Source organism: Leiobunum rupestre, chromosome 3, assembly GCF_980474605.1.
Source record: "Leiobunum rupestre chromosome 3, qqLeiRupe1.1.hap1, whole genome shotgun sequence".
Lineage (NCBI taxonomy): Eukaryota > Metazoa > Arthropoda > Arachnida > Opiliones > Sclerosomatidae > Leiobunum > Leiobunum rupestre.
This window is the reverse complement of record NC_143386.1, coordinates 43131211-43419568: the sequence shown is the minus strand read 5'-3', so window position 1 is coordinate 43419568 and position 288358 is coordinate 43131211. Positions and strand designations below refer to the sequence as shown.

The following is a 288358-nucleotide window of genomic DNA, read 5'->3' as shown; positions in this document are numbered from 1 at the left end:
TTGCGATAGTTTTCAGTCGTGAATATCCACAAAGTCAGATCAACACAACAAACCACAAAAGGAGAACGCAACCCATCAAAAGTCTTGGATTTTCTTGCGTACAGTTTTCATTGGTGAGACGCTTTAGCGCCTGCTGCCTTCGGAAGGGGAAAATTCGGAAATTGTCTTCCCCCTTTCCGTAAATCGTTCAGCGTAAAGGCTCGTCCAATGAAATTTGTACACAACACTGCGTTAGCGTGTTTAAAGGCTAGCTGCGTTCTCCTTGTGTTTGTTGCTCCTAGGTTTAATAGTTTCCAAAAATGGAAAAATTCTTATAATCCTTGCGCTATTGAAAAGGTTACTATGAAAACGAAATCATGTGGTCGGGTCGCACGAGTTAAACTACAGATTAGGAATAGGCGCTTCAATAAAACATCTTCAAGGAAATCGCCAACAAGTAATATATCAGAGAGCCAGGACCTGTAAGTTACTGTTTATTTGGTGCTTGTTGAAATAAGGGTAACTTTTCACCTGTAAATAGAACGTCGAATTTTTGCTAAGCCTTAATATATAAAAAAAGCTACCTGGTTAAAAGGAAACACTTGTTGCATACAGGTGAAAAGTTTCCATTATTTCAACAAGCACTATATAAACAGTTAGAAGAAACCACCTATGGACTGTGAGAAGGATGATAAAATAAGCATAAAAGTAGATTAGTCCATAATTAAAAGAGATAATATAGCTAAATCCTAAACAAATTTTAATTTCTTCAAATTTGTTTAGGATTTAGCTATATTATCCCTTTTAATTATGGACTAATCTACTTTTTCGCGTATTTTATCATCCTATATAAACAGTAACATGCAGGTCCTGGCTCTCGGAAATATTACTTCTTGGCGATTTCCTTGAAGATGTTTTATTGAAGGGCCTATTCTGAGCGCTTTCAAACTCCGATTCCATAACTCCCGTTTCCAATCAGTAAAGTTGATGACGCGTTTTTCGTCACGGAGTTGTAAGTGATGTAATTTACGTCACATCCCGTAAACAAGGTTTTGTTTTTATGCTATACTTATGATTAATTATGTTACATTTTTGATCAGTTATCGTAATAATTACAAAGCCTAGCGCAGCGAACAAAAGTAATGTCATTGGTTTCTTAGCGCATGTAGGAACTGGTGATTTTCGAGGGTAATGGTTGTTGGAAATCTTTTATGATGCAAAATAGCGGAAGCCATTGCATGAGAGAGTGTTTTTTGAGAATGCCTTGGGATAGAGCGAGAGAGTCAGTCGGGTAAGGGTGGATGGCGCGTTAAAGCTAGGGGAGGGGGTTCCCCAGGGAGCCGAGGCTCCAAGCTGGAAAGGGATCCATCATATTGCTCGCGTGATGCTCCGGAAAAGCCAAGCGGGCCAACCATCCTTCCAGGAGAGAGTAAAAAACGATGCAATGGCAGGGATCACTAGTTTCGCGAGAGAGAGAGAGAGAGAGAGAGAGACTTCTTGCGTAGAAAGAAAATGGTTAAGTGGGAAGAGAGGAAGTGGGGTGTACTGAAGAACCTACTTAACTTGTAGCCCAAATATAAGCAAAAAACGCCTCTTGAGGTGTATCCGAACTCCAAAATCAGAGATCCGTTCACATCTACGTTTTGACTCAATTAATTTAATAAGCTAGTTTCAATAAGCGTACCGCCACCTATTGGCTTTAAAAATAACTGTTAGGGCTAGTTTTCACTAGTCCAAAAACGCCACGACGGTTAGCTTCGACGCCAAAAATTCCCGTTAGGCCTAATAAAATATTTTTGCGTCCGCCGCCGCCGTCGTCCTGTTTCTGTCCTAGTGAAAACCAGCCTTCAGGGTGTTCCTTTTTCATAACAAAAGCCACGGTCACACTAGCCAGTTTAGGTCGGCAGTGGTGTAGCCAGAAATTCGTCAAGGGGGTGCAAATTTAGTACAGTTAAAGGTAGGCCTAAGGGGGGTCTGGACCCGGAACCCCCCGTGTCTACGCCACTGTAGGTCGGTTTGAATGCCAGTTTTGACCGCCGACGATAATTTTTGGTTCACAAGCGCGAAATCGCTTCAACCAGGATCGCTTATAGCCAAGGCTTAACGTCGTTTCAAATTATGACCAGAATTTTGAAAATACTAAATGTATCCCAAAACAATTATTTAATCATGTTTACTATACCGTAGCCTCCGTTATAATAACGGAGGCTACGACTATACATATAGTAATAATATTTGACATTATTTAGAATTTTATTCCCATTATTTTGGAAAATATGTGCAATTTCACTTCCCCGCCTTGTCGTTTTGAAAACGATTCTAAGCGAACCGACTTGGACGAGGTGCTTCCCGAACCAACACGAAGCGATTTCTCACGCTAGTTTTGAAAACTAGTTATCTTAAACGAAGCGATTTTAGGGGCAAGTGTGAACCTGGCTAAAGAAAAGCCTGAGAGGACTAGGTTTGCTTCTGCCTGTTCCCCTTTAAAATAACTTGCCTGAAAAGCAAATACTCTGGTGGTGGGCCAACATGTTCAGTGGTTGGCCTACCACCAGGGTATTTGCTTTTCAGACAAGTTAATTTAAGCATTTAGTTTATGGTTTGACTCAAATACCAGATATATGCGCCGAGTACAAATCAATACTTTTATGGTTGTTTAATGTTTATAGATGTGCAGTATCATTTCTTCGCGCCTGGTTGCAGTAAGAAAAGGAAATTTGGAATTTTCTAAATAGCCAACCGGAAAGCGGATTTTTTTTTGTACGTAGCTAAGGTGACCCACGTGATTATTTTCTCAAAATATAGAAATATTGTAAATGGAACATTTAGATATCGGTATTTCATTGTATACAAAAGTGTGCTTTAAAACTTTCGCCGATATAATTGCAATCATATTTAAAATCTGACAAAATCAAAAATAAACAAGATAGGAATATTCCAAAATCACCAGAGTACATTTATTGATATTTGGGTATTTTATCTCGGATTTACACAGTGGCAACAAAAGGATTTTAAGAGGTCTAGCCGAATATTTTTCTTAACAGTAAGCCGCATTTTAACTTTTACAAATATTACAGGAGGTAATATGGCTTCGTTTATGGCCCCACAAATGAACTCGATGAGGCTTATCCGGGGTTCCTAAAGATTTGATTTGTGGGCCCCCACGTCAAATGAAAAGGTGTGTTCTACCCCAGGGCTTAGACGCTCAGGCCAATGGCTTTATAGAGACCACCAAGAAGTAATTAAGAACTATGAAATTATTAAATGTTAGCGCCCTGAAGTTGTTTAAAATGGTATCTTTCATTATAATTTATTATTACTTATTGTTATTATTATGGTTTTTATAATTTCTTAATTCAAATCCAAATTTAAAATATATCTTCCCATTTTTGAACATTCTAGATTCTACAGACAGATTTTGAAGCTTTTCTATTCTGAGAATTATAAGATCATGGAAGCAGGGGACATAGTTTTAAGCCACTTAGTATGAGTTCATGAGTCGTTTGCATGTGACTATAATCCCAAAAGGGCGAAACCGATCTATTGTTATGGAACCCTTTATTGACTTTTACTGAAGCTACTGCCCCCTTAAGCTAAATTATCTTATTTCAGAAGATGTTTCTGGCAAATTTAATGGCTGAAGCTACTGCATCCTTTGGTTCCCGAGTTATTTCTGTTGACTCACAATTGTCCGATTACGGATCTTATTTCAGATGTTTCTGACAAATTTAATCGCTGAAGTTACTGCCTCCTACGGTTCCTGAGTTATTTCTGTTGACTCACAATTGTCCGATTACGGATCTTATTTCAGAAGATGTTTCTGGCAAATTTCATCGGTATGATCAGCAGTACTATATTAACCCATGGCAGGGTCCCTAGGCTCTTAGCTTCTTTGGGCTCATCAACATCTACTGGCCCCTAGTGGTACATAAATAAAAATAATAATCAGTTAGGCTAATACCCAATACACCACCCTAAGCCCAAGTCATCTAGCAACTTTTATTGCCTTTAATCCAGGTAGCCTGTTTGAATTGCCCCTTGAAATCCACCTAACCGCTGTGGCCGGTACATGGGCCCCTACTCTTGGTGGGCACTTAGGAACTAACTTAGTCAGATTTATGGATAATGCGGCACTAGTAATATCGACCCGGTATATAATTAGTTACCGATTAAAGCTAACGCCTGTGAAGTTTTACTTTACCCCTCACGTGAGGAAAGGGGAGGAATTTCAAATCTAATATGTAGGCCTTTAATAGCGAAAATCTCGGTTTTAAACCACGCCCATTATTTTGGAAACCCTACTCTTCCTTAAAAGTGTGTACATATATATCTATCCACTTCTACGTGATGCAAATTATCTTCTGACCACGGTTATAAGTTATAAGTTAATAATTAAAAACATAATTATATCTTGTAAATGGGACGCTATAGTGTTAAGTTAAGCAGTAGGTGAAATCCTTTTTTGGACATTTTCAATCTCATGGAATGCGAACAGAACAACTTTTCCATACGAACAAGCATACATAAAATATCGTTGCTAAAAATAAGTAGTTTTATATATATATATATATATATATATATATATTTCCACGCGCGGGGGTGGGGGGGGGCAGGAGGCAGAAAAAGGGGGTGTCAAGGGGGGGGATCTATAAGCGGGACTTTCGCTGATGTAGCCTATAAGAAATGCATGTGTGCATAAGTAAAATCCGGGGTGCTGTCAGGTATGGGAGAAAACAGGGAAGACGGACTAGCGCGCCCTCCTGCGGGAGATTGGAGAAATAGTGGGTGATACGGGTTTCCCCTCCGCTTTGGACCTCAGGGGTGGTCAAGCAAAGAGAGTGCTGCCGGCCGCCTGATAGGAGTGACCCATCACTCAAAACTCGGCCATGCATGCGAGAACAAACTGACTCTAGTCCATCTTTTTTTTTATTCATGGGGGAAATTCGCGCTCAGACGAGGTTAAAATTGGGGTCCCCCGCTCCCCCCTCTCCCCTCGATAAAAAGAAAAAAATGCGGCGATTGAGGGATGGTCAGTTTGAGCCAGAAACGGACCGTCCGATAATATATTTTCCTAGCCCCTTCTTCGACTCCCCTTTTTTTCATGGCGTGTTTACGAGAAGGACGATCCAATTCCCAACGGATTACCGAATGTTTTTAATGCATGATCCTAGAATTTTTACCTATCCTGGAAACGCATCGATTGAGCGGATATATGTATAAGTCCCTAAGGTAGGGTTTTTATTTCTCGTAGGTCAGTTTCTTGTTTTTGACCTATATGCCTGTCGTTTATCGCTATTGCCTAACACGCACCCAAGTCCATTTTAGCTTCTTACGGGTGGAATGCCTTAAAGGAATACCGAAATGTCGAAACAACTTAGGTTACATCAGACGTTTATAAGAGTATCTTAAAGATAAGTAAATATCGCTACTTACAAGGGTTGTGTAATTTTTATAGTTTACATCGTTAGGGCAGGTGGAGTAATACGAGAGGTAAATTCTCAGTCGAGTGCGAAGGAATTCCATTCTGTTCCATTTTATCCAGATTATATTGGAAAACTTGTAAATGGTAGGTTTCTGATTGTATCGATTTCTATATACAAATAATTACCAAAATTATTAAATTAGATTTTAACTTGTAAATGGTAGGTTTCTGATTGTATCGATTTCTATATGGAAATAATTTCCAACATTATTAAATTAGATTTTAATTAATTTAAAATGGAATTTTAGCTTTAGGAATATAGACGAATCACTTTGATCTCATAAATATATCGAAACGATTACCATTTCATATCGATTTGGATCTGAAACAATTGTCATTTTTGTAACGATTTGTATCTGAAACATTTGTCAATTTTGTAACGATTTGTATCTGAAACAATTGTCAATTTTATAACGATTTGGATCTGAAACAATTGTCAAATTTATAAAGATTTAGATTGAAACGATTTCTAATTTTATATCGTTTTGGATCAGAAACAATTTTACATCGATTTGTATCTAAAGGATTGTCCATTTTATATCAATTTGGATCGAAACGATTGTCCATTTTATATCGATTTGGATTGAAATGTTGGCTAATTTTACATCGATTTGGATCGAAATGATTGCTAATCTTATATCGATTTTTATCGAAACGAATGACAATTTCATAACGATTTGGATCTGAAACAATTGTCAATTTTATAAAGATTTAGATTGAAACGATTTCTAATTTTATATCGTTTTGGATCAGAAACAATTGTAAATTTTATATCGATTTGTATCTAAAGGATTGTCCATTTTATATCAATTTGGATCGAAACGTTGGCTAATTTTACATCGATTTGGATCGAAATGATTGCTCATCTTATATCGATTTGGATCGAAACTTTAGCTAATTTTACATCGATTTGGATCGAAACTTTCGCTAATTTTACATCCATTTGGATCGAAACTTTCGCTAATTTTACATCGATTTGGATCGAAACTTTAGCTAATTTTACATCGATTTAGATCGAAACTTTCGCTAATTTTACATCGATTTGGATCGAAACTTTTGCTAATTTTACATCGATTTGGATCGAAACTTTCGCTAATTTTACATCGATTTTGATCGAAACTTTCGCTAATTTTACATCGATTTTGATCGAAACCACAGAATCCACGAGAAACAGGAACCGGTCAAAAGCGTTAGATTTATGAATACGTTAAGATTTTCAATTAGTCAGGGGTCAGTGGCGTAGACACACGTTACAAATAGCCCTCCTTGTAAATTAACCCTTAAAAAACGAGCAGCCGAAATGGCACGTTATTAATTAAAATTTATTTTAATTTTAATCCTGGTAATTCGGTCTCGGGGAGCAACCATAATCGGGCCACACCAAGAGAGCCGGAAAATCTTACTTCTGACATTGGCTGGTTTTTTTTCGGGTAAATATAAATTTGGGGACCGTTCACAAATTATTACCTTTTATTATCACCTTTTTTTGACACTTCCTAGTTAGATCTGACATATTTTGGGTTACTGTGGCCCAATATAACATTTAACAACACTTAATAGTCAGAGGTGAAATTTTAAGGGGAGTTGTTCCAAAGTTGGAACATTTTGCACGAGTTGGTGAAATAGAAATTTCAACGACCTTTTTGTAGTTTGCAAACATTCCACCAACACCTGCCCTGAATCGAGTTGGTGAAATGTATGTCTAACCTAGGAGTAACACACAAGGAGAACGCAACCTGTCGAAAGTCGTGGATTTTCTTGCGTACATTTTCCATTGGTTAGACGCTTAAGAGCCGCTGCCATCGGAAGTGGAAAATTCGGAAATTGTTTCCCCCTCCCCCGTAAATCGTTCAGCTTAAAGGTTCGTCCAATGAAATTTGTACACAGCACTGCCTTAGCGTGTTTAAAGACTAGTTGCGTTCCCCTTGCGTTTGTTGCTCCTAGGTTTAAGCTGGTTTCACACTCGACGGAAAATTAGCAGCGTAAAGTTGAACGTTAGTGGTATATCGAATGGGAATCAATTTTCAGCTCGGCGTTTATTATCGTATTTCCGGCATATCTTCCGTCGAGTGTGAAACCAGCTTCAAGCACCAATCAAAATTTCCACGACTTCTTTACCAACAACCCCCTTGAATCATGTTGGCTAACTGTAAATTTCAACGACCTCTTTGTAGTTTGAGTTGGCAAAAAGCCAATTTCAGTAATTTATCCCCCCCCCCCATTAATAGCCAAATAACTACGCCCCTGTTAAAAAGGCTCACAGGGCATGAAGGGTTCGCCACCACCCTCCTACGCATTGTAATCCGGCCACCTGAATTGATGGCTTTAAAAGTCGCTTGATGACTTGGGCCTAAGGTGGTGCCTTGGGTATTAGCCTAGCTAATTATTATTATTATTATTATTATTATTATTATTATTATTATTATTATTATTATTATTATTATTATTATTATTATTAAGCCAGTGGTTTCTAAAAGGTGTTCTGGTTCCGTGGAAGAGCCATCTTTGTTTGTGTCAAGAATCTTTAAAAATCCTACAGCAATACTGGTCTCCGTCTTGGCGTGAGGTCATTAGCGAACGGCCCCTGTTAGCTTCACTGAAATAATAAGCTAATCAATTTTGCCACGGTGTCATACAATCACAACCTCACGCGATTCTCTCATTTTGAACCCTTTCCTCGACGGAGGGCCGTTCAAATACGTTACAAATAAAATGTTGAAAAAATAAACTCCACGCTATCGACCCATTTTTAACAGGCAGAGATGTCATATCTGTTTGGATTCTGCGCCTAGAAATTCCCACCGATAACGCGCCTTGTAAAACTCCAATTTTTAAGCCAAATTAGACGGCTACAAAATTGGGGGGATTTAAAAATAAAAAAAATAATAATAATAATAAAAAAAAACAACGATTGTAAAAATTACGCTGATTGGAATAGGTTGACTTGTGAATTATTTTAAATTATTTTAAATCATTTGTAAACTGTACGCCTGAAGAGGGGTTCCAACCCGAAAGCTAGCGTGTTAAAGTGTATTTTTAACCATACAATAAAAATTGTAAAACCATGAAGTATCCGTTGCGTAATATTTAAATGTTATTCTAGAATTCAAACCATGGTCACGAAAATAAATATTTACGATTATATTTATTATTATTTATTAATTAATTTATTAATTATTTAAATTTAAATAATTAGACCTGTTATTTAAATTGCTAAGTTTTTTTAGCAGATATTTCTACTAAATTGGTAAATTACTTCTCGTATAGACACATTTGACACGCGGTAGAAGGTTATTTCGCGTAGGTAATACCATTAGAGGTACATTTTAAATACCCGAATTGGTACCAGATGGCACCAGCAGTAGAAATTTTAATTATGGCGACTTTTTCTGAAGTAAAAGTTTTGTTTATAGTTTATAGAAATAAATATTGTTAGAAGTTTTTTTTAATAAATTAGTAAAAATGTTTTAGCTTAACGCTTAAACGTTTAATTAGGCGCCATCTAGTATCAATGAAGGCGTTAAAATCGAACCTCTAAGGGCTTTTTTTAAGTTGGTTTCCCTTTACAAAATTAATGCGTTAGTTTATAGTGAAAATAATTATTAGCGTCAAGTGTATAATATTGTTACATAAGTGTGACACTTCCTATTCTTCACATAATTTTTATTGCCGGTTTATGCCTTACCCTCTGCTATTTATAGTTTATATTATTGCCTTAAAGGCCTAGGTTTTCTTCTGCCTGTCACCCTTTAAGTTTACTTCCCGCCGAACAAATACCCTGGTGGTAGGCCAACAGAAGAACACGTTGGCCCACCACCAAGGTATTTGTTTTTAAGGAAAGTAAATTTAAAGGGTGACCGACAGAAGAAAACCTAGGCCTTTAAATAGTTATTGTGTTATATTATAAGTGTATAATATCTTTACATAAGTTTGGCGCTTCCTATTCTTCAAATGCAAAAGTTTTACTGAGAGCTATTCACAAGACAGACTGCATTACGGGCTTCGTCGCCGTTTTGCGTCCGCTTGCTAACGCGTCACTTGTAGCCTTTGACAGAGCCTCGCTAGGGGGAGATTTTCTTCTTGTGATGACGTCACTTCGTTACTAGCTCTCAGTCAAAAATTCCCCAAAGTGACCAACTTATGGAACAATATTATAAACTTATGGTAAGGCTAATTAAAAATTTGCAAGGCGGACTATCGATTTAAAATTTCATTTTGCAATTAATTATGAATAAATTATCTTATTTTGGCTGATAAATAAAATAGGGTAACTCCCCAATTAATTTTATTACCGAAACTATTATTTTATTATTATTAGTTCTGTAAAAACAATTCATATTTTTAATATCATTTTACGTATCCTGAAAATTATCAATCGAATTATTTCCATATCTTCAGTATAGATGTCGCCACTGAGGCTTCTTTCGTTCGGGGCGGGATTGTCTTCCCATTCGATCAAAGAGCGATGATGAACGTTTAATCGCAGTCATCTATACCCTTTTTGAACGCTCGTTCGCTTTTGGGGCAGATGTCGTGGGAAAACTGCGTTCTTTGGCTGCTTTTGGCCATCCGGCAGTATCGCCTTCTCAATCGGCGCTGCGAGAGAGGAGAGTAGGCGAGCTAAACTGTTTTATATTTAGGCTTTCTTCCGGAACGATAACATTAGAAATACCGAGAGCCGGGCCTCTCTATTTCGAAGGGGGGTATCTCTTTCAAAAAAGTCATTTTCGTCTTGATACCCGAGGTATCATTAGCTGGGGGCATTTTTCTCACCCTAAATTCACGGCATTCTCGATTCACTTCTAAGACTTTAATGATAAGAATAAATTAAAAAAATTATACCATTTCAATATTTTTAAAAATGTATCGTAAGTAACGTAATACACGTAAGTATGACAGTTAACGAGTTCGGTCAATGGTACTATAGTTTGCCGCTGAGTGACGAAGTCAGTGTGATGTCGATAAATAACAATCATAGTTTATCACGGAGTGTTCCGCAATAGGCGAAACTATAAAGTCCAGGGGGAGCTGAAAAAATGGTAGTCACGTGACTTTGTGGAGATCTGCAGCGCCATCTATCCTAAGAAATACGAACTATTATTCATTTTATTTTGCTAATGGTAGTTTAAATTTTGCACGATTGTCTATTTATTATTAAACACTTTGTAAAACAAAAGTGGGAGTTAATTAGCTGTCTGCAGTATTTGGAAGGAGTAATTTTTTTATTTAATGTCGCACGGCCAACTATATAAACACGAGTTACCGAATCGAAGTTGGCTGTGAAAAGGTAGTCACGTGATTTTTGTTTTCCCATCTTAAAAAGTTGGTTAAGACCAAATTTACTTTATAGTTTCGCCTATAGGCCGATAAAAATATTTCGCCTAAGTTGTTCTCTTCGGAAAGGGGGTAGGAAGGGGAAGTAAGTCGGTGACGTATGTTCAACAGCATATCTATGTACAGATATCAAAACTATAAAAAACGTTAAAAACAAATTTTTCATCTGCTACAGTATTTTTGTGGGAAACATAAGCCTTAGCAAGAATCGTGGCCTTACGCGAACGTTTCTTATGATTAACACGTCAATTATAGGTTAAAAATATAAAAAGAATCGTCTAATTGGAATTGGAGGATCTGTTTGCTGTTTTATTTAAATGTTATTTAATTTACATTTATCAAAAACATTAACAAACCTTTTCTTTGGAGAATCCATCGCTTCAAACTTGCCGATTCGTTAGACTGCAAAAAAATCGTCGAAGTTGGCCGTAAATTCCGACCAATCAGAGAAATCCTGTTTTTCGCGGGTTTAAGCGGGGGAAGTACTGATGGGAAGTCTCCTCCTAGGATAATATTTTTTTCGGCCTATTGCCTAGGAAAGCTATTCTGTAAAAATTAAAAATGACAAAAAATCTCGATCCGTCCAAAATAGCCATGCGCATGTGGAGAAGGGGTGGATATCGAAATATCAGTGTGATGCCGGTAAATACGAGCGTAGTGGTTAGCACTTGCGCCTCGCAGAAATGGTAGCCGGGTTCAATCCCAGCTTGTGGCGCTGCGTGAAAAATCGGAACTACTCCTTTTTTGCATGGTCTCTACCCACTGTTTAGAGGGGTATTCCCAGGAGCTTGCCACCACCCTCCTTCGCGATCGATTTAACCCGGCCACCTGTATTAAAAGGCAATAAAAGTCACTAAGGATAACTTGGGTGGTGCCTTGGTATTAGCTTAGCTGATTATTAGAAAATAACTACCTTCGAAAAGGAAAGGCAGAGTTACGCTAGTCAATTTTATGTCCCGATTCAATAATTTATCACAATGGACGCTTCAATAAAAGATACTCGGTTTTTACTCCCCTCTCCCAATTCATCTGGGAAGGAACTATTTCCGGTCGGTCGGTTAAACGGTTAGAATGGCTAGCCAAAAAGTCATATTTAAGCCAATTGGAGACGCGTTTTTGCCCTCATGAGAATTTTGCGTCAGATAAGAAACGCGTCGGCTCACGTGTATAAGGAACATACTAATGTTGATTTTCGATAATATATTTTAAGGTAAAATATATAATGTTACTAAAACTAAGTATAAGATAATATTATTATTATTATCATCCTCTTATAGTATAAATAATTAAAATTTTACGGAATATTTTTATATTAGCGGGCAATTTTAAGGCTTCTCATGGAGGCAGAGTTAATTCATTTCGTATAAAATTATCTTTCGGAAAAAGAAGAAAACTAATTCCTTTAGAACTAAACGTATTACTTTTGCAGTACGGTATGCAACAAATGTTTCCTTTTAGCCAGGTAACTTTTTTGGCATGTTAAGGCTTAGCAAAAAATCGATGTTATGTTCGAGAAAAGTTTCCAGCTTTCTAATATTTCAACAAGCACTATATAAATAGTAACTTATGAGTCCTGGCTGTCGGAAAAATTACTTCTTGGCAATTTCTGGGAAGCGCCTATTGTGCCAAAGTAAACGTAACTTTTACTGTTGAAAGCGTTCAAATTTTCAATAAGCCTTGGTTGATACTTTAAATAGGCGGTCAGTGGCGATTTCTCGGGCAGCATTACCTGACACTTCTAAAGATTAGAAACAGCTCGAGGATAGTTCTCAGTCCTTAAACACGTTGCGGTTTATAAGGTCATTGGGAAAAAACACTATCATAAAAAAATATCGTCGGGGGAAATATCACCCTTATTTTTATTATGTTACTTATGATTATAGTGAAAGGTATCCAATTTCTCATATACATCAGAGATAACATGATAATTTAACATTTTTATCACCCTAAATTAACTGCATTATCGTTTAACTACAATTTAATGATAAGAATAAATTAATAAATTTTCCGGAAAATGACCGAGGCCTTTTTTCTGGAAATTTCCGTATGTTTCCGAACAAAATAAAAAAAGTTTTCATTCCATGATTATTCTAATACATTGTTTGCAAATTTAAATAAAGCGGCATTTTAACCTAATTGTTTCGAATCTGAAAGTAAAACTAAACCTCTAGACTAGTTTAAACTGATTAACAATGTAACACTATTATTGTTTTGTAGTATGTTTACTGATATTAGACATTTTATATCGATAAAAAGATAAAAACATTAAAAACCCTTAAAAAGTAATTTATGTTTCAATTTTTTATTTTTCCGATTTGCGGATAATTTTCTGGAAATTTTTCCGCATTTTATTTTTCCGGAAAATTAACAACAATAAATCCAATACATCAGATATAAAAGTTTATGAATAGCAAGTAAATATCGCATTGTATTTTATCCAATTTTCTCACATTAAATGAACTGCATTATCATTTCACTCTGAAAAATTTAATAATATGAATAAATGAAGAATTGGTATAATTTCAATAGTATTAGAAGTGCGCATTGAAGTATCTAATGACTTTCTGTAGCTAATACATCGGCATTAAATAAATATATGAATAAAAAGTAAATAATACCCAAGTAGTAAATTTGGAATGGTTTTTATGTTTTAAATTATAACGTGGTACATTTTCTACCGTGAAATCGACGGTCCTTATAGGTCAATTTCATTTAAAGTGTGCTTAAAAAACATGACATATCAACTAACCATTCCCCCTTATTTTGTAAATATTTTGCCCACATTTTCGCCTTGGGCCTCGTTCAGAACGCAAATATTTGAGCGGCGGAATGTACAAAGCCATTGTCTCCGAATAGTTTGTATCCTACGGCGTTCCGCGAATGAAGTCGGCTCTCGGTTGCAGGTTTTTGATGTTGTCTTTAAATTCAATGTTGCCGCGGGTGAAAAATATATAATTCCTAATTCACCCATGCGTTGGCAATTAAAAACATTTATTTCCTAATTGAGCTTAAGCTTCAGAAATTACGAGTCGAATGAAATATCATTGTTCGATGCCAAAAACCGCACGGACAACATTACCAGTTATTAGATAAGGTTTTATTAGTGTACAATTAATTGGTATTAATTTTATTGTAAGAGATGATTTGAATTAAAAAGATTAAAATTCATTTAGTTTATATTAATCCATTTTTTAAACTGTTTCGCGCAACTTGGAAATAAAATAATTGAAGATCATTGTACAATTAAAATTTCATAATATATATAGTTTATTTCATATGATAATCCATTTGATCTGATAACTGATTTGATCTAATATTCTGTTGTAATTTATTTAAGCTGATAATTTATTTGTCGTTATGGTTTATTTCATCTGATAATTTATTTGGCGCTATAGTTTATTTGATCTGACAATGTATTTGATCTGATAACTGATTTGATCTAATAATCTGTCATAATTTATTTGATCTGATAATGTTTTCGGTGCTATAGTTTATTTGATCTGATAGTTTATTGGGTACTATAATTTATTTGATCTGATAATGTTTTCGGTGCTATAATTTATTTTTCTGATTATTTGTTTGATGTGATAATTCAAATTATTATATTTAAGGAATTTAAAGGAACGTATTGTAAAACGCATAGTCTAAAATACCAAATGAAAAAGAAATTAAATGTAACTATATCAAAATTATACAAATACCATTTGTCCTGTGACAACTGAATCGCGTCATCAAACTTACCAAAATGAAATACTTTAAATCGGCTTTAAGCGGTGCTGCAAAAAATCAGACAAGACGATAGAACTGAACAATTAGTTGCGGAGGTCGAAAGATGGGTTAATAATAGTCCAGCGAAGGATGGTGGGAAAAATCCCTTCCAAATAACGCGTAATCCATCATACCTTATTGACTTAAGGACTTCCAATAAAAAATTACAATTAATTATTCGATAATAATTGATTACAATTAATAATCGATAACTTTTTTAGTTTCGTAATCGTGATTGTTAAATCTTTGACCGCCTCCACCCCCCCGGGATCACCTTGGTTTAGTAATAAATCTATGGGTCAATTATATTTGCTCAGCCCGTTCGTTTATCCCAGCAACTGGTTTAACCCTTTTAGCTTTCGGTATAATTTTCTAGATAAAATTAGACTGATAAACAGGGATTTATTTGCAATTTGTATCTCTCCAGTTTCCCACGAAAGCACCTCCCAATGATTATTAAGTGCTGAAATACGTGGTTTTCTACCCTAAGATTAGTTCACACGGCCACTATTCTATTTAACTGCGCTATTTATTTTGCTAACTGCCTCGTTGAAGATGGGGAATAACGCTAAAATAAGGGAAATTACGGTATGTGTGAACTGGGCTTATGAAGCAACGATATTTATGGTTTTGGCCATGTCAGAAAATCCACCTGTACTTACGAAATTGTACACTATTTTGACGGGAGATTAGATTTTTAATGAGTCAGTATATACTATCGTACTATAGTACATTATTCTTTTATATTAAACGCTTTAATTCCAGAAATGTAACATTTTAATTCCAAATATTTTACACTTTAATTCCAAAAATTGAACGCTTTAATTCCAGAAATGTAATATTTTAATTCCAAATATTTTACACTTTAATTCCAAAAATTGAACGCTTTAATTCCAGAAATGTAACATTTTAATTCCAAATATTTTACACTTTAATTCCAAAAATTTAACGCTTTAATTCCAGAAATGTAACATTTTAATTACAAATATTTTAGACTTTAATTCCAAAAATTGAACGCTTTAATTCCAGAAATGTAACATTTTATTTACAAATATTTTACAATTTAATTCCCAAAATTGAACGCTTTAATTCCAGAAATGTAACATTTTAATTCCAAATATTTTACACTTTAATTCCAAAAATTGAACGCTTTAATTCCAGAAATGTAACATTTTAATTCCAAATATTTTACACTTTAATTCCAAAAATTTAACGCTTTAATTCCAGAAATGTAACATTTTAATTACAAATATTTTACACTTTAATTCCAAAAATTGAACGCTTTAATTTCAAAAATTGAGCGCTTTAATTTCAAAAATTAAACGCTTTAATTTCAAAAATTGTACACTTTAATTTCAAAAATTTAACGCTTTAATTCCAAAAATTTAACACTTTAATTTCAAAAATTAAATGCTATAATTTCAAAAAATGAACGCTTTAATTTCAAAAATTAAACGCTTTAATTCCAAAAATTGAACGCTTTAATTTCAAATATTGAACGCTTTAATTTCAAATATTGAGCACTTTAATTTCCAAAATTGAATGCTTTAATTCCAAAAATTAACACGTTAATTCCCAAAATCGAACACTTTCAATACAAAAAATTAGGGTTTCAATTCCCAAAAAAATTACATTTTAATTCCAAAACTTTAAATTTTAATTGTACAAATTAACAATTAATATTTTAATTACAAAATTTTACATTTTAATTACGAACATTTTAATTGCACAATTTGTCCTTTTTTGTAATATTTACCATTTTTATATATATAAAATACTTTAAATCCTGTGACGTCATCGCTATAGTGTTATCCGTGTTTCCCACAATGTCAACATGGCCGCCATCTTCAATTGCTCGTAAATACCGCCTATAAACCAAAAATTTTCAAAATTTAAATGTTAACGTAGAAAACAAAATTATAAAAATATATAAAATTGTTCTAATTATTTATATTAGGTTAGTCAAGAAAAACAACGAAGATTTAAAAGTGCACCTAAATAATTACTTATAAATTATTTAAAAATATATATATTTATTTATTACAATTTTATTAAGAAAGTATTTTATTAAAACCACTTAAATCTAAGCATATTTTTAATTTTGCATATATAATATGATTTTTTCCCACATGTTCAATTTCAAAATATTTATCACTGTAAAATTGGAATTTTAAATTCTAATAACTCTATCCTTACCACCTTAGGGTAGTAATTAAGAACCGACACATTTATTTATATTTAAAATCGTTGCTCACGCCGTAAATGTCAATTATATAATCATATAATCTAATCGTTGGTATCGTATGACAAAAATGAATTGCATCGTAAAAATTATAGCTTTACGTTTAATTGAAGTGACCTTTAATCCCTGCAGTTTTTGCTTCCCAAATCGTCCTGGAATCCAAATTTAAAAAAATAAAAACGAAACGTGACAAATAAACGCAATCAAATATTAGGACTAATCTTAATTAAAAATCTTCGCTTTTAAGAGAGTCAAGTTCTGTGGAAGTGCAGACATCGCTACCGGAAACCTTTACTTCTTCACTATCACTAAATAACCTAAAAAAATCCCGATTTTTCTCCCGGCGAAGAATACGACTTTTCAAAGAAAACTAAGTGGTCCTAATTTTAACAGGGGTTACAAAAGCCTAATTGCTCACTGGTGATAAAAATGAAAACATGACTACGGACTCTCACGTAGTTTTCAAAAGAAAAAAAAATTAGTACCGCCCCTTTATATTTTTTTTTAAAGGTACCATTTTTTTTGGTTGTAACTTTAATAATATTCTCGCGGTACTTAAAGAGTTAGGTTTAGAAGGTCTGCCAGAAACTGGTAGTTTCTTGGGTCTCTCTCTGCTCGAGTAATTCGTTCACCCGGAGGCCAAATTGTGACGACGGTATTAAAAATATAATTTTTTTTATAACTAAAATTTTTTACAGGTTGGAATTTTTGGGGGCTATATGCACGGTTTGCAACGTTGCTTTTTCTTTGAAATAAAATGATATACGATATATTCCAATTTTTCGTCACTAGGGAATTTTATTTAATTTTTCTTATTATTATACGAAGCTCACATGGGAACGTGATGAACTTTTTATGAGCTATTGTAGAGTTATGGGTTGTTGAGGTGTTATAGGTTATGTCCGCGTAGGTATGGGCTGTTGCGGTATTCTGGGTTGTGAAGGTGCTATTGATTAGTGCGATGATAAGAGTTATTGTGGTGTTATAAGTAGTTGCGGTCTTATGGGCTATCTCCGCGAAGGTATGAGCTGTTGCGGTATTATGTGTTGTTAAGGTGTTATGTGTTATGTCCGCGTAAGTATGAGCTGTTGCGGTATTATGGGTTGTTGAGGTGGTATGTGTTATATCCGCGTAGGTATTGTCTGTTGCGGTATTATGGGTTGTTAAGGTGTTATGGGCTATGTCCGCGTAGGTATGAGCTGTTGGGGTATTATGGGTTGTTGAGGTGTTATGTGTTTTATCCGCGTAGGTATGGGCTGTTGCGGTATTCTGGGTTGTGAAGGTGTTATTGATTAGTGCGATGATATGAGTTATTGCGGTGTTATGAGTAGTTGCGGTCTAATGGGCTATCTCCGCGAAGGTATGAGCTGTTGCGGTATTATGGGTTGTTGAGGTGTTATGGTTTATGTCTGCGTAGGTATTGGCTGTTGCGGTATTATGTGTTGTTAAGGTGTTACGGGCTATGTCCGCGTAGGTATGAGCTGTTGGGGTATTATGGGTTGTTGAAGTGTTATGGGTTATATCCGCGTAGGTATGGGCTGTTGCAGTATTATGGGTGGTTGAGGTGTTATGGGTTATGTCCGCGTAGGTATTATGGGTTGATAGGTGTTATTGATTAGTACGATGATAGGAATTATTGCGGTATTATGAGTAGCTGCTGTGCTATGGGTTATCTCCGCTTAGGTATCGGCTGTTGAGGTATTATGGTTTGTTGTGTGTTTAGCTCTGTTATTCGTAGCTCTGTTATTCGTAGCGTTGTTATGGGCTGGGGCACTACTATGAAATGTTGCAGTGGTATGGTTGTTGAGGTGTTGTTGGTAGCGTTGTTATGGGTTATGTTGTAGTTATGGGCTGGTGCACGGCTATGAAGTGTTGCAGTGGTATGGGTTGTTTTAGTGTTATGGGCTGATAGCGGTGACATGGGCTATAAAAGTGTCGTGGTTATGAACTGGTTCACTGTTAATATAAGGGATGTTACGATGTTATTGGTTCTTGCTTGGTTATAGGTTATGTCGCAGATGAAATCGAAATATAATAATCCATAATTCTAAGCAATTAATATAAACAAATTTTTTAGCTTGCTGATCTTGTTAGCGGTTCATAATTTTTTGGACGCAACCCTCTTAAAATTAAGCTCAAAGAAAGGCCCCCAATATGTCACTTTTGAAGAAAGGGGGGTTTCTATAAAAAAAATATTTTATACAAAAAAACGCGTTGGCTCAATCCCTATACAAAACGGTCTTCCAGTTGAGAAAACCGACGTGCCCCTTGGCGGCGAAAAAAATATATTTTTTGATGTTCCGCCTTGTATAAAGTATGATAAGATGAGTCGAAAATTAGCTATATATAATTTTAGTCTTGTTAACGTGTCTTGGCGTAAATGCGTGTGACGCTGCCATTATTATATAGTTCCAAAGGACACCGCTAGGAGGCCTGATTGCGCGTGGGAAACCACCGGAAATCGCTCTATAATTTTTAAATCGAGTCGAAAGGGAGGCGGAAACTTTAGTGCTGAATTTTTTAAAACAATAACTTTTTGATTGTTTTATTTCGTATAGTTTTATTTCCTCTTAACAATTACGCACGTTTTCGGGATGGTTCAAGTTGGCATTATAATTAAAAAAATTATTTATATGATTCATATACAGAGTTTAAATTTTGAATGTTATTATTTAGTCAAAAGTATGACCATAAGTTTATGGTATAGGTAGTGGGAACTATTGACTTTCGGAATTGAAGTGTCATATAAAAGTTGTGATATCAGAATGGAGTTAACAATTACGATAGATCAGATATCAGATCATAATAATAATAATAATAATCCGCTAGGCTAATACCCAAGGCACTACCTCAGGCCTAAGTCATCCAGCGACTTTTAAAGCCATTAATTCAGGTGGCCGGGTTACAATGCGTAGGAGGGTGGTGGCAAGCCCTTCATGCCACGCGATCGAGCCAACAGCTCCCTACAAGTTTTTATGGAAGGGGAAACCGAAGAACCTGGGTGAAAAACACCTTAAACCAGTGGGGAGAGAACTTGCAAACTCAACGCGGAAGGAGTTGTTCCGAGTTTTCACCCAGTGCCACAATCTGGGATTGAACCCGGCTCCTCTTGATGCGAGGCGAAAGTGCTCACCACTCCACATTTACGCTCAGATTTCAACTGATCAGTTGATATGAGTCTATGCAAATTAGAAACGTTTTGAGCCCGAAACTAAGCTGAATTTATCGTATACAGATTTTAGATGCCTAACAGTAATCCATTTCGAAATTAAAATTTCATATAACTGTTCAGCTAACTGAATCTGATGAGATTAAGTAGAGCAAATCAGTTACGATCGATAACTTGATATATTATTATCAAATACCATTTGAAATTAGATTTCCGGGACAGTGGAATGTAAAAGATTAACTAAGTGGCCTATTTTCTCGATAATTATGTTCATAAATTTGAAATAAATTTAGACCTGTAACATGTAATGATGTATTCTTATATAGCTAATTTTTAATGATGGTTTATTTCGCTAATGACAATATTAAATTATGAACCTTTACGACTTGTCTTTGGAATTGCCAGGTAACTTACTATTTCCGACTATCCACCGGCAGCCTCTTTATAAAGAACAATCAATAACTACCAAAAATTAAATCTGTTACTTTGGAAAAATAATGATTAATTATTGAATGGGTACGTATAATTTACTATTATTAAAACTAGCTTCTGAAAAGTGAAATTAGTTGATCGTTCCAAAAATATGGATTTTTATAATCCCTTTAAATTATATAGATTGGTTTTTAAAAAAGAATAATAACGCGCTATTATTTTATTAAATTATTTTAAAAGCTAGCGACTTATAATGCCTTTAATTCCGGTAGCTAAGCTTCGTAGGATGATAATAATAATAACAATAGGAAGTTATTGTGCAGGAAATACACTTACTGGAACCTGTGTCTTGTGCAATAATTAAATTAAATTGAAAAGAGTAAAGTTAAGAATTGCATTTAAATTATTAAGAGAACTCCACTTAACAATTAAGAGAGACAATCAAATTTTCAAAGAACTATATTTAAATTTTAGATAATCAATAAAATTTTAAAGAACTACATTTTAATATTTAGATAATCAATAAAATTTTAAAGAACTACATTTTAATATTTAGATAATCAATAAAATTTTAAAGAACTACATTTTAATATTTAGATAATCAATGAAATTTTAAAGAACTACATTTTAATATTTAGATAATCAATAAAATTTTAAAGAACTACATTTTAATATTTAGATAATCAATAAAATTTTAAAGAACTACATTTTAATATTTAGATAATCAATAAAATTTTAAAGAACTACATTTTAATATTTAGATAATCAATAAAATTTTAAAGAACTACATTTTAATATTTAGATAATCAATAAAATTTTAAAGAACTACATTTTAATATTTAGATAATCAATAAAATTTTAAAGAACTACATTTTAATATTTAGATAATCAATAAAATTTTAAAGAACTACATTTTAATATTTAGATAATCAATAAAATTTTAAAGAACTACATTTTAATATTTAGATAATCAATAAATTTTAAAGAACTACATTTTAATATTTAGATAATCAATAAAATTTTAAAGAACTACATTTTAATATTTAGATAATCAATAAAATTTTAAAGAACTACATTTTAATATTTAGATAATCAATAAAATTTTAAAGAACTACATTTTAATATTTAGATAATCAATAAAATTTTAAAGAACTACATTTTAATATTTAGATAATCAATAAAATTTTAAAGAACTACATTTTAATATTTAGATAATCAATAAAATTTTAAAGAACTACATTTTAATATTTAGATAATCAATAAAATTTTAAAGAACTACATTTTAATATTTTGATAATCAATAAAATTTTAAAGAACTACATTTTAATATTTAGATAATCAATAAAATTTTAAAGAACTACGTTTTAATATTTAGATAATCAATAAAATTTTAAAGAACTACATTTTAATATTTTACATTTAAATTTAAATGTGAGAAACCTAAAGCAAATTAATTTAACTAGAAAGCTCGTGGTGAGCCCTTCATGCCACGCGAACCAACAGTTCCCTCACTCACTGTTACCGTTAACCTCAACAAGTGGAGAGGAGAGGAAAAACCGAAGAACTCAGGAGAAACCCCTTTAACCAGTGACGAGAGAACTTGCAAACTTAACGTGGATGGAAAAGTTTATCTGAAAATATTTTGGCCATGGGCGCCTACAGGGTAAAAACCTCAAACCTTAACTAGTACATTCATAGCTCGAAAAAGAGGGCATTTTCCCTGTTTCCAGCCCCCCTGTGGGCACCCGTGATTATGGCCCTCTCCAGCAAGCGTTTCCAAAAGTCAGTGGTTCCTAAAAGGTGTTCCGCGGAAGGGTCAAAGGCCATCTTTGTTTGTGTCTAGAGTTTTTAAAAATAAGTAAAAAAATGAGTTGGGGTTCCGTCAGAATTAGGTGGATAATTTAGGGTTCCATAGCAAAAACTATTGGGAGCCTCTGTCCTAAGCAACGATTAAAATTTGGGAAAACGCCTAGAATTGATTGTAACCAGAAGTAAATGAACCGTAGTTATCGAAATAGCGATCAGAATCGGAGGGCGTTTTCCTTATGAAAATGATGATAAAATCGAGTCAAATAAAAGGTTATTTCCATCCCCGTCGTTTGACACGATAAATTGCACTTGAGAATTGCGAATATAGCTATTTCTATGTATAAAATTTGTTGTCATAAAAACAAAAAGGTTTTTTTTTCGGCCTAGAAGCGCGCAAAATTTCAAATTCGAGGTCAATATGTAACTTTATAAGGAAAACGCCTCCAACATGGGTAGAGATCGGCGGAACAAATAAATTAACCAACAAAATTTCGATTAATCATAAAATTTTGATTAACTGTTTATTTATGAACATTTTATACGACTAAACAGCGATTTAACATGCAAAAACAATGGGTTTTTTCTGATATTTTTTGGATAATTGTCGGTTATGAATATAAATAAATAATTGGATAATTTCTTATTCAAACGTCGATCTCTAAACATGGGGAGTATAGCAGTCTGATAACTTCGGTTCATTTACTTTTGTCGTAACGCCACGTAACAAGTGAAGAAAATACAAAACACGTGGCCAACAAGTAGTAATAGGTGGGGAGCTAAAGTCGCTATGTAATTTCGTAATATATTACCTTCGAAAACATAACGATTTGGCGAGAGAGGAGGTCGCCCACCTTCCGTTGTCGGGCACCCTATCTTTTCTCCGTCTCAATCCGGATCATCTACCGGTATTTTTCCTCCTACGATACGAAGAGCAGGCGCAGGAGCCGCTAGATCCTCAAGAATTCGTCGGGAGTGCGCGCGGCACACGCTGCTCTCCCAAAAACCCTGACGATTCTACTCAGTCTCACCCAGAGCGCCGGACGAGAGATCCGACAACGATTCAGACAGCGAACGCGCTCGTGGAACGTTGACCGCGCTAATCGGACGACCCGGAAACCTTTTACAAAATCACCGTTAATTCCGGTTAAATCTTAATCCGAATGGGATAATATACCGGATTGAACAAGAACCGTAAAAATATTAACAGGGAAAAAAACGTCAAATAACCAAGTTGAAATGTTCCGAAAAAAGAAACGATCCAGCGCCTACGATTTCGCTTGTTCGGCTTCTCTGCGGCGCTCGACGGTAACGCCGTGAAGAGAGACTCGACGGGGCCGGCTACTCTCATTTTCTTATGGTCGGTTCAATGTTTTTTGATCGGCGTGTTGTTATCGAAAAAAAACACAAAATATAACGTTCGCGAAGACCTTGAAAATTCTGTTTTTGCGCGTGCCTACGATTTTGTGCAAAAGGGTTTTTAAAACCTTGACATTTTATTCTTTTTTTATTTAATTCCGCGAAAAACTGACTGTTTAAGAGTTTTGCGGTTTTTTACAAATTTTTTCGACCATGTCCCGCAGGAAACAGGCCAAACCTAGAGCCGTTAAACGTGAGTTGTTTTACAATTTGTATTTTGTATTTGTTTATCGAATGAAGGTTAAATTATGAAATATTTGTATCGACAACATTTAATATATTTAGATATCAGATTTAACAAGACGTCATATTTTCAATGGCATTTGTATGAACCATGTTATACCATAATTAAGAAATTGAATCTGATTAGTATCGTTTCTGCAGGTTAAATTTAAATTAGGATCGATGTACTAAAATAGGCTAATCGCTATTGTTGCTTTAATTAACTTTTTCAGTTATAACACGGGCTTAGTTACTATAATAATATTTGACAAATTTAGAATAAAATAATTCTTAAATAAATTAAATTTAATTTAATTAAAAGACAGTATAAATATTTTCTTTTTACCATGATTAACTACAATATAAATTATAATAGTTCTAAAAGCACCGGTACTTCGTGGTAGTAGCGGCTATTTTAGAATTAATTAAATTTAAATTAAACGACATTATCGATTTTCATTATATTTTGACAACGCAATACGGTGAGCCTATTATAAATTAAACCCAAAATGTTTTCCTTATCAAATCGAAACTGGTATAAATATTGGCCGTGCACGTGTACGGGTTCGCAGTCGGGTGATTGACAGCGTCCTTCGACTAGTTTGTCCGCGATCGTCCTGCCACCACATGTCCGTCGTGTCGAAAGTAGCGCGCGTTTTGTGGTCGATCACGTGGCTTGTCACCCCCGCTGTTTCGCCCCTCCTGCCGGAATCCGATCCTTTGGATGCGGCGAGAGCAGATCCCTTGTCTGCCTCTCCTCTTCCGCATCCTCATCCCGATCTATTGATTCCTTCCCCATCCCCTCTCTGGAAAGTCAACGGACAAGATTGATGATACAGTCTCTTCATGCCCCCCTCTCCCTTTTAACCGGCGTGACACGAGAGGATAATTTTTATTGCCGGTTTATGCCTTACCCTCTGCTATTTATAGTTTATATTATTGCCTTAAAGGCCTATGTTTTCTACTGCCTGGCACCCTTTAAGTTTACTTCCCGCCGAACGAATACCCTGGTGGTAGACCAACAGCAGAACACGTTGGCCTACCACCAAGGTATTTGTTTTGGAAGGAAAGTTAATTTAAAGGGTGACCGGCAGAAGAAAACCTAGGCCTTTAAATAGTTATTGTCTTAATTTTTTTTTGGTTTATTGGGTTATATCATAAGCGTATAATATCTTTACATAAGTGTGGCGCTTCCTATTCTTTACGTGCAAACGTTTTACTGAGAGCTTTTCACAAGATCGACTGCATTACGGGCTTCGTCGGTATTTTGCGTCCGCTTGCTAACGCGTCACACGTAGCCATGGCCAACGCCTCGCTAGGGGGAGATTTTCTTCTGGTGATGACGTCACTTAATAATAATAATCAGCTAGGCTAATACCAACTTGGACCCAAGTCATCTAGCGACTTATAATGTTTTAAACAGGTGACCGGGTTACAATGCGTAGGAGGGTGGTGGCAGCCCTTCATGCCACGTGAGCCAACAGCTCCCTACACTAACTATTACTAGCTCTCAGTAAAATATTCCCCAAAGTGACAAACTTATGGAACAATATTATAAAATTGGCGGTGGGAACAAAACAGTACTTATACTATTAAACGGTGTAAATTCTATATCACTAACTCGCGATCCGACTTGTTTTAAACCTAACTACTACCAGCTACTATTGGCTGGTTACTGAATTTGCCCTTTCAATTTGCATACTGCCACTTAGAGGCCAACGCTAGAAACCCACAAATCGCTGTATTTTCGTCAGCTAAACCACAGACCATCTACCCCAAGAGGGACATGTATCGAATGTGTGATTTTTTTAAGAGTGCGCCATCTCACGGCACGTAGAGCCAGCAAAGACGAGCACGCGCGAAAATAAAAAAGTATTGTAAAAGCTGACTCACACTCTACTTTTTTATTTTAATTTGGTAAAATAAAGAATTTTCACGCGCTATAGACTTCGTGCGTAGTTAAAAAAAATTGTCTGCTCGTTCAAAATTGTCTCTGCACAACAGCTGAAAGTCTCAACCGAAAATCATTGAAATTCAAAAGTCGTCTGCTATTTCTTCACATATTTAGTTGACTGATATTAAGGCAGATGGCGTTATATTTCCTAAGCTCGAAGCCTAATTTCTGTTTGCTGTAAACAAAGTCTCATAACTTTCGAGACACCTTTTTTTATGTTGGTGCCAGTCCTTCTTGGGGTAGGTGGTCTGTGGCTAAACAGACAATTTGTGTTTTATGAATAACAAAATTAACAAAATAACTTTCGCAGTTTCTGAACTTCTCGGGTTGGCCACTACGGGGCTCTATGTAAACTGAAAAGGATAATAGGCGCTCGCCCAGGGCCTTATCATCTCGATGGGCCTCAAAAACTATGTAGCAAAAATAATTAATTACACGTATTTACCAGTTACTCCCAAGCTTCTCTTAAACCTGATGGCAGAAATTTTAAATTAGGATTTCATTTTCGGATTTTCAGTTATATGATTTGCAATTTCTTTGTTTGAATTTTTAGAGTTATAATAATATTTCGATGTCTATGGCTAGTATTTCCTGGATAAAGATACGCTTTAGTAATTCTGTTAATTCTGCAAAATTCATCTAGAGAAATCGCCTTTAAATAATACGCATTTTAATTTATTTACCCAAATTGAAATCATACGCCCAGAAAAGCTAATAAATAAACTTCAACCAGTCAAATTCAAAATAACGCAAATAATAATATATTTGTACAATAATGTTTCCCTTTCTAAAGTTGCAACTGAGTAAAATAACATTATTTGCAATTCCAAGAATGTATTTACGTTAGTGAGAACGTACGAGTCGACCCGTTTACAGAATCAAGAAGTACTAACTAAGACTAACTGGAATTCCCTAATTTAAATTGAACGGTAACGCCATCTGTCGGGGACTAGTTTTAAAATATTCTTGACACTATAACTATTTCGCTATTGATGATCACTTAAAAAGAATAAATACTTACATTCAGCAATTTCAGCTATAATTAAAGTTGCATGAAGTAAATTAATAGTTTAATTTCTTTTTTCCGTAACTAAACTATTGACGATTTGTTAAAATAGTCTTCTGACAATACAGGGAGGGCGCTATGATCGTAGAAGATCATGCTAGAGGGTTTGGAAGGTAGACTCTTACGTTCTCAGAAACACAAAGAAGATCTTCTGTTTTTTCTCTTGTTGGTAAGTTATTTGTTGCAAATATTATAGTTTATAAAGGTTGTTTATATGACACCTAATATTTTAATAAATCTATCTTAACAATACGTCAATTTGGATTACTGCTAGGTATTCCCAGCATAAATAGTATAATTGAATTGAATAAAAATTTATGATTAAATTATTATTTTAACTATTATTTTAACTGTTATTTTAACTATTACTTTAACTATTATTTTAACTGTTATTTTAACTATTACTTTAACTATTATTTTAACTGTTATTTTAACTGTTACTTCAACTATTATTTTAACTTTTATTTTAAGTATTATTTATTATTGTTATTATTAATTATTATTATTAATTATTATTATTAAATATTAATTATTAATTATTAATTATTATTATTAATTATTATTATTAAATATTAATTATTAATTATTAATTATTATTATTAAATATTAATTATTAATTATTAATTATTATTATTAATTATTATTATTAATTACTATTATTATTATTATTATTATTATGGTTATTATTATCATTATTTTGGTTATTATTATCATTATTATGGTTATTATTATCATTATTATTAAACTATTATTTTAATTATTATTTATTATTAAACTATTATTTTAAATATCATTTAATTTTTATTAATTATTATAGTTTTAACTATTATTAAACTGGTTTCTTTAGCCATATAGAGTTTATGTCTGAAGACAAAAATTTAAATAAAAACTAATATAAATTTAAATTTTTTTACCACAAAATTCCTCCACTTTACCATTTAGGTGTGGTTCTCTATATTTTAATCTATACAAAAATGTGAAAAATGTAATTTCTTGGTTCACAGATGTCGAGTTATCGGAAGAACTGTATGACGAGGACATCTCGAATCAGGCCGACAATCAGGCAAAGTCAAATACTTTGGAAATCAACAACATCTACTTTCGAACGGAGGACGAAACGCCGGGCATTTTGGAGCGTTCGGAAGTTGCAGGGTCCTCGGGAGACATTTTCCGGAACATTTTGGACACTGGCGGCGTCTCTCGCCCAGATGGCGCCAGCGGCGACGAAGGCGGAGTCTTCCAAAACATCCGCCGGTCATCGCGTCTTCTGCAAGAGTCCAACCCGTCTTCGGCTTCTTTATCCCGCCGAAGGAAAAGACGCAGACGAATCAGAACGCCACCTGGCTGTGAGTACCCGAACTTTTAACTCCCCATATTTCATATTAGTTCGATCTTATTGGTTTTTCCACCATCGCGATTTTAACCCCCCCCCCGCCTCCGTTTCTTCCCCAAAATTAATATCGTTATCTTATAACAACATCGGTATAATTGATTTCCTCGAGCCTGAAGGGTATTCACTACAATGTTTTGCGGTCTCATTAAGAACATGAGGCCAGGTCTCCGAGGAATTTTGTAATAAGAGCCAAAAACCGCAAAATATATAATTGAGTTTCAGGTAGAACTATATTATTCAGGACCAGAATCGGAAATTTTCGTTAATATCTTAGATAAATGCGAGGATAAATGTTTAAATTTTTTGTTATATCATGAACAGTTCTTGCTGAATTGGACTGAGTTTTAAAAGTGTGTAACTCAGAAAAAAGATTACTTAAAAATAATTTCTTTAAAATTCAACATAAGCATAATTATTCCTAAAAATTGGCAACTTGGTTCCTATTATTGGCTACCTTAATTAATTCTTGGTAGATTACTTTTTACAAAATTGAAAAATTCGAATAGAACTGAGTTTTAAAAGTGCCTAACTCAGAAAAAAAGATTACTTAATATTTTTTTTATAAATGCCAACATAAGCATTATTATTAATACACACTGGCAATTTGCTTCCAAATATTTGATAAGTGCTTAATAGGACTGAATTTTAAAATTACGCTACTCAGAAACAATTTATTTATAAATGCAAACATAAGAGTTATTATTAACAAACATTGGCAATACATTTACATTATATAGGAAATTATCTTTCAATATATTTCATCGTTTAATTCTATAATTTATTACGGCTTATGACTTTCGTATTTAAGCCAAATATCCCATTATCTATTTAATTGTTGACGTACGACTTTAGCAACTTTGGTATAAATGCAAATTAGATCTTCAAAGTCAATTACGCAGATAGATCTAAATTAACGATAATTTTAATTTACGCCATAAACAAAAAGCCGCGACTAAATACGGATTAAATTTCGGGCGATCTTCAATTACAAAATTTTCCGTCCGAAAATAGCGTTCGTAGTTTATCTGACAATCGAATCTCTCATTGTATGACAATGTAAAGTGGTCCCCCAGGGGGTAAACTGGCGCTGTATATAATTTCTTCAATGTTTTGAAGAAAAATGATCGAAGAACCTTCCCTTTCTTATATTAATGGACTCATCGGATGTCGTTGCCGAGTTGATAAATGCGATGGCCGTTCACCATCCTTTGGAGATTCCGACTGCGCTCTCATACCCTCGAGCTAAGCGGCAAAAACTGCGCTTCCCACAGTACTGGCCTACCGTACCAGTTGCCGTTTCGTAATTGCGAGGAACGTCTAGGAGTAACGCTTCCGATATTCTCTATAGGATCAGATCCGCGTTACATTTCTCACCTGCTCGCCTCAGGATCGGAGGGTTCCTTTCCAAAAAAAGAATGCTCGTGTTCTCGCGACAGAATCGCCCTCTCTTTCAAACCTTGGAATTAAATTTGGAGGCTGCCCGTTTAACGTGGCTCCGGGCTAACTTATCGAATTTTAAAAGTCTAACAAATTAATCGACACTTTTTTCGTTAGGAAAATTTATCCACGATGTTTTGCCAGTTTTCTCGTGTTTTTTTAGTGATTTTCCTACGAGATGTTTTGGCTCCGGGCTGTGATCCGGTTTCGCGGCCAGTTTAAATTTATAGACCGCCGAATTAACGCGATTAATCGGTACGTAGTGCTTTTGACTTAATTAATTAGGATTATAATTGGAATTTTTTCGGAATGGATAATTCAGTAAACTAGCTTAGGTGAAAACTCGGAACAACTCCTTCCGCATTGAGGTATCTCCTTACTGTTTAAGGAATTCTTCGGTTTACTTTCCATAGAAACTTGTTGAGTTTAAGGGTAATATTTAGTGTAGGGAGCTGTTGGCTCGCGTGGCATGAAGGGCTTGCCACCACCCTCCTACGCGTTGTAACCCGGCCACCTGAATTAATGGCTTCAAAAGTCGCTAGTTGACTTCGGCTTAAGGTGGTGCCTTGGGAATTAGCTTAGCTGATTATTATGATTATTATTATTGAAAACTTAGATTTTCTATTTAAATTAACATGGTGAATGAATGAATGAATATTTTAATTACCTTCCAAATAAAAATACAATGGTACCTTTTAAAACAGGGAGGAGTTCATATGACTCGCAGGTACAAAGTATATTAAATTTAAAATGGTGACTTTCGGGTACGAGCTTGATTAACGACGCACCCCTCAAAAGAATAAATCCGATTTAATCGTGATTATTTTGATTAAATTCTATTTAATCACGATTAAGTTGATTAAATCACGTTTAATCATGATTATAATGTTTAAATCTGATTTAATCATTATTAAATGATATCGTGATTAGTATGATTAAATCGTACTTTAGTTTTGATTTTAATGATAAATTCTCTTTTCGACCAATTATATTGTTTAAATCGTGATTAAAATGATTAAATCTAATTAAAAAGATTAAATTTAATTAAAATGATTAAATCTAATTAAACAGATTAGATCATGATTATAATGATTAAATCTCGTTTAAATGATTAAATGCTGATTAAAAAGATTAGATCATGATTAGAATGATTAAATCCTGATTAAAAAGATTAGATCATGATTAAAATGATTAAATCCTGATTAAAAAGATTAGATCATGATTAGAATGATTAAATCCTGATTAAAAAGATTAGATCATGATTACAACGATTAAATCCTGATTAAAAAGATTAGATCATGATTAGAACGATTAAATCCTGATTAAAAAGATTAGATCATGATTATAATGATTAAATCCTGATTAAAAAGATTAGATCATGATTAGAATGATTAAATCTCGTTTAAATCGTGATTAGATTTTTTAATCTTGATTACCCTGATTTAATCACGATTACCCTGATTTAATCACTATTACCCTGATTTAATCACGATTACCCTGATTTAATCACGATTACCCTGATTTAATCATTTTACTATGATTAAGACGCACCCAAAATGGAAGTGACCTGCCCCTCGGTGGACAGTACGTAAATTCTAAGGTCGTTGTTAAACAATGTAAGAAAATAGCCACGAAACTTATACAGAATTTATCAATAGCGCCACCAATAAAAAATTTTAGCCCGACAGGGTAAATGCAAAAATTGAAAGTCGTGGTTTAATTTACTCGTAGATTTATTAATGTATATTCATCTTTATAAAAAGTCAACTACTTAATCAAACTGATTACTATATAGTTAATTCCAGTTTTGTCTTATTACTCTCCAAACTTCGTAACTAACACCATGAGTAACAATAAGTATGTATGTCAGTTTGTTTTAATGCTAATTTTCCCGGCTCCGACTTAGTCACGCATCCGAACTGAGTAGCGTGTTACCGTCCTTGGTATAGTAATATTTTTTGCTTTGGTCATAAGTGACACCAGGAGGCTCTGTGCTGAGAACTAAATCTTGATTGCGCAATAACTATGCAAATAAATTCAGTGATAATTATGGCTAATTGTCATTCTTATTGGTTATTATGCTAAAACCAAAAAGGATTGTGAAAGTCCTTCGAATAGCCACTTGAATCGAGAGTATTTTGAGGAACAGTAGCTTTCCCCACCGGCTAACAAACAAAATAACTCTTGGGTCTGTAATGGGTGGGGGGCTTTGGAAAAGAGGGGAGGTAAATCTGGCCGGGAGCCACAAATTAGCCGGGGAGAGAGCCCCTTTCGCTTGAAAATCTCAGTCAAATAAAGCGAAGCTGCGATTGGCTGGCGGCTCGTTAATTATTAGGCGACATCTTTATCCTAAATTGGTAACTCTCTCACTGGCTTCTTTAATTTTTTTCCATTGGTCCTCCAACGAACTCGTTTCCTTCGTTAGCGCGGGATTTCACGCGCAAAAAAGCTCCCCCGAAATTCCGTCTCCCGTGTAAGAAATTTCCGGAGATTCCGCCGTAGGGGTCGCTGACGTCGCCTGAAAAACTCAGGACCGAGTTTCTAATTGCATTTTGCTGATTAGCCGCGACCGGAGGAGGAGACCCTTCTGCCCACTAAAATGGAAGTTGATAAAAAATCCCGAAGAGGCTGGCCTACACACACAGACAGAGCGAGAGAACATTATAATGAAGCAGAAGGTTTTTTTCGCGTCGTTTTAAGCCATCGACGAAAGTTGGGGGCTCAGCGCGTGCAAATTGGCTTAGCGTTGAAATTAAGACTACGTTTCATCCCTGATTGAGATAGAACCCATTAGACTTTTAGCTAGCTATCTATGTGTTAACCACCGTATTTTTTTCTATCCATTGGTGAAATGTAGAGATTCGCAGGGTGGAAAACCTTGAGGGGTAGTGGACGAAGAAAACTTGATTTTGCCAACTTTGTGCCAAAATATGTGCGGGCCACTTGGCGCGGTGATATGGGTGTTTCAAAAAACATCAATATGTTCATTTTTGATAAGCTTTTTCCGAATAATCTGAACAGCGATTACAGTCTTTGGTAATCGGGGACGGAATCACTGATTAAAGCTTTTGGTGACTAAATCACTTATTACATGTTTTTGTTATGCTAAATCTGTAGTCGGTGACGGAATCACTAATTCCAGCCTCTGGTTATGCTAAATCTGTAACCAGTGACGGAATAACTGATTACAGCCTTTGGCAATGCTAAATCTGTAATAGGTGACGTAATCACTGATTATACAGCCTTTGGCCATGCTAAATCTGTAATAGGTGACGTAATCACTTTAGTACAGTGAAAGCTATAGGTTTGTACTGCGATTAGGGAGACTGATTAGAACCTTGGTCCAAAATATTATGAATGCTAGGGTGAATAAAAATATTTTTCCAATATTAATAATAATTTTTTTTTTATTGTGATGGTACAATATTAATTTTTTTAAAGGGTCACACCGGCGTTTGAATTTGACCGGTTTCACGCGCTAGTTTTCAGAATAGGATTGGTCCAAAGAATATAAAGCCCCAGGAATGGAAGGATTGATATTATTGGCCGCGTGTTTTGGCTGCGTTAGAAACTTCCGGCAAAGCAAATCAGCGTAACCGGAAACGGTTAACGCAACCCGGTCTCTCTTTAAAAACGAGAGGCGCAAAAGTTCCACTAGATGGAGCTACACCTTCCATTCCTGGGGCTTTATATTCTTTGATTGGTCGTATCTGCTACCATGTGCTATATTCGGACCGACTTTTTCAAACGCTGGTGTGGCCTTTTAATCATGGAAATATTTTTTGTTAAATTTATGGAAATTTAGGGTTCACATTTGATATTTTACAGATGATTGGATAGGCATTATGATTCGAGATAGTACAACTATCATATGGTTCGCATAGAAAGATAATAAAAAAAAATCGTCGGGTTAGTTAAAAGTCTGTCCTCTGTGGGTGCAATCAGGATCTCGCGTATATTTGCATTCTCAATTAATCATTTTTTTGTTGCCAGTACGAATTTGCCAAAATAGTTTTTTTCACTGCCTTGTGTTACATCGGATGGCAGTCTTCTTATGTACTTAAGAAATACGGCTGTTTTTTCTAAAGATTTATTTCTTTAAATGAAACCTATATGTGTTTCTATAGAGGCTACATTAAAGTGTGCCACCATGATGTTTTGAGCCTTGCCAATTCTCGGGGATTTTTGATTTTTAAATCTTTCCAATGGGTTTAAAAAATATTCGTCATGGTCTTCAAAAAGTAAAAATATTAGTTTATTTTAAGTTGACATTTTTTATATTTAATTATGATCAATTAATTTTAAAAATTACTAAATTTGAGCAACAAACGTTTCTCGATCATTTAAACTATGAATCAGTGTCCTTAACTTTTGGCGCTCACCTCTTTTCATAATCATTTGAGCATTGAATTGGCGCTCATCTCATTTCACAATCGTTTGAGCATTGAATTGGAGCTCATCTCATTACACAATCATTTGAGTATTAAAATCGGCGCTCATCTAATTTCGCAATTATTTAAGCATCGAAATCGGCTCTCATCTCATTTCACAACCATTTGAGCATTGAAATTGGCGCTCATCTCTTATCGCAATGATTTGAGCATCGAAATCGGCGCTCATTTCTTTTCGCAATCATTTGAGCATCGAAATCGGTGCTCATTTCTTTTCGCAATCATTTGAGCATCGAAATCGGTGCTCATTTCTTTTCGCAATCATTTGAGCATTGGAATCGGCGCTCATCTCTTTTCGCAATCATTTGAGCATCGAAATCGGTGCTCATTTCTTTTCGCAATCATTTGAGCATCGAAATCGGTGCTCATTTCTTTTCGCAATCATTTGAGCATCGAAATCGGTGCTCATTTCTTTTCGCAATCATTTGAGCATCGAAATCGGTGCTCATTTCTTTTCGCAATGATTTGAGCATCGAAATCGGTGCTCATTTCTTTTCGCAATCATTTGAGCATTGGAATCGGCGCTCATCTCTTTTCGCAATCATTTGAGCATCGAAATCGGTGCTCATTTCTTTTCGCAATCATTTGAGCATCGAAATCGGTGCTCATTTCTTTTCGCAATGATTTGAGCATCGAAATCGGTGCTCATTTCTTTTCGCAATCATTTGAGCATTGGAATCGGCGCTCATCTCTTTTCGCAATCATTTGAGCATCGAAATCGGTGCTCATTTCTTTTCGCAATCATTTGAGCATCGAAATCGGTGCTCATTTCTTTTCGCAATCATTTGAGCATTGGAATCGGCGCTCATCTCTTTTCGCAATCATTTGAGCATCGAAATCGGTGCTCATTTCTTTTCGCAATCATTTGAGCATCGAAATCGGTGCTCATTTCTTTTCGCAATCATTTGAGCATTGGAATCGGCGCTCATCTCTTTTCGCAATCATTTGAGCATCGAAATCGGTGCTCATTTCTTTTCGCAATCATTTGAGCATCGAAATCGGTGCTCATTTCTTTTCGCAATCATTTGAGCATCGAAATCGGTGCTCATTTCTTTTCGCAATGATTTGAGCATCGAAATCGGTGCTCATTTCTTTTCGCAATCATTTGAGCATTGGAATCGGCGCTCATCTCTTTTCGCAATCATTTGAGCATCGAAATCGGTGCTCATTTCTTTTCGCAATCATTTGAGCATCGAAATCGGTGCTCATTTCTTTTCGCAATCATTTGAGCATCGAAATCGGTGCTCATTTCTTTTCGCAATGATTTGAGCATCGAAATCGGTGCTCATTTCTTTTCGCAATCATTTGAGCATTGGAATCGGCGCTCATCTCTTTTCGCAATCATTTGAGCATCGAAATCGGTGCTCATTTCTTTTCGCAATCATTTGAGCATCGAAATCGGTGCTCATTTCTTTTCGCAATCATTTGAGCATTGGAATCGGCGCTCATCTCTTTTCGCAATCATTTGAGCATCGAAATCGGTGCTCATTTCTTTTCGCAATCATTTGAGCATCGAAATCGGTGCTCATTTCTTTTCGCAATCATTTGAGCATCGAAATCGGTGCTCATTTCTTTTCGCAATCATTTGAGCATTGGAATCGGCGCTCATCTCTTTTCGCAATCATTTGAGCATCGAAATCGGTGCTCATTTCTTTTCGCAATCATTTGAGCATCGAAATCGGTGCTCATTTCTTTTCGCAATCATTTGAGCATCGAAATCGGTGCTCATTTCTTTTCGCAATGATTTGAGCATCGAAATCGGTGCTCATTTCTTTTCGCAATCATTTGAGCATTGGAATCGGCGCTCATCTCTTTTCGCAATGATTTGAGCATCGAAATCGGCGCTCATTTCTTTTCGCAATCATTTGAGCATTGGAATCGGCGCTCATCTCTTTTCGCAATGATTTGAGCATCGAAATCGGCGCTCATTTCTTTTCGCAATCATTTGAGCATCGAAATCGGTGCTCATTTCTTTTCGCAATCATTTGAGCATTGGAATCGGCGCTCATCTCTTTTCGCAATGATTTGAGCATCGAAATCGGCGCTCATTTCTTTTCGCAATCATTTGAGCATCGAAATCGGCGCTCATTTCTTTTCGCAATCATTTGAGCATTGGAATCGGCGCTCATCTCTTTTCGCAATCATTTGAGCATCGAAATCGGTGCTCATTTCTTTTCGCAATCATTTGAGCATCGAAATCGGTGCTCATTTCTTTTCGCAATCATTTGAGCATCGAAATCGGTGCTCATTTCTTTTCGCAATGATTTGAGCATCGAAATCGGTGCTCATTTCTTTTCGCAATCATTTGAGCATCGAAATCGGTGCTCATTTCTTTTCGCAATCATTTGAGCATTGGAATCGGCGCTCATCTCTTTTCGCAATCATTTGAGCATCGAAATCGGTGCTCATTTCTTTTCGCAATCATTTGAGCATCGAAATCGGTGCTCATTTCTTTTCGCAATCATTTGAGCATTGGAATCGGCGCTCATCTCTTTTCGCAATCATTTGAGCATCGAAATCGGTGCTCATTTCTTTTCGCAATCATTTGAGCATCGAAATTGGCGCTCATCTCTTTTCGCAATCATTTAAGCATCAAAATCGGTGCTCATCTAATTTCGCAATCATTTGAGCATATAAATCGGCGCTCATTTCTTTTCGCAATCATTTGAGCATCTAAATCGGCGCTCATTTCTTTTCGCAATCATTTGAGCATTGAATTGGAGCTCATCTCATTTCGCAATCATTTGAGTATTAAAATCGGCGCTCATCTAATTTCGCAATCATTTGAGCATCGAAATCGGTGCTCATCTAATTTCACAATCATTTGAGCATCTAAATCGGCGCTCATTTCTTTTCGCAATCATTTGAGCATCTAAATCGGCGCTCATTTCTTTTCGCAATCATTTGAGCATCGAAATTGGGGCTCATTTCTTTTCGCAATCATTTGAGCATTGGAATCGGCGCTCATCTCTTTTCGCAATCATTTAAGCATCGAAATCGGCTCTCATCTCATTTCACAACCATTTGAGCATTGGAATTGGCGCTCATCTCTTTACGCAATCATTTGAGCATCTAAATCGGCGCTCATCTCTTTTCGCAATCATTTGAGCATCTAAATCGGCGCTCATCTCTTTTCGCAATCATTTGAGCATCTAAATCGGCGCTCATCTCTTTTCGCAATCATTTGAGCATCTAAATCGGCGCTCATCTCTTTTCGCAATCATTTGAGCATCTAAATCGGCGCTCATCTCTTTTCGCAATCATTTGAGCATCTAAATCGGCGCTCATCTCTTTTCGCAATCATTTGAGCATCTAAATCGGCGCTCATCTCTTTTCGCAATCATTTGAGCATCTAAATCGGCGCTCATCTCTTTTCGCAATCATTTGAGCATCTAAATCGGCGCTCATCTCTTTTCGCAATCATTTGAGCATCTAAATCGGCGCTCATCTCTTTTCGCAATCATTTGAGCATCTAAATCGGCGCTCATCTCTTTTCGCAATCATTTGAGCATCTAAATCGGCGCTCATCTCTTTTCGCAATCATTTGAGCATCTAAATCGGCGCTCATCTCTTTTCGCAATCATTTGAGCATCTAAATCGGCGCTCATCTCTTTTCGCAATCATTTGAGCATCTAAATCGGCGCTCATCTCTTTTCGCAATCATTTGAGCATCTAAATCGGCGCTCATCTCTTTTCGCAATCATTTGAGCATCTAAATCGGCGCTCATCTCTTTTCGCAATCATTTGAGCATCTAAATCGGCGCTCATCTCTTTTCGCAATCATTTGAGCATCTAAATCGGTGCTCATCTAATTTCACAATCATTTGAGCATCTAAATCGGCGCTCATTTCTTTTCGCAATCATTTGAGCATCTAAATCGGCGCTCATTTCTTTTCGCAATCATTTGAGCATCGAAATTGGGGCTCATTTCTTTTCGCAATCATTTGAGCATTGGAATCGGCGCTCATCTCTTTTCGCAATCATTTAAGCATCGAAATCGGCTCTCATCTCATTTCACAACCATTTGAGCATTGGAATTGGCGCTCATCTCTTTACGCAATCATTTGAGCATCTAAATCGGCGCTCATCTCTTTTCGCAATCATTTGAGCATCTAAATCGGCGCTCATCTCTTTTCGCAATCATTTGAGCATCTAAATCGGCGCTCATCTCTTTTCGCAATCATTTGAGCATCTAAATCGGCGCTCATCTCTTTTCGCAATCATTTGAGCATCTAAATCGGCGCTCATCTCTTTTCGCAATCATTTGAGCATCTAAATCGGCGCTCATCTCTTTTCGCAATCATTTGAGCATCTAAATCGGCGCTCATCTCTTTTCGCAATCATTTGAGCATCTAAATCGGCGCTCATCTCTTTTCGCAATCATTTGAGCATCTAAATCGGCGCTCATCTCTTTTCGCAATCATTTGAGCATCTAAATCGGCGCTCATCTCTTTTCGCAATCATTTGAGCATCTAAATCGGCGCTCATCTCTTTTCGCAATCATTTGAGCATCTAAATCGGCGCTCATCTCTTTTCGCAATCATTTGAGCATCTAAATCGGCGCTCATCTCTTTTCGCAATCATTTGAGCATCTAAATCGGCGCTCATCTCTTTTCGCAATCATTTGAGCATCTAAATCGGCGCTCATCTCTTTTCGCAATCATTTGAGCATCTAAATCGGCGCTCATCTCTTTTCGCAATCATTTGAGCATCTAAATCGGCGCTCATCTCTTTTCGCAATCATTTGAGCATCTAAATCGGCGCTCATCTCTTTTCGCAATCATTTGAGCATCTAAATCGGCGCTCATCTCTTTTCGCAATCATTTGAGCATCTAAATCGGCGCTCATCTCTTTTCGCAATCATTTGAGCATCTAAATCGGTGCTCATCTAATTTCACAATCATTTGAGCATCTAAATCGGCGCTCATTTCTTTTCGCAATCATTTGAGCATCTAAATCGGCGCTCATTTCTTTTCGCAATCATTTGAGCATCGAAATTGGGGCTCATTTCTTTTCGCAATCATTTGAGCATTGGAATCGGCGCTCATCTCTTTTCGCAATCATTTAAGCATCGAAATCGGCTCTCATCTCATTTCACAACCATTTGAGCATTGGAATTGGCGCTCATCTCTTTACGCAATCATTTGAGCATCTAAATCGGCGCTCATCTCTTTTCGCAATCATTTGAGCATCTAAATCGGCGCTCATCTCTTTTCGCAATCATTTGAGCATCTAAATCGGCGCTCATCTCTTTTCGCAATCATTTGAGCATCTAAATCGGCGCTCATCTCTTTTCGCAATCATTTGAGCATCTAAATCGGCGCTCATCTCTTTTCGCAATCATTTGAGCATCTAAATCGGCGCTCATCTCTTTTCGCAATCATTTGAGCATCTAAATCGGCGCTCATCTCTTTTCGCAATCATTTGAGCATCTAAATCGGCGCTCATCTCTTTTCGCAATCATTTGAGCATCTAAATCGGCGCTCATCTCTTTTCGCAATCATTTGAGCATCTAAATCGGCGCTCATCTCTTTTCGCAATCATTTGAGCATCTAAATCGGCGCTCATCTCTTTTCGCAATCATTTGAGCATCTAAATCGGCGCTCATCTCTTTTCGCAATCATTTGAGCATCTAAATCGGCGCTCATCTCTTTTCGCAATCATTTGAGCATCTAAATCGGCGCTCATCTCTTTTCGCAATCATTTGAGCATCTAAATCGGCGCTCATCTCTTTTCGCAATCATTTGAGCATCTAAATCGGCGCTCATCTCTTTTCGCAATCATTTGAGCATCTAAATCGGCGCTCATCTCTTTTCGCAATCATTTGAGCATCTAAATCGGCGCTCATCTCTTTTCGCAATCATTTGAGCATCTAAATCGGCGCTCATCTCTTTTCGCAATCATTTGAGCATCTAAATCGGCGCTCATCTCTTTTCGCAATCATTTGAGCATCTAAATCGGCGCTCATCTCTTTTCGCAATCATTTGAGCATCTAAATCGGCGCTCATCTCTTTTCGCAATCATTTGAGCATCTAAATCGGCGCTCATCTCTTTTCGCAATCATTTGAGCATCTAAATCGGCGCTCATCTCTTTTCGCAATCATTTGAGCATCTAAATCGGCGCTCATCTCTTTTCGCAATCATTTGAGCATCTAAATCGGCGCTCATCTCTTTTCGCAATCATTTGAGCATCTAAATCGGCGCTCATCTCTTTTCGCAATCATTTGAGCATCTAAATCGGCGCTCATCTCTTTTCGCAATCATTTGAGCATCTAAATCGGCGCTCATCTCTTTTCGCAATCATTTGAGCATCTAAATCGGCGCTCATCTCTTTTCGCAATCATTTGAGCATCTAAATCGGCGCTCATCTCTTTTCGCAATCATTTGAGCATCTAAATCGGCGCTCATCTCTTTTCGCAATCATTTGAGCATCTAAATCGGCGCTCATCTCTTTTCGCAATCATTTGAGCATCTAAATCGGCACTCATCTCATTTGAGCAACTACCGACGTTCATCTCTTTTCACGTTCATTTGAGCATCGAAATTTTGTGGACCTCACCGATTCTCATGATCCAGGCACAGGAAGACCGATGCCTACAGATCCAAAATCTTTTTATCCTCCACCCTAGTCAATCACAAAGTCGTCAGACTGACTCGGCCGAATTAGCAACAAGGGGCTGACCTTCGTTCTGCCCAATTGGTGACGAGAAGGGCAGAATCACACCCTTCACCCTGAGTACCAAGGTCCTTTGAATAGTTTTCTTGGAACACAGAATTATGGCTCTAAGAAATCAATGAACGACTGAGAGTGGTACCAGGAGCGGAGTTCTGGGAAAACCGAAGCTTAAAAATTTAAGTGACAATGAACATTTCGGCAGTCGGAAAACATCATTAAGAAATTTAAGTGACAATGAACATTTCGGCAGTCGGAAAACATCTTTAAAAAATTTAAGTGACAATGAACATTTCGGCAGTCGGAAAACATCTTTAAGAAATTTAAGTGACAATGAACATTTCGGCAGTCGGAAAACATCTTTAAGAAATTTAAGTGACAATGAACATTTCGGCAGTCGGAAAACATCTTTAAGAAATTTAAGTGACAATGAACATTTCGGCAGTCGGAAAACATCTTTAAGAAATTTAAGTGACAATGAACATTTCGGCAGTCGGAAAACATCTTTAAAATATCGTGGCAATCCTTATTTTCTTTCTGGCAATGGAAAAGATAGCACATTATAATGAACGGGGGCTAAAACTAGGGAGATCACTTTTACGAAGAGCTAGACTTTTTACCAATGGAGACGGACAATGAAAACGGCTTTCCGCCAATACAAAAGTGAAAGGTAAAATAATACACAATAGGGAGAACAACCCTAGGCCTACGGAGTCTTAGAAAAGTTCCTTTTACAACGTCTTGGGGGGGGGGGGAGGTGACAATACATATGGACCCAATTACCAGCGCTAACTTTAAATATGGGCCACATATAGAATCACTTTCCAAACTAAAAGTTAAATTTAAATAGGGCATCAAGAGTGACTTAATCGTCGGAAACTAAGGTGTTGGTCCATTTGATCGAAAAATATGTGTTCGACAGTCGATCATTATACGTTGCAATTGATCGAAATTCCATTTGATCGAATCCCATTTGTCATTTGTTTCATAAGATCGAACCTTCAAATGATCGAATACTATTTGATCGAATTCAAAAGTATTTATAGTACCAGTTGGTATGTTTTTATTTTACCGAATGTCAATATGAAGTGCAGAAGGAATAATGATGGAATAATTCATTGCTTTAACTGTATTAAGCCACAAAGATGAAGAGATTTTTACTTGATACACTATATGATGGAATTTTTTATGACACCGACGATAACGGCCCGTTGTTTTTGATATATATAAATAGGGTCAGGTTAGGTTAGGTTGATGTACGCGCGCCGTAGGCGCGTATGCACCGTTGCCTTTTCGATTTACTCCCAAAAACTAGTAGTTTTACCCTACAGTAGATTTCGATCAAATTTCGTTCGATCAAATGCCATTCGATCAAATGCCATTCGATCAAATGCAATTCGATCAAATGGAAATTCGATCAAATGGGACCCGTTCGATCATTTGGGAATCGATTAAATAGACTCAAACCGAAACTAAGCCAGTAACGATTTAAAATGAAATAGCCAGAAATTAATTAATGCCTAAAAACTGGCGTTACAAATCCTCGGCGGCGTTAATTTTTTTCGGTGGCGGCGCGAAGGGGCAAAATTTTATCGCCCCCTTTTGATAATAGGGGTGGGGGGGGGGGGGGAATTGCAAAATGTTTTTGAAGGACAAAAATAAAATTTCGGCGTCGAGATCTAAATTTATCGGCGGCGCGCCGAAAAGTAAATGACTAGGCGGTGGTGGTTCGGCGTCAGAGAAAATATTGGCGACGGCGGCGTTGGATCGGCGGCGCTGGGCTCTAATGGTCCCCCACCAATTATATCTTTTTATCAACCACAAAATGAAGCTAATCACTGACTCCCACTGGCAAGTGGTCAGTAAATTTATTTGGCCAGCTTTTTTTGATGAACGCGCCGTTTCCGCGTAATGCCCATTTAAGAAGGTTCAGTCGAAAATGAAGGTGATTTCGTAAAAGGCAAACGACCATTAGATCGTGGTTCTTATACGGCGTATAAAGCGTGATTCATATACCGTTTTTATCTATTCCCAGCCACTGTTATAAGGGCGCATACCCATGACCAAAGTACTTTCTTAGGGCGCGTAGACCTTCACCCAATATGGCGTTTCTTATACGTATCCAGGAATACATTGAAAGCCAACTTTCTAAATTTCAATTCTCAGGGCGAAATTTGGCCCGAATGGTACATCGAAGGGTCTCCCCGCGAGAGGCATCTTTTAAAAATGGGCCCAGGGTTACCGGATATTGTCGGGAATGGTTAAGAGAAGGGTACGGTTTACGTTACCTCTCTTTTAAGGACGATTTAGCGGGCAGGGGTGAAGTGGTCGGTAGACCCCAGAGCAAAAATGCCCGCTTTCGGCTGGAGCCCCATCAACATTTTCCGATCCCAGAGGGAGAGTTGGCTTATCTACACGCGCCAGGAACTGATTTGCGCCGAAAGAAAAATATTTATTCCCATTTTACAATCGTTTTGTGGAACACCCTTTTGCAGTTTCAACGATGGCCCTGGCCACCCATCATTTAGTTTTATTCTCAAATAACTTATACGCGGAAGTATCGTGCTTTTTCCCGCGGACATCTAAAATATTTGGGACTTTTGATTGCTTCTGAATTGATTTGCTGTTACGGACTGTGATGGGATTACCCCCTAGATGGCGCTTTAGGTTCCGGTATCCCTGGTAGCAGTGTTCCTAAAAAGTCAACTTTTGGGAGAAAAGTCCAGGCTAGAGGCAAATAGTGACAAATAGTGGAAAATTGGCAAAAAGTAACAAATAGTGGAAAATTGGAAAATAGTGACAGATAGTGGAAAATTGGCAAAAAGTAACAAATAGTGGAAAATTGGCAAATAGTGACTAATAGTGGAAAATTGGCAAAGAGTAACAAATAGTGGAAAATTGGCAAAGAGTAACAAATAGTGGAAAATTGGCAAATAGTGACTAATAGTGGAAAATTGGCAAAGAGTAACAAATAGTGGAAAATTGGCAAATAGTGACTAATAGTGGAAAATTGGCAAAGAGTAACAAATAGTGGAAAATTGGCAAATAGTGACAAATAGTGGCTAATAAAGAAAAATTGCATTTCAAAGATTATATATTATATATTATATATTTTAAAGAAGTTTATTGGACAAATGTCTTAGTTTACACTGAACTTACAATGTTAGAATTAATTATTCCAAAAACATTAACAGACTATTCTAATGTTGATCAGAATTTGATCATTCAGAAGCGTAAAATCTGAAATTTCTGTGTTCAAATATGTTTTTATTATTATTTTATAATTTTCTGTGGTAAAAATATTTACTGGCCACTTTTGGCCAGATTGTCTAGTAAATTAACTTTTGTCCAGGCCTTGCATTTTTTTCTTCCTGACCACAGATGTGAAGCGTGTGGAGCCCTTTATCAGTGATAACAAACCAACTTTGGTCTACAGAACATTTGTTTTTTCAATATTTGGGATGCAGCTCCTCGAAACTTGATATTTGGTTTTATAAAATGAAACTGAAATAATATAGTAAAGTAATATCATAAGCCTATAATTTTAAAATAGGCGTGTCTGGCAGTTAGTGCTAATAATTTATGATTGGTATGTGTGAATTAAACACAGATTTATAGCTAGAGTTTACAACAGTCGACCGGTTTCACAATTTTGGAGCTCATCAGAACTTTGCACGTCGAGTGACGTATAATTAGCTTCATACCAAAATGATGAGAGCCTCTATCGATGTAATTACGCGACGTAAAACAAATTATAACGCACCAGTCCAGCACTTTAGCAGGCTCCATGTACGCTCCCACTAGTTAGTTAGTCCATGTTTGACCTAATGACATAAGTATAAAGTTCACCAAAAATTTGTGGGTCCTTCTAAAAATGCGACCGTAAAAATGTCTCTCAGTAAAAATTTAATGAAAAGACACAATAAACAATATTCAGGTTTTGTTGTTTTATGTATATTTACGACTTTATCTTGTATCATAATTTTTTTCTATCTGTATAAAATTCATTGGTTTAATACCCTGAAGAAATATTATAAACACGGAAATATAAAATCTAATAAAGACACTGCTGGCGATGTCGTGGCATATTATCACAATCATCGTGTTACCATCTGGATCCACTTTTTTCCACCCACAAGATATTTTTCTACGGATAGATTAAATGATCTTCGATTTATTAAAACAATTTTGATGATTATACATTTAATAGAACGCGATTACTTAAGGCAATTTTCCACGATTCCCACCTAGAGAACTTTCGGTTCATTACGCTGTAGCCAACTAACGTTGATTTAAAAATTACCGATACCGTTCTAAGAAGAATGTAATATTTATCAATTTCGTTTCCCATTTCAAAAGGATAAAACTGGCACTAGAATTAGAACACGAGATATTCGATTACTGACCAAAATTTTAGTTATAAGGATTATATCGATTGCATTATTAAGTAAACATCCATGACACATGAAACATAAACTATTCTACACTCTAGATAAAAAGAGTAATCTCCGTGTGAAAACTATTTTCAACAGTACATTGATAAAATTGGCACTAGAATTAGAACACGAGATGCTCGATTAATGAGAAACATTTTTTTATATCAGGATAATATCGATTATATAATCCAGTAACCATTCGAAACACACCGAACCCGGCCACCTGAATTGATGGCTTTAAAAGTCGCTTGATGACTTAGGCCTAAGGTGGTGCCTTGGGTATTAGTCTAGCTGATTATTAACATTATTATTATTATTACATTCAATACCAACTATTCTGTACTATTCTAAACACTTATAAGCCATGTAACCTTTATGTGAAATTTTTTATGTTCAGTTAGAATTCGAAGTAGAATTAGAACAGCGGAAATATGATTGATGACCAGTATTCTAGTTACTACAATTTTTAAGATTGATTGCGTTTTCAAGTAGCATCGCAGACATATGAAATGTAGACTGTTCTATACTATTCTAAGCACTAGAAATAAGTTTATTCTATATGTGAAAATTATTTTGTTCAGTTATAATTAGAACACAAGAAATATGATTGATGACAAGTATTCCAGTTATTACAATTATATAGATTGTAATGTAATCTGTATGATAATTTTTTACCCAGTTCAAAAAGATAAAACAGGCACTAGAATTAGAACACGAGGTATTCGATTAATGACCAAAATTTTAGTTATAAGGATTATATCGATTGCATTATTAAGTAACCATCCATAACACATGAAAGATAAACTATTCGAAGCACTAGATAACAAGTTGGCAAGCTTGCCAAAATATACCTCTCCTCGGAAGAATTGTCCCTAGTGGTATTAATTTTTCGACACGACCCCCAAAGATATCTCCGCAATTCAGAGTTATTTACTAAAACCGTAATCCCGGTTCTATCCCGCCCGGTATAAAATTGTAATTATAATTAAAATAAATGAGACGAAACGACCGATTTTAATTTATTCAAAATATTATAAATTAAGTAGTTACAACAGTGAGTTAGACGTACTAAAACAGTGCACAATTGAATATAATACGAAGCAAATTTTAATGAAAGAAATATCTACAGAGGGTATTTGTATTTTTCTCGCGTACGAAATACTATAGCCACACCTTTAACGCTCATTTTATTTCAACACTTGCCCTTGATGAAGATACCGTAGAATAGCCATTTTCGACATCTGGTAGTGGACGACTCGTAGACTTACAGTTGACGTTGTGACACATACCGCATGAAAAAGACCAATGCCGTCCAATTTCCAATATCATATAATGACTCGCACACCCAGGAAATCAATGACTGCGTTAGGAATCGTAGATATCCAAATATCCACACCAAATGTATTAACAAGAACCAAAAACCTTACCATCAACAAAGCACTGAGAGCCACTTGACTAAACGACAGCTCGATAATCAATAAACGTTAAATAAACGCATTTGCGTTATTACAACTATATTTAAGACAATAATAAAACCCGTAAATAAATAACAAAAAACTAAAAAAGTGGACCACCCACAGGCTCTACCTTTTAACCCTCTTATCTCTGCTGACTGCGCTAAAACAAGATTTGACCTTTAAAATTTCATACGTAAAAAATATAGACTTTAAAAACCATTAATATATTCTTCCGCTAAGCTGAGTTTATAATTTTATAAAAATATGTATTGGTGGTTCTGTGGTAGAACATTCACCTGTCATATAGAAAGGCTCGGGTTCGAAACCTGAGCGGCGCATTTTTTTTAATCAACAGAGAAGACGTTACATTAGAATATCTTCGATGCAATAATTTAAATGAAACACGAAATTTCGTTCTATTTTAATAACAAGCATCGGTGGCTCTTTGGTAGAGCACTCACCTGCCATGCAGGAGGGTCCGAGTTCAAAACCCGTCCGATGCAATCGCAATTTGATAATAGGACGTATACCGTGAACATTTGGTGGACACCCTCAGCAATCGGTCCGTTCGTAAAGTCAATACATAGACGTTGGAGAGTAGAACACAAACGAAACACTAACATCACAAATGCACAATATACATCTACATTACAATCGCAACATCTCGAAAACGACTACTAAGGCACAACCGTCGCGGCAGTGAGCGTTGACGAACAAAAAACCACAAACGCAAATATTATCCGTTAACGCTCACCGTCATGGCGGTTTTGCCACAATTTAAATTCAACAACAAATTCAAAGAAACTGCGTACGCAGTGATTACGCTTTGCACCAAAATTGCGAACGCATTCGCAGGACAGACACACAGACACGGTGATTGTATAACCCCTCCTTGGTTACATAGTACCCTCGGAGAGGTAAAAAGCTAAATCTCAATGTGAAAACTATTATCAACAGTTCAAAACTGGCACTAGAATTAGAACACAAGAAATGCCACTACGATTATTGATAACGATTGTATTATCAAATAACATCGGAGGCCCATTAAATATAGATTTAATTACAGAGATATTTTATTAATACAATGTACAAGGACGTCACGTGCTTCAGACGCAACAAAAAATAACATCGAGAAGGTTCGTACCAATTGGGAATGAGCCCCAGCGACACGCCAAACATTCAACCGAAAGCGGGACATGATTTCCCTCATGAACCTCCGGAAAAATAAACTCACATCGAGCATTATTTGTGAAGAAAACGCGCTCATAAACTTGAAGATCCTGCAGGGGTGTAATAAGCCAACAAAAGTTTATTTTTTTTCGGTAGAAGATGGGAAAAAAGTAACCTAACGGCGGACCATCGGGGGACCATGTCCCTGGTGGCCGAGACTGGAACTAACTTATTAGCTTTTGACTACTATCGGGAGTTTTATTTTTCTTGTGTTGGTCTGCTCCGTGGACGAAGGTAGATTAAAAAAGGAACCAAGGGGAAAGAGGGCGAAACCCAAATCAAACAATTGTTTGGGTTTATCTTTGGCGGCTTCGAATTATAAGAGGTACTCTCAGGGTCCGAGTCTACTCCCACCACCACCACCATCACCGAAACGTCAGGGGATATCCCAACTGCAAAAGCAATTTAACAATTGATGGCTGATGTTGTTATCAAAAACTCAATTTTATTGGATCTCCCTCCATTGTATTATTTTTCTAATCCTGCCATTTGGCTTATTGGGGATTTTTAAACGGGGTTCATAGATGGATGGAATTCTTAGTTTATTCAAATGAAATGATCTGGATTAAATGTGACCTTTATAATATGAATTTGTTTTGAAATATTCGTTAATCTCAGTACCATTTGGTCAGCGCAATTTTAAAATGAACCACCCTAAAATGATAGAGAATTCATTATCCACTTTATACTTGGCCAAAATTACGACATGACAAATTAGACTGGACTACTAATTCCAAGCTGACTCCCAATCTTAGCTACCATCCAAAACCCTTAGATACGTCCAACAACGACACAAATCTTTTAATCAATTAATCCGTATTCAGTTCTAACTAATTCCTTACACGGCCAAATCATAGTAAGCTTAAAACTAAAGCCGGCAATTATCATAAATAATATTTCTCCCAATCCCATTTGCCACGGAAATACATCTATCCAAAAACAGCTAATACCTGTACGGACAATGGAATCTATTGGCACTCAAATGTCTTTTATCTGTTTTAAATTTCCACTCGATCATACCTAACAGACTTAAAAAAATATAGAATTTATCTTCAAAAATATGACCTCGAGGTAAATGGTACTCCAAAATGTCTTTCGGAACTTCGGTAGTCAAGGAATTTTGCCAAATGGGATTAAAGCTATCACGGTATCAGATAACTAACTCGGAACCTTAACAATGAATTAATCCCAGTGTGTGAGTACAATAACTATTATCAAGATAATACGACGGATAAGATACCGTTGGTACGAATTAAGATAACATTCGTACGGAACCAGATAACAGAAGATATCGATATATCATAAGAACAATCGTAATTCAGAGATACTGTAATCAATCGATAGTGTCCACGTACCATTCTCAAATAAATCAAATCAGGGTAGATAGCGCGTGCAATGATCAAACTATACCTTCGAACTCGAATCAAATATGAATTCCTCCGAAACCTTAAATCTTAAATTGGACCAAAACAGAATTGATGGACAAGAACTTTCCGAAATTGTCTTAACAAAGTTTATCCGCTTTAGAAATTTCGGTACTCTGGATTCGAAAGAGTGATTCGTAACATCGCGAACATGCGCCAGCGAACTTTGGCAAAATCCGGGAAAGTCGCGCGAAAATTTCGTAATATCCTAATGCGCGTCCGAAATTAATTATAAGGGCTTGCTGGATTTTGGCCTACGGACCGACTTAGCCTTAAACCGTATACACAGAGAATAGGAAAGCGCGCGCGCGGGAGAGAGATTGGAATGTATTATTTAGTTAGTACGGCGTAGCACCGAGAATTTGGCCAGTTCAAAATCTCTAATCTTAGATGCGTCCAAATTTTATGATAATTATTTACTCCTGTCACGCTGGCTGCCCCTTCTGGCATCCCCTTCCTTCTAATAGGAGTTCGCTTCACGTCGAATTAAGCTAGGCGTTCCTCGCGGCTACCGGACGTTTCGACCACGCTTTCACTTTATACGTACGAACACCAACTCAACTAGAGTCGTGGATGGTGGAAAGGTTACGCGGTTTGGAGTTGCTAGGATCGAGCTGTTTGGGTTCACGGTGAGAAAGGATTCGCGTCGCTAACGCGATTTCGTAGATTTAAGATTAGCGGAATTACGAATTAAGATTTGTTCTCTCTCACTCTACTTGGGCCAAGTTATCAATTCAACTATTCGAAAGCGGAAGTTACGTCCAAGCGGCTATAATTTGATAATGGGTGGATGGACATTTTTCGTTGACGTTGCACGTGGGCTTCGGGATTTACTGTTGACCCTGCAGTGGCGTGGGATTCGTCAATTACCTAACATTAGCCACGCCTTCGTTTTAGAGATATTGGAGGTTTAAATGAGTACGTTATTCCATTGGTAGAGCATTAAATTTTGCCTATCACGGTGCTACCCGTGTTTTTGAAACCATGGTTACGTGACCCCAAGTGCGTAAAGTTCAACTCGCAAGGTTTATCATTTTAAGGGTACGGTGTTGTTATAAGATGAAATTTTACAGAAAATGAGATTGATCAGTTGACCGTGAAAACTGTGTAAATGTCAGACACTAGTGGCGTAACAAATATTTATTCCATTGTAGTCTTGACAACAAGTAATTATCCTATTGGTGGAATTGACCACAAGTATTAATAAATTGGTAGTCTTAAAAACAAGTTTTTATTCCGTTGGTAGTCTTGACAACAAGTATTTATTGAATTGGTAGTGTTTACAACAGGTATTTATTGCATTGGTAGTCTCGATAGACAAGTATTTATTGCATTGTTAGTCTTGACAACAAGTATTCAACTGCTATTCTTGACAACAAGTATTCCACTGCCATTCTTGACAAAAAGTATTCAACTGCTATTCTTGACAACAAGTATTCCAATGCCATTCTTGACAAAAAGTATTTATTGCATTTTTAGTCTTGACAACAAGTATTTATTGCATTTTTAGTCTTGACAACAAGTATTTATTGCATTTTTAGTCTTGACAACAAGTATTTATTGCATTTTTAGTCTTGACAACAAGTATTTATTGCATTTTTAGTCTTGACAACAAGTATTTATTGCATTTTTAGTCTTGACAACAAGTATTTATTGCATTTTTAGTCTTGACAACAAGTATTTATTGCATTTTTAGTCTTGACAACAAGTATTTATTGCATTTTTAGTCTTGACAACAAGTATTCAACTGCTATTCTTGACAACAAATATTTATTGCATTTTTAGTCTTGACAACAAGTATTTATTGCATTTTTAGTCTTGACAACAAGTATTTATTGCATTTTTAGTCTTGACAACAAGTATTTATTGCATTTTTAGTCTTGACAACAAGTATTTATTGCATTTTTAGTCTTGACAACAAGTATTTATTGCATTTTTAGTCTTGACAACAAGTATTTATTGCATTTTTAGTCTTGACCACAATTATTCAACTGCTATTCTTGACAACAAGTATTCAACTGCTATTCTGGACAACAAGTATTCCACTTATATTCTTGACAACTAGCATTTATTCCATTGTAGTCTTGACAACTAGTATTTATTCCATTGGTAGTCTTGACAACAAGTATTCCATTGTTAGTCTTGTCAACAAGTATTACACTGCTATTCTTGACAACTAGCATTTCATACAGTGGTAGTCTTAAAGAGAAGTGTTTTTAAAACACGCCACTACAGTCACGAAACTTTCTTCTTAGATCCCCTTTGATAACTCAAGCACTTGGGTATTAGCCTAGTTGATTATTATTATTATTATTATTATTATTACAAAATTACCATTTAACCAGTTTAAAATCGAGTGTTCGATGCTTCATTTTATCATATTCTGTTTTGTTTGTTTACGATTTAAATGATAATTAAACATATATATTTACAAAAATGATGGAACCTTGTCAAATTTCCGGTACCCACGGATCTTCAAAAAATGAACGTCTTTCTATTAAAATTTCCCGACACTTCGCGTGAGCACTGAATAACATTCGCCCTGTGATCGAACACCAAATCCAAACACGAACGGCGCAAACTGTACCAATTCCCCTTATTAATTCCAAAGTACTCGGTCATTCGCCAAAAGTGAGTGCCTATAGGTGTGAAAATCAACAAGAGTAAAAAACAGTAATTAATTTGGTTATTACAATCTTGGAGGGCTTGAAATGAACGGCATTTGAAAGCTAATATATTAAATAAACAAATCACGTTTATCTCGATTATCTGATCGTGACAGGAAACGACGGCGATATATTTTAATTTGCAGGGCTTGATATATATATCCCGATAATTATCGTCCGAGCGCCGATGGTCTAATTTTGCACCCCCGAGCTTTTTCTCATGATTGAAATCCCCCGCGGTCATTCAATCGGCTTCTGTAAAACTCATCCTTTCCGATTTGACGTCCCATATTATTAATTTGAGCCGAATGAATTATGAATTACAAATTAAATTAATTTGCAATTCTTATCTGAGTGTTTCAATCAAAAGTAAAATTATCTTACAGTGAAAACCCTGACAAGAAATATCTTTTTAAGGTGAGGTGGTATTCGATAAAATAAAAATTAAACTTACTTTTAAAATTAACTCTTTTAAAATAATTAAATTCACAACTAAATTATTTTAATTTCAAATATCCAATTATTGGCCATGATAAAAAAATATTTATATTTATATTCGTCGGACAAAATACGGGGTTATCTTCAATAAAATAATAAATAAAATAAACGATTTTATTAACTTCCATATGATGAGATTATAATGACGATAATATATTTAAAAAAAAATATATTAACAACTAAATTATTTTAATTTCAATTATTCAATTTTTGGCCCCCATAAGAATAATTATATTTATGTGATTTATATCAGTAATCTATACCTCTACTTGGAATGCTTATCGCGGCAGATTTTCGTCTCGATGTGGCTGACGGTTTTTTTGACGTCACTATGTTAGCTTAACAAACAACAACGTGAGAGCCTAGAGGGGATCACGCGCAAATGGGATTTTTCCTCTCGTAGACGGTGATCTTACCCTACGCGATAAGGCAAGATAAGCATTCCAAGTAGAAGTATGGATTCCTGTTTATATTTATTCAATAAAATCGCTCGAATAAAATAATAAAGATTTTATTAACTTTAATACGGTTATATTATAATGACAATAGTATCATTAAAATAATTACATTTACGACTAAATTATATTTTTTTTACCCTGATGAGAAGAGTTAGTGTTGTAAGTCGGAAAATGTCCGAGGCCTTTATTCCGGGAAATTTTCCGTATTTTTCCGAAAAAAATAAAAAAGGTTTTCATTCCATGATTAGTCTAATATATTGTTTGCAAATTTTTTCGAGTCTAAATGTAAAACTAAACCTCTAGACTAGTTTAAACTGATTAAGAATGTTACACTATAATGTTTTGTAGTACGTTTTCTGAAATTAGACATTTTATATCGATAAAAAGTTAAAAATATTAAAAACCCCTAAAAAGAAATGTAGGGTCAATGGAGGTAAGTGTGATCAGGGGGTAAGTGTGATCACCCCTTATTATTTCCCCAAATAATATTATAACATAATATTTGATGAATGGATATTGAAATATACTTCATTGTACACATTTTGTATATTTTCAATATTAATTTGAATTAAATTTAGTTTATAAAAGTTTTAGTTGAAAAAATGTTATACTCGTCTACTCGTGTTTAGAGATTTTATGCCCAAAAGAAAAGTTCTGTATTTTTTTTTCTAACTGACAAATCGATTTTACATTTTGGTATTTTGTAGTCTGCTTAACCTTTTACCTGCTTGGAAAATTTGGTGTTTTTGCTAACATTTTGAGGTTTTCAAAATTTAATCTGAAAAAGGTCTTTCAAAATTTGCGGGGTAAGTGTGACCACACGAAGATATTATTTTACAGCTATGAAAAAAATTGAGCTTTATTGGGACACCATATTTATCCACTGTATGCTATTTCATTGCGATTGATCAAGGATTTCACAAGATCCCAATTAACCAACCTTCCTATCACACTTGCCCCGCATTTTGGGGTAAGTGTGACCACACGAAGATATTATTTTAGATCTACGAAAAAAATATAGCTTTATTGGGACAACATTTTGAACCTATGTATGCAAATTTATTTCGATTGGTCAAGGATTTCAAGTGATCACAATTACCCCACCCCCTATCACACTTGCCCCGCATTTTGGGGGTAAGTGTGATCAGTAACGGAGTTAAATTAAATAATAAATATTTATATCTCTATTTAATTGATATAATTTTTGATTGCGTGGTTGTGTAGGATAAAGTGGCCGTATTAATTGTACCAATTCTTAAGAGGGTGCTATTTTTAGTTTAAGTGTAATTTCAGGTAAACGTCAAAAAAAATATTTTGATCACACTTACCTCCATTGACCCTATGTTTCAATTTTTTATTTTTCCGATTTGTGGAAAATTTTCCATAATTCGGAAATTTTTCCGCATTTTATTTTTCCGGAAAATTAACAACACTAAGAAGAGTTATCTTTTTAATTCAATAAATTAATAAATTCTTTTATTAACTTTCTAAAATTTAAATTTCTCCTAACGTCACACCCTGTACATATTCAATCTGGTATTGCGGTATACTTCTACGCTTACTTCAACACCTATCTCACCCGCTACCACTACGAAAAGCTAAAGAACCCTTTCGTATCATCTCCGTTTTAGTTTCAAGTAACGTTTATTGATAGTAGAAAATAAATGCGCCATTCGCGTGAGAAAATATTTCCAATATTTAATTTACAACCAGTTCCTTTTTTTCACGTCGAGGGCGATTTTCAACGACGCAGCACACTCTGCCGGGGAAATGATTAATTAATATTTCGATGGTAGATATTTTAGCCCCCTCTTTTCTTTAAATTGACGCGGTGTTAGAATCTGCCGAATCACTTTTAAGTTGTCAAAACGGGCCCTTAAATTCGCGGTGGCTCAGCGTGGTGGCGCATCTCACGAGCGACCCACCAGCGCTTGTTATTAATGATAGGCAGAGGTTAGCTTAAATCGTAACATACTCTACAGAAGATATATAACTCTCTATTTAAATACGGGACATTTATTTGTACAACCAAAAGAATATAATCTATCTCTTTCCAGAGAAGTATCCACTTAATAGTCCAAGAATACGCTTAGTAGGCCAAGAATACGCTTAGTACGAAAATAATACGCTGAGTGCCACAGGAATACGCTTAGTACACCAAAAATACATGAAGTGCGCAGATTGCGCATAGCACACTGAGATTACCCGAAGAATACGCCCACATTACGTGAAGCACGGAGATTACGCTCAGATTACCGGAGTACGTTCAGATTACGCGGTGTATGCTCAGATTACGCGGATTACACTCAGATTACGCGGATTACGCTCAGATAACGCGGTGTACGCTCAGATTACCGGAGTACGCTCAGATTACCGGAGTACGCTCAGATTACGCGGATTACACTCAGATTACGCGGATTACGCTCAGATAACGCGGTGTACGCTCAGATTACGCGGTGTACGCTCATATTACGCGGTGTACGCTCAGATTACGCGGAGTACGCTCACATTACGCAGAGTACGCTCACATTACGCAGAGTACTCTCAGATTACACGGAGTACGGAGATTACGCAGATAATATCGAGATTACGCAAAGTACACCTAGATTACGTGGAGTACGGAGACTACGTACGTCGAGCACACCCAGATTACATACGGAGAGTACGGGGACTGCGCAGATTACGCGAAAACTAAAGCAAAATTACAAGTAGAGTAGACGGAGTACGTAGAGATAACGGGAGAGCGTTAGATTAGGTAGAGATTACGTGGATTACGCCGAGGTTAGCTAGGCATTGTGGTAAGCGTATACACCGATTACGCGGTGTGATCAGCCCCTCTGTATAAAGCAGATTCTAAGTGGCTCGACTCTCAAGCCAAATCACAGAAGCATACAGTATAACCGATAACTCCTAGACGTACGTCTATGGGTTCTTGATATAAAAACTTGTTGAGGTTAACGGTAATAGTTAGTGTAGGGAGCTGTGGAATGAAGGGCTTGTCACCACCCTCCTACGCGTTGTAACCCGGCCACCTGAATTAATGGCTTTAAAAGTCGCTTGATGACTTTAGCCTAAGGTGGCAGTGGCGTAGACAGAAATTCCTCAAGGGGGAGGTCGAAGTATGTGAATGTTAAGAGGGGGGTCGAGAAGGGGGTGGAAATTTAGTACAGTCAAAGGCAGACCCAAGGGGGGGGGGTTGGACACGAACCCCCCCCCTTGTCTACGCCACTGTAAGGTGGTGCCTTGGGTATTAGCCTAGCTGATTATCTATGTAAAATGCGTAGATTATTATTAACTTATTTATGAACCTAATTTTCTCTGAAGGTTTATATTTGAAACGAATACCATTAGCAGTATAGAGAGACTGTTACTTTCTCTCATAACACATATATACTTCTGGTACAGCGAATTTGGAAGGGATATGAGCCCCCACACACACACTTATTTATTCGCAAGGCAAATATTAGTAGTGTATGGTTTGAATGGTTATTATAGGAGTATAGTTTGACAAGGCTAATAATGCTGGGGGGGTTACGTATATAATTTAGACCGTCGCTATCCCCCCGAGATGGGCGATAAATGTACGTCACATTTGAAAGCATTTAATGAGTTATTGTAGGTCTCTAATTTAGCGGACGTCCTATCAGGCTTTGATTGATTCGAAGCTCGCTTTATCGAACTCCACCATTCAATGCTGCCCCAATATTTATGGCACATTGCTACACGAATAATACAACTTACGGTCGTCCTTTGTGATGCTCGTATCTACCACGTACTATTCATATATATATTATTTCCCATTTTGATAAGGCGCAGTTACGTGGTTGGTCAAGCAATACGGACCCGTTCACATTACCGACTTTCGGTTGGGTACGCGTCTGATCGGTTTGACATTGATTGCTTTTAAGGGTTTTTGAATATTCGCTTGAAACAAGTACCTGCTGTGTACTCTACGCCCAATCTTGGTGTACTCTTCACGTAATTTTTGCGTAATCTTGGTGTACTCTTTTCGTATTCTTGGTGTACTCTTTTCGTAATCTTGGTGTACTCTTTTCGTAATCTTGGTGTACTCTTTTCGTAATCTTGGTGTACTCTTTTCGTATTCTTGGTGTACTCTTTTTGTAATCTTGGTGTACTCTTTTCGTAATCTTGGTGTACTCTTTTCCTAATATTGGTGTACTCTTTTCGTAATCTTGGTGTACTCTTTTCGTAATCAGGGTCTACTCTTTTCGTAATCTTGGTGTACCCTTTGCGTAATCTTGATGCACACTTCGCGTAATCTTGATGCACACTTCGCGTAATCTTGATGTACCCTTCGCGTAATCTTGGTGTATCCTTTGCGTAATCTTGGTATACCCTTCGCGTAATCTTGGTGTACCCTTCGCGTAATCTTGGTGTACCCGTCACGTAATCTTGGTGTACCCTTCACGTAATCTGGATGTACTCTTTGCATAATCTTTATGAACACTTCGAGCATTCTTGGTTTACTCTTCGCGAAATTTTGGTTGTATCCTTTCCTTCAAGTGAAATAAGATTTATAAATAAATACATATTCTTAAACAGGCAGGTAAATATTTATATTTCACATCGTTAGGTGGTATATTGTAAGTCGTTATTCAGGTAAATGCATCCGCGGCAAATTCCCGCCATTTTTAGTCCACATCGTGCCTGCGAAGAGACACGTTTCATTTTTATGGCTTTTCTCGTAAGAGATAAATCATTTACTTCTGATATAGCGCTGTTTGACTCGTATCAGATAAAGTTGATGGGTATTGTTAGAGTTTGAAATTCTAAAGTGCGAACGGAGGTTGAACCGTATTCTTCGGGTTTCGATTGAATATTACTCGTAATACAACGGTTTATTAGCATGATTTGTTGAAGTGTCTGGATTGCTTTGAAGATCACCTAATCCCTCTAGAGATATACGCTGGTACACAGGGTGTTTCGTGTAAGATACTACTTGTTTTATTAAAACAAAAATTGTAACAGCAAACTCATCCCAAAGAATATAAAGCCCCAGGAATGGAAGGATTGATATTATTGGCCGCGTGTTTTGGTTGCGATAGAAACTTCCGGCAAAGCAAATCAGAGTAACCGGAAACGGTTAAAGCAACCCAGTCTCTCTTTAAAAACGAGAGGCGCAAAAGTTCCACTAGACGGAGCTACACCTTCCATTCCTGGGGCTTTATATTCTTTGCTCATCCCCCCTAAAAGATTACGTTGAACAACGACTTCCAGCTTCACCAAACAAATCTTTAAAAGTTTTACTTTTAAACAAACTCTACTTAAGATTTTGTAGTAAGTTATATTATTAAATATTTATACTTTTTAATAGAAAAAAGTTTAATTTACTAAACTTACTTTAAACGCCTCGGATATTAATTTTATTATTGTGATAGTAATGTTAAGTTTCTGACTAGAAAATTGTAAAAACATTAAAGACTAGAGTCTAGAACACGTTTTTAACCTAGGCTTAATGAAGCAGCCCCTATATTTTAACGTGGTTATAAAATTTACTTAAAGTTTCTCGTTGAACAACGACTTCCAGCTTCATTAAACAAATCTTTAAAAGTTTTACTTTTAAACAAACTCTACTTAAAATTTTGTAGTAAGTTATATTATTAAATATTTATACTTTTTAATAGAAAAAAGTTTAATTTACTAAACTTACTTTAAACGCCTCGGATATTAATTTTATTATTGTGATAGTGATGTTATGTCTCTGTCTAGAAAATTGTAAAATAATTAAAGACTTAGACTAGAACACGTTTTTCACCTAGGCTTAGTGAAGCAGCCCTATGCTTTGACCACGGCCAACCCCGATCGCGGAAGCGTCACTGTGAAGGATGTAGTAAAAAAAATTACGAATGTCATACTTAGATGTAGTATGTTACTTATGCTTGTATTAGTCAAAATAGCACTGATTTTGTATATTTACTTATGCTTGTATTAGTCAAAATAGCACTGATTTTGTATATTTACTTATTTAAAACTCATAATTATATTTTATTATATTTTATTTTATGTATTATATTATATTTTATTACATTTTAAATGTATTATATTTTATTTTATGTATTATATTATATTATATTTTATTTTATTTTATTTTATGTATTATATTTTATTTTAATTTATGTATTTTATTTTATTTTATTATATTATATTATATTATATTATATGTATTTTATTTATGTATTATATTTATTTTATTTTATGTATTTTATTATATTATATTATATTTCATGTATTATAATATATTATATTTTATTTTATGTATTATATTATATTGTATTTTATTTTATGTATTGTATTATATTATAATATATTATATTTTATGTATTGTATTACATTATATTATATTATATATATTATTCTTAATATTCGTTGATTTCTCAATTTAGTTTTCTTGAAATGGGAAAATCCTTTATAGCGCATTCGTGTATAGGCGGTCGGTTTTATCCGGTGTAGTGTGCCTCCGTTAGCGTGTCACCCCCAGCTGCGCACCTTCACTGCTGGGTGGCTTCTTTTGAGATGGAATAACCGCGGCGAAGAGGGGGGAGGCGCACGACTCGAGAGTCACCCCGTCTTCCACCCTTAAGAAAACGAATAAAGCAAAATGCTGGGAAAACGAATTTTTTCTGTGTATACATTTTTTTGGTTGGGAAATCAGCTTGGCCTGGGTGCACTCCGGGGTCCCCTCAGATCCGGAATTGAGGCGGACCGCCCGCCGACACCGAGGTAACCCCGCTTGATATTAAGGTCGTGGATTGAGTTTCCACTCTCCCAAAAACGTTTGACGTACGAACTATTTTAGTCCAAGTCTATTTAGAATGCCAGTCATGGCCAAATAGCGCGAACAATATAGCTTCATTTTCGATATGTCGCGAGGGTGGACTTTACCACCAGCGATGCATTTGGGTGGACGGAGAATATGTTGCTGACGGAAATCATGGGGTCAACAGAATGCCGCTTACGTATTCTATGTTAATCCCTATACATTCTTGACGTTATAGACGTTCTTCGCTACTTCTTAACTAAACACGCGTGCTTCACGCGTTATTAAGTTGCGGTGATTGAATAATTCGATTCTTTAGGCAGATCGGTATATTCATATTTTTTCGTAATATTTTATTTTGAAGACTGCGTGGAATATGATTTCACGCACCGTCAAGTTTTCAATATTGGGCTGCCTTCTATAAAAATTGATGTTTTGTTATAGCTTTGAATCGCAAATTTTTCCCGCATATTGACGATAGGCGATTGAGATGTTATGATTTTTTATTTATTGAGATACGCTTGTAGTGGGATAATATTCAATACCTTTTTTTTTTCAATTTGTTTTTTTTCAAGTCATAACTTAACGAAATAGTAATATGTCGGCTGATGATACACTGCGTTTTGTCAGAAGTATATAAAATATTTCATAGAGAGAAGTATCTAGCTCCATACTTATCATAATTATAACTACTTCATAAAATAATTTTATATTATTGTTATTAAAATTATTATATCAAGAAAAGTACATATTATAAATAAGTAAATGATCTTTCATAGTGTAAGTTTCACATTTTTATTATGCCTTTTAATGCCTTTTAATCAGGTGACCGGGTTACAGTGCATATATAGGAGGGTGGTGGCAAGCCCTTCATGGCGCGTGAGCCAACAGCTCCCTACACCTAGGAGCAACAAACACGAGGAGAACGCATTTAGCCTTTAAACACGCTAACGCAGTGTTGTGTACAAATTTCATTGGATGAGCCTTTACGCTGCACGTTTTAGGGAAAGGGGGAAGATAATTTCCGAATATTCCCCTTCCGACGGCAACAGGCGGTAAAGCGTCTAACCAATGAAAATTGTACGCAAGATAATTCACGACTTTTGACGAGTTGCGTTCTCCTTGTGTGGGGTGTTGTGTTTGTTGCACCTAGCCTACACTCACTATTTAACGTTAGCCTCAACACGTTTTTATGGAAAGGGGCAGCCGAAGAACTCGGGGGAAAACTCATTTAACCAGTGAAGTTAGAGATGTACGTTTTAGTGGTTTAGCGGGAAATTAGGTCTCATTGAAATTCGCATAGAACCATGCATTAGCGAATTAATTATGGCCTAAGTTTTTTTCTGCCTGTCACCCTTTAAATTTACTTTCGTTCCAAACAAATACCCTGTTGGTAGGTCAACAGCGGAACACGTTGGCCTACCAACGAGAGTTATTGAGGTAAGGTTCAATTAAAATCAAGCCTAGAAGGTACATGTTTCATTTTTAAGGTCTAGGCGGGTACTTCTATCGCGAGGAATATATTATGTACTTGCGACGTCACCGAATCTAAATCTTCCCACGACAAATCCTTCCGAGCATCAACCGATATTCTCGATAGAAATGAAAGCCTACACTAATCAAATCCCGGATGCGAAGCGAATACCAAACCTCCTACGTAAACGAAAAATCAACAGTCTAGGATATAATATAATACGCTCGCTTTTAAAAAAATATACTTTTTAATTCAAAATAGATTAGGGGTCCCATTCACGGCCTTCGAGTGATTGCGACTTGATTTGGCATTGAATAATGAGCCTCAGTAGTCAAAGTGGGAATGATACGTAATTGGCACTATCGCGTTATGGGAAGGGATAATTTATTCAAGTTTCGGAATAATATACGTAGGAAAGTAGTCAGGTGTCAAGGGTAGTTGACGAAAGCCGTATATTCGGGGTCCTATTTCGGGCAGTCGAGTTTCCAGGAACCGTGTCGTTTTGGAGAGACTGCACGTCCCGATTTTGACAAGGCAATTTGTCTATCGCGCCATTTCCGCGACGGGCGACAGGTATGCGGGGCTACCTGGTGATTTAAACGAAGCTAACTTTGACGGTAAAGTGTGTATCGTAATCGTCTTAACGTCATTTATATCGACGAATCCGCTTCAAAGTCAAAGGGTTTAAATTGTAAAAGCGTACATTAAAACCGACTTTGTATATATTTCTATATGTTGCGATTAATTTGATTTTTGGTTCGATATTACTCTTAAGTGGACCTAGTTTTGATGGCGCGTTATGTGAGTTCTGGTGAGATATTAAATGTTGAAAAATATTACTATTTTCAAGTGTTTTTAAGATGTTTTAAAAAGATGACGGAAAGTTTGGAAGTTAACTTAATTAAGTACTCAAATATCAACCACCATTACAGAAATTCAAAAGAACCAAATTAAATTTAAACAGCTAGGCACCACCTTAGAACCAATTTAATCTAGTGACTTTTAATGCCTTGTAATAACGTAGCAATTTTATCCTTCAAAATTAAATAATATACTTAATCAAGATTGTAAATATTCTATCAGCGTTGAATCATAAGTACGCCCCCTTGGGGGTTAAGTTTCATATTTTCTTCGAGTGACGACGAAATATTTAACACAATAGCGATAAAAGGAGATAAATATGATTATTTTTTCGTGATTTTAAGATGTTTTAAAAGGTATTCAAATACCAAACACCATTACAAAAACGCAAAAGAACCAAATTAAATTTAATCTTGTAATAACGTAGCAATCTGAGCCTTCAAAATTAAATAATATACATTAATAATATACATTATCAAAATTTAAAAACAAATCTATTAGCGTTATACCGTAAATAAGATACTTGCAGGGGCTGGGGTAGAGATCGGCGTTTGAATAAGAAATTATCCAATTATTTATTTTTATTCATAACCGCAAATTATCCAAAAAATATACGAAAAAACCGATTATTTTTGCATGTTAAATCGTTGTTTATTAGTATAAAATGTTCATAAAAGACAAATAACCCAACTTTTTATGGTTAATCGAAATTTTTACGGTTAATTTATTCGTTCCGCCCGACCTCTAGGCTGGGGTTAAGTTTCTCTTCATGGTGATCACAAAATATTTCACACATAAGCGACCCTATAAGGTATATTTCTGAGAATATAATTGACTCACTTATACCATTTAAGGACAAACTTAGAGATATTTAAAACTTTTATTGTGGAAAAATAATGATAAAATTATTGAATCGGAACACATAATCGATGGTAACGCACTTCGTCTTTAGAATTTGATATCTAAAACTAGCTATTAATTTAACGCTACTTTCTATGCCGTTGTGGGGAACGTATACGGTAGAGAGTACGACTTCACACGAAACCCACTTGCTCGTTTTCGCTTCCGATATGTAATTGTTATAGAAATTTTTAAGCCTTGAATTAAAATAAGTAGCTTACGTACATCATTTGATCTTTATCTTAACCAAGTAAATTCGTTAATTAATGATCAACTAAGTAAATGTTGCTTAAAATACTGTAAATTAATGATCAACTAAGTAAATGTTGCTTAAAACACTGTAAATTAATGATCAACTAAGTAAATGTTGCTTAAAACACTGTAAATTAACGATCAAGCAGGTTATTTTTGCTTAAAACACTGTAAATTAATTATCAAGCAGATAATTGTTGCTTAAACACTGTAAATTAATGATCAAGCAGGTAATTGTTGCTTGAAACATTGTAAATTAATGATTAAGCAGGTAATTGTTGCTTAAAACACTGAAATTTTTGATCAAGCAGGTAATTTTTGCTTATAACACAGTAAATTAACGATGAAACAGGTAATTGTTGCTTAAAACATGGTAAATTAATGATCAAGGAGGTTATTGTTGCTTAAATACTGTAAATTAATGATCAAGCAGGTAAATATGGCTTAAAACACTGTAAATTAATGATCAAGCAGATAATTGTTGCTTAAACACTGTAAATTAATGATCAAGGAGGTAATTGTTGCTTAAATACTGTAAATTAATGATCAAGCAGGTAAATATTGCTTAAAACACTGTAATTTAATGATCAAGCATGTAATTGTTGCTTGAAACATTGTTAGTTAATGATCAAGGAGGTAATTGTTGCTTAAATACTGTAAATTAATGATCAAGTAGGTAAATATTGCTTAAAACACTGTAAATTAATGATCAAGCAGGTAATTGTTGCTTGAAACATTGTAAATTAATGATCAAGCAGATAATTGTTGCTTAAACACTGTAAATTAATGATCAAGCAGGTAAATATTGCTTGAAACAGTGTAAATTAATGATCAAGCAGGTAATTGTTACTTGAAACACTGTAAATTAATGATCAATCCGTTAAATGTTGCTTAAAACATTGTAAATTAATGATCAACTAGGTAAATGTTGTCACAGTGTCTTACGATTGTTAGCCACAACCCACTACGTTCCGCGAGAAATGGTTGAAATAGGGAGTGGTCACTATGACGTCATAGAACGTCATTCGTTATTTTTCCTCTAGATAGAGAAATTGAGTACCATAATAGCTAAAGCTACCTTGTAGGTTGTATTAAAAAATAACGAGCGTATTCCTTTTTTACTAATGTTACTTACGATTACAGTATATAATTGTACTTATCGCTATTTCTAAATAAAGGCCAATAATTTATTGTCACTCATTTAAGGGGGAAGAATACAGTAAAAGCCTCTTTTTCGTTCAAGCTGAACGTTTCTGTTTTAACAAATACATAATTGAATTATATTTTTCTTATTAGACTGAACCTTCCTCTAGTGCTTAAAATAATTTTGATAACTATAATCTTAATAGTTAACGAGATATAAGGTCTTAACTAAATTGTAGTTTGGGCGCTTGCCCAACTTGTTTAGCTCCGGGGGTCCGAATTAAAACGTAATAACTTAATTACTTTTAAATTTAAAATTGTCAAAATTATTTTAAGCACTAAACAAGAGGTTGTTCTACACTTCAATATTAATTTTATAAGTTAAAATACAAAATTAAAAGAGTTCAGCTTAAAATAGCGCGAAAGTATAGACAATGGCCACTGTAGTCTTCCCCCTTAAGGCGTAATTGATAACGAAGACTCAAGATCAAAGAAAAATTCCGTCTAGCCAAACAGTTTTATTCGCACTCTCCACTTTTTCAAGATCTCATTCTTTAAATTATTTAAATCGTTTCAATTTCAACTTGGCATTCTTCCTTCTTAAATAATTGAAGAGAGCTTCTCATTCCGGCGTACGGGCAGACCCGCTAATGCTCTGATATATAGAGTGAATTCTTTATAGCGACTCTCCCTCGACGATACCTATACGTATATAGCTCGAACCTTTTCTTAGAGACAGTACGTATACGTGAAAAGTCCCTTACCCCTTTAATTTAGGCTCCGCATTCGATATAACCCCGGTAAAGTCGCCTTCGCCGCGTCATTCCTTGCCGGGTATTTTTGCCCTGTTAGGTCATTTGCATGTCCCCGGAGACGAACAGCACCAGCGACGCGTTTAGTTGGAAGAGTCCTTTAATTTGGGAGCGCTTCGACTGTACCCCCGGCGTCGTCCCGGGATCGTAGTGTCGGGTGACGCTCCCTGGGCGAATAATCCGACCCTACCTTAGTAGGGAAAATTTTCATTTTTGTTTGGAGTTTCGCGCGCTGTTTCTTTGGCGTAGCTGGCGCGGTCGGCATGACAACGGCTTCCTCCCTGGACGCGTCTCTTCGTTTATTTCCTACAGATATGTTTAATAAATAAATTCCCATCGGACGAAGCTGCGCCGCGTTCCTCGCGATCCCAAGACGACTTCCCTCCCCCCTTTTCAGCCCCCCCGGCCCAGTTCGGGTTTTAGCCGTTTTCTTTGCCCCGACGAGGGCTCTGTTCCTGGAAAGTTTTCTTTCCAGCGCCGCATTCAGCTCCCTCTGGCGTTCAACCAACCAACCTCCGCCCCCCCCCCGTCTCTTTTCCTTTGCCCTTTTCCTTCAAGAATTTAGTTTCAGGACTGACTGTATCATCAGCGCGTCTTCCATCTTGTATTTCTTCTGGCTTTTTCTCAATGGATTTACGCCCATCCCCCTCCCCCTACACGAAAGCATCATTTTTCCACATTCAACTTATTAATTCAGTTTTGGCTATTTTATTTAAAAGGCGCTACTACTAGTGAAGGGAAATGAAACACAATTTTAATTATTATAGGTTTTAAAAATTACTGGTTCGGTATAGACTCTTTTTTTTTGGAATTTTGCTGGGCGCGTTCATCTTGAGTTTACCCCCCTTAACCCCCATTCTCCATATCCTGGGTCCAAAGACCCGAGCCTAGACCCCCCACCGGGGCTTCCAGGTAATGGCCGACTAGCGGGCGGCCAAAAAGAGGGGTCGAAAAGACCGCGAAAAAGAGTGTATAGATGTTTCCAAATTACAGTTTTCAAATTAGTTCTCAAAAACATTACAGTTTTCATATTATTTCTCAAAAGGTATAGTTTCAATATCAGCACTTGGAAAACTACAATTTCCATATTAGTTTTTAAAAAGGACAGTTTCCATATTGGTTCTCAAAATGTACAGTTTTCATATTGTTTTTTTTTAAAAGTAAAGTTTCCATATTAATTCTTCAAAATTAGTTTTCATATGAGTTCTCAAAAAGTACAGTTTTGATATTAGTTCTTCGAAATTAGTTTTCATGTTATTTCTCAAAAACATTACAGATTTCATATTATTTCTCAAAACGTATAGTTTCAATATCAGCACTTGGAAAACTACAATTTCCATATTAGTTTTTAAAAAGTACAGTTTCCATATTGGTTCTCAAAATGTACAGTTTTCATATTGTTTTTTTTTAAAGTAAAGTTTCCATATTAATTCTTCAAAATTAGTTTTCATATGAGTTCTCAAAAATTACAGTTTCCATATTAGTTCTCAAAAAGTTCAGTTTCCATATTAGTTCTCAAAAAGTCCAGTTTTCATTTTAGTTCTCAAAAAGTACAGTTTCAATATTAGTTCTCAAAAATTACAGTTTCCATATTAGCTCTCAAAAAGCTCAGTTTTCATTTTAGTTCTCAAAAAGCTCAGTTTTCATTTTAGTTCTCAAAAAGTACAGTTTTCATTTTAGTTCTCAAAAAGTACAGTTTTCATTTTAGTTCTCAAAAAGTACAGTTTCAATATTAGTTATTCAATTATATTCTAATAATTTAAAGAATCGTAGCTATTTTTAGCAAAGAATACGAAATTAAAGAATTAAATAAAATATTAAAAGGAGCCGGTAACTCGACAGAATTTAAACAAATATTACGATTTATCTTTGTCTATTTAAATTATATATTTAAATAACATTTAAATCCTAGTAAGATATATGAATATTTAATATAAAAAATGTTTAATTTACAAACTACATTTGGACCAGAAAAAAGGCGCAATACCGTGCAAGGCTGCTTATGCAATTTTAAGGAATTTAGCTCGAGCCGTTTCGCGCGGGTGGAGGAAACTGGCCGGCAGAGGGAGCGCCGGCCGAAGTGCAAAGTTAGTTCCACGGATAAAAGCATTAATGTATTTCCCCGCGGCTATTACGCGGGGACTGCGAAAACTCAGGTAAAAGTCACAATTGGGAGAATATTTTTCAGTAAAGGCGTTTTGCTACTCTTTTCGGATGCGCCGTCACCCGACACTAGAGCGGAAAGCGAGGGGGAAGGTGAAGCCTATATTTGCGGGGCTCCGCGGGGGCTCTTCCGTCCACGGCGACCCGGGACCGGAGCCTCTTCAAGGTGGGCTTCCTCGCAGTGGCTTCTTGTAAGGAACGGAGCAGCCGACAAGGGGGATGGGTTAGCTACCCCCGCTCTAAGCTACATTACCCGAAATCCTCAGTGTTGGCGTCTTGGGACCACCTCGAAAGGGGGGTTGGAAAGGGGGCGTCAGCTCGCTACTGTCCTCGGCGCTGGCGTGGCCGGGACCCCTGGGACCGGCAGACGCGGGGACATGAATATTTGACGGGTTCTTAATCCGGATCCCAGTCGCTAGGCGGAGTCACATCCAACCGGAGCCGACGGTACAGGGCGATCCGCGCGACACGGGACCATAGCAGGACCCCTTAGCTTTCCACCGCTACTCTCGCGTTATAAGGAAAAAACATCATTATTCTTTTCATTTTTAATAGTGACGGATCAATTTGTTTCCGATTTATTTTGGCTGGTTTTCGTGTTGAGAAGATTTGTTCTAATTTGACATACAATCTTCATTATTATGTAATTAATATTTTGTTAATTTTATTTAATATATATTTTATTTTAGGTTAAATTACACCAGAGCTGTTTAAGTATAGTTATTAGTTAAAGTAGTGAGTTTTAGCTACCCCTTATAGGTTAACCTACCTAGTTCTGGAAAACGTTAAATGGACATAAAATCGTTTGAAACATAAGGTCCCATTTTGAGGTAGCTAATCCCCTTCTGTCACGTGACTCTGGCATACCTTCCCGCGTCACAAAACGCGTGACTCTGAAGCACTAACCTCAAAATTGGGAATATTTTTGAATTTCCGTTCCGTTATTTTGGAATCATACTGTACAATGTTATCCTAGCTAATTCCTCGACTTCGCCTAGAGCGTCGACAAATCACCCGAGACTCTTCCCATATAAGTATTCGACTGCCTGTTACCTTGAGCCGCGCTTTCAAATGACACCTAGTCGAGCCGAGTGCCTCCACCGTAGGGTGAGCCCGCGTAACCAAATATAAACAAACCTTCAACATCCGTTCGCCTTCAGCCGTAGCATCGGGTCGTTCTCTAATCGACTATAGCTACAAGGATACTCGGATATGAAGCACGATTCTGCGGGAACCTCTGGGGAGCGACTGGGAACTCGCGTTCGACGTGGTACAGTCGCTGCAAAAAGGGTTTGCCTAGTTTATACCTGCCCGTTTTCGAACGACTGCCTCAGAGGACTGGGTGGCCGCGTGGTAATGTTCGCGCGCAAGTACGTACGACGAGGAGCGCTGCTCTATAGTTCCTTTCTTTTTGGAAAGGCGTATTCAGAGGGGAATTAAATTTTGGCATGGAAAATCGAATCAAAGATGAAAGATATACGCGAGCGAACCCCAAAATTCCCAGATGATAGCAACGAAAAATTCAAAATGAGTTTTTATATGTTTTTACGCGTCTCCTAAAAATTTCCTTTACCCAAATTAAGAACCGGCGCTATTTCTCTGGGGTTTTTGAGAAGGAACTATTGTTTATTTTCGTTGATCATCGTCTGCGTGTTCTTTTCGGATAGTCATCAGGTTTTTGTTTGTTAGTAATTGTTAGTGTTAAGCCCAGTTCACACTATACAATTAATTAGGCCATTTAATTGAAACCAACTAATTGTAAGCAAGAAAATTGAATAATGTGAACAGAAAAATTGTAACCATTGTTCCAAATTTTTCTGTTCACACTGTACAGTTTTCTGGCTTACAATTAGTTGGTTTCAATTAAGTGGTCCAATTAATTGTATAGTGTGAACTGGGCTTTATACGGTTAGTTGTTGGAAAGTGACGGATTCTTGGGTACGATGATATTAAGTCAATTCCGAGTGGTAAGTCACTCGTAAAATCTTTGTACACCTGATTACTGATTTTAGAAAATCTTTCGTTGATTTCCACTGATTTCTCGGTAATTTCCAGTGATTTATCACAATTTAATCGATTTCTCATGATTACCTACGATTTGTACACCTGATTACTTAAGTGACTACCCCCTCGGTAAATTCACACGAGCTAAGATTTTGGCAAAAATATTGTTGGCAAACACGTGTCGCAAGCCGAATTGCTTTGTGTAAATGGAAAATGCATTACCACAACGTAATTATTGATCAGGTTCTTCAAGCCGAAGCTAAGCTTCAAATGTTGAAATCTAATAATTTCAGCCACATTAACATAAAATACCTTTGTTAATATAAATTAACGGTAATAGTTAGTGTAGGGAGCTGTTGGCTTGCGTGGCATGCAGGGCTTGCCACCACCCTGCTACGCATTAACCCGGCCACCTGTTTAAGGCATTAAAAGTCGCTAGATGACTTGCGCCTTAGGTGGTGCCTTGAGTATTAGCCTAGCTGATTATTATTTTTTATTAATTAACATATTTTGTAGTTGGTAAGATGTTTATGTAAGAATTACTTGTAATATCATTAGCCTTTTAATCTCCACAACTTCTTTTCGAAATTCGACTCTAAGAAAGTGTTCACAAAGTTGAGCCAAAATGTTGGCGAGCTAGTTACACGAGCTAACATTTGGTCTGACTTTCTCCGTAAAGAAATCTCAAACTTCCTGTTTCTAAAATGTTCGCCAGTGTGTATAAACCCGTTTTTTGTTCTGGTTGTCCAGAATTTGAAGGTCAACGGAAAACGCAATTAGATCTAAAAAAAAAATTATCATTTTTGTCCAACTCTGAAAAATCATTCCCCCGAGATTTACAAGTTATTTACAATAATCTTCTAGTCGCTTTAAATTCTAGGAGTTGGCGTGTAAGCTCTTCTGTTGGCGCAGTATTTATTCCCGATGGTATTTCGAATTCCGTCGCTAATGGTTTTCGGAGGACGCCTTCAGCAGAGAGATAGTTTACGCGCGTAGAATCTTGTTTAATAATTTCCATTAACAATCTTTAAACAAGCGCATTAGCCAGATCTCGGTGCAAATCGATAAAACATGCTGCGGAATTCCACGACGACACGGATACTGCCGCTTCCGCTCCATCTCTCAATCCGTATACTTGTAAGTACAGGAGGGATGGTGTCCTTTGTCCCGTTCCGCCCTATTGACTCCCTAATTGGGGTCGCAGACTCGCCCTCCGATGTTGAGCCGTTACGTTACTCCCTGTACCTTAACGAGGTTTAGTATCCACGTACGAACGTCTACGCGTGTGGGTCGGATTTTTAAATTATTCTTGGTTATAGGACGATAAAAATTACCATAAAGCGTTACCAAACGTTAGATGTATAGGGGAATCAAGAGATATGTTATGTACTTCTGGTTCTACGCTTTTAACGCATTTTTCCTCCATCCAAAGACAGGTACAAGCAGTGTTATCAGAACCATTGCAGCCTAAATAGAACGACGGTTACTTAAAACATTAGATGAATTTACAAGCACTCACAAGGAGAGTACCCGAGGTGTTTATTGCCGATTTTGTTCAAAGTCGGGCGTAATGTAGACCTATATGAGGTATGAAATTTCCAAGGGGTAAGACACTCTGCGAACTCGGTGTACACTGCCGTACCTTTGACAGTGCTAAATGGAACTCGCGAACTCTTGAAAATATGTACCTTTAACAGTGCTAAATGCACGAACTCGGTGTACAGATTATCTGAGACTGTCTCACCCCTCGGAAATTTCCCCATTCGATTTGCCATGACAACCGAAAATGTTTTTGACCACTTAAAACAAAAAAATCTCCATTTAGATAAATTTAGATAAATTTCATCAAGTTTGGGTAAATTGAAACATTTTTGGGTTAAAATTGTAGGAATGTTTGGGAAAAATAATGAAAAAATCTTATTTTTGTTTTAAGTGGTCAAAAACATTTTCGGGTGCCATGGCAAATCGAATGAGTAGTGCAACGTCTTCTTTTGGGAAATTTAATATCTCACGTAGGTCTACATTACGCCCGACTTTGAACAAAATCGGAAATAAACACTTCGGGTACTCTCCTTGTGAGTGCTTGTAAATTCATCTAATGTTTTAAGTAACCGTCGTGCTATTTAGGCTACAATGGTTCTGATAACACTGCTTGTACCTGTCTTTGGATGGAGGAAAAATGCGTTAAAAGCGTACAACAAGAAGTACATTACATATCTCTTGATTCCCCTATACATCTAACGTTTGAAACTCTGGCTTGCCAAGCTTTAATTTTTGTAGCCTGGTTTGGTACTTCTATCCCAAGATATATTTTATATTGCTCTCTATACAGTCCTAGACGTAACAAGTAGACGTTAATCAGCTAGGCTAATACTCAAGGCACCACCTTAGGCCTAAGTCATCGAGCAACTTTTAAAGCCTTTAATTCAGGTGGCCGGGTTACATTGCGTAGGAGGGTGGTGGCTCCCTACACTAACCAGTGACCTTCTCGTGAATTAGTAGAATTCGTAGCGGTCCATTTTTCTGTGGGTGCTATTTTATATTAAAGTCCTAGACGTAACACGTAGACGTTAATGAGGGACCTTCTGAAGCTCTCTATTATGGATGATGTTGTCCATTCTCGTCCCGCGAATTAGTAGGATTCGTAGCGGTCCCTTTTTCAGTGGGCGCGCCATAGGGAGAGCACGGAGGAAGGTCTCCCGGGAGCCCCCGTGAAAAAGGAGAGCCCAGCAAAAGGGGTGAGGCCCTCTCCCCTCTATAGCTTTAGCCTTCTCCACTTTTTGACGTAAATTCCGACTCTTCCGTAGATGTAACTTCGAAGAAATTCCTTCGAGAGATTCCTATCATTCAACCCTACTCAACCGACACCACCCACGAACCCGCGGAAAGGGGGTAAAGTCTATTTCCACCCGTATCGGGGTGGCGTGGGTAGGTGATACCCTCGTGGCTCTAGCTCTCTCTCAGGCAATCCTTTTGAGGGAACCCTTCGAGTTCTGTTTCCCCGCACAGCCTCGTCGACCAAATTTTGACTGGCCCATTGCTTTACTCTAGCCTTCTGCCGTACAAAAAAGTTAGTCGAGTAACGGGAGGGGGAGGCTGATAGGGGGGATAAAGCGAGGTCTTCCGCGCAGGCGCCCAACAGCTGGTCATTATCATGGCTCGGTTCCGGCGCCGAGTTCCCGCCGGGATACGGGACGCCGCCGTGCACGAAATTCCCCGGGGAAACCGAGAAGCATTCATTAAATGGAAGCCCATGGGTGCCAAGGCCTAGGAAACGGGCCTCGGTCGCTCGCTCTCTCTCGCCCGCTCTTATATACTTTGCGTGCGAGGCGTGCGCATCTAGGATGGGTGTCCCGGTGGGACTCCGACTACAGTATTCCGATGAAGGTGGGGCTTCTCTGCAAAGTTTCATTTCATTGAACCCCCCCACCCCACCACCCCTTTCTTATCCTCTTCCCGGCAAGGTTTAAAATCAACCCCCCATCCCCATTGCCGTATTTAGGGCGCATATAACCCCTTTAAAAGAGAGGGGAGTTCTTGGGGGGTGAAACCTAAATTGTCATTGTGGTGTTTTGATGTCTCTGAACACTCTTGGATTTTTCAATTAGGTTCTGTTCTTTCGACAAATCTCTGGTAATGATGCTTTTCTGAATACAATACTATGGTATTGTTAACCTATTAAATAATTGAAAATGTACTTCGTATCTTTTACCTACGATTATCTTGAAATAGTTTACGTAGCTTCATAACAAAAAACTCTTTTAATATTTTCGTTCTTAGGAGTTTTTTATAAAGAAAATCAAACCATATTTTATTTTTATTTGAATCGTATTTTTCATAATTTTTCTAAATTATTTCCGTCGAATTGGCAAAATTAAATTTCATAGAATGTTAATGAAATTTAGTTGCTATTTAGCAATTGGAATTGTTCAGGTTTTCTTTGATAAATAATCTGTTTAATTTTAATTTATCCATTGAAATGTATTACATGATTGAAATCAATTATCTTTTTTAAAAAATATACTTGAAATCAAGTTTGAAATCATGATTTGTATAAAACAATCCCTACTTAAATCTTAATTAAAATCATGATTGGTTTTCAGAAAATTATTTGATTTAAATCTTAATTAAAATCATGATTGGTTTTCAGAAAATTATTTGATTTAAATCTTAATTAAAATCATGATTGGTTTTCAGAAAATTATTTGATTTAAATCTTAATTAAAATCATGATTGGTTTTCAGAAAATTATTTGATTTAAATCTTAATTAAAATCATGATTGGTTTTCAGAAAATTATTTGATTTAAATCATAATTACAAATCGGAAAAATAAAACATTTAAACATTTACTACTTTTTAAGGGTTTTAATTCTAGACTAGTCGAGAGGTTTAGTTTCAATTTTGAATTCGACCAAATGAGGCGAAAATGCCGCGAAATTTAAATTTCCTAACAATATTAGGCTAATCATGGAATTAAAACCTTTTTTTTTTCCTTTTTTTCGGAAAAATACGGTAATTTTCCAGAACATTTCACTCTCGGAAAATTTTCCTCGGAAGATATCCTGACTTAAAACTCTAATTCAAATAATCAAGATTGTAATCATGATTTTTTAATGAAAATTATTTGATTTAAATGAAGATTGAGATCACGATTTGCTTCAATAAAGTCATTAGATTTAAATCAAGTTTTAAATCGCGTAATTTAAATAAAATTGATTTAAATAATCCCTTTTTCTGAATACGCTTATGCTAATAAGCGACTTAATTAAACATTCGATAATTTTATACAGTGTACATAGTGCGCGATATAACGGTTTTGTAAAAGAATCGTTTTTCTCGTTTACATTATTTTCGTGACGCAAATCCCTAACCGCGTTTTCAAACAGAGCGAAAACTGGTCAGTCCCTGAGGACGCAATGTCGCGTGTTTGGTGACACCACCCAACTGTGCAAAACGTACGTTGTAGTGAAGAAGCTACCGATACGGAGCGGAACCCAATTTAACTGCAAAGCACGCTTCAGGCCGGTCCACTTTCAAATTTCTATTCGCATCTTCCTATTTTCAAATGCCAGGTTAACTTGAACTTAACGTTGAATCGAATGGCAACCCAACAATCTTGATTGCCACGAAGCACGCGTACTGTTATGGTCAGTATTACAATAGCGTGTCACTTACAAGTTGCGAGTTTATGGAAACGTTCAAAATTAGTACGGCTTCTCAAATATATTACGTTCTGAGTCAGTCCAGTTTAAGTACCTCAAAATGATAAATTTGTTAAAAAATAATTTAAATCTTAATTAATATAATTAGTTGCCTTAATTAGAAAACTGGGTATCTCAAAATATTATATTCTGTAAATAAATTATTTAATTATTAAAAAAGACTTCATTTACTTAATTATAAAATCAGGTATCTCAAAATATTTACTTTGTTAAAAATAATTTAAATGTGAATTAATAGAACTAGTTGCCTTAATTTAAAAACCAGGTATCTCAAAATATTAACTTGGTTAAAAAATAGCTTAAATTGGAATTAATAGAATTAGTGGCCTTAATTAAAAAACCAGGTATCTCAAAATATTATATTTTGTTAAAAAATAATTTAATTATTAAAAAATAGCGTTCATCACCTAAATTATAAAATCAAGTATCTCAAAATAATTGAATTCTTTCAAGATGATTTGATTGTTTTTTAAGTTATTGCCACTAAATAAATCATTCAGGTAGCCATTTTTGTTGAAATTGTCCATTAATCTATTGATAGTACGATTGTTAATATCTCTTAAATAAAATAATTTTCTCTGTCTCGAGCACAGACATCCATAATTAAAAGTAATACATTTTAAAATATCGTTACATTCAATTTTGTGATTTATAATTCTATACAAAAATTTTATGTCCACTTTAATTAATGTGGATTTAAAAGAGTCCATCCGTAAAATTAAAAGATTGTTTCTATAGTCGTCTAAAAGTTTATGATTGTTAAAAGTTTTGTATAAATGTATAGATTTTTTAAAAACATTTTCGATTTAGTCAATATTTGAATGGCAAGTGTCGGAATACATAGTTTGCACCGAAGGGAGGGGCCTATGGTCTCCAAGGAAACTGGGAGGGCGATCAAAAATTCAAACCATTTCGCGCGTAGCTCCTACATAGGTAGCCATTTTGTTGGTAATCTCGTCAAAGCTACAAAACGTATTAGATTTATGCTTTACAATTTTAAATGGGCCCTAAACAAAGCCAGATAAGATTCTAAGGCCGGGTTATTTTAATAAAATATCAAATTACGACAGAAATATCTACGAAAAGAAGTTAACAAAGCTTATCAAAGTTAGGCCTTTGCGGTCATCCTTTTTACAATTACCTTCGCTATCGAATAAAATAAACAATTTTCGCTCTCCCTTGGTAATTGAACTACTCGAACAATTTTTAACCAGGCAGATAACCATTTTTAACGTGAAAATAATTTCTTAATCATGTGAAAATAATTAAAATCCGCAAACAGACGATTGAAACTGTTAACCCTCCCGTTTTACTAAGAAATCTACACCAGAAAAATGGCGGCAAAGAACCGTTCATTCTTGCTCAAATTAAATATTTATTCTTGGTTCTTATATCTATACTTGGAACTGCGTCATTGATGACGTAGGGATGCAAACTATGTATAGACGATGGAACCGTATATGACAATTGATTTTACAAGGGAATTAAACAAATTTTTAAAACATAATTTAGAAATTAACTGACGAGATATTCGGTATGATGCGCCTATCATTGTTTTTAGCTTTCGCGACTGTTTGACTTTCGTGTTGATCAAAATGTAACTTTTTGTCAAAGTGTACTCCAAGGTCTTTGACGATGTTGGATCTTTGGAGAACTACGCCATCTATTTCATAATTGAAGTAGACAGGCATGGTTTTTCACGAATACGTTACTACGACAGTCTTTGTAGCATTAATAGGAATATTATTGTAGGAACACCACATTTGTAGTTGATCCAGATCTTTTTGCAATAAGTCACAATCGGTCATACTACATATTTCTTTAGAGAGTTTATGGTCGTCAGCTAGTTGATAGACCATAGAGTTCTTTATACTGAACGTTATATCATAGATATAGATAAATCCCAACGAGGACCCTTGGGGTACACCGCACATGACTTCATAACATACCTTCGTTATTTCACCGTTACATTTAATATAATTCGTACGATTGACTAAATAATCTTGACACCATTTTAAAATTGAACCGGACAACCCATGCTGTTTTAACTTGTGTATAAGTCGAGGGTGCGATACTCTATCAAAGGCTTTTGACAGGTCTACATAGACAGTGTCGACTTGACCGCGAGCAGTAACTATTGGATCGATAAAATTTGCGAAAGATAACAAATTTGTCTCTACAGAGCGCCCCTTGACAAAGCCATGTTGACTATTGGGCTAATATAGTTTATACCAATTATACAGATGGCGTTCAACCGAAAAATCAAAGGTCATAGCAAGTGAATCCAGGACGGAAATTGGTCTGAAATTCGAGGGATCGCCTTTAAACCCTTTTTTATGTACGGGTGATATAATTGCAGTCTTCCAAGCAGTTGGGTAGACACCAGTAGATAAGGAGAGATTAAAAATAAACAAAAGTGGTTTAATCAGAAGGTCACTACACCCCTTTAATAAGAAGTTTGGTACGCCATCAAAACCTGAACAGGTATTGGTTTTTAATTTCTTAATGGATTGCATAACGTCATCTTCTGTGAGACAAAGTAAAAAAAAATATTCGGTGATTGACTGTCGCTCGGGTAATAGTTATCTGGACTACTGGAATCACTTGCTGCATTGGAAAAAAAAGGTTGAAAATTCTTTGGCTATAGAAATATTATTGGTAATTGTTTTGTCAATCTTCACAAGAGAGATAGTTTGACGCTGTTCTTTCCTCTTCCTGTTTACATAGTCCCAGAACACTTTTGGATTTTTACCGACAGAGTGAGATATTTTGGAGATATAATTGGAATTATCGTGGGCTATTAACTTCTTCGATAAAGTGCGTTGCGTTTTATAGTTTATCATATTGCTCTCAGTTGGAATACGCTTCAATTTCTTGTGAAGGTATTTCTTTTTTTTAGAGATTTTATCGTTTCAGATGAACCAATTAGGGTAGATGTTGGGTTTATTTTTAAATTTTCCGTTTGGCTTTTTAACTTGCCGTTTAGGCACAGCGCGGTCAAGGGCTAATCTGAGAGCCAGATTAAGGATATTAACTGCGCTATTTGCGTCAGTGCTAGAGTATAAGTCAGACCAATCGATGGAGGCAACATACCTATACAGACTTAGGTAGTCGCCATCTTTAAATTGACGGAGAGTCCCAGTGTGCATGGAGATATGCTCTAAGTTACCATAAAAGGCTACCGAGAAGGCAGGATGGTATAGTACTTCCTCGACTACCGGAAGATGAGTTTCATGTTATTGTTGACTAAACACAAGTCTGAGCAGATATCTTGATGATTTTTAATATTATTAATTTGGGACAAATTACAATGGTTAGATAAATCAAAGATATTTTCTGCTTTTTTCACAACATAGAAAGGACATCTCTCAGTGACAGTAAAGTGCGACCAATCAATACCCCTCAGATTGAAGTCGCCCAAAAATATTATATCGCCATAATACGAAAAGATTTTGGGTTTAAGTAAAGTGGCCAGTTCCTCATATCGTTGAACCGGTGTGGTAGGACATAAATATATATTACCCAACAACAGCTTGCGACCGTCGGATAAAAATAGTTCCAGCCAAACGACCTCAAAGTCGCCTTCTAAATCTGTACTCCGTAGACATTTTATTGAATATGAAATGGCAATAAGAGCCCCACCACCATGAGTAATGTGATCCGATCTATGGACGAAATAAGCTTCTGGAAAAAAGTCCGCGTTGAAGTCACCGGGATTTAAAAAAAGACTCAGTTAAACAATAAATTGGAATATCAAAAGATACGATATTTTCAAAAATTTCGTCGGCTTTTTTCTTTAAGCCTTGAACATTTTGGTAGATGATGTTTAACTTTTCATTCATCATATATATATATATATATATATATATATATTAGGGTGTTTAAAAAAAAATGCAAATATCGAAATGTTTTGGTGCACATTGATTTTCTTGTTCATTTTGGTCGGAAAATGACTCAGGAAAAATTTTACGTAAATTCATTAATATTTAGGACTGCCTCAACGAGCTAAAGTTTTACCATTATAAACAAACCCATTTATAAGCAAAAATAATTATGTCACTCAAATACTTTAACTGAACGAAATATTTACTATTTATTACTTACTTAAGTTTACACAGGGTTTATTATAGTAATAAGTACCGGTACACAATAAAATAATTGGCAGAAATCCCCACAAAACCAGGTCCTAACTTGTGATTTTCAGCAGTTATGACCTGGTTTAGTGGGGCTTTCTGCCAAATATTTTATGGTGTACCGGTACTTATTTCTATAATAAACCTTGTAAAAACTTAAATAAGTAATAAATATTAAATATTTCGTTCAAGTAAAGTAAATGAGTGACAAAACTGATTTTTGCTTATAAATGGGTTAGTTCATAGTGGTAAAACTTTACCTCGTTGAGGCAGTCCTAAATATTAATGAATTTACTTAAAATTTTTCGTGGGTCATGTTCTCATCAAAATGAACAAGAAAATCCATGTGCACCAAAACATTTCGATATTTGCATTTTTTTGAACCACCCTAATATATATATATATATATATATATATATATATATATATATATATATATATATATAATTTTTAAATTATGTGGCCAGTATTTCAAATATCTCTGTTATAAAGGAAGTTTGAATTCCCGTTTTGTAAAACAGGCGGAAAAGCATGAAAAATACCTAAAAACGCCAGTGTTCGATATGCCGGAATGAATGAATGAATATTTTTTTTAACATATCCGTGTTCAGGGAGAAGTTAATATACAGGGTTTAACCTACAAACGCGATTGTCTGTAGTCAATTCCTTTCGCGAATCGAAACAACGCCTCGTGAGATTTAAATTTTTATTAAATAACAAACGTTATGACGTTCAATATATTATTTAAATTTTTTGAGTTTATTAAAGGATTCCATTTGTTTAAGTGCTGCAACAAGATAATTTAAAAGATAGAATTATCGCTGGGAATTTAAATGCCCATTTACGGAAATATGATTGAAAGGATAAAAGGGACGTACAATTGACCTTTAAAAGGGGCAAACTTTACTCATTCGGAAGCGGCCGGTAAGAGTGTCAGGAGCGGTCATTGAAAATACACCCACCTACGAAGGCACACGAATACTGCATTATGTAGAATTACAATTGTAAAATTTAAATGAAAACACAGCTGCGTATCTGGGGGGTTTCAACCTCAGCGTGTAGTCAAAGAGCGCTCTTGGCCGCGGTCCTTGTTGCGTCCTCTCCCACGTATGAAAAGACGGAGAGGCTGGGGTGCCCGCGATGCCATAATAGTTTACTTCCACGACCCCTGCCGGCGAACCATTGCGAAACTCGGGTCACTGGAGAGTGGCAACACCCCCCGTTGCTTCTCCCCGTGAATGAATTCGCTCAGTTTACAAATCCTGTACAGGGTTACGCTACTTCCACTGACAGTTTCAACGCACTTCAAAATTGAATTACGAAAATTTATGATTTGATGTAAATTGTAGTTTCTTGTAAATAATTTTATTTATGTCTCCTGTTCCCAAAAATTCCAAATTAGTTTTGTAAATAATGAACCTAAATTGGTAAGAACATATCGAATTAGAGATGTACTTCTCAAAGTACTGGTGAATGTGACCAAAAGGTCATACATCCAATTTTGTTGCCTACTTTCCAATTGAAGCTAATTCTCACAAGAACTAAACTAACTTTAATTTGGCACAATTTTGCCATTACAAATTTGCCCACTGGGTTCTTTTAGTTATTGAGCTATATTGAACTTGGAACTATTTTCATTTGAAAAAAACAAACTTGTAATCAATCAACGAACCTACGTTTTTTAACGCACAATCTCTGCTGTCTAGCCTGTTTGTAAACTTAAACTACTACACTAGCTAGACAACCTTTTAAAGATTAAACTTGCAGGCATATTTATGGTGGATCAACGAAATTTGCCTTTCTATCGGCAGGTTACACGGAACCTAGAGGTGATTTGGCTGTACCTGACTTAACAGCAAGTCGTTCTATTAATTTGCAACTCCCTTTAATTTCGAATAAATTTGATTTTTATATAAGCATTAACACAAGCTGGTAACACTTATTTGAAATATTTTTCAAAATTTATTCTTAATGATTTACACTCGAAGGTGTCCTAAATCAATGATAATGGATGACCTGGAAGGTATCCACAAATAGTTCCTTATTATTTAAGGTAGTGTTGTAAGTCGGAAAATTTTCCTGAAAATGACCGAGGCCTTTTTCCCGCAAAATTTCCGTATTTTTCCAAAAAATATAAAAAAAAATCATTCCATGATTGGTCTGATATATTGTTTGCAAATTGAAATAAAGCGGCATTTTCGCCTCATTTTTTCGAATCTGAAAGTAAAACTAAACCTCTAGACTAGCTTTAAACTGATTAACAATGTAACACTATTAATATTTTGTATTATGTTTACTGTTATTAGACATTTTATATCGATAAAAAGTTAAAAACATTAAAAACTCTTAAAAAGTAATTTATTTTTCCGTAAAATTAACAACACTAGTTAAAAGGCTTTTGAAGGGTTTTTTGGGGGTCTTGTAGGGTGACAATCTCTCTGTACACGGAGAATGTTCGTCTTCGGTCCGGGAAGAAAACAAGTCCACCCACTGTACGCGATCAGCGGGCGATGGACGACTGGCGCGTCACGCTGCGACCACCAACATGTAACCCCACTGGGAACTTTTAAATCCTCCTAGAATTAAGACGTCATGACGCACCCCCTCTCCCCCCCCTCAAGGCTGCGGGCCAACCCCGATTGAAAAGGAAAATTTGGTTCCCGCAGATTTTCATATTTTTTTTTACTCCCAACTTCTTTATTTCATTTTCATCCGATAATGTTTTTTTTTTTGCGTAATTCCTCAGGTAACCTGCAGACGGCGCTGGAAGACCGTTTGCGGCAAATCAGCGAGCCGAAGCAGCTACCTGACTCGAAGGTATACGACCATCAACTTCCGGAAGAGCGCCACCACGCGGCGGAGAAAGACGAAGCTGGTTCTCGTTGCAGCTCGGCCGACGAGCGTGGCCGCGCCAACAGGGAAGATGCCAGCGTGCTCAAGAGGGATTCGGGAACTCCCACCTGCGTCGCCATGGAAACGGATAGTTTGGAGTCGGGTGAGTCCTCCTATCGCGGGAGTTTTCCTTCTATTTCCGAGAGAACGGAATCGTTGTATTGGCTGGCGCGATTTAAGATTGGGGTGTTTTGATAATATTACGCCATCGCGTTTCATGAATGATTTTTATTTTTTTCTTACGTTTTTCATGAAGCTATATTTTGCGGTGTAGTTTTAATAGTTATTTATTTTTTTCATTTTAAATTATGAATAACTTTAGTAACCTAATTATTTCAATTGCTAATTAAGTAATTATTACATCATTAATTATGTTCGTTGTCATACTTGATTGATTTTTACTATTTGCTAATACGTAATCGGTATTTATAACTACCCCTTTAGTTATCTAATTATTTCAGTTATTATTGATATAGGTGTTTCAATTGTTTTTTATATTCTTTGACATACTTGATTGATTTTTACTATTCGTTATAACGTAATCGGTAATTTACTAAGCTTTGTCCTTAATCAGTTTTTTTCGTAAGCTTTGCCCTTAATCGGTATTCTACTATTCGTTACGGATTATCGATATTTTACTACTCGTTAATAGGTTAATAATATTTTGCTATTTGATAATACGTAATCGGTTGTTTACTATTCGTTAAAACGTTATCGGTATTTTACTAAGCATTGAGACTTAATCGGTATGTTACTAAGCTTTGTCCTTAATCGGTATTCTACTATTCGTTAATACTTAATTGATATTTTACTATTCGTTCATACGTAATCGGTTGTTTACTATTCGTTAAAACGTTATCGGTATTTTACTAGCTTTGTCCTTAATCAGTATTTTAGTAAGTTTTGTCCTTAATCGGTATTTTAGTAAGCTTTGTCCTTAATCAGTATTTTAGTAAGCTTTGTCCTTAATCGGTATTTTACTAATATCGAATAGTACAATATCGATTACGTATTAATATACGTAATCCATATTGTACTATTCGTTAATAGGTTATTAATTTTTTACTATTAGTTAATTGGTTATTAATATTTAATTATTCATTTATACGCAATCGGTTGTTTACTTTTCGTTAAAAGGTTATCGATATTTTACTATTCGTTAATAGGCTATTAATATTTTACTATTCGTTAATAGGCTATTAATATTTTACTATTCGTTAATAGGCTATTAATATTTTACTATTCGTTAATAGGCTATTAATATTTTACTATTCGTTAATAGGCTATTAATATTTTATTATTCGTTAACACGCAATCGGTTGTTTCCTATTCGTTAATACGTTATCGGTATTTTACTTGTTACCGTTGATACTTAATCGATATTTTTCTATTAGTTGATACTTAATCGATATTTTTCTATTAGTTGATACTTAATCGATATTTTTCTATTAGTTGATACTTAATCGATATTTTTCTATTAGTTGATACTTAATCGATATTTTTCTATTAGTTGATACTTAATCGATATTTTTCTATTAGTTGATACTTAATCGATATTTTTCTATTAGTTGATACTTAATCGATATTTTTCTATTAGTTGATACTTAATCGATATTTTTCTATTAGTTGATACTTAATCGATATTTTTCTATTAATTGATACTTAATCGATATTTTTCTATTAGTTGATACTTAATCGATATTTTTCTATTAGTTGATACTTAATCGATATTTTTCTATTAGTTGATACTTAATCGGTATATGAGTGTTATATAAAAATGGTAAGCTATGACGAAAGTTTTTACTTATCATCTTTATAAGCATTATCACTTAATCGTAAAAACAAACTCTCTGAAACGTAAATTGAGCTAATAAAATTAAGTAAATTAAAATTTCCATGACGAGACAACAACGAAAACAGACCACTGGCTAATTCCCAACGACAATCTTTTAACTTTGCAACCATTTAAACCCATTAAGCAAACTCCAAGAGAGGTTTCGCGTTACGAAGACGCGATGAGCGGCAAGCCTTCGAAAACGGTCAACGTATCTATAAGGACATAACCACGACGCTAATAAATTAACTTTAAAAACGCTTTAAAATATTTAAAAACGGGCCGAAATGCTCCCCTTCCTTTTCAAATAGGGGATAGTATTTAAGATAAAAAATAGGGATAGGCCTTGGCGGAAGAACAACGTTTAATCCGCTCCTCTTTCGAAATTGTTTTTCGGCCGAACCACTCCTCCGCGATCCCCAAGCGACGGATTTTAATAGCTGCCTTCCAGAACTGGCATCTCTGTTAAAAAGGGGCTTAAAAATTTGAATCGTGACATGGAAATAATGGTTAATGACGCTCGCCGCGATTTCGCCGAGCTACCGGTTCCCTTACGAAGCAACCTATAATGAGATTTCTTAATACGCATGCGCCGGGGGTCAAGGGTGCCTCTTACTACAAAAACAATTAAGCGCCGATCGTATCATCCTCAATTTGACTTACTTACATCAAAAATGCAATCATTTAGATAGATAATATGTAGAAGCAACTATTGTCTTGGTTTTCATGATAACCGGGAAATATTCCACGCCCACACTGAGTGACTTCCCCCCTTACTGGAGCCCGAGATTGTACTGGAGTGTCCCCCCCCCTTACTGGAGCCCGAGATTGTACTGGAGTGTCTTCCCCCCTTACTGGAACCTGAGATTATACGGGAGTGTATTCCCCCCTTACGGGCTGAAAGGGGGAAAGATTACGCTAGGAAAGGTGGAGGGGCGTGGCTTTTCTTACGGGGATCACGAAGCGAACCGGGTGCTGCCTATTGTATTATCTGTTCACCAATATAAATTATTGGTTATATTTATTAAGACTTTAGCTATGTTTCTTGTTAGCTACTGCTTTTTTAAATATAAAACGCTGTAAATTTACTTAAGCGATGGTTAATCTTAATTATACTAAAGTAATTGGATTAATATTAATTAGTTTTACCAATCGTGATAGGTTATCTGTTATTTTGACTGATTAAACGGTATCGAAGTCAATTTGAGCTATTTTTTAACCATCTGCGGATAACAGTTGGCTGGTTCAAATTCAGTTTTCTTTAAATTAATTTGTTTTTTAATCTAGATATCAGATCGTAGTGTAACCGTTACATTTACTTCACTAGAAGTAATTCTTTAAAAAATAGCTTTGGCCTTAAATAGAAAAACCTTTATCTTATTGCTTTGAATTTGTAAAATGAAATTGTGAAATATCGTAATAAACTTGATTGATTGATTGTATCCGATCAGACCAGATAAAATTGCTATGATATCTGTATGATGAGTATGAGAAGCTGATACCAGATATTGCTTAACAGTTAGAATTGGGAGCCACTAATCATGCTTAATTATAAATATTAATCTAATTACTGTAGTCGAACAATTTCTTTCGTTTCTAATCTTCATAATTTAAATATTAAATAATGTATTTTGGTAAACGCCAATACCTACACTGAATTCATATCAACACTAAATATTTTCCGTCGTGCACAATCCATCCAAATCACGGTATACAGATAAAACGTTTTAAGGATAAATAAATTTAAATAATCGTTGCGGATAGGCCCACAGATATGTCATAATTATTTGGCGAGCGTTTGAAATAAAAAGAGGACTACTAAAAATGGGACCCCGTTTATAAACACTCGGTTAATTTATTTCTGTCAAGTCGCCAACGAACTAAGACAAACGAGGAAAGCAATTCTTGAAAATTTTACGTTTAAAAGACTCCGGATATATAAATAGAATTAATATAGAAATACCGGCGTTATCCGCGACGAAAGAATTCATAACATACCGTCTCTAAGAATGGGTTACTCTAATAGACGTGCATAACTGGAGTAATGTACCTTCAGTGTCCATTCTCGGTGACTAAGGTATTTTAATTCGTCCGATTGTTTTTATCGGGGCCGAAGATATGAGTAATGAAAAGGTCATCCTTTTGAGAGGGAGGGCTATACTCCATTCGCGGGTGGTCCCACAGTTTTCGATCAATTTTTTGGCCACCCCCGTTCTTTTTTGATAGTTTTTTGGGGGGTTCAAATTTCCTCTCACTGCGTCGGTGCCTCCGTATTAAGAAGCCGCGAGTTTGATATATTTAACTGATATCTTCTGGTTCTTATCTAAATGGATTCGGATGGTTATAACGTGGTTCCGACGAAGGTGCGGGTCCAGGTGAAGTTTGTTCGACGATCCTATGGGTACCGGATTGCCGGGTGACTTTGAATTACGAGCGACTCTTTTATCTAAGATTTTCAAGGAGATGAGACCAACCTTTGGTAACGCCTCGAGACGGTTAGCTTTATTTTTAAGAGATTTCGGATCTGATTTATGTTTGTTATTATTTCCCAGCTCGCGTTTTTGATATTAAATACTTCGTTGTCACGAATTCAAATTGTACCCGCCATTGTAATTTACCACTCCAAGTTGATACGCGCGAAAAAACACTAGAAAACAATAAAAAAAAACAAATGATTTCAAAGAAGGTGTCACCGTGTAAAAGTTGTTCATTTATACGTCGAAAAATATAGCTGTTAAATGCTTCTTAAATCAGTCATTCGCCGGTTTTTTTAATTTTTTTTGAGTAACCGAAGTAATTAATTGATGCAAAAAGAACAATTTATAATTGTTATCCACTTGATTTATAGATATTCTACCAAAATTGATTTTTTTTATTGTCAGCTTGATTTTTTTTAAATAATGGTAAAACAAATTAACAAACTGAAAAACTGACAATATTAAAAGTAAATTTAATTTTTAGATATTGATATTAACTTTAATTTTTAGATATTGATATTAACTTTAATTTTTAGATATTAATATTAACTTTAATGTTTAGATATGAATTTTAGACATTAATTTAAGAAATAAATATTATGATTCATTATTAAAAATGTATATTAATATTAATTTAGCAAATAAATATTATGATTCATTTTTTGAAATGTATATTAATATTAATTTAAGAAATAAATATTATGATTCGTTTTTAGAAATGTATATTAATATTAATTTAAGAAATAAATATTATGATTCGTTTTTAGAAATGTATATTAATATTAATTTAAAAAATAAATATTATGATTCGTTTTTAGAAATATATATTAATATTAGTTTTTATACATTAAATAGGGATATTAATATTATGATTAGTATTTATATTAACACTAATTTGGGATATGAACATCATGATTGGTTTTTAGATTTTAATATTGATATTAATTAGGAATATGAATATTAGGATTAGTTTTAGTATTAATTAGTAATATGAATATTCTTAAAAGTAAATTTAATTTTTGGATATTATTATTAACATTAATTTTTAGATATTAATATTAACTTCAATGTTTAGATATGAATTTTAGACATTAATTTAAGAAATAAATTTTATGATTCGTTTTTAAAAATGTATATTAATATTAATTCAAGAAATAAATATTATGATTCGTTTTTAGAAATGTATATTAATATTAATTTAAGAAATAAATATTAGATTCATTTTTAGAAATATATATTAATACTAATTTAAGAAATAAATATTATGATTCGTTTTTAAAAATGTATATTAATATTAATTTAAGAAATAAATATTATGATTCGTTTTTAGAAATGTATATTAAAATTAATTTAAGAAATAAATATAATGATTATTAATCAGGAATATGAATATTATGATTAGTTTTAGATATTAATATTAACATTAATAGTCCGTAACCAGTTTTTAAATGAAAATTAAAAAATATCTTACATATTTTCTTAGATAATTAGGAGATGATTACAGATTCAGCACATATTAATCTAATGCCTTGCCGTTTGGACTTCCCACAGTGTGTACGAGATATTGATGGTGGTCTTAACTAACTTGTTAAATAAATCATTAAAGAAAAACCCTTATAATATTCGTCTTGTTTTTTTTAGGCCCGAAGAAGAAGTAGAGAGGCAAATACCCGCGCGAGTTCGATTATTTAAAGTCGTTTTTTTTCCTTTTACAAGATTGCCGCTAGAAAATAAATCTAACGTTGTCATAATTCAAAATAAAACTCGACATTCGCGTCATGGCAAATATATAATTATGGTTTTTTTATCACAATTTTTTTATTTTATATAAAATATTTTTTAAGTGGAATTATACGCGTGTTGATATTTTTGTTATTGGAATACTTTCGAATCAAAATATTATCAATTGTAATTATCGGGTATAATTTGGATCAATTTTTGTTATTTAAAATTTGTTTTTTGTTTTGCTGTCGGGTAAAATAACTCTAAGCGATTAAATTATATTTTTTAACGTTTTTAAACACTATCAACAACTTTACGCAGTTTTAACTAATTTCTTCCGCATGACGGTCGCCAACATTTTCGCAGTGTCAAACGCTGATATTTGATTCTATTGTTATTCGCTTGATACATGTACCCATCCAGGCTCCCACTGAACAATAGGTATTATCATAAGTCTATAATATTGTTTCATAAGTTTGTCACTTTGGGACATATTTTACTGAGAGCTAGTAACGGAGTGACGTCATCAACCCTGGTTGAGTTTGCAAGGTCTCTCCCCACTATTTACAGGAGTTTTCCCTCGAGTTCTTCGGTTTCCCCTTTCAATAAAAACTTGTAGAGGTGGCGGAGTGGTTAGCACTTTCGATCCCAGCTTGGGGCACTGGGTGAAAACTCGGAACAACTCCTTCTGCGTTGAGTTCGCAAGTTTTCTCCCCATTGGTATAAGGGGTTTCCCCCGAGCTCTTCGGTCTCCCCTTTCCATAAAACTTTGTAGAGGTTAGCGGTAATAGTAAGTGTAGGGAGCTGTTGGCTCACGTGGCATGAAGGGCTTGCCACCACCCTCCTACGCATTGTAACCCGACCACCTGAATTAAAGGCTTCAAAAGTCGCTAGATGGCTTGGGCTTAAGGTAGTGCCTTGGGTATTAGCATAGCTGATTATTATTATCATAAGTCTATAATGATGTCTCATAAGTTTGTCATTATTGTGAATATTTTACTACGAGCTAGTAACGGAGTGACGTCATCACAAGAATAAAATCTCCGCCTAGCGAGGCACTTTCCAAGGTTACGTGTGACGTGGGAGCAAGCGGACGCACAACGGCGACGAAGCCCGTAATGCAGTCTGCCTTGTGAATAGCACTCAGTAGAAATTTTGCGTGTTAAGAATATTAATTGTCACACTTATATAAAAATATTATACACTTATGGTATTATTAGTCACTTTTTAATCTAATAGATAATGAAAATATGGTTTGTAAATCGTTAAATATTCTTATGAATTGACATCCCGGCTTGGATAGTGGTTTAAATGATATTTAGTACCGAGTAAAATTAGCACAGAGCCCTCTAGTGTTGAAATATGCCCAAGGCAAAATATGCTACAAATATGAACGATAATATACTATTCAGTTCGGTCAGAAAATGAGTGTCAAAACAATAGGAAATGTCATACTTATTGGTATAACGTTACTTATGTTATTAAGCAGTGTACTTTATTATAGAAATAATAATACCATTTCCATCTTTGTGTATTTTCTAAACCTCTAGACAGAAGGTCGATTTCTTGCATGCAGCTAAGATGACCTACATGACTATCTAGAGTAGTGTTCGTAATCGAGCAATATTTGAAATTAATTAAACACAATTATTGATATATATTAATTTCACTGTATATAATGGTTATTTAAACGTTTAACCGACGTATTGTTTTACCGGGACCCGTGTAACCTTGGGGGCCTGTAAGCGCGTAGCATGTTCTTTAAGCATTTCCCCGAAAACGTATAGCTATCTGGTTTTACCGTGGCCCGTGTAGTCGGAGGGCCCGGAAGTTTGTTCCCGAAAACGTATAGCTATCTCCAAGAATAAAGGTTCTTTTTGAGGTCCCCGGATGTATTGTTGTACCGGGGCCCAGGCCCTGTTCTTGCCTCAAGCTTCGTCTTCGTAAAATTATCGGAAGAATTAAACGATTAAAGAAATGATAATTTGCGCTATAAAGACGACACGCTCTTCGCATAATCAAATCTTTAATTTTCGAACATTTTTGAAAACTACAAATTACTCTTCAGGGGGGATGGCCTTAGGATTTAAACCTTAAATAAGACATCAACTAGTAACACCAGTTTCTGAGTGCCAACAAAAAAAAATCGCATTCGTTTGAAATTTTCTAATGAATTTTTGCTACGAATACCACTTCGTTTCCATTTCAATTTAATTCGTTTCAGCCTCTTAATTCAACGACTTTTTTTAAAAGGATATCAACCCCAGAAAGACCTTCATTGCCGTAGTTAACGGTTTCGCCTTGCCTTCTACAGACTCTAGAAGCTGAATGAACATTCGTACGTAAAAGTTTTTATCCCTCCTCGTGCGAGGAACCCCTCGGTAATTAATAGCTCGTCAAGAAATGACCCTCCCCGCGCTGAGGAATAGCGTGACTTAGCAATCATCCAGCGCCCCTTGCCTCTTGCACCCCGAGCTGGTACTCCACGTCATCCTCTAGATGGAGCTATTAAGGCCTTCCCAACCCCGATTTTAAACTCTTTTCGGAGAGGGAGATTAATAGAGTTCTGCAGATTGGATAATAAACTGAATTGCTTTGTTTCTAAAAATAGATAAACTATCATTTTCTTAATATTTATATTACTACTCCCATAAGTAACATAATAAAAATAAATAAGACACTCCTCATAGTTTTAATAATAATAATAATAATAATAATAATAATAATAATCAGCTAGGCTAATACCCAAGGCACCACCTTAGACCTAAGTCATCAAGCGACTTTTAAAGCCATTAATTCAGCTGGCCGAGTTACAATGCGTAGGAGGGTGGTGGCAAGCCTTCATGCCACGCGAGCCAACATCTCCCTACACTTACTATTACCGTTAACCTCAACAAGGTTTTATAGAAGGGGAAACCGAAGAGCTCGAGGGAAAACCCCTTAAACAGTGGTGTAGAAACGGGGTGGTACAGGGATACAATATAACCCCCTTAAATTTGGAAAGGGTGCCAATTGGGTCCGTAAGGGGCGCTAAAAGTCTGTTGAAGAGGAGAGCGCGAAATTCAATATTCCAGCTGTACCCCTCTTGATCCAAAACGTTCCTACGCGCCTGTTTAAATGAAAATTTCCTGATTGACAGTCAGAGGTGGATTTTCTAATAGGCCTATTAGGCGCACGCCTCGGTCCTCGTGGTATCTAGGCGCCTCAACTTAGGCATATTTAGACACTATGGGGCTTTGTGCCGAATTACACAACGCCGAAAATCAGTTCGGTGATAATTTTGTCTAATTGACATACTTATTGTTATTATGTTACTTACGCTACTCCTTATCGTACAAATCGGCCGTAAATTAGTTACGTGCTCTTGTTCGCTTCTGACAATGCGTTTGCGAAGGAACTTAAAGCCTTAGGCGGATTTATAAATTAACAAATTCGTCTTACTGAAGGTTTAGGTTTTCATGTTACCCTTTCTACCATCTGGGGCTAAGATGGGTGGTGCCTTTCTGAATTTTATATAATCACTTGAGCCAATCAGAAGACAGGCGTTTGTCGTTGATTCGATCCGCAAAACATTTCTCCTGATTCTTAGAAAAATACCTTTACTCTAACCAAATTATAATCATAAATAAAGGAATTTATTATTCATATTCTTACCTATTTTCGTTCAATCAAAAAGATGTGGATTAAAATCTTAGAAACTAAATTCCATGCTAAGCCTTGAATTAATATTTTAGTGTTTAACTATAACCTTTACTCAAAATGTTGGACATGGTAAAACAAGGATGGATTTATTGTGATTAGGTGACGTCACGTGAAAGCTAGCGGTCACTTATTGCACTTAAACTCACGCGGAAAAATTATCACGTTAATTTATGCTGAAAAATTTGCCGTTTTCTGCCATATCGTTAGTCTTTAGTTGTAAAATCTTTTAAAACAGGATTGCCATATTGGATGTGATCTTTTTATCTTTTTTAATGACGGTGGTTGAGGTAAATAATTACGTCACAGTATTACTTTAAATTCAATTTTTAAGTGGGAAAATATTTGTAAGAAAATATTTATTTTTTTATCAGCCCTTTCAAGCTCTTACTTCAAATTAGTGGCAGACAATAAATTTTACCTAAATTAAATCGAATCATATTTCTCACAGATCACTTTATTTAGCAGACTATATTCCAGGCAGAGGCCGAACAATCCCCGCCTTTTGTAGTGCTCGAATATAACTGAGAATTCGAATGTAGGTGGTTAATGCGATACTTTCAAATTACTTCTAAGGCTATTTATATTAAATTAATATTAATAATAATAACCAGCTTAATATCCAAGGCTCAAGTCATCTATCGACTTTTAATGCCATTAATTCCGGTGGCCGAGTTACAATGCGTAGGAGGGTGGTGGCAAGCCCTGCATGCCACCCGAGCCAACAGCTCCCTACACTTAAGTCCTATTACAGTTAACCTTTACAAGTTTTTATGGAAAGGGAAAACCGAAGAGCTCGAGGAAAAATCCCTTTAACCTGTGCGGAGAGAGCTTGCAAACTCCGAGTGACATTACATTACAATACATTATATAACAGTATTATAATAGACAGGCTTGAAAAGGGACCGCTCGCTGAAGTTAAATTTAATTTAATTTTAGTAAATAAACAACTTTTAGTCATGAAGTATCTTGTCACTTTTATTTAAAATTTTTTAAAATAGTATAAAATAGTATAGTATATAAAGTAAGATTTTTAAAATTCAAGATTATATAACATTACATTACATAATATTTTGTATTATATAATATTTATTATTTAATTATTTAAAAATCTAAAACTAGTCTATTACTATAATGCTTAATAATATTATAATTTAAGTACACCGAAAATCACTTTTAATGGCTTCGCCGTTAATGGTTTAGCTTGAAGGGTCGACACACTTTAAGTCAATATTACCATACAAGGAGTCTAATTGAAATTTTTGAAACAATCCTTTTTTTTAAAAAAGCGACTTCGCGATGGAACAGACACGTTAAATTGATTAATTTGAAACGTAGGGGGGGGGGCGGGACGTTTAATTCCTGCCCCCCTCTTCCATTTTAGCCCGCAACAACGTCCCTTTTCGCAATTACCATTAGAAAGTATTTGTACGTAGAGGCGCGGCGATCTTAAGCCTAAGTTATATTTTTGAATGGTGGAGACCTATTCGGCTGCCCCATGGCAAAACCTTATAACCACCAAATTTTTGAAAAATTAGATTTTTACGCATCAGTTTTACTAAGGCATGTACAAAAGTACTGTAAAAGTTTCAGGTAAAAGTCATAAATATTTAACTATTTATGACTTAAAAAATGGTTTTGGATTTTATAATTTTCGCATTAAAAACCATGTTAAAATCTTATAACTTAGGTTTTGAAAAAGTCAAATATCTCAAAACTACGATCGTGGTGGTTAAAAGGTTTTGCCATGGGACAGCCGCATTATGTCTCACCAAATCTGACACATATCGTGGTGGTGGGCCATCGTATAAAAAATAATAGAAAAGCTAGGAGGGGGGAGGGGGGTAGAACTCAAAGGGAGACGCCGACAATGGCAAAGCGCCACTGCGGTTGGTCATAATTACGCTTTCGCCTTAATAAAGACTAATTTGACAGCTGCCCTTTAAGCCGAAGAGACTCACTAACAATATAATTAATAATCGCCTCGCTATAAAAACCACCCGCGCTAGATCTTTCTGTAAGTGATTATAGCTACCGAATAAGGTGGCCTCTTCAATTGTGAAAGGCACGGATCCACTACGTTTGTTATTAATAAGAATGGCATTATTTTTACTGTCGGGAGAATGACGATTTTGAACGTTTCTGTAAATCCCTCTCTCGCTCTAGGTTCCTCGAAATAAACACGCTATATCATTGGGTCTATCGTATCTTAGAGCAACAAACACAAGGAGAACGCAGCTAGCCTTTAAACCAGGGTTGGCATAGAACCAGCCATACCAGTTATAGCCACCTGGTTAAAACCGGTTATAGCCATTTGAAAAAATCCAGAATTTTTTGGCTTTTTTAAAAAAATTACAATATGAATATTTTAGTAAATTAATAGTTTTTATTTAGAAATTAAGTTTATTTTTTGTTTCATATTTAGAAACCGGTCTACTTTTACCAGTTTTTCGGTTGGTTTAAAGTTCCAAAGTTCGCTGCCTCGCTTCTGTCATACACAAAAACCAGGGGGAATTTCCCGAGGAAATCAAAAGAATTCAGTTATTTTATATAGTTATTTCGCTTTATTTGTTTAGCTCCTTATTTACGACAATAACGGCAGACAATTTCTACTTACATATGTAAAAGGCACTGTTTATATTTTAGCCGGTTATAACCGAAAAAAAAAACGATTATAGCCAATTAAAACCACTGGTCCGGATCTTTCAATAAAAGCCGGCTTTTTTCCAACCCTGCTTTAAACACGCTAACGCAGTGTTGCGTACAAATTTCATTGGACGAACCTTACGCTGAGCGTTTTCCGGGGGGGGAAGACAATTTCCGAATTTTCCCCTTCCGACGGCACCAGGCGATAATGCGTATAACCAATGAAAAATTTACGCAAGAAAATGCGTGACTTTGGACGGGTTGCGTTCGCCTTGTGTGGGGTGCTATGTTGGTTGCTCGTAGCTAACACTGACGTCTAACCAAGAGATTGAAGCGCGCCACGGTTACTTTTTTCATTCCCCCTCTCAATATATAGCCAATATATATATGAAAATAGCACCAAGTTGGCGGGGTCCCATTCAACTGAATGTATAAATATTCCTATGAGTTAGGGTTAGGGTATGCGTTTGGGTTAGGTAAGGTTGGGTTAGGTTAAATTAGGTTAGGTTTGGTTAGGTTAATTTAGGTTGAGTTGGGTTAAGTTGGGTTGAGTTAGGTTAAGTTAGGTTGAGTTGCGTTGGGTTGAGTTAGGTTAGATTAGGTTGGGTTGAGTTAGGTTAGATTGAGTAAGGCTGGGTTGGGTTGGGTTGAGTTAGGTTAGGTTGGGTTGGGTTGGGTAAGGTTGGGTTGGGTTGGGTAAGGTTGGGTTGAGTTAGGTTAGATTGAGTTAGGTTGGGTAAGGTTGGGTTGAGTTAGGTTATATTGGGTAAGGTTGGGTTGGGTTGGGTTGAGTTAGGTTAGGTTGAGTTAGGTAAGGTTGGGTTGAGTTAGGTTAGGTTGGGTTAAGCTAGATTGAGTAAGTTTTGGTTCAGTTAGGTTAGGTTAGGTTTGTTTGAATAAAATGATTTTTAATTATTGCATATTAAATGTTCCTCGTAAATGTATTTGAAATCCGCCAAAATTGTAGGATTTGGTCAAAGGGAATTTGGTTGCCTCAACATAGTTTGAAATAAATGTTTTCTTGTTATTTAGTCATGCCACAATTGATTTGATTAGGTTCAATAATTGGTATTGCAAAACTTTATTATGTTACCTTATTTAAAAAAAAGTTGTTACTTGTACTACATTAAAACCAGAGATTTAAATTAAGTTTAAGATAAGTATGCATATTAATAAATATATCCCAGAGTATGTATTGCTTATGTTATTCGCAGGCTTCCACTGATTTTTCAAAAAACTTTTTGGATGAAAATATTGCTCGTAATACATCATATAATATTTTGAGTGAAATTTTGATATTCTTAAAGGAAAGGTCCAGGTTGGGTAAAACTTGGGTCTATTTGAAAGATCATGTTTAAATATATTCCAAAATATCAGTCGTAAAATTGTATATTTTTTTAATGACGAGAAATTAATTTTTAAACGAGCGAAATTTACCCGACAAGCGAGCTGCCATTTTCTTTCGCCTTCCCTCCGCAGACCGCACGCGGAGCAAGCGCGCACAGGGAACAGAGCGCGGTTATAGCGCGAACAGCGCGTGATTAAAGTCCTAAAACGTCACCGCGAAACAAAATGGCAGCTCGCTTGGCGGGTAAATTTCGCTCGTTTAAAAATTAATTTCTCGTCATTAAAAAAAGATACAATTTTACGACTGATATTTTTGAGTTTATTTAAACATGATCTTTCAAATAGACCCAAGTCTTACCCAACATGGACTTTCCCTTTAAGTACTGTAAATCTGTAATGCGGTGTGATATCATCATTATAATTGCCTAAATAAAATGAATATTTAATTTAATATTAGTTTCATAATTTTAGGCCTGTTACGTAAGTTTGACTTACAGTAAAGCGGCTTCAACGTAAAAGTACATATAAGCAAAAGCAAATAATATCTTACGTAAGAAGTATTCATATAAACCATAAAAGTGGAACACCTACCTCGAAATTGAGGAGGTGTAAACCACTTAATTTTTATTATGACGCACATTTTTTCTTTTACAGCTGTGTTTTTAAAACCAGCTAAAAATATATTTATGATATAAACTGTCAAATTAATTTAAAAAAATTGTAATTAGCAAATATATACCTACTTAATTTTGTTGTGAAAAACTTTTGATATAAGAAAATATTTTATTAAATTTAGGTTACCATTGCTACAAATTGTTATAATTAAATTTTATTTAACTAAAATATTTCTAATTAAAAGTATGAATTTCGTCCGTTTTATCACCACCTGGTGTCACTACTGTCGTGTATTCTTACGCCAACAAAATTTTAATTTAATGTAGGTTGGCATTGCTACAGCTTTATATTATAGTTCAGTTATAAATAAAGATTTCAATTATCAGTATGAATTTCGTCCGTTTTATCGCCACCGGGTGTCACTACTGTCGCGTATTCTTATTATAATTTTTGAAATATCTTATCAAATTCATTAAGAATATCTCATTAGCTCTTTAATAGCCGAATTTTAAATGTCCCACGTGTTAGAACCTCCTCCTCGATTAAAAAAGGGGCAAAACATGATAATCTCCGTAGATAATTCCCAAATACCTATCTTTGATAATAACGTAGTCTAATTATATTACTTCTAACCCCTAGCATTAATTAATTTCGTACATTAAAAAGGGGGAATTTCCATTAATTACCCCCTACGAGATAATAGCAATTGGCACGAGCCCCAGGAAGCTCGCGCTGAAGCAACGTGGGAAAACATTTTCCCATTATTATTATTCGTAGTTCATCCTGAGAGAAAAGACCGTGTAAAACGAGCCGGCCCGAGTCGTGCTCCAAGATGCCTCATTAGCCGATGCCCAAAATTTCGTGAAAATTTTTCATTTTTTCTCTCGTACGAGAGAACCATTTAACTCTTATAGGGTATTATAATTGAACAGAAGCCTTCTTTTTTAAATAGAAAAGATTACGTTTAAGCTGAATAAACTGGCATCTTGGTGGAGGGTCCCTCATTTATAACGCGCCCGCCCGTTCTGTTAGGAAAAAAGCTACCTGTATTACCCTCGTCCTGAACATATTGTTTCGGAAAAGATGAGTTACTTATCGCTGGTTTTTCGAAATTTGAACGGTGGTGGCCTTTTAAAAATTCACCTGTTTTAAAACCTTTTAGATGGTGGGAAATCGTTGTTTAGAGATTTATTTTAGTTAAAATTTAGTTTTATCAATTTTAATACGACATTTTATAGCTAATATTATTTAAATTCAAGATAATATAAAGGTAACTAATTTGAGTCGAAGATATTAGATATCTATTATAGGAGGGTTTGAATCGCAGATACTGAACTATATCAGAAGTTTATAGCGTTTAATAAATTATTAAATGGTATTAATTTTAAACTAAGCTATTAAACGATATAGATTTAAAACGAAGATATTAACGCTACTAATTTTAAACCAAGATATTAACACTACAAATTTTAAACCAAGATACTAAACGCTACTAATTTTAAAACAAGATATTAAACGCTATAATAATTTAAAATTAAGATATTAAACGCTACCCAAAATAAAACAAGATATTAAACGCTATCCATTGAAAACCAAGATATTAAACGTTATCCATTATAAACCAATATATTAGACGCTACCCTTTATAAACCAAGATATTAAACGCTACCCATTATAAACCAAGATATTAAACGCTATCCATTATACACCAAGATATTAAACGCTATCCATTATACACCAAGATATTAAACGCTACCCATTATAAACAAAGATATTAAACGCTACCCATTATAAACCAAGATATTAAACGCTACCCATTATAAACAAGATATTAAACGCTACCCATTATAAACAAGATATTAAACGCTACCTATTATAAACCAAGATATTAAACGCTACCCATTATAAACCAAGATATTAAACGCTATCCATTATACACCAAGATATTAAACGCTACCCATTATAAACCAAGATATTAAACGCTACCCATTATAAACAAGATATTAAACGCTACCCATTATAAACAAGATATTAAACGCTACCTATTATAAACCAAGATATTAAACGCTACCCATTATAAACCAAGATATTAAACGCTATCCATTATACACCAAGATCAGCTAGGCTACCCATTATAAACCAAGATATTAAACGCTACCCATTATAAACAAGATATTAAACGCTACCCATTATAAACCAAGATATTAAACGCTACCCATTATAAACCATGATATTAAACTCTACCCATTATAAACCAAGATATTAAACGCTACCCATTATAAACCAAGATATTAAACGCTACCCATTATAAACCAAGATATTAAGCGCTACCCATTATAAACCAAGATATTAAACGCTACCCATTATAAACAAGATATTAAACGCTACCCATTATAAACAAGATATTAAACGCTACCTATTATAAACCAAGATATTAAACGCTTCCCTTTATAAACCAAGATATTAAACGCTACCCTTTAAAAACCAAGATATTAAATACCCTTTATAAACCAAGATTTTAAACGCTATCTATTATAAACCAAGATACCTATACACATATACCAAGATTATAAAACGCTATCTATTATAAACCAAGATTTTAAACGCTACCTATTATCAACCAAGATTTTAAACGCTGCCTATTATAAACCAAGATACCTATAAATATTGTAAACAGACTTGCCATTGATACCTATAACGTTAGCTAGCATACTATCACTCCAATATGTTTCATAATTAATTAATTATTTTTATTAAATTTAAATGTTCAACTATAATATGGAGGCACTTGATATTAAGTCGCCCAAAATCTAGTTTTACCTCTAGTCAAATTCTCAACATTAGTAACGGCGTTTACCAGGCGAGCAAAAAGTAATGATACTTAGAGACACAGTGCAGCAGGTTCCTTCATAGCCTTAGGTCCCGCGGCCCATTACAGTTTTTTGGGAGGGAAATGGCTACCAAATGCATACGTGTATGTATATACTTATTAATTACTGCCTAATTCGGCGACCATAAAAATTACCTCGATCACGACGATATTTAACGAGAGAAGCGATTTTTAGTTGTTTTTCCTCGAAAGGCATATTCTATTACATTCGCTTCGGAGCCGTCGATCTTATCGAACAGTTTTTGCAATGTAATCACGGGGCTGTCGCGGACCTAAGTCTACTTAGAAACTTTCTTTAAAGACTTTAATAAATCCAGTTCTCGCGCTCATGCGTCAATATTACTTGAAATATGGCGGACCCTCCGGTATCGACTATTTAGAATCGCCCAAGTCTATTTAAACGATTAGATTTTTTTAACCGGATTGACAATTAAAATGCTGGGTGATCCCTAGCCCAATTTATCCGCAATTCCGCCTAGTTGGGGCTCCAGAAAATCGCTTGCTTGCTTTTCCGTATTACATCTTGAGCAAAAGCAACTTTAAGTGCTGCCCTCTGTCATAGTGGTAGCGCAAAATATATTTTAATTTTATCACCCGATAAGAAGTTACTTTAAAAGTTACTTTACAGAAAAGTACTTTTAAAGTTTCTTTTTCAGAAAAGTACTTTAAAAGTTATTTTACAGAAAAGTACTTTTAAAGTTTCTTTTTCAGAAAAGTACTTTAAAAGTTATTTTACAGAAAAGTACTTTTAAAGTTTCTTTTTCAGAAAAGTACTTTAAAAGTTATTTTACAGAAAAGTACTTTTAAAGTTTCTTTTTCAGAAAAGTACTTTAAAAGTTATTTTACAGAAAAGTACTTTTAAAGTTTCTTTTTCAGAAAAGTACTTTAAAAGTTATTTTACAGAAAAGTACTTTTAAAGTTACTGTACAGAAAAGTACTTTAAAAGTTACTTTAGAGAAAAGTACTTTAAAAATTACTAAACAGAAAAGTACTTTAAAAATTACTAAACAGAAAAGTACTTTTAAAGTTACTTTACAGAAAAAATATAAACCAATTTTAAACCCAGTTTAAACCACTATTTTTATCAGCGTGGGTATTAATATTTTTGTTATAAGGTTAAAAAATACTTTCCCGCACAAAAACAACCGTAAACTGCCAAACGGGGCGATATACGAATAGATCTGGCAAACCGGGAAATTGTTCCGATCGGCATACTTGAAAACTACCGGCACCACTTGGATGATTACAATAATTAGGGTCTTATTAAATGCAGGGGGGCGCCGAGTTTTTAAAACCAAATTATAAAAGATAGAGAATCAGAAGAAGCTTAAAAAAAGACGTCGAAAATTGGCATTTTCTTTGGATTTTTTCTGAACGGAGGACACGCGCGAATTTCGCCATTGGAACGAGTAATTAATTACCCGGGCCTTTCGGTCTAATGTTCCCATTGTGGCCGTTGCACCCAGCCAAGAGTCTTAGCTCCCGTTCGCGTATTAGAAGATAAAATAAGCTCGCCACCTTTCGACAACCTTATTAAATAAGATGAGAGGGAAAAATGTATAAAAATGCCGGACGTTGAAGTAGAAAGTTGATCTCTCGATCACAAATTTTTTCCGTAATTTTCGTTTCCTTTGTTTGCGTGTTTTCTCCGCCAAGAATAAGGTAAGTTTTTTTATCAATAAAAAACTTTGAAATACAAACAAGGTATTAACGATAGACCTTTACAACCCACCACGATGTCAAAAGGTGAACCGTGGTTTGTCAAATGGGTTCATAAATGTGGCGTGATTCTCAAATGGGTTCAAAAATGAGGAGATATTATTTGGGATTTACAATATACCTGGTGTTTCAAAAGGTTATGCAAAAATTTTAAGGAGTTGTAAGGGGTGTGTTGAGAAGTATGCCTGTTTTTTTCCCCATTTTCCTACGATGAGTTAAAAGAGCGGCAGAGAGCTTCAAAGTGTGGCCTGGAAGTAGGCTGCAACAAGCGCAAAATCAAGCAGCAGGGACTGTAAATACTGTTGAAGTTTACTTTTTTACACTGTTACCTCGATTTTTGTACAAAGTCCTTTTTTACCTATCACACGAACCCAAACCTTAATATTCGCGTTTCCCTGCTGCTGGGTTTGGGCTTGTTGCAGCCTACTTCCAGGGGCTAGTAGGCCACACTTTGTAGCTCTCTGGCGCTCTTTTAACTCATCGTAGAAAATGGGGAAAAACAGGCATACTTCTCAACTCACCCCCTACAACTCCTTAAAATATTTGCATAACCTTTTGAAACACCCTGTATGGAATGATAAGTTGAATAAATTGTTTTAGTTAAATTTAATTTTAAAATATGTTATTATATATTTTTTATACCAGAAATGTTAAGTGTCATAAACATTTTTCCGGCTTATCATAAACTATTATCATGATGTACTTTCGAGAAATTGATCTCAATTTCCATTGTGAATACGCATATTTTTCCATTGCTTAAAATATAAAAGATATACCTTTCAACCAATTAATATGGGTCGAACAAATTATCATTTAATATCTACAAATAATTTTATAAAACCCTTAAAATATTATTCGAAGAAATTATCATTGATAACGGCAGATCTTTCGATGGTGTTGTAGATAAATATTGTATTTCCAAGTCTTAGCAGATAACATATTAACATTAACAATTATAGTACATACCTACCATCTGTTTATAATTTAAATCCTCAATAGGCGTTTTTACAAATTAACGTGGACTTCTTGTTTGAATGTAGCTACTACGTCACAGCTTTAACTTTGGTAATATTACGAGCGCGCGCTTAGGGCGCGAGAAAACCTCGGATTTTCATGTGCGCGTGCAAACCGCGCGTGTCAAAACTATTCTAATAAAGCTATGACATCGTGACGTAGGAGCAACATTAAAACAAGTTCGCCAAGCGTAGCTGAATTTATAAAAATAACTATTACCATAAGTAACATAATAATTATAAGTATGACAATTAACGAGATTTACAACCAAACTGATTTTCATAGTTATTGCGTAATCAAGATGTTTTCTCAGCACAGAGCCCGCTAGTGTCTAAAATATGCGAGACTTTCGCTAAGCCGAAATATCTGGTTTCTGATAGATAGGCGGAATATTAGGCTAAACTGATAAAAATAAAAAAAATAAATCTCGGCGCCACGAGCTCATGTTCTTTTTATCACGCTTGATTCGCACGCGGGCTTCAAAACAAAGCCAAAGCCCCTCGCGACTCCAGAACGTGCTTAAATTTTTATCAAAAAGTAGTCATCCAAAACGGTAAGTCGCGAGTCCAAGTCACAGCTTGAAGAGAGTATCAGTGCCGAAAAAAGATTCGGTTAGAAAATTCGTATTAGTGTCATACTTATTGTTATTATGTCACTTATGCTATTACTATAAGCAGAGATAACAGTCGTGTCAGTGTGAACGAAGACTTAACACGCGCATGCGTGGCTATTGATAATCGCCAACTAGTCAATAAACCATCTGACAGGGAGGTAGGACGAGTTAAAACTTTTAATAAATCTTCATAACGTATATATTGACGAACGGGTCGCGCTAAAGCACGCCACGCAACTCCGAGAAGCGATAAATCAAGGGGTCACTTGCTCGATCACGTACCCGCCAACAAGCTGCTCCCATCCGTGTGCGTTGATCGTCTCCGTGTGAACCCAACCGAACCCAGTTTGCCGAGATCCCGATGCTCAGATAAGACAATGCGCGTTTTCAGTTACTTCGTTCCGGACCTTTTCATTTTAGATATTGAGTCCCTCTCAGCTTCGGGACGATAACACCAGGGTCCGTTGCACCAAAAAAACACCCGCCCGTGTAGAATGGCGCTCTTTTTATTCTTTTTAATATTAATTTTTACCCCCCTTTTATTCCTTTACCTCATTGGCGCTTTGACTTCAACCGTCAACAAGTACTGAAGAGTATGGGGGGGGGGGGGTTACTCGTTTTGCTATTTGATCCGACTTAGCTCGATAACAATAGGAAATCTTAGAACCTATTTTACTTCGAAGTAATTGTTCCTAGATAATTTCATCTCCCCGACGACTCCCCATACAATCATTTCGTGTTTTTGGCGCCCATGTGTTTTGGAGTTCGACATCCAGGTCGAGAACGTAATTGTCAAAGAATAGCTTTTTATTTGTAATATCATCAACTTGGTCCCGGACCATTGGGCTGTAATCGGGGATGATATTTATTTACCTTATTATTATCTGTTGGGTAAATTATGACCCTGTCTTAAAGGGTACCCCTAAATATTCCCAAACTTCCGAAATATAAAAAATAAATATAAATTTAAGACGTCCCAGACTATGGAAGATTTTTTTTAATGTCCGGTTTTTTTAATTCGCAGCACTTTAATCAAGTTTTATAATCTTCTTAGCTGTTTTTTTATTTAGTTTCTTATTTTAAAAATGCATTTAATATAGAAGCAAACGGGGCATAATAAACTTTACTAAGCTAAGTTCACACTATGCGGTTTTTGATAGGTAACTTGGCTAACTATTTTTGAAGAGCTTCCTCAAATTAATTTGTAGGACCCCAAACAACACCATTTAATTTCTGTAAATTTGATAAAAGTTTAAATAAGGGGCTACTTTTGTGTAAAATAATTTAGTTTAAATCAATATTGGCATACTAATAAAACTTAGGTATTTAACTAGGATCTCCATAGTAATTTATTTCTAGAAAAAGTCTCTATCGAGCCCGCGAAGATACATGTATCATTTTAATGGACAAGATGGTTACTGCTCTTGTAAGATATATATTATACACTTTTGTCAATAGTAATAATACAAAAATGATAATATATACAAACACAAATAATATTGTACATATTTTATGATTTAATATACTTGAGCTCTTAACAATTACAGAAATAATTTTACTTTTAATCTGTAAATGATGATTTAATATACATGAGCTCTTAACAATTACAGAAATAATTTTACTTTTAATCTGTAATTAATGATTTAATATACTTGAGTTCTTAACAATTACAGAAATAATTTTACTTTTAATCTGTAATTAATGATTTAATATACTTGAGCTCTTAACAATTACAGAAATAATTTTACTTTTAATCTGTAATTAATGATTTAATATACTTGAGCTCTTAACAATTACAGAAATAATTTTACTTTTAATCTGTAAATTATGATTTAATATACTTGAGCTTTTAAAAATTACAGAAATTATTTTACTTCTAATCTGAAAATGATTACTTTACTATTAGTAACAAATTAAACAGTTTGGGACCTATTAGTTTCAGAAAAATTGTAGGTAGAATTACAATCCCAAAATCGATAAGATAACGCCAACCACCGCGAGACAATCTTTACACCCTGACAATATATATTCTAATTATAATTTTCTTCAACCGTGAGCCGTACCAGTATACTCCAAAAATAAGTACTTTGATATAGTCAAGGCGGCCAAAGTCTGAAATGCGTAGTATTTTAAACGAGTGGGTTCCTGTGGATGTGCCCCTGGGGTCTCGTATTTCCTAACTTCAAAAAGGGTGATGCAACGTACGTAGGGGGATGGAGAGCAAATAATTGTCCTTCCTATATAGGTAACCATAGCTAATTATTGAAATTTTCCGAGAAGGGTTTGTGTCCCGTTATTTTCCCCCGAGGACCCGAGTCCTCGTTCGGCGGCGAAGATACTTTCTCGGGGGCGGTTGGGCGACAGAAACCGGCCGAAGGATAAAGGCCCGGATTGGGGGTTAAGAAAGAGTTTTAGGGGTGGGTCCCCGGGGGCACTCGACGTCGCGACGGGGACGGGGGTGGTTTAATTGGGCGCCGCCCGACCCGCAGCCACGGTATCATTCGATGACTAAAATCCCTAGTATAAAAAAACCAGGATAAGTAACTTGGCAAAGGCTTAGCGACGTTGAAGTTGGGTGTCCGAAGGATTCCCAGTAGCTTTGTTAAGATTTTTTTGTCGGTCGTCGGAGTCCCCGCTGCACTCTAAGAGCGAGCGATAACTGCTGCATTGGGTTTTTGCTTCTCGTATTTTCTCGTCGCTTAATGGTCAACGCGGGATTTTCGTCTTCGATAGAGCCGTATTAAAAAGAATCTCTATACTTTTAGTCTCTTTCCCACTTTCCTCTCCATTTTTGGAGACTCGTTCGCATTGCAACATAGATCTTTTGAACAAAAAGAAGCCATGATTTTGCAAACGTTATAATTTACTTGTTTACCCTTAAAGAATTAGGTTTTCTTCTGCCTATCACCCTTGAAGTTTACTTCACGCCGAACAAATACCCTGGTGGTAGGCCGACGTGTTCCGCGGTTGGCCCACCAGCAGGATATTTGTTCGACAGGAAAGAAAGTTTAAAGGGTGACAGGCAGAAGAAAACCTAGGCCTTTAAGATTGTAGATACAATTTGGCCTCCGATGTCCATGGAAGTTGGAACGGTCTACGAGGAACGATAATCTCGTCTAACTCATGAGGCTAAATTGAGACTGATATTTGTGTTATTAAGTGATTAAATTTTTATCAGTGTTAAGTACCAATTTTGACTCCAAATAGAAGAATCTAGAATAATTGATCTAGATCTGTAATAGGTGGGTTTGATTGAGGAGTTTTATAGTTGCTAATCAAAACTTGTAGATTTGATTATACTAAATTGATGTAGAAACGAGGGGAACCTCACTCCAATGATTATTAGGACACCCTCGTATGATTAAACCATGATTAGATTAGATTAAAATTAAATCTGTAGCTTTGGCTATACAAAGATTAAAAATGACTAAATAATGATTAAATTTTTAAGGAGTGGTTAGCCAAATTGGTTTGATTCAAGACTGTATCGAGGGGCTAACCACATCCCGTAATCGGTGTACACCCTAACTGTAATGATTACGTAATCTTCTGTAATCTTTTGTACTCATTCGTAATTACGTAATCATTTGTAATCTTCGTACTCATCTGTAATCACCCGTATTCATTGGAAATCTCCCGTACTCAATTACTTATCTGTAACAATTTTAAAGTTTAGGGTTGCCTGTGTACTCATCGTAATCATTCTGTACTCATCGTAATTATGTGTAATCATCTGTACTCATTAATGATTACGTAATCGGTGTACAGGTAAATTCTTACTGGTTAGCCCCTCGGGCTGTATTTGAGTACATTTACTGTACATAATTTCCTCCTTTCTACATATCGGATTTTTCCGTAAAATTATCTATATTTTAGTTTTTAGTTTTAGTAGATAATTTGAAATAACGGTCAATAGAGGAAAATATTTAAACGGAGCAAACGTCCACCATGGGTGTGGTTAAGAAACTGCGTTGACCACCAAAAAATAGTTTAGTCAGGTGCAGTTATTTTGTTTGAAAAACAGCGACTAGGGCTATTTTATGGATGTGACATCTTAGAAGGGAATCGGAACTCGACTCGTACCGTAAATAATAATGAAGTCGACGAAGAAACGGCATCGAAAGGGTGTTGGTCCCAAGACGCCGTCCATAAGAATCGCAACGCCTTCCCCTGTACGCTCCAGTTTTCATCTCTCCACAATCAGTAGGCCAACCTTTAGAATAACCCCGACATTACCAGACACCCTTTACAAGCCGATAAGATGACTCAGTCCGCCTATCCCCGAACGGCTCCCCTTAATATCAGCTAACTTCGGATACTTATTTGGCAAGCCGAAAAAAATCGGCTCTCTTTAATGAGGCTTCATTCAATTAACACTACCTCTTGGATGCCTCTCCCCCCCGCCGCCCTTACACCTTCATTTCGTAAGCAACTCTTTGAGGGGAGGGGGATAGAACACTTCATTTCCTTTTACCCCCGAATCGGGGTCCCAGGGCGCGTATAAGTGCGCCCTCGGCCTGTTCCCCGAAAGGCCTCTCAGGCGTAATAACCGGCTCCCACTTTCCCAACTTGTACTCAAATCTTCTTTCGCGAAAAACCCTTTTTGGGACCACGCGGCGCGAGGGGGCTACGAGCCGAAAATTTCCAAGTGGCAACTCTCTAAAAATTCCCCTGGAAGATCACCCTGGAGGGTGCTTGCCCCGTGAAGCTCCCGAGCTTTCCCCGTCTGCCGAAGACGCGCTTCTATTGTGTTAGCCCGTTTGATATTTTTTAACCCACGCCTTTAATACTCCTATTATAGTTTTGCGCGGGGCTAAATTAGAACTCTGAAATGTCTATACAGCGATGTCTTGTTAAACTTAATTATTACGCGTAAATCTAATACAGATGTCGGCCTGTAGAGGGCTCTCTGGTGGCTGTCGTTATAGCCGTTTTGAGTTTTTTTTTCATCCACGAAACAGTATGCGGAATAATTTTTTGAAATTTTTCTTCTTATAACTTTCTCGAATTTTCGTGACAGTTTCTTCATTAACGAATTTTATTCTTTGATAAGTTAATAATTTTCGAAATTTGATAACTTGTCATTTTCATAGATTTTTTGTGGGATGATATATTCATTTCAAATATTTTTCATTTATAATTTATCATTTGAAATATTTTTAGTTTTATAATTTATTATTTAGAAAATTTTCCCAATTTATAATTTACCAAATTTTCTTATTTCCCATTCAATAATTTATTATTTAGAACTTTTCCCAATTTATAATTAACCCAATTTTCTTATTTCCCATTCAATAATTTATTATTTATAAAATTTTCCCATTTTATAATTTATTATTTACCAAATTTTCCCATTTTATAATTTATTATTAACAAATTTTTCCCATTTCATAATTCATTATTTAAAATTTTTTCGCATTTCATAATTTATTATTTACAAATTTTTCCCATTTCATAAAATATTGTTTACAAATTTTTCCCATTTCGTAATTTATTATTTAAAAATTTTTCGCATTTCATAATTTATTAATTTCAATCACTTTTGATTTGGTAATTTATTCATTTAAAAATCTTTCGTTTGGTAATTTATTATTTTTAAATCTTTCGTTTGGTAATTTAATATTTTGTAAATCTTTCGTTTGGTAATTTATTATTTAAAAATCTTTCGTTTGGTAATTTATTATTTAAAAATCTTTCGTTTGGTAATTTATTATTTAAAAATCTTTCGTTTGGTAATTTATTATTTAAGAATCTTTCGTTTGGTAATTTATTATTTAAAAATCTTTCGTTTGGTAATTTATTATTTAAAAATCTTTCGTTTGGTAATTTATTAATTTCTTAATATTTTTGTTTTATCATTTTCACCGACTTTCATTTGATAGTTTTTGCAGATTTTGCATAATAATTTAATCGGATTTTTCATTAAAAAAATTTCGTAATTTGTCATCGGATCATTTTCAAAAAGTGTTTACCTGTTATTTTTCAAAGAATAACTCAAAAAAAAAATTTACTGATTTTTCACCAAGTGCAATAAGAACCAATGACCGTTCCAACTATACACCAAAGAATTGTCAAAACCATCCAGATAGTGACTGGTAATATAAACATCAGTTACATTTATAGATACACCGAGGGGTAGTCACTTAAGTAATCAGGTGTACAAAACATAGGTAATCACGGGAATTCACTTCAAATAATAACCGGAAATCACCGATTGCTTTACAAAAATCAGAAATCAGGTGTACAAAATACTTACCCCCTCGAGATGCACCCCACCCCACCCAAACCAGCGCACCTGCAAATTTTTAATCAATTTTTTTTCAATCACCCATACTCGATATAGGCGATCTTATTAACTCACCTAAATTAATTATATCCTTTTTTGAACCTCGAAATAAAAAATATCCGCGCAAAATATAGGTGGCGGAGGCCCTGCGAACCGATACATTAAGATCTAATTAAAGACAAAAATTCTCGAGAGTAGCGCGCACCCATCAAACGAGTCTTTCTTTAAAAATCTTAATTCTCTAGTTTAATCGTTTTTTGTAGAACCTTAGGAGGGGGTTAAAAACTCTTAGCAAGCGATTTGATTAGGCGAGTTGAAACCCTCCTATTTTAGGGGAAGATATTTTCGAAAAGGTTTATCTTTCCTTAGCGATTAATAAGGGGGGGCGCTAATTGCATATTTCGCCGCGGGTACCATCTCACCTTTTCTCTCTCTTATTTTTTATGGATTCTTTTCGAGGGTGCTAATTCGGTTTCCCTATAGTCTAAAGCCTGGTTTTCACTGGGCTAAAAAACAGCGGAATTGGCTTTCCGCGCCGTTTGCGGAAAAATATTTTCCGCAAAATTTTACGGAAAGCTCGCGATATTCCGCGAACAAGCGCGGAATGGAAGTTCTATTTTTCCGAATTTTTAAAACGCAACGCAATGCGCTAACCAATCAGTGAAGATCGTGCGTTGACGTCACTTGCTCACCACTCTCGGTTTGATTCAATTTGTTAGGCTTAAAAGCGACGCGTTTATTTTATAAACATTGTTATTGTAATTTAGTCAGTTTGTCACGATGACTTCTAAACAAAAAAGAATGAATGAAGAAGAGGTTCGCGCTTATCCTTTTTTATATGACAAAGCAAATAGATGTTTTAAAAACCATGAAATGAAAGAAAATTGTAGCTATCTATGGCGTCCATTTTAATTCTGTGAGTCAGTAAAGATACAATCTTCAGCGCATGCGCTATCGAAACCGCCAAATAACAAACCTCTTGAAAAAGTCCCCAGTGAAAACCAGTTGCGGAAAATCCGCCGGAAATATATTTGCGTAAAACAGTTTCCGCCGTTTTTTAGCCCAGTGAAAACCAGGCTTAAGAACGACGTTTACCGCAACTTCGTCACGCGGATTTTCTCTATCCCTCGTTGATGAGCTCGGGGTTTCGAAGGTGAGAACTAAGAAATAGGCGGTGTTGGCGTCTCAAAATCTTGGTCTTCCTGCGTCTTGGAAAAAAGAGAGAGAATGAGCTTGTCTGCTTTCTTAATCCGATTTCGATGGATGAAGAAATTCTGCCAGGAATTAAAGCCTTTTATTCAATTATCAGAAAAACGAAATGGAGCTTTATATCTTAGACAAAGAGAGGTCGCGTTCTTATTGCGCTGTTAATTTGATATTGAAACTTTGCTCTTCTTATATTTAATTGCAGATGGTGTGATGAAAGAAATAAATGGTATTATCTTGGTCATTATCGCCAAATAAGATCAAGACTTTATTCTGGAAGATCATAATTTTTGCTAATCCTAATGAGATTTTTGCTGAGTTCATGGACGGACATCCATGATTATACCTATTGACTGTAGGTCATTTTTTTATAGTGCTCCTCTGTTTGAAAAGACTAGTTGAGTCGTTATTAAATAAAATTAATAGTTGTGGAAAGAAATCCAGACCTCTACTTTGAATGCTTATCCTGGCGTATCGCCTATGGTAAGATCACATCGAGACGAAAATCTGCCGCGTTAAGCATTCCAAGTAGATGTATGGATTCCTGTTGTGGAGAGTTGGTAAACATTCTTTGGAGATCGTAAGGAATTAAGTTAGAAATTCGTGAAATAAATTGCCTATAATTTTTCTATTCGTGCAAGAAACTGCAAGAATGGAATTTTTCGTGCAAGAAACTGCAATAATTCTTAATAGTTTGCCAAGAAAAACAAATAACTTTTATTATTCATGTAAAAAACTACAAGAATTCTGACCTTTAGTTCAAGAAACGGCTAGACTTCATGGAATTCTTCCAAGAAATCCCAGAAATTCTTACTAGTCGTGCAAGAAACAGCAATAATTTTTACTTTTCACGCAAAAACGGAAATAACTCTTATCATCGTGCCAAGAATTCTTCTTGTTATCGCCATAAAAGTCAAGAATTCTTAACATTATCTCAAGAAATGCCAATAATTCTTATCATTGTGCGAATAAATCTTACCATTATCGAAAGAAAAGCCAAGAATTCTTATCATCGTGCCAATAAATCTTACCATTATCGCGAGAAAAGCCAAGAATTCTTATCAACGTGCCAATAAATCTTACCATTATCGCGAGAAAAGCCAAGAATTCTTATCATCGTGCCAATAAATCTTACCATTATCGCGAGAAAAGCCAAGAATTCTTATCATCGTGCCAATAAATCTTACCATTATCGCGAGAAAAGCCAAGAATTCTTATCATCGTGCCAATAAATCTTACCATTATCGCGAGAAAAGCCAAGAATTCTTATCATTGTGCGAATAAATCTTACATTATCGCGAGAAAAGCCAAGAATTCTTATCATCTTGCCAAAAATCTGACCATTATCGCGAGAAAAGCCAAGAATTCTTATCATCGTGCCAATAAATCTTACCATTATCGCGAGAAAAGCCAAGAATTCTTATCATCGTGCCAATAAATCTTACCATTATCGCGAGAAAAGCCAAGAATTCTTATCATCGTGCCAATAAATCTTACCATTATCGCGAGAAAAGCCAAGAATTCTTATCATCGTGCCAATAAATCTTACCATTATCGCGAGAAAAGCCAAGAATTCTTATCATCGTGCCAATAAATCTTACCATTATCGCGAGAAAAGCCAAGAATTCTTATCATCGTGCCAATAAATCTTACCATTATCGCGAGAAAAGCCAAGAATTCTTATCATCGTGCCAATAAATCTTACCATTATCGCGAGAAAAGCCAAGAATTCTTATCATCGTGCCAATAAATCTTACCATTATCGCGAGAAAAGCCAAGAATTCTTATCATCGTGCCAATAAATCTTACCATTATCGCGGGAAAAGCCAAGAATTCTTATCATCGTGCCAATAAATCTTACCATTATCGCGAGAAAAGCCAAGAATTCTTATCATCGTGCCAATAAATCTTACCATTATCGCGAGAAAAGCCAAGAATTCTTATCATCGTGCCAAAAATCTGACCATTATCGCGAGAAAAGCCAAGAATTCTTATCATCGTGCCAATAAATCTTACCATTATCGCGAGAAAAGCCAAGAATTCTTATCATCGTGCCAATAAATCTTACCATTATCGCGAGAAAAGCCAAGAATTCTTATCATCGTGCCAATAAATCTTACCATTATCGCGAGAAAAGCCAAGAATTCTTATCATCGTGCCAATAAATCTTACCATTATCGCGAGAAAAGCCAAGAATTCTTATCATCGTGCCAATAAATCTTACCATTATCGCGAGAAAAGCCAAGAATTCTTATCATCGTGCCAATAAATCTTACCATTATCGCGAGAAAAGCCAAGAATTCTTATCATCGTGCCAATAAATCTTACCATTATCGCGAGAAAAGCCAAGAATTCTTATCATCGTGCCAATAAATCTTACCATTATCGCGAGAAAAGTCAATAATTCTAATGAACTCCATACACCTCATCTTTAAATTTTTATCTGTCTGTGCTTCCTTTTATTTGAACTCGCATCTCTAAACGTGTTTTTATCAGGTAGAAAACCCCTTACCAGCCAATCGAGCCGGGTAATTGCGAGCGGCCACTTCCTTCTCGAAAACAGAAGCGGCCAGGGTGTAATGGCAGACAACGTGCGCGTCTAAAAGATCTTTCAATAAAACAAGCTTTTATTGGAATCATAATTTGCTCTCTCACGGTACGTCCTTCCATTATTTTAATTGGTCAATTTCGACGTGCGAACACGGTCGGCGCGAGACGTATCCGTTCTGCCCTCCCCTTGTCAAATTATCGCCGACCATCATTTGTTCAGTTTTTATACGAGCGCCGACCATTTTATTGGAAATGTCCCGAGAGTTAGCCGTCGGGTGGTATAGATAGAGAGCGTTATTAAAAGCTGGGAAGAGGGTGTAGTTTACGCCTTCTAAATAAGAGCGAACTGCCAACTGTCGGAAATGAAATCCTCGCTTATTAAGGGCTCCCTGATTGAATTGTTCTTTTGGCGAGTCGCGTCCACTAATTGTTTTAATAGTTTTTCTGGCAACGGAGGTGGCTCCATCCCTTGACCTCTAAAGTAATTACTCGAAACTGGGAATTCGTCTCAATTAAGTGTCTTGTCCGTTAACGAACCGCGAATCCAATGAGGATTTTCTTTTGTTCAAATACAATTCCAGATTTTTTTTCGTGGTCCGGATAGTCGTGGACGTTATGTCGTCTTTGTGTCCAAGAAACAATCCGGCTTCGTTCGTATTTAGCCTCCTTATTCCGTGCCTGTTTTAGAAGTCCTTTTAATTGGAGTTTATACGCTGTTTTGTAAACAAAGCGGAATTCGGACGAAGTTTTTGTGTGTTTTGTGGGTGGTTTTATTTCCATGCACGTTTGTTATGGTGGATTCTTATAATAATAATAATAATCAGCTAGGCTAATACCCAAGGCACCACCTTAGGCCTAAGTCATCGAGCGACTTTTAAAGTCATTAATTCAGGTGGCCGGGTTACAATGTGTGGGAGTGTGGTAGCAAGCCCTGCAAGCCACGTGAGCCAACAGCTCCCTACACTCACTATTAATTACCGTTAACCTCAAGTGTAAATAATGCGTGATAAATTATGATTTCCCATTTATCAAACATATCACAGGAAGGCTATTCTGTAAAAATCAAAAATGATAAAAAAATCTCGATCCGTCAAAATGCAAAGGCATTAAAAGTGGTGCCTTGGGTATTAGCCTAGCTGATTACCATTATTATTTTATTATGGCAATGCGCGTGTGGAGAAGGGGCGGATATCGAAATATCAAACTATGGATTGTGTAAGTTCAATTTTAAGTAGTGGCCGTATGTCATGCTATATCCGGTATTTCAGTCAAACCATAAACTAAATGCTTAAAATACCTGTTTATTTTTGGTGCCTAAGACTTAAATTGGCACCATCGACCGTACATCGAAGTATTTCATTAAAATAACTTGCGTCGGTAGTACAGACTGCCACCCGATTTTGAATTTGACCACTACTATTTAAAGTTTGATATTTCGACACCAGCCTCTTCTGCACGCGCGCATTGTCATTTTTGACGGATCATGATATTTTTTGTCATTTTTTATTTTTACAGAATAGCCTCCCATAGCCTCCCTATTTACCAGGTACTCGTTGGAACATTGTCAGGGTTTCGAAAGCTACTTAATTTTAAAGTAATTTTAATATTAAAGTCACATATTTATTTCTTATCAAAGTAAACTTTTAGTTTCAAATATTTATTTAATTTTTAATTTCATTTCGTTAAAAATGGTTTTAATTTAAATAACTTTTTACCAATTTTTTTTATTTATACATTAATTAACTATAAATAATTTGAAAATTAGACAAACATTTCTATTCATATATAGCTTTTTAAATTACCGCAATAAAAACTTATTTTAATTGTAATAAAGTTTGGCCAAAATTATTATTTATATTCGGTAATTAAATAAATTGAATTATATAATTATAAAACTACGATGTAAAAATTAAATTACCACGATGAAAATTCATTTAATTTAAAAAATTAATTTATTTTTAATAAAGTTTCACCAAAATTATTATTTATTGCTTATTTAACTACAATTAATTATTTTTCAAATATAAGTCCCTAACTTACCACCAAAATCATTTAATTTTACAAAAAGGTAATTTTAATTGCAATAAGTTTTTATCAAAATTAGTATTTATCACTTAATTAACTACAATTAATTATAAAATTAGAGAAATATTCCTATTCAAATATAAGTCCTTAACTTACTCCAATAAAAAATTAATTTAATAAACAGACAAATTTAATCGAAATTAGTTTTCAACTAAATTTTTTTATCCGTTATTTAACTACAATTAATTATAAATTAGCTAACTAACTTACCACAATAAAAATAATTTAATTTAATACAAAGATAATTTTAATTGCAGTAAGTTTTCACGAAAATTAGTATTTATCATTTAATTAATTACAATTACGTTCCTATTCAAATATAATTCCTTAAATTACCGCAATAATGAAAGGACTAACTCTGTATTCTCAAAATAATCTTCAAAAACAAATTTGAAAGTCAAAATATTCGGAAAACCATTTTGGGAAAAAGTATTTTTTTTTAAAAAACATCGCAGTTAAGGTGGATGGCAGAACGGGGGGGGACAGTTTGTCTGGGAGGGAAATTGACAGTGATGAAGTGCAGCACGCTTGTCGGTGTTAAGCCTAAACAATTAATAAACAATTGAAAGGAGATTGTAGCATTCGCTTCGAGACACACACGGACACCTCAGTCCGTTGCGGAGCAGAGAATGATTCCATGTATTATCAGTCTCAGTCCTGCGAGGTAATTGCCGACTACTCTAGCCCGGGGCTCATTTTAGAAAAACAATGACCCCGCTCGGTTGATAGCATAATAAGCATTATAGACTATTTGGTCGTGATCACGTAAAATGAATTCTACGCTTTGTATAATAAATTATTACTCCTACATTTAAGGCCAAGGCTTAAACGATCTCTCTTTTAATATTTTATATTCTACGTGATTACGAAACCCGGCTGGCTTTTAAATATCTACAATCGTTTATCCGAAGTTAGCGACGTATGGTATACCGGTGTTGGCAAAGTTGATAAAAGGTTTTGCCTTGACAGGAAATTGTATTTCGTTCATGATTAGGCATTGATCGTATTTAGTTTTGGATGAGCTTTTTTTTTTGGGAGGTGGACCACCTAGTTCATTAGTGGCCCGAACAGGTGTCCCATTTGGCCTTGCACGTGCGTCGCACCAGCGTCTTGGTCTAGTAGGTTTTTTGTACTTAGCTTAATTTCTGGAAAACGTCTCCTTGTTGATAGTGATTTTAAATAAATAACTTTTGCTGATTTTTAATTTTTATGGAATTTGTTTATTTGCACCTGTGCTCGAGACTTTAATTAATTTCGTTGATTATGTTTTTTAATTCTTATTTAAATGAAAGCTAATTTATCAACTGTCGTATTTTTTATTAAATGTTAAAAAGGACTTTGTAAAGTAATGAATTAGTTAGCTATTTATAAAGCTTTCTGGACTTTCAACCTCGGACATCTACTTTGGACCCTCGCAGATACCTCTTAAAGCATTTTAGACGAAACGAGCAGTCGGGCACCAGTTTAAAACTAGTTCGGCACCAGTTAAGGATTAATCCGGCATCGGTTGAAAATTATTTTAAGATTAGTCTGGCATTAGTTTAAAACTAGTTCGGCACCACTTTAAGATTTGTTCAAGATTAGTCTGGCACCAGTTTAAGATCAGTTTAAGATTAGTTCAAGATTAGTCTGGCATTAGTTTAAAACTAGTTCAGTACCACTTTAAGATAAGATTAAGATTAGTCTGGCATTAGTTTAAAACTAGTTCAGTACCACTTTAAGATAAGATTAAGATTAGTCTGGCATTAGTTTAAAACTAGTTCGGCACCACTTTAAGATTAGATTAAGATTAGTCTGGCATTAGTTTAAAACTAGTTCAGTACCACTTTAAGATTAGTTCAAGATTAGTCTGGCATTAGTTTAAAACTAGTTCGGCACCAGTTTAAAAATTAACCAGTTACCATTTTACCGGAATCATAGGTGCACTAAGCGTGTTTACTCTATTAACGTTCCCCCTCGACGTGCATCTCACATCCAAGAAGCGGTAATTTAAACTCAAACTAATAAAATTCAACTGATATAAAAAAAAAACATTTTCTAAGACAGACAAAGTAACCAAACGTCATAGACCCGATCAAACGGAATCGTCTCCAATTTAAATAAAAATCAATAAAAAAGTTTTAAAATAAGTGATATAATATATTTCTGTCTCTATTTTTGTTTAATTCGTGATTAGAATCTCTACCAAAGTTCGTTACGAAAAACAAATGAACCCCGGCTGGCGCGCTGCTGGAATAATTTCCTTGGCGAACCCACTCGTGCCATCCCCCCAACGATAGGTGCTCTGCTCCGCTAATTCCCAAGTAATAAGTCTGTTTTGTCTATCAACTATAAGATCTGCATTTTTTGTACCCTGAAGAGGATAATGAACACCTTTAGAAAATAATATAATCGAGGATCCTAGACTACGTTGTCTAACATGCACCATTAGACCTTTGAGTTTCTTTTTAAAAAACACCTGTAGCCAGCCATATAAATGAGAACAAGGAATTCTTATTTTTATATGCCTTTTATAGATAATTTAGCATCGCGATTTAGAAGAAATAAATAAAAAAAACATTTGTTTATTTTTTTTCTAATAAAATTTAATAGTTTCTGTTTGGTGGCGGTTAAATTGTGCCATCGCAATTTTTAGGCGTGTTTTGATTATTTTTTAAGTCTTGATTGTTTCTTAAATCTTTGGGGAAAAAAAATAGCACGGTATTTCCGGTGAGTCTGGTACGTTTATAGTGTTTACCAGGTGCTATGGCGCTTGTAATTTAGTGGGAGATGAATGTTTGTTTGTTTTATGACTTAATGGTGGCTGAAATACTCTTCCTTTTATATATGGCATCCGGATAAGTGTTTTTTTGGTACAATTGGGTTACCCAGTTTTTTTTTATTTATTTTTGCTTTGGCGCTGGACTACTGTTTGGGTCCAAAGTAAAATAGTTTAGGTTAGCTAATGTAATGTACCGTAACGTAAATGTGATTATACTATTTGAAAAGAGAAAATATTTTCGAGTTACTAGATTCCTGCTTACAACAATTTTTAAATTTTCGTCGATGCATTCTTTTAGATTTCTTGTTTGTACGGTTTGAAATTCATCAATACAACTTGAAGAGTAATAATATATTTTCGTTTAGAGAAATTACGGGTTCTATAAAAATAGTTACAGGTTGTACTTGGGCAAACCTAGGAGCAACAAACACAGCACCCCACACAAGGAGAACGCAACCCGTCAAAAGTCGTGCATTTTCTCGCGTACATTTTTCATTGGTTAGACGCTTTTGTGCCTGCTGCCTTCGGAAGGGGGGAATTCGGCAATTGTCTCCCCCCCCCCGCCCGTAAAACGGTCGCCGTAAAAGTTCGTCCAATGAAATTTATACACAACACTGCGTTAGCGTGTTTAAAGGCTAGCTGCGTTCTCATGGTGTTTGTTGCTCCTAGATCAAACGATCTATACATAGTTAACAGCTAAGAGAGGGGCCTATGATCTCCATGGAAACCGGGAGGGGGTAAAAAATTCAAACAATTTCGCGCGTACCTTCTAAATAGGTAGCCATTTTGTTGGTCATCTCATCAAAGCGACAAAACTTACGAAAATTAGATTTATGCTTTAACATTTTTAAATTAATATCGTTATGGGCCCTAAACAAAGCCAGATAATATTTTAAACCCGGGTTATTTAAACAAAATAGCAAATGATTACAGGAGTATCTACTAAGAGAAGTTGGCAATGTTTATCAAATTGTGGTGATCTCTTTTACAATTACCTTCGGTATCGGTATATTCCCGTTGGATAGAATCCCATTGGGTCGAATTCCCAATGGATCGAATCAAAATATATACTTTCCCAAATGATCGAATTCTAATTTTGCAATCCCATTGGGTCGAATCCCATTTATTCGAAAAAGTAATATAAAATTGAAATCTGTTTATTTCGTTAGGTTAGGTTAGGCGAGGTTAAGTTAGGTTAGGTTAGGTTTCATGCTTTCACCTGTGAGCAAACAAAATGTTGGTTGAGTGGGACAGGCTTTCGAATGGGACAGTCGTTCGAATGGGATTCGGTTGAATGAGAATCGACCAGCAAAATGGCGGCATTGTACGGCTCATTCTTGCTCAAATTACATATTTATTCTTGGTTTCATTCCTTTACTGCTTTGAATACTGCGGTTTCTTTTTAATTGATTAGTTAATTAGGTATATTGAGATTCCTCGTTTAAACTAGTTTCTTTAACTAATAGCTCAAAGTGGTTGATTGAATACGTGGTAGCTAACTAACTTTTCAATTTAAAATAGTCAAACAATTTAGAGAATCGCGTATTGTATAAAATAAAATTAGTTTTACCAGAAGTAAAGAATAAATCTATCATATATAACTATACATATCAATCTGTATTGCTAGATTTAGTTGTTTGAAACTTTCTAAATTTATTTCATATGAAAAATATGGTTTATAAATTATAAAATATGCCAAAAATTCCTAATTGACTCACTTTTTGTCAAGTTACACATTTATATTCTACGTAAAAGACCTACCTTATATTTCTGATTTTATAAGTGTAAATACAAAATATAACAGTGCCGTAATGGAACTTAGAGGTCGGGGATGGTTAACTTTTATTCAATAGATAAAGCTCACAAATTTATTCGTCAAACGTTTTGATCAAGTAAATTATATTTCTGTATTATCCGATTAATTTTTTGATAAATTTGTAAAATTAATCGGAAAAACGACGTATTTTTCGATAAAAAGCTACAATTTTACGAATAAAACATGTTTTTTAATCATTTTCCGAAATATTAACCGGTAAATTTCTTTGTTTACTTTTTTTTCCCAAAAAAAATCAATTTAATCATGGATAATGATTAACCGTCCCCGACCTGGAACTAGAACTACACAATATAAAGGCTATTTCGCACTTAAGAGTGAGGTGACACTTCTTAGAAATACCCGAAGTACTTTGACCACCAAACGTTTCCCACGAGCAGCTCTAAATTAAACCTGGCCATGTATAAAAAAATCTAAATTCTATATCAATCTTGACGGAGATGAGAAGCTCCCTCCGCGGAAGAAGCAATTTTTTCCCGTTTTCCGAGAGGTCCTCGGTGATTAGTTTTGGCGGGGGAGTGACCCAAAAATTCACTCTGGCCCTGGGAGAGATAGCTACTCATTTCGGTCGGTCGAAATGACTATATTTTGGCGCTACCGGGGCCCGACAAATGAAGGGTTTCCACACACCCTCCACCGCGGCACCCCGTAATGGCCCTCGACCATCAACCACCCGCCATTTTACCGCCTAATATATGCGGGGGATTTGGATAATGGATTTCGCTACTTCGGCCGCCGATGCGGACCGGGATAGGGTATTGGCTGATCTCAGGACGTCGCTACGATGCTGGTTTCGGGGTGTTGGCAAGTGCGTTGACTGTTTGCTAGATAGACATTTTTTTTTCTACCGGCGTGTGGACACGCGTGGCTGACCGAATAGTCTTAGATCGGTGCACCCACACCTACAATCTCGCTCGGCTCCATCTCGTTACCTTCAATCTTCAACTTTCTATAGATTTCTTGGGTAAAACAGGGTAATTGTTAAAAAACATTGAGCTAATGAAATGTACATAATACATAATTTATTTACATTTAAAAACCCGTATAGATACAATCTTCGTAAAAAAAAACTTAATCCCTTGAAAAACCACGCTTAAATATTCGTCTCAACTCAATCTTCTACAGTGGTGTTAACCTGCATAATTCGTTGGACTCTAGCCTAGTAAATAACTTTATAGCATTAAAAAAAAATAGTAAAAACTATAGAGGTGTGCAAATACCATTTTTTGGGGATCGAATCGAATATCAAATATTTTTTTCAAAGCACGGCAAATACCAAATCGAATATTTATAACGTCAAATAATTTGGTCGAATATTTTTAGGGCAAAAATTTAGACCAGTTAACTGATCAAATACCAAATAGTATTTCGAATATCAAATTATTCGACGTATTTGGTTTTCAAATAGCCAAATAGTTTGCATATTTGTCAAAAAAAGTAATTGAAATCACTGTTCGTTTTACTTGAAAATAGTTAAATATTAAACCAAATACAGTATAGCCTAGAACAAAGTGCCCTGGGCGAACTTGGTAAATCAGTGTGGTATAATGACGGGCCCGTCCTAAAAGATGGTCTTTTAAATTTTTAATTTTACTTAGCCTTCTCTAATGCTCTTAATAAAAAACACTGAAGAGGGTCCATTGTCTCAGGCTGCAGGCGGGCCCATAATTTTATATTACGTCACTGTGGTAAACTCTAACTTACCATTCAAATTAATTCTAATTGTTGTACAAAATGTCTTTATTTTCAACCTTCCTTCGAACAATTTTTTTCGATTTGATCAAAATGAGTTAATCGTAACCTACAAAAATATAGTGCATATCAACTTATCAGTTTTCATACATATTTTAATTGGGTACCATGGCAAAATAATAATAATAATAATAATTAACTAGGCTAATACCCTAGGTACCACTTCAGGACCAAGTCTTCTAGCGACTTTTAACCTTTAGTAACTACTAACTACAATTAAAATCAAAGGACATGCTACATACTTCATAGTTTGCAAACACTTAATTAAAGTTTTTAAATATATGTAAAACGCGAGGGAGCAGATCTTTTGTTACAAATTAAAAAATTGCATTTATATTAATTTTAAATCAATAATTATTAATTTAGTTAACTCAAAAATTCTAAACAGAAAAATCCATAAAGTTACTTACTTCAACTTTCCTCCCGGTTTTTAGTTTTGTTTTGGACCTGGTTTGCGTTTAACGTTTTAGACTCAATTTTAGTTTTACTTTGCTATTCTAGAAAATTCCATAACAAAAGAGAACACGCGAGTAATCTGGCCAATAGGCGCTAGAATACACAGCTTCTGCCTTTCGCTGAGAAGTTTTAATACAAACGGTATGGATAATGGACGTGCAAGCTACTCTTTATATGGTCCATGGCAGAGGGGGAAATTTTGTGGACTTGCCCAGCTTGTTAAAATATTGCTCTTACGTCACAAGACACAGCTTTAATAGTATATTCTTCGCACGAGCGATTTGCACGCGCGCTAGAAAACGCTATATTCGTCTGGCGACTGCAGCGCGCGCTCGTAGACTTGTAAAAGTAGAAAAACTGTGACGTAAGAGCAACATTTAAACAAGAAGGCCACTATTTATTTTTCAACCAGATTTTTCAAACTTATTTGTGGCCCTTTAAGGGAGAAGACTACAGTGGCCATTGTCTACTTTCGCGCTATTTCAAGCTGAACTCTTTTAATTTTGTATTTTAACTTATAAAATTAATATTTAAGTGTATAACAGCCTCTTGTTTAGAGACTTAAAAAATTTTGACAATTTTAAATTTTAAATTAATTAAGTTATTACGTTTTAATTCGAACCCCCGGAGCTAAACAAGTTGGGCAAGCGCCCAAACTACCCTTTAGTTAGGACCTTATATCTCGTTAACTATTAATATTAGAATTATCAAAATTATTTTAAGCACTAGAGGAAGGTTCAGCCTAATAAGAAAAACATAATTAAATTATTTAATTGTTGTAACAGAAACGTTGAGCTTGAACGAAAAAGAGGCTTTTATTGTATTCTTCCCCCTTAAAGTAGTCAATTTCAATGGGACAATATCACCCCATTCCTATACAGAATGTGTCTTCATCTACTTTCAACTTTAACTATTTACTTTTACTATTCAAGTAACTTTAGCTGGAGCTGCGATAAAGGTCAAAATATAATAACGTAGAATGAAATATGAATTATTAAATAATCAAAGGGATAAATTTTATTTTAATATACAGGGTGTTAACTAAAAAACGATTCAGAGCCAATTACTTAAAATGTGTTTTATGTAAGAATTTGAAATTGTAATTGTTATAACAGAAACGTTCAGCTTGAACGAAAAAAGGGCTTTTACCATTTCAACAAAATAAAAACTTGAAAAATGCAAGAATAATATCGGTGATTTTATGTTTTAACATTTTTTTTTTCAAACTATGGACTTGAAATTTCTGATTAACGGAGTGTCAGTTTCGACGGTCGAGATCGTCTTGTTCGGGACAATTACGCTGGCGGTTGCGTAATGACAGTCCAGTCTCCCTCGCTAAATCTACCTTCTCCCCTCCGAGAAAAACCGCGCTGTTTCTTTGATTTTAAACACCTTCTTTCTTTTGGCGTCTCTGCGGATCCGTGAAATGTCCGCTGGATCAATTTCACCGTGGGTGGCCCATCATTTAAATAGCCATTACCGTTGCCTTCAAAAAAAATAATTATTTAAAATATAGTTGAAAATTTGAATGGCCCTTCAATATACCTTTGATTTATTCTCATTTTAACTGCTTTGGATTTCCTCGGGCTATTTGACGATTTTAAAGCCTAACCCTAAATCTAAAATGAATTTTAATATTTGAATTATATCGGTGATTTTTTTCATAGTTGAAATTCCCTTAATTCAATTTGGAATTTTATTTACGTGGTTATACTAAAATTACCATAATTAGCGCTGATATTTTATTTATTACTTCCTATATTGAAATATAATAATTATAATTATAATTATAATTTAATCAAAAATCACTATAAGTAGTTGTCTGGCAAGAAAAATGTCTTGGATAGCAATTCCATCTTAGCTTGACGAAACGTATTGCAAAAAGAACTGTGGAATCTTATATGTTTCCAAACATAACATCAGATGTAAACTTATAAAATTATACTCTATTAAAATAACTTCTAAAATTAATTTGTGAGTAGAAAAGGTTAAAGGTAAGGTAATATAACTTCTTGGATTTCGGTCGGCCCCAAAGGGTTCCAATATTGATAGCTCCCTCCCTTGAATTTTAGCAATTTCGGCGCTACTTACAAGGAGACGACCCGAGGTGTAACTCACCGATTTAGTTCAAACTCGGGGGTTTGGTAGACTTTCATGTAACTTGAAAAACCCTAAAGGGAATTTATTCAATAGGCAACCGTTTTGCCATGGCAACCAAAAAACATTTTATCGCGATTTTTAGCTATAAAGTTCTTCAACACGATTTCAGCTATAAAATAGTTTTTCAACGTGATTATCGCCATAAAATAAAGTTCTTCGACGCGAATTTCACCATAAAACACTTTTACAGCGCGATTTTAACTTTAAAATAAAGTTTTTCAACGCGATTTTCGCCATAAAATAAAGTTTTTCATCATCTATACGAGGATGATACTGTTTCAACGTTTAACATTGGGCTATTGTATACAATTAGTACGTTTCTAACTGATATCAGTATTAAATGTTAAGCACACCAACGCATTAACGCCTATAAAAAAACTATTTTTTTATCGCTTCCGATGTTAAAAAAAATTCAGTGGGAGGGAGAACTGAGCAGCATCTATCTCCGTAGGTAATCTTGGACATCAAACTATCATTAGGAAACTTGACGTCCCTGTCGAAGAAGTGTTTCGCTCGCTCGTTCGTTAGGTGTGGTAGACCTACCGTCACCAAGGTCTAACCAGACAACAACTGGAGAGGTAAACTGCACCTACCCGCTGTATTTAATATCAACTACCAACTCCGTAACCGTCATGGTTTTGGGGGGTTTAAAAAAGCGAACTTTAAAAATTGGGCTTCCACGTTGCGAGGGTGTTCTACTCAGGGGTGTAGAACGTGACCAGGTTCGAGTGGGGCGTCTCAGGGACCTGGCTGAGATACGTGGCACTCTGTACGCGAGAGCGCATCTCTGTCACTCGAGAAATGTCCAAAGCTAGCCATACGAATAATATGGTATGCCATTGTCCCTCCCAGCCACCTATCAGCCCAACGCGGGCTGGTTGCAGTCGGCTGGGTTGCATTATCTATACAGTTCATCTGTTTCTCATCGGGGACGTGAATTTTTGTACACATTTTGGTATCGCCCCGAATAGTTGAGAACTCTAGATTTACCATAATTTAGGTGAATAATTTATTGATGTATTTTTTAAATACAGACTAAAGTTCATTTATCACAAATACTAAAAGGTCCCAAGAACGTTCCAATAATCAGGATTGAATAATTTAATTACGAACAGGATTTAATCATTATAACAAGGATTTAATATCAATAATACCTGATTTTTTCTGTTAATTTCAACTGCTTAATTTATTATTTCATCTTCTTAATTTATGATTCCGTCATCTGCTTAGTTTATGATTTCACCTGTTAATTTATGATTTCATCTGTTAATTTATGATTTCATCTGTTAATTTATGATTTCATTAGTTTAATCTATGATATCTTCAGTTTAATCCATGATTTCCTCAGTTTAATCCATTATTACCTCAGTTTAATCCATTATTACCTCAGTTTAATCCATGATTTCATCAGTTTAATCCATGATTTCATCAGTTTAATCCATGATTTCATCAGTTTAATCCATGATTTCATCAGTTTAATCCATGATTTCATCAGTTTAATCCATGATTTCATCAGTTTAATCCATGATTTCATCAGTTTAATCCATTATTTCCTAAGTTTAATCCATAATTTCCTCAGTTTAATCCATAATTTCCTCAGTTTAATCCATGGTTTCCTCAGTTTAATCCATAGTTTCCTCAGTTTAATCCATGGTTTCCTCAGTTTAATCCATGGTTTCCTCAGTTTAATCCATTATTTCCTCAGTTTAATCCATTATTTCCTCAGTTTAATCCATTATTTCCTCAGTTTAATCCATGGTTTCCTCAGTTTAATCCATTATTTCCTCAGTTTAATCCATGGTTTCCTCAGTTTAATCCATGGTTTCCTCAGTTTAATCCATAATTTCCTCAGTTTAATCCATTATTCCCTCAGTTTAATCCATGGTTTCCTCAGTTTAATCCATGGTTTCCTCAGTTTAATCCATGGTTTCCTCAGTTTAATCCATGGTTTCCTCAGTTTAATCCATGGTTTCCTCAGTTTAATCCATTATTACCCCAGTTTAATCCATGATTTCATCAGTTTAATCCATGATTTCATCAGTTTAATCCATGATTTCCTCAGTTTAATCCATAATTTCCTCAGTTTAATCCATTATTTCCTCAGTTTAATCCATGGTTTCCTCAGTTTAATCCATTATTTCCTCAGTTTAATCCATTATTTCCTCAGTTTAATCCATGGTTTCCTCAGTTTAATCCATGGTTTCCTCAGTTTAATCCATGGTTTCCTCAGTTTAATCCATTATTACCTCAGTTTAATCCATTATTACCTCAGTTTAATCCATTATTACCTCAGTTTAATCCATGATTTCATCAGTTTAATCCATGATTTCATCAGTTTAATCCATTATTACCTCAGTTTAATCCATGATTTCATCAGTTTAATCCATGATTTCCGCAGTGATATTGGTTTAATACATGACATCCGTTTAATCCGTTTGATCAATGATTTGATCAGTGTAATCATAATTGAATCAGTTTATTCCACTATCAATTAACGTTAATTTTTCAAGAATGTTCCAAAATTGAAAGTTAATTTGCGTGTTAATTTATTTTTTAGCTAAAAAGCAATAAAAATATGCAATTTAGGCATACTACATTTAATAAACTTTGTTATCTATAAAACCATCGGTGTAGCAATGGATAAACCAATTAATATTTTGTTGTAAGGGGAGAAAAACCTGTCACCTATTTTCGTTAAAGATAGCGAGAATTCTATGAAGAAAGTAAGAAAAAATCAGTTACGTCCTACGCACTTTCATTAATAAAATTGAAAATTGATATTGAAAATGAGAATTAATCGATATCTGAGCGTAAGATAATTAAAATTGGCGCCCAAGGCTTCCCAGAGAGCCCCCAACACACTGATTAGAAAAGCAGGGGTGAGAAGTACACGCTAAAGATAAAGGAAATCAGTTCTGAATTCTCTCATCCATCAATTTTTATAGATGAGTTTTCTCCCAACTCACCTTCAATGTAGTGGTGTGATCCCAACCCGCTCGGACCTCAACTGCATTTTTATAGCTTTAAAGAATCACGCGATGGAGTTGAGAGGGGGTCGCTAATTCGCTTCGAATCAATCAAATCATTAATCGACTTTTACCTCCATCTATCGGTGGGACTAAAATTGAAACTGTCGCTTAATTGGTTTAATAGTTATTTCAACTCATAGGATTAAAAATCAATTATATCAGGCTTGGGAGAAGGTCTCGTTCTCATTTATTTTTTATTTAAAGATTTTTACCGTCGACGTTATAATTAATTATATTTTTATTTTTTGCAAAATTGGGTAGAATTTTACAAATCGGTTAATAGTTAAAAAAATGGCCCAAACGTAGACACAGGTGTAATATTATTTCAACTTGCCCCACCCTATTGGACCAAAAGTCCTTTTGGTGTCATTGAAAATAATTTCATTTAGACCAGGTGCTCCTTAATTTATTTTAACCTTTTTTATTTTGATGCAAACGTTTATTTTTGAATATATTAACCTTAACATCTGCGGTAATGATTAAATTTTTTTATTAGCTTGGGATGTGGTTTGTGTGATTTGGGTCCTTTTTAACTATACTTAAAGTATTTTAATTATCAACGTAGTAATTAATGGTTTCGGTTATTATTCGTAGCTCTTACGTTCCACAGGAAATTGGAACTAGGGTTATGTTTTAGCATAAATTATGATCATATATATATACTAGAGGTGCCCAAATACCTATTTTCGATAAAGTATTTGTTTTCTAACCACGTCAAATACGAAATCGAATACTAACGTCAAATAGTTTAATCTCATATATTTTTGAAATTAAAAATAATATTAATAGTAATTTATAGTTTTTATTTTAAATTTACTTAGTTTTCAATGAAATTCTAAAACTCGTCTAGGTTTAATTATCTATTCAGGCCAGCCAACAATTTTACCCAACTCTCGTTTGCAAAACGCGTCGCATTTTCATTACTAACCTCCAAGAAAAGTTTGTCAAGGTTTATCACTTTCACCGAGAAAGAAAATTACTCTTATTATTCTTAAAAAAAATACTTCTACTACTTCAAAATATAACAAATAAACACTAATAAAGGTATTTTATATTTATATTGTAGTTTAGTTTTGGGGTATCAAAGGATGTGTACGACAATTGTTAGATTTAAATATTTGTAGCTAAGCGTCGGTCACAAAAACTGGCCGTTTTTTATAACTTGAAACAACAAAGCGATTGTGTGTCCAACACGTTGTGGAAATATTTTATCCATGCACACGGACCAACTTGGCTCGCGACTCGTGTGATATACTATGTTTAATCATGAAGGCAAAACGAATATTCGACTATTGGATCAAGCAAAACGAATATTCGACTATTGGATCAAGCAAAACGAATATTCGACTATTTTATCAAGCAAAACGAATATTCGACTATTTGAACAAGCAAAACGAATATTCGACTATTTGATCAAGGAAAATGAATATTCGACTATTTGATCAAGGAAAATGAATATTCGACTATTTGATCAAGCAAAATGAATATTCGACTATTTGATCAAACAAAACGAATATTCAACTATTTGATCAAGCAAAACGAATATTCGACTATTTGATCAAGCAAAACGAATATTCGCGAACATTTCCAAGGTTTATTCTATTTGAATCGAATTATTTGGCGTAACACACCCTTACTATATGTATATATTTTTTTGTTGATGGTCCCCTGGCAGCGCCTTTTCGCTGTCACTCTCGCAACATTCCATCGCGTCAAAGTGTCCAATCCCGACGAACAAGGGTGAATCTGTTGTCCTTATCGTAGAAACTAAACTTTCTCGCATTTTGTCGCCGTTAAAAAAATAAACACAGACTAAATATCCACGTAAGAATGAGTTTGTGAACAGGAAGTGTAGCCACCATTATCGGCGACATGTCACTCGATTCGCGGCTCTAGTTGCTTTAGCTCGTGTTGTTCTAATCTTCCTTTTTTTTCCGCGAGAGGGAGCCTCGTCTCTCACCTGCTCCGTGTAGGCCCTGTTTTTTTGGTCCCATAGATAAAGGAAGAACCCACCTTTGGGATACCGCGTATTTGACCGGCCAAAAGAAAGCTTAACTTTTTTGCACTCGCATTTTTTTCTCTTTACCGAAGTAGCGTGTCAAGAAATCAGCCGTCAACTTCGGGTTTTTTTATTCTCCGTATTAACAATTTCTAGAGGATGTCAGCCTGATTTTAAACGACGTAGACTGTACCATTCGGCTGCCTTAACAGTGCCGTTATCCGAGTGTCGTCGTGTTATTCTTTAGGGTTCGGAATGTTGGGAAGAAGTCACCTACGGGAGAGAGAGGACAATGGCGATGGTGGTACGATTTTTTTGTTGCGTACCCTCGGGGTACTTATAGGGTCGTGTATTGGAAGGCGAAAGAAGCGCCGCCTTGAGGGAGAGAAGGGAAACAAAAGGTGACCCACCAATTTGAGATTGGTAACATTGATGCTCTTTTACGTCGCCTCCTATCTTCGCATCTTTCCGAAGCCTGCCCCCTATTACCTCTTCTTACATGCGCGGATTTAAACTCATATTTTTTGTTATCGCGTGTTTTGATGACTTACGAGTTTCGTCTAGATGTCAGTCTAGAATTTTACGTGATGGAATTGGTCTGTTTTGAAGTTTTAATTAAAATTTTTAATTTTAAACATTGTCGAATATAGAAGATAAATTTACAGAGATAAAAGATACATTTACAGAGATACAAGATACATTTACAGAGATACAAGATACATTTACAGAGATACAAGATACATATACAGTGATACAAGAAACATTTAGAGAGATATAAGATACATTTACAGAGATACAAGATACATATACAGAGATACAAGATACATATACAGAGCTACAAGAAACATTTAGAGAGATATAAGATACATATACCGAGATACAAGATACATTTACAGAGATACAAGATACATTTACAGAGATACAAGATACATATACAGAGATACAAGATACATATACAGAGATACAAGGTACATTTACAGAAATAACGCCATTAAAGGTAAATTTCTAAATAACTCAAGTCTTGACAGGTGGCGCTAGTAGTCTGAAAAGTAGAAATTTTAAATTGTCTGAAAACCGCGAACAACGTTTTTTTTCATCGTGTTTCTTCTTTTGGCCGAAATTCTCCTTGAATCGAAATTTCCTTTTTGATTTTTACAGGAAAAAATCGCTTAAGATACTGCTAGATTTACAGTAAGTATATTAAGGAAAAAGTTTAAATTGGCGCCATCTAGTGTAAATAAAAGCATTACAATCAAACCTTTAATGGCTTCACCCTAAACGCTTGTTTAAGGAATGGATTGAAATAATATCTCGCGACGACTTGTTTCAGCATTTTCCCCTAGCCTTCCTGACCCCTTGATTTTAGCTATCTTCGAAACTTGAGACTAAATATTTGGAATTCGCAATACTCACCCGAATGTCCTACTATTTGGGATTTGTCTCCCAGTGTATCATCGAGAGGGAATCTCTCCGGATTTTTCTTACAAGCGACACTGTGGCGCCCCCTATAATCCACACAGAATCTTACTGACAGAATCAAATTTTAAAGGACAAAATTGGGTTATAAATCAGACGTAACACATAAAGATTGTACAGAATAAAGTCAACTTAGTCAAGATTGTACAGAATAAAGTCAACTTAGTCAAGATTGTACAGAATAAAGTCAACTTAGTCAAGATTGTACAGAATAAAGTCAACTTAGTCAAGATTGTACAGAATAAAGTCAATATTGTACAAATTAAAGTATATATTGTAGTACAAAGATTGATATTATCAAGTTGACCATCATGACCGTACCGTCACTTCTCAAAACACTTTACGTTCAATTTAAGTTCCTGCTAGAAATTCTAGCATATTATTGAAATCGAAATTTTTTTTAATTTCACGTGAAATTGATTAACACTGTTAAAGAAATGTCAATTTAATGATATTCAAATGAAGGCGATAGTTTTATCGAGTAGACGTTTGAAGGGGTCGACATGTTGGGTAAGTGGAACTTAAATCTCCCAAAAATCGGAACGTATCAGACACACCCAATCACAGCGACGACAAGCTTCGGCGCGAACCCGGAGGAAGCGGCTCCTCGCTCATTAGTCGCTTTCGTGGCTGTCTTGGTGGTGGCGTCACTCTTTACGAAATGGTAACGCTCTTTTTGTAGATACTTCATGCCATTTTCTACGCCTGTCTGTCATTCCGATTTGGCCATCTCGGCTCCTCGTTAATTTCTCTTCCACCCACCCCAAGAGAGAGAGAGAGAGAGAGAGAGAGAGGGAGAGAGAGAGTTTTACCACCTCGTTTGTCTAGTTTTTCGGACCTTCTCTGACGTTCATTTTAGTCCGGTGCCATCATAGATGGCAAAGGAATTATACTCGGATAAAAGTACAAATTTTATATTTTTTTATTTCTTAACATCAGGAATTCATACCTCTACTTCGAAGAAGTCTAACCATTTCTTGTACTAAAGGTCAGAATTCTTACAGATGCTAACATGAATATTAACATAAGTGGATCATTCTCTCTAAGTAGACAAAACGCTATGCTACCTATGACTAGAGTCTTTGTCGGGGTCGGTTCGGCAGCCCTTTACAACCGCCCTATACTGTGTATCACCTCAACTTCACTCTAAATTTATACTTCCGAATCTAACGTTTCATACATCTCTTATCGTACGTCTCACGTCTGAAACATGTCTCGAGTGCCCGAGAGAGATAAATTTTGGGGTTTGGCTCTTCGAATTTCTCCCCCCCCCCCATAAAAAAACCTGTACCATATTTGTTCAAGGTCAGTTTCAGATCCAAGTATAGAGTTTTGTTCAATAAACGCCCCTTTAGTTGCCGTCTTGACCACTCGGTGGCGCCTCCACCGAAATATTTTCAAAAAATTTCTCTCTGGAGTTTGCTCTCTATACAAGCTCTGACGTCACGAAACCCAGACTAAGATACCCGACCGAGACCCGGAATTTGTGTACTTAGAGAGAATGATCCACTTATGATATTAATAATTCTTTGTTTTTCTTGGGAAACTGTTAAGAATTATTACAGTTTCTTGCACGAAAAATTATAATTCTTACCGTTTCTTGCAAGAACAGTAAAAATTATAGGAAATTTACTTCAAGAATTTCTAACTTAATTCCTTAAGATCTTCAAAGAATGCTTACCGACTCTCCACAACAGGAATCCATACCTCTACTTGGAACGCTTATCGCGGCAGATTTTCGTCTCGATGTGGCTGACGGTTTTTTTGACGTCACTATGTTAACTTAACAAATAACAACGTGAGAAGGGAGCATGCGCAGAGGGGATTTTTTCTCTCGTAGGCGGGGCCAAAGCCGTCAGAGTGATCTTACAATACGCGATACGCCAGGATAAGCATTCCAAGTAGTGGTATCGATTCCTGTTAACAAAGATAGAGTAGCCCTTGGATATCTGAAAAACTGGATTCCAGGGTGGTGGTTTAACTATTTCAATGTACTTAAAACGATTTATTTGAGTCCGCGTTATTTTGGAGGGACCTACGACGGGTGAAAATTTTGTAGCGTAAATATAGACGGGCCCCATTTTATCATTTAGTATTGGGGCCCTGTCTGTTCTAGGCATAGGGAGCCCTATAACTGGTTTGGCTGAAAATCGTTATTTTACAATTAAATTGATATTAAAATAATGTTAAAATCATATTAAATTTATATTAAAATCACGTTAAAATCATATTAAATTTATATTAAAATCACGTTAAAATCATATTAAATTGATTTTAAAAATGATATTAAATTAATTTTAAAATCACGTTAAAATCATATTAAGTTGATTTTAAAATGATATTAAATTAATATTAAAATTGTATTAAATTAATGCAAAATAATATTAAATTAAATTAAAATTAATAGAAAATTGATATTAAAATCATGTTAGATTAATATTAAAATCCTATTAAATTAATATTAAATAAATAGAAGATTAATTTTAAAATCATATTAAATTAATAGTTAATTAATAGAAGAATTATATTAAAATAATATTAGATTAATATTAAAATAATATTAGATTAATATTAAAATAATATTAGATTAATATTAAAATAATATTAGATTAATATTAAAATAATATTAGATTAATATTAAAATAATATTAGATTAATATTAAAATAATATTAGATTAATATTAAAATAATATTAGATTAATATTAAAATAATATTAGATTAATATTAAAATAATATTAGATTAATATTAAAATAATATTAGATTAATATTAATATAATATTAGATGAATATTAAAATCATACTAAATCATACTAAATTAATAGTAAATTAAAATTAAATTAATGGGAAATTAATAGGAAATTAATTGGAAATTAACGGGAAATTAATATCAAATTAATAGTAAATTAATAACAAAATATTACTGAGATTTTTTCATTGTTAGTTTTCACGAGTGTACACGTCAACTTAAGCGCCGAACTATATTTTGTCTTTGGACAAATTGTTTCCTTTCGAAAGAGCGTTTAATTCTCTTCGAAATTAAAATGCGGGGCAACCAACGATTATTTCTTTTTTTTTCCCACGCTTCCATGCTCGAATAGTTGAGCTTAATTCGAATTTAATCCGAAAGATGGCGATACCAGTTGTACCGAAGGCGAGATTAATATTTTTATTTATGTATAAATAAAAAGAATATTTTTATAATAATCCGATTGGCAAGATCGTCCGAGCGTGCGAGGTGTGACAAGGAAATTAGATATTTTTATCCGTTTACTAAGATTAAATGTTTTTAATGTGAAATTAATTGGAGGTTTGCCGAGATCGAATTTATATAAAAGTAGAGTTTTTCTTATAATATGATTTGAACAGAAATCCTTGGATTTTTTTAAATTAAGAGTGTACTGTTTTACTTCGTTTAATATCTGATAGAGTAGTGAGATTAAGCAATTGCAATGGAACGCGTAACGGGTAGTTGTTTGAAATAAAATTTAAGGTTGAAAACGGGGAATATCGCGTTGAAAACTGAAATTTGACATTAAAAACGAAACATTTCACTTCGACAACAAGAAATTAAACATTTAAAAATAAAACTTTCATATTGAAAACAGAAACTTCACATGGAAAACAGAAATATCACATTTATAACTGAAATTTCATATTGAAAACTGAAATATCATATTTAAAACTATAAATTTCATATTGAAAACTGAAATTTCTTATTGAAAACTGAAATATCATATTTAAAACGATAAATTTCATATTGAAAACTGAAATTTCATATTGAAAACCGTAATTTCATTTTGAAAACAGAAATATCACATTGAAAACTGAAATTTCTTATTGAAAACTGAAATATCATATTTAAAACGATAAATTTCATATTGAAAACTGAAATTTCATTTTGAAAACAGAAATATCATATTGAAAACAGAAATATCATATTGAAAACAGAAATATCACATTGAAAACTGAAATTTCATATTGAAAACAGAAATATCATATTGAAAACAGAAATATCACATTGAAAACTGAAATTTCTTATTGAAAACAGAAATTTCATTTTGAAAACAGAAATATCATATTGAAAACTGAAATATCATATTGAAAACCGAAATATCATATTGAAAACAGAAATTTCACATTGAAAACCCGAAATTTCATATTGAAAACCAAACATTATGCACTACTTAGGCATTTTCCGTACTAAGCTATACGTTTTATTCTTACCGAAAATATAATTTGCCTATGCCGTAAAGCAATCGTGCAAAATTATAAATTTCGCATTGTCCCGAAAGTGAACAAAATATATCAGCGTAAATCACAATCTCGATTTAAAAGCGTCTAAATCCGCCAATAAACCGCTTTCGTTTGTACATTCTCTTTAAACGAAATTCACTCGCGCACGTTTCGTTGTTTGGGGTCATTTATATCGGAAGGCGAAAAACCAGCGTCCTGTCTTTGGCACCAAATCTTGGCCACCAGAAAAAAAAACAGTTTTAATAGAGGGGGTAGCGGCGCAACCGCCGAGTTGCTGTTTTTTCTTCTTATTTTTCCGCCAGTTCTCGGTCTCACACACAATCTTTCTTCGAAAAATAAAGAAGGTGGTGCTATCAAAGGTAGCGACATCGCGCCAAGAAGGTCGGACGGGGGGGTTACTGGAAAGGGGATGACAATAACAAAAAGATAGAGACAGAAAAGTGCAGCTTTAACTATACTCAGACAAAGAATTACTTCTTGTTGTACCGCACTATACCGACAACAACGAACCCAAAAAAATATGAAGAAAATAATCACGGATTTATGTCACCCGAAATCTTTCGAGATTTTATTTTTATTTTTTTTTGGTGGTGTTTTGCGCCATAATTTCGGTTGAACAAAGGTAAAACGAATTGTAGGATTTTGCCTTTGTACAGCCGACTTGTTAGTAGAAATTTCACATTTAATGTAAATTGTGTTTTATCGCGAAATTTATATTAATCTTTCTGTAACTATAGGAGAATACTTTTAGACTATCCCTAACACTTAATGGATAATTTCGAACTACACTTTTGTTGGGATTGAATTTAAAAAGGTGATAGTGGTGTGTGGTTTTCGCAATTCGTTTGCAGAACTGACTTAATTTAAATAGCTGCACTATCCATATCCCTATAGTACTAGAAATAAAATGCCCAAAGATATTCTTCATTAAATCAATTTTCTAAAATAAAAGGTTTGCATGTGGTTCCTATCATATATGACGAGCAGGCGATTCTTCAAGATAGTAGGGCTTAGTGATACCTCAAGAAAGATATCACATTTCAAGATGCATGTGACAAAGCATTATGGGTAATGATCCTTTTGGGGCCTGTGAAGGTACTTTTATGGCGTATATGTTCGTAACTTAGCGCGGCTAAGGTCACAAACGTCACACTTACTGTCAATTATGTTACTTATGAAATTACTTCAAACACAAATTTCTATTTACAAAAATATCACTTTTTACAAACCGAAAAAACTGATTTTGTTTATTTACGCCAACAACATTCGGTGATTTATTCTACCTCAAATGGCCGTAGAACTTCTCTTCTTAACCACGAGGCGGCGTGCGCGTCGAAATCCATTTGAATATCATTACTTACCCGTTATAACCTTGTTTACTTCTCGTCGGATAAAAATAACAGCGTCCCTGAAGCAAATTACGTCGATGCATCGGATCCCATTTGTGTATGAAATCCATTCTTTACGACACCGCGGTAACCGTCTCTCTGTAATCAAGGATCCAATTTTTTTTATCGAAAAAACCAGCTCGATTTGAAAATCCCTTGGCTAAGGATAAATTAATGGCATAACCTCTTCTACTTTCATCCCCCACTATTCTATTCCATTAGAATAAAGGTGATTTAAAGTCGTAAACATGTAACGTTAACCCGCGTTTTTCCAGGAACTCGACTCGCTTCTTCGGACGGTACTTTATGAGGTGGGAGTGACCCTAACTTAGCATTTTCCTACAGAAGGACCTCGGACGGAGGTGCAAACCTGTTGTTCTTTTAAGTTGTTTTCGGTTTAATTAAATGCGAAATTTACTGCGCGAAAATATTTCGGAAAGTTGTTCCAGTTTCTTTTCCAGGGTTTAAAGATCTGGAATATACGTTTTATCTAGTTAAAATTAATTGAAATAATTATATATTTCTTAAGAGAGAAATTCAGTCTCGGATTTTTAAATTTATAACATCGTAAATAAGGGAAAATAATAAAAATCTATACATTTATTAATAATCTATTATATAATTAAAGTAATATTAAAAAATAGTAAAATATTTGGATTTAACTAATTCATATTTAATGTTTGGGTTTTTAAATGCATATACAGTAATTAATAATCTATTATACAATTAAAATAATATTAAAATATTGGAAAATGTTAGAATTAAACTAATTAATATTTAATATTTTGTTTTTTACTGGAGTTTGAATTTTATTAGTTTCCCTAATAGATCTGGAAAAACCCGATGATGTGATTGGCTGGATTTGATATCACGAGGTACGGAAAGGGAGGAGCTATACTTTATTTTCACCCAGCTTTTTTAAACGCCATTGTGCACCTTTTAAACGAATGTTACCTCAAATGCCCGTATTGATCCATCCATACGTTTGTAACACGTTTAGTTTCATAAATCGATACATCCCCATAACACGAAATAAATAATTAACTTTTCGTTTAGAAATCAACGGGCTTATCAAATAGAAAAAATACCTAACGCTTTGTTATAAATACAATTTAATTGATATTATATACCATAAGTAACATAACTAATGGTATGACACTTATAATTTTCTGACCGAACCTTTTTTCGACACTGACACTATCGAGTAGAAGTATATTTCACCTTGAGAATATTGAGACCAGGGTTGGACACAAGGATATTGGTTTTAGTAGTCAGCCTGACTAGTGAGCCTCCTATCTAAATTTAATTTAGTAGCCACTGACTAGTGGGGTTAAAATGGAGGTATAAAAACAATAAGGACAGCGAACATTTTGCTTTACCCGTCAAAATTAAAATAGGAGTTAATTATCACTTGAGTTACAAGATGTGATTTTTTTTAAATAAAATGGAATTGATGAATGATGAATTTATGATACGCCATCAGTGGCGTAGGCAGAAATTCCTCAAGGGAGGTCGAAATATGTGAATGTTAAGAGGGGGGTCGAGAAGGGGGTGGAAATTTAGTACAGTCAAAGGTAGGCCCAAGGGAGGGGGTCTGGACCCGGAAAACCCCCTCCCCTTGTTTACGCCAATGTACGCCATATTCGCCATCATTTATGAATATATAGGTAAACTTTTCACCAGTCAAATTGGCTAATGAGACCCAGATTTCGATTAATTTTAGTAGTCAAACGTCGTCACTAGTGCCTTGTGTCCAGCCCTGATTGAGACACTGATCTAAACCTTGTTTGCGCCATAAGTCTGAAAATAGGTTAGGTGATAACCGAAGTAAATGAACCGAAGTTATCCGACTGCTATACTCCCCTTGTTGGAGGCGTTTTCTTATGAAGTTACATTTTGACCTCGAATTTGAAATTCTGCGCGCTCCTAGGCCGAAAAAAAAATGTTTTGGTTTTTATGAAAATATAAATCTATAGAAGTGCTTTTATATCACGAATAAGCTACCGTATCATTTCCAGCCTCCACTTTTCTATTTTCTAGCCATCCGTTATAAGGAATAGATTTAGCATGCGGGCCATCTAGATTACGTAGCCTACCATTCTTAAAAGCTACAACAACCTCCTGATACCAACTATAGACTATAACCGCGCAAACTTTACCATCAACCTCGCCTTCGACGAAACAATAGACTGACGCTTGGTTTCTTCTCAGAACGTACCATTGAAATAGGACCACCCACAAAACGGAATATATATTTTTCCTCTTGAACCCTTTCTGCAATTTTACAACGGTCCATTGTATTTTACAGAGCGCTCGGGCCATAGTCTGTAGTAACGTGTCTTCGAGGTCCCGATGTCATACGGGAAATTAATCCGGCTGATCCAATTAGGGGCGGCAGAGGAGGCGCCGGGTCGCGGTTTGACCGGGCGGCTACTTGATGCGAGGATAAATCCCGTAATGAATCATTCCGCCCGTCAAAAGGCCGCGCCGCCTGCCGTTTGATATTTTTCTCGCCTGCCACCTCGGATAGGTCAGAGCATGGCCTATTAAAATGACACGGGCTTGTTTTTCGTAATGATTTCCTAGTTTTACCTATTTAGGGTAATCGTGTTAAATGTAATTGAAGTTTCTGATATTTTTGAATTCTGTTGAATAATATCAGAGGTATATAAATGTATACATAAATTAAAAACCTTAAAATTGCGCAAAATTGTTTTATTAAAAACATTTAAAAACGGTACGTTTTGGAGGTAACATGCCCTCCGTTTTCAGCCGTTTAAAATCGTATACTGATTCTTAATACAAATAATAAATGTATCTTTGTTTGCTAGAGGGAGGTAATTGAAGGCTGTGATATTTTAATATCAGAATTATATTCTCTTGTAGGAAGGTAATTGAAGGCTGTGATATTTTAATATCAGAATTATTTTATCTTGTAGGGAGGTAATTGAAGGCTGTGATATTTTAATATCAGAATTATATTATCTTGTAGGAAGGTAATTGAAGGCTGTGATATTTTAATATCAGAATTATTTTATCTTGTAGGGAGGTAATTGAAGGCTGTGATATTTTAATATCAGAATTATTTTATCTTGTAGGGAGGTAATTGAAGGCTGTGATATTTTAAAATCAGAATTATTTTATCTTGTAGGGAGGTAATTGAAGGCTGTGATATTTTAAAATCAGAATTATTTTATCTTGTAGGGAGGTAATTGAAGGCTGTGATATTTTAAAATCAGAATTATATTATCTTGTAGGGAGGTAATTGAAGGCTGTGATATTTTAATATTAGAATTATATTCTCTTGTAGGAAGGTAATTGAAGGCTGTGATATTTTAATATCAGAATTATATTATCTTGTAGGGAGGTTAGGGAGTCAAATAAGGCTGTGATATTTTAATATCAGAATTATATTATCTTAGAGGAAAGTATTCATGTTTTGAACTACTAATGTTATTTGTTTGAAAAATGTAACTTCGAAAGATCACACTTATTTCTAAAAATAAGAAAATTAAAAAAAGGTGTTGGTCATATACATTAAGTAGTAACTTTCTAAGACTATTAAATCGATTTTATACAAGTTAATATCACCACTTAGAGTAATTTTACATTTAATATGGTTTTGGAGCATCCTTTTAAAAGTGCCTCGAGCCTGTGAAGATACATGTTTCATTTCAATGGCCTCGCTGAATACTTTTATCGTAAGATAAATATTATAAATTTCTGGTTATAGCCATTTATGTGAAGGAATAATAATTTGAAAAGCGTAACGATTTGAGATCGGTCGACCCTCGTGTTATAAAGAGGAGAACTGTTTAGAATTGGAGGAGGCGTGTTTATTGCAGCCGTCCAAAGCGTCTCACGGTGTCCGATTTAGAATGATAACGAAGCGCCACTTTCCCCTCAACCCGGCCACACTCGTTCCGTTCATTTTCCCATTTCGACGACGCAATTTTCGAGTTTTCTTAGATAAAAAGGAATTTGTTTTTAATCAGATTTCGTATACAGGGTGTCTCCATTTGATCGGCCCAGGCATTTTTCTCAAAAACTATAATTTCTAGAAATGTGAAATTTTCAGTATGTACTCTCTCGGGTGAGATCGTTATTATTTCTAAATTTCAGAAAAATCGTGAAATTTTTCACGGTTTTAGAAGAGTTAGTTTTTGAACGCTACGTGGTAGACGAAAAGTTTCAATAAGCAAGTTGTAGAGCATACTCGAAAACCTTTAATGGAATTGGTATGCTGGAAATTGGACATTTCGTCACTGAAATAATTGGTCATGAAAAACAAACAAAATTGAAACTTTTCGTCTACCACGAAGCCTTCAAAAACTAACATTTCTAAAACCGTGAAAAATTTCACGATTTTTCTGAAATTTAGAAATAATAACGATCTCACCCGAGAGAGTACATACTAAAAATTTCACATTTCTAGAAAGAACAGTTTTTGAGAAAAATGCGTGGGCCGATCAAATGAAGACAACCTGTATTCTATACAAGATGTTAGAAGAATATGCGGGCTGCACCACGTTCTCCTCGTGATTCCCTGGAAGTGACCACGCCCCTTTGCCTTTAGTGGCGTAATTTCCCCCCTTTTCTTTGTAAGAGGGGTAGACACTCCAGTACGATTGCAGGCGCTCTCTCTCTCTCTCTCTCTCTCTCTCTCTCTCTCTCTCTCCATGTAGGCGGAGTATATAATCGGGGGACCATGGAAACATAGTTATAGTTGCGGTTTGACATTCTCTGTTAATAACTTCTTGATAATATATATACAAAATTGACTTGAGTCAAGGCGTAGTTGACTGCGCCGTCCAAGGCGTGTCGGAGGTCCAGTATGAATTAGTCTTGGTCTCCAATGAATGTTGAGGTGGAAACCACAATAGATTAAAGTCAAACTGTTTTGAATTAATAGCCTAGTAGCGAGAGATACGCGATGGCGACCCTGTTTTGGAGTTGAAATTTAACTTGGTTTTTTTTGGTTATCGCGCGTTGCAAACGAAAGAGTAAAAGATTAATAATTTTTCGTGTCCCAATTACAAAGACAAAAGATAAGCGTGGCATTAGATACGTCATCAAATAACTGTGTGGAGCAACCCACATCGCTCTTACATGTTTCGTGACATTAAATAAATCTTTGCTCATAAACTTCCCTATCCACCAATTGCCTCTTCAGAATTTGTTATTAATCTGCTTTGGGAAATCGTTTAATAGTAATTCTTATTAAGTTGTTTATTCTGCTGTATTGTCGTTATTATCTACGTATTGTAATCGTAGCTGTGTGTTTGTTCGTATTTCCTGTTTCTGAAATAAGCTCAGGAAATTCTTTTTGGGTATCAGACAATATTTTATTTATCAAATTTGAAAATTCCTTAATTTTTTTAAGAAATTAGAATTCATGGTAGATCAATAACTATGAGCTTAATACTTTTGAAATGAAACGCGGAACACATTTCTAACGCAAGTAGTCCTTGAGATATAACAATTTTTATGTTTAAACAAATTGTAAAATTTTGATAACCAAACATGTCTACTAATCTTTAGAACAAAATGAAATCCACAATGTTTTTCGAGTTAGGCGTTTTGCGCTATTGACTTGATTTTAAACGAAAATAATTTTGTAACTCATGAGATAAAATAGATACTCTAAATTTGAGTAGCTCATTGTTTTGGTCAGTCCATAAGATATGTAACATGCAAATGCATTAGCATTCTTGGAAAAATAGATATTTAATGGGTATTTACTTACAGGTACCAAACTGAGTTTCCAGGAGTGCGATTTTCGGGGGTGAAATAAATTTTGATATGAAAATTAACCACTGGATATTTTGAGAATGTTAATATGGGTATAGTATCATTTTAGCAATTATCAACGCCTATCGTAAACGAATTTACCCCATTATACTTTGAATAATCCTTATGTACCGTGCTGTAATTATTTATAACTTTCAGTTTAGTTTCGTTTGCTAAGTAGACGCTTATCGAAAATCCACCAATAAAATGAGCTTCTCGCTTTGGTCACTAGGTGGCACCTAGGAGCAACAAATACAGCACCCCAAACAAGGGTAGAGGTCGGGGACGGTTAATCATTATCCATGATTAAATTGATTTTGTTCGGGGGAAAAATGTAAACAAAGAAATTTACCGGTTAATATTTCGGAAAATGATTAAAAAAACATGTATTATTCTTAAAATTAGAGCTTTTTATCGAAAAAAACGTCGTTTTTCCTATTAATTTTACAAATTTATCAAAAAATAAATCGGATAATACAGAAATATAAATTACTTGATCAAAAAGTTTTACGAATAATTTTGAGAGCTTTATCTATTGAATAAAAGTTAACCATCCCCGACCTCTAAACAAGGGGAACGCAACCTGTCAAAAGTCGTACATTTTCTCGCGTACATTTTTCATTGGTTAGACGCTTCAGCGCCTGCTGCCGTCGGAAGGGGAAAATTTGGAAATTGTCTTCTCAACCCTTTCCGTAATACATTCAGCTAAAAGGCTCGTCCAATGAAATTTGTACACAACACTGCCTTAGCTAGCTGCGTTCTCCTTGTGTTCGTTGATCCTAGCTGGCACTGAGAAACGGGTATGTCACATAAATATTTATTCATTCATTCATTTGGCTTAAAAAACCTTTCATATTTATGGTTGAACAACGAATTTAATAGTTCTGACTCTAGATTTAACAAAAGCTAACGATTTTTCTAATTATTGTCTATTTCCTTTAAAAAGTCTCTATTTATGATTATAGTAGCGTATCAACTTGTTTACTTTGTGTAATGATAAGCCGCGAAATTATTTATTGTTTTTGTCGCAGGGCGTTTTGATTTTGGTTCGAGTCAAGGCTAGCGTAACATTTTTTGCCAGATCTAACGTTCGATCTAAATAATGTAGATTTTCACGGAATTACGCGTGCGACTTTTACTAAATTCCTTTAATTTAAAACGACCGTAATTGTTACCCACATACCTGACGCGATAAAAAAGGTCACTGCCGTAATGAATATTTCAAAATTTATTTCGATTTTTCACCATCCCCTCCCTTAAATATGTCCGCGCCCAAAAAATCAAAGAGAAATAATACGATACCAATTAGTTTATTGTTCCAAAGTTTCTTTCAATTGTATAGGCCTAGTCGCGAACGTGAACGTTTAAATAATTTCTCAATTCATCGAAAGACATTTTTTTCTTATCAGAAGTATAAATGATTTTTAACTTCTGTTACATGGTTAAAAGTAGTTTCACCTTATAGGCTTTTTTGATATTTTACCAGAGGTATAAATGTTTTTTTTAACTTCTATTGCATGGTTAAAAGAACATTTTAGTTTCAATTTATAGGTTTACTAAATATTTTATTTTCAATTTATAGGTTTACTAGGTATTTTATTTTCAATTTATAGGTTTATTTGATATTTTATTTTCAATTTATAGGTTTATTTGATATTTTATTTTCAATTTATAATTTTACTAGATATTTTATTTTCAATTTATAGGTTTACTAGATATTTCATTGTCAATTTATAGGTTTACTAGGTATTTTATTTTAAATTTAAAGGTTTACTAGATATTTTATTTTCAATTTATAGGTTTACTAGATATTTTATTGTCAATTTATAGGTTTACTAGGTATTTTATTTTCAATTTATAGGTTTATTTGATATTTTATTTTCAATTTATAGGTTTATTTGATATTTTATTTTCAATTTATAGGTTTACTAGATATTTTATTTTCAATTTATAGGTTTACTAAATATTTAACATTTTACTTTTGAAAGACTTATTTTTGTTATCAGAAGTATAAATGTTTGTCACTCTTCTTAGACGGTTAAAATAATATTTTATTTTCATCTTATATAGGCTTAATTGACATTTTTACATTTGAAAGATATTTTTTGTTATCAGAAGTATAAATATTTTTTTAACTTCTGTTAGATGGTTGAAAGTAGTATTTATTTTCACCTTATAAGATACGTCTTATATTGTAAAATAAAATACGATAAAAAATATTTAACAATGTCCCAGCATGTTCTATTTAATTTAAATATAGGTTAGGTTACCTACAATCAAAAACACAATCTAGTCTAGATACATTTGGAGAATATACGCTTAAAAACAAAACTTAAATTTTACACTTTTTCTTTTTCCTTACTTTATAGAAAAAAACACCACTCGACTCTAAATCTTAAAATTTAAAAAAATGGGTAACCAAATTTGATCATCTAATTTCAAACTGTACCAAACCGTTCTATAGTACTCATTGGATCGTGTCAGTGGTCAAAAAGACCCTTTTAGCGCAAAGATCGAGCCCAGATGACCACATACCCGTGACCAAAAACTTGACTTCTTTCTCACAACACGCAAAAAAGGATTTGAAATTATAAGACTAAGTTGTACCGTAGTCCCTTGCCCCTAAGCGATTTTTTTTTATTTTAAGGGGAACTTCAATAATGGGAATATTATACCTTGGGGTGATGCTTGAACCCTTTAAACCCTCCGAGCTTTTGAGTGTATATACCGTAAATCAAAGGATTGACTTTATTTAAAAAAATCTGTTTTGAAGTTTAAAAAATGGTAAAGCCTAGCTGCGATATCTCCCTGAAATTTTCCTTAATTTTTTTCACTCTATTTTATCGGGGGCGCAAATTTTTCTTCAACCCACGAAAGGGTTTGTATCGGATCGTTGGACCGTGAATTCGCTATTGTGAATTTTACATTGATCAGTGAATCTTCACTTCAATTGTATTTTCGTTTTCAGTCGTTGAATATCCTCTCCAGTGTGGTATTTTGGGCTGTATCTGATATTTTTTTATCAATCGGATTTTTATAAATATATATCTTCAACTATTTTTCTATTCGTTATTGAATCTGGCAAATTTTTCCTCGTGTCTGAATAGCTTAAATCGGGGCTATATATTTGGCAACAATATATTAATTTTTTGAAAGGTGTTGATATTTTTACAACTTAATTTTCGGTAAACACGTTTTGGAACATTTCGAGTTATTTTTAAGTCTGTTTTGGTTCTGCCTCCATTGTTCGATTTTGTTTGTTCGAATACACATAAATAAATGAAACTAAAATAATAAAACCTTTTAAACATTCAATTTAAAGTTTATTTTTTTAGTCGTTTAGTGGTTTAGGAACTTTAGATTTTGGTGTTGTTAATTTTAAGACACATTCTTTCCACGTTTCCGACTCACTGAATTTTCTGTCCATATCATAACGAACAATAATTATGTCCATATCATAACGAACAGTAATTATGTCCATATCATAACGAACAATAATTATGTCCATAGCATAACGAACAATAATTATGTCCATAGCATAACGAACAATAATTATGTCCATATCATAAAGAACAATAATTATGTCCATATCATAACGAACAATAATTATGTCCATAGCATAATGAACAATAATTATGTCCATAGCATAACGAACAATAATTATGTCCATAGCATAAAGAACAATAATTATGTCCATATCATAAAGAACAATAATTATGTCCATATCATAAAGAACAATAATTATGTTCATATAACACTATCAATAATTCTGTCCATGTAACACTATGAATAATTCTGTCCATATAACACTATCAATAATTATGTTCATATAACACTATCAATAATTATGTTCATATAACACTATCAATAATTCTGTCCATATAACACTATCAATAATTCAGACCATAACATACAATCAAGCAAACCACTTTGAATATCAAATAATCATGGACTAAATTCCAAGCAAAATTCAATATTTTAAAGGCAACACGACTGACTAAATTAAAATCCTAGATCGTTCTTTGGATCCCCAAGGGTCAACCGATAACCTTAGGACCCGCTAGATATTTAATCCTCTGCGCTATACAAAATTGATAAGGCTTCTCCATCAATATACCGTGATGATGAAACATACATCATACAAACTTTATGCTCATACCTTGGTATAAGCCATACGGAAGGACGTAGACGTATCTTATATACAGGGTGTCTTCATTTGATCGGCCCAGGCATTTTTCTCAAAAACTATAGTTCTAGAAATGTGAAATTTTCAGTATGTACTCTCTCGGGGCAGATCGTTGTTATTTGTAAATTTCTGAAAAATTGTGAAATTTTTCACGGCTTTAGAAGTATTAGTTTTTGAACGCTACGTGGTAGACGAAAAATTTCAATTTTGTTTGTTTTTCACGACCAATTATATCAGTGACGAAATGTCCGATTTCCAGCATACCAATACCATTAAAGGTTTTCGAGTATGCTCTACAACTTGCTTATTGAAACATTTCGTCTACCACGTAGCGTTCAAAAACTAACACTTCTAAGCCCATGAACAATTTCACGATTTTGCAGAAATTTACAAATAACAACGATCTCCCCCGAGAGAGTACATACTGAAAATTTGACATTTCTAGAAAGTATAGTTTTTTAGAAAATGCATGGACAGATCAAATGTAGACACCCTGTATATATATATATATCAGGGTGACCAGGGAAAGGCTTTGAAAGTTATAGGAAAAATATTTGATTCACTTAGCGGATTTACAAAGCCCGTACATTTGAAGATTTTGTTCAAAAGTGGCAGTGTTTTCACTAGATGCTCTATGACACGTACAAAAAAAGTTTTTTCATTTTCAAAAGAGCGTTAATTTATATGAAAAAATAGGAAAATGTGTGAAAATAAAGGAATTTATAGGAAAATGGGTGAAAATAAAGGAATTTATAGGAAGGCATTAAAAATATAGGAAAATATAGGAAATATAGCAAGTATGGTTACCCAGATATATATATATATATATAGGGTGCAGTAACTTCTCCTTTTTTAACTTCTTAATGAAGCCGCTAAATTATGACGATTGCGCAACTACTCGCGTATTCGTCGGTGAAAATGTTTTTATCGTGCCCGGGAGATTTCCGGGTTGGGGCGGGCCGCTTTGCCGGGTCGTGCCCCGCGCGTCCGTTGCGTAAGACCCGCGAGGCTCCCAAAAAAAGAGAGAACTGTACTTGGTCTCCCACGAGACAAACTTCCACGAGAAAACAGTTACTCCGCGGGCCTTTCTTCAGCCTTCTTCCGCTTTCGGAGATCGTTAGATAAGATGAACGACGCAAACCGTACCTCCATCCGCGCCTTTGTCCTCGATATCCGTCGAGATTGATTCCGGCAAATACGGCGCCGTATCCGCGTCTCTTTGGGAAGATGCTACGGAGGCCGAAGAGGAGAAGGATGCTAGAATTGGAGAGGAAAAACGAAGCAAAAAATCTGTAGTCCCGGGTGTTTTGTAGGCAGCGGCGGAATGGCCAGGTTTGGCCTCGGATTTCCCCGGGGCCCTTATGACGTTTCGCCGAGACCCCATTCCCGCTTTTTAGGGCCCCCACGTGCCTCATTTTGCCCCCCCCCCCTTCCCCTGGCCACCCCTTACAAATTTCGTTACGTGATGCGGCTTTTTTTATCCACTTCGAGAGATAGTTGTAGATAGTGTATAGTATAAATGTATCGTTGAAGTTGAGACAGTTGATTTTCTGGTTATTATGGGATGGTTTTTTAATGGTAGTGATTTTTAACGGTGATTGTTAAATTGGTCGGATGATCGCCTTATTTTGTTGGCCGAATTTGTTTGATTTGTTTCTTGGCCTTTTGAAAGTTTCCGGCAAGGGCGAAGTACGGGCTGGTTCGAGGGCCTTGACCCTGTATTTGGGATCGTGTGGGTCGAAATTATCCTTGAGGACAGGGTCGGAAGAAGGAAAACTTCTAAAAAACCGGAATGGGATTTATTGAATGTTTATTCAAGGTAATATAATAGCAAGTCAGATTTTGAAAGTTTTTTACTGAGAAATCATTTTTTTAACTTCAAAAGTAACGCAATTAAAATCATCAGTGTACTTGCAATAGTTATTCTGTGTTTGGCTGCTGAAGAATAGAGCGTTCCATAAAATCGGTGTGGTGTGCTTTCCCCCTTTTGAGTTCGGAGGAAGTAAAGGTTTGCCCGCTTTTTCGTGCGAGAGAAAAATATTTATCTGGCAAACCTGTAAGAAATTCAGAGTAGTCGACTTTTACTAGTAGCGTAGTTGCTAACCTAGGCTTTCCACGCAGTTTTTCTTATTTTAAATGATTTTTGTAATAAATGTATGATGGAAAATAAGCAAAATATAGTCCCAAATCCACGGGTTTAAGAAGACACTTAGATCATGAAAATATTCTTAACCCCAAACATACTTCAACACCTAGGGTCCCTCTTACAACTCCTAAAAGGTACGTCTTCAAAATATTCATATAAAGACAGGACATAAACCGAATTCTCTTAAACCAAAGAATAACAAATGTTGGTAGTCCTGATGAGCTAGCTCTATAGTCTGTATGAAAAGCTTGGCCGGTTTTGGGCCGATTTTATAGAACGCTCTATTTAGCCGATTGAAATTGTTTTTCAACAGTTTAAAATTTTATAATACGTTCCTAACCATCTCCGGTTTAAGAAGAATTTCATTAACTATGAGTTTTTGTAAATAGCAGAAATAATAGTAAGTTAAAAATTGTAAAGAATTATTGGTGTAATTATTGTCAACAAGAACAATAATTGGTGTGAAAATTAACCTTAATTATTATCATTGTTATTTTAAAATGAAGCTCATTTTCCCCCGAATATTAAAATGGCATTAAAAGTCACTAGATGACTTCGATATTAGCCTAGATGATTATTATTATAAGTAAATATCTCACTACAACAACGTATCGTAAATCTTAGAATAGATAGAGCTCTCAAAATTATTCGTAAAACTTTTTGATCAAGTAATTATATTTCTGTACTACCCGATTTATTTTTTGATAAATTTGTAAAATTAATCGGAAAAACGACTTTTTTTTCGATAAAAAGCTCTAATTTTACGAATAATACATTTCCCCCCCGAACAAAATCAATTTAATCGTGGATAATGATTAACCGTCCCCGACCTCTAGTAAATCTGGTTTTTCCTACGTAAATTAAAATTGATTTTTATCACGAGCTTGATTACATAGTCCTTTAATTACGAAACTTGTTGTTAAACATTTACAAAACATTATCAGAAACTAATGTACACCTTTCTGAAAAGCAACTTTAGATTAGTCGTGTTTTTAAAATTTGGGTATTATAAAAAAAATCAAAGATCTACAGTAGTATTCTTTATTTAAAGTGAATTAAAAATCGTGATATCAAATTAATTATTTTTGTCATTTTGTAATTTCGATATTTGTATTTCCAATAAAATCTGTAAGCAATTCGACGTTCTAGGGGTTTGAAATTTGTAGAAATCCCGTACACTGTAGAGAAAATTTATTTTACAAATCGTGAAATCACTTCCAAAATCTCGAAATCATCTTAAAAATAGAAATCAAAACGAAAAACGTGCTCTGAAATCTCAAAATCAGCCTATAAAAACAGAAATCAAAACGAAAAACGTGCTCTGAAATTTCGAAATCAGCCTAAAAAACAGAAATAAAAACGAAAAACGTGCTCTGAAATCTCAAAATCAGCCTAAAAAAACAGAAATCAAAATGAAAAACGTGCTCTGAAATCTCGAAATCAGCCTAAAAAACAGAAATAAAAACGAAAAACGTGCTCTGAAATCTCAAAATCAGCCTAAAAAAACAGAAATAAAAACGAAAAACGTGCTCTGAAATCTCAAAATCAGCCTAAAAAACAGAAATCAAAACGAAAAACGTGCTCTGAAATCTCGAAATCAGCCTAAAAAACAGAAATCAAAACGAAAAACGTGCTCTGAAATCTCGAAATCAGCCTAAAAAACAGAAATCAAAACGAAAAACGTGCTCTGAAATCTCAAAATCAGCCTAAAAAACAGAAATCAAAACGAAAAACGTGCTCTGAAATCTCGAAATCAGCCTAAAAAACAGAAATCAAAACGAAAAACGTGCTCTGAAATCTCAAAATCAACCTAAAAAACAGAAATCAAAACGAAAAACGTGCTCTGAAATCTCAAAATCAGCCTAAAAAACAGAAATCAAAACGAAAAACGTGCTCTGAAATCTCGAAATCAGCCTAAAAAACAGAAATCAAAACGAAAAACGTGCTCTGAAATCTCGAAATCAGCCTAAAAAACAGAAATCAAAACGAAAAACGTGCTCTGAAATCTCGAAATCAGCCTAAAAAACAGAAATCAAAACGAAAAACGTGCTCTGAAATCTCAAAATCAGCCTAAAAAACAGAAATCAAAACGAAAAACGTGCTCTGAAATCTCAAAATCAGCCTAAAAAACCGAATTCAAAACGAAAAACGTGCTCTGAAATCTCAAAATCAGCCTAAAAAACCGAATTCAAAACGAAAAACGTGCTCTGAAATCTCGAAATCAGCCTAAACAAACAGAAATCAAAACGAAAAACGTGCTCTGAAATCTCGAAATCAGCCTAAAAAACAGAAATCAAAACGAAAAACGTGCTCTGAAATCTCAAAATCAGCCTAAAAAAAACAGAAATCAAAATGAAAAACGTGCTCTGAAATCTCAAAATCAGCCTAAAAAAACAGAAATCAAAATGAAAAACGTGCTCTGAAATCTCAAAATCAGCCTAAAAAAAACAGAAATCAAAATGAAAAACGTGCTCTGAAATCTCAAAATCAGCCTAAAAAACAGAAATCAAAATGAAAAACGTGCTCTGAAATCTCGAAATCAGCCTAAAAAACAGAAATAAAAACGAAAAACGTGCTCTGAAATCTCGAAATCAGCCTAAAAAACAGAAATCAAAACGAAAAACGTGCTCTGAAATCTCGAAATCAGCCTAAAAAACAGAAATCAAAACGAAAAACGTGCTCTGAAATCTCGAAATCAGCCTAAAAAAACAGAAATAAAAACGAAAAACGTGCTCTGAAATCTCAAAATCAGCCTAAAAAACAGAAATCAAAACGAAAAACGTGCTCTGAAATCTCGAAATCAGCCTAAAAAACAGAAATCAAAACGAAAAACGTGCTCTGAAATCTCGAAATCAGCCTAAAAAACAGAAATCAAAATGAAAAACGTGCTCTGAAATCTCGAAATCAGCCTAAAAAACAGAAATCAAAATGAAAAACGTGCTCTGAAATCTCAAAATCAGCCTAAAAAACAGAAATCAAAACGAAAAACGTGCTCTGAAATCTCGAAATCAGCCTAAAAAAACAGAAATAAAAACGAAAAACGTGCTCTGAAATCTCAAAATCAGCCTAAAAAACAGAAATCAAAACGAAAAACGTGCTCTGAAATCTCGAAATCAGCCTAAAAAACAGAAATCAAAACGAAAAACGTGCTCTGAAATCTCGAAATCAGCCTAAAAAACAGAAATCAAAATGAAAAACGTGCTCTGAAATCTCGAAATCAGCCTAAAAAAACAGAAATCAAAACGAAAAACGTGCTCTGAAATCTCGAAATCAGCCTAAAAAACAGAAATCAAAACGAAAAACGTGCTCTGAAATCTCAAAATCAGCCTAAAAAAACAGAAATCAAAATGAAAAACGTGCTCTGAAATCTCAAAATCAGCCTAAAAAACAGAAATCAAAATGAAAAACGTGCTCTGAAATCTCGAAATCAGCCTAAAAAACAGAAATAAAAACGAAAAACGTGCTCTGAAATCTCAAAATCAGCCTAAAAAACAGAAATCAAAACGAAAAACGTGCTCTGAAATCTCAAAATCAGCCTAAAAAACAGAAATCAAAACGAAAAACGTGCTCTGAAATCTCGAAATCAGCCTAAAAAACAGAAATCAAAACGAAAAACGTGCTCTGAAATCTCGAAATCAGCCTAAAAAACAGAAATCAAAACGAAAAACGTGCTCTGAAATCTCGAAATCAGCCTAAAAAACAGAAATCAAAACGAAAAACGTGCTCTGAAATCTCGAAATCAGCCTAAAAAACAGAAATCAAAACGAAAAACGTGCTCTGAAATCTCGAAATCAGCCTAAAAAACAGAAATCAAAACGAAAAACGTGCTCTGAAATCTCGAAATCAGCCTAAAAAACAGAAATAAAAACGAAAAACGTGCTCTGAAATCTCGAAATCAGCCTAAAAAAACAGAAATCAAAACGAAAAACGTGCTCTGAAATCTCGAAATCAGCCTAAAAAACAGAAATCAAAACGAAAAACGTGCTCTGAAATCTCAAAATCAGCCTAAAAAAACAGAAATCAAAATGAAAAACGTGCTCTGAAATCTCAAAATCAGCCTAAAAAACAGAAATCAAAATGAAAAACGTGCTCTGAAATCTCGAAATCAGCCTAAAAAACAGAAATAAAAACGAAAAACGTGCTCTGAAATCTCAAAATCAGCCTAAAAAACAGAAATCAAAACGAAAAACGTGCTCTGAAATCTCAAAATCAGCCTAAAAAACAGAAATCAAAACGAAAAACGTGCTCTGAAATCTCAAAATCAGTTTCTGATTTCTGAAATCACTTTGACATTAAAAATCCTCCAAGCAATCACATAATCCATTTAGTCTATTTCAAGTTCTTGTTATAAAAAACGTTTTCCAAGAAGTCGTATAATTTCGGGCCGAACAATAAATTTGATCCTTTCGCGAAGAGCTTCCCGCTAAGGTGTTTCGTATCTCAAAGCCAGTAATCTCGGTGGAAAACAATATATTTTATTTGGTGTCTTTTTCCGAGGTACTGGTATGGTGGTGCCGGAGAATGTTGAATATAATAGGTTGGAAGGGCCCTGGTGCATAAAATTCCTTGCTGGTACCTCCCCCGAACACCTTCGCGAGAACAGCGACACCAAACTTATGATTATACCATCGCGCTATCTGTTTCCCACTATCTTATATCCTCCACTGGCTACGCTCACTTTTCTTCCAAAGCGCCATTTTTTTCTTAGTTCGGAGTCCAGTTTCGGGGATTGAGTGAACCGTTCCATTCTGCTTTTTTTATACAATGCGACTTATAGTACGACTGAAAGAAAACAAATTGTGGAGTTATTATATTTTCAATCTAAGCCGAGTATTACCAGAAGTATGTAAGTATCCTTCTAGGACGCAAAAATTAAACGGGCATTTTCGCTGGCTTGAAGGAGAACTATTTCACAAACAATCCGCGGATTAATACATCACAACCCGGGTTGGACATAAGACACTAGTCACGGCATTTGACTACTAAAATAAATGCTCTGACTACTAAAATTAATCGAAATCTGGGGCTCACTAGTCAAATGACTATTGAAAAATTTAACTAAATATTCATAAATAAGGCAAATATGGCGTATCGTAAATTGAACAATCCAATTTTATTTTATTAAAAATCACATGTAACTCAAGTGATACTAAACTCCTATTTTAATTCAGACGGGTAAAGCAAAATGTTGGCTGTGCTTCTTGTTTTTATACCCCCATTTTTACCCCCACTAGTTAGTGACTACTAAAAAAATATATAATTATGTCTAGCCCTGAGCACTACGTGGTAATACAGGTTACAGCTTGTATTATTTCCTATATCGATGTAAAATGTAAAAATTATACTTTGATTTAAATTATTTCAATGATTTGATTAAATAGATAAACCTTCTTAGAATTTATTGTTCACATTTTTAGCAATTAATGTAAAAATTATACTTTGATTTAAATTATTTCAATGGTTTGATTAAATAGATAAACCTTCTTAGAATTTCATGTTCACATTTTTAGCAATTAATGTTCAGTAATTAAAATTAACATTAATTTAAGTAATATTAATTAATATTAGTATAATTATTTAAATTTACTTTTACGTTACAGACATAAGCAAAACTAAAACCGGTATCATGATAAATTTATACTTAAAACAAAATAGCTAGTAATAATTGGGAATTTATAGCGATCTTAACCGTCTTAATTTTATATTTTAAACATTGATGAGTGTTTGATAGTATCAGATATAAATAATTATCAAAAAATTCCATTCAATCTACAAATACAACTCATAATCTACTCAAGATCGGATAAAATGGAGATACTTGATCTGTGTCTCCCTCGAAATCCCGTGACTCACCACTCCTAAATCATAAATATATGCAAATACATACCAACGTAAGCGCCTCGAAAACAATACCTTTATTGTTTGATATATTTTTTCATCCCCGACTTCGATATATCTCAAGTAACCCCGCCAAAAATTCCGCAAAATCTGAAAAAACCCAACGTCCAAAAGATGGGTTTCAAATTACGCGTAAAACCCAAGATAGTTAATCCGAACTTCCCCGTGCTGCCCCCACCCCTTTCCCTAACGGATTTATTATTTTTTATCAGCGTATATAAAACAGTGGTGACAACAGCGTCACCAAGGGTGGTCCACCTTCTCAACAGAAATTAAGATGAGCGATAAAAAATTGCGAATATTAACACGATGGAACTCGGCGATATCGCTTCCCCCGATTTTCTTCGTAATAATAAATGAGGGCAGAATCGCCAGGTATTAGTTACGTTCCCGCCTGAATGGAAATAAAACTAGCCCAAAAAGTCGTTATTATTATAGAAATATAGCTTACATTATCGCCCATTAATTAAAGAAAGGAGGTCATTTTGTAGCGTAATTTTAATAAAAAATAAAATAATAATTAATAAAAAATAAAAAATAAAATAAAATAATAATTAATAAAAAATAAAATAAAATAATAATTAATAAAAAATAAAATAAAATAATAATAAAATAATAATTAATAATAAATAAAAAACAATATAATAATAAAATAATAATTAATAATAAATAAAAAACAATATAATAATAAAATAATAATTAATAATAAATAAAAAAACAATATAATAATAAAATAATAATCAATAATAAATAAAAACAATATAATAATAAAATAATAATTAATAATAATTAATAATAAATAAAAATAAAATTATAATTAATAATAAATAAAAAATAATAATTAACAATAAATAAGAAATAAAATAATAAAATAAAATAATAATTAACAATAAATAAAAAATAAAATAATAACAAAATAAATTGATCATTATAAAAATATTTTTTATTAAACGAGAAATATTTTAATCAATTTTATTTATCGAATATAAAAAAGTGAGAAATAATTTCATGTTAATTGGAACGTGCCACCGAGCATGCGACGCGCGTTGTTAGTAATTAGAAGCTAGAAAACCTATAGTGTTGCGTAGCGCCATCTTCATTATAATCGGAATTAAAAAATCTTCCTCGTTAACTGTTATTTTTTACCAAGTAATAAAAAATAAATAAAAAATCTATAAACCCTCCTAAGTAAGCCCACAAAAAAGTTAAAAGCGGAATTATCCTTTCCCGGCAAGGTACTTTTAAAAGTAGCCAAATAGGGCGGTCTTTCCTTCGAGCTGGCAACTCCGAATGAGGGCGACTTTCGCCGTCGATTCTTCCGGCTGAGTGAGTGTCTTGATCGGAACGGACATTTGCCCGAGCCCAGAACAACATGGGTGGCGAAAATTAACTTCCCATCGTACATTGCGAAGCCTCCCTTGTCACTTTTGATTGGTCTTTCGGCCGTCTGACGCGTTTTGGGGAAAGTCCACGAATGTTTCTCAATATTTTCGCCGTAATGCTTCGGAGCGCACCTGTCAGTTACTTTCTCCGCGTGGCCAGTTATCACTGTCCTTCATCGAGCGACGAGGCGACCGTGTCAGGTTACGATGGGGTGAAAAGGAGTGTCCTTACCACTTATCGAAGTCGCCTCGGCTGGGACATATCGAATTACGAACCTGTTATCCGCTTTAATTGCTGATCGAGACTTGAAAAGAAAATAAATTTATTCGCGTTCAAAAAATATTACGATTTTAGAGTTATGTCCCTCGCTTATCAAATGGTACAAAATGAGGTGACAATGCGGCCTCATTGGTGGCTTGCGAACATTGAGTTTAATATTAGCTTAGCCGTTATAATCGGAGTGGTTAGCACGTTCGCCTCGCAGCAAGAGGAGCCGGGTTCGATCCCAGTTTGTGGCACTGGGTGAAAAACTCGGAACCACTCCTTCTGCGTTGCGTTTACAAGTTATTTCTCCGTTTAGTACAGTCAAAGCTACGGGCTTGTACACCGATTACGGTTAGTGGTTAGCCCCTCGATATAAATTAACGGTAATAGTTAGTGTAGGGAGCTGTTGGCTCGCGTGGCATGAAAGGCTTGCTACCACCCTCCTATGCATTGTAACCCGGCCACCTGAATTAATGGCTTTAAAAGTCGCTTGATGACTTGGGCCTACGGTGGTGCCTTGGGTGATTAGCCTAGCTGATTATTTTTATTGCCTTTTAGTCACACCCATATAATTCCTTATAGAATAGAAATTTGTTAAAATTATAACCTTGTCAACATAATTACTTACAGAATGGAAATTTGTTCGAATTATAATCTTGGCTATATAATTCCTTACAGAATAGAAATTTGTTCGAATTATAATCTTGTCAATATAATTTCTTAAAGAATAGAAATTTATTCAAACTTATTTTCGAAAATTTTTACTCGAAACTTCTATTCGAATGACCCCCGATTAGTTTTTGTGTTTACATCTTTTTTCTAACGTACTATTCTTTTCTTACTGTTGTTTTTAATTAATTCTCCTTTTCACTTCCGGTATCCGTTTTGGATGGATAATTTAACAAATTCGGGTTCGATCCAACGGGTTTTTCCTATTCCGCATACGCTAGCTGTAAAATAAGTGTCTATTTTATTCCTAATCCAAAGGGAATATACATCACTTTTGATTCTGGTCAGGCTTGACCTGTTCCAGTGCTACGGTACCGGTCACTAATTATACGGTATTCCTACTGCATTTTTTATTTAAATTATTTAAATCTTTATTGTCAAGTATTTATTAGAAAATCAAATTACGCTTCATTCATTACATCCTATTAGAGAAGGATTAATCTTGGACTAATAATTACTGGACCCGAAACTAAATGGCACGCTTGGTGCTTTTATACGGCAGCGCCGCTTGTAGCGCCGTAGTGTCCAGTATTGGAAAGATTTCTATCCAAATACTAAACACGTGCCCAATATTCGCGGACGACGTTCGGCCTAGAGTTCTTAGCTCGTCACTGTCGTCAAAGCTTACACCTTTATTTCCATTTTGACTAGGCATTTTTAAATTTATAATCTATTTAAACCTTCACACAAACTATATATGCCAAAACATTAAAGCGAACTTCCTATTTAAATTAATTAAATCATTACCCTTTCATTTTTATTCCAATACAATTACTACTGAATAATCTAAAGCCTATTAAAATTCCAAAAGCCTCACTTCTACTAAAAACAGCAGAACAGACGACGGAATGCGGGTCATCTGACATTTTACGCGTGTGTTTTGTATTTGGATAGAAATATTTTGCGATTCTCTCGGTAGGAGAGAATCCAGTTGTTTTTTAAAAAACACGTTTTCGAATACCATTTCATCAGTAAAATATGGTTTATTAATAGGTAAATATCCCTACGCGCTGTATTTTTTACGATATACACCTTTAAGCTAAGTAAAAGATTTAGCAAAGAAAATTTTGAGCGGTGATGCAGTGTACAAATAAACGTTCATTTTAATGTCCTAGAACATGTATACTTATCTCGTAAAAGATATATAAACTTTTGATATAAGACATTCTAGCGTAGACGTTTAAAATGTCCGTAGCTTAATCTCGAAGCTTTCCTCCATCAAGAGGATGCGGGTTCTAATTCAAAGATAACAACGTTCTAAAAGCTTTAAAACGGTTTATGGGGACATTTTTTTTGTCAATAGTATCTCTATGGTCACAACGGTTTTCCTTCGCCATTATTCTTGTAGATAGTCTAGTACTGGTCTACTCAAATAAAATGAAGATCGCCGTGTACGTCGCAGACTGAACCCTATCCCTACTCTTAAACGTCAACTGTCAAGTATGTTTCGACTGAGCTGCACGATATAGGACGGCTACAAGCGAAATCTGCCTGTTGTCCACAGGAAAAGGGATATAGAGGCAGGCTGTTTTATCTAATACCGTTTGACGGAGGGAGATGTCAAATGGCGAGAATGGTGGCGTGTGGTGGGAGGAGCCGCGACTCGGTAAATCAAAACAGCCAACCCACTTTCTGTTTAGACACGAGCAGCGGGGAACAATGCACGACTGGGACACAGATACCGAGGACATCGTTTTACGTTGGATGTTCCCTCAGCTTGCGCGCGGGTATGACCCCGATGTACCGCCTCTCTGTCTCCTGGACTGCATGGCGCTGTATATTGGGGTGATCCGGTGATGGCTTACTGATCGGGGCCTGACGAATGTTGGGGACCGGACAAGTAGTAGTTGGTGATGCGCGTGGGAGCTGGATTTGGTGGGCACCCAAGTTAGCAAGAAATAGTATAGATAGGTTTGGGCTCCGAATCAGCTAAAGGCCTAGGTTTTCTTCTGCCTATCACCCTTTAAATTTACTTTCCTTCCAAACAAATACCCTGGTGGTAGGCCAACAGCGGAACACGTTGGCCTACCAACAGGATATTTGTTTGGCGGTAAGTAAATTTAAAGGGTGACAGGCAGAGATAGTGTCAGCTTGGAGCACAGTTAAATGTCTTGACTTAATGACCTTCATTATATAGAGTTTAATGCCATGAATCCGAAAATATATATGTTATACCACTTTAAATTTGTATTTAATTATGAAACTTTTCCTTGCATTTTTTGTGAAATGTTCTCTTCCCCGTAAACTCAGCCATATTCTACGTCGTATTTGGTTGGGAATTCGCTATTTGCCCTCGGTTTTCACTCTAAATATTCTCTCTCGGCTCGCAATAGCGGGCAAGGCAGATAATACGCGCGAATGACGTCACCAATATGAGAGCTTGCGGGGAAGTTGACCCTTCCATTTAAAATCTCGAACTTAATAGTGAATAAATATTTTTTAACTAAAATCGTTATTACCCCTATACTTATCGTGGTCTTTTTATATATTTAATGTCAAAATATTTTATTTAAGTCGTATTTACACGCAATGGCGGATTAACCAATACGCTGAGTAGGCTTTAAGCCTAGGGGCCTGGACAATTTGCCAAAGTTTGGGGCCCTGGAGACGAGGTTAGGGCATTATCAGAGGGCCCTTAATAAATTTCAGGCCTAGGGTTCCGGGTTGATGTTAATTCTTTAAGGCTTACACGAGTCAACACTTTTACAAAAAAACTATTTATCTGAATATGTTTCCCTCAACGTTTTGGTCATGCACACGCTTTGGTTTGCCAAGTTTTGAAGAACGGTTGGGTTTAATAAGTTGAAAACCAAGTATTAAAGTTTAATAATTTTTGTACACATCCTTGCGGTTGAACGAAACTAAACGCCTAAACCAAATCTAATATTTTTCGAACCGGTCTTGTTGATTACACAAAACTAAATGATAATAATAATAATTACCTTAATTAATATAAGTTAAGATATTTTATAGTAGTATACTTATATTTTTAAGAATTAGTAGTAATTTCCTTCGCCGGTTAAACCTCGAAATCTCAGCAACGTTTCGTGAAGCTACGTGTTTTGCTAACTTATGAAGAAAACTTTGCACAAAAACAAAGTTGGGCAAATATTTAGCCTCGTGTGAATAAACGTTTTGATTAAACCGAAAATCGATGAAAAACTTTAAACGAATTTCGTATTATTATAAATAAATTAGGAATCTTTATGTTTTCCATAAATTACTTGAACGGAATAGTTTTTAAAGTTAACTTTCCAATGAAATCACGTTTGTTCTATTTCTTACCTATTTTCAATAATTCGTGTAATCTAATCATGTAAGGTCATAATCGAAATTAAATTACATTTATACTCTACTAATAGCCTAAATATTTATAGTTGTTTATTGTAAACAGAAATGAAATTAGTTCTTCTTGGAGAGGATTCAAAGTCGGACATAGTCCCAATTTCTGTAGGCGCGTGGCCCGGTGGGGGCGTTCTTTGACCCTTTACGGCGTTACTCGCGAGCAAACAACGCTCGGCCCCTCCCCTGACACGATTCGCGGGACGTTTTTATTTCGTATCAACGCCATAATTCATTCTTGTTGATTAATTCCAACAAGCAGATGTTCTGAGGAGAGGGAATTGCATTATCCGTGACCACGTAGTAAACTCGCGTATTTTGGTCCCGTCCGCGGAGCGTTATCTGTTTGCGTAAAATGCCCTCTGGCCTCGACTATAAAGTACGTGTACTATTAATTCCTTACGCACAATGCAGACTGTTTTCCTTTAAGCGTCACTTTGATTTATTTGTTCGGAACCGCGATTTCGAGCATTGATCTAGTAAACCACCGTCGTTCTTAATTCTACGTTTCTAACCAACTCGTCAGGCCGTTCACAACTTTTCCTTCCGCAACTTTTCAAAGAAAAAAACTAGATTTTTACTAATACATCAACGTTTGTATAAGGAGATTGTTGTAGAGTGTTGTGTAGAAATTTAAAATCTTTTTTTTATTCTCTTAAAATCTAGTGTATCTATGATCCCGAAAGGTTTTATCCGTTTGGTTGTAAATAATACAGTTTACTGTAAAAGATACGGTTATTCAGTAATCTGTATAATATTTTAATATTTTTTAAAATCTCGTTTTTCGCTAATGAATTCCTAATGCATTGTGCATCTTAACGCTGCAATTAACTAAAAATAAATTAAACTTTGAGTAGAGCAAACTTATGCTTACATATTTTAGGCTTAGTTTTATTTTTGTATAATTGCTAAATATGGCTCACTTACTGCTATATCAATTTAATATTTTTCACCATTATTTTATTATCATTCTTAATATATTTAAAAACCCGAAATTATTGCGTACGTAATTTTCGAGCTTAATGCTTTTCAAATAACAGTATTATAAATTGGAATTTTGTTATTTAGTTTCCTCAGAAAATACAATTCCAGTGTACAGATTTTGAGTGAAGATTCAAATGAGTTTCGACATCATAAGACAAAGAACCCGTAGGATTAGCGTGCATCAACGAATTGTTTTGGCATTTTTATGATTTATATTAACTCATCCAAGGTTCTTACAAAAGGAAATTAGTATTTCAACGACTTTTAAGAGCAGAAAAAAAGGTTTGCCCCAGGGGTCGCTTCGAACCGCCCCCGTACGTGGTCTCCCCCTGTCAAATCAAACTCGTTTTTGACTATAAAAATGACTTTTCTTTGAGAGAGATAGGAAGATGCGAATAATCATATTTTCCTATTTTCACCACCTTATATTTATTATTAAGAGCGTTGCGGCTCTGCCTTTTTTATCACAGAAATACGCAACTACCAGCCCCGGTAATTTTCCCGCGCGATCGTCAACAAGGATAAATTACAACAATCAACTCTCTGGGATAATTATACCGTTCAGCCTTTCCCTATAAAGATACTTGCCGATTATATATCTTCATATTTAGACGTTTGACAGTGTACTTGAAGCTACAATCTACCCGAAACAAACTATAACGAAGATGTCAACGCATCCGAGACTTAAAGTTTTTTTTTTGAGATTTTTAAAAAGGCAGTTCTCATTTTTATTCACGCTAAAGGTGGTCCGGTAGAATTTTACACTTTAAAAATGTTTCCCTCAGAAGTGGAATCATAAATTAAAAGCTCAAAGCTATTTTTTTCTTCAATGGTAGCGATAGAGTCGACTTTTCCATTTTAGCAATTCAGTGCGTGGATGGATGGTTAAATATCTTAAGATGGTCGCCGATTGTTAATGAGTATTGTACCTGGTCGCTCGTTTTTCTATCCACCGCTAGATGGCGTAGAAAAGCCGTCTATTCGGCCATCAATCTTTGACTGATTTACGCGTCTCTCCCTTCTCTTCAAAGAGCACGCAATGTCTAGATTCTTGAAAAGGGAAAGAAAATGCCCGTGTAATTGTGTCCTATAGGACGTGTAATAACCTTTGCCGGTAGCCCGTCTCGGCCAAGAATTCTTTACTTCGAGGTGTGGGCGAGAATGGGCCAACCTTAAATATTTGTTACAGCGTTGGCTGTTCCCGTGATGGATAATGTTGGTTGATAGGGACGCTTTAATTGTTAGTATGAGTGATGGGGATATATATGTGATGTAATTTGACGGTAATTTATGCTAAATGATTCAGGGTTTGAAAAAATCCGGATTTTTTCCTAGAAGCCCAACCCAGTGGGTTTTTAATGTTTTTTTTTCATTTGGGTAGGTTTTTTATTTAAGTATACAATTTCAATATTTGCATTCGACGATATGTAAAAGTATACAGATACTGCAAAGTTTCAAGTTTACAAGCCAGTAACTTTGTAAAGTTTGTATCACATTCACATTACAATTCAGTCTAAGATATATATTAATGTGGTCATTGCACATTGAACAACTTGGTTTTTCATTAAAAATCTGAAATTTTAAAGTGGGTTTTTTCTGAGGTGGGTGGGTCCAAAAAACTCACTGGATTTTTGGTTTTCGAACCCTGAAACGATTGTTATTAAATAGTAATTAGGCGGTGTTGTATTTTGCAGTTTAATTTGAAATTCAAATTGACTTACAAGTTAGTGTAAAAAATACTGACGACGTAAAATTAATAAATTCGCAAATAATAAACCTTTTCTGTTAAGGCATTTTTTTAAAATGTACCAGGGACATCTCTGAAACAAATGGTTTATTCAAACTATATTCCAGCAGTCTATATCTGCACCATATACTGCGCGATTGGTTTAAGCTTGATTTATAACGGTCCGTTTATTATTTTAAACATTTTCGTTTAATAATAATAATAATTATTATTATTATAATTAGCTAGGTTAATACCCAAGGCACCATCTTAGGCCCAAGCCATCGAGTGACTTTTAATGCCATTAATTCTGGTGGTCGGGCTCGAAGTCGCATCCCATCAGAAGCTGAAGAATATTGTCCAAATGAAACTCACCACTTCAATGGCGTAATGTCCGGGCATTATAAGTCGCTAGATGACTTGGGTGGTGCCTTGGCTATTAGCTTAGCTGATTATTATTATTATTATTATTTATTATTATTAAACAATGGATGAAATCTTTAAAAGATAAATTCTGAAAGCTGCCCATTCTTCGTAGCCAAGCCTATGCATCCTTGTAACCCCTTGCCATAATGAAGGCGCAAAATGGGATTGTAGTCTATACAACCTCATCAATATGATTGATTTGTACAGGACTCGAGTATATGATAAACCCAACACCTTATATTCCCATAAAGAAACTATATACGTCAGAAAAATAGTAAAATACGCCACCCCATCCTTCGCGTTTGAAAACTGGCTCCCTTTTGAGTGCCCCCATCGTCGTGGCGGAGGAAATATGAAATCCCATAAAGGGTTTTTGTCGGGGTCATTCCATCAAGAGGAGCGAAATCTTTCCTGGTTTTTACAGCGATGGTGGCTGACCTTTTATTGGCAGGGGCTGATGATGAAACAGCCCAGGGGTGCTTTTTAAGCGAGGACTACCAAACAACTAAAGACCTTATTACTATAATTTGAAGAAACCCCCCCCCCTCCGACGCTTGTTTGGACTTTGGATGAAAAATTCCCCCCCCCCCCTTCATATTATTTAACAGTTCCAAGACTCATCTGACACTCGAATTGAGACATTCCGCCGGTATCCCGCGGCTTCTAATCAACTGTCAGGTGATTCTTCTATAGGTGTATTTGGAATTCGGCGGAGGAAGCAAGGGTAACAAAGGATTGTATTAAAAACAGGAGAATTCTCTGTTATCCGCGGTGATGCCCTCGGGCGCCGAGACTCTCACCCTGCCCCCACAATCAAAGAAGCCCAACACGCTAACTCTTCTATTAAAAATCGCGCCTCGCGGTATTTTGGGGACTAACGTCTCCCCTTAATAAAAGGCCACGACTGTTCTGCACTTTTTTGACGTCGGGAGAAAAAAAGACAAGTGTCTTTTCGGCCTTTTTCGCTCCTGTTTTTCTATTCAATTTTTGGTGAGACCTTTATCTTCTTTGCGCCCCCCTCGACTCACCTCGTCTGCAGAGCTACTGTTCTTTTTAGAATGGAACGATCTGGCTGTGTTCGAATTGGACGATTCTGACCACGAGTAACGTAATCTCTATACAGGGTATTTCAAAAGGTTATGCATAAAATTTAAGGAGTTGTAGGGAGTGAGTTGAGAAGTATGCCTGTTTTTCCCCATTTCCGTACGATGAGTTAAAAGAGTGCCAGAGAGCTTCAAATTGTGGCCTACTAGCCCCTGGAAGTAGGCTGCAACAAGCGCCAAACCAAGCAGCAGGGACTTTAAAAACTGTTTAAGTTTACTTTTTTACGCTGGTTACCTCGATTTGTTTACAAAGTCCTTTTTACCTATCACACGAACCCAAACCTTAATGTTCGCGTTTCCCTGCTGCTTGATTTGGCGCTTGTTGCGGCCCACTTCCAGGGGCTAGTAGGCCACACTTTGAAGCTCTCTGGCGCTCTTTTCACTCATCGTAGGAAAATGGGGGAAAAAACAGGCATACTTCTTAACTCACCCCCTACAACTCCTTCAAATTTTTTCATAACCTTTTGAAACACCCTGTATAGGGATGACACTGGCTGTATGGTTTTAATTTTAACTTTCCTTTCCGAACCTTTTTATCACACTTACACTTTTCAAAATGGACTTGTAATCTAACTGAGTATGATGGGTGATCATTTTATATAATTGACAAAGTTATTGTTCTTATGTCACTGTTCTTACGAAGAATGTATTTATTTATATTTAGGTTAGAATGATTGAGACAATTTTATATTATTATTAATATATTATATTATATATTTAGGGTAGAATGATTTAGACAATTTTATATTATTATTAATATATTATATTATATATTTAGGGTAGAATGATTGAGACAATTTTATATTAGTATTTTATTTTAGGGTAGAATGATTGAGACAATTTTATATTATTATTAATATATTATATTATATATTTAGGGTATAATGATTGAGACAATTTTATATTAGTATTAATATATTATATTATAGATTTAGGGTAGAATGATTTAGACAATTTTATATTATTATGAATATATTATATTATATATTTAGGGTAGAATGATTTAGACAATTTTATATTATTATTAATATATTATATTATATATTTAGGGTAAAATGATTGAGACAATTTTATATTAGTATTAATATATTATATTATAGATTTAGGGTAGAATGATTTAGACAATTTTATATTATTATTAATATATTATATTATATATTTAGGGTAGAATGATTTAGACAATTTTATATTAGTATTTTATTTTAGGGTAGAATTATTTAGACAATTTTATATTATTATTAATATATTATATTATATATTTAGGGTAGAATGATTGAGACAATTTTATATTAGTATTAATATATTATATATTTAGAGTAGAATGATTTAGACAATTTTAAATTATTATTAATATATTATTTTATATTATTTTATATTATAATATAATATAATATAATATAATATAATATAATATAATATAATATAATATAATATAATATAATATAATATAATATAATATAATATAATATAATATAATATAATATAATATAATATAATATAATATAATATAATATAATATAATATAATATAATATAATATAATATAATATAATATAATATAATATAATATAATATAATATAATATAATATAATATAATATAAAATAATATATATATTATATATTATATTATATTATATTATATTATATTATATTATATTATATTATATTATATTATATTATATTATATTATATTATATTATATTATATTATATTATATTATATTAAATTATATATTTAGGGTAGAATGATGATGTTGAGACAATTTTATATATTATATATATTATATATTATCTATTATATATATAGTATATTTTATATATTATATATTATTTGTTAAAAAAGTTGGTATTGGCGTAAATATTTTCTATCTATAAAATAAAATGATTAATCGATGAATAAAAGGTGCTGAATAATCGACCTATAAACAAGTGTATAAATTTTGTTTATTCAGATTTAACCCACATTTCACGCGCGAAGGGTGGGCGGCCCGTGTCCAATTGAACGGTGTTTTCTTAGCCTGATAGACCATCAATTTCATTCGCCACCCGCTTTAATATCTTTTTAATCGCTGCTTGGAAAAACCACTTCGGCGAACGGGAAACGGGGTGCAGCCAGAACACCCGCCAAATAATATACCGGAGACGGAAGCGCGAAAACGGTATAGCGCCTGCCGCCCCCGCAGATCGCAATCGCCTCAAAGCTCCCGCCGCGCGCAAATGATGCTTTCCCAAGACCAAGATCTAGAATCCTTTACCCACAGTTTCAGAAGTACATTATTTATATCTTAAGAGCGAAGTCTGAGTTATGGTCCTTTATCAAAACTCTCAATAATTAGTGTAATTTGTTTTTTAATTTGATTTAATTCAATTAAATTTAATTTAATTTTATTTAATTTGTTTAATTTTTTTAATTTGTTTAATTTGTTTAATTTAATTTATTTAATTTTATTTAATTTTATTTAATTTTATTTAATTTTATTTAATTTTATTTAATTTTATTTAATTTTATTTAATTTTATTTAATTTTATTTAATTTTATTTTATTTTATTTTATTTTATTTATTTTATTTTATTTTATTTTATTTTATTTTATTTTATTTTATTTTATTTTATTTTATTTTATTTTATTTTATTTTATTTTATTTTATATATTTAATTTATTTTATTTATTTAATTTATTTAATTTTATAATTTATTTAATTTATTTAATTTATTTAATTTTATAATTTATTTAATTTATTTAATTTATTTAATTTATTTAATTTATTTAATTTATTTAATTTATTTAATTTATTTAATTTATTTCATTCATTTAATTTATTTAATTTATTTATTTAATTTATTTATTTATTTCATAATTGTTTGTATTTCTTTCATTGGTGTCGAATTTTTTAAATTGACTTCTTCAAAATTCTTAATTCTTAGTGTAATTTTATTTTCCAAATTTCTTTTAAAATTGAAATTGTCCTTTAAACGACAATGTCGTATAGTGGTATAGTGGTTGACTGCAAAGGTTTTGTGAAATAAAATATTATTATTGCAAGTATTATTAATAGGGAACAAGTACATTTCCCAATATATCTTCGATATTTTATTTTCACTAACCCTAACAATTACCCTTGGAATAAATGCGAACGGACTCAGTTGGAAAGTAGTCTGTATTGGTGGCTACAACGGTGTGTCCCTTTCGTAATAAGCGACTCTACCATCTTCGCCGTAATCATTACGATGCCCGTTTTCCATTTAGGTTTTTTTTTTATTATTTCTTGGAAGGATTATTTTCTGGACTTCTTTTTATTCTTCTCGGCACAACCGTGTGTGTCTCAACCGCGAACAACCGAATCGGATAGAAGATATATTTTTTATATTTTCACTCGAATAACATAAAGCCTAAAAAATGACAATCTCTATTTTTTTAGTTACTCGCGTAATTTTTCAAACACCCGCATTACGGTACATTAAATTTGTACAACAAGATGGACGTTGATATAAAGCCTGTTTCACTGTATCATTATTAAAGTTTAGATATATGTTTTAATTCGCGACTGAAAAATACGCTAACTATCTAGTTTTCGACAGCAAACAAAGATGGCGTTGCAGTAGCTTTTGGTCACGAATATAATTGGTAAAGAAAATTAAACATTTGGTCACTCTAGTAATTATACATATCTTTGTTATCAATTTAGAATTAAATTAGGAATTAATTAAACAAAATAATCTAAACTGATGCTAAGGTCTCCTAATAGTTGATTTTATAAAATGTCTTTACGCTTGCCCAACTTGTTGAAATGTTGCCCTGGACTAGTTCAGCCAATGCCTAAGAATGAGTTCATAAGCTCTTTAGTGGGAGAGAAAACGGATCCACAGCTAAAGCGGGGAGGCAAAATTTCAACAAGATGGCCAAGGTTATTTTATAAAAAGAACTATTGGCTTAGTAAAATTTTTCCGGTAAACATTTTGTGCATCTGACTTCTGATTTTAGTGATTTCTAGTTATTTTATAATGCGATTCGCGGGGACGTTTTGTTGTGAAATTCAGTGATATTTTATTGTAAAATTCAGATATATGTTTGTGTGATTTCCAGTGTTATTTTGGAATAAGTAAATATTTTTTTGTGATTTCTAGTGATTTTTATATAGTGATTTTCTGATGTTATTTTGGTACAGCTAGCTTATAGACAAAGGAAATTGTTTGTATAAACTAGATATATTGTACACCATTTAATTGGTTTTCCACTTTAATAAGGTATTACGTTTCAACAAGATAATTTGGCAATAGAGTAAAAGGTATCTTATATTTACAACCGTATACCATTAATAAAACTTGCGAATTTTGTAGGTGGGTTATTCAGTATGTAGAAATTTTGAACAGAAAATCCGAAACTAATTTAGAAATTTAGGATTTTAATTTTTGTTCTGAATTTCGGTTTATGTTGATTTAAGAATTTTCAAACCGATTTCTGGAGGGCTATTCTGTAAAAATACAAATTGACAAAAAATCTCGATCCGTCCAACTAACGATTGTGTAAGATCAATTTTAAGTAGTGGCAGTATATGTTACGCTATACCCAGTATTTTAGTCAAATCATAAACTAAATGCTTAAGCGGACGTAAAATACCTGTTTATTTTTGGTGCTTAAGACTTAAATTGACACTATCGACCGTACGTCGAAGAATTTCATTAAAATTCACTTACGCCGCCCTACAGAGGTCGGGGACGGTTAATCATTATCCATGATTAAATTGATTTTTTTCGGGAAAAAAATCTAAACAAAGAAATAGACCGGTTAGTATTTCGGAAAATGATTAAAAAACATGTATTATTCGTAAAATTTGAGCTTTTTATCGAAAAAAACGTCGTTTTTCCGATTAATTTTACAAATTTATCAAAAAATTAATCGAATAATAATAAATTACTTGATCAAAACATTTTACGAATAATTTTGCGAGCTTTATCTATTGAATAAAAGTTAACCATCCCCGACCTCTAATACAGACCGCCACGATTTTCAATTTGACCAGAACTATCATGATTTTTTTGTCATTTAAGATCTTTACAGAATAGCCTCCCAGGACTTTGAAATTGATTTCAAGATTTATAAAATCTTATTTCAGTAGAATGTACGGCACTTTTATGGATGTCCAATGCATCACGTGTCTTACACCTGCAAGTGTTAAGTTCCCCCAGTGCCGGATTAAGGACTAGGCGTACTAGGCACAGGCCTATGGGCCCCCACCAAAAATAATTTCTGTACATGAATAAAAACCATTTTGTGTACATGAATAAAACATTCAGAATAAGAAATATATTATTATCTGCCCTGTTTTATTTGTAGCAGACGTCTAAGCAGACGTCTCTTGGTTTTGGAAAACAGTTTTAGTTTTAAAAACCACTGACCAAACCATGAATATTAACTGATTGAAATAGCTAAAATTACGTCACTGCAAATCAGTGACTAGTCACTGAAAAATCAGTAAAAGTCCATAGGCCCACACCAAATTCTGCCTGCTTAGTGCCTAGGGCGCCACCTTCGGTAAATTCGGTACTGAATTCCCCATTAACCTTTTATTTTTCAAGATCAAAAACCAAGAGCCTGTTTAAGGGGCTCCGAGTACAAGGTACGAATGACGCAATTCCATAACCTCTCCACCACACTACGTTCTTTAAAAAATAAGAGAGTGTAGTCGCACCCTGAAGATACGGTGTCGAGAGAGAGAGAGAGAGAGAGAGAGAGAGAGAGAGAGAGAGAGAGAGAGAGAGAGAGAGAGAGAGCACCTAAAAATGCCGGAAAGTCGCGAACGCGGAACCCTTTAATTTCATGGTTGGTTCCCAGACGATAATCTGGTCAGAAAATGACGTACCCGCGTCAGCTATACAAACCAAAGAAAAAACATCCCCCGCCGCATTCGTAGCCGGGCTCGCCATTGGTTGTTCCACCATTATTACGGATGGTAATAGGTAAGCCTTACGTAATGGCCGTACCACGTACAAACGGAGGAACTAAAAAAGCGAAGCGACTCAGAAATACAATTATTTCTCGCTTGAAAGAACTCTCCGCCTTAAAACTAGCTTTTTTTCTTCTCGAATATATTTTCGCGGATTTCTGGACGAATAGGAGAGATTTTTTCCCGTCTTTTTCGCTTTGATCTCCGCGTGTGGTTTTTATAATCTCACCTTTATTTGCATTCTTTTCGCGCGCCGCGTTGTGTCGCCACGATTTACCTTTAGACGAGGGCACTCGTCGTTAGAGTTCACGACATTACGAAATACACGGATTGCGTACAATTTATTTAGAAATAATCAACAATTTATAGCTGTAGCAATATTGTTCGCGCGTAAAGAGGGTGATGGAAATCCTACATTGCGGGGATTATTGGCGGAATATCCGTCGATGATGTCACGTTCAGTGATAAGCGTGCTTCTCTCATTTGAGAGGTTTTTGTAATTATTAATAGTTAATAATAATCAGCTAGGCTAATACCAAAGACACTACCTTAGGCCCAAGTCATTTAGCGACTTATAATGCCTTTAATTCAGGTGGCCGGGTTACAATGCGTAGGAGGGTGGTGGCAAGCTCTTCATGCCACGCGAGCCAACAGCTCCCTACACTCACTATTAACGTTGGGGAAACCCCTTTAACCCCTCCAAGCTTTAACCAGTTGGGAGATAACTTGCAAACTCAACGCAGAAGGAGTATTTCCGAGTTTTCCCCCAGTCCAAAATTGAGCGGTTCCGAGTTTTCACCCAGTCCAAAATTGAGCGGTACAATATCTTTTTAAAAGAGCGAAAAATGGAAATGAGAGGAGCCAAAATGTCACCGCTCGAAAAAGAGCGAAATGAGAAGAGCAAAAATATCGCCGCTCAAAAAAGAGCGAAATGAGAAGAGCCAAATGTCGCCGCTCAAAAAAGAGCGAAATGAGAAGAGCCAAATGTCACCGCTCAAAAAAGAGTGAAATGAGAAGAGCCAAATGTCGCCGCTCAAAAAAGAGTGAAATGAGAAGAGCAAAAATGTCGCCGCTCGAAAAAGAGTGAAATGAGAAGAGCAAAAATATCGCCGCTCAAAAAAGAGCGAAATGAGAAGAGGCAAATGTCGCCGCTCAAAAAAGAGTGAAATGAGAAGAGCAAAAATGTCGCCGCTCTAAAAAGAGCGAAATGAGAAGAGCAAAAATGTCGCCGCTCGAAAAAGAGCGAAATGAGAAGAGCAAAAATGTCGCCGCTCGAAAAAGAGCGAAATGAGAAGAGCAAAAATGTCGCCGCTCGAAAAAGAGCGAAATGAGAAGAGCAAAAATATCGCCGCTCAAAAAAGAGAGAAATGAGAAGAGGCAAATGTCGCCGCTCAAAAAAGAGTGAAATGAGAAGAGCAAAAATGTCGCCGCTCTAAAAAGAGCGAAATGAGAAGAGCAAAAATGTCGCCGCTCGAAAAAGAGCGAAATGAGAAGAGCAAAAATGTCGCCGCTCGAAAAAGAGCGAAATGAGAAGAGCAAAAATGTCGCCGCTCGAAAAAGAGCGAAATGAGAAGAGCAAAAATATCGCCGCTCAAAAAAGAGAGAAATGAGAAGAGGCAAATGTCGCCGCTCAAAAAAGAGTGAAATGAGAAGAGCAAAAATGTCGCCGCTCTAAAAAGAGCGAAATGAGAAGAGCAAAAATGTCGCCGCTCGAAAAAGAGCGAAATGAGAAGAGCAAAAATGTCGCCGCTCGAAAAAGAGCGAAATGAGAAGAGCAAAAATGTCGCCGCTCGAAAAAGAGCGAAATGAGAAGAGCAAAAATATCACCGCTCGAAAAAGAGCGAAATGAGAAGAGCAAAAATGTCGCCGCTCGAAAAAGAGCGAAATGAGAAGAGCAAAAATGTCGCCGCTCGAAAAAGAGCAAAATAAGGTTTAACTGAAGCTAGAAATTGAAATTGTGGGGACAAATCATGATATTTTGCTAGCTTGTTGAAATGAAAAAAGATACCAAAAACTATTTTAAATTCAAATAAATAAAAATATAAGTCCACCCTCTCATCCAAATCCGGTTATTGATTATTTGTTCGGAGGCAGAGGGCGCCACCAGTTTCGGAGGATGACTTCCCGGATATTCTCGATCGGGGGGAAGGGAGTGATGGACAGACCACTTGTTGAGATTTTCTCTCTGGCGACCGGACAGATTCAATTAAGATCGGACTGTTAAAAATTGCCGTCCATGTGATATAGCAAAAAAGCCACGATTATTGATTGTGGGTTTGTCCTGGCGTTTTGCAGGCGAGGAGGCGTGTTAACGCTACGATGGCCGGAGACATCAACCCATCAGCTTGTTGACAAACATAAATTACTATTTACGGAGCGTTTATTTCCAAAAATATACCCATACCTGGGTAAATAAACCTTTAAATACAAACGGGTCGAGCGCTAGAGCGCGTAAACTACAATATTTATTTTTTTCAGATAAGGATCTCTCAAAAACGAATGAATCATTCGCAAATACGTCTTTGCTTTCAACATAATTTTGAATAATTATAAGACTGAATTTTTTTTAAGATTTTTTTGTAGAATCCGTAAAAGTTGGTCTACAATTACCAACTCTTTTTTCCCGGCTTTTGGACACGTGTGTTTCGGATCCTCCTCAATTTCAGTTGGAATACATCAACTGATAATTAGACTGTCGAAATACGTCAATGTGACATATACTGAATTGACTGTTTTTTATGGTCGCTATTTCTTTAAGACCACACAGACTTACGAATTTATTTTTACAGAAACTTAGACGAAAACAATCAACAATATAAATATTACCAATCAGTCTATCACTAGCATTTTTGAAATCCGAACCATCGCGTGTCGCGTGGAAAATTTCAAATATCATCTTGATAGAGGCGTGGTTCAATCACGGCTTGGATTTCGGTTTTGGGAGGGGGGGAAGCTGTAAAAGTGTCGCTATTGTCGCTAAAACCGCTCGTGCGATACGGCGCTGACTGTACCTGGAATGAAAAGACTATTTCTCATTGTTACGGTTGTACCTCTCTCTTTCTGACGTGTGTCCGTTTTGTTGGACTCGGACCGCGGCTTGACCAATACTGAGCCCTCAATCCCCGTCATTTATTCTATTCAAGGGGAGATTTTTCCATTGTGACCAGCGCCCGATCCTATAAACATGGCAGGCCAACCGTACGAATATATACGGACGATTTCCAAATGCCATGTTAACTTGGTAATTGTCCGTTTGAGCGTCACACTCTGATCGCGGCCTTCCTTTCGCGGAGAGGTTAACTAGTCGCGTCTACTTTCTAGGAAATCTCTAAATCTGGGACGTTTGTTGGTACTACTTAAGGTCTTAAAGGGGAATTTTCGCCACCCTCCAACTAGGGAAATCGCCGCATTCTTGGGTACAAGTTGGGTGCCTGTTTTCAGGGCTTTCCATGAGAAAAAAAATCGCGTGTCAGAGTTTACCCGGGGGGCATTTTACGGCGAAGGGGGCTATTGTGTCCTGGGATGCCTTTTTGGCGTCTTTGGGTCTATAGGAACCCTCTTCTTTCCAAGTCAAATAGCACAATGGCGGACTGTAGAAACCCCACCCCGGGTTTTTATGATGGTCATATTTTTCCTTCGCATCTGCAGTCCCTGTCACACTTTAACAATTTCGTCTTTTCGAAGCTTTCGTTGATATCCCACCTCGATCTCACGTTCGTCCCCCACCCTTAAAGTAATTAGCTTATGATTTATCCATGGCACGGCAAAGAAGAGTTACTTTCGTTATCACAAAAGATACTATTATGTGGATAAAATTATGTCATTATATTTAAAATATTAAAAGCAGGAGTTTAAAAAAAATATTTATTAGGTACACTATCTTGGTCAATTCCCGTAATCGGTATACAAAACTGTAGCTTTGATTGTACTTAATTGATTAAGCAAATGATTAAATTATTACATATTTTTAGGAAGTGATTAGCCATTCGATCTTGGGCGCTTCGTTACTAGTGATGGACTTCCACTGTGGAAATTAATAGGAATTAGAACCAATTTTAATCGAAGAAAACTAACAAAATAGACTTACGTGACTCTAGACCGTGCGTCAGGACAAGCCTTCGAATTTCTTTTTTGAGACGTTCATTCTGTTCAATAGGCTGACCACTATCCGTCATCGGTGGTTAGCCCTTCGATTCTCTGCAACAATTTTGTTGTTTTCAGCGAGAGTTGTATGGTTTTTTCTATTGATAATGACGTACTGTTGCTGAAGTTCACTGTACTCGGGGCCGGACTGGCTAGTAGTTGGCCCCACCGGCTATGCAATCGTGTTGGCCCCACCGGCTATGCAATCGTGTTGGCCCCATTTCCCATGAATTCCAAATTTTTCCTCTTTGGTCCCCAATTTGAGTTGGCCCCGATCTGACCGCCGGTTAGCCGCCCGGGCCAGTACGGGCCTGTGTACTTCTCCACGAAAATATTATCATCGCGGATTTTCCTGTCCAAACTCAAGCTTTGACTTCGTCGCCAGGGTCGGGCAGACGAGGCCAAACTCCCCGGGCCCGGAAACATGCTTTTTGGGAGCCCGGTACGATAGGGGTCCTTCGGCTTGACCTTCACTAGCACCTCTCCCTTGAAAATTTCAGTTAGAAGGGCCCATGATGACATAATTTGCACCAAATGTCTCTGCTCGGCGATGAGTTCCTCTTCAGGTTTATCATCGTAGCGTAACATGCGAGCTTCGGGTCCAATTCCAGTGAACACGTTGCCTATTATACTGTCGGAGGATTGGGACGGTAGAGTGGTTCGCTCAGCCGGACGTCGAAGCTTGTCGTACACGAATCGGAACAGCATGTTGATAACTGCTCCGAATATGCTATGGTTTTTAAAGACGTTTTATTGAAGTGATAAACATGGACACGTTGCCTTGCGTTTCGCCATTTTTATGAGGTTTAAAAATTTATATTGCTAGTTTTTATTTATCAATTTCTTAAACTTTATCGCTGGAAAGTAAAGGTTAAATAAATGATAACGTTGTTTATTTACTTTCGATACACGATGGAAATTTTTTCGCTCTTTTGAAGACATATTTGTTATCTTTTTATTAAATCAAAAATGTGTTCGGGTGCGCGAAGAATAAGTGAACATGATTCCCGGTAGAAAAACCACGCCCCTTCGCGTGAAAATAGGCTGTTGTTGAAGCTTCAAAGTCTCGGTTTATCTGAATACTTCATGGGTTGCAACACAGTCACCTAAAGGCTGCTGGAGATAATCCCCTACTACCGACTGCCAAAGCGTTGCTATACGTACTATATTTATGGTACAAATACCATAATTTTGCATCATATTATAAATAGTACTAATTATTTTATTTAGTACTATATAGCTCCAAAGTGTACCATATTTCCAACCTATTGTACTATAATGGTACTATTTTTATATTTACATTATTTCTACTACTAAAATAATAAGTATTTCTTATTAACAATACATAAAATCGTCGCCTGAAAGCAAAAACCACGTAACTTATATTAATTAGAAATATTCAAATATAGTTAAATTACGTAGTATTTGCTTTCAGGCGACGTTCAAGTGTTGTCAGCACAGTTATCTGCATGTTTTGCAACAAACACTTTAAATTAATAAAAAAATTAATACTATTTTATATTGGTACCATAATTTCTATTGTTGTACTATTATGTTTTACCCATTGTACAATTATTCGGTTAGAAAAATATATTATACGAGTAGCAGACAATAATTTTAACCTAACCCTAATCTAATAATATTGCACATATATCACTTTATTTACCGCATTATATTTCTGGTGGAGTACGAAAACTCCCCGCCTTTCGTAGTGGTCGTAGGTAACAGTGACTTTTAGTATAGTTAGGTGAACTTCTCTCTTTGGCCACTAGGGGCTCTTAGTAGCTCAAACGTAATATTATATCGAATTACCATAAAATGTACGCTTAGCTTTTTTACGTGTTTCCCTCGTTAAAAAATCTTTCCCATTTCTTTATCTAAATAATTTATATTCGCATACGAGGCTATTAAGTCATTATATTGAAGAAATAAAAACAAATACATTTATATATATAGTTAAAAAATTTATTTATTATGTAAATATAAGAATTTCATATAAGTTGTTGTCTTTTTAATTAGGTTCACTATCTTGGCGCTCCGTTACTATAGTGATGGACTTCCGCTGTTGAAATTAATAGAAATTAGAATAAATTTTAATCGAAGAAAATTAACAAAAATAAACTTACGTGAATCTAGACCATGCGCCAGGACAAGTCTTTGAATTTCCTTTCTGAGACGTTCATTTTCGGCGACGGTTTCTCGGTTTTTCCGGATTAAGCTGATGTATTCGCACTGAAGTTCGCTGTACTTGTTTACGAAAATTTTCTCATCGCGGATTCTTCGATCCAAACACAATCTTTGTTTTTCAACTTCGTCGATGAGTTCTTCTTTAGTTTTATCATCGTGAGTTAAAACTCTAGCTTCGGGTTTGTTCGTCGGGACCACGTGTTCATTGGCGTACGCGTTGCCCATTATATTGTCCGAGGATTGTAACGGCAGAGCGACTGGCTCAGCGAGACGTCGAAGCTTGTCGTACACGAATTGGAACACCATGTTGAATACCGCTGGACGTTTTAGTAAATAAGATCGACACGTTGTTAGTCGATCCACTGTTTTTCTGAGTAATTTTGGCAGTTTTAATTTAAGCCTTATCGTGGAAAGTAAAGGTTAAATAGATGACAATTAATGTTGTTTATTTACTTGAGATACAATATCTATGGAATTTTTTCTCTCTTTTCGGGGCATATCTGCGGTGACGTCGGAATAGGGGGGCACAGGGGTACAATTAACGTATTTGTACATTTGTACCCCTTCAAATCGCCCGTCCAAAAATTTCAAAAATAACATTTAGGTTTATTTTCCAAAACCTTCAGAAATAATAATTATAATATAACAGAAGTCTATAATATTGTTCCATAAGTTTGTCACTTTGGGGAATATTTTACTGAGAGCTAGTAACGACGTGACGTCATCACAAGAAGAAAACCTCCTCCAATCGAGGCGCTGTCTAAGAACACGTGTGACGCCTAGCAAGCGGACGAAAAACGGCGACGAAGCCCGTAATGCAGTCTGTCTTGTGAATAGCTCTCAGTAAAACTTTTGCGTGTGAGGAATTGTCACACTTATGTAACAATATTATACATTTACGACGTAATTAATACTCTTTATTTGTTAAACGCTGCTCTATGGTCGTGAAAATCACTACAAATATGCAATACAAATACCTAATTTTCTCGGAGAGCAGTGAGCTGTCCCGGATTTCGACATTTGTACCCCTCTACATATTTTCCTTCCGCCGCCATTGCATATCTGTCAGCTTGTGGCTACAGTCTCGGTTGATCTGAACACCACATTGTTTGCTATAATCGTCTTATACGGATTGTTATAGCGACCTTGGCATTCGAATATCCAGTAGCTAAGCTAACTCTCTCTTTGGCCGCTAGGAGTTCTTGGTAGCCCAAAAGTCATATTATACTAAATTACCACAAAGAGTACTTAACTTTTTTTCATTTATCCATCGTTAAGTATTCTTAACCACGGCTCAATCTAAATAATTTGTCTACGCTTACGTGGCTATTAAGTCATTATTTTGAAGCAGGAATCCATACCTCTACTTGGAATGCTTATCGCGGCAGATTTTCGTCTCGATGCGGCTGACGGTTTTTTTGACGTCACTATGTTAACTTCACAAACAACAACCTGAGAGGGGAACGCGCCCAAAGGGCATTTTTTCTCTCGTAGGCGGGGCCAAAACCGTCAGATTGATCTTACCATACGCGATATGCTAGGAAAAGCATTCCAAGTAGAGGCATTATCTAATTAGTCCATGGTAGAGATATGGATTCCCGACTGAATATACTAAAAGGAGACATGATTATAGTTTTAAAATTTTTTATTTATTGTGTAAATATAAGAATTTCATATAAGTTGTCTATTTAATTCGGTTCACTATCTCGGAGCTTCGTTACTAGTGATGGACTTCCGCTGTTGAAGTTACTAGAAATTAGAATAAATTTTAATGAAATAGAATTAACAGAATAAACTTACGTGACTCTAGACCGTGCGTTAGGACAAGCCTTCGAATTTCTTTTTTTAGACGTTCATTCTCAGCCACGATTTTGCAGTTTTCAGCGTCGATTCTACTGTTTTCAGCGAGAGTCGCGTGGTTTTCTCTAATAATAATGACGTACTTTTGCTGAAGTTCACTGTACTTCTCCACGAAAATTCTCTCATCGCGGATTTTCCTGTCCATACATATACTCAAATTTCTGACTTCGTCGATGAGTTCTTCCTTAGTTTTCTCATCGTACGGCAACATGTGAGCTTCGGGTCTGATTCCAGTGACCACGTGTTCCCTGGTGAACACGTTGCCCATTGTATTGTCCGAGGATTGGGAGGGTAGAGTGGTTCGCTCGGCTGGACGTCGAAGCTTGTCGTACATGAATCGGAACACCATGATGCTTATTGCTGGACGTTTCCTTTTATGGTCAGAATATGCTCTGGTTTTTTAACACGTTCCAGTTAAATTATATTTTTTGAAGTCTTAATAAACCTAAAACGTGGACACGTTGTTAGACGATTCGCTATTTTTATGAGATTTAAAAATTAATTTTGCTAGTTTTTATTTAGCACTATCTTATCACTGGAAAGTAAATGGTAAATGACAATGTTGCTTACTTGAGATACGCTATTTGCTATGGAAATGTTTACCCTCTTTTGAGGGTATATGTGTTATCTTTTTTCTAAATCAAAAATTTAATCGGGTGAACAAAGTATATATGAAGAAGAAAAACCCCTGTATCCTGGTTTCAATAGCGTCACCTAGCGGTCCTCACGAGAAGTTCGTTTAGTTGCTGGATATAATCGTCTGCTAAGAACTGTTACAGCGTCATTGACATACGAATATATAGTAGTTAAGCTAACTTATCTCATTAGCCGCTAGAGGGCTTTTGGAAATTCAAACGTCATATTGTAGTGAATTACTATTAATAGTACGATACTCCGCGGTGCTTAGCTTTTTTAGTAAGTTCCTCGTAAAGTATTATTTACAATTTTTGTATCTAAATAATTGGTGATTTCGAAAACGATCTGTGGTCACATGATTTGGTTATTTTCTGTCGTATGCTTAAAGCATATGTAACATACTCATAAGTATGCCACTAACTCTATTTCTTCACAGATATTGCGTCATCCGTACAGTACGTAATATTTGATGTCATATTGGACGTCATAGAATCTCAAATGCCGATTATGCCGTCGCGCAATTAGCTCTACGTCTGATAAACCGACGGCCATTATTTTAGTAAACAAACCGGTTTGAACAACCAAGGCTTAGGAGCTAAAATGAACTACAATATAGTGTCAAGTGCTGTTAATGTAATTAATTCGCAAATTAATGAAGTTTTCGGAGCCTCAGGGTCTAAAATAAATTTGCATTGTCAAATAAAATAATCAGGTTTATTGGAAAAAATAGTTGAAATTCTGGTTGAGCTTTTCTGAGGCATCTTCAAGGTGGGAGTCTTTGCAGATTCTTTTGAGCCTAGACCTAACTCTTCTAGGCTTGGTATGGGTTTTAATAACGCTTGTGGAATATCTCACTTCGACGACTTGTTCCATTTTCACTTATTGGTCATTTTCCCCAACCTTTTATTTTTCTAAACTATTCATTATTTAACTTCATCCGCACAAACCGAGCGAGTTTATGAATTTCAATAAAGTAATACATTGGGCTGACTAAAATTCCGACACAAAAAATTCCTTCTCAATTTGTAGGTTTTCCATGGGCTTCAATACATATATGTTATAGTAGCCAATATTACTAGGATGAATAGAAAGGTTAAAATCTAACGTAGTCCACCTTGTTACTGGTTCGTGGTGAAACAAACCGTTAGTGAAGATTTTTGAATGGAATAAAGGTACAGTGGCATACTTATGAGTAATTATGTTACATATGGTTAAAGTATTTGAGCACGCGCTTCATTATTAATTTCCAATGCGCGTGAAATTGTGCGTGCTACAATCTACTAATAATATATCAAGAGCGCACGCCCAAAATATTAACTCTTTTTATGCGTGTATTTGACGTAATTATTTTTCAGAATCACCTATTTTTATAGGCGTTTATTTTTGAACTAATCAAAAAAACAAGCATTGATTAAGCTATAAATTTGGTATCTTTTGAAACCTCCATAAATTCAGTTCCAATTCGAAAAACTTTGAGGAGAGTGGGCGTATTACGAAGAGGAGACAGTTAGCAGTTGCGTGATAACAAGGAACAGAGGAGGGCAGTATGGCGTTTCATTTCAAAATCTCAATCCAAGCAGCTGCACCCATTTAGAGAAAGGGGGTGGCATCTGCTCTTAGTTTTCGGTGACCACCTTAGCCACGAGGCTCCCATACATATCCTTGGACCGAGCGGGGAGTCGGTCCGGGTGCCCACTCTCACCCCGCGCTGCGGTCGAAGGCGCGAAGAGAGGGTACGGACTGCGGGTCGATCCGACGGTGGGCCGTTTTTGGTTTGTCGTGTCTTCGCGGGGGAGGACTCCCAGCTGAGAGGATCGCGCGGTTAAAGGGAGATCCTATGTACCGTGCCAAAGAGAGAGAATGGATTGGGCGTTTAGAGGTGGTACGCCAACGGAGAAGAGATCGGGGATGAAGGCATTTTGCGGGACACGACACGATGAAGTTCGCTGTGGTGCCCCATTCATTCTTCTTCGTGTTCTTTCGGAGAGGGACTGTCCATACAGTGTTTGCTACTGTCGTCAAACATTTTATATCGAATTGGACATTGGTCTAGATTCGAAGTTTTCTCTAAGTTGATCAATGATTAGATTTTTTCTTTTAATTATACTATTATAATAGTTCGTTCATATACTGCCAGAGCTTTTAACGGTTATAGTGAGTGTAAGGAACTGTTGGCTCGCGTGGCATGAAGGGCTTGCCAACACCCTCTTAATAATAATAATAATAATTCTTTATTTGTTCTCCGTGCGAGGTATACAGTTCTTCATATCCACGGCCAAGTCACAGATGACTTTTAGGCCACAACCACAGACAGGCGGATGTTTAATATATTTTACATATCATAGATAAATAAGTAAAAATATGAGTAATTGTAAAAAGAAAAAAAAACAAAAAAAAAACAATGACAATAAAAACATATACAGTACTGATCATTATGGCAATGTATATTTGCACTAATTGTTATGGGATACCATACGTTTGATTATTTACTCGTTCTTTTGCCAGTTTCTTAAATTGAGTTACTGTTTTAGTCTCCATAGTTATACATTCATTGAATAGTTGTAACCCAGCCATCTGAATTAATGGCTTTAAAAGTCGCTTGATGACTTGGTCTATGGTGGTGCCTTGGGTATTAGCCTAGCTGATTATTATTATTATTATTATTAGTATAAAGATAAACGTCATATTTGACTTTGACCAATAAGTCTATTATAAAGACCAATGGAGTAGACCAGAGGGAGATTCCATGTCGAAACCTTTCATTAGGAACCAATTAAGTCTTACTTGTAGTTTTAACTCTACTAAATTTTAACTCTTAAGTTTAATATGGCCTTCCCCCTTAATGAATTTCTGACTACGCTACTGACTTTCATCGGGATTTTACGCTATCAAATATTTATTATTTCGTTGCCTGATAGTAAAAATTTTGTAATACAGTGGCGTAGCTAGAAAAAATGGGCCCTAGGGAAAATGGAAAAATGATCTACCCTCCCATAACTTATGCGATGGTTAATTCACTCGTTTTGGTGGATAGCTCGGTTTGGGTGCCCTATTAAATAAAATGGGCCCCAACGCGTCACATTGTGTGCATTCAAACTGCATTTTCTTAGTTGCGTAACTAAGAAAATGCAATTTATAAATTTAAGTTAGTGGTTTCTTATTGCCTTAATCTATTGTCCGTATAACATCGCGGGATCAAATATAATTTGAGAACAATTAATATAAATTATTAAAAATTAAGTAATCAAAAGAGTCTTTAGACTAAGTTCATTAGGTAAAATTTGTAACTTAGAAATGTGTAACTTAGAAATGTGCCCCGTAAAACAAACTGGCAAATCAGGCCCGTCGCGTTGGAGATCTCTTCAGCGACCCCGACGGTTATAAGCGACGCAGGAGGTAGTTACAATATATACAATCATCTCTGATTCCTCCCTGACGTCCCGTTCCTTCCGACGCTTCTTGACTCCCCACCATCGACGCGTTTTTTCACACTCCGACGAGGAATTTATACTTTGGCTGTTTCAACAAACCCCTTTCCGCGATATATCCCCTTCTTTCGAAATTTCCAAAAAAAAAAACTTTTATTCTCTCTCCAGGGTCGCGCCACCTCGGCGAGAGTGCCCCTATAGCCTCCCACGAGAAGATGGACCAGGGTGAAGGCGCGGATGACCTTGTACCGAGGGACAAGGCCCAGAGAGGGATGATGTTGGCTTTATCATTCGGACCAGGGGGGGGGGGGTTTACTGGTGCCATAAACCCGCCAAGATACGATAATCAGCTCTGCCATATTCGGGGGGGCTCTGTTGGCCCTGTTGGGCGCGACTGTTGTGTTGGGTTGAGGAGGATGCGAGCCTGCCTGCGTATAGGAGCGCCAGGGTGACAACTCAATTCAAGTTATCGCGCCGAAGAAGACCTTTCTCCTTCTTTCTCTGAAAAGAAAACGTTTTTCGACGAGGGTATATATTTTGGTGGGCGGACGACCCCCTGCGGAGCACCTTGCGTCGTTAGGGGTACATTTTAAAACTTTGGGAGACCAGATGCGGGAGCCCGGTTGATGGGTGCGACGCGTTTGTCCGTCTTTTCGATATTCACGGTTCTTACGGAATCTGGATAAGTCGGGGATTTACAATTTGGTGAAAAACGTCAGAGATAAGTGGGGGATTTAAATCATATCGTAAAAAGACATGGATTTAAATAATATCGTAAAAAGACATGGATTTAAATAATATCGTAAAAAGACATGGATTTAAATAATATCGTAAAAAGACATGGATTTAAATAATATCGTAAAAAGACATGGATTTAAATAATATCGTAAAAAGACATGGATTTAAATAATATCGTAAAAAGACATGGATTTAAATAATATCGTAAAAAGACATGGATTTAAATAATATCGTAAAAAGTCAGGGATAAGTCATGGATTTTCTTAGTCAACAAACTTTGTATCACAGACAAAATGAAGACCATCTCAGTATGCTGTTATAAAATATAATTCGGTTTGTGATATTTAAAAAAATATTGTGTCACTTTGTACTTTTACCTATGAAAACCTGAAATGATTAAAATTAGCAGAAATATTACCAAAAAGGTCAGGGATAACCTGGATATGTCAGGGATTTGAAATCCAAACATTTTTTACGAACTCTGAACTATTGTTAGGCTGAACAGACTATCTATATTTTAAATAAAATTTATCCCTTTGATTATTTAATAATTCCAGCTAAAGTTACTTGAATAGTAAAAGTGAATAGTTAAAGTTGAAAATTTATGGAGACACATTCTGTATAGGAATTGGGTGATATTGTCCCATTGAAATTGAAGAATACAGTAAAAGCCCTTTTTTCGTTCAAGCTGAACGTTTCTGTTTTAACAATTACATAATTGAATTATGTTTTTCTTATTAGGCTGAACCTTCCTCTAGTGCTTAAAATAATTTTGATAATTCTAATATTAATAGTTAACGAGATATAAGGTCCTAACTAAAGGGTAGTTTGGGCGCTAGCCCAACTTGTTTAGCTCCGGTGGTTCGAATTAAAACGTAATAACTTAATTAATTTAAAATTTAAAATTTTCAAAATTATTTAAGTCACTAAGCAAGAGGCTGTTATACACTTAAATATTAATTTTATAAGTTAAAATACAAAATTAAAAGAGTTCAGCTTGAAATAGCGATTAATTCAGGTGGCCGGGTTACAATGCGTAGGAGGGTAGTGGCAAGCCCTGCATGCCACGCGATCGAGCCAACAGCTCCCTACACTAACTATTACCAAATGTTATTACCGTATCATATGTAACATAATAACCAATAATTATGCCATAAATGCATTGTCTTTAATGAAACCTTGCTCACGGGATATGACTTAAATAGGCGATAGCATACATTTTTTTTGGTCTAAAACACGTTTTTAACCTAGGCTTACAAGGAGACTACCCAATTTTGTTCAAACTCGGGGAATTGGTAGACCTTCATGTACCTTGAAAAATCCTAAAGGGATTTTATTCAATGGGCAACGGTTTTGCCATGGCAACGAAAAATGTTTTTGACAATATAAAATGGAAATTTTCCCATTGAAAATAACATGGGAATTGAAAAAAAAATGAAAATACCAAAAGTATAAAAAAATTGATAAAAATTGACGAAAAAAATCAAAATTGGTCACATTTTGATCAACTTTTTAAATTTTTTTCACAGGGAAATCGGTCAAAATCCCATGTTATTTTATGTTTTCAAAAACATTTTTCGTTACCATGGCAAGCCCGTTGCCCATTGAATAAAATCCCTTTAGGATTTCTCAAGTTACATGAAGGTCTACCAATCCCCCGAGTTTGAACAAAATCGGTGTGTAACACATCGGGTAGTCTCCTTGTTAGTGAAGCAGCCCCTATATTTTAACCACGGCCAACCCCAATCGCGGAATCGCGTTATAGAAGTTGGCAGTGCTATGACGTATTTCCGTGAACATTTTAACAAGCTAGCTAAGACCAAATGAAAGCTGTTCTCTTGAACGTGACATCTCGTTTATCGAAGGTGGTAATGAGGCTTTTCCGCGTTTTCCTCAAAAGTGCTCGGCCGAAGAATTTCTTTTCCGCTGAGGGAGGAGAGTAGTCAGAACGCGGGAAATGGATAAAGACTCGTGCAGGTGCGCGCGCGGGAGTGGAGGCAATTTTTAGCGAAAATCTCTCGGGTTGGCTGTAAAGCACGTAAAAACCTTGTCTCCCTATTCTCCGAGGCTGACATCCAGGCTGTAAAGAGAGCTAACCTCCTGATTATATTATTCGTCAATTCTTCCGGAGCAACTTTGGCCATCGCAGCGGGATCAGCACCCCCGAAATTCTCGAGACGTTGCGAAAACGATTTACCTGAAGCGTACGAAGACTTTACAGCGTGGTTAAATGTATGGAGTATGGTACGTTCTTCGTTAGTTTATCGTTTCCAGGTGAATGTGTGGAAATGGCTCAAAGCGTTGGGTGTTAACGCGAGTGCCCTCGGGGTAGCCTGCCTCCGAAGAGTGTTTACCAGCTTTGAGTAGAGCCACGTGCTCCGGCTGAATGGGAGTCAAAAGGAAGGGTGCCATCCGCTTTCGGCCCTCTTGGGAGGGGGGACGGGGGTAACCTTTAACCCCGCGGAAGGTGCTTCGTGGGCCACGACAATTCCGCCTAAAAGGCACGAAAAAACCTCCCTTTTGTTATACCTGGAATTGTTGGAAGAAGAGCTTTCCAGGTATTGGGGACCCCTTACCTTTTGACTCTCCGGCGTCAGTGTTGCTTGTTTGATTGAAATGGTACGGGGGAGCGCATTCTCACCTCTCCCCCCCCCCCCCGATTTCTTTTTACCTCCGTTTATGGGTTAAAAGCAGTTAAAACGGGAAAAATTTCCAAAGTACCCGAGATGTAATGGTTCTTCGCTTGTGTTTCTTTTATTCTTTCGTATTGTGTTCAGGGTGTGTACGACCTTGAATGTCATGGCCATTGTCAAGGCTCGACCTTGACGCGTGGAGTAGGACATCCACTAACAAGAGCCCCAATTAGAATTAGAGTTTCAACATAAATCGCTCGAGAATGACCCTAGCGTTACACTATAGAAAGGTAATTAAATTAACTGAGGTATCAACTTTTAGTAAATTAAGATATTAATTAAGTGGTAAGAATTACTACAAATCTCGAAATCTCTTTTGCGAATTTCTGCGTAAAGTTTTGGTACAATTCGCCTATTTTCGTTGCCATGGTAATGAGATTTGATCACGTGATTATTTTATATCAGTTAATATGGGCACGTGGTGTTTGCCTCGTGATTGGTGACGTAGTAAAATGCCATGGCGGCCGTTTTATGGCGGAACTTAGCTATGACGTATCATGCCAATGACGCGACGAGCAAGGAACGAATTGTGCAACTCAGTTTTTGAAAAAAGTTAAATAAAACATTTATCTATAAATTTATCTTAAATGTTTTATTTTGTACAAAATATAGGATCATTATTTTTTATTTAATAAGCAGCTTCTTAATCCTTTGACTATGATCAAAGTGTAAGTATCTTTTCGCATAAAACAATTTCCTTCAAATTTAATAAGCTTTTTTATAGTTTGATTAAGAACAAAGTGTAGAATTTTTACACATTAAAAAAATAGATGACTTTCGTATTTTTTTTTTATAAAATTTAATAATAATCTTCCGTGGCGTTCGGTTAAGGTCAAAGAGTATCTTTTTGGCATCGGCTGTTAAACGTATCTCTTCACGTCGACCATTAAAATTGAATCCCACTACTGTATTTAATACGTGCAACGGGCTACATAAAATATCGTTTTTTATTATAACAACGTCCCCCTGCACCCTTGGCGAACTCCTGATGCCTCAGTCCGTGACCACCTAGAGCAAGAATACTTTTGATTTCCAAAAAGACAAGATCTTGCTTCCCCTATCTTTGCTCCACCCGTTCCTCGGAAGATTTTCAATATAAATCTGTCTTGATTTATTTCCGATCCCTTATCTCGGTTTCGATAAAGTGGGAGACGGGGCTAGAGTGGGCTACCAAACTCTCGGTAGCCCGAAAACATTCTAATCTTAATTAATAGAACCCGCGCCATCAACCCTTACGATAAGGTCCCGGGTTGCTTCTAAATCTCCGATCTCTTAAAGATTACGCAATTTGATCGTCTAAAACAAATTTCGTAATCTCTGGGGATTTTTTAAGAAAATTTCGCAGTTTATGTACCTTATATTTTTCAGTAACATTTTTTGTTTAATTTAAACTCGAAAATTGGAAGATGCGATTTTAATATGTGGATTTTGTTACGTAAATCGGATATGCACAGATTCTGATATTGGAAATAATATTATTAAATAAATTTAGTTTACACGAAGTAGCTCGATTTGTAATATTTAATTATTTTAAATTATTTATTTTAATATGCGTAATTAATTTTTTTACCCACTACCTAAATAAAATATTTTAAGTGATAGTATCAGGTAAACGTAGACTCAAATATAATTAACGATACAAATTTAGTTTAAAATAATTAGCTTCATCAAGTTAATTTGTAATTAGTAATTGTTTTACATTAAATATTTTGAGTACAAATCAATTTATAATTATTAATTATTATCTTTATATTAAATTAAATAATTTAAATATTTTAAGTAAATAATTAATTTTTAATATTAACAAGTAAACATATACAAAAATTAAAAATAAATTTATTAAATGAATTAGGTTCATCAAGATTATATGTAATTAATTCATAATTATTATGAATTAACTATTTTAAGCGCGAATTAATTTAGAATTAAAAACTTTTACACTAGTTAATCAGCTACCCAAACTGAATATTTTAAATACAAATTAATATAACCAAACTAAATATTTTAAATACAAATTAATATAACCAAACTAAATATTTTAAATATAAACCAATAAACACAAACTAAATATTTTAAATATATATATATAAACCCAAACTAAATATTTTAAATATAAATTAATAAACCCAACCCAAACTAAATATTTTAAATATAAATTAATAAACCCAAACGAAATATTTTAAATACAAATTAATAAACCCAATCCAAACTAAATATTTTAAATACAAATTAATAAACCCAACCCAAACTAAATATTTTAAATACAAATTAATAAACCCAAACTAAATATTTTAAATACAAATTAATAAACCCAAACTAAATATTTTAAATACAAATTAATAAACCCAAACTAAATATTTTAAATAAATTAATAAACCCAAACTAAATATTTTAAATAAATTAATAAACCCAACCCAAACTAAATATTTTAAATATAAATTAATAAACCCAAACTAAATATTTTAAATAAATTAATAAACCCAAACTAAATATTTTAAATAAATTAATAAACCCAACCCAAACTAAATATTTTAAATACAAATTAATAAACCCAAACTAAATATTTTAAATAAATTAATAAACCCAAACTAAATATTTTAAATAAATTAATAAACCCAACCCAAACTAAATATTTTAAATACAAATTAATAAACCCAAACTAAATATTTTAAATACAAATTAATAAACCCAAACTAAATATTTTAAATACAAATTAATAAACCCAAACTAAATATTTTAAATACAAATTAATAAACCCAAACATAAAAATAAATTTGTAAAACAAATTTAGTTTCTACTAATTACCTCTTTCAGGATAATATATAATTAAAATTAAAACAAATTAATTTATAATTAAAAACTAATTTATTTTTCCAACTACCTAAATTAAATATTTTAAATATTTGTGATTAATAATTAGTATCTACAGAAAAATAATGTTTTTTAAACTCCCTAAAATACGCTTCCTTGATATATGATAGAATTTTTACATTACTCTTAAAATGTTTTATCTATGTCATATAAAATGTGGCATAAATTAACCACGAAACTTTTGTTATACTCCTAAAAAGAAACAAAAAAAAAGCTTTGAATCGAAGAATCCACCTGCGCCGTTCTTTTGACGGATAGTATAAAACGTTGACGCAATATAATTTTATTTGAAGTTGGTCGTCGACAAATGAGCCAGTCGTGACTACTCATAAAGGCTTGAATCCGGAATATTGCAGGGCGTGTAAAAATACATCGAGGAGCTTAGAAACTTAATAAGAAAGGACACATAATTAGGGTCAATATTTCTGCTTTTTACCCCTTTTTTGGTCGTTGCCTTATTATTAAAAGATGGTAACTTTTAAAATAATGAGAAATGAGATTTCGAGAGGGGCTATCAAACGGTTTTCTTAAACAATGCTACCGTCACGTATCGATAACCTTCGTTCAACCTTTCAACAGTTTTTGCAGAACGTTAATCTTAATTTTGCCCTCCGATATTTAATCGTTTCAAATTAAGTCTCCCAATTTAGTTAATAATATGGTGAACTTTTTGGGAAGTTTGGTCCATGTTAAATTTGACAATGGTGTAAAATTAATATTTTACGATGTTAATTAAATATCTGAATTAATTAATAATATTTTTATGGACTTTATGCACAGTTTAGCCATTAATTTATTGATAGTTTTTGCAGTAAACAACCTCTTTTTAACTGTAAAATTTATTTTTTATTTATTTATTGATATTAATAGTGGAAATATTGATATGGAACAAAAAATAATAATAATTTTTCTTCATTTCATGGTAAAATTTGCTGAAAGGGTTTTATTATGTGGATTTGCGCTTCAGCTTGTCATATAAACACTTATTAATACCAGAAGTATATATATTTCTTACGGGATAAGTTTCCATCTTGGTTAAATGTACCTTCCAGGCTCGAGACAGGCTCCAGTTGTAGGAAAGTTTTAACGCGGAAGCATACATCAAATATTTACTGTAATTAAGCATATTTATTTATATATCAACCATATTATTTCCAATTTTTTGCTTTTAAAATCCTTATATGATATAATTATCCACCATTTAAATGGAAGTTCATATCCCCTTTAAACAATAAAACACTGGAGATTTATACCAAAGTATTCAGTGCCAAATAATTCATAAACACGTAGTCACGTGACACGAGCAATTTGACATTCAATAATAATATAAATTACCGTATGCGGGTAAGACAACGCTAAACACGCCATAATTACATTTCAATTTTATTTATTTTTAAAAGTAGTAAACTACAAATACAAGTCATAAATTTACCGAGAACTTCTCATTAACGTTCTGACTAAACTGACAATAGCTTCTAAACAAAAAAAAACATTTAAAATAACATTGACAATTACTAAACAGACAGAAATGTAAAACCGTTTTTAAACTTCTGTAATATTTGTAACTCAAAAACAACCCCATCCTCAGTCATTCGAGAAAGTTAAATTGTAATGAAGGTACCGAAAAAATACTGCTTTAAAACTTTCCCCCCCTTTTAAAAAAAAATAATAAGAAAACGTTCGCAGGTGTAAGAAATTTTTCACAAACTTTTTTTGATTCGTTTTACTTTATTTTTTTTGTCTTACGAAACAAATGAGTTGAGCTCGGGACAGGACCTATGTAGCCCCCCCCCCCTCCTTCTGATTAGCCAAGGGCCAATTTAGCGTTCCAAAAAGTGTAATAATCGTCAAGAAAAGCTTTTATATCGCTAGCGTACGTAGATATATTTTATAGTTCAAACCCGCCCGCTTAGTTGTAAAAGAAAAAATCCATAATAATAAATATGGCGATAAAGGGGGTGGGACCAAAAAGGGGGGAGGTTTAAAACTGTTTGAAACAAATGTGAGGGGGAAACTTTAGTATATACCGATTCGCGAAGCTTGCCAACTCGCCTCGGGTGACAATTGGCGTCGGTGGGCAGTCGAAGTTGCCTTTCCCCAATAGCCAGCCTTTGATCACACTGTAGACGAGTTGCGTTCGTACTAAGGATCATTTTCTACGTGCTTTTTTATTTAGAAGTTGATTGGAAGGCGATAGATGGCGATAGTTTCCAGAGGGCTTGGTTTTGAGCGTCGTAAATAGTGACAATTTTGCGGATGGAAATTTTGAAGTAATAATAATAATAATAATCAGCTAGGCTAATACCCAAGGCACCACCTTAGGTCCAAGTCATCAAGCGACTTTAATTGCCATTAATTCAGGTGGCCGGGTTACAACGCGTAGGAGGGTGGTGACAAGCCCTTCATGCCACGCGAGCCAACAGCTCCCTACACTCACTACTACCGCTAGCCTCTTTTTGTTACAGGCAAAATAGATAAAACAGTAGAATAGTAATATTATACGTATAGCCAAGATTAAGATTTTGACAGGCCCGGACTGGATCCTTTGGGGGCCCTCGTTAAAAAAAATGTTATAAGCAATTTGGGGGAGATCGCCGACCTGGCCAGTCCGGGCCTGGATTTTGGAGATTTAAAGGGACCAACCGGCATTTGAATTTAACCAGTTTCACGCGCTTGTTTCTAGAATATGATTAGTCGTATCAGCTTTTACGTGTTAAATCCGGGAACAATTTTCTCAAAGACCGGTGTGGCCCTTTTAAGTTTCGGTAAAATTTCACCAAATTAGAAAATTTTCATAAAAATTATTAAAATATAATTGCTTTATTTAAATATTAATTGAGAATTTTTATTATTAAAATTTATTAAATGTATTAATTTTTAATAGGCGCTTAAATAAAACATCCTTCAAGGAAATTGCCAAGAAATAATATTTCCGATAGCCAGGACCTGCAAGGACTGTTGAAATAATGGAAAAATTTCACCTGTAAACAGAACGTCGTGTTTTTGCCAAGCCTTATTATGTCAAAAATAGATACTTGGTTAAAAGTGAACACTTAATTTTGTTGCATACCGTACAGGTGACAAGTTTCCATTATTTTAACAATCACTATTTAAGCAGTGACTTGCAGGTCCTGGCTCTCGGAAATATTACTTCTTGGCAATTTCGTCAAAGATGATTTATTGAAGGGCCTATTATTGAAGATGAAAAATAATCAAATATACAGTACGCCCAAAAAAAATGGAAAAATTCATATTTGGAATTATTTTATTCCTGAATAAGGTTTATCAAGTACGTCTTTCCCCCACTAAATTTAGGCCATAGTTCGAATGAAAATAAACAAACGCCACCGTTCATTTTACAATCAATAATTTGCATAAAAGCAAAAACATGGTTGTTCAAAATTGACCGTTGTTCGAAACGCCCATCGAAATGACCGCAAAAACGTAATAAAAACATGTCCTAACAATCGCGAGGGAGGGTACGAACTATCGAAAGACCCGTTCACGTACCCCTATCCCAAAAAAAAAATGGCAAAAATATGCCCCCCTGGAAAAGTTTAAAGAGCTACCCCCCATTGTTTGAACACCCTCCCTGGCTACATCCCCATCACCAAAAAAATCTTCGCGAAAGTTTGGAGAGAGAGAGAGAGGGGAACAAAAATGAAGATGTGCCGGTTCTCTTCCTGAAGTAGCGTGGAGGCTCCCGCGAAGAGATTCCCGCTGGTCCGCGCGTCACCAAGACGAAATCTCTCCCATCCCGAGCCGATCATTTTCGCCAGGGTATCAGCCCGGTCGTGCCGAAATTCACGTCCCTCTGCACCGCGAGCCGTGTCCGACGGTGACTCGTAATCACACGCCCCGGACCAACCGGGTTCCCCCGGGGAATTCCGTCAAATTGTTACCGTCCCGGGCCGACTTTTATACATATACTTCTCAAGTGGTGTTCGCGCGACGGTCCGATCTTAGGACACTCTCGCGTTTGACCTCCGAAGACCTCGATGGCTTATTTTTAAGTCGAGTTTTATAAGACCAATTTTAACATCGTCTATGTGTGGATAATTGTCGTTGTTATCTTTGGAAGGACTATCCGCGCGTTGGATTTTTGATTATTTGATTTCGGCTATTATCGATTTTTTGGTCGACATTCCGATTTGGGACGATTGCCGGCGGACTCTGTCGGCGCTGATTCGCCGTTTGGCCGTCGTCCGCGCTAGACTCACCCGCGCTCGGCTGCTGTCAAATTGAAAACGGCGCGCGCAAAATCCCATGTGGAGTTTGAGTATGAAACTTATGGAAGTTGTTGCTCGTAAGTTTTTCTTTTTTTTTATTCATTGTTTTTGGGATTTTTAAAAAATTAATTTGTTGCTTGTTGTAAATTTGGTGTAAATTTGGTATAGATGGGAAGTTTGTAAATTTGGTATAGATGGGAAGTATGTAAATTTGGTATAGATGGGAAGTATGTAAATTTGGTATCGATGGGAAGTATGTAAATTTGGTATCGATGGGAAGTTTGTAAATTTGGTATCGATGGGAAGTTTGTAAATTTGGTATCGATGGGAAGTTTGTAAATTTGGTATCGATGGGAAGTTTGTAAATTTGGTATCGATGGGAAGTTTGTAAATTTGGTATCGATGGGAAGTTTGTAAATTTGGTATAGATGGGAAGTATGTAAATTTGGTATCGATGGGAAGTTTGTAAATTTGGTATAGATGGGAAGTTTGTAAATTTGGTATCGATGGGAAGTTTGTAAATTTGGTATCGATGGGAAGTTTGTAAATTTGGTATCGATGGAAAGTTTGTAAATTGGGTGTCGATGGGAAGTTTGTAAATTGGGTATCGATGGGAAGTTTGTAAATTTGGTATCGATGGGAAGTTTGTAAATTTGGTATCGATGGGAAGTTTGTAAATTTGGTATCGATGGGAAGTTTGTAAATTTGGTATCGATGGGAAGTTTGTAAATTTGGTATCGATGGGAAGTTTGTAAATTTGGTATCGATGGGAAGTTTGTAAATTTGGTATCGATGGGAAGTTTGTAAATTTGGTATCGATGGAAAGTTTGTAAATTTGGTATCGATGGAAAGTTTGTAAATTTGGTATTGATGGGAAGTTTGTAAATTGGGTGTCGATGGGAAGTTTGTAAATTGGGTATCGATGGGAAGTTTGTAAATTGGGTATCGATGGGAAGTTTGTAAATTGGGTATCGATGGGAAGTTTGTAAATTGGGTATCGATGGGAAGTTTGTAAATTTGGTATCGATGGGAAGCCGATGATTCATACTTTAAAAATGAATAACTGAAAAGGCTAATTAGTTATATTTAATTTCGAATAAACTTAGTTTTATCTATGTACGGTTATTCGTGGATAAGCCGTTAAATTTTTACGATGTTTCAAAACGATAACAAATCGGGTATTATAAAAATTAGATTAAATTAAATTAAAAAACTGTTTACGACAGAACGCAATATTTTACAGATTTTCCCTAGGGTCTAACCACTTCCTTAAATTCTGTACACCGATTACAACGAGTACAGCCTTTGGTAGTGCTAATTCTGTAATCGAGTACGTAATCACTTTAGTACAGACCTGACAAGAGAGGGGGGGAGACGGTACAAATTACCGGGGCCCGTACAAGTTTTAGGGCCCCACGTTTGATCCCTTCTACTATACTTCTCCCGCGAAACATGGTTAATTAGAAAAATGAGGTAGCTCTTGGGGCCCGAAAGTATTGTTTTGTCCGGGCCCGGGCCCGCTCACGGTGGCCCTGAGTACAGATAAAGCTACGGATAATGGTCAGCCCCTCGGATTTCGCGTGTTTGTAAACTGATTCGGTATTTATTAAATTCGGATTGGGATACTAATTCGCCAATCATACTGAAATAACCTAAGCCTATTTCGTTTCGCCGATTGAACGCGTATTTAATCGTTTCATCGCTTATTGTGCAGGTCTGAACGGCGGCTTGGGCACACCTCTGTCTTGGCGTTCTTCGGATTGCACACCGGACGATTTAGCGTCTTTGCGCTCGCTGTCTCCGCTGACTTCGTGCGCCACGCCGGCTTCCAACTCTTCGGACCCGGGCGACCCATCCGGCACGGGCGGCAGCGGATCCTCCTCCAACCACCACCCCCACGACTCCACCTACACCATAGGGGTCACCGAGAACACCCCTTACGCCTGCCAGTTCTGCGACAAGGCTTTCCCGAGGCTCAGCTACCTCAAGAGGCACGAACAAGTAAGATATACTCTTCTTTCTCTCCCGCGCTTTATATTTTATTCCAGCGCCGTTTTATTACACCTTGTTATATAAATGGGCGACCTTTGACCCGCGCCGCGCTACGTTTTACGGCTTCCATTTCCTACTCTTTCTTAGTCGTTACTTCGTCTTAAAGCGTCAGTTTTTTTCAAGCGTTTAAAGGATGTTTTAGAAGCCCATGTTACGCGTATTACTGTATTTAGTAATATTAAGTGTCGTTGTTGTTGGTCAATCTTTTTAGGCCTTGAATTAGTCATCAGGGCCACCGAGAGCGGGCCCGGGCCCCGGTAAAATATAATTTCCGGGCCTCAAAGAGAGCAGTTACTAACGGAGATAGCTATACTTTTTCGGAGAGAAGTTTATGCCGTTTGTTCCCACACGGGCCCCTAGGCTTCCTCCTCTCACACTTAGCGGCTAACGTCAGAAGTTGTTTGTTCACACACGGGCCCCTAGGCTTCCTCCTCTCACACTTAGCGGCTAACGTCAGAAGTTGTTTGTTCACACACGGGCCCCTAGGCTTCCTCCTCTCACACTTAGCGGCTAACGTCAGAAGTTTATAAATTACTGGATTTTCGTCTGCTAAGCTGGCTATAAATCAAAACGCGACTGCTTAGCATAGAGCTCTGCGTAACAGATAAATTAACTGACAAAATTTCGATTAATCGTAAATATTTTGGTTAACTGTTTATTAATGGATATTATCCATGGATAAACAAAGATTTAACATGCAAAAAATAATTCATATTTTCGGAAAATTGAAGGTTATGGATAAAAATAAAATAAGTGGTTAATTTTTATCCAAACGCCGAACTCGCCTTAGCAGATGAAAATCCGGCAGTTTATTAGTTTCTCGCGTTGACCGCTACGTGGCCCATATGAAAACTGAAAAAGCTAATTGCCCTCCCAAATACGTTCATAGTACGAAAACGAGTATAAGCATTGCATCTACAAACGTTGTATAATGTGGACTAAACTTTAGTTATTCAATTGTTAATTAAGTAGCTAATTTTACAAAGGTATATTTTAAACCAAATCAAGGATAGACAGTTTAAACTACCCCTCGAAGACGTGTACGGGGAACTTGTAGGGGTGTAGATTGTACAGAATAAAACTAAACGTTTCCCCTACACGTCTTCGAGGGGTTGCTTAACATATATCTATTACCGATTTCCGTGTGTTTTTTAGTAGTTCGCGAGGGTAGAATTTTAAGAAAAAATTAAAATCGCCATATTATCAGAACGCTATCATTGTATTGAATATCGTAAGGGCACTGTGACGTCAGATGATGCCATTCATCCAAAGTTACAAAATGCTACTGCCAGTTTTAAACTTTTCAACTGATTATTGAAACCAGTGGCGTAGCTAGGAAAATTGGGCCCCAATGCCAAATAATAAAAAGGGCCCCGGTGACATGTCAATTTTTGTGCGTTCCAACGTACACGATTGGTTGCGTTGGCCTAGTTACGTGATAATGACATCACTGTAATACTCCCGTTAAAAATATACATGTATACGGCGTTGTTTCGTGAGACAGCCGATCGAACAGTCGACTAAGTAAAAGTTTATGGGCCCCAATGCAGGGGCGTATTAACCATTAGGCAAAGTAGGCACGTGCCTAGGGCGGCATTTTTCTATGGGCGCCAAAACTTCGATAAAGCCCCACGGTACAAGTATTTGGCTGGCCCCTACTTAAAACAACGCCGAAAAGGTAAAAAAATACCAACAACGTTTGGGGAAACTAAAATATATTTATTTATTTATTTATTAAAAACCAATACGCCCCTACTTAGCTGACCAGCCCTTAAGACAATTCCAAGGGGCGCCAAATGTTTCTGTGTCTAAAGGCGCCGGAAGGGTTAATCCGTCCCTGCCCCAATGCACCGCATTGGCTGAATTGGCGTATTTACGCCACTGATTGAAACGCGTCAATTTACCAACTTTTGTCACAGCGATACAATGAAACTGGCCAATTGAACTGTGGAATTAGTTGCAAGGACAATAATTGTGAACGTAGTGTAAATCCATCTTCAAACCCACCAGTAATTGCTGACTTTCATCTTAGATCCCAATTGGTCTAAGCTTTCATACCAGTATGTTTATAATTTAAACTTAAGGTCTGAATTTTTAGGGGCACCAAATTCTACTTTGTAATAGTCTTAATCCAGCCCTGCTTGTAGGAGGTGCACACTGTAACACAAAGTTACGTCCACCCTACTACAAGTTCTCACCACACGTTCTCAAACACGGGCTTAAGGGGAAGACTACAGTGGCCGTTGTTTACTTTCGCGCTATTTCAAGCTGAACTCTTTTAATCTTGTATTTTAACTTATAAAATCAATATTTAAGTGTAGAACCGCCTCTTGTTTAGTGCTTAAAATAATTTTGACAATTTTAAATTTAAAAGTAATTAAGTTATTACGTTTTAATTCGGACCCCCGGAGCTAAACAAATTGGGCAAGCGCCCAAACTACCCTTTAGTTAGGACCTTATATCTCGTTAACTATTAATATTATAGTTATCAAAATTATTTTAAGCACTAGAGGAAGGTTCAGCCTAATAAGAAAAATATAATTCAATTATATAATTGTTAAAACAGAAACGTTCAGCTTGAACGAAAAAGAGGCTTTTATTGTATTCTTCCCCCTTAACCCCACAAAGCTAACGAAAATTGACTGTTTACAAACACTTGAACTCGCAACTTTTCTGACGTGAAAGCTAGAAAAATTGTAATCAAAGATTATCATAGCGGGGATAAATATTCCGTTTAAATTAATAGTTTGTAGAGGGTTTCACCTATCGGGATTCATCGCATCCTTAAACCGATTATCGGGGCGGTTCGAATCCATCGCCAAAAACGCGTCTCAATCGACGCTACCGTCATCACGATCTCCGGGTCAAATCGAGGCGACCCAGCATGGCCAAACAAAAGAACTGAACCGTTTAAGATATTATATTTTGTTTGCCCATCCATTAGAGTTTCAATAGGCCTTGCTCTTAAAATCATAACGTTAATCGCGATTCCGGAATAGTTTGTCTTTTTTAAGCAATTTTAACGCTGTTTAATGGATAGGGTGAAACGTCCAACTAAAACGAATATCTCATTTATATTATATCAAAAAATGACTCTTTCCCCGATCTCGGATTTGAGTTATCGGTATGTCGCGTGTTTAGGTCGATATATCTTACCTTGTTTCCCCTTCTTTTGACCCCCCCTACCTGATGGTTCTACCTGTAAAGCGTATAGTTTTGGTGTGACACCGTGTGAATCGGAACTTTTCGACTTTGGTGAGCTTTTCTCATACGAAAATGACCAAATGCCGACGATGACTAAAGAACCCACGAACTTTTAAAGTCATTTTGACTGCTTTTTTTTAAAGATTATGATCCATTTTTGTGTCAAAATTGTAGGAAATATTAAGTCGTGATTTTCCGAAATGAAATTCTGTAGGTGTATATTTTTAAGACGAATATTGTAAGTTTAAGGTATTTACAAAATATATATTTATGCCGGAATTTGACGTGGGTAAAATGCTATCTAGTAAATTAGCTTATTTAAGGTAATTATTTTTGGGGAGTAGTATCTTTTGTTCGAATTTAAATTGTCCAAATGGTGTTGCATAATGAGGCGTTAAAATTGAAAAAAAATAATAACGCCAATAGAAAATTGATTTTGAACATTTGAAACTATATTTAGAACGTATGAAGGTAAATGATTGTTTGGCAATTTGCAATACGATTTTGACGTTAGAAATTCGAAAAAACGCTATTAAATTATTTTATTTTATATCTAAAAATCGTAGGATTTAAACGTCAAAATTTGTTTCGTTTTGGACAAATTCGTCGTCAAACCGTTTCGAAACAGCAGAATCAACTGTTCAATGCCCAATAACAAGCTGGCCAGAAAACCGGAAGTAAAGACCATTAACAACTAGATCCTTTGGTCCATACGCTTTTAAACAATCTTGAAGGAAAATATATTGGCTATCTATCGCGCAACAAGTGTTTGAATCATACCAGGAACGTACGCGAGTTATTGAGAACGTAGAAATCGACCCGTTTACAGAACTGCCGTGCAAAGCACAAAAGCATTAACGACCAAAACCAAAATATGGAGAAAACCCGCGAAATTTCTTTGCCTTAAAATACCCCAACTTACTTCTTTCAAGTTTATATAGTGGACTTGGATTTTTCAACTCAAATTATATTCTGGTACTAAACAATTTACAGGCCAAACGATATTTCAGAAATATCATTAAAACCATGTCTTAAAACGCGAAAAAAAAATGCGTTTTGATTTGACTTTTAAAGAAAATAAACACATTAATGCGTTTTTGGGATGAAAATAATGCAAAAACCTAAAATAGTGCGTTTTGAAACAAGTCATTTCTCTAAGAACAAAAATTTTAAATTCGAAAATTAGTTCAAAATTGAATTTAACGTATAAAATAAGGAGAAATAAAACCAAAATCTGTAAATCGAAAATTTGGTCGTTAATGCTTTTGTGCTTTGCACGGCAGAGAAGGCCTGAACGAAAATCGTAATTTAAATTGAAACAGTAAAGCCATCTGTCGGGAACTTGTTATAAAATATTATTTCTTGGCGTAATAATTGAGAATCTAACACTTATTTATTTTAGTTAAGAATTTAAAAGCTCAATTGTTAAATTAAGCTTTAATTAAAGTTGGTCGAACTAAATAGGCCTTTCTATAAAGTGACATGGGCTTTCTTGTTTTGAAGTTGCTGCTGCGTGTCGGGTGACGTATCGATGACGTCGCACTACGGAAAGCCCTGGATATAAGGATAAATTTGATGGGGCACCTTGTTTTTAAGCCTAAACTGAACTGAACTTCTACGTATTTCGTGACGAATGAGCTACGTAAAACAAGTTCAGCAAGCTTATTTTATTTAGAGGTCTATTAACAGTAAAACATTTTCACTACTGTTATGATTTTAATAATCAGCACCACCTTAGGCCTAAGTCATCAAGCGACTTTTAAAGCAATTAATTCAGGTGGCCGGGTTACAATGCGTAAGAGGGTGGTGGCAAGCCCTGAATGCCACGCGAGCCAACAGCTCCCTACACTCACTATTACCGTTAACCTCAACCAGTTTTTATGGAAGGGGAAACCGAAGAACTCGGGGAAAACCCCTTATAACAGGGGTGAAAGAGCTTGTAAACTCAACGCGGAAGGAATTGTTCCGAGTTTGCACAGAGTGCCACAATCCTGGATCGAACCCGGCTCCTCTTGCTGCGAGGCGAAAGTGCTAACCACTCCGCCACCCCACTAAAATACAATAAGCTAGTTTCAGTAACCGCACCGTCATTTTCGTCTAACTGCGCTTGTGTTTGATATATTATAACTCGCGTGTTGCCAGAGAGGAAAATAGATATTATTAATAATAATCAGCTAGGCTAATTCCCAAGGCACCATCTTAGGCCCAAGTCACGCTAACGGGCGTAGTAGGTAGTCTCGTTCCTTCTCAGTACCCTTAGCGCGATCTTGGTCATACATAATATTTAAACTACACCTTTATGTAATAATTTCTGGTTCGTTTCGAAATTTCGAATAAATCACCAATATGATGAAAACCGCGAGCTTTATACCGGTCAAGAAATAACTTATAATTTTCAACAGTATTCTTAAAAAATATGAAGAGGTCAACACAAAGGGGGGAGGGGTTGAAAGCTATTTATTATTATTCTTTTGAAATCATTCTCGGGAAGCGTTTACAGCCTTCAACCCTCGAAAGCGCTCGATTCATCTTCACTTGATTTCCGCATAAAAAGGAAATATAGCCATTTTTCAAATATATTCGAGTGAGGTTTAAAAATAAAGAAGGTTATTGGTTTTTTAAATACAAAATGAGAAAGTATGCAGTGCTTGGAGATTTAATTTTTAATAATAAACAAATTACTTTTTATAATCACATTAATTACACTTTGAATAACACATTTTTCGGTAATATTGTATGCGCAACCGATTACGAGGAGTGATCAGCACCTTGTTAGTTACTTAGTAATTGAAAATTATTAATGTAGCCTTAATTTTTACGTTAATAAGTTTCAATTACTTAATTACCTTAACCGTTTGATTAATAATATTTAATAAATTAGTTACATTGAACGTTCTATTAATAATATTTAATTATTTAGTTACATTTAAAAATCTATTGATAATTTTCAATTACTTAGTTACCTTAAAAGTTCCATTAATAATATTTAATTAATTACATTAAAAGTACCATTAATTATATTTAATTAATTACCTTAAAAGTTCCATTAATAATATTAAATACCTTGTTTTCAATTACTTAGTTACCTTAAAAGTTCCATTTATATTATTTAATTACTTAGTTACCTTAAAAGTTCCATTAATAATATTAATTTAATTTATTATATAAGCAGTTAATTAGCTCATACCAATTGCCTATAAAGTGCATTAATCCGACTATTATGTCCGCTCACTGGAGTCCAAATAATCCCGGCATCCATTTAAAATCGAAATTAGCAGTCGCCCACTATATTTCACGGGCGAAATTATAATGCCATTCTATGGTCTTCAAAATCATGAATCTTCGTAAAATATTCTCCAGTATTTTTATTGGCTTCGCTGGTTCCACTCGCGCAGAATGGCAAATGTAATTGTTGGCCCGCGGGCGAGGGTCCAAAACGCGCTCATCCACCCCGCGATACCGGCGAAAAGGGTGACTTTATAGCTTTTGCGCGCAACGGGAGTCAACCTCACCTGGCATCGTAGTCAGTTGGCCCGAAAGAACGTCTTCTGAAGGCTGGTTGGTCGCGGTCCCCCTCTGCCGGGTTGTGAGTCATCCACCGCCCGCGGATGAATTCGAGGGTTATTGCTTTCGTAAGGTCCGAGCATCTTGGGTAACAAGGGGCGTGGCTTGCCATGTCACGGGCCGTCTTTGAAGAAAAGTCCTTTGCCGCTGCTTTCAAAGCCAAATTGCTACGTGATATCCGAAGTCTATTACATTTTTAATATTCACCCGTAAGTATGCCTCTGAATAATATTTTCTTAGAAAAAAAATTAACCCTGGTTGAGTTTGCAAGGTCCCTCCCCACTATTTACAGGAGTTTTCCCTCGAGTTCTTCGGTTTCCCCTTTCAATAAAAACTTGTAGAGGTGGCGGAGTGGTTAGCACTTTCGATCCCAGCTTGTGGCACTGGGTGAAAACTCGGAACAACTCCTTCTGCGTTGAGTTCGCGAGTTCTATCCCCACTGGTTTAAGGTGTTTTTCCCCGAGTTCTTCGTTTTCCCTTTCCATAAAAACTTGTTGAGGTTAACGGTAATAGTGAGTGTAGGGAGTGTAGTGCATAAAGGGCTTGCCACCACCCTCCTACGCATCGTAACCCGGCCATCTGAATTAATGGCTAGATGACTTGGGCCTAAGATGGTGCCGTGGGTATTAGCATAACTGATTATTATTATCATAAGTTTATAATAATGTTCCATAAGTTTGTCACATTGGTGAATATTTTACTTAGAGCTAGTAACGGAGTGACGTCATCACAAGAAGAAAATCTCCCCCTAGCGAGGCGCTGTCAAAGGCTACGTGTGACGCGTTAGCAAGCGGACCCAAAACAGCGACGAAGCCCGTAATGCAGTCTGTCTTGTGAATAGCTCTCAGTAAAACTTTTGCATGTGAGGAATTGTCACACTTATGTAATAATATTATACACTTATGTTATTATTATTGTGTAAATATAAAATTCTTATAATCCTTGCACTATTGAAAAGGTTACCATGGAAACAATATCTCTTGTTTGTGAGGTTCGAGGTAAACTATATATTGTCAAAACCAGAAACTGGCGTGTTTAAAATATTCACTAACTTTCTATCAATAAAGTTGATGACTCGCTTTTCGTCACATAGCTGGAAGTGACGTAATTGACGTCATACCCCGTGAAAAAGGTTTCATTAAAGAAAACACCTTTATGACATACTGATGAATGATTATTGATTAACAAATATGAGGTTATTTCTCTTCAAAACTTAATAATATATTCCGAGGGGCTAACCACTCTCTGAAAATCTGTACACCGATTACATAAATATGAAAATGAGTACAGCCTTTGGTAGTGCTAAATCTGTACTCACTTACGTAATCAGTTTAGTGCAGTCAAAGCTACCGGTTACGGGGAGTGATCAGCCCCTCGATATATTCTACGCCAAGTAGTTGTATTATTTGGTTTTGCAATATTTATTTTTTGTGCGACATAATATCTATTTTTCTTCATTTTCGTATATTTGGTGGAACGAGGACAATTTCGGGAGATGCGATCTGTTTGTCCCCAAAAACATAATATTTAGTCCCACCTTGAATATATTAAGGCACAAAGTATAGCCGAAACCATGGATAGTAGATTTTAGAGGATCGGTAAAAAGCCTGGTTTTAGCCCCCGTAAGCCAATCACACTAAGGGAGTCGTCCAAGGTTATTTGAAAAAAACAAGTATCGCTAAGAGTGGACGATACTGTTCGAAAAAGATAAACACGAAGTACATTTTTACGCCAAAAGGTATTTTTTCACGTTTTTATAGATTAAATATGATATACTAAATATCAGTTGCTAGTTTTTATTGATTGTAGACCATTGGACCGAAATCCCATTCGTCCGAATGTACCATTCAACCGAATTCCAATCGACCGAAAACCGCGTTTTGCGCGCTTTTCATTCAATATACCGTTAGTGATACATATTTATATATCGTAGGTTACGTGACGATAGTATATCTAATTTGGACTAAACTATGTCTTAAATATTTATTATTTCGTACAGACGTGTATTTTTAGACCTTTTTCCCATGAAATTTGATATTTTCCGGGTTTAATTTTGGAAAATAACCTTGATAAGACCCGACGTGAAATAGTTGCCTACCATATCTAACCTAACCTAACCTAACCCAACCCAACCCAACCCAACCTGAACTAACCTAACCTAACCCAACCTGAACTAACCTAACCTAACCTAACCCAACCTGAACTAACCTACCCGAAGTGAAAACGAACCAGATTTAAATTTCCCATTCAACTGAATCCCGCCATGTTGGGCTATAAACGAAAATACTTTTCAGTTCAATGGTATACAACCGTTTTTATTGAATTAAAAAAAACCAAAATTAAAAATTACTAAAATATAAAGCGCAAAAATTACGTAACAATGTCAACCGCATTACATTGCCATTTTGAAATTTTAAGATCACGTGGTACAAACGACCTTGCAAGACTCCCTCGGAGTCTCTCGAGCTGATTGATACGCGGGGAGAAATAAAATGCACTGTGGAAGGCTATCGAAAACCTGTCCTCTTAATTTACTGTCCATTCCGAAAGCAATCATGATAACGTTCTTAAATACCTTGATTCTGGGCGAGTGCGCGAACCTTTGATATATTGGTACGATAGCGACAAACCTTTCGCGTATCATTATAACCTTAAAGGTATCCAAAATTGTGTTTGTGGTTAATTTCGAACCATTATCTCGTTTGACGTTGATAAATTACCTCAGTTTCAACAATGTAATACGTTTCAAAGTGACTTTACCAATTATTAATCAACCCGAATACACCATTTCTGATTCAAAAATAAACATTAATTCCGTCAACGATCAGAAAAAAAATCGAGAAAAATACAGAAATATTTTAATTTATAAAATACACGAGTTAAGTTGGGTTTAAATTCTATACGGACTGTACCCTCTCTTACGATTGTAAGGCGCTATTAACTAAACCCGTCTCAGTATACTTTAATCTTAAAATGGGTTCTGTATAAGGCCCACGCTCTGTCACGTGTACAATTCAATGGTTCCTTTATTATAAATACGACTAATTTCGCTGAATACTGCCATTGGATCGAACTCTGTAATATTTATTAATCATTAGATAAACTATATTTATTTATTTCGAAGTCAAACAGAGATAAATAGTGCATTCTTTCTACGTATTATTTTTTAGTAGTTTTTAGGGAGAACCAAATTCTTTGGGCCTGTTCCGGTCGTTGACTTGCTAATAATTTTAAACTCCTCACTTGGAAAATAAAATAAAAATGTAATGTTTATGGTCGCTATAAAAATCATAAAAAATGTCTAACTAGCCGATCGTCGGTAGCCTTGTAAGTTATTTGAATGGAAGAATGCGGTTCACTAGAAAATTATTTACTGTTGATCCACGGTTGATTAGTTCTATCATTAAATTATAGATAATTAATAAATTATAAATAAATAATAATATTCTATTTTTTATAATCCGCATTGCAAAAGACCTTTTCACGGCGATACTGGTGAATTTAAACCATCTTGGAAGGTTGTGGCTAGCCCGGTCATAAATAACTACTAGCGTTCTTACCCTGGTTAAAATAGACATAGTAGTTTAAATATAGAGATTTGTTGTAACCCGGGAACCTGACTTGGTGGCTTCAAAAGTCTCTTGATGACTTAGGCCTAAGTTGGTGCCTTGGGTATTAGCTATAGCTGATTATTATTTATTATTATCAATATTCTAGGTGATTTTAGTCAAAGTATACCGATATGCAATAATTACCTTATACCCTTAGCCTAGCTGATTATTATTACACCTTACTTGGCTCTTCCTACGCTAATTTCCGTAGTTCATTGACAACTGTATTACAAAAACTACATTCATAATATGATTAATCCGGAATCCATACTTAGAATGCTTATCGCGGAAGATTTTAGTCTCGATGTGGCTGACGGTTTTATTGACGTCACGATGTTAATTCAACAAACAACAACGTGAGAGGGGAGCGCGCGCAGAGCTTAATTTTTCTCTCGTAGGCGGAGCCAAAGCCGTCAGTGATTTTACCATACGCGACGCGGCAGGATAAGCATTCCAAGTAGAGGATTAATGTAAATCAGCCACCCGTTAGACTCTCGATAAAAAATAAAACGCGACATCTCCGAAAAACCATTAACAATCAATGTCCCATTCCCCTTGTCAAAAAATTATATGATTACCAAAAAAAAAAGAGGTCAAACGTTTTTTTATTTCCGAATGGTTTAGGTACACGGTGACCAGATGCCTTTCCGGTGCGACTTTTGCCACCGTCTGTTCAAACACAAACGGAGCCGAGACCGGCACGTCAAACTGCACACGGGAGATCGCAAGTACCGGTGTCCGCACTGTGAAGCCGCTTTCTCGCGTTCGGACCACTTGAAGATCCACTTGAAGACCCACGACAACGCCAAGCCCTTCCAATGCACCGTTTGCAACCGGGGGTACAACACGGCGGCCGCCCTCACCTCGCACATGCAGAACCACAAGAAGGGAGGTGACGGCACCCAGACCCCTTCCCCCGCCGGGGCACCTTCGCCCCAACACGGACTACATCGCAACGGAAACAGACACAACAGTTCCAGGTCTCATTCGGGCGGGCTGGGAGGACATCGTAACTTGACTGACGGACCGACCTTCAGGTGTCTGGAGTGTTCGGCCATCTTCGGTACCGCCAGGGAACTTCAGGTAGGAATTATTTTGTTACCTTTGTCGTTTTGCGGGTTTGTTTGTATTTATCTATATGGTTAAATTAACTCGATTTAACTTCATTTTCACCAAACCGTGGTTTTTGTTAAAATATGAAATAGCTCACCGTTTACAAAAGTAGATGTAGATCTCTTTGAGATTCTTAAAGAGATACTACCGAATCCGTGTGGTAGTCACCTATACACCTAATATCTGATTTTCCAAAAATAATTGTGATTATCTGTGATTTATATTGATTTATCCCAATGTTTCTGTGATTTATCACAATTTTCCGTCATTTATATTAATTTATCACAATTTTCCGTGATTTACATTGATTTCTCACAATTTTCTCTGATTTAAATTGATTTCTCACAATTTTCCGTGATTTACATTGATTTCTCACAATTTTCTCTGATTTAAATTGATTTCTCACAATTTTCCGTGATTTACATTGATTTCTCACAATTTTTCGGTGATTTACATTGATTTATCACAATTTTTCTGTGATTTATTTTGATTTATCAAAATTGTTCTGCGATTTATTTTGATTAATCACATGTTTTCGGTAATTTATTTTGGTTTATCACAATGTTTCTGGGATTTTATATTGATTTATTACAATTTTCAGTTATTTATTTATTTCGATTTATCAAACTTTCTGGGATTTGTATTGATTTATCACAATTTTTCTGTTATTTTCATTGATTTATCACACTTTTTATGTTACTTTCATTGATTTATCACTAAATGGTTTAAGTTTATCACAGTCGAATTCCCTTGATAATCAGCGAATCGTACACCTATTTATTGAAGCGACTACCCTTCATCCTATTCTGTTTTCGTAAAAGTAAAAGTAAAATTTACTCAAATTCTGATCTGTTATTTAGCAAGTAAAAGATGAGCAAATTTCGATCAAATGGTATTTTATCAATTAAAAATTAATCAAATTCCGATCAAATAAACTTTTTTCAAAATTTGATCAAATTGTATTTGATCACATTAAATTTTATCATATTCTTATCAAATGACATTTGATCAAGTAAGATTTGCTCAAATTCGGATCAAAGTTTGATAAAAAAAATATTTGATTAAATTATATTTCAATCAAATTCAGGTCAAAGTTTGATAAAAAAATATTTGATTAAATTATATTTCGATCAAATACCACTTCTTTTGATCACATTTTGATCAAATTTCGAAAATTTTATCTACCATTTTCGTAAGGCCAACTATTATCAATTACGAAAGTCCTTCCTTTCAACGTGGCAATTCCGTATGAACGTGAAATATCTCTTTAGCGTAACACGTCCTCGTGAAAGCGCTATTAAACTCTTCTATTAAATAAAGGTTAGCGAGCCCCTCCATCTCTCCCGTGTTCGATTGATTTTGAAGCCATTCATCATTTATAAACAAAAGGTCTCGAATACGAAACGCGGTCTTTCCGTAGCCCACTTTCTCCGTCGGCGGGTCGACCGATTAAGAGTTAATCAAACCCCTATGTAAAAATATAAGCGATTCCGCGACCGATCGAACCCAGCCCTTACCCCGATAATTTTATCAAAATCGTAGATTGTTTATCGGCATGGCGGCTTTCGAAAAAAGCGATTTAAAATTAAAAAAAAGGAAAAATTGTATATAGAACCTATAGGCTATAAGATAAATTATCAAAACTGTCCATAGACAATTTACCCACTGACACATTTTAGTGGGCGACCCTCTAGGACCCACCTTACACCCCTCCAATTTTTTTTTACTTTTTTATTTTTATTTAAAATACTTCTTTGGCATTTTTCGTTTAAAGTGACGGCGAGGCCCGGTTAGCGTTTGGGTGTAAAAACGAAAGGCGCAGACTGAACTCTTACCGCCCGCCTCGTTGCGCGCTTTCATCCGCTCTTGGTTGTATATAATATTGCTGGTAGTCATGAGACCTCGAATTGAAAACTATAATTACGTAGTTTTGAAAGATCTATAAAATATGAAAGGTATAATGTCGTTTTCGGTCGTAGAGCGGCGCTAGCGTCGGGATGATTTTTTTTGGGAAGAGATCGCTTTTTGCACCCTTCGCTGTTCTAATGCATAATGCATGGATTTGTAAGCGGGGACCGCGCCCTTCTGATGCTGGTGTAACCCTTCACTGCGCTGTATCAACCACCCATCTCAACAGGGCCTCCGTTGCTGAAAATATCAAACGAGATGGCCAATGGATAAATGCTGTTTCACACGATACGTACAGTGTTCCAAGGTGAAAAATTCCAGGTGGACAATAGTGTTTAAAATAGTGGAAAATTCTGACCTGGACAAAAATGAATTTAGCAGACTTCCTATATTTCCTATATTTTCCTATATTTTGATTGCCATCTTATAAATGCCTTTATTTTCACCTATTTTCCTATATTTTCCTATAATTTCACGCTCTTTTGATAGTGAAAGAACTTGTACAAAAAATTATTAACGTTAATAGTTAGTGCAGGGAGCTGTTGGCTCGCGTGGCTTGAAGGGCTTGCCACCACCCTCCTACGCATCGTAACCCAGCCACCTGAATTAATGGCTTTAAAAGTCGCTTGATGACTTGGGCCTAAGGTGGTGCCTTGGGTATTAGCTATAGCTGATTATTATTTATTATTATCAATATTCTAGGTGATTTTAGTCGAAGTATACCGATATGCAATAATTACCTTATACCCTATACTGTCCTATATGTTCCTATAATTTTCCTATTTAGTTTCCTATATTTTCCTATAATTCGCCTATTTTATTTCCTATATTTTCCTATAATTCGCCTCTAAAATTCCTATTTTCCAATAAAATTTTCAAAGCCTTTCCCTGTACACCCTGATTTAGTGGCCAATCTGTCCAAAAAAGGGCGGTAAATATTTTTACCACAGAAAATTATAAAATAATAATAAAATATTTTAAGACATAAATTTCAGATTTGGGCTACTTAAGGCAAATATATATATATGCATTGGAATGGTCAGATTCTGATTAACATTAGAATAGTCTGCTAATTTTTTGGAATAATTAATTCTAACAATATATTTACAATACACTTCTTAAAAATTTTATTCCAATTACTTTTTTAAACTTTGGAATGCAATTTTTGTATTAGCTACTATTTGTGACTTTTTGAAAATTTTCCCCTATTTGCCACTTTTTGCCAATTTTCCACTATTTGCCACTTTTTGCCAATTTTCCACTATTGGCCACTCTGCCAATTTTCCACTATTTGCCACTCTCTGCCAATTTTCCACTATTTGCCACTTTCTGCCAATTTCCCACTATTTGCCAATTTCCCACTATTTGCCACTATTTGCCAATTTTCCACTATTTGCCACTTTCTGCCAATTTTCCACTATTTGCCACTTTCTGCCAATTTTCCTCTATTTTGCCACTCTCTGCCAATTTTCCACTATTTGCCACTATCTGCCAATTTTCCACTATTTGCCACTATCTGCCAATTTTCCACTATTTGCCACTTTCTGCCAATTTCCCACTATTTGCCACTTTCTGCCAATTTTCCACTATTTGGCACTTTCTGCCAATTTTCCACTATTTGCCACTTTCTGCCAATTTTCCACTATTTGCCACTTTCTGCCAATTTTCCACTATTTGCCACTTTCTGCCAATTTTCCTCTATTTTGCCACTCTCTGCCAATTTTCCACTATTTGCCACTCTCTGCCAATTTTCCACTATTTGCTACTTTCTGCCAATTTTCCACTATTTGCCACTTTCTGCCAATTTTCCTCTATTTTGCCACTCTCTGCCAGTTTTCCACTATTTGCCACTTTCTGCCAATTTTCCACTATTTGCCACTTTCTGCCAATTTTCCACTATTTGCCACTGTTTGCCACTGGCCTGGATTTTTCTCCAAAAAGGTGGCTTTTTAGGAACACTGGTTAGGTATTACAAATACCTCCCTTACGAAAATGGTAAAACAAATTGGTTTCTAAAATGATATTAAACATTTTAGGTAGAAATTTGTATACAAAATGTGTTTTATTTGATTCAATTACAACGCATAAAATTCAAATCGATTAACATTTGATCAAAATTGCTTTATACAAAAACAATTGCGGGTCTTGATTAGACTTACAAGTTAGATCCAAATTTGAACTGTTGAATCGGGTCGTTTTCGTAAGGAACTATATGGATACTACCGTAAAAAAATTGGATTTTAAGTTATTCGAATGACACGAAAAATGTTTAGTGTTTCTTTTTGCCACATTTATTTCTGATTTACAGAATAATTTCAAACCCTTTTTTAAGTGTGTTTAAATGTTTATTGACTTCCAACCACAACTTTACGCCCTCTAGTGTAAATTAAAGCATTAAAATTGAACCTCTAAGGGCTTCCTTATTTTTGTTTCGCCTTAAGCAAGTTGCGAAGACCGTGTTCACCGTTAGATTTAAAACATATCCCTGTTATCATGTATAAAGAAATGCATTTTAAGAAAATATTAACATTTGATAAAGTTAATGAACCCAAATATTTTACTCACAATATTAAACCACACTTGAAATATTTTATAATTTATCCTATATTTCGAGTATCTTCCTATAATTTCCTATAATTTGTCAATTTTCCTATTTTTCGATATATTTATCGTACTTTGATTTCATTATAGTTTTAAAATTCGATAGAAGGCGCTCAAAAAGGCCAGTCTTTTACTAAAACACTAATTTCATTGGCTTATACGGCTGGCTGCTATTTTAAAATGAAAATGTAATATCACTTTAATACATTTATCTAGTCACGAGGTCTGTGATGTTTTCATATTCAATATTTCTATTCAACCAAAATTCCTTTAAAAGCATTTGTTTTATCTTTATCAAAATTATTCCTATAAATTCACCTGAACGTTCCTATAATTTCCTATATTAACCTAAAAATTACTCCTTTAATTTCCTATATTTACCTAAAAATTACTCCTATAATTTCCTATATTTACCTAAAAATTACTCTTATAATTTCCTATGTTTACCTAAAAATTACTCTTATAATTTCCTATGTTTACCTAAAGATTACTCTTATAATTTCCTATGTTTACCTAAAAATTACTCCTATAATTTCCAATATTTACCTAAAAATTACTCTTATAATTTCCTATGTTTACCTAAAAATTACTCTTATAATTTCCAATATTTACCTAAAAATTACTTCTATAATTTCCTATATTTACCTAAAAATTACTCCTATAATTTCCTATATTTATCTAAAAATCACTCTTATAATTTCCTATGTTTACCTAAAAATTACTCTTATAATTTCCTATGTTTACCTAAAGATTACTCTTATAATTTCCTATGTTTACCTAAAAATTACTCCTATAATTTCCAATATTTACCTAAAAATTACTCTTATAATTTCCTATGTTTACCTAAAAATTACTCTTATAATTTCCAATATTTACCTAAAAATTACTTCTATAATTTCCTATATTTACCTAAAAATTACTCCTATAATTTCCTATAAAATGACGAAATATTTCCTATTTTTCCTAATACAAATTGGAGGGTTTCCTGTGGTCACCTTGTACTCAAAATCTGCCTTCCATTCGAGGGTTAATTTTTATATTGAGGAATTCAAAAGTATAAATTCTTTGATCCACCCACGAAACGCCACTTCATAAGTTACCCGAATCGTGTGCCAAATCCGAAGTTCCGAAAGACGAAATCACAAGAGGGGCGCAACATTTTGAGAAGTTGTTCGCCTTATAATGATACTCGCGGTCAATTAGTATTTATAATCCGCGACTCCAATGTGATCGCCAAAAAAAGCGCTCACCCTCTTTGAAACGCCCGGAGCGAACGATAAAAATTTAAAAAAAGGAACTAAAACTCGCTTAAAAATAATGTAAAACATGTAATGCTCGCCTGGCTAACGAAATCCATCGAAATCATATTTAGCGCCGATTGGGATCTGATGAAGGGTTAGGATCCTTTCCCCCCGGGCCACGATTCCCAAATTTGGACGCGTCCGTCATACTTAAAGAAGACGCTTGTTCTTAAATATCACTAACAACCTTTTTCCGCGTTTACAAATGATCTCGTGGTTAACATTTTATTCCCTATTTTGCGAAATGCGGGCGTTATTAGTGCTTTGTTTAAGCCTAAAGGCTGGTTTTCACTAGGACAGAAACGCGACGATGGCGAGGGCGGACGCAAAAATATTGTGTTAGGCCTAACGGGGATTTTTTGCGTCGAAGCTAACCGAACGGGCGTTTTGGTCCTAGTGAAAACTAGCCCTTATTCAAGAATGTATTTATTAATGACTATATTGAAATGATTTTTAGCGTTGCTTCCATGATGGTCTCCCTATATACATCATGACTACAATTCATTAAGAAAGTATTTAAGATTGTTGGTTGTCTAGTTTTCTCCATATAGCGAATGTACATTTCGTAAGAGGCGGTCATTAGTGGCGAGAAAAATGGCTTTAAATTAATACAGTCTTTAATTTAATGGCTTTTTAAAGGATGTATCTTTAGGAGCAATTAAATAGAGGAGAGGGGTTGGTTGGTTCCTTCTCGCATTAGAAGAACACCCTCGGGCTGCCAATTAGCCACAGACCGAGGACACTCAATTATCTAATGACCATTCCGGATTTGTATTTTGCTTTTGACGCGCTGTGACAATCATTATTTCGTGTTCCTTTCTATGTTAAGCTTCTCCCGCCCCTTAATATTATTGTAATTGTGATGTTTGAATGGCTGTAGTTTAAGCCTGTTTTAAGAATAGCGCTCATTTTATGAGGGTAAATTTCATTTGCCAAATTAGTTAATTATGATTATTTCGGTATTTCGCACCCACGTAAGGTTTTTTTAAGCATATTTATTGAAAAGAAATGTAAAGAAATTAGGCGTTCTCTCTCCACGTTTCGTTGTCGAGCTTAACCTCTTTTAATATTAAAACCAGTCTGCAATTGTTCGGATAATTATCGTTTGTAATTTTGTGGGTACCTAATTAGTATTATAAACTAGTGTTTATTAACAAGAAACCGCTTAGCCGTTTTCACGTTCTATTAATTATTAAGATCTCCACTGTTGATATAATTAAGGACCTATAAACTATTTACAAATTAATTTAGTTAATTAGTTGAATATACGGTGCAACTATTCACCTGATTATCGTATGAATGCAATTTCAATCCAGGGCGTGGTGATTTTTTTAATGCGAAAAGACACTACACTTTGATCTTAGCCAAAAGACACTACACTTTGATCTTAGCCAAAGACACTACACTTTGATCTTAGCCAAAGACACTACACTTTGATCTTAGCCAAAGACACTACACTTTGATCTTAGCCAAAAGACACTACACTTTGATCTTAACCAAAAGACACTACACTTTGATCTTAACCAAAAGACACTACACTTTGATCTTAACCAAAAGACACTACACTTTGATCTTAACCAAAAGACACTACACTTTGATCTTAACCAAAAGACACTACACTTTGATCTTAACCAAAAGACACTACACTTTAATCTTAACCAAAATACACTACACTTTGATCTTAACCAAAAGACACTACACTTTGATCTTAACCAAAAGACACTACACTTTGATCTTAACCAAAAGACACTACACTTTGATCTTAACCAAAAGACACTACACTTTGATCTTAACCAAAAGACACTGCACTTTGATCTTAACCAAAAGACACTGCACTTTGATCTTAGCCAAGACACTGCACTTTGATCTTAGCCAAGACACTACAGTTTGATCTTAGCCAAAAGACAGTACACTTTGATCTTAGCCAAAAGACAGTACACTTTGATCTTAGCCAAAGACAGTACACTTTGATCTTAGCCAAAGACACTACACTTTGATCTTAGCCAAAGACACTACACTTTGATCTTAGCCAAAGACACTACACTTTGATCTTAGCCAAAGACACTACACTTTGATCTTAACCAAAAGACACTACACTTTGATCTTAACCAAAAGACACTACACTTTGATCTTAACCAAAAGACACTACACTTTGATCTTAACCAAAAGACACTACACTTTGATCTTAGCCAAAAGACACTACACTTTGATCTTAGCCAAAAGACACTACACTTTGATCTTAGTTAAAAGGCACTACACTTTGATCTTAGTTAAAAGACACTACACTTTGATCTTAGTTAAAAGACACTACACTTTGATCTTAACCAAAAGACACTACACTTTGATCTTAACCAAAAGACACTACACTTTGATCTTAACCAAAAGACACTACACTTTGATCTTAACCAAAAGACACTACACTTTGATCTTAACCAAAAGACACTACACTTTGATCTTAGCCAAAAGACACTACACTTTGATCTTAACCAAAAGACACTACACTTTGATCTTAGCCAAAAGACACTACACTTTGATCTTAGCCGAACGACGAAGGTTATTATTAAAGGGAATATAACCTTAGTTGTTGATGTTATATTCCCTTTAAACTTTTAAAAAATGCAAGTGCTTGCTCAAATTGTAACGAGTTTTCCATACAGAATACGTTGATGTTTATACACCTAAAAATACTATTACGAAGTCGTCCATTTTGTTGATGCGAAATAATACTACACTTTACTGCACTTTGATCTTAGACAAACTATAAAGAACCTAATATTTTAATTTCAAAATAATTATTTAATATGAATTAATCTATTTGATTTAAAAAAGTATGTTAGAGGTATAAATATTTTAATTAAATTTTTCAAAAAGTACGTTTCATTATAGTTTATAAGAAAGTTATACCAGTTGACGTATTGCAAAAATGTCTACCTTTTTCGATCGTTAGTTATTCCATACACATACCACAAAAAAAATCTACTAGAAATTCGCCCAGCCAATCAATAACTCCAAAAAATTCCAAGAACGATATTTTCGAAACGATTCTCAGTATTTTCCATTATAATTAAGGGCACGAATTAATTTTCCAAACATTTTGGGGCCCTTGAAACACCTAGGCGATATCGAAACGATCGTTAATAGAGGGAGACTCTTATATTTTGCGACACTAATGAAAAATGGTTCTAAAATGTTAAACACAAGTCGAGATTTCGTTTTTGCCAATTACCGGCGATCGCCGACATAAAATTGTGGTTTGGGGACTTGTGAAATTCGGAATTGGCGGAGATAGATAAAACATGATAGTGACTGCTCCGTTGGTCCTATACTTAATGACTAAATTAGTATAGTATTAACGGAGGGGAGAGGGGGTTAGCTTGTTAAGGAGATGACATTGGCGCAATTAAGGGGCCCGTTAGATCACAAATTAAATCGGCGAAATTAAAAAGGTGGCCGGTTTTATTAGGGTGAGGGGGGACCTCCTGGTGACCCTGTTTTAGGGGTTTTAATGAGTCAAACGTTCAATTATTTGACAAATAATATTTATGGGGCTTGTTAAGTAGTGGCTTACGCCAATTAATTTATTAAAGAGAATAAGCGCCTACAACCTGTAGAACAGGTAAATTAAAGTCAAGAATTATTTTATATTTCCTTTTGTGATTTTTATATTTCATTGTTTAACCCTAAAATTACAGAATTTTCTTATTTTATTTAGTAAAACAAAGTTAACTTAGTAACGTAGGCCTAATTGTTTTAATGGTAAATTTCTTACCGAACGGTTTTCAACACTAACATTCTCACCAAACTCCGAATTGAGGACTCGTACGAACTGATAATAGGTCCTTTCTATAAATTCCTATCTAAACAGGCCAAATATTTTCCCAAAGACAACATAGCGCTACTTCAGTAGGACTTGCAATATTATTTATTATCTGGTATTAAAATTTTGACCTATGCTCATTCCTATTTGATTGGTATTTTCTGAAGTGTCACCCATAAAGTTGATTTTCAAAATATAGCTAAGGTAGCCTAAGTTAAGGTAGTATATTTCAAAATATAGTAAGTCCTTAACTGAACTATTTACAAAATTAATGAGATGTAGTTAATTAACTACTTATAATGGATTGTATAAAACTATAATCCGTTAAATGAGTAAGATTTTGATAAAAAATTCCACTATTTATCTAGAAAACTACGTTAGCAGGTTTGCCAGATAATCCTTTATTGAGCCTCCCTGGTTCATGAAAAATCGGGCCAAACCTTCTGCCTCTCTATACACAAAAGTAAATAACCACATAAGTAGTATTTTATAGAATGGTCTATTGTGAGTTTTGTACTATCGTCCTTGGTAGTAGTATAGTTTGCTTTGGACATATTTAGACACTAGGGGGCTCTCTGCAGAACTAAACCTAGCTTGCTCAATAGCTCTGAAAATTAGTTCGGATAAATGTTTTGCTAATTGTCATACTTATTGTTCTTATGTTAAACGCACTCTCGCCAGCTGAATTTTCTCACATAGGTAGCTTTTAGTTCTTTGATGAAATAGAGATGGCGATGGAGTCTATCGCGACTACTAAGAACCCGCGAATGATATAACCTAGAAACCACCAAATCCCACACTCTCAATATAATATTTTAATTAGAACTCTAGGCTTATTTTATTATTTTCTTATTTTCCAACGTGTCCAATACTAATTCTTTGCCAATATCAACTTAGAAATCATTAATTTAATATTATTTTAATGCAAGACCAAGGCCTTTGAGTTTATTTGCATAACGGGTAAACCAATGTTAGGGTCACTGACGAAATGTGTAATTTACTGTTTCATTTTGGTTCAATCACTCAAGCAATTTTATCCCTGGTTATTATTAAGCCTGGACGGCACTTACATAGAATGTCACGGAAATATAGTTAGAAACCGTAAACTAAAAATTAAATTATTCGCTTACGTTTCGTAATTTGACACACTCCAAAACGTAAATATTTTCTGCCATTCGAAATTCTACCACAGTGCCATCTCAGTCAGATTTCAAACGAGATAATACAAAATGCGTTTAAAAAAACACTTGGCCGCGGTGTCACTGCAAATTATACTGCCTATAGTTAAATTTTCAGTTAATTTTTGCGTCGTGCTTACGTAAACATATTTATGTTTCAGTTTCGTGTTCGTCACAATTAGGTTCACATTCTACAAATTACAACAGCAACTTAAATTGGACCGTAAATACTAAAAATGTCTATGATAATTAACGTTAATTTTTTTCTTGGTGAGCTTGATCGAACTGTCCGTAAATTAAAAAGGTCGTTGCGAAAAAAAATTTAACAGAAAACTCGGACTTTTGAAAAACTATTACGGAAGTGTTTTATGATTCAGGCCATTTTATTAGCTTAAAACACTCAAAAAGATCCGTAATGATATAAATTTATTCATACGTCAGATTTTTGGGTATAGTGTATTAAAAATGAAAGGATTTCGGTGCCTGGCTCTGACGTCATCCATTTATCGAGCCAGCCCTAACAATATTACAAAGCTCGATTAATCTTTTACAATCGTATTTGGGAAAAATAAACGTATAATTTTGCAAAATCTTCTTAACGAATCAGGAATTAAAAAATGAACCCATTTCGCGCGGGCCACGCCTGTAATTAGTGGCGACATCTATAACCCAAAGAGAGAGATAAATATGTATTTTTAGCAGTTGATGCTTCTGACTACGTTTATCGCGCTTTAAACGCGAGGCAACCGCGCATTACGAAAATCGCAATGTGTCAGACGTTAATGATGGCTATTTCGGAATCAGCCAAGGCATAAAAATAGGCGCAAAAAATTCCTCCCAACTAATCTAGCTATAGCCACGGATATATATAAATCTATATATAAGTATAAAAGAAAAATCTTAGTTTAAAAAATACGGTAAAAATCCTATAAATCATTTTGTGGGGAAACAAGATAAATAACGCGATGTAGCTCGCGTTTTCGCAGCTTCCAGATTATTTCGCTTTGATATTGTTGATTCTACCGCCTACCTGGTATTTCGAACCGCATTCAACCGTTGAAGACTGTACCCGATTGGCTATTTTGTGGTTGTAGTAGCGGGTGAACGTAGTGGGCGAGCATGGGCGTGAAACGGTGCGTGGGCTTTGATTGGCATGGCGTTTTTTACGGCTGACGGTCTTATTTCTACGAAGATCGAAACACGAAAGGAACCTACCCCGGTGTTAGGGTTTTTTTTCGCAAACAACGGTATTATTTGGAAATAACGCTTTTTAATTAAATAGCGTCTATTCAAAACAGCCTTCTTCTTTTCCACATTTATGTCTTAAGCATTTTTTTCAATTGTGATGGATAATCCGTACGTCTATAAAGGTGTGGATCGACCCGCGGTTTCATGATCTGTAATTAGAAGTATTTACTAGGTGGTTATCTTTGGATACTGAAATTGTTTAATCAACAGTTCGTAGATTTTCTTGGAAATGGTATTATGAAAAAAAATTACTCGATGGTCATTAGCTTTAAGGTTTCCTTCGTGGAAACATGATTGGTCATAGATCATTAGCTTCATTCACGCAAATGTAATTTGATATCGATGACCATTAGCTTGATTTGATAATAATCAGTTGGGCTAATATCCAAGGCACCATCTTAGGCCTATGTCATCAAGCAACTTTTAAACTATTAATTTAGGTGGCCGGGTTACAATGCATTTCTTTAATTTATCTTTAAATGGATATCGATAACTATTATCTTCTGGACATTGATAACTATCTTCTGGACATTGATAACTATCTTCTGGACATTGATAACTATCTTCTGGACATTGATAACTATCTTCTGGACATTGATAACTATCTTCTGGACATTGATAACTATCTTCTGGACATTGATAACTATCTTCTGGACATTGATAACTATCTTCTGGACATTGATAACTATCTTCTGGACATTGATAACTATCTTCTGGACATTGATAACTATCTTCTGGACATTGATAACTATCTTCTGGACATTGATAACTATCTTCTGGACATTGATAACTATCTTCTGGACATTGATAACTATCTTCTGGACATTGATAACTATCTTCTGGACATTGATAACTATCTTCTGGACATTGATAACTATCTTCTGGACATTGATAACTATCTTCTGGACATCGATAATTATTATCTTCTGGACATCGATAACTATTATCTTCTGGACATCGATAACTATTATCTTCTGGACATCGATAACTATTATCTTCTGAATCATCGATAACTATCTTCTGAATCATCGATAAGTATTATCTTCTGGACATCGATAACTATTATCTTCTGGACATCGATAACTATTATCTTCTGGACATCGATAACTATTATCTTCTGAACATCGATAACTGTTATCTTCTGGACATCGATAACTATTATCATCTCGACATCGATAACTATTATCATCTCGACATCGATAACTATTATCTTCTTTCATACAAATGCAAATGATAATTTATGGTCATTAGCTTTTTTGTAAAAGTTGAAATGTCAATCGATGAGTACTAGCCTCTTTTATATTAATTGCAAATGGAGTAATGGACATCGATTACCCCTATTGATTTGCCTTATATTAAAAAATGTCCTACGTCAATATTGATTTGTTAAATCTCGCTTACAAAAAACCTACGTCAAGCAGCGGTCGTGGAAATTAACGACGAATATATTCGTTAAATCTCGCGTAATATATATATTCCGATGATAAAATACGCGAAAAAGTAGATTAGTCCATAATTAAAAGGGATAATATAGCTAAATCCTAAACAAATTTGAAGAAATTTAACTTACTACTAACTCGTACCCAATAGGTCTTCGAGCAAAAAACGCGAAACTCCGATCAAATAGATCTTCGAGTAATAAACTAAATTAAAATTAAATAAATATATATATATTCCATCGAGTATAAACATTTCGCCATTTATGTGGGCAATTTATGTGGGCAATTTATGTGGGCAATTTATGTGGGCAATTTATGTGGGCAATTTATGTGGGCAATTTATGTGGGCAATTTATGTGGGCAATTTATGTGGGCAATTTATGTGGGCAATTTATGTGGGCAATTTATGTGGGCAATTTATGTGGGCAATTTATGTGGGCAATTTATGTGGGCAATTTATGTGGGCAATTTAAGGATGTTTCTCTTCCAATTATCGATAAAGCGAGGTTTAATTTTGCTTTTAATTTTGAACAGGTTCACGGAGAAATGCACAGAGAACGAAGCCGATTGTCGCCTTTGATCTCGCCGGCTTCTTTGCATCAACTTCACGGAGGAGGCAGTTCGTCTTCGTCCACGTCACCCTTTCTGCTTCCGTGCGCCATGTGCAACTACTTGTGTCCCGGTCCGGACGCTCTTCGTGTCCACGTAGACCACGTACACCGGAATGCCTGTTTGCTTTGCAGAGAGGATTTCCCCAACAGCCAAGCGTACGAGAAACATCTCAAGGTGAGACCGATAATCTTGCCAATAACAAATATTACCAAGAATGTATGTTATTTCTGCTTCGAGAGAATGACAATTAAAAATAATCAAATCAGCACGGTACCTAATTATCTAATTATCTAATTGGTGGGTCTTAAAAGCTGATGACTTCCGATACACGGCGGTGCGAGGGGTTGGACATTCACCAAAAATGTGTACGGGATTTTTAAATCCGGAATTTCATGCTGGATTTCAAGATTTGTCCCGTATTTCGTTATTTTTCGTCGGGTTTCGGGATTTGTCGTCGGGTTTCGGGGTTTATCTTCGGGGTTTATCGTCGGGTTTCGCGGTTTATCTCTTTATTTCGGGATTTCACGACGGATTTCTTGCCGTATTTTGAAGAAATCCAGGCTGGATTTTGGAGTTTTTGGAGTGTACGGGATTCTTTGACACCCTCTCGTGGCGGGAAAAACTACGACTCAGGGAACCTCTCAACCATGGACAGTAAATTAAGAGGACAGGTTTTCGATAGCCTTCCACAGTGCATTTTATTTCTCCCCACGTATCAATCAGCTCGAGAGACTCCGAGGGAGTCTTGCAAGGTCGTTTGTACCACGTGATCTTCAAATTTCAAAATGGCAGTCTAATGCGGTTGACATTGTTACGTAATTTTTGCGCTTTATATTTTAGTAATTTGTAATTTTGGTTTTTTAATTCAATAATTTAATCTATAAAAACGTGAAAAAATACCTTTTGACGTAAAAATGTACTTCGTGTTTATCTTTTTTCTTTTTTCGAACAGTATCGTCCACTCTTAGCGATACTTGTTTTTTTTCAAATAACCTTGGACGACTCCCTTAGTGTGATTGGCTTACGGGGGCTAAAAACCAGGCTTTATACCGATCCTCTAAAATCTACTATCCATGTCTCAACATAGCCTTTCTCCCTAAATACAAATAAATTCAATCTGGCCAAAACTTCGTAAAAACCGCTTTTATCATAAAACAATAGATTAATGATATTTAATAACACGGTATGATTTTTTTATTTCTTTTGTAGATCTATAGTTAATTCAATTATTATAGAACTTCCCTTTTAAATGTAAACGTGAATCTGGACTGTGTCAGGTCTCGTTAATTCAATTATTATCAAGCTTTCCTTTATCGTGAATTGTTCCTTATAATTTAATATATAAATGGTTGATTTTTTTTTAATTTATCGATTCTGTCGAGCGTAAAATACAGAAAAATTGGCTGGCGTAACCTACGTGCTTTTATATATCAATTCCAACATATATATTTAAAACTATCAATTTTCGAAATCGTGACGACGTTCGGTAGAAAATTATTGACATTTTGTCTGGTAATAAATGATCAACAGTTATCGTTTTATTAAATGAAAAAACACACTGCAACCCTCGGATAACCCTTATCATTTTGTTTATCGTTAAAAACTCTTAAGGTTATAAATTTTCATAAAATCACGTTTTTTTTTCTCCACGCTCGACTTTGTCTTCGTATTGAAAAGTCATTAAAGACACTATAAAAACGCTATCGTGTGATATAAAGTTAGTCGCTATGGACGATTTCAAAGCCAGAGGGGACAGTCGAAGGATACCGTCTTTTAATTGCGCTGATTTTAAATTTTATGGATTTTCTTTTGGGTACCGTTAATAATATCTTTGGAGCGTCACTTAAATCGGAATTTATAAAACAATGTCGAAATGCTTTTTTCCTCAAAATGAGGTGTGAAATTACGTGAATATAATGACTTATCCATGTTGATAATTCTCCTATGAGTTTTTATAACACTTAATTGTATAGTGATAAACGATTAAAACTTTAATAGGTCTTTCGAGTTTTTTAGGGTATGGGAATTTTTAAAGCTCTTGGACTATTTTTTCCAGCGGCCCCTTCAAACGAAAGTCCGTAATCTTTTCTGCTTTAATTTTAAATTTGTTTAACAACGATCATATAAGTTACGGACGGTTCACTAAAGCTCGCGATAAAAATATTCCATGCTTGTTTGAATTGTTGTGATATGCAGAATTTATGTTGACAGTTCTTTTTCAGTAATATGTAACACCATAAGTGTATAATATTATAAATAAGTTAGGTATTTGTATGGCATATTTGCTAGTGATTTTCACGACAATAGAGCAGCGTTTAACAAATAACCAGTCAAATTCAGTATTTAAATAAATGACTTCCTTAATTTATATAATTATATGGATATTATATTACGTCATAAGTGTATAATATTGTTACATAAGTGTGAAACTTCCTATTCTTCACATTCAAAATTTATATTTTGAGCTATTCACAAGACAGACTACATTACGGGCTTCGTCGCCGTTTTGCGTCCGCTTGCTCCCGCGTCACACGTAGCCTTTGACAGCGCCTCGCTAGGGGGATATTTTCTTCTTGTGATAACGTCGCTCCGTTACTAGCTCTCAGTAAAATATTCCCCAAAGAGACAAACTTATGCTACAATATTATAGACTTATGGTAACACCGACTAAAATTGGACCGTAAACGGCCGAATTTTCTATGTAAATTAATATGGTGATTTTTTCTTAGGAGCTTGATTAATATGTACGTAAATTGTGAGGTCTTTGTTAAACATACATTTACCAGTGACGTATAAAAACGGAACTAGATTTTGTAAATTGGCTTACCAGCTTTACAAATAACTTTCAAAAAGTCTGAGAAACAAGGGACAAAGACTTGAAATCATCCCCGTAGCGAGTCACCTTATAGTTTTTAATGCTCTTCAATAATAGCGTATTTTTTAGGGCGTAGGCCTTTGCCGTCAATTTAAAAAGCGTTATTAACCCTAAAGAAACAAGACATCGCGTTAAACTTAACTACGGATTTCAAAACACCCCTGTGAATTTGAAGTCATCCTTTCTCAAATGAGTGGCGAGGTCGGACGGACTATCGGTAGACTATCGTATAGGATGTTAGTACCCGTAATTCGGTGATGATTTCGGGGAAGCCGTGGGGGTCCTTTTAGATTACCGACTAATTCGTCCGATTAAAAGCATCAAATCATTGACCCATTCTGACGTCGAGAATTAAGTGGTCCAGCCTGATTATCTCGGCAATATCTCGAGGATATAACTTTAATTTGTCTATGGATGAAATTTCGCAGTTAGCTTCGAGGCTAAAAACTTTTACTAATAAATACATTAACCCTTTAATCGGTAATAGGTTAATCGCCTTTACAACTTTATGGTAAAACTATTATTTGCTTATGGGGAAGGAGTATGGGATCTAGGAGCGCCCCACACAAGGAAAACTCAACCCGTCAAAAGTAGTCTATTTTCTTGTGTACAATTTTCATTGGTTAGACCAAGGACAGTAGATGTATATACTGTCCTTGGTTAGTCGCTTTAGCACCTGCTGCCGTCGGAAGGGTAAAATTACGAAAGACGAGTGGCGTAACGGCTCGTCCAATGAAATTTGTACACAACTAGCTGCGTTCTCCTTGTATTTGTTGCTCCTAAATGCGATGGACTTGGCGTTGTCAGCTGCAATATGGATTATACGTCATACATTTAAGGGGGAAGACTACAGTGGCCATTGTTTACTTTCGCGCTATTTCAAGCTGAACTCTTTTAATTTTGTATTTTAACTTATAAAATTAATATTTAAGTGTAGAACAGCCCCTTGTTTAGTGCTTAAAATAATTGTGACAATTTAAAATTTAAAAGTAATTAAGTTATTACGTTTTAATTCGGACCCCCGGAGCTAAACACGTTGGGCAAGCGCCAAAACTACCCTTTAGTTAGGACCTTATATCTCGTTAACTATTAATATAAGAATTATCAAAATTATTTTAAGCACTAGAGGAAGGTTCAGCCTAATAAGAAAAATATAATTCAATTATGTAATTGTTAAAACAAAAACGTTCAGCTTGAACGAAAAAGAGGCTTTTACTGTATTCTTCCCCCTTCAATGAATTTATTTGATTTGAATATATCTTTTTTATTATTAAATAAAATTCAGAAATACAATTAAATTCGTATATGAATTAATGTGAATCGTGTGCCCTTTTAAAGGGGGTGAAAATTAAATTGTCTTGGTGATTAATTATAATTTCGCGTGTGAGGATCGAACTCCTTTCTATGGAAATTATCTTTCAACAACGCTTGGCTGAGAGTATCACCTATGATCTTATGATTATTTAAAAGGGTTCGTTGAAATTATTGTTCCATTTCACAGTAAAATGCTTTAATTTTCGTAGTTAAAATCGCCAAAGTAATTTTCGCGTACATAGTACATCCTTCTTTAGTTGTTAAAATAGTTTGGTAAGTCTTAAATTACACATTAAGTTTCATTCTATTTGGAACTCATCAGTACCGTGCTATATGCAACGCGTTTTGAAATTTTTAATGTTTAGGCTTAGTTTCTCTTTTAGATTTGTTAGTCGCCAGCCAGATTTCCCGCACGGTACTGATGAGTTCCAAATAGAACGAAACCGGTCTACCGTTGGAATTTCTGGCTATTTCATTTATTTTTAATTTATTTTATTACTCGAAGATCTATTTGATCCGAGTTTCGCGTTTTTTGTTTGTTATTGGTACGAGTTATTAGTAAGTTTTTTAATTTTTTCAAATTTGTTTAGGATTTAGCTATATTATCCCTTTTAATTATGGACTAATCTACTTTTTCGCGTAATTTATCATCCTTAAATTACACAGTTAATTAGTTATAATGAATCAAAAGAAAACGCACCCAAGCTAAAGGAACTTAATTTGACTCGACACTAGCCTATAGTCTTATTTGAAGTGTATTAGATATATTTTGGAAGCTAAATAATGCGGAACCAAATATATTTTATAATGAAGTTTATTAAACAAATACATTTATCTAATATGCAGAGTAATTTTTACACGAAGTAAATTTTAATACGATGTACCATAAGTAAGATAATAACTATGATAAATAGCCTAGTTTATCACCGAACTGATTTTCACAGCTATTGCCCAATCCAGGTTTCGTTCAGCACAGAGCCCCCTAGTGTCAAAAATATCCCCAAATAGAAATATTCTAATGCCAAGGGCGATAATATACTACTCTTAAAGGGAGTACCAGAGTTGTTTAATGCCGATTTGGTTCAAAGTCGGGCGTAATGTAGACCTATATTAGATATGAAATTTCCCAAAAGGAGACGTTGCACTACCCATTCGATTTCCTATGGTAACCGAAAATGATTTTGACCAATTAAAACAAAAAATCTCAATTTAAAAAAGCATGGGATTTTCTCGGTTTAAAGAAAATTTTAAAAAAATATGAAATTCACGAAATGGGTAATTTAGATCACATTAAGGTAAATTAAGTTTGGGTAAATTGGAACATTTTTTGGGTAAAATAAGGAAAAAATCTGATTTTTTGTTTTAAGTGGTGAAAAACATTCGGTTGCCATGGCAAATCGAATGGGTAGTGCAAAGTCTCTTTTTTGGAAATTTCATATCTCATAATGGTCCACATTATCCCCGATTTTGAACAAAATCGGCAATAAACACCTCCTTATCAATTCAGTCGCGTTTCCAAGTCAGTGTTGAAAAGAGGTTCGGTTAGAAAATTAGCATTGTAACAACAGGAAGTGTCATACTTATGCCTATTATGTTACTTATGGTATTACGTTTGTCAATTCGGATCTTAGTAACAATAGCGAAAAATAAGAACTAGACTGCCCATTTTATTATACCTATAGATCGATTTACAATTTTTAACGGGCAAAGACGACTATAAAGGGGTAAAATTCATCCGAGGTAACGTGGTGATGGCGTTATTTGTTAGTAGATGGCGCTCTGATAGCAGCATGACGTCATAATTTTGATTTTCAACGATTGGTTGAAAATTTTCAGTTTTTAGTGGAGAACGGTTTTTTGTCGAGATTTAAAATACAAAATTCTCTTCCCTGATTGGATAGTTTAAAATCGTATTATAGTGCCATCTATGGCGGAGAGTGTTAACTACTGTTAAAATATTAATTGTTAATTTAAATTACAAAAATTATATATTTTTAATAAGAATTTAAAGTACTATAATTTAGTAATTAATTAATAACTTTTTAAAAAGTTTATTTTTCATAAACTTTATAGTGTTGCCATCTACCTCAAACATTATTAAATAGGAAGGTACCTCGGGTGGATTTCGCCCCTTTTTGCATATTTCCCTGTAGGCAATATGTGAATGCGTCTATCCGCTTTAACTTCTAGCTTAAGCAACACAGGTCTGCTCGTGAACGTGAGACACCAACCCGATTTTGATGTGACATTTAAAATAGTGTCAACTCCTTTATGTCCTTATAAATCTCTGTACAGGCAGTTCCCGGAAAAGAGGTGGTAAACAGTAGGAGTAGAAGCGATTTGCCGTCCAACAACGCGCGCCGTTCTTTGTCCAGTCAACCACTGGTCCTGTTGTCCATTGTACGAGCATGATATCATTTTGACGTTGTCTTCCTCGTATTCCCAGCAACGTACAAATAATATATTGATTCGCGTTTTAAAGCGTGTGTAGGCGACTCGGCAGCAAAGTTGCGGAACATATGCAGAAGTTCGTTTTTGACGACGCGCGCTCTAAGCAAATTGCAGCCTGTCACAGATTCCACTTATCAAGAGTTTTCTTATTTGAGGAAATTTTTCCAAATCTTTGTACAGGGTGATACTCATTCCAACCACTAACACCCTTTAACTAAAATCGTTTTTTTTGGGTAAATGTGTGAATAGCCTCCTTTATGTAAACGTGCACAGTAAATTTGATTGTATCGGAAATAAGGAACTTCAACTTAAATGTCGTGTATGGTCTGATTCAAATTTGGAAACTTTTAAATACAGAGCTACACATTTTTAGTTATTTGCCCGAATAGTGTGATATACTTTTTGAACAAATTTTGTCTCATTGAACACGCTAGTGTATTTGTGTCAAATTTGTTTTGTAATTTGAAAACCTGAATAATTTTCAAAGTGCTAAATAAAAGCTACTTATGTAACGGTTTTGAAAATAATATTTATAACTTTTAAACCAATAACCACGCAGTTTACGAATGGCTTACCGTAAATTTTAATAAAAATATTAAGAATGGTCGGTCAATGTTAGTCATTGTTTCAGAATGCAGATTGTAAATGTTATTTCCACAGTAACATAAAATCACAACTTTAAAATTGTACTTAAAACTAACTATTTTACAAGGCATAATTAACATAATGAATTTTCCCTACGAGCTTAAGTGATAAGTTAATAAATTATGAGCTCTGAAGTAGTTTAAGAAACCTGGTCAACTAGAAGTTTTAATCCCCTAAATATTTATTTAGCCGCTATACAAATAAATTCGAAGCTAAAAATTGACGTTGGGTACCGGTAAACTATAGTCCGAAATCTTCAAACACCCTGTATTCGTATTATTCAATATTGATATGAAAAAATATCACCTTTATGGTATTTGATGCCCCTGGCGCTAAAGTGGTCAATTTCGTCATTGATACTTGGCGGCGAATTCCCGATCGGAAAGTTAAAACTCGTTCTTGTGAAACCCACAGGCAGCGGTTGTACGACTCTTTTTAATACACGTAGTTTTTCTAGCACCGATACTAATTCCGATTTGATTCGATTATGCGTTTCCGATTAATATTCAATGAACCACTCGCTCAGTCCCGCCTTTCCGCGGACATTTCTAGTTTCGGGCATTTCAATATTTCTCCTTGTTGAATGTCACCCGCCGATATTATTCACCGACTAAATTAATTCATAGATATATTATTTCAATCCTTTTTTTGCTCCGGGCTGATTCCTAAATTAAATTGAGTAAATTTAATTATCGGCTGGTTAGTCGACCGTGCGTTGTTGGAATGTTGATTTTTTACATTTGTCGTGCAGATATTAAAATTTGTTTTAGCTATCAACGTTTTTAAGGATTTGACGCGGAACTAAAATTGTTTGGTTTATCGACGTTGGTAAATATTTGACGCGGAGCTAAAATTAGTTATAGCTATCGACGTTTGTAAGGATTTGTCGCGGAACTAAAATTAGTTTTAGCTATCGACGTCTGTAAGGATTTGTCGTGGAGCAAAAATTTGTTTTAGTTATCGACGTTTGTAAGTATTTGTCGTGGAGCTAAAATTTGTTTTAGTTATCGACGTTTGTAAGGATTGGTCGCGGAGTTTCCAAAACGAAACTAAAACTTAACCTTCACTTTTTTGTCGTCTGCTACGTCGTCTCACGAAGTAGTGAGGGCTAGATATGAGCAATTGTGGGAGCTTAAAATTCATTTTGAAAATTCGCCGCCATCTTAAGGTATAAAAGCATGTAAATAAGCCTGCTATACTTCACAATATAAAGGTACTGTCACGCGCAAAAACGTAATTTTGAAATCGGTCAATTTGAGCGTTTTCGAAGAAATTAGAGCTAGGTATAAGCAATTTGACCATTTTTTTATTAGTGGTTTTAACCGGCTTAAACCACACGGTTTTTTTATTTAAAAAAAAGCCGTTTTTTTTCTAAAACCCTGAATGTAAAAGATTTTTGATTTCAAAGTTTATCATATTTGGTAAACCCATTCCAATTACTTATACATAATTTGTAAACGTCGTGACAAATATTTTGAGCAAACTTGGAAATGTATATACCCATGAGCTGGTAAGGAGTCAAATATTTGGGACTGCTCTGGGTAATACGCGACGAATCCCTGGTTTATTTGGCCCGAGGAAAGGCAAATCAGCAACGTCGGGGTGGCAGATAATAAACCTCAATTCATTAGCGAATCTAAATTTAAGCCCTTTATGTTTTTAAACGGACGTATCCTATTCGATGAATTAAATTACGATTTGTACTTGATTCGGCGGCCGACACTAGACTCTCGGAATAATGTTTTTGTCCAATCTATATCTTAGTATTTAAATTTGAAGCACGTTCGAATTTTGCCTTTGATTTTTCACCAGCCTAACTAATGGTTTTTTAAGTCCCATAAAGATGCTCGGGTCTCTTATCTGTCTGGTATTAAGGTGGCCAGCGTATAACCGATATGCCCCGAGGTAAGGCGTAATATAACCCTATCTTTTAAAGAGCGAGAGTCAGTCAGTTTTCTAGAACCATAAATATTCTCCAAGCGATATCTTTTTCTCTCTAATTATACCATCGATTAAACTCTGTGAAAGGTTTTATGCGCTTATATTTTTATTCTCGTGTCAGTTGTCTCGAGAGAGTTTAACTCGGCTAATATTTTCTTACATTGTTCGTCGTAAGAGGGAGTTAACTTATCTTGAAACGGTGGGCCAGGTCGGCCAAACTTGGGGTAGTAATTGGGTCGCCAACGTCGCCGTTTGTAAATATTACGAGGAGGTTAAACGTGTAGAATATTGCCTTCAAAAAGTAGTTTTGATTAGTCGTAAAGTGATAGCGTATGTAACCTACATTGGGGTGGCGGAGTGGTTAGCACTTTCGCCTCGCAGCCAGAAGAGCCCGGTTCGATCCCAACACTATGTGAAATCTCGGAACTACTCCTTCCGCGTTGAGTTTAACCGCGTTGGTTTAAGGAGTTTTCCCCCGAGCTCTTCGTTTTCCCCTTACATAAAAATAGTGTTGTAAGTCGGAAAATTTTCCGGAAAATTACCGAGGCCTTTTTTCCGGAAAATTTTCCGTATTTTTCCGAAAAATATTAAAAACGTTTGCAAATTTAAATAAAGCGGCATTTTCACCTCATTTTTTCTAATCTAAAAGTAAAACTAAACCTCTAGACTAATTTAAACGGATTAACAATGTAACACTATTAATGTTTTGTAGTATGTTTACTGATATTAGTAATTTTAAATCGATAAAAAGTTTAAAACATTAAAAACCCTTGAAAAGTAATTTATGTTTAAATTTTTTATTTTTCCGATATGCGGAAAATTTTCCGGAAAATTTTCTGGAAATTTTTCCGCATTTTATTTTTCCGGAAAATTAACAACCCTACATAAAAAACTTGTTGAGGATAACGGTAATAGTTAGTGTAGGGAGCTGTTGTCTCGCATGGCATGAAGGTCTTTCCACCACCCTCCTACGCATTGTAACCCGGCCACCTGATTAAAGACATTAAAAGTCGCTTGATTACTTAGGGCTAAGGTGGTGCCTTATTGCTGATTATTATTATTATTACATAACATTTCCATAGAAACAATTTCAATGAGATCTTGTTTCACACGAAATATACAATTAGGGGACCCAGAAGTGAAAAAATTGTTATAATCCTTGGCACCTTGCGCTATTAAAAAGGCTAACGTGGAAACTAAACTGTAGATCTTTAACTATAACTTCCGTTTCCCATCAGTAAGGCTGAAGAAGCTAGAAGTGACGTAATTTTTATGATTATATTATATTATAATGATTATATTACATATAGTGACCACATTTAGTTTAAGTTGTAACGGCTGAGAAAAATTATGAATTTACGATACTCTTTTTATACTTCCAAGAATGTATTTATTTATACTCAGGGAGAATGAATATGTCGAGACTATCGACGGACACGTTGAGGCCCTAACCCCGTCACGCTAAGGGGGGGGGGAGGAAAAAGGAGGCGGTCTTATTTTTTGCGTCCTCGCAGCAGCGTTAATCGCGTCGAAAAACGTAATTTTTAAGAACCAATGAGATTGCAGTATTATTTGATTTTATTAAAGCGGAGGAGCATACCGGGGGCCCCAACGGGTGGAATCGGAGAAACGCTAAAAATAATCTCGACATATTCATTCTCCCTGTTCTAAGTATTTTGCTACGACTTTACTTGTACTGTCTAGAGAATTATTTCCCTAACGTATAATGGGCTCTTAATGTTGCTACCCTAAATCCTTAATGACTTTCTTTTGATACGATGACAAAATGGACATTGCTTAGCCCACTTAACGTTTCTATTTTCCAAATTCCAGCTGATTCACGATTGTCACGTTCCAATAATGAATGGTCTGTCCTCCAAGGACCCGCCCATGTACAGATCGCCGTTGCTGGACGCGAGACTAACGGCTCCCCTGCCTTCCAAATTGACCTGCGGTTATTGTTCCAAAGCGGACTTCCCCACTCTGGAGGCCCTCCACCTTCACGTCCAAGCCATCCACGTCCCCGTCTTGCCTCGTAACGGGAACTCTCCTCCGAGTCCCAGCGTGCTTACGACGCCCACTTCCGTTTCGCAGCTCCGAAGCTCCGGAAGTTCCTCCAAAAGCGGAAACTCCACCATGTACCCTTGCGAGTACTGTACCTTGAGGTTTTCCAGCGTTCACGCTCTACAAAAACACACTCTGGGCGTACATAGTTTCGGTGACTTGGGAAGCAAGAACAGGGGAGAGCCCGTTTTCTGTACGCACTGTACTATGGCCTTCAACAATTCACAGAGTCTAGCCGATCACGTACGCACCATTCACGAGGGTAACCCCGATGGTGGCGGTGGTGGAGGAAGGTCGAGTAGGACTGACAGACGCAAGTCCAAGAGTCCGGAGAGGAGAAACAGGGCGTCGGAATCACCCGGTAACGATTCCAAGACGGCTATGGTCAATGGTAAAGGGAGCCCTGAGGAAAAGGCGGACAGGAAGTCCAGATTGCAAACGGAGTCGAGTATTTTCAACGGGACCTCTTCAGCCTCGCACTTTCCACACCCAGGAACCTTGCTGTGTTCGCAATGCAGTGCCGGATTCCAGGTAATTACTGTTTCCAATTTCGAACATTTCCGGTAGAGTGATTACGCGTTATTAAGGAGTGATTAACCGGTGTTTTTCAGGATTTCGAATCGTTCCGTTCTCATCTAAAGACTCATTTGGATTCGGTGGTACTTAAGTTCACCTGCCCAGAATGCGAGGAGGATTTCACGAGCGAGGACGGTCTGGACGCTCACTTGGTGAACCATTACTTGGCAACGACGACTGAATATGGTTGTCAGAGTTGCATGAAACTGTTCAACAAAGCGGACGATTTGCAAAAACACTTGCTGGATATGCACGCCTTTCACCTGTACAGGTGTACCCTCTGCAAGGAACTCTTCGAGTCTAAAGTAGCCATTCAGGTTCATTTCGCCGTCGCCCACAGTAACGAGTGCCGGCTGTTTCGATGCACAACCTGCGTCGCTTCGGTCTTCAGGACCCTCATGGAGTTTCAGGTATGATTCGAGCTAAGCCCTTGACATTAAAGAATAAGTTTTAAATTTTTGTTTCGCCTATTTGTTTACTTTATTCAGGTTCACGTTCGCGTGGTTCATTTGATGCAAGCCAAGAACCAAGCTCAACCATTTCGATGCTTACTTTGCGATCAAAGTTTCTCGAACGAATTGCAACTTCAGCTACACGCGGCGACGCATAAGAAGCCATTCGCTTGTTCCTTTTGCGACGAAGCCTTTCACGTGGAATTCTTGTTGGATAAACATTTACAAACGAGACATTCCGGCGAGTCCCTGACTGGCGGTAGATCCAAGGACACCGCGAGCGTCAACGGTATCGGTACCGAAAAAGCAACCACGTCGGCGTCAACAACGACGGAACTGGCTCAGAACCTAAGTTTGAAAAGTAGGTCTCGTAGCGACAATCAACCGGAAGAGAGCGCGGTATCTCCGGGCAGTAGGAAAGAACTGAAATGCGATATCTGCGATTCAACGTTCCCTTCGGAAAATGCCTTGGCGAATCATAGGCGTCAAGCTCACAACATACGTACTTCCGGTTCTCAGCGAACCGGGCAAACGACCTTGTCTCTGTATTGCGCCTACTGCAGCGAGTCTTGCAAATCGCGAACCGAATTGGAGAATCATATGAAAGCGCATACGGTCAGCCCCAGTAAGCACAAATGCAACATTTGCGACGAGATCTGCCCTTCGGCGACCACTCTTGCCGAACACAAACTAACGCATTGCAAACTCGTGTCGGGTATCTCGTGTTTCGTCTGTCGTTCTTCGTTGAAGACCGAAGAGCAATTTTACTCCCATTTCCAACAGCATAACAATCAAGGTAACGGTGGTAATGCCCAAAATGGTTGGCCGTTTCCTTGCGTCATATGTCGTCAGTCACTAGCGTCGGACGTCGAAGTTCAAATGCACGCTAAATTCCACTTGCAAAAGGTGTTGGGTGAAGCCCCCGTGGTGGGCGATTTGCTGTTTTCCTGCTGCGTTTGCGCGCGTCGCTTCGAATCCCACCATTTAATCATAACTGGCAAACAGGATTGCGGCCATACCTACATGTGCAAGGACTGTTTTCATTCCAAAAGCGCCGCCGTGGGCGCCTTAGTCGCCGCTTCCAGTTCGATTCGGGATTCGGCGACGGTTTCTAACGATCGCGGTTCTCCGAGCGATCTGAGATGTCTCGAGTGTCAGGTGAAATTCGAATCCCTATCGGAATTGGAATCACACAGAGTGACGCAGCACCACAAGACGTATCAATGCATCAAATGCCAAATTTCGTTCGGATCGGAAGCCGAGATAACGGAACACGTCACGACGCACGTTCTGCAAGAGGGTACCGAGCACGAATGCCGACTGTGTCAACGCGTCTTCGATTCGCCGTCCAAACTCCAGTGTCACTTGATCGAACATACCTTCGAAGGGTGCTCCAGCTACACGTGCTACTTGTGCAGCACGATATTCACATCCCCGCACGCCATTCAAAAGCACATGTGGGAGCACGGTTTGAACGCTCGCCCTTACGATTGCGACCGATGTCATCAGCGTTTCTTCTTCAGAGCCGAGTTGGACCACCATTCTTACTTGCACGATAATCACGTCTCGATGGAGACGGATGAGAAACCGCCGGTGGTCGAACCGACTTTTTCGTGCGACGAATGCGCGGAGAACTTTAGCAGCGCCAATAACTTGTTGAATCACCGGAAGAAGCACCATTTAGCCAGAAGCGAGTCACCGTCTCTCGGCGAAGCGTCGACGGAAGGACCTTTAAAATGCTCTCTTTGTCCCATGTCTTTCCACACTTCCCACGAAATGCAGGACCACTTTTTCAGCGTTCACGGCGAAGAGTTGGACAACGCCGATGACAAAGAAGGCGGTAAACCGTCTCAAGAACGCCAATACGAGTGTCCCGAATGCCACGAACGCTTTAGTCATTCCAAAAACTTAAGTAACCATATGAAACAGCACGAGGAGGGGAAACCCTACGCTTGTCCCCTCTGCGGAAAACGCTTCGCTCACAGAGAAAACCGCCGAGCTCACTATAAACTACATTGCGGTTCCAAGTCTTACGCGTGCCAGCATTGCCAAGAAACTTTCGCGAGGCGATCCAGGTTAAAGGAACATATTAAGCTAAACCATTCCACCGAAGAGCCGTCTGCAACGACGGCCAAGTGCGAATCGTGCCCGGGCGCCTTCAGCACGGTGCAGCTGTTGCGTTTGCACCAGGCCGAAGTTCATCAGAAATCATTCGAATTTAACTGCCCCGTTTGCGTGGAATTTTTCGAACGCTCTGACCAATTGGAAGAGCATTTGCGTATCTTCCACGACGTATCCACGTCGAAACTCACCGAAGAACCCATGGAACAGGCGGACGAAATAGGCCCACCTACCAATTCCCCGGGACAATGTAGCGTCACCTCTTCTTCCGGTAGAGATTCCGTTAAACAAATTGTCCCGACCGAAATTAGCGATAACGAGAGTGAAAAAATCCAACCGGAAGTTCCGGAAGCTATGGAGGAATCCGTGCCGGTTGTAAGCGAACCGCCGCGACCTTCGTCCGACCTTGACCAAGCTTCGAGGACGGAATAACGATTCTGATAGATATAATAAAAACTGTGACTTAAGCCTCGGCAGTGTCTTGTCTTTAGCAGGTGCTCCTCCGAATAATTAATTTGGTGCTACGTAAACTGTACACCTTAATCCGAATTGGTTTTCTATAGAACTACACATCGTTAAAATTGTAATTTTGTTTGTTCCCAACCCTTTTCCGTGATAATTACCGGAATTGTATTTCCTTGTAAAGTATATTTTCGAACAAAAACAAAAAGACTATGTAATTATAAACGCCGAAGCACAATCATTTAGAGTAATATAGTAGGCCTATATCGATGACTCCTTTAATTTTTCATCACGAAAAAAACGCTCAAAATCTAATAAAAAATAACGCGCGTTGCCAAAATGTTTGTCTTTAATTGTAAGGGAAAAATAAATTTCCCTATATTCGAGAAGAAAATTATCGTGTTCAACTTTTTAAATTTTTCAAATAAAAATAACAGATTTATCAGTATTCGTTTTCATCTAAAAGGCTACTACAGTATTTTAAAGTTTTTTTCTTGCTATGAATTAAACGTTTACAGGTGGCCTTCGAACGTTTTTAGCCAATATAAGTTACGAAACATTTGAATAATCTTGGATTTGTATTTAAACGTAAGTAGCCTCCGGGAAAGCCCCGTTCCCAACGAGTTTATTATTTATTTCGAAGATACACTATTTGTTTTTCAAAGATTAAGGTTCGGAATTTTGTATAATTTTTAATTTTCATTGTATTATACTGGGTTTTGTATAATGTTTTAAGGGAATACTGGATAATTTATTTTTATTTTTCTGGGCGTAAAATTTGGCCAATTTATTTTAATTACCATACAATTTTTATTGTTCTTTTTTTATAATTATTTTTTTACGAGGAGAAGTTGTAGATTTCAGAATTATAAAATGTACGTATGGGAGGAATTAAGTCTCATTTTTTGGCAAGGTTTTTCAGGTGAAACCGTATTTATTTTTTAAGAAAATTGTATACCTCCCTGGTACTTTAATTATGATTGTTAATAAAAACAAAAAGTAAAAATCCTCAATGAAAAATGGCGGAAGCTTGTTTATAAATGGGTCCAATATTTTGACGACTTATGTTCGATAGAAAGTTAAAAAACCAAAACCTTTTGTACTTCAAAATAAATAAAAGTATGAAATTTTAGGTGTTAAACAGTTATTTTTTTCATTAACGAGTAAATCTCATCGCATTTCAATTGAAAACTGCCTATCGATAATTTTGATTTTCGCGGTTTTTTTAAATGCAGTGCTGCCAGGAAGACGATTTTCCTATCCTGTTGAGATCAGTCTGCCATCTATGAATTTCTCAAGTGTTATTGACGAAAATTGATTTTCTGTGAGTATTTTTGTATTTAAACAATAAAAATACTTTACATTATAACCAAAAATATTAATTTTAATATATTAATAGCGCTGATAGTCTGAGTCGCGAAATTAAACTCAATTTTTTTCCCGGCTTATTTTCAGCACCAAAACAAAAATTATTTTTCGTAGATTATCTACGGTCGGTCGTCACCTATCGACGCAACGTGTTGTAATTTACCCACGTGTGTGCCATAGTTTTTACTTTGTTTTTGTCAGTTATAGTTGAAAAATATTTAAAATTATCTTTGAAAATGGGTAAAACTAAGAATAAGAAACGTAAAAATCGAGTTCCTGCTCCGACTGGACTTCAAAGTGTGAGTAGTATAGAGGAGGAAGACCTTGAAGAGGCCGAAGTAAGCCTTGGCGCATCTAACAGCCGGTCTTTAACCCGTGTGCAGATAGCTATTGAAAAGGTAAAGGCTGTTTTGTGGACCTTTTTTTAAATGCCTGAGATTCTATTGTTTAAAATTAATTATTGGATTTCAGCTTCAAAGCACGAGAGTTGAGGATAAAGAATGTGGGGCAAATGCTGTCTCTCTTCTGGTTGATGATAAGGAAGCGTTAGCGGACCTTCTCAGTCTCGATATTATCAAAATTGCAGCTCCACTGTTAGTTGATTCGAGCGTGGTTGTGCGGCATAGCATTTCTGGTGCCTTGAGGTAAGTTTCGTTTACTTCTACTCTACGTAAATCTTATCAAAAATAGGGCTATAGGTTCGTGTGCGCCAAGTTTAAGAGCTGCTTTATATGATATCGTTTTGTATTTTATTTAAGACTATTTATTTAAACCGAGTGTACATTCAATTTAGGGTCTTTATTTTGTAGTAATATTTCACAAATTTATGGAAATCTTTTCTGTGGGTTAATTTACGCATTGGTATACAACTGGCTTGAATACCCGCTAATGATATTGGTAACGGACTCGGATGGCAAAAGTTTGAAAGCTCTGAATGATATTTGTTATCAGGGATATCTCCAACTATAATTTCCATTTGTTTATACACATTTTTTGTCAAATTATTGATTCCCCCAAACACAAAAAGGCTAGACCCAGTAGAAATTGTAGCTGGTGAATGTTGGGGGTGGCTTAGCATTAACTTGGTTTCCCACGAATCCAATACATCATTATAAGTATCTACCTTATATAAACTCTGAATGTAGCTTTCCTCGCCATTTCTAACTGTTTCACAGCCTCCACAAAGCAAAATACGACCGTCAACAACTTGGGCTGAGGAACAAGCTCTTGGGTGCTTTAATTGTTTGCGTGTGATCCATAAATTTTTGTTCACTTCATATTTCAAAACATAAGGTATAATTTCAGCTAGCTCATTGGTTACTGGCGTACTAGTCGCTTCTGATGTGTTTGTCATACCTACATGAAAAACCGAAAGAAATCTATAACCGTAAACAAGTAGCCCCTTTAAGTAATATCAGAAATATATTATACCTCCGAATATAAAGATGGAATTTTGGTGGGCAACTGAGGCCATATTCTTACACGGGAAAGGAATGGAGTGGATTGGTACCCAGCTATCATTGTTTGCATCGTAACATTCAGCAGTTTGCAGTAGTTTGCCATTCCCATCAATGCCCCCAATGACGTAGATTTTATCATTTAAAACGACGACCCCGAAACAAGCTCTCGCTTCCTTCATGCTGCATTTTTTGGTCCAGCTATTATCATGGATATGCAAACTGTAAACTCTCTTACTGACTGCCATCCTGTTGCGTCTCATTTTGGAAGGATTTTTCCCTCCAATGATAAACACTTTTCCATCGAGGTGTACCATTCCGTGGTGGATCCGGGGCTTAGGTATCAACCCGTAGAATTGCCATTCATTTTTTCTAGGTTGAAATCTCATCATCAGTCTACATAGCTCGTAGGTTGAAGGTTCGTTCAAACACACGCCACCGCTGGTAAGAATCACTGAAGTATCATTCATTTGAAGATGCGTAATGTTGGCCAGTTGATTGGCGATTTGTGGCCAACTGGAAAGTTCCTCGTTGCGTGGTTGGGATTTCGTTAGTATACTGATGTTAGTATCGCTAAATTGACTATGATAGCAATTCTTCTCATTTGTTTCTGTGTCAGTGACTTTACTTCCATTGTTAATGGCGTCATACCTTTCCTCCATTCCTTTCGTTAAAGACATCATGTCTTCTATTTCAAGTCTCTTATTTGAGTCTAGCAGTTTTTCAGTAGCTGCATCGTCAGTACTGTTTTTAGTGTCAGTAATATTCTCGGTCTTAGGTACTTGATCCCCAATTAAATAGTTTGAAGGCTTTAAATTTTCACTATGCTCGATGGAAACTGGATTCGCAATTTCTTTCGGTTTAGTTTGGCCATCGACATTGTTGGGATGAATTTGGTCGTTGTCACCACTTTCACATGGAGTTTGGTGATCGCCAATTCTAAGTTCCCGTTTCACCTGGGCTGACGTCGCTTCCTTGTTCTGGTGGGCTGACGTCGCTTCCTTGTTCTGGTGGGCTGACGTCGCTTCCTTGTTCTGGTGGGCTGACGTCGCTTCCTTGTTCTGGTGGGCTGATGTCGCTTCCCGTTTCTCGTGGTCCGAGGCCACTTCTTTGACGACCGTAGTTTCTTCATTCGTTTTGGGAGGTACATTATGAAAGACCACTTTCTTCGTCGTCCGTTTCTCGTAGGAGACCGTTTGGTCGTCTCGGTGAATTTCTCGAATCACTTCCTTTTTTGTCGAGGTGTAATTCGCATTTTCGATCAGTTGTCGAGTCACGGTGGTAACCCTGGAATTTTCCAAATTTGTCTTTTCGTTTTGGAAATTGGCTTTTTGGTCGTCGGTTCCAAAAAATGACGATAAGCTTCTTTTCTTGTTTTCGTTGACGATATTGGTTTTGCATTCAAAATCTAAATGGTCAAAGAAACTGTGAAGTTTCGATATTTCATCGTCGTGGCTACTAATTTCATCCGTGTCTTCGTCGAAACTACCTAAAGAATCGGATGTGTTCTGGGTAGCCTCGGTACTTGGTTCTTGTTTATAGTTATACGTCTTCACGACATTTTCAGAATGTCCATTTCCTAAATCAATTTTCTCCTTTATTACCCTAGTTTTGTAAATGTTCCGAAATTCGTTATTTTTCTTAGCAATTTCTTCCTTTTGGTCGAATCTCTGAGTCGATTCAGGAACGTCTTTGACCTTGGTGTCCTTAAAAGAGGATAATTCTTTGTAAGCCTGATACCCGGATGCCTTAGTCAAAATGTACCGTTTCGGTGGTTGTAACGCTCTTAGCAATTTCCTCTGGTTTGTCCATTTTTTTAGTTGATTCAGGAACGTCTTTGACCTTGGTGTCCTTAAAAGAGGATAATTCGTTGTCAGCCTGATACCCGGATGCCTTTGATTTGATGCCTTTATCCAAATAAACCGTTTCTTTCTGTAGAACCTTGTCCTCTGGTGCTGACTGAAACGTTTTATTTGAACTACGCGAGAGTGTCTTGGGTATCGTTTGATCCAAATCGCTTTTCTTGTTGTGGTAACTACTTGTAGCTGGTGGATCGTACGTTGTAAATTCTGTTATAGACTGTTTTTTGGACCCAGATTTCTTAGCGCTGTCCGACCAATGTTGGTTTCCCAGTAGCACCTTTCCCTGGATTGAGACGCAAGCTGAGGTATGCTCCGGCGACGGGAACCATTTCGGTTTACTCGATATGTTGATGGTCTTCGGTAAATCTTTGCAGTTCGTTCCTTTGGTCAAAAAGCTAATTAACCTTCTTTACATTCTTCAACATTTGGTCCATTTGTTCAGTATTACCGTTAATTTTCAAAAATTTTGATTCCTGGTTTGAAATTTCTGTCTTTTGATTTTGAACTGAGCCGCAATTTGATTGGGAATTTTGGAATGGTCGTTTTAATCTTTTCCTCGTTAATTTTAATTTAGCTTTTTGCTCGCTTATCCACGACCTGAATGACATCGCAGTAACGGCAAGCGCGCCTAAACCGACCTTTAGGCTAAACGCTTTTAAATCCCGCGAGGAAAACATGATTTTAAAGAAAAATATCGTTTCAAATAGCGCGCGGTAAAAATGAAAATCTTTTGAAGTAGAACCAATAGCGACATCTAGGTGTTAAATAATTATTTCACTCGAAAAACAAGAAACCGTGACAAAAAGAACGTTATTCCAGGGTCCGCCGAGGTCCTATAAAGTCCTATATTTTCAGAAATGTCCTATAACATCCTTTATTTTTAGCAAAAAGTCCTATAAAATCCTATAATTTTGATATTTTGCCTGTTTCAAATCCCGCCACTCATGAGGAGACGACCCGAGGTGTAACGCACCGATTTTGTTCAAACTCGGGGGTTTGGTAGACCTTCATGTATCTTGAAAAACCCTAAAGGGAAATGTCTCCATAGACAACCGTTTTGCCATGGCAACCAAAAATGTTTTTGACAACACGAAATGGAATTTTTCCCATTGAAAATAACATGGGAATCTGACCAATTTTAATTTTTGAGAATATAAATAAAAAAATAATGAAATAGTTCGAAATTAATTAAAATTTTTAAAGGGGGGGGGGGGTACCCTTAAAACTGGTCAGATTCCCATGTTATTTTCAATGGGAAAATTTCGATTTTGTGTTGTCAAAAACATTTTGGGTTGCCATGGCAAAACGGTTGCCCATTGAGTAAATTCCCTTTAGGGTTTTTCAAGTTATATGAAGGTCTACCAAACCCCCGAGTTTGAACTAAATCGGTGCGTTACACCTCGGGTCGTCTCCTTGTCAGTTAAATTACTAGATTTAGCTATAGGATAAATTCCTATATCAAGTCATTCTTGTCTATACTTAGGTTATTGATAACATGGTTAGCTACTTGTATATTTTTGTGATGAAATGGTTAAATAGTTTCCAAGTGAAAATCAAAGATTTATTTCACCGGCCACCTAAAGGCATTATAAGTCCTTAGTGGAAAAGTGGCTAATAAAGAAAAATTGCATTTCAAAGCTTAAAAAAGTAATTGGAATTAAATTTTAAAGAAGTTTATTGTAAAAATGTCTTAGTTTACACCGAACTTACAATGTTAGAATTAATTATTCCAAAAACATTAACAGACTACTCTTATGTTAATCAGAATCTGACCATTCCTACTCATATATATTTGCCTTAAGTAGCCCAAATCTGAAATTTCTGTGTTCAAATATTTTTTATTTTATAATATTCTGTGGTAAAACATTCGTCCAGGCCTGAATTTTCCACTATTTTCCAACACTATAGTCCACCTGGCATTTTCCATCACACGATGCTTGACAAGCAGGGTTAGCTGATTTAAATCGAGATTTAAGTTAATGGTTTTTTTTTCAAAAGAAATCATTGATTTAAATCAATTTTTATATAGTATTTTTGAAAAAGAAAAAACCTCGCCAATTGCTATAATTTAGGTTTAAAAATAATCTTTCTTGTACTTTCCACCTAATGTTGCATCAATGGGTTCTACCGGTGGGTGGGGATTCAGCCGAATTTGTTTAGTAAAGTACCAAAATAGGTTTTAGAAAAAAAACTTCTATATGATTATACATATATATAGATTAAGTCTTTAAAAAATTTAAACATATTTGTTTTAGGTAAAATTATGATACTAAATTATATAAAACTTTGAAATTTTAATTAAAAAAAATCAGATTTAAATGAAAAAAAATTAATAAAAATCAGATTTAAATAAAAATCCATAAAAATAAAAAATCATTAAAAATCCATAACAATAAAAATATTTATTAAATTGATTTTTGTTTAAAAAATCAAAAAATTGCCAATCCTGTTGGCAAGACTGTTTCTTCAATGACTGGAAAACCGTCATTTAAAGAAATTTGTTTTGCTAAATAAGTTCGAGCAAAAAATGCTTGAAAACCCTGTTAGGAATAAGGCGCTTGGTAGGTTGATTATAATAAACAACGATTTAAATAACGTAATTAGCCATTATATTCCCATCTATATACCAGTAGCGAGGTTTTAAGTGAAAAATTGTTACTCTTCGTAGCCCGGTTTATATAAAATAGGAGGTGTTACCACTGTAATAAGTAGGTAAGAAAAGCTTAGATCTTAGCTGGTTCAAAGAGTTACGGGCGATTTTTGACAATGTCTTTGCAAATGACTTTGTCCGATCCATCTTTTGGGATTTCTAGGCTGTCATCGAGCAAATTATACGTCGCTCCTCGTAATGGCATCACAGTCAATAGCTGCCCGAGCCCCGCCTGCCATCACGGTATCGCAAAGAAAAAATATCACTGTTTGTGTCTGTTCAGGGTGTCGGTTTTATCCTGGCTCGATAACGGGTCATCCATCATACGTTAGTCATCTTATGGCGCCCCGCAGCGGCTAACCTCTTAACTAAGATATCAAAAATCCCTTTTAATATCCCCTCCCCTCCCCTCTAGGTACCTTTAAGTTCAGTGGAACTCAATTTAAAAGCTATTGAGATATATCGCTAGTCTCGGATTTTCCTAGCAGATCTTGTGAAGATATTTTTTGGGGAATATTTTAGCCCCCCTCTGGGTCAATACAATTTGGCATTTCTATTTCCAATTTCTTATCTCCTCTGATCAGTTTTTAATCACATTTAGATCAATAAATGCCAATAGTGTGTTAAAATCTGATTAGTTCTAATGTAGACGGAGTTTCGTGGACTTCCCGTGTTCTTTTGGTACAAGGGTCCTTTAATTATATATCTGACTGGGTTCCTCTTTTGACGGGGTTACTTAAATTATGGATTATGTATGTGGGGAAATATTAACATTAAATTAGATATTAAAGCCCGTTTAACACATTGTATCAGGGTGGTTGAACTTGTTGGGAAATTTGATGTTTGAAGGTCGTAATGACGTCTGCCCTGGAAAAGGCCTTCTATCATTTTGATATAAATCCAGTGATTTTATTAAAAATATTGTTTTAATCTATTTTACTTAAACGTATTTATTAATTAATTTTGATTTTAGTTTACCTTCCAGCTAAAATTATTAATCGATTTGTCAAGAAAAAGATATATGAAACATTTAAAAAAATTAAATTAGATTTTTATTTAAAAAAAATCAACTTTTTCAGCTTTTGGTGTAATTTTAGTTCAAATAAATATTTTAATTTGGTTTAAATATTGATCTTTATTTGACTCCTAAGTTTAAAACGGTAGTTCCATTTTTTTATCAGAATTAAAATCTTGACAGATTGAAAGAAATATCAACAATTATAAATTTTTATTTGGGATATGCATTGAATGAATTTTAAAATTTTCCACGCCAAAATCAGGAAATTTAATTTTTTTTTAAAACGTACAAAAATTTACTTTTAATTTGATGAAGGTAATTTTACTATCAGGGGCTGGGCGCCTAGAGGTCAGGACTATAATTCCTAAAAAAACCTATATTTTTAGCATAATCCCCAAAAAGTCCTATAAAATCCTATAATTTTGAAATTTTGCCCATTTCAAATCCCGCCACTCGGTGAAATTGCTAGATATAGGATAAATTCCTATACAAATTAATTCTAGTCTATACTTTTGTTATTGTTAACATGGTTAGCTACTAGTATATTTTGTGATGAAATGGTTAAATAGTTTATATTTTTTAAGTGAAAATCAAAGATTTATTTAACTAAATATAGATTTTGTTTTTAAATGTGTAAAGTTAGAAAATTAAATATATAGTCCTATAAAATCCTATAATTTTGAAAAAATAGTCCTGTATTTTTAGAAATATAATCCTATTTTTCTAAAAAAAAATTGAAGATTTATAGTCCGGTAATAAATTATGATTATTATTTGGTTCCTTAAACATTCTGGTGAAAAACTGTTTAAAATTAACAACATAAATTTATTTTATACTTTTTTTTAGTCTCATTATTAAGTAATAAAAATAAAACAATGAAAAATTTAAAGTATAAAATTAATGTTTTTCTCACGAGCTTAAGTTTTTTAATACTTTATTGGCACGCACGTTTCGCACGTGGGCTTGAAATTGCAAAATCTTTACCGACTCGAGTGCGCACTCTTATCTTCAATAACTATAGCTAGAGACGTAGGTAAAATATTTACACGTGACCCATCGTATTTTATAGAAACACCTATTGAAATTTAGTTCTTATAAAGGTCATGGAAAATCTCAGGATAATTTCATTTTGAAAATATTGTGGCAACAATAATAATCAGCTAGGCTAATACCCTTGGCACCACCTTAGGCCTAAGTCATCAAGCGACTTTTAAAGCCATTAATTCGGATGGCCGGGTTACGATGCGTAGGAGGGTTGTGGCAAGCCCTGCATGCCACGCGTTCGAGCCAACAGCACCCTACACTAACTATTACCGTTAACCTACAAGTTTTTATGGAAAGGGAAACCGAAGAGCTCGGGGGGGGGGGGGAAACCCCTTGAACCCATAGAACTTGCAAACTCTACGCAGGAGTAAAGACCTTTTCACACGAGCCAACTTTTCAAATCAAAATGCTGAGTCAGCAAAAATGGATCAGTGATCCATTTTTTTCTCGCGTACTTTTTTGGTGGATCAACTCATCGAACTTTTATTCACACGAACCAACTAGTTTACTCAACTCAAAGTTGACTCATCTAGTTGGATCAAAAAGTTGGCTCGTGTGAATAGACCTTTAGTTGTTCCGAGTTTTCACCCAGTGCCACAAGCTGGGATCGAACCAGCGTTGCCAGATGTTTCTGACCGAATTATTGTACAAAGGGTAAATAACTTATGGTACCAAAATAAAATAGTATTAATCATTTTTAATTTATAGTGTTTGTTGAAAAACATGCAGATAACTGTTCTGGCAACACTTGAACGTCGACTGAAAGCAAATACCACGTAACTTTAACTATACTTTTAATTATTATAAAGTTACGTTGTTTTTGCTTTCAGGTGACGATTTTATGTATTGTTAATAAGAAATACTTATTATTTAAGTAGTAGAAATAATTTAAATATAAAAATAGTACCATTATAGTACAATAGGTTGGAAATATGGTACACTTTGGTACTATATAGTACACTCTCAAAATAATAGTACCATTTATTAATATGATGCAAAATTATTGTATTTGTATCATAATTATAGTACGTATGGCAACGGTGGATCGAACCCGGCTCCTCTCGCTTCGAGGCGAAAGTGCTAACCACTCCGCCACCCCACCTTTGAACCAAAGACTATATATAAGCTTCGCTTACTAGACAGGCGTGTTCCTAGTAAAAACCTGTTAACACCTCTGTAGCACTGTAAAAGCTGGGGTAATATTTTGACCCGTGACTAGAGGCGCCACCAGTAACACAGCTCAAGCTAGGGGAAAATTTTGACCAGCGTCGAGATGGAGCCACAATCGGTATGCAAGTTGAGCCATAGAACACGCCTGTCTAGTAAGCGAAGCGTATATATAGTCTTTGCTTTGAACCCATCCCGAATCGCCTTCAGACTCCTACCTACAAAGAGTTAAAAAGTAGACGAAATAATGAGAAAAAGACATTTACACCGCGCCAAAATCCCCCGTTTATTATGACGTAATTTAGTCGTAAAAAAGGGAGTCCGTGCTCCCGGTGAAATATAGCTCCAGATAAGGTTTTAAGGCACACGCCAAAAAAGCGCTCCGGTATTTCCTTCGGGGAGTCTTTCTTACCAGTGAACTTCTTCCGCCATTTCCGTATACCCAAATGTCCGTGCTGCAGCAGCGACATCTCTCGAGAGTCGTAGGCGGCGCGTTTCGCTAAATAATCAACGGTACCCGCAGTGTCTGCGTGATAAGCCAGACGTCTCTCCACCTTCCCGATCGCCTTGAACGCCAGTTTCCGTAACGCTGACGGGACGTAGAAGTTTTTAAGTCTCGGCTCACCGACTGCTATAAGCATTAAAGTTAAAATCCCAGAACGCGTTGGGCTCTCTCTGTACTCGGCAAAAAGACAGAGGCTCTTATTTTGGGATGTATGCAAATTACTTCTCGAAATGGCTGGCGACTTTGCAGGGCCGCACCCTCGGGATTTGCTCTTCATTTTTAGGGTACCCTCGCCCGGATTCTACCGAGAGACACTTTTTCCTCCCTTATAAAAGTCACCAAGAGGTGTTGGCAGTTAAATCTTATTTTTTTCTGCGCGCTCTCTCTCCGCGTATAGGATGTGGCTAAATTTCACGCATTTTGAGAGATGTTCCCATCTAAATTCTAGACGTTGAACTTTTCTTAAAATTCCACTAAAATGTTGAGAAATGGAAGATTTTATTTCCGAATACCGTTTCTTGGTTTTGGCAGGGCTGGTAAAAAAACGGCTTTTTTAAAAAAAAATTAAAAATCCAGTATGGATAAAACCAGTTCTAACCGGTGGCTTAAAACGGTTAAATACATTAATAAAAAAATGCTCAAATTTCCCGATTTCAAAATTACGTTTTTTGCGCGTGACAGTACCTTTAAATTGTGAGGTATAGCAGACTTATTTACCCTAACATGGCAGCGAATTTTCACGCGCAAAATGAATTTTAAGATCCCATAATTGCTTATATCTAGCTCTCATTACTTAAGTTAAGTTATAGTTTTTCAATTTTTCTAATTCATTTCTCATTTTTTTGAATTTAAAACAAAAGTGGTTTTAACCATGGATTTCATTTGGTGGTTAAAACCGGCTTAAACCTGGGTGTTTTAAACCAGTCTGGCTGGTTCTTGCCAAGCCTGGGTTTTGGAGGTGTTACGTTTTGCGAAATGGTTAACCAAAGGGGTACGATTCGACGCAGGAGATGATGGCTCAGGGTTCGTACACGACCTGGAAAACCTGGAAAAGTCAGGGAATTTGAAAATTAAAAGGTCAGGGAAAAGTCGAGGAATTTTCAAATGGTCCCAAAAAGTAAAGGAATTTTAAAATGGTCCAAAAAAGTAAAGGAATTTTAAAATGGTCCCAAAAAGTAAGGGAATTTTAAAATGACCCCAAAAAATCAGGCAAATAATTTTTTTTTTTTCAAGATTTTGACTTCAAACCATTCATTTATCCTACAAAAATGCGAGGGGCTGATCACTCCACGTAATCGGTGTACAGAGCCGTACCTTTGACTGTACTAATGGGACTACGCGTAATCTTTGAAGTCCCTGCCTTTGGCAGTGCTAATCTAAGCGTAGTCCGGTGTACAGACTTTCTAAGAGTGGTTAGCCCCTCGCAAAAATGGTCCGGGAAAATTTGGCAATTTGGTCAGGGAAAACCTGGAAATGTGAGGGAAGTTAATTCCGGAAATTTTGTACGAACCGTGTGGTTTGGTTTTACCTTAGACCAAAAGTACAAGGTCTTTCAAGGGATGCACCGATATGGGTACAGCCGATGTATCGGCTATTCATGGCCGGTAATATCGGACGATATTAACTGTTTTTTATCATAACAGTAGTGTATAGGATAAAATCATTGTAAAAGACGGTTCAGTACACTATCATACCAATTTATTCATTTCATTTTACGTGATACATATTTTCTATCACAAATCGAATATCGTTGTATTTTATTTATTTACACTCGTAACCCCCTGACTGTCTAAAAACAGGCATGATCTAGCTTCTGAAGTCTGACGTACGTGGCGCGGCCATTCAAATAAAATATTATCAATAGTTAGTTAATCGAGAATTTTCTTATTTTTAAAAGTTTTTCTGAAAAGATTTTTCTAATACCGGCATCGGCCAATATCGGCTTCGCTTAAGCCGATATTTGCCGATACCAATTTTAGAAAAATAGGTCGATATATCGGTGCATCCCTAAGTTTTAATGCCTTCCTATAAATTCCTTTATTTTCACATATTTTCCTATAATTTCACGGTCGTTTGAAAACTAAGAACTTTTTTGAACGTGTCATAGAACATCTAGTCCTAAATTTTCCAAAAATTCGACTATTTTATTTCGTATAATTCACCTCTAAAATTCCTATTATTCCTAAAATTCGACTATTTTATTTCCTATAACTCGCCTCTAAAATTCCTATTATTCCTATAACATTTTCAAACCTTTCCCTGGCTACCCTGAAATTGATTGATAATTTGCGCGCAGTGGTAATGTAGATTAAAATATATGTTAATCTTAATTAAATTGAATTACTAGTTGTAATTGAGTTTCATCTAAATTGATATAATAAAAAAACATTTGTCACATTTTCATGTTAAAGATAGGTGATTTAAATGATATATTTTTAAAAAATCATAAGTTTTAAATTTAAGGCTATTTCCTTAATTAAAAAATCCTTAGCCTAGGTTCAGCAATAAAAACATAACATTACATAAATGGAATCTCAACAATTATATTTGATCGTGTATACTTATTAAATACGTGTTAAGAATGAGCCAATACCATCAGGTTGCCGCGAAGACTTTATTCAAATTTCTACGCCTGTCCCGATGGGATTTGTGCCAAAACCTCAATTTCCGTTATCAACCCCTCTTGGAGTTACTGCACCATAAAGTTTGGTTAGACTTCCAAGTTAACAGGGTTCATACGGACCTGGAAAACCTGAAAATGTCAGGGAATTCGATTGTCGACAGAAATGACAGGGAAATTCCAATTTTTTGGTAAAAATCAGGAATATTTATGAGGGTTCAGAACGTTTGCCCTAATGAATACAAGTTAAAAGTAACCACCTATGAACTGCATTGTAAAGGATTATATAATTAGCGAATAAGTAGATAAGTCCATTATGAAAAGGGATAATAAAGCTAAACCCTACTAATAGCTCGTACCGATAGGTCTTCGAGCGAACAAAAAGACGCGAAACTCGGACCAAATAGATCTTAGAGTGAATAATTAAATTAAATTAAATAGCCAGAAATTCCAACGGTAGACCGGTTTCGTCCTATTTGGGACTCGTCAGTACCGTGCGGGAAATCTGGCTCGCGACTATAACACCGAATAGAGAAACTAAGCCTAAATGAATACAAATTTACACCAATAAGTTTTTCTTATTAAAGATTTGAAAACGCTTTTATATAGGCCTAATAATATTGAACCACTTTAACTTAAATGACAATCATGAAATGAGTTACTCTGTAAATCTTAGTTTTATTAATACAAATTTACACCAATAAGTTTTTCTTATTAAAGATTTGAAAACGCTTTTATATAGGCCTAATAATATTGAACAACTTTAACTTAAATGACAATCATGAAATGAGTTACTCTGTAAATCTTAGTTTTATTTTATCTTGCACCTGGAAAAATCAGGGAAATATTCGTGGGAAAACCTGGAAATATCACGAAAATCGGGCTGCCAATAGCAAGGTGACCATTTTTCCTTTATTTTATAATTTTTCCTATAATTCAATGGTTTCCTTTATTTTCCTATAATTAGATATTATTTTGTATTTCACTTGGTGTTTTCGAATTTCCCGCGTGCCTAGTTCGCTTTTCGTAATACAGATGGCGCTGAATGTACTAAATCCCTTTGATGAAATGTAAACTGCTTCTCCAAAGAACTGTACTGAACTGAATTAAAAATATCGTCGTCTGCTTATTAATCTGACTTCACTGAGGCTTAGCGTTGCCTCTAATAGTAAAACAAATTTAAATTTTAGATAATACTCCTATATGTTCCTATATTTTCCTATAAATCGACTGGTGAATTTCCTATATATTAAATGGATAGAGGACGTCCGAAAATGGTTATACAAAAAATTTCACGTTAATATTTCCAGTATTTGATTTATTATAAGCAACCAAATTTCGTGTATTCTCACCCCCGACTCGAGAATCTCAGAACCGCTTGGTAGAATCTACCTGCAGCGCCATCTCGTGAACGAAATATTTTTTCCCCGGTTTTATCGTTTTTCGGTCGGAACTGCCGTCTGCTACGACATTCTCCTTGGCTTTTCAACCTAGTTATATTGGTAGATTGTAGTTAATCGTGTTTTTAATACGCCTTACACGACGCCCTTTCTTAAATTTTTGCCGCTTCATTCTTTTGGCGCTGCACGTAGGTTCAACCGCGAATTCTGAAATTTTTGAAGCCGTTTGATGTAGGTTGCGGAAAAAGTAGCGTAACTTTTTAAATACTTTTCCAATAACTATAAAATTTCAGGGACATAATTATTAATATATTTTCTATCTTTCTGTAAAAAAACCTCGTAAATTTTGGTTTTGGTGACAGTTCTCCTTTAAGATATTTAATTAGAAATTTATCATAATCTTCATAATGTAAATTGTCTTAATATAATTCTTAAACAAAAATCATCTTTTATACATCCGGTATTCCCAGAGGTATTGAAGGAGTTTTTGAACTATTTCAACTTTCTGGATGCTATATATTTCATTTTTTCTTGGTGGCGTTTGCCCCAGAGTCAAGCGAGTTTCTAAAATATCGGTAATTGAAACTAAGGACAGCTACTTGGTAGTTCTATCGTACGCTGGTTTTATCTCGTATCTTAGGTAATCCGGAGATGTCAGGTTAGCCGTGATCGTTGGTTTTTCTCCTCTCCCGCAAGGAACAATATATAACAATGTTTAGCTATTAGATTTAAAGGGATAAGTAATACTTCCCCGTAGATCCGACCGGGGGCGTCCTGATTTCCCCCCCATTCATACTTTACCTTTTCGCGCCGAGTGTCAATGGGGATTGCTATGCGAAATTTATGGAGTATTTTCTAGTTTATTCTGTTTGGAATATTTAGCGTTATTAAGTATATAAGGAATGTTTTCTTATTTTAAGAACAAGGTCTTATAAAAATAGTTGAATAATATTAAGTTGGTAAAGTGTGGGGTATATGGCTGTGTTATTAGTAGTGTTGTAAGTCGGAAAATGACAGAGGCCTTTCCGAAAAAAAAATTAAAAAAGTTTTCATTCCATGATTAGTCTAATATTGTTTGCTAATTTAAATAAAGCGGCATTTTCGCCTGATTTTTTCGAATCTAAAAGTAAAACTAAACCTCTAGACTAGCTTTAAACTGATTAGCAATGTAACACTATTAATGTTTTGTAGAATGTTTACTGTTATTAGACATTTTAAATCGATAAAAAGTTTAAAAAAATAAAAATCTTGAAAAACAATTTCAATTTTTTATTTTTCCGATTTGCGGAAAGTTTTCTGGAAATTTTTCCACATTTTATTTTTCCGGGAAAATTAACAACACTACCTATTAGTCAACGAGTCGATTATCGAGTATCTAATTTTTTTGCGAGTATTCAAGTCGAGTTATATTGAAGTCGAGTAATCGAGTACTTGATTAAGGGGAAACTTTCTCTTATTCGAGTCGAGTAATTAAAAAAAAACCCTAGAGTAATATTTTTAACAAGTCGGGTTATCGAGTACTTGATTAGGAGCTGGTTTTATTCAAGTAATTATGAAATTAAATTTCAAAGGAGTATAAAGTAAATTTCAAGGCTGAAAAATATTCCTTTAATTGAAATGAACCACAGTTTCCACAACTTTGTAGGTACCGTTTATTGCCCCCCAAAAAGTTGCAAAAACCCCTGTTTGAACTTTGAAGCAACGAGGATAGAAAAAACAAATAACTCAACGAGTTTAGAGAGCAGCTTATTCGTGTAATCGGGTACCAATTTTTTGGTACTCGGTAATCGACGAGTATTCTCCAATTACTCGACCTCAAAAAAGGCGGAGTACTCGATGATGTTCGAGTAGTCGCACAGCCCTAGTGGGGTATCGGAATAGTTAGTACTTTCTCCTCGTAGCAAGAAGAGCCGGGTTCGATTCGAGATTGTGGTACAGTGGGAAATTTCTGATTAACTCGTTCTACGTTGAGTTTGCAAGTTCTCTCTCCATTGGTTAAAGCGGTTTTGTCAAAGAATTTAATTTTTGTCGCGAATAGGAAACCTTTACTAAAATATATTGTAACAAATACTAAGTTTTGGCACAAAATAAGTCGGGAAAATCTCCGGAGATGGTCGTGGAAAACCTGGAAAAATCCTGGAATTTAAATGTGTTAAAACCATGACAACCAGCTGACTGGGGCCTTAAACTTTCAGGCAGCTAATTTTAATAAACAATAAAGTGTATGCGTATCAAACAATCTCTATTTAAGATAACGACGGCAGGGTTCTGTAAAAAGGGTTTATATTTACGATCTTTTTGATTTAACATTGACACCCGTTCGTTTTAATTCATTGTACAGATTTAACAATTGAATTTAAAATAATATTAATATTAACTTTCCGCAAATATTTTTCATTATTAATAAATGCTATTTTCAATTGTCATTTTTAATTCTCGAAAATACTATTTCAAAGGCAATCTTACAAGAACAAGCGTTAAGTTAGCGAGTTATCAAGAATTCTTATCAATTTGATAAGAATAAAATACAACGAAAAAAAAAACCGCCATCTGGTGAGCATAATTTTACAATACCAACCTTGAAAGAAATCAACCAATGAAAAAAGTAATCTTGACTATCCGCGTTTTATTTTTTATGATTACAAATTGGCAATAACGCTAAAAGCACCCCGAACTGCGGTGTCAAAAAGGGGGTTATCATTTTTTGATTAAAATCGTAGAAGTCGCTCTTAAAAAAGCCGAAATGACAATCGTTATTTCTAATAGTCGGGGATGAAGTTTTGGAAGCCATCGTTTCCAGATAGACCATTCGGTGTGTCAAGGCAGCCTGTACCGTTGCCGTAATCATCCCCAAAGAATCTCCAATGGACTGTCACTTTCTGTCTCTAGCCTGTGTTATTATCAATGTCATCCTGGAAAATCGCCCCTCCAAAAACCACTTTGGCTAATTTCGAACGCAGCTAGAAGAATCTAATAGCCGCTAATCGCTTTCATGTTTAGCTGGCAGGCGTGTCATTAGAATCAATTAAAAGACTCGAGTCGTAGTTCGTAATACTGGCTTCACAGCCACTTCACACCGACGGCGTGAATTTAACAATAGATTTGAGGTTTGGTCTTTTGTATGACATTTGAAAACTAAATTGGCAATTTTTTTTAGCTGTAGTTCTTATTTTTTATAATTTAACTATTCTCCAAACGCATTTTTAAATATTGTAATTTAAATATATTTTAATTTTAATACATTAAACGTTATTATAGTTCTCTGGGTCCAAATACGAAATCCAACTTCGAATTTATTTAAATCTACCCAACCAGAGTTTCGTGTTTTAATTGGTCCGATAAGAAGTCCAATTTCGAATTTATTTTAAATATACCTAGGTATCGTTAATTTTTTATGGAATTCCTTTTACTATAGTTCTGTGATTATTAAGTTCTTTAAACGTTCTTATAATTTTTAAACGTTGCAATAAAATGTCCAAAGAGTCCCCTTTAGGGTTGCCACACGTCAGGGAATCTGGGAAAAGTCAGATCATTTTAAAATGGGCCTAATAAGTCAGGGAATTTTAATAATTTGTATGTTATCTTGACTCTTTGAAGGTAATTTTAATCTAGTTATCTGACAAATTCTATGATAATTATTTAGATCCTTTAAAGTAACATTGCCATAATACTTTTGTACTGAAATGTATTGTGATTTCAATTTTTAAACTTCTGATAAAAGTAAAATATAAAGCTAAAAATTGTCGAATTTTGGTTTTAAAAAGTCGGGGAAAATTTCTTAAAATGGTCAGGGAAAACACGAAATTTTATTCTGAAAATATTGTGGCAACCCTAACTTATATTTTTGAAGTTAATTCATTAACTTTTGATAATTTTAAAATTGACCATAAAAATGGTCATGGCAGGGCTCCCAGAGTTCCTATAATTCCTATAAATTCCTATAATTTCAATATGCGCCTATCATTTCCTATTTTCGCAAAATTGTTCCTATAAATTCCTATTTTTTCGAAATTTTCTAGTTTTTCTATAGCTATATCCAGAAAGTCCTATAATTTTAAAAATAATGTATTAGAAAACAGCCTTAACGTTTGGGAAAAATTTGCCTTCTAAATAGAGCTTAGCTCTGGCTTAGGTTCGGTGTTCCCGAAACCCTCAACGGTTGGGCTCCCAGAGTTCCTATAAATTCCTATAATTTCAATATACTCCTATAATTTCCCATTTTTTCAAAATTGTTCGTATAAATTCCTATTTTTAGCTAAAATGTTCCTGTAAATTCCTATTTTTAGCTAAAATGTTCCTGTAAATTCCTATTTTTAGCTAAAATGTTCCTGTAAATTCCTATTTTTAGCTAAAATGTTCCTGTAAATTCCTATTTTTAGCTAAAATGTTCCTGTAAATTCCTATTTTTAGCTAAAATGTTCCTGTAAATTCCTATTTTTAGCTAAAATGTTCCTGTAAATTCCTATTTTTAGCTAAAATGTTCCTGTAAATTCCTATTTTTAGCTAAAATGTTCCTGTAAATTCCTATTTTTAGCTAAAATGTTCCTATAAATTCCTATTTTTAGCTAAAATGTTCCTATAAATTCCTATTTTTAGCTAAAATGTTCCTGTAAATTCCTATTTTTTGGCTAAAAATGTTCCTATAAATTCCTATTTTTAGCTAAAATGTTCCTGTAAATTCCTATTTTTAGCTAAAATGTTCCTGTAAATTCCTATTTTTAGCTAAAATGTTCCTGTAAATTCCTATTTTTAGCTAAAATGATCCTGTAAATTCCTATTTTTAGCTAAAATGTTCCTATAAATTCCTATTTTTTGGCTAAAAATGTTCCTATAAATTCCTATATTTTCTATGAAATTTCCTATAATTCCTATATTATTTAAAAAAAATCGCTGGGAGCCCTGTCATGGAAAAAGCAGGGATTTTGATTCAGGGAAAACATTATAAAAAAAAACTAAATAACGTCAGACTAGAAGAAATTTCAGTATAGGTTATGAAATCCAACGTCAAACTAAATTTCTTTTACAACATTCGTCCGAAAAGAAATTATCTACCTTCACACGCTTGGTTTTCCGAGTCTTTTGTATAAAATACAGAAGCGAGTTTCGGCTGGCTGTTACAAGAACGAGGCAGCAATGATAGATTAGTTTGTTCATTCTTTGGAGGCCCCTTAACCCCCCCCCCCCAACCTTCGACCCCTCTTGTCGGCTTCCTTGTAAAACTCTTTTTGGTAGCGCGTGTTCCGCCTATCTTTGGGGTATCTTACCTGGACCACGCTGAGCCGAAGCTCGAAACTTTTCATAATTTAATTACTTAAATATTTAAAGAAGGGTTGGACCCTCAAGGAGAAGGGCACTTTAGACAGTAAATAATTAAAGTTTTATTAATTAAAAGAGACTCCTTGTGACGTGGACGGCCATTTTTCATTCTGTCTTTATTATTTCAAACTACTAGGCCTTTTAAATATATTCAGTTGCTCCTTTTTGCTTGGCGCTACTAAAAGGCGATCGCTTGGTGGCTGACATTTATAAGAGTCTTCTTGTTCGTTTTGTATGTCGCGGTGTAATTTGCTTGTCAGTGATTAAGTTTCGCAGCGTCTGATATTTTTATCGCAATTATAATGTTTTTAATAAATGGTAATCATTTTCTCATTTTAATGTTGGATTTGGGGTTTTTATTATTACATTTTTAATAAATGGTATTAATTTCCAGATTTTAATGTGGGATTTGGGATTTTTATATTTTTAATAAAGGTACAAATTTTCAGATTTTGATATTGGATTTGGAATTTTTATATTTACAAATTTTTAGTAAATGGTACTAATTTTCAGATTTTAATGTTAGATTTTTAATTTTTATAATTTCAAATTATTAATAAATGGTACTAATTTTAATGTTGGATTTGGGATTTTATAATTATAAATTTTTAATAAAAGGTACTAATTTTAATGTTGGATTTGGGATTTTTATAGTTATACATTTTTAATAAAAGGTACTAATTTTCAGATTTTAATGTTGGATATGGGAGTTTCATATTATTTTTAAAGCAGATGAGATTTTTGAAACCTTTTGTTAAAGAGATTTAGCTTTGCTTTAAAGAGTTTTCTGGATTTCATTATTTTAAATTGAGTTTACGTTCCATAAAATAATCTGAGAACTTTATAGAATTTTAATATAGCATTGATTGATAAAATTCCTCAAAATATAATTTAATACATTTTCCAAAGTCCATATAATTCAACCAAATCGTCGTAGGCATAGTGAAAATGGACCGATTTCAATGCAACTATTAACAAAATTAGATCTACCTAGGAACCATTTCGGTAGCCTATTATCGTCGATAATTGAAATCTGGCGCCTCAGCGCCACCTATGTTCGTTTTTGGAAGCATTGTGTTTTTCACTTGAAATTTTCCCATAATATCCTATATTTGACTAATTTTAGCTCGTTCCTATATAATAAATTTTTGTATCCTGTATAATCCTATAATTTGACAAAACTATGATCCTATATAATCCGTTTGTGTCTTGCATTTTCCTATGAATTGACAAAACTAGATGATCCTATGAAATAAATTTTTGGTTCCTGTAAAATCCTAAAATATGTACCAAACTATATGAGCCTATATTATCTATTTGTATCCGGTATATAACCCTATAAATTGCCCAAACTGATAACTTTTATTAAATTTGTGTCCTGCATGTGATCCTATATTAATTTGTGTCCTGCATAATTCTAAAAAATAACAAAACTGTGATTTTATATTAATTTTTGTTCTGCATAATCCTAAAAAATTAACAAAACTATGTCATCCTATATTAATTTATCCTGCCTAATCCTACAAAAATAACAAAACTATGTCATCCTATATTAATTTGACAAACTATTATCCTTTTTAATAAATTTTTGGGTCCTGCATAATCATATAAATTACCAAACTATATGATCCTATATAATTAGTTATTTTCCGGAAATTTTTCCGCATTTAATTTACCTTATATATAAATTTGTGTCCTGTATAATCCTATAAATTGATAAAATTATCCTATTTATTCTCTATAATTAGTATAAATTTTTAGCTCGGTTTTCTGGAATGTTTTCATATCAGTTGAAAAATAGGATTCTGAAACTATGCGACTGAGTTTGGTCTTAAGGAGTGTGTTGCGGCCGATATGGCACCCATTGAAACAATACAAACCCGACGCGTTTTGGCCCCTATCTCTGGGAACATTAAAGGTCCATAGCCCCTGATTTTTGACGCGCCTATAATTATCATGTAACTCTGGTGGAATTGACAGCGGACAGTCCAATTTTACGTGGGTTTTTAAAATCCTCCTCCCCGTTCAGACTTCACCCTCCGACAAGCGCATGCCTTTTAAAGGGGACCCGGGATGGGCACGATACGCTCATTTTAGAGCGACTCTCGAGTCTCTTGAGCGGGAAGTTTTAAAATAATTAAGTTGATTTATTTTTATAATTTAATATTATTTTGGTAATTTTACGATATATTTTGATTTTGAAATAGGTAATATGATAAAATTATTAGGTTTTCAGTATTCTTAAAGAAATGTAATTATCTTTTTGTTTGATGAGATGAGCGGAATTAATTGTTTACTGAGCTGAGCGCAAAAGCGCTTTATCTGTAATAAATTCGAAATTCGGCGAAAAACGTGTGACCCCAGAAAATTATTACGACATATCAAATGTAATATTATCTACATTTACATTAAGATATTATCAGATCATGTTTTAATGGGTCAAAATGCAAATGAGCGGATTTCAGATTCTTCACAGTTTGAAACTCTTAAATCATGGAACTGTTCAGCTAACAGAATTAGGAGTATTAGATAATGAATCATATGCTATGTCCGGGTAATTTATAAGATAAATATTATCTGACTGATTATATTCAGATATCTGGCAAATATGATCCTAGTTATCTGATCAGTTGGCCGTTTGAATGACTGATATGAACCGGTATTTAGAAGAGCGCGAAAGACTTATCAGGTGAGCGTGAGCTGCTCTTGAGCTGAGAATGTATTTAGAGAAAATGCCCATCTGTGGCCGGGATATTTGCTTATATAATAAGTTGAACGCGGCGCCGAAGCGTTTTGATATGAAATGACGAATGAGGGTTTTAAAGGGGCAGAAATTACTTTTAAAAGTATTCTTCACTCGGACGGTGTCTTTTTCAAGTGCCGCCATCTATCTTTATATTTTTAAAGATGAGTCAATTAAGTCATATACGGCCAGATTCGCTGTCAGATTTCGCTTTTTTTTTGGGTATGACATTGTATTAAAAAAAGGTTTCCCTGTCACACACCTCAAAGTTGGTTTTATTTTTTTAACAATATTTGAGTAGAGTTATTTGTAACGTCTCTTGTTATATACGCAAATGAATATATTTGCTCGGCTGGTTTTGTTTAAAATCATTTGCCAGTTTTCAGATTCGAGAATAAATTACCTATCCATCATAAGTGACGTTTAAATAGTTTTGTAAAGCAACACTGATATGCCAAACCGTCAATTTTTGAGGGACGTCAACGGGGTAAAATAGGAAATGTTCTTTTAAATTCAATGTTTTACGTTTTATCAGAAGTTAATAAGCCTTCTCTTACGAGAAAAGTATCCATTTAGACCTTTAAATGTGTACACCCTTAATTTTTACAAATTCTTAAAATTCCCTGACTTTTTAGGCCAATTGTAAGTTTTTTTTTATTTTCTTCAAATTTAACCAACATTGAATTTCGTGATTTTTTTCTGATTGGCTGACAAGCATGTCGTAACATTTGGTGACGTACGATGTCGTCAGATACGGGTAGCTCACGTGGCGTTAAGTGAAAAAGTAGTTATGTTTACATTTTTTTTAATAAAATGGCCGACTTTCATGTCGCAAAAGCGCGAATCTTAAATCTGTTAATGTAAATTTAACATTAATTAATTTAACAGATTTAAATCTCTCTAGCCTTTAGTCCCGAATATTATTAGTTTTTTAATGTTATATAACGCCGGGCCCCCAGTGGTCCTATAATTCCTATAAAATCCTATTTTCAAAAATGTCCTACATCCAATATTTTTAGCAAAATTTCCAAAAAGTACTATAAAATCCTATAATTTTGATATTTTGTCCATTTTAAATCCCGCCACTTAGTTAAATTGCTAGATATAGCTATAGGATAAATTCCTATTCTAGTCTATACTTTTGTTATTGTACTAGTATATTTTCTGTGATAAATTTGTTAAATAGTTACTATTTAAGTGAAAATCAAAGATTTATTTAACTAAATATAGAGTTGGTTTTTAAATGCATAAAGTTAGTAAATGAAATAGCATATATAGTCCTATAAAATCCTATACTTTAAAAAAATAGTTCTATACATCCTATACTTTAAAAAAATAGTTCTATACATCCTATACTTTTAAAAATAGTCCTATAAAATCCTATAATTTAAAAAAAATAGTCTTAAGTAGAAGGAAAGTGAGGGTGTGGCATCGATCCCGGGTTCGGGTTTGGGTTCGGGATCGAAATCCGGGATTTAAGGGATGAAATGGGGGTAAAATCATCGAAAAGTCAATGTATTTAGGGTATTTCTCGCGACGATATGTTTTCCCGTATATCAACATATTGTGTCCAGGCCAACTTGTTCATTTATCTACGCTTATCTCGAAAGATACTTGAACGTATATCTTATCAAGTTTTATCGTACGGAATAAGTTGAAATGATGTAAAAATTGATAACCTAGGCGACGCGTGCGCAGATTACCCCGGGGGACGCGGTTAATTTGAATTGAAGTGTTTTGACGTCATGGAATATTCGTTGTTAAAGTAGAATGGAAATATTTTTAAACTTCATTTTAAAATCATTGTAGTATGCTTGACACTTGAACCAATCTCACGAGTATTTCTTAAAACGAATATCTCGATCGCGTTTTATCGTACGAAATAAGTAGAAATTATGTAAGTTATATGATTAATAACCTAGGCAGGAAGATAGCGCGCGCGTGCGTGGATTACCTGGGAGGCGTGGATTACCTGGGAGGCGTGGATTACCTGGGAGGCGTGGATTACCTGCGAGGCGTGGATTACCTGGGAGGCGTGGATTACCTGGGAGGCGTGGATTACCTGGGAGGCGTGGATTACCTGGGAGGCGCGGATTGCCCGGGCGCGCGGTTAATTTGAATTTAAAACATGGATTCCCTCTCCGAAATAATTCATGTACCCAAAATTGGACCGCAAGTTTTTTTCTTTTAGGGGAATCTCTATGGGAGTTTAACATTACAATAAAGCTAATAGGTCCAGTTTGGGGTACTTTTGGTCCGAAATGGGGTACATAGGGCCGAAAATGGTGACTTTGGTCGTTTTAAGGGTACTTTTGTTCTATTTTGGTCCATTTTTGGGTACATCAGAAAAGCAGTTGGAAAAACGAAGAGCCTTATTTTTTTCCCACCCATCTCCAAACTCCAAAAATTTATTGCTTTAATTTATTTATCGCTTCCGTAGGTATAAAATAAGATAAAAACCACTTACCTATATTTTAATTACGGTAAATTAAAAATACTTAATTAGTGTACTAAGTTACGTTTAAAAGAACCTTTTGTAACAATTCCAATATGTAAATATAGGTATAAGGATTGAAAAAATACTTAAAGTGGTTTTACTGATAAACTCTAAAGGAATTTAACTTTAAAGGGTATCTTAGATTATTGTTTTTAATTTTATTCAAGTTGAAAACGTATTAAGAGTCCTTCAAAGTACTATAAAAGGATTTTATTTACGAACTTAATTCATATTTTCTTCAAACTTTCAATTCGCTTTTATTACTATTTAAATACGGTAAAATATAATTCTTATACACAAATATAGTCAGAAAGATACTATAAAACACTAAAATTAAAATTAAATTAAATTTGTGTGGATAAGATTTGTAAATATCATTTTGAAACTAATAACTTTCACGCTTTATTTAAGTCAAGCCAATAAAAACAATTACCTATATTTTAAATACGGTAAAATATAAATACATTTCCGATATGTAAATAGGTAGAATAACACTATGAAAAGTTCCTTTTTCTTCTTTTAATACGACAACACACAACTCTGATACGCAAATATATAAAGAAAATATAAAAAAAAATTTACTCTACGTTCGATACGTTAAAATACATTTCCGATACACAAATATAGATAAAGAAATACTATAAAATGTAAAAAGGTAGAAAAATACTACACATTAACCATTATGAATTTAAGCTTACAACATCCTTCACGTATAGAGCATAACATATATGTTCAGAGTTAACTTGTTTCCTCGTTATCTTTATCGCATGTGTTTTAAATAGCGTATGGAATAAGTTAAGAATGTACTGAAATGGTGTATGTTTAAACCTCGTAGAATAAAGAGTAAAACATATGTTCAGAGTCGGCTTGATTACTAAAGCGAATAACACAGAGACGTTTCTGGTGTAGTCACGTAGGAAGAAAAATACTACAACACTCTCTATACTCTACATTCAACACGTTAAAATATACTTCCGAAATGCCAATATAGGTAGTAAAATACTACAAAATCTCTATACTTTACCTTCAATACGTTAAATTACATTCCAATATGTAAATATAGGAGGAAAAATACTACAAAAGCCTCTTTTCTTGGCGTTCAATATGTTAAAATAGATTTCTGAAATGCAAATGTAGGTAGTAAATACTACAAAATCTCTATACTCTACCTTCAATACGTTAAATTACATTCCAATATGTAAATATAGGTAGTAAATACTACAAAAGCCTCTTTTCTTGGCGTTCAATATGTTAAAATAGATTTCTGAAATGCAAATATAGGTAGTAAATACTACAAAAGCCTCTTTTCTTGGCGTTCAATATGTTAAAATAGATTTCTGAAATGCAAATGTAGGTAGTAAATACTACAAAATCTCTATACTCTACCTTCAATACGTTAAATTACATTCCAATATGTAAATATAGGTAGTAAATACTACAAAAGCCTCTTTTCTTGGCGTTCAATATGTTAAAATAGATTTCTGAAATGCAAATATAGGTAGTAAATACTACAAAAGCCTCTTTTCTTGGCTTTCAATATGTTAAAATAGATTTCTGAAATGCAAATATAGGTAGTAATTACTACAATTTAAAAAACGTTGGTAAAAAGAATATCATTTTAACTTATTTAATTGTGTTTTTTACCCAACCAAGCATTTATTTGAATAAAAGTGGTATTTATTTAAATAACCAATAGTTAAATAAAAATTGTTAAATGTTTAAATAATCGAAAGTGAACAAGCCTATTTTTTAAATAAAACAAACAGACTTTAGAGTTGATAAGATTTGTAAATATCATTTGAAACTAATAATTTTCACGCTTTATTTAAGTCAAGCAATTACATTTTTAAAAATGAAAGAAGTTAAACAATATAAAAATTTGTAAATATTGTAAATATTTTTAGGTAATAAAGAAATTAAGAAATGTTTTAATTAAAATATCTTTCATTTTCTACTACATTTTTAAAAATGAAAGAAGTTTAACAATATAATTATTCTAATATAATTTCAAAATCAGGTATTATTTAAAGTACAAATGCATAATTTAGTGAAGCAATTCTTATTTAAATACTTTTATTTAATTAATTTGTGTATCTGAAATGTATTTATTGAAAAATAAGTGGGTTTTACTATTTATCACGGTTTTTTATATATATATATATATATTGGAATTGTTACAAAAGGTTCTTTTAAACGTAATTTAGTACATTAATTTATTTTGGAAGTTCAAAACGTATTAAGAGCCCTTCAGGGTACTATAAAAGGATTTCATTTACAAACTAAATTAATATTTTCTTCAAACTTTCAATTCGTTATAATTCGAATTTAAATGAAAACATCATGGATTATAGGTGCGTAATCTACTATTAGACCGAACGGATAAAAAAATACTTAAAGTAAGTGGTTTTACTGATAAACTCTAAAGGAATTTTGGAATTTTCTAGAATAGCAAAGTAAAACTAAAACGTAAACCAAGTTTAAAACGAAACTAATAACTGGGAGAAAGGTTGAAGTAAGTAATTTTTTTGATTTTTCGTTTTTTAATTTTTGAGTTCCCTATATTATTATAAACTAAATTAAATATAATTTATGAAAATTTGTGATAAAAGATCTGCTCCTTCGTGTTTTACATATATTTAAAAACTCGAGATTTTAATGAATTGTTTTCAAAGCATGAAAAATATAGCAGATCCTTTGATTTTAATTGTAGTTAGTAGTTACTTAAAAAAAAAGTCGCTAGCTGACTTGGAGCTGGTGTAGTTAAATTTTAAAAATGTGTATTTTAAATTTTGTTTGTAAAAGTTTTTTTGAAACAAATACGTCGAATTATTTGGTATTCGAAATACTATTGGTTAGTTTTTATATCTTTAATTTTATTTTTCAGAACAATTTCTCTTTGTCTAGCTTCTTCTAACTTTAATTTAGATGGCCTTAAAGCCAAGTATTTAACAAATTTTGTAACCAAGTAGATGGAGCTTTAAACAATTTTTCTGTCATGTAGTCAAGGAAATGTTCAAATATACGTGTATTTGGTCATTTTTATGGTCAAATAGCCCAGTATGGAACTGCGAGATGATAGTCAGACATTGAGACGCGGGTGGCGCCCGTGCCCCAGCGTCCGCGCCCTCGCCCTGATGGTGCCCCGAGCCTCCGTCGACGTCTGAAATGTGAAATGGGGCACCGACGGGGCTGGCGCGGACGCTGGGGCACGGGCGCCACCCGCGTCTCAATGTCTGACTATCATCTCGCAGTTCCATACTGGGCTATTTGACCATCAAAATGACCAAATACACGTATATTTGAACATTTCCTTGACTACATGACAGAAAAATTGTTTAAAGCTCCATCTACTTGGTTACAAAATTTGTTAAATACTTGGCTTTAAGGCCATCTAAATTAAAGTTAGAAGAAGCTAGACAAAGAGAAATTGTTCTGAAAAATAAAATTAAAGATATAAAAACTAACCAATAGTATTTCGAATACCAAATAATTCGACGTATTTGTTTTTGAAATAACTAAATAGTTTGCATATTTGTCAAAAAAAAAACTAAAAAAGTAATTGAAATTACTATTAATTTTACTTGCAATAGTAAAATACTAAACCAAATGTATAATTTATATTTTATTTTATTTTATTTTATTTAATAAATTTAAACTATAATACTAAACTTTTTCACAAAACTTTTACAAACAAAATTTAAAATACACATTTTTAAAATTTAACTACACCAGCTCCAAGTCAGCTAGCGACTTTTTTTTTAAGTAACTACTAACTACAATTAAAATCAAAGGATCTGCTATATTTTTCATGCTTTGAAAACAATTCATTAAAATCTCGAGTTTTTAAATAATGTAAAACACGAAGGAGCAGATCTTTTATCACAAATTTTCATAAATTATATTTAATTTAGTTTATAATAATATAGGAAACTCAAAAATTAAAAAAAGAAAAATCAAAAAAATTACTTACTTCAACCTTTCTCCCAGTTATTAGTTTCGTTTTAAACTTGGTTTACGTTTTAGTTTTACTTTGCTATTCTAAAAAATTCCAAAATTCCTTTAGAGTTTATCAGTAAAACCACTTACTTTAAGTATTTTTTTATCCGTTCGGTCTAATAGTAGATTACGCACCTATAATCCATGATGTTTTCATTTAAATTCGAATTATAACGAATTGAAAGTTTGAAGAAAATATTAATTTAGTTTGTAAATGAAATCCTTTTATAGTACTCTGAAGGGCTCTTAATACGTTTTGAACTTCCAAAATAAATTAATGTACTAAGTTACGTTTAAAAGAACCTTTTGTAACAATTCCAATATATATATATATATATATATAAAAAACCGTGATAAATAGTAAAACCCACTTATTTTTCAATAAATACATTTCAGATACACAAATTAATTAAATAAAAGTATTTAAATAAGAATTGCTTCACTAAATTATGCATTTGTACTTTAAATAATACCTGATTTTGAAATTATATTAGAATAATTATATTGTTAAACTTCTTTCATTTTTAAAAATGTAGTAGAAAATGAAAGATATTTTAATTAAAACATTTCTTAATTTCTTTATTACCTAAAAATATTTACAATATTTACAAATTTTTATATTGTTTAACTTCTTTCATTTTTAAAAATGTAATTGCTTGACTTAAATAAAGCGTGAAAATTATTAGTTTCAAATGATATTTACAAATCTTATCAACTCTAAAGTCTGTTTGTTTTATTTAAAAAATAGGCTTGTTCACTTTCGATTATTTAAACATTTAACAATTTTTATTTAACTATTGGTTATTTAAATAAATACCACTTTTATTCAAATAAATGCTTGGTTGGGTAAAAAACACAATTAAATAAGTTAAAATGATATTCTTTTTACCAACGTTTTTTAAATTGTAGTAATTACTACCTATATTTGCATTTCAGAAATCTATTTTAACATATTGAAAGCCAAGAAAAGAGGCTTTTGTAGTATTTACTACCTATATTTGCATTTCAGAAATCTATTTTAACATATTGAACGCCAAGAAAAGAGGCTTTTGTAGTATTTACTACCTATATTTACATATTGGAATGTAATTTAACGTATTGAAGGTAGAGTATAGAGATTTTGTAGTATTTACTACCTACATTTGCATTTCAGAAATCTATTTTAACATATTGAACGCCAAGAAAAGAGGCTTTTGTAGTATTTTTCCTCCTATATTTACATATTGGAATGTAATTTAACGTATTGAAGGTAAAGTATAGAGATTTTGTAGTATTTTACTACCTATATTGGCATTTCGGAAGTATATTTTAACGTGTTGAATGTAGAGTATAGAGAGTGTTGTAGTATTTTTCTTCCTACGTGACTACACCAGAAACGTCTCTGTGTTATTCGCTTTAGTAATCAAGCCGACTCTGAACATATGTTTTACTCTTTATTCTACGAGGTTTAAACATACACCATTTCAGTACATTCTTAACTTATTCCATACGCTATTTAAAACACATGCGATAAAGATAACGAGGAAACAAGTTAACTCTGAACATATATGTTATGCTCTATACGTGAAGGATGTTGTAAGCTTAAATTCATAATGGTTAATGTGTAGTATTTTTCTACCTTTTTACATTTTATAGTATTTCTTTATCTATATTTGTGTATCGGAAATGTATTTTAACGTATCGAACGTAGAGTAAATTTTTTTTTATATTTTCTTTATATATTTGCGTATCAGAGTTGTGTGTTGTCGTATTAAAAGAAGAAAAAGGAACTTTTCATAGTGTTATTCTACCTATTTACATATCGGAAATGTATTTATATTTTACCGTATTTAAAATATAGGTAATTGTTTTTATTGGCTTGACTTAAATAAAGCGTGAAAGTTATTAGTTTCAAAATGATATTTACAAATCTTATCCACACAAATTTAATTTAATTTTAATTTTAGTGTTTTATAGTATCTTTCTGACTATATTTGTGTATAAGAATTATATTTTACCGTATTTAAATAGTAATAAAAGCGAATTGAAAGTTTGAAGAAAATATGAATTAAGTTCGTAAATAAAATCCTTTTATAGTACTTTGAAGGACTCTTAATACGTTTTCAACTTGAATAAAATTAAAAACAATAATCTAAGATACCCTTTAAAGTTAAATTCCTTTAGAGTTTATCAGTAAAACCACTTTAAGTATTTTTTCAATCCTTATACCTATATTTACATATTGGAATTGTTACAAAAGGTTCTTTTAAACGTAACTTAGTACACTAATTAAGTATTTTTAATTTACCGTAATTAAAATATAGGTAAGTGGTTTTTATCTTATTTTATACCTACGGAAGCGATAAATAAATTAAAGCAATAAATTTTTGGAGTTTGGAGATGGGTGGGAAAAAAATAAGGCTCTTCGTTTTTCCAACTGCTTTTCTGATGTACCCAAAAATGGACCAAAATAGAACAAAAGTACCCTTAAAACGACCAAAGTCACCATTTTCGGCCCTATGTACCCCATTTCGGACCAAAAGTACCCCAAACTGGACCTATTAGCTTTATTGTAATGTTAAACTCCCATAGAGATTCCCCTAAAAGAAAAAAACTTGCGGTCCAATTTTGGGTACATGAATTATTTCGGAGAGGGAATCCATGTTTTAAATTAAAATTAACCGCGCGCCCGGGCAATCCGCGCCTCCCAGGTAATCCACGCCTCCCAGGTAATCCACGCACGCGCGCGCTATCTTCCTATAACTTACATAATTTCTACTTATTTCGTACGATAAAACGCGATCGAGATATTCGTTTTAAGAAATACTCGTGAGATTGGTTCAAGTGTCAAGCATACTACAATGATTTTAAAATGAAGTTTAAAAATATTTCCATTTTACTTTAACAACGAATATTCCATGACGTCAAAACACTTCAATTCAAATTAACCGCGTCCCCCGGGGTAATCTGCGCACGCGTCGCCTAGGTTATCAATTTTTACATCATTTCAACTTATTCCGTACGATAAAACTTGATAAGATATACGTTCAAGTATCTTTCGAGATAAGCGTAGATAAATGAACAAGTTGGCATGGACACAATATGTTGATATACGAAAAAACAAATCGCCGCGAGAAATACCCTAAATACATTGACTTTTCGATGATTTTACCCCCATTTCATCCCTTAAATCCCGGATTTCGATCCCGAACCCAACCCCGACCCCGGATCGATGCCACACCCTCACTTTCCTTCTACTGTCTTATAAAATCCTATAATTTAAAAATAGTCCTATAAAATCATATAATTTAAAAAATAGTCCTATAAAATCCTATAATTTAAAAAATAGTCCTATAAAATCATATAATTTAAAAATAGTCCTATAAAATCCTATAATTTTGGAAAAATAGTCCTATAAAATTCTATAATTTGGAAAATAGTCCTATAAAATCCTATAATTTTGAAAAAAAAGTCCTATAAAGCCCTATATTTTTAGAAATTCAATCCTATTTTTCTTATATAAAAATTGAAGATTTGAGCGTATTCGTGGAACCAATTAAGATTTTTTTTCCTGATGTATTATGTTCGTAGTGAATATGTAGAAAAACAGAATAAATAGGGTAGTTTGAAGAGTAGAGTAGAGTAGAGTTGAGTTTTACGTTTGATTTCAAAAGTGCTCCTTATAATTTCATCGACTATTTGACCGCGGGGGATTCCGTATATAGGTGGGTCCTAACGCCGTCGCGTGTACGTACATAACGTTTCCAAAGTTTTCCGTCCCCGCGTTCACGGCACCCTCGGGACCTTAAGGTTCTGGCCAAGGGCCTCCAATGACAAGTCCTTCGACTGCCTCCAACGTAGCGAGGTCCGTTCGATGTCAGATAGCTCCGAATTTGAAGATGCGTCCCCGTCGGGAGCTCTTCGCTGCAACTCGCGAGCTGCTCGACCTATAAGCGAGCCGCTCCTTTTATATACGAGAGTATAACGTCTGTGGGGACATCTTTCGGTCGAATCTCGAAGGACTCGGACGCGTTTTGTTCCAGTAAAGGAATCCGAAATGAAAGAAGACCTAGTCGCTTTTGACAGTCCGGATCGGGGGTGGACCTCGAAGGCCGAAGTATTCTTTCCGAGGGGAATTGTTTGTGTTTGTAGTAATTTTGGGGAAAGGATTGGTTATGTACGGTGTCAGAAGGTGCTTTTTTTTTCTCTTTTTTTTTGTAAAGTTTTTTAACGCTGGTACATTTGAAATAATCTAAAGGATTTAATTTATATTAAATTATATTATAATCAGGTATGCAGGGTTCCTACACGACCTGGAAAAGTCAGGGAGTTTGAAAATGATTCCAAAAAGTCAGGGAATTTGTTAATTCATCGGAATCATCGTTAAATTTTACAACTAATATTCCAAATATTCATAATTATCAAAAAAATCCGATATTTATCCAAATAATCCGATATTTATCCAAATAATCCGATATTTATCCAAATAATCCGATATTTATCCAAATAATCCGATATTTATCCAAATAATCCGATATTTATCCAAATAATCCGATATTTATCCAAATAATCCGATATTTATCCAAATAATCCGATATTTATCCAAATAATCCGATATTTATCCAAATAATCCGATATTTATCCAAATAATCCGATATTTATCCAAATAATCCGATATTTATCCAAATAATCCGATATTTATCCAAATAATCCGATATTTATCCAAATAATCGGAATATTATCAAATGATCGGATAATTATAAAAAAATCCGACAATTATCGTATAATTCGGATTTTTTGATTTTTTCCGAAAAAATCCGATTTTTTGCCAACCCTGTCCAAAAGGTCAGGGAATTTGTAAATTATTCCAAATGGACTGGGAATTTGGAAATTATTCCAAATGGACTGGGAATTTGGAAATTATTCCAAATGGACTGGGAATTTGGAAATTATTCCAAATGGACTGGGAATTTGGAAATTATTCCAAATGGACTGGGAATTTGGAAATTATTCCAAAAGGACTGGGAATTTGGAAATTATTCCAAAGGGACTGGGAATTTGGAAATTATTCCAAAGGGACTGGGAATTTGGAAATTATTCCAAAAGGACTGGGAATTTGGAAATTATTCCAAAAGGACTGGGAATTTGGAAATTATTCCAAAGGGACTGGGAATTTGGAAATTATTCCAAAGGGACTGGGAATTTGGAAATTATTCCAAAGGGACTGGGAATTTGGAAATTATTCCAAAGGGACTGGGAATTTGGAAATTATTCCAAAAGGACTGGGAATTTGGAAATTATTCCAAAGGGACTGGGAATTTGGAAATTATTCCAAAAGGACTGGGAATTTGGAAATTATTCCAAAAGGACTGGGAATTTGGAAATTATTCCAAAAGGACTGGGAATTTGGAAATTATTCCAAAAGGACTGGGAATTTGGAAATTATTCCAAAAGGACTGGGAATTTGGAAATTATTCCAAAAGGACTGGGAATTTGGAAATTATTCCAAAAGGACTGGGAATTTGGAAATTATTCCAAAAGGACTGGGAATTTGGAAATTATTCCAAAAGGACTGGGAATTTGGAAATTATTATAAAAGGACTGGGAATTTGGAAATTATTCCAAAAGGACTGGGAATTTGGAAATTATTCTAAAAGGACTGGGAATTTGGAAATTATTCCAAAAGGACTGGGAATTTGGAAATTATTCCAAAAGGACTGGGAATTTGGAAATTATTCCAAAAGGACTGGGAATTTGGAAATTATTCCAAAAGGACTGGGAATTTGGAAATTATTCCAAAGGGACTGGGAATTTGGAAATTATTCCAAAGGGACTGGGAATTTGGAAATTATTCCAAAAGGACTGGGAATTTGGAAATTATTCCAAAGGGACTGGGAATTTGGAAATTATTCCAAAAGGACTGGGAATTTGGAAATTATTCCAAAAGGACTGGGAATTTGGAAATTATTCCAAAGGGACTGGGAATTTGGAAATTATTCCAAAGGGACTGGGAATTTGGAAATTATTCCAAAAGGACTGGGAATTTGGAAATTATTCCAAAAGGACTGGGAATTTGGAAATTATTCCAAAAGGACTGGGAATTTGGAAATTATTCCAAAAGGACTGGGAATTTGGAAATTATTCCAAAGGGTCAGGGAATTTGGAAATTATTATAAAAGGACTGGGAATTTGGAAATTATTATAAAAGGACTGGGAATTTGGAAATTATTCCAAAAGGACTGGGAATTTGGAAATTATTCTAAAAGGACTGGGAATTTGGAAATTATTCCAAAAGGACTGGGAATTTGGAAATTATTCCAAAAGGACTGGGAATTTGGAAATTATTCCAAAAGGACTGGGAATTTGGAAATTATTCCAAAAGGACTGGGAATTTGTAAATTATTCCAAAAGGACTGGGAATTTGGAAATTATTCCAAAAGGACTGGGAATTTGGAAATTATTCCAAAGGGACTGGGAATTTGGAAATTATTCCAAAGGGACTGGGAATTTGGAAATTATTCCAAAAGGACTGGGAATTTGGAAATTATTCCAAAGGGACTGGGAATTTGGAAATTATTCCAAAGGGACTGGGAATTTGGAAATTATTCCAAAGGGACTGGGAATTTGGAAATTATTCCAAAGGGACTGGGAATTTGGAAATTATTCCAAAGGGACTGGGAATTTGGAAATTATTCCAAAGGGACTGGGAATTTGGAAATTATTCCAAAGGGACTGGGAATTTGGAAATTATTCCAAAGGGACTGGGAATTTGGAAATTATTCCAAAAGGACTGGGAATTTGGAAATTATTCCAAAAGGACTGGGAATTTGGAAATTATTCCAAAGGGACTGGGAATTTGGAAATTATTCCAAAGGGACTGGGAATTTGGAAATTATTCCAAAGGGACTGGGAATTTGGAAATTATTCCAAAAGGACTGGGAATTTGGAAATTATTCCAAATGGACTGGGAATTTGGAAATTATTCCAAATGGACTGGGAATTTGGAAATTATTCCAAATGGACTGGGAATTTGGAAATTATTCCAAAAGGACTGGGAATTTGGAAATTATTCCAAAGGGACTGGGAATTTGGAAATTATTCCAAAGGGACTGGGAATTTGGAAATTATTCCAAAGGGACTGGGAATTTGGAAATTATTCCAAAGGGACTGGGAATTTGGAAATTATTCCAAAAGGACTGGGAATTTGGAAATTATTCCAAAAGGTCAGGGAAAAGTCATAGAATTTTAAAATGACCCTAAAAAAATCAAGCAAATAAATTTTTGAAAGAAAATATTTTTCAAGATTTTTATTTCAAACCATTCATTTATTTTACAAAAATAGTCAAGGAAAACTTGGAAATGTCAGGGAATTTAATTTCGGAAATTTTGGTATGCTAACACCCAAGGCAACACCCTAGGACCATGGTTGGCATTTTCTTTATGAAAATAAAATCAATCGATATTTTGATTTAAATCTGATTTAATTTAATTTAATTTATTGATTTTTATACAATTAATGAATTTAATGGCTCTTTCATTGTATAATTATTAACGGATATTTTACTTTTACGAGTTAGCTAATCTTGAATTGAATGAAATCTTAATTGAATTTAATTACTATTTAATATTTAAGTTTGCTCAGATTTTCTATGTATTTGAATTTTTTAAGAAACTATATTTGACATTTTTTATTTTTTAATTAAAATTCATTGTATGACTTAAATCAATGATTTAAAAATAATTGGTTGATTTAAATATTTATTTTAATCATGATTTAAATCAAATTGATTTAAATAAGTCAACTCTGCTTAGGACCAAATCATCTTGCGACTATCATAGCCATTATTTCATGTTTGGGTCTACCTAACGTTCTAGACTCGAACGCCATCTACATTCGTGAAAACGAAATAGATGCTTTACGGAATATTATCTAATTTTATCATTTACTATAGTGATCCATTTATGAAGGCTATGCAAATGAGGTGGAGCTAGTTGTAACATTTTTCGCCGCTTTATGTCGCTAGTGTCGCCAAATATTTAACATAACCTATATCTGTGTCGTAGATTCAACTAAATCCTAGTTTTATTGTTGAACAGGAATGTCACTGTGTGTGGAGGACATCCAGCCTGCCAGGTGATGATTGAGGAAGATGTACTGACACCGTTAGTCACTTTGTTGAAGCAGGTATTTATTAATTTTTTATTGGCTTTATATTTAGGTATGGTTTCGAATTAATTAATTATTTAATGCACGAAATCTTTAAGTTAAAACTTCCTCTATAATAGTGGATTAGATTAAAAATTTTAGTAACCAGGTTTGTTGATTTTTCATATTTTCGTCGTAAAAATCCATTAGATTTAAATCGAATTTTTTGTTGTTGCTTTTAATTGATTTTTAATTTCATTGATTTTTTAACATTTTGTTTCTTTCTTGACATAAATAATTTGAGCTCAGTGGTAATTTAAAATAAACCTTAAATTAATCTAAGTTAAATTTCATTACTAATTAAAAACTAAATTAACTTAAGTTTGTACCGAATTGACAAGAGTTATCTTTTGTCCATTTTAATAATATCACTTTAAATCGATTTTTTTTTAAATAAAATCACTTGATTTATATCAATGTTTTTAAATAAAAACAATTGATTTAAATCGATGTTTTTTTAATAATATCACTTGATTTAAATCGATGTTGGTTTTTAATAAAATCACTTGATTTAAATCGATGATTTTTAATAAAATCTTTTGATTTAAGTCGTTTGTTTTTTCATAAAATCACTTGATTTAAATCGTTTTGTTTTTTATAAAATCACTTGATTTAAATCGCCTTTTTTAATATAACCTTGATTTAAATCGATGTTTTCTTAATAAAATCATTGATTTAAATCGACTTTTTTTAATATAACCTTGATTTAAATCGATGTTTTCTTAATAAAATCATTGATTTAAATCGACTTTTTTTTTAATATAACCTTGATTTAAATCGACGTTTTCTTAGTAAAATCACTTGATTTAAACCGATGTTTGTTTTTAATAAAACCACTTGATTTAAATCAGAAAACCCTGTCAGTCTCATTGTTTCTATAACAAATAAGATTATATATGTTATTTATTAAATCAAATACGGCGGTAATGACAAACTTTCCATAATTTTCAAAATATTTTTTAAAAACATAGTAAAATCTTTATGACTTTATCTCAAAAACAACAAAGTTTTCTCCTCTCTTAAGACATCTCCCCTCATATAAAATCAAGTTAGTTCTTTATTATTTTGGCCTCCTTTGACGCGAGGATGACGCCAGGGATGCACGCGCGCGGGGGGGGGGGGTAATAACGCCAGAAAACCTTTTAAATATATTCTCCTTGTCAAAAATCGGTCGGGACCCATAATAAGTCCTTTCATTTCTCTCCAGTCATTCGCCGCCGAGAGCCCAGAGCGCCGACGAAGCCAGCTTGGCTCGTATTATCTCGCATAAATAACTTATAAACATATCTTCTTCTCCCACCGCGTTACTTCGCCTTTCCCGCCAAACTTTTCCGTGGGGCCATCTAGCTTCATATAGAAGCATTTTTGCTCGAACCGGTGGCGGGGTAGGGGGGGGGGGGGCGAAAGCAATAAGACGCGGAAGCTAAAGTTAAAAAGAACAAAAATAACTGTAGTTATCTGGCCACCTCTTTAATTCCAACTTAAATCCCTATAGTTACGATTGGAAAGCTTACTTGGTAATCTACGTTAACGCCGGGGGGTAGGGTGAAGTCCGCGTAGGACGGGGTTTTATTAAAGGGGCAGGTAAGGATGGCGGCGTGGAGGGTTGGACGGAGGTGGGGCAATAGCTCCCCCGCGCGCTGGGAGAAGGGGGCATAATTTTGAATGCACCGGTCTTTTCTTTTCCAATGTCATCTTGAGTTTTCCACGGAGAGATGCCGCGCTGCCTTCCGAAATGGGAAAGAAAAACTAAATGTTGGCGCTTGGTTAAGAATCTATATTACTTATAGGAGGCGGCGCTATAATCGCGTATATGGCGCCCCCTGGATAGTAGAGAGGCGGCTTGGAAGTAGAGCGAACCTCTTTGGCCCCGTCTATGGGGCTCTGGGGACACTCCCGCTCGTCGCTTTTACGAAAGAGAATATGCAAAGGGTCTCCGAAGGCGCCTCCCTATTTTACTCATTTCGATTTGCAGTGTTGCCCGATTACCACCTTACAACCGTCATTTGGCTGCTTTGGCCGCATTTTTTTTACGTTTATAATTTGGCGGAATTAAGCCGTTTAATTGCCCTGTTTATATTTTAGACATGCACCGATATATCGGCCTATTTGTCTAATATCCGTATGGGCCAATTTTTCTAATATCAATATCGGCCTATTTTTCTAATATCCGTATCGGCCAATATCGGCCTATTTTTCTAATATCCGTATCGGCCAATATCGGCCTATTTTTCTAATATCCGTATCGGCCAATATCGGCCTATTTTTCTAATATCAATATCGGCCTATTTTTCTAATATCCGTATCGGCCTATTTTTCTAATATCCGTATCGGCCTATTTTTCTAATATCCGTATCGGCCTATTTTTCTTATATCCGTATCGGCCAATATCGGCCTATTTTTTTAATATTCGTATCGGCCAATATCGGCCTATTTTTCTAATATCAATATCGGCCTATTTTTCTAATATCCGTATCGGCCTATTTTTCTAATATCCGTATCGGCCTATTTTTCTTATATCCGTATCGGCCAATATCGGCCTATTTTTCTAATATTCGTATCGGCCAATATCGGCCTATTTTTCTAATATCAATATCGGCCTATTTTTCTAATATCAATATCGGCCTATTTTTCTAATATCAATATCGGCCTATTTTTCTAATATCCGTATCGGCCTATTTTTCTAATATCCGTATCGGCCTATTTTTCTAATATCCGTATCGGCCTATTTTTCTAATATCCGTATCGGCCTATTTTTCTAATATCCATATCGGCCAATAACGAAGCCGATATTGGCCAATACCGGTATTAGAAAAATATATTCAAAAATCGGAAAATTCTCGATGAACTAACTAATGATAATATTTTATTTGATTGGCCGCGCCACGTACGCCAGACTTCAGAAGCTAGATCATGCCGGTTTTTAGACAGGGGGTTACGAGTGTAAACAAATAAAAAACAACGATATTCGATTTGTGATAGAAAATATGTATCACGTAAAATGAAAATAAACATATTCGTATATGCTCTTGAAATCCTTTTTTTCGTGAAAAATGTTAATAAAATGGTATGACCGTGTACTAAACCGTCTTTTACAATGATGTTATCATATACACTACTGTTATGATAGATAACTTTGTTAATATCGGACGATATATCGGCTGTACCCACTTCGGTGCATCCCTATTATATTTGGTATTGTCAGATTTCTACACCCGTTAATACAAGCCGTATGGGAATGGTCTTAGTAGGGCAAAACCCTGGTGGGTGGCTTATCTCTGAACACCTGTGTTGAGCGTGAGGAACACTTCTACAGGCGTTTCGACCTATTTTTTTTTATCTTAAGAAATAAGCAATTTTCGTTTTGATTCAAATATCCCAAACGATTAATTTATTTAAAATTTTAATTTAATATATTTACCTAATCATTATAAAATATAAAGAGTTAATGCATTTTTGTAAATACTCACTCACTCTTCTTCGTAAGTCAAAACATCTCCATTTTTAACTTGACAGGTTAATTTTTCCGGAAAAATGAAATGCGGAGAAAAATTAAAATTTGAAACATATTACGTTTTAATTCTAGACTAGTCTAGAGGTTTAGTTTTACTTTTGGATTCGACAAAATGAGGCGAAAATACCTCGAAATTTAAAATTGACGAACAATATTAAACTAATCATGGAATTAAAACCTTTATTTTTTGGGTAAAATACGGAAAATAGGCCTCGGAATATTTTTGGACTTACAACTCAATTTTTATAAAATGGTTTATTTGTCGCTAGTCTTTTGGCTATTTGATGTTATGTTTAGTCGCGGCGATAAATTTGTGAATCCGGCACCCCTGCTGGAGCTAAGGACGATCGTTGAAGCCCGGGGGAAGTCAGGGCGAAGTGGGGGTGGTGAATCTCTGGAATCTAAGCCCTTCTCGGTCGGCGTAGTTATACCTGGCATACAAGTACCGGCTCTCTCAACTTCTTCTATGACGTCTATAACCCTTTCGACTGTTCAGAAAACCGTCTTTTGCATCTCCCGCGGGATTTTAAAAGCAATGTACGTTAGAGGAATTGGCGCTCTCCTCTTTAATACAAGTCGTTCTCTCTCCCGTATAAATCTACCTCTCCTTCTCCCGGGTTTCTTTTTAGTCCCGTCTTCTCCGACACCCTCCCACCTCTCTCTTCCTACCGCTCATTTTCAAACTTTGCGGGACGTTGCGGGAAGAGAGACAACTAAAGGGGGGCCAATCGTAAAATAACACGAAATAAACCTGGTTAGGCCCGTTTTGTTTTAGCATTTCTATTGTTATAATTCTAGTGGTAATTAAACTTTATTGGGAATATTTTATTCTTAAGAAATAAAAATTTAAAACACGCTATTCCTAACAATTCTAATTCAAGCAAACTAATTAATAACTGGTAATTAAATTTTATTGATAATTTATTTTACTCTTAAGAAAATTAAAAATTAAACCACGCCATTCCTAATTCGAATTCAAGCAAACTAAATAATAATTGGTAATTAAACTATTGATAATGTATTTTATTCTTAAAAAATAAAAAACACGCCATCCCTAACAATTCCAATTCAAGCAAACTAAATAATAATTGGTAATTAAACTATTGAGAATGTATTTTATTCTTAAAAAATAAAAAACACGCCATCCCTAACAATTCCAATTCAAGCAAACTAAATAAGTCTTAATTAAATTTTATTGAGAATAATTTATTTTATTCTTAAGAAATAAAAATTAAAACCACGCCATTCCTAACAATTCCAATTCAAGCAAACTAAATAAGTCTTAATTAAATTTTATTGAGAATAATTTATTTTATTCTTAAGAAATAAAAATTAAAACCACGCCATTCCTAACAATTCCAATTCAAGCAAACTAAATAATAAGTGTTAATTACATTTTAGAGAATAACATCAATGTAATTAAAAATAATCATATAAAGCTCATATCACCGCTATTATATTATGAAATTAATAGAGCTGATTTAAAGAAGATATAGGTTAATTATATTGTTTTATAATTATAATTTTATCTTATAACTGTTTTGGCCGCCTTAGGTGTAAATCTCTTCGTTAAATATTATAATGTCCAATATATGTAATTTCAATTATAATTAATTTTTTATTTAACTATTAAAATGTAATTTTATATTAAAATGCATGCATAGGCTTTTCGAACCCAACTTGGACTGTATGGTATTTTCTGATTTTTTTAAATAAATCAAATCGATAATTAAATCAAATTTTTTTAATTTTTGAACAATTATTGGCTCTTTTCCATTCTAATCGATGGCTACTTTTTCTATCGCTTATAAAATTTTAAACGTAAATTAAATCGTAATTAAATTTACTTAGAGTATAACATACTAGTTGACCCGTATTTGCTTTGTATTGGAATAATTTTAGTATCTATTTATGATGTTAATTATCTAATGAACCTAAAATTAAATATTAGCAATTAATAATTTTTTAAAAGATAAACACGCATGGATTAAAATATTAAACTGGAAATTAACAAAAAAGTTTGATTTAATAGTTAAATGGATAGTTTTAAAAGTTTAATATAGAGTTGTTAATTTTCCAGAAAATGTTCTAAATTGCGGAAACTTTTCTGACTTACAACTATGGTTTAATATTTAAAAAAATACAGTTAAAACAACGGTTATATTTTTTAACCATATAAAAACTACAATTTATCCACAGATAATCTTACTGTTTTTTGACCGAAAATAGGCGAAATATTGGTTGAAGTAATTCCCTAAGGGAATCTAAAAAAAAATTATATTTTTAAATATTAGTTATTCGTCGGTCGTGGGTGTAATAATAGATGGCGCAGTTTAAAATTTGTGCTGGGTCCCCGTCATCTTTCTAATTCCGAGTTTCTCCGGTTATTCCCTTAAGACCGCGCGGAAGACATCTCGTCGACTGCGCGCGCCCTCTGGGGAGTACTTTTCATTTGCGTCTCTTGGTCCTCACCCCTCTCGCTTCCAACCCCCCCTCACGATTTGCACCTCGAGATACTAGGCAATCTTGTATTTATACCACCAGCGATAGTAGTATTACCCTATTTCCCCCCCCCCGTCTCTTCTTTTTCTTTCTAGGTATCCCCCCCCCCCACCTCCTCTCGCGTTGCCTTCCCCCCACCTCGCGCGCTGACTCCCCCCCCTTTTACGCCTTCACCTGAGGGATTTCATCCTAATAAATCTCCCGAATATGGTGGATAGGAACGAAAGGGGGATGAGTGGGGGGGGGGGGGGTTGCGCGCGAGCGAGAACCAAGTCTTAAGTTTTGTACTTTTAACGGTTATGGCCCCAGACTATATTCCATAAACATTGGCGCCGCCTAGTTTTCTAGAGATGCGGGGGGGGGGGTGAGTTTTTCATTCTGGAAACGACGCTAGCCCCTTAATCCCGGCTTCTTCTCGCGACTCGTTCTCTCCGCGCGCGAAATCCCCCAAGGAGCGACTCCGATAAAGGCGCCATCTAGGTCGTTTTGCATTTTTCAGCCTTGGGATGTTTTTGTAGCGTTCTCTATGGCTTTCTCGCTGGTTCTCTTATTTTGCTCTATTCGGAGCCGAGGGCTCCAAGGTGCTTTTCTCATATTCCCCGAAAATTCGACACCCCTTTTTCTAGCTTTTCTCTAACTGCATCCCCGTCGCCCGGATATAGACGCAAAAACTCGCTTTTCTTAACTCTTGCGCGAATGGATCGGGTCGCGTTTGCATTAGTCTCGTGTTTGTTTGCCCGTATTTCGTAAATTAATTAAACTGAGATTGTATTTATTTATACTCAGGCAATTTCGCGTTGTTTCCAATCCACCTCATGATTTTCTGTGTGAAAGATCCGGGGGGTCTGTCACTTCGAGGAATCTCGTACGGCCCTTGATTCCGTGATTTTGAATCTCGACAATGTCATCAGGAATCTCGAGAATCTAATCAGGAATCTTGAGAATCTCGAGAATGTCATCAGGAATCTTGAGAATCTCGATTTTTTTTAGGAATCTCGAGAATCTCATCAGGAATCTCGAGAATCTCATCAGGAATCTTGAGAATCTCATCAGGAATCTTGAGAATCTCATCAGGAATCTTGAGAATCTCGATTTTTTAGGAATCTCGAGATTGTTTTTAGGAATCTCGAGAATCTCGAGATTTTTTAGGAATCTCGAGAATCTTATCAGGAATCTTGAGAATCTCATCAGGAATCTTGAGAATCTCATCAGGAATCTTGAGAATCTCATCAGGAATCTTGAGAATCTCATCAGCAATCTTGAGAATCTCGATTTTTTAGGAATCTCGAGATTGTTTTTAGGAATCTCGAGAATCTCATCAGGAATCTTGAGAATCTCGAGATTTTTTAGGAATCTCGAGAATCTTATCGGGAATCTTGAGAATCTCGGGAATCTTGAAAATCTCGAGAATCTTATCGGGAATCTTGAGAATCTCGAGAATCTCGAGATTTTTTAGGAATCTCGAGAATCTACTCGGGGAATCTTGAGAATCTACTCAAGAATCTACTCGGGAATCTTGGGAATCGAATGAGAATCAAAGAATCAAATTAGAATCGGAATCGAATGAGAATCAAAGAATCAAATTAGAATCGCAATCGAATGAGAATCAAAGAATCAAATTAGAATCGGAATCGAACAAGAATCACGGAATCAAATTAGAATCGAATGAGAATCAAAGAATCAAATTAGAATCTGAATCGAATGAGAATCAAAGAATCAAATTAGAATCTGAATCGAATGAGAATCAAAGAATCAAATTAGAATCAGAATCGAATGAGAATCAAAGAATAAAATTAGAATCTGAATCGAATGAGAATCAAAGAATAAAATTAGAATCGGAATCGGATGAGTATCAAAGAATCAAGAGTGGAATCAGGGAATCTTGATTCCAGATTCCCTGATTCAGAATCTCGTACGCGATTCCTCGAAGTGACGGACCCATCGGAAAGATTCGGGTTGCCACAGATCAGGTCAAGGAATTTGAAAATACGCTTAAAATCTCAGGGAATTTGACAATTTGTAAATAGTCGGGAAATTTAATTTTATCTTAAATTTAATGAAGGTAATTTTACTATAGTTCGGTGATAATTTTTGTGATTATTGAGAGTTATAAAATACGATAATAAGTAAAATAGTCAATATTGAAAAGGGATGAAAAAGCTAAACCCTAAACAAATTTAAAGAAATTTAAAAACTTACAAATAGCTCGTACCAAAACAGGGTTTCCAGACGTCAGGGAAAAGTTAGGGATTATTAAAAATGGACCTAAAGAGTCGGGCAAAGGTAAGGGAATTAAAAATGACATTTTAAGGTAATTTTACTCTAGATCAATGACAAATTCTATGATTATCATTAATTTAAAAATTTCGATATTTTTTTCAACATTGCAATAACCATTTTACTGAAATATAAGTCAATTTAAATTTAATAATTTCTGATAAAAATAAAATATAAAAGTTTTGGCTTTAAATAGTCAGGGAAAACCGGGAATAGTCGGGGAATTTGAATCTGAAAATTTTGTGGCAACCCTGCAAAAGGTCTTCGAGTAAACTTTCGCTAAAAGTAAAATATCAAGTTAAAAATTATCTCCTGTTGACCTTTTTTAAAAAGGTGGGAAAAATCTTTGAATATGGTCTTGGAAACGCCGGAGAATTTTAATCTGAAAATATTGTGGCAGATTAATTTTCGCTACAAGTATGCCTGGCTGGGTTTGAGTGCCGTTGAAAACAAGGTTACAGTACTAACAATTAGTAAGTTAGCTTCCCAGGCTAACTAAGTCTTTAAAGGGAAATTTACATTTTTACCACTAGGAGGGTTGACGATTGGCTTTTTAGAGTGAAAAGGCTGCAGTAGCCCCTATTTCGACCGCCTATTGCAAAATTCGCACATGAGGTGGCGTTTCTCCGGGATTAGTGAAAGATTGTCCTTTCAATTTGTAAACCAGAGGAAAACTCATCTCATTACCCGGAGTATGCCGAGTTTACGTACTCTTGGTAATGTCTTGGGTAAAACAAAGTTCATTTTGAAACAGGGATTAATAACTATAACTAATTTCTTGACAATTAGGAATCTCCAATTATGGACGATTTGCGCGTGGAAGATAATCTAAAAACTCGCATTGTTGTACAATTTGGATTGGTTGATCAATTAAAATTTGCTTGTTCACTGATTACGCTAAGAGTAATATGCAAATTTCAAGTATTCTTTACCGGAATAAATTTGGGTTTGATGTTAACTTACGGCTCAAATTTAAAAAAACATTTGACTATGATAATAATTTAAAAGAATACACAGAATATAGTTATTTTAAGAAATTAAGGACAACAAAATTTTAAAATGTGCACAAGAAAAGTCGGTGACGGAACAATGTTTCCGAAACTAGGCGCGAAAAATAAACGTTTTTAATAATAAAGCTTTTCATGTGCATATTTTAAAATTTTGTTGTCCTTAATTTCTTAAAATAACAATTCGTTTTAAGTTCCGCAATTTTGCCACGGTACCTAGAAAACCTGGAATTCCTGAAAAAGTCAGGGAATTTAAAAATGGGTCTAAAAATCAGGGAAAAGTTATGGAATTTTAAAATGTTTCGAAAAAAATTTCTATGTCAAACCATTCATTTGTTCTACAAAATTAGTCAGGGAAAATTTGGCAATTTGGTCAGGGAAAACCTGGAAATGTCAAGGAATTTAATTCTGGAAATTTCCTACGAACCCTGTATAAAAGTCAGGGGATTTGTCAGGGAATTTAATTTTGGTTGCAAATAGTTCATAAAAATTAAAAATTGCTACATTATGGAATAAAATAAGACAGGAAAAGCTACGAAATAATAGGAAAACCTGGAAAAATAGTTACTAGGATATAGGTTAAACATTCCCAAATTTTGGCATAAAATAAGTCGGGGAATATAGTTAGGGAAAACCTAGAAAATATTGGTTAAAAATCCGTCTTATTTTGCAATACAATACGTCAAGGAAAATCTCCAGAAATGTCTAGGGAAAAGTGAAGGAATTTGAATCTGAGAAAACCAGGGTTGGAAAAAGCCGGCTTTTTTGAAAAAATCCAGACCAGTGGTTTTAATTGGCTATAACCGGCTAAAATATAAACAGTACCTTTTAATTATGTAAACAGAAATTGTCTGCAGTTATTGTCGTAAATAAGAAACTAAACAAATAAAGCGAAATAACTATATAAAATAACTGAATTCTTTTGATTTCCTCGGGAAATTCCCCCTGGTTTTTGTGTATGACAGAAGCGAGGCAGCGAACTTTGGAACTTTAAACCTTAAAAACTGGTAAAAGTAGACCGCTTTCTAACTATGAAACAAAAAATAAACTAAATTTCTAAATAAAAACTATTAATTTACTAAAATATTCATATTGTAATTTTTTTTTAAAAAAGCCACAAAAATCTGTATTTTTTCAAGTGGCTATAACCGTATTTAACCAGGTGGCTATAATCCTTTATGGCTGGATCTATGCCAACCCTGGCAGAAAACTGTGGCAACCCTGTTCCGTTTAAACACATTTGAACCCAAGCGAAATATGAAAATCCTCGAGATATATATAAGAACGGGACCCCGCGCACCTTGGAAAACACCCTTAACTGACAGCATATCCAGCTCTCTTCCCCTCTCATCCCGGTTTGATCCTACTCCGTTACTTCTACTTTTAAGAAGTTTTGCTCCAACGCGACGCCGCCTTTCCTGAACCCCCCGAGCTCATTAAAGACAACTCTCTGAGGTCATATTTTTGTCGTTATTTTTCATCATTATACAAAGCAGGGGTGCCAGACCCCACCCCCTACGCCGTATACCCTTTCTTCCGATGCGGAGGGAGGCTTCGCGTTTTTGGAGAATCCAACACGCTCTCCTTCCCATTTTTTGCCAGCTTTTTCTTATTTTCCAACGTTGGTGAATGCGTTTCTCTGGAGGATTTACTTACTTATTCTAACCCTAGGAATGTACGTCCTCCCTTTTTACTTTAATACCGAGGATGTTTTAACCCCCTCCTCGAATTTTTTCCCTCTTGGGGTCTTTTGGCATCTCCCGCGAAAGGGGAGAATCAGAGATTAGGGTTTTTAGGGGTTAGAAAGATGGTCTTTTCTACCCCCCTCCGTTGTCGTTCGGAAACCCGAATGAGGATTATTTGACATAAAAAAGTTTTACCTCTTTTAAACAAATGCCTAAAAATTAAAGTAGTCTATTGGGAACGGTGAAGGGGTGTTTATTTCTTTCTAGTTATATAGGGGTTTGTGTTTCCTATTCCACTATCTTTCTATCTGCCATTTTGTTACGGCTTTCAAAGTTTTTGGGGTTTTTTTTGGATTTACTTGATATTCTGTTTTACACCACTTACAATTGTTAGTAAGTTTCCGGGTTTAGTTTATCGACTGTGGTACAGTGGTGCTTGTGGAGGTTAGAACAATTTAGAACACTTCTACAGGCGGGGTTCTGGTTTAGAATTGGCCAGGGTTCGTACACGACCAGGAAAACCTGGAAAAGTCAGGGAATTTGAAAATGTTTCCAAAAGGTCAGGAAAAGGTCAGGGAATTCTAAAATGATTCCAAATGGTCAGACTAAAAAAGTAATTTTGTCTTATACGTGTAAATTTGGGAGGGGCTCAAAATTAGTTTTTTAGTCTTATACGCCTCTTGGTTCAGATTTGATCGTTCAATTAGCGATATTTGGTAAGAGCACGTTGAGACCAATCGAATGATACCAATATCAGGTCATATCAATTTTCAAGGTCACCGGAAGTAGGGTTCGACAAACGGGTAAACGTTATTTACCGTATAAAGTGTATTTAATTTTTCCAAATTAATTTACTCAACACCACAATGTAGTATCGTTAATTTATGAACTATTAACTTTTTTGGCTAAGTTATCAGTTAACGGCTACTTTTGACAACAGGGTAGATAAACTGTGTTCAAATACATTTTCATTAACCATGCATTAATGTTAATAATTTGAACTTTATCCTTGAAGATTAAATAAAAATGATAAATTGTTTTTTCATAATAATTTAATATTTTATGCTAAGCAAAATGTTATCAGATATAAACTACCAATTAACTTTTAAAGTAAAAAACCAACCGAGTATTTTTACAATCGTTAAAATGCAAAGATGTATAAGTAAGCAAATAATTTGTTATCGGTTTTTTTTGTTGGTTTGTAATATACAAATTTAGACTTCAAGAAATTGTCTTTTTACAACGTTAATGGTTTATACATCGAATAATTACAAAAGATTTAAACTAATGACCGTTAACCGAATTTATCGATTCCATAAGTCAGTTAGTAGAGATTGGTCAAAGGTTCCGCTACGTGCTAGCGCTAACATTTCTTGATCTAAAGACGAATATCATGGCAGAAGGTCCAGGTCCAGGAGGAGTTAACAGAAAAATCCGTAGTTTTGTGTGGGGGCATTTTAAAATTGAAGAAAGAATGGCTATTTGCAATTATTGGGAATTCCATTATTTAATTAAATAATTGAAGCAAAGATATAAGACCGATATTCCATATACACTTTTTCTTGAAATTCGTTGTCACGGCGAGCCTATCTTTCTACTATCGGCCCTTTACCGCCTCAAAACTCGAGGTCTGACGAGAGAAAGGGGAACCCCATTCAAATTCCCGGGGCCCATGCGGCCTGAGGGGCACGGATTTGTATATTTTACCAAGTTTTACCACTCTTATATACAGGGTGTTACGGATAAGAGTACCGAAACTTTCTATATGCATTCTATGGGTCTCTTTGAGTAAAAATGTCCAATAAACAGGGGTCCTAAAGTGCTTCGTTTCAGAGATTCCCAAAAAACTACCCCAAAAACCGGAAACAGCCTTAAATCTGGCAAACAATATTCTTCCTTGAACCAAATTGTTTTATTAAACTATCAATTGTTTTTTATCCGTGAGGCGAGAAACTTAAATAACAAGTGTCAAATGTTCATTAATGCCCTTTTAGAAGTAAAATGAGTTTGAAGACAAATAGAAGCCATTTTAATTTATTTATACGATTTTAATTATTAAATATAAAGATACAAATTTCTTGTATTTCTTTTATTCGATCTGACACCAGTCTTTTGGGAATCTACTGCTGGTTGAATCTTTGAGCTTCTAACCCATTTTTCTTGAGCCCGTTCGTCAGTGGCGGTGCTAGGGGGTAGGCCAGGTAGGCCACTGCCTACCTTAACATTTTGAGGGGCCCCAAATTGATCTAGAAAGGGTCTCAAAATTGTCCCAAGAGATAAAATTATTTATAAATAACAATGAAACAAATGTCGAAATTTTTTAGGTATCTCCTAGTAAATAAAACCAGTTCTGTTATATTTGGACCGAGGGGCTAACCATTCTTTGAAAGTCTGTACACCGGATTACACTTAGATTAGCACTTCCAAAGGCAGGGACTTCAAAGTTTACCCGTAATCCCATTAGTACAGTCAAAGGTACGGCTCTGTACACCGATTACGCGGAGTGATCAGCCCCTCGATTTGGACTCGTTTTACTGTTGTACATCACTACTTCATTTTATTGAAGCATTTCGTTGAGAAAAGGGGGTCCATTTATTTGGTTTGCCTACCCTCGCGAAAATTCCTGGCGCCGCCACTGCTTCGTGCAATAAGCGTTCCTGGACCAATGTGCCATATTAGCTATAATATTAGACAATTTTAAAACCATTCCTTTAGAATATTTATGACATCCAAACAAGCGATGTTACATTGTATAATTGAAATCTTGACAACGGGAAAATGAAAAGAGTTATCCTTCAGTTGCCAAAATGGCTCGAGATTACCTCGCTATACCTGCGACATCGGTTCCATCAGAAAAATTTAATTACACCAACCAGAGAAAAGCTACATGCAGAAACAATGTCGGCTATGATGACGCTTAATATATTAAAAACGAAAATAAAATTGAATTGAAATTATTTATTATCGTGCGACCTAAATATTAGTTACCGTTCTATCGGTTAACGGTTCACGTTTAGTTATAAAATAACAATTTTGTGCAAATTATACGACTGTCTATTCTTATCAAACCGTTAACCGATCACCTATTTCTTACAATTAATCAAAAACTCATTTAACAACAACAACAATGGCAATGTAAAATAATTGTACCAATATTGAAAAACAAATCGATAAGAAATGTTTTGTTAAGTAAATTCCTTGTTAACAAACGTAAACGTACTAACACATATTGATAAAGTTAAAAAAAAATTGGCGCGGTACCATTTATAATTGTTTTTTTTTTAAATATATTTCAAAGGATTATCTCCAAAACGTTATCTTTTCTATATCAAAAGAAAAAATAACCGAAGAAAATTAACTGTTTTTTTGTGGCTAATCATAGTTAACCGCTCATTTTTACGTTAATTTTAACGGTTTGCCGAACCCTAACCGGAAGTGACGTCACGTGGTTCGTATTTCCGGAAAGCCCCCACTTTTTCCCGTAAGACAAACAGTTCTTGGTTACAAATCACTAACCTAATTAAAAAATATATTGACCCATCGTGTACCTTATCACATGCTTATTTTGTCATGGGCTCTTGGACTATACGTTATGGCATATGTAACATAATTACTCATAAGTATGCCTCTGTATAACATTTCCATTGAAAAAAATTCAATGAGACTTTGTTTCACACGGAACATACATTAAGCGGACCCAAAAATGCAAAAACTCGATTATTCCTTGCGCTATTGAAAAGGTTACCATGGAAATGAAATCACGTGATCGCGAGGCACGAGCTAAACTTGACCCGGGCAAAGCCCGAAACGAGCGAGGAATTCTCACTAACTTCCGTTTCCCATCAGTAAAGTTGATGACGCGTATTTCGTCACGGAGTTGTAAGTGACGTAATTTACGTCATATCCCGTGAACAAGGTTTCATTAAAGAAAATGCTTTTATGGCATACTTATGAGTGATTATGTTACATATGGTTATGGTGATAAATAGCAGTGGAAAAAACGCTTGTGATATAAAATTTCAAAATAAGTACCTTCAGAAACGAAGAGAGTGTTTATAATAGTCAATTTTACGTTCCGAGTCGTTAATTTGATTCTTATTTCTAGTCCTCGTTATCGTTACCTGGAAGTGACACACAGCGCCCGTTCAGCTTGCGGGGTGTGTGTGAACTTCATGAGTCGATAATTGTTTTAGATGTCATAGGACCTCTAAATAACGAAAGTAATATAAATTAGTATTAATTAGTTTTCAATTATTATAAATATATTAAAGCATAAGTAACATAATATACAATCAAGGTTTAGTACAGCACCCTATTGTCTAAATATGCCCAAAGCGAAATATATTACTACCAAAAACGAATAATATACCACACAGTTCCGTTGCAAGTACAAGTCGGAATAAAAGGTTCGGTCAGAAAAGTGTCTTACTTATTCGTATTATGTTACTTATGCTAAAGCTACATTAAAAAAAGATGTGAATTTAAAATACATAATTTATTATTTTTCACAATTTAATTTTACTCCTATAGGCCTTAAATTCACTAACACTAGTAGCTCCAAGATTTTCCAGGAACAATTTATATGGCAATAAACTTAAAATGGGTGTATTCGTTGAAAATCTTTTAAAGATTCATACTTTCAGAGGCCTTTGGAGATTGCGCGGAACAAGTTATTTTTAAAACAATAATTAGAAATAGGAGCTTTCTACCAAGTTACTAATCTTTGGAAAGGTTTTTTTTTTCATTTTGCAAAGTGTTAAGATCGGTATCTGTGAAAAATGCTTTCTTTCAAATTGCCGCCGCTTATTACCAATTATCATTTACCTGTTTGAAATATTGGCCAGC

The 288358-nt window shown here is 35.1% G+C and overlaps 4 protein-coding genes across 7 annotated transcripts in view; 2 read left to right on the top strand and 2 right to left on the bottom strand.

Annotated features, from left to right (window-relative positions):
- The first annotated feature begins 80746 nt into the window (after positions 1-80746).
- L (zinc finger protein Lobe) lies at positions 80747-236304 on the top strand. The gene is made up of 10 exons (XM_090169687.1): positions 80747-80762; positions 81486-81734; positions 193866-194152; positions 205207-205665; positions 219722-219973; positions 230859-231620; positions 231701-232075; positions 232154-235819; positions 235936-236024; positions 236156-236304. The coding sequence occupies exons 1-8, from the start codon at positions 80747-80749 to the stop codon at positions 234668-234670; spliced, it is 4917 nt and encodes a 1638-aa protein (XP_090025813.1). The 3' UTR covers positions 234671-235819; positions 235936-236024; positions 236156-236304.
- LOC149951842 (uncharacterized) lies at positions 175512-177950 on the bottom strand. Of its 2 annotated transcripts, XM_090170129.1 has the most exons (3): positions 177497-177946; positions 177419-177433; positions 175512-175546 (listed from the first exon to the last, which is right to left on the bottom strand). In XM_090170129.1, coding segments are annotated over exons 1-3 (426 nt in total). In that variant the 5' UTR covers positions 177906-177946; the 3' UTR covers positions 175512-175544. The 2 variants fall into 2 exon arrangements, with proteins under 2 accessions (XP_090026255.1, XP_090026254.1); XM_090170128.1 differs by lacking the exon at positions 177419-177433 and having other exon boundaries at positions 175512-175571; positions 177497-177950.
- A 502-nt stretch (positions 236305-236806) lies between the features above and the next one.
- Positions 236807-240071, bottom strand: LOC149951840 (uncharacterized). Of its 3 annotated transcripts, none has more exons than XM_090168286.1 (5): positions 239836-240071; positions 239449-239768; positions 239290-239376; positions 237500-239231; positions 236807-237424 (listed from the first exon to the last, which is right to left on the bottom strand). In XM_090168286.1, the coding sequence occupies exons 1-5, from the start codon at positions 240062-240064 to the stop codon at positions 236853-236855; spliced, it is 2940 nt and encodes a 979-aa protein (XP_090024412.1). In that variant the 5' UTR covers positions 240065-240071; the 3' UTR covers positions 236807-236852. The 3 variants fall into 3 exon arrangements, with proteins under 3 accessions (XP_090024412.1, XP_090024413.1, XP_090024411.1); XM_090168287.1 differs by having other exon boundaries at positions 236808-237424; positions 237500-238933; positions 239015-239231; positions 239290-239768; positions 239836-240070; XM_090168285.1 differs by having other exon boundaries at positions 236808-237424; positions 239290-239768; positions 239836-240070.
- Positions 240072-280803: 40732 nt separating this feature from the next.
- LOC149951839 (HEAT repeat-containing protein 3) overlaps positions 280804-288358 on the top strand; it is a 12952-nt gene continuing 5397 nt past the window's right edge. Inside the window, exon 1 of the mRNA XM_090169686.1 lies at positions 280804-280827. Within this exon, the coding sequence (XP_090025812.1) occupies positions 280804-280827 (24 nt within the window). The remainder of the gene's footprint in view (positions 280828-288358) is intronic.

Coding starts and splice junctions, on each gene's coding strand:
- L (XM_090169687.1), top strand. Junction 194,153..205,206: donor ACCTCAAGAGGCACGAACAA/GTAAGATATACT, acceptor CGAATGGTTTAG/GTACACGGTGACCAGATGCC. Junction 205,666..219,721: donor GTACCGCCAGGGAACTTCAG/GTAGGAATTATT, acceptor AATTTTGAACAG/GTTCACGGAGAAATGCACAG.
- LOC149951842 (XM_090170128.1), bottom strand. CDS start 177,905: ATGGTGTTCCGATTCATGTACGACAAGCTTCGACGTCCAGCCGAGCGA. Junction 175,572..177,496: donor AACGCACGGTCTAGAGTCAC/GTAAGTTTATTC, acceptor TAATTTCAACAG/CGGAAGTCCATCACTATAGT.
- LOC149951840 (XM_090168285.1), bottom strand. CDS start 240,064: ATGTTTTCCTCGCGGGATTTAAAAGCGTTTAGCCTAAAGGTCGGTTTA. Junction 239,769..239,835: donor AAAATTTTTGAAAATTAACG/GTAATACTGAAC, acceptor TTTTGACCAAAG/GAACGAACTGCAAAGATTTA. Junction 237,425..237,499: donor TTCCATCTTTATATTCGGAG/GTATAATATATT, acceptor TTTTTCATGTAG/GTATGACAAACACATCAGAA.